We start from the raw sequence: 288358 nt of genomic DNA on the forward strand, positions 1-288358 counted from the left end.
AGTCGGCCGACCGAATATTCGGTGCATCTCTAGTAAGAAGTAGAGATAACAGAAGGGTTGTATGCAAAGCCACGACCGCAAAGTTAACGTAGAACTACATAAGGTTGTTTGTTATTCACTTACATTGGTGTACTCGAGAGCAAACAATCACAATAACTTTTATCCAACACCAATGAAATAACTCTCTGGAAACACTATTCCTGGAAAATCGTCGAAGATGGCAAAATACCAGGTAATATGATTATTGCCAGAGCCGGGACGATATTATTGGGCCGAAAACCGATTCCAGTAGCTATTGTAATTTTTTTTTTGGGCCACCACATTCCTAATAAATTGTGTTTAACAAAAGTTATAACATTGAGAAGATCCGCTGCTTAGTTTGAACCGTCTTAGTTCCCATCAACTAGTAAACTGATTGGTTTGAGCAGAAGCACGATCGAACCAATCAGTTTTCTAGGGTATATAGTTCTGTCGACCGTGCTAGGGAAACCAAGCGGCCAATAAAAAGTCAAAATCTGCGTTTCAACAAGGCTTGACAATTTTTATGGTACTATAATATTGCAACGCATAGCATGTCAGTCCCACCTGCATTTTCAGCAAGCCGAGAAAAACGCGTTTTAATATGATTTTATAACATTGCTTTTTACGAGATGGGACAATATGTTTGGATGTTTTCCAGCAGTTTCTCAGAACAAAGTTGATGAGCTCATCCAATGTTACGAAACTATGCATTGTTAGCTACCATTTACGCGTAATAACTCAATTCTACTGAAAATGCAAATGGGTCTGACTTGCTATGCGCGGCAGTATAGCTCGAATAATCAAATTACAATTTTCTGCATTTATACGGATGCGAAGACAATTTTCAATCGATTGCTGCAAGAGAAAAAGAAATGCATTGAAAACTAACCGACTTATTACAGGGTGACGAAAACCTGGAAAAATCTGGCAAATCAGGGAATGTCAGGGTTTTTATTTTTCGATTAGGGGCCATCCACATACCACGTGGACAGATTTTTGACAATTTTTACAGATTATCACAGATTTCAGAGTTGCGTTCATCTACGTTGCACTTTTTCACCGAATGCTCAAAAATATCAGGGAAATTAATATCAGGGAAAGAATATCAGGATAAATTTTATTAACCTGAATTTGAGTTTGAAAATTTTCTCGTCACCCTGTTTTAGCATTTGAAGTTGAACAAATTTTTCCTTTTTTTCGTTTTTAGACTTTCATTTTACACCCCTATGTAGCCAAACTTCTTGAGAGACGTAGTTCTAAGTCAAAAACAAAATGAATTTAAATTTCATAAAATTTAAAAATTTAAGTAATTCCCAAAATTGCATAAATCTCCATGAAAAGCTAGGTCCAGTAGTTACTCCAGCAAACCTTTGTGCTGCTCCGACAGTGGGAAAATAAGGCAACCCGTTACGTCCATTCCCGCATCTACCAAAAGAATGTAATTAGTTTGGCCAGAAGCAGGCTCTTTTACAGCCCAAATAGTGCATTCCCGACGATTTGAAAATAAATCGACTGCTTACACGTCGATTTATTTTCAAATCGTCGGGAATGCACTATTTGGGCTGTAAAAGAGCCTGCTTCTGGCCAAACTAATTACATTCTTTTGCTTCTGACCAAACTAATTACATTCTTTTGCACCCCTTAAATTTTGTCACCCCTTACATGCTCGACGGGGTACTCGTGTACCTACAAATTGAAACTCTTGTAACTTTGACCATTTTCATCCGATTTCGATACTTTTAGCACCAAAAGAAGGTTTTCCTTGGAAATGTTTCGAAACCGAGGAGTTCTATGAATATTTTAACAGAATCTTACAATTATTGGTTCAACGTTTATCAAATTAGTTCTGCAGGCCATTTATGGTGATATGCCCCTAAAATGGTCCTTCCGGAACAGATTCCACCGAGGATTTTAAAGACCATAGAAACAAATAAATAGTACAACGTCAAATACCACCCAATATAGGTATTTTAAAAAGAGATATCTAGAGACCAGAAAACGACCCACTACGCTATTTTATATTACATATTGGTGACTACCGGTATATGAAGAAGAATCGAAGTTGGCAGAATACCATCGAATATGGGTATTTTTGGAATCGGAATGATGTCCAGAGACCGGATATCAACTCTATGCGCCTTTTTGAAATTCAAGATGGTAACTACCGGTTTTCGGAAAACAGCTGAAATTGACCAAAATCATCTCACGTGGGTAGTTTCAGAATCGGTACAATATCCAGAGACCTGAAAACGACCACAGAGGCCATTCGTAATTCCAAAATGACGACTTCCAATTTCTGGAAGAGAACCAATTTTGGCCGAATACCATCGAATACGGATATTCCCGGAATCGGGATGATTTCCAGAGACTGGAGATCAACTCCAGACGCTATTCTGAAATTCAAGATGGTGACTTGCCAAAAATCTCAAAACGACACTGGACGAACCAGGAGTCATCACCTTGAATTTCAAAATGGCGTGTGAAATTGATTCCCGGTCTCTAGGCATCATCCTTAATCCGAAAACATATTCCGGTATTCGGCCCTTTTTAGATCTTTTCCAGACCACTAAGGTTGTTTTCAGGTCGCTGGACGTCATCCTAATTCCGAAAATACTCATATGAAGTATCAATTGTAATTGTACCAATGATATTGGCAAATATTCATAAATTTCCTCAGATCCGGAACATGTCCACGTAAAACCGGATTTTCAGGAATGAAAAAATTCTTTCGGGGCACCGCTGACACTGATTACAAGGTACATAAGTTGCTGAATCTTTAGAGCTAAAACTATTGAAATCGGATGAAAATTATCAAAGTTACAAGAATTTAATTTTGTGAGTACCCGGGTATCCCGTCGGACATGTAAAGTGTTTTTTTTTTTTCATCGAGTACATAACGGTTAATATATTGTACCGAAACTCGCAAAAGAAACCCTCAACTATTCTAGAGCTTCTTTTATTGATTCAATTATTGATATATTTGTGTTTTTTGTAGGAATAAGCACGACAGATCATTAGTTGTTGATTATCATTTGGCAACGAAGGGAGCTCTTAACCGCAAAATTTTTGAGTCCGCTTGTCAAATGGGTGGTCGTGGACTCGAATCTTAGTAGAATCAGGCCATTTAGTTGTGAAATGACTTTAACATGGGTTTATTATTAGAATTCTACAATACCTCTGTAGATTTTCCTCCCAACAAAATTAAGTTCCTTTTATAGCACAACTGGTCGGAGTGAATGTAGTGCTCGCCAGGGAATTTTAATTATGGCACGATGTTGGCTGGAGGCACGAGGTTTCGATAAGACTCCTTCCTATCGACGAAATATAAGTAAAACTACCATTGACTATCATTTATCATTGAGAGCCTCTTCCAAGAATTGTGATTTTGACGCGGTGTTGGCACGAGGAACGAGGTTTCGATAAGACACCATCCTCTTGACATAATAATTTCCTCTTAGAATAAACTTGGTCAGAGGAATGTTAAGTGAAGTCTTCCTCCAGATAAATTCCAAATTGTAATTTGACGATATTGGTTGGTTGGGCCACAAAGAGAAAATGAGAAAAAACATTTAGTGATGAAAATAAGGTGCTTCTCACTGAACGAATAATTTTTTATGGCCTTAAAAGTAGTTCGATCTTTGTCGCAATTTTGCTGCACCAAAGATATTCTACAATATAATATATCTCTTAACATGTTGAAAACAAATGTTACGAATCGTAATGTTTCTTAACAGCTATGTCTGGGAAATTCCAAGAGTGTCAATAAGAGTAATAAACGAATAGCTATTCTTATTTTTGTTAGTCTGGAATTCTGCAACCCCCAAGAATCTTTAAGATTTATATCTATGAATGGAATGTGGTCGTAAAGCTTCAGTAAAAACTGTTGTGATAATGGCATCTTAAATATATAAAAATTAACGTAAATTAACACATTTTCCTGACCATATATTTAGCTCCAAACAATTTTTAACAAAAATAGTTAGCAGCTTCCTCGTAATAGTTAAATTTGTAGTTTGTGATTTTGGAGTAAAACATGCTTAAGGGGTTATATTTACCAAATGTTCAAAAAAGCAAGGCTTTTTTCATGATTCTTTTTTACAGGACATTTGAGATGTAAGGTATATAAATAATATATCATTGGATTGAGCAACTCTTGCAGAATAGAAAAAATATTTTTATTGCTATTTTTGTTACAAAATGGCGGCTGTGCAGCGATTGCCGTGAACCGCCTTTTTTAAAAGTTGTTCCACGACGAGCAGTAGAAGTCGTGCCCAACTCCACCTATAACCAAAACAAAGATTTTTTCATTATCTACATAAGTGTTGCTAGTGAAGTACACATGATTATATTTTTAGAAATTTTCTTCGCAAAATGGCAACGGTTTGAAAAAAAAAGTTCTGTTTCGACAAAAAAAATCGACTTTGATTGTTTATGACTTAAGTTGTTGTAAATCAATCACTTAAATCGTGTGTACTTCACTAGATAATCTAATGAAGAAGCTACAGTTGAAATTTCAAATCAATCGGATGTAAACTTTTTCAGTTCTACTGCTCGCCGATTTTTAAAACATGGTTTTAAGAAAAACGCGTTTAAAGTTTCAAAATGCTATAAATTTTAAGAATCGCAATAACAAAGCCCCTAATAATTTTTTTACCTTCAGTCAGCTATCCCTGCGCTGTAAAATTGTTTTCATTTCTTCTTTTTTGTCATTTGATGTATGGCTGCGCTTAGCCTCTTTCGCGATGTCGGACATGCGATGCTTAGCGACTTTGACACAGTTGGCGCCCGATCCCACGCAAAACTCAAACTTGCCACTCATATTTAAGTACTTTTGAATATAACTCACAGTTAAAAAGTATAGAAAAACTCAAACAAAGAATGTACACAACGAGAACGGCTGATCGACTAAACAAAGGGAAATTGTGAGTAAACACGTTCTGTAGAGACGCTATAACGGTCGAAATTTGATGCAGAGACCTCTAAACTTCAAATTTGAAACACGATAACGATCGTAGGTAACTTCTGCTAGTTAACAAAGCCTCCAAATAAAAAGAAAAACAAGCATCGCCAAATTAAACGAAAAATGTGATTTTGGAGTATAAAAGTTGTTCGGTAAAAATTGATTTAAACGAACTTTGAGTTTAGATCTGTACTTGGGCGATGTAGATTTTGATTCTAGGATAGTTTTAGCATGATTTAGGTCTAAGGCTGTGCGAAATTTCGCGAAATTTCGAGGTTCCCGAAATTAAACGAAATTTTTCTCGAAATTCTTCAAAAAATGACTAGAATTTATAAATTTTAAGCGAATCTTTTTATTGATTCATATTTCAACAGAAGGCTTAGAGATATTTTAAGTTTATTTGAGTGAAAAATTTTTAAGAAAATCCCGGAAATTAGGAAAATTATAGTCAACTATAGATTTTTTTAAACTTCATACGGTCAAAGCTTCAAAGCATTACCGGACCTTAATTAGAGCTTATAACAGCAGAAAAATGGGTTCAGAAATCATAATTTGTATCTATTTATTTGAAAAATGTGTTCTCAATTTCGATAAATTTCGTTAAATTTCGTGAAACTCGAAATTTAGCACACCCTTATTTAGGTCAATAAAAATAAATGGCGAAAAAAGATTTTGTTTGATAGATATAACCCCTTAAACGTGTTTTTGTACAATGCCGAGCAGTTGAGATTATCTGCTATCTACATATATTAAAAGTGCACGAAAACAGTAACCAAAAATACTTTCCACCCAGCCCACTGTGACGAAGAGTAAGCATTTAAAGCTCGAACAAACTTCAAACTCATCTTTTATAGCAGCTTGCAACAAAGAAAGCTCAAAAATGTTTCACGCACACCTTCAATCCAAGATAAGAATCAAAACACAACAGCAGCAGTAGGTGATAGGAATATTTGTGCCGACAAATTTGTTTCAGTCCTTCACAGCTGTCTTAACTTAACAGATTTGAAAGAAAAAGGTCTACTTCAAAGTAAAAAGTGACTTCTCAAAATGCATAGTAAAGCTCGTGTTTCTGCCTTAATGAAAACTATTGCCGGTGCTTCGTAAGTACAGATGTTTTTGGCGTTTGAAACTACGTTTATTACACTTTAAATAGTTGTAGCTGCCCGGCCCATTCGAGACCGGCAACAAGTGTCTTGGCTACCAAAACAGGCAATGAATATGCTTTTGAAGTAATGTACCGTTCGGGCAACAGCAAAAGAAAAACAAACGCAGCTCAATTGATCTAACTTTCAGATGTCCTCTTCTACTATTCGCTATGGGCCCGGTGTCAGTAAGGAGCTCGGTCATGATCTGAAGAATTTAAACGCCAAGAAAGTTTGCATTGTAACTGATAAAAATGTGATTAAACTACCCTCGGTGAAGGTAGCCTTCGATGCTTTGGCACAATGTGGGGTGTCTTATGAAGTGTACGACGACACTCGTGTGGAACCCACGGATGAAAGGTAAAAATATTTTAGCCCTGAGTGTAAAAGTACCATATTGCACTTTACAGTCTAATTCACGCGGCAGCTTTTGCTCGGAAGCATAACTTTGACGCCTTTGTCGCAATCGGAGGAGGTTCCGTGATTGATACATGCAAGGCAGCCAATTTGTTTAGCGCCGATCGGGAAGCTGATTTCCTGGATTATGTGAATGCCCCCATTGGAAAAGCTAAAGAAGTTACCGTTGCTTTGAAGCCGTTAATCGCTGTTCCAACAACTGCTGGGACCGGATCGGAAACCACTGGGGTAGCCATCTTCGATTACAAATCATTGCACTCTAAAACCGGAATATCCAGTAAACTACTGCGGCCTCAGTTAGGTCTGGTTGATCCACTGCATACACTCACCCAACCGGAGAAAGTTGCTGCCTACTGTGGATTCGATGTGTTCTGCCACGCTTTAGAAAGCTTCACCGCTGTGCACTTCTCCGAACGAGGCCCAGCACCGACAAATCCCAAGCTCCGACCACCCTATCAGGGAAGCAATCCGATTTCCGATGTTTGGGCTCGTTTTGCGCTGAAGGTGATTCGAGAACATTTCAAATCTGCCGTATTCAATCAAGACGACCTTAAGGCTCGGTCCAACATGCACTTGGCATCCACGATGGCGGGATTAGGATTCGGAAATGCTGGAGTTCACCTGTGCCATGGTTTGTCCTATCCAATTTCTGGAAACGTAAGAGATTTTATTCCTTCCGGGTACAACCGTGACCATCCGATTATTCCACACGGATTGTCGGTGGTTATGACTGCACCTGCAGTTTTCAAATTCACCGGACCTTCGTGTCCGGAGCGACATCTAGAAGCTGCTGAGATTCTCGGAACCGATATATCTAGAGTGAGATTCACGATTTAGAATCTAATCACTAACATCGGAATCTAGCTTTTTTTTTTGTTTTTTAGGCTAAACGCGACGAGGCTGGGATTATTTTGGCAGACACAGTGCGAAAGTATATGCACGATCTAAAGATCGAGAATGGCCTTTCATCGCTTGGATTCAAAAGCGACGATATCCCATCCTTGGTCAAAGGAACACTGCCCCAAGAAAGAATCACCAAATTAGCGCCCCGAGCTCAAACGGAGGAAGATTTAGCAGGATTGTTCGAAGATTCAATGTTTGTTTACTAAAGGTTTCATCAGATGTTCAAAGATGCATGAAAAACTATCAATTTATAAACAAAGAAAATACAAAATAAAAATACCTCACAAATATTTTCAACATTCTCAGTGTAGATTTGCGAAATAACGCTGCATTCCAACGTTCAAAAGAGAAAAGGATTACCCAACGTTTGTACCACAAGTTTATGCTGCAACTAAATATATAACACATTCCGCTCGTTACTGTTAACTAAATAAGATTATGCTTTGATTGAACTGATCATACCTCTAACTTTCCTATGCATTTTTACTACATATGAAAACACTGGCATATTGAATTTCCTAGCAACTAAGCGTAAAACACCAAGCAATGCTCGTGCTGTTAGTCATAACTAAGTGGGATGCCTCGGCTTTTTGAACTTGTCTAAAGTTTCATCACATTATACGCGATCAGCATGTATCAACCAGACATTACCTATAACCTGGTGGCCCCTACGAAAAAAAACTGCTGTTTCAGTTGATGTTTACTCTGGATTCCCCTTTTCACATCTAAATTTACACCCCCAGTCTCGCGCCTGCAATGGTCATAAACTTCATACCTAACAAAACAGATATATAGCAAATTGTTTAGTAAGTAAGTCGATATTTTCCTTTCCGTGCTTTATTTTTCCCATTTATGTTTCCCTTGCTTTCGCATTGATGGGTATACATACATTAACTACATCCCGGTTAGCAGTTTGTTTCAAGATGTTGATCTTGGAAATAATAACAATAGAAATTGGCAATCTTCAAACCACTAACAGGTAGGTAATTTGTTCTACAAAGGATGGATCTTGTTGATTCCAATTTAACATAAAATAGCACTAATGAGTAAACTATAACTAACTATAAAAACCACTTAAGGCCAGAAAATCTAATGAGAATATTTCAATTGAAGTTCAAAAGTGTTGAAAACAGACCAATAGTTGGACAGAAACAAATAATTTGTTCCAAATTGAAAAACCGCCTAGCCAAAATCCCCTGACATAAATTCGAGAAAAAATAGATCGCTTGAGCCATTTTTCTCGCCGAGTTATTGCAAGAAATCGGCTACCAAATTGACGTAACTATAGCGTTGAACAACAAATTATCAAAAAATCAAACAATTCGTTTATCGTATTACCATCGTATAACCATTTTTTTTTTGCCAGTCACAATGAGTAGTTTTGATTATCCATGAATAGTACTGCAACAGATAAATGTCTGACTGTGGTCCTAACACGTCGTTTCTGAGTAAAGTCTTGAAAGAATAACAATTATTCATCGCATTACACCTTTTCAGTCATTATTATTCGCTTTACCTAGAACATCCAGATCGGGATCATGAATGATTACGATTCAGGTACGGTTTTTGGAAAACAAAGCCAACTGGCTTGACACGTTTTTATGCTTGCAACTACCCGGTTTTCACAGCTACAACTTTTGGCCCAGGTAGGTCAAAGTGAGAAGACAAACCCCAAAACGTTTTGTTTCCGCATGCAAGCGGTGATTAATCCCTACCGAAGGCGCTAGTGGCTAGTGGAGAACTCTACGAGTTGTGTAACCGTATGATAACATTCAAGCCTTTATTTTAAACTATTTCACAATTTGCTCTTAATGGAGTCGCACCATAATAACCCTTTATTTTATGAAAATGTGAAATAAACAAAACTAACTGATACCCTGAGTTGATTTTCGAATTGTAGTAGCAATCAAGTTGCTATAATCATAACATCATTGCGGCTGTTTTTTTAACCAGGCTACGCTGTACAGCTGTTTATGATCAAGGGGCATTAATAAAGATCTTAACGAATACAACGCGTCTCCATTAGATTGACACTGCCACCAAGCGTCTCGCCAAATGCAAGCAGTCGTACATTTCTCAGCTGGTTGAAAAGAAAATGAAAACAAAACCTATTTTGAAAATTTTGAACCCGACTCTAACCAGGTATCAACCTCGGGAACGCCATATGGACTAGGGAAGGGAAGACTAATATGCGCGCGCATTTCTGAGCAGTTCACTCACTAAGCTAAACTGATGCAGTGTTGTGTAGATGTGGATCCGAGTATAATCGGTTCATGAAGCTGGGAAACCTACAACAGTGCGAACAGTAGCGCGTATACTTGGTAGACTAACGACGACGATGATGATGATGATGAGTCTTTCCGCTTCAATTCGAAAATTGAACTGATTTAGTATCAGTTGAACTTCGGAATCGGTCGGAACTCAGCTTGAGTACGTTATTGTCTCGTGGAGCTTGTGAGCTGTTCTATATTTGTGGACGTATTGTCAAACATATTTTGTTTAGAAGATGTGATAAGTTGACCAGTGGAGGAAGCATTTCAAGAAACGTGATAATAAATTCGTCAAACTAATATACGGCGCGTAGATCGCAATCAGGTGTGTGAAAAGTGTTGTGTTATTTTTCAAAAGCCAAGAGTGATGATCTGATTTTATGTAGAAGCCACTTCACACCTCTTGTTGTGGACTGGTGATTTTTGTAAGTGATTACGAAGAGAATTCCATTTGAAAATACGTGACCATCAATCGACTTCCATGCTGATGGTGATAAGAAAAAGACGCACCAGCGTCCATCAGGTGGCTAAAATTGGAAAAAAAACCGTGCTCAAATCTAAGTTCAACTGTTTCAAAAGTGACGGCAACGTTATCGTATGAGAAGTGTTTGTGCTCTACGGTGTGCAAGAAAGGTATCTAAGTGAAAATGTGAGTAATTAAACCAAACTGGAATAATCTAGGAGTGATACGCCGAGGAACTGATAATGAAATGTTTTCCTGTGATGGACACATTGAATCACCGGCTTGTTTCAGATACACTGACGAAACGTCATCCTGTTCATTATTGAGTATGAATTGACTAAAAGACGTTACTGTTTGCTAACGAAAAGAAATCAGTTAAAAAAGAAATCTATTTTTGTACATAAATCATAATGGTTTCTAGTAGTTAAATTTATTGAAGTTCATTGAAAACTAGGCATACTTTAATCCAAAAATAGGGTGCTCATTTCACAATACCTGTCGAAAACGTATGCAAGGATTTTTTATCTGTGAAAAAGTTGAGACGTTACATTTATATGTGTATATGTATAAAAGAACGCACTAGAGAGAATGCGTACAAACGCATCACAATTGCCGTTTAAATATATAACTTGCTGAAGTTTCCATACAAATTTAAATGAAGAATTATTTTAGTGTAGAGAGAATGCTGCTCCAACTTGTACGAACATTGCAAAAATCTGGTGACATTGCCAAGTTCTTTACATAGTTTTGATTCCATCTTCGAATACCTGAAGAAAAAATTGCTAATCGGAGTCAAATAAATTATATTCATACGTTTATTAAAATACCCCAATATCGATTATGGAAAATAATCACATATTTAACTTCAATTAGCATGAATCTACCATTTATTTGAATTTTGAAACTGTTAGAAGTTAGATTCAAAACAGTATTCACGCCCGAGGTCTCTCTCTCACTTTCTGTATATTAGATATTAGGGTTTGCAATATTCCCGGGAATGGATTTCCCGGGAAACGGGAATGAAAAATCTCATTTCCCGGGAACCGGGAATGGAAAAAAATTCTTAGCAAAATCAAATCAAACAATTGTTTACAATTTCATTATCAATTCGCATGAAAAACCAAATAAAAAACAAAACTTATTCAAGTTCACTCCAGAAATTCATGATCGATTTTTGTAGCAAATGTTAGCAGAAGAGTAGGTTTCAGGGTTTTTATGCCGTCGAACAATCGCCTCAGATCCGCTGACATTTTTTCGTTAAGCCCAAATAATGTGACTCCCTTCTGTAAAACTTTGCTTAAGATCGCTGAACCACCGCTGGTGTCTGATTTCTAGAATACTTCTAAATCACTGATTCCAGCTGTTGCTACATTTCATTAGAAACTGAGGAGTCCAATACTTTTATTTTGTTGATGATAAAGCTGAGTGTTTGGCAGGCAGGATTTAGAGCATTTGAATGCCTACATAATTTACTCTTTAGTGCCCAGTGCCGACTCTAGACGGTCTCCAGTTGAAACTCTAAAAAGCTTCAATAAGAACTTGAAAAATGTTTATAAAGCTTCGTAGTGATTTTTTCGAAGTCCGTCTAAAAATTAATTTGGGCACTAGAGGGTTAATGTGAAATCGCGGCCACGACCCAAGTTACACTGACTGAGTTTTGTTAATTTATTTATTTCTGGTCGCATTGATTTACAGGTTTCAATTTTTTTTATCAATTTACAGATTTCAAATTTTTTTGTTGACACAAAGAAAAAATCAAGCAACTAGCCGCTTAGTAGTAGACTCATTAGCAAAAAAAGACATTCAGTGCGTCTTGAACTGTCCTACAGATCAGACGTTTTTTCGGTTCCTTGTGGACTGGTCTTTGACTGCCTATAGCTTCAAAGTTCGTGTTTTGTCAGTGTGACTTTTAAAGACTACCTGAAAGTTATTTCCCATCAGTCTTCCTCAAGACTACCTACTTTAGAATTTAACATTTGTTTTAACTTTTTTCGTATCACCTGAAATGGCTGGACGAAAAAAGAAACCACGCATCGCTGCGGGGAGGAAAAGATAGGCAACTCTTTCTGACACTTCGAGTGTCTGTAGTGACAATCCTTTTGATATTTTGCCTGAGCAAGAAGCTGGTGAAATGGAAGTTATGAGTAATGAAACTATACAAAATGTCAATTCTTTAAAAAAGGAAAAAGTTCCACCTATTGTGGTAAGTATTTCTTCTGAATTCAATATTTTCAAAAAGGAACTTTCAACGTTTGTTTCTGACGTTAAAGTTACCTATTGGTCGTAGAGGCGAATGCCGCTTATTAGCCGACTCTATAAAGGGTCGTAATCGTCTTATTCAGTATTTAACTGAAAAGATGTATAAATTTTTTACATGTGACACGAAGAGCGCCAAGCCGTTCAAGGTCGTATTGAAAGGTCTCACCAACGATCAAACCGTTGATGAGATCAAACTTACTTTAATAGAATTACTTGGCATAGCCCCTACCCAAGTAATTCTAATGAAACAAAAATCACGAGGCGAAAAAAGTCAGCGAAGTGGAATTTCCCTTGTTAATTATTTAATTCATTTTAACCGCAATGAGGTTAACAACTTGAAATTTTTTGAAAAAGCACATGCTTTGTATAATGTGCGTGTAAAGTGGGAAATTTATAGGAAGTATGGCGGAGGTGAAAAGCATATCACCCAATGCCGTACTTGCCAACGTTATGACCATGGTTCTAAATTCTGTAACATGGACCAAAAATGCCTTAATTGTGGAGACTCTGCTCACAAAAAGGACACATGTCCTTTTGAAAGAGAGTAAAAATTTTCGCTGTGCGAATTGTAACGGCAACCATATGTCAAACTTTTATCAATGCTCAGTCCGTTTAGCAATTGTTAAGGCAAGGCAAGGTAAACAAAATTCAATTTCTCAATTAAAACCAACTTCAAAACAAAATTCTCCAAGCGTACCAGTGACGCATAATTTACCTACTCCTTTTCATACCCGTTTAACTTATGCACAGGTTACAAGTAGTTCGAACATTATACCGCCTAGTGTTGGTAGTTCGAAAATGACCGTTAATATGGGTAAGCAAAGCACGCTAGAAAATAATTGTACACCTATTACCCCAGCTAATATTGCTGCCGAAAATATTTTTTCTAATGTCAACTGCCTGGGGCCTATTACGGCAGGTAAACTTTCTTTTTTGGAACAGGCAATGTTCGATCTTATGAACGCCATGTTGCAGGCAAAATCAATGTTTGAAGCCATTCAAATAGGCACAAATTTTACTATTAAAATTGTTTCTAATTTAAAATTTAGCAATGATTTTAAATAAAACAATTATAATATTAAATTGGAATGCTCGCTCATTGAAGGCCAATGAGAATGAGCTTTTTAATTTTTTAACAGTAAATAATGTGCATATTGCAATTATTACTGAAACATTTTTGAAACCTAACATAATATTACAATATGATCCCAATTACGTGATTCATAGATATGATAGGATTCAGGGTTCCGGTGGTGGAGTTGCAATTGTTATTCATCGCCGAATCAAACATCGTGCTCTTCCCCATCTTGAGACGAAAGTTATTGAAACTCTGGGATTTGAAGTTCAAACTGAACTTGGGATTTTATTTATTGCCGCAGCATATTTACCATTTCAATGCACACGCGAGCACAAAAATTATTTTAAAGGTGATTTACAAAAACTCACCAGAAATCGTTCGAAATTTTTTATAATCGGTGGTTTTAACGCTAAACATCGTTCATGGAATAATTCTCAAAGTAATTCCAATGGCAAAATTTTATTCAATGATTGTTCTTCAGGATACTATTCTATTTTGTCTCCGAACAGTCCTACATGCTTTCCTTCTGTAAGAAACCCTTCAACCATTGATTTGGTGCTAACAGATCAAAGTCATGTATGTAGTGATTTGATCACACATGCTGACTTTGATTCTGACCATCTTCCAATAACTTTTTCTTTATCACATGAATCAGTTTTAAGCCCTATGAGCTCTGTTTTTAATTATAACAAGGCTAATTGGGAAAGATACAAAACTCATATTGAGAGAAATTTCAATAATGAGCTTGATTTGCAAAACGAAGTGAATATTGATTCCGCTTTGAAAGCATTAAAATGTGCAATTGTTGATGCCAGGAATTATTCTGTTCCAAAGGCTCAAGGAAAATTTGATTCACCAATAGTTGACGAAAATCTTCAACTTCTAATTCGTTTGCAAAATGTCCGCAGACGTCAATATCAACGTTCTCGTGACTCTGTTTTTCAAACTATTTATAAAGATTTTCAGAAAAAGATTAAACATAGATTTACTTTTCTGAGAAATCAAAATTTTGAGACTAAAGTTGAAAAATTGAAACCATATTCAAAACCTTTTTGGAAGCTGTCGAAGATTCTTAAGAAACCTTCAAAGCCTATTCCAGTTTTAAAAGATGGTTAACGTTTTCTTGTATCCAATGAACAAAAGGCTCAAAGACTTGCTCAGCAGTTTGAGAGTGTTCATAACTCAAATTTGAATTTTGTGAGTCCAATTGAAAATGAAGTCACACGTCAATTTGATTTAATTTCTTCCCAGAATTTTTTTACCTGCAGAAATAATTGAAACTAACTTGAATGAGATTAAATCAATTATTAAAAATTTCAAAAATATGAAAGCACCTGGTGACGATGGAATCTTTAATATACTAATCAAACATCTCCCTGAGAGCACAATGGGATTTTAGTGAAAATTTTCAATTGCTGCTTCAAAATTGCATATTTTCCCAAAGTATGGAAAAATGCAAAAATTACTCCAATTATAAAACCGGATAAGAACCCAGCTGAAGTTTCAAGTTATCGACCAAACAGTTTGCTTTCTTCAATAAGTAATCTGTATGAGAGAATTATTCTTAACAGAATGATGTCACACATCAACGAAAATTCAATTTTTGCAAATGAACAGTTTGGATTTCGCCATGGGCATTCCACAACTCATCAATTGCTCAGAGTTACTAATATGATACGAGCTAACAAATCTGAAGGTTATTCCACTGGAGCTGCTCTGTTAGACATAGAAAAGGCATTCGACAGTGTTTGGCACAAAGGTTTGATTGCGAAATTGCAAACTTTTAATTTTCCAATTTTCCTAATCAAAATTTTAAAAAAATATCTTACTGATCGAACTCTGCAGGTTGTCTATCAGAATTCAAAATCTGATAGATTTCCTGTCAGAGCAGGTGTGCCTCAAGGTTCAGTCTTGGGTCCAGTCATGTACAACATATTCACTTCAGATCTTCCTGATTTGCCTCCAGAATGCACAAAGTCATTGTTCTGCGATGACACAAGCATTTCCGCAAAAGGAAAAAATCTCCGTGTCATATGCAGTCGATTGCAGAAAAGTTTAGATATTTTTTCTTCCTACTTGCAAAAGTGGAAAATCTCTCCCAATGCTTCTAAAACTCAAATGATAATTTTTCCGCATAAGCCTAGGGCTTCTTTCCTCAAGCCAAACAATAATCACGTTGTCAAGATAAATGGGGTTATTTTAAGTTGGTCTGACAAGGTTAAGTACTTGGGACTAATTTACGATAAAAAACTTATTTTCAATGAGCACATTGAGAGTTTACAAGTCAAGTGCATCAAATATACGAGATGTTTATATCCTCTCATTAACAGGAATTCTAAACTTTATTTAAAGAACAAACCTGTGATTTACAAACAAATTTTTAGACCAGCAATGCTTTATGCTGTACCGATCTGGTCAAGTTGCTGTTCAACAAGGAAGAAAACGCTCCAAAGGATTCAGAATAAAATTCTGAAAATGATTTTAAAACGTCCTTCTTGGTTTGGTACACTCGAATTACATAGACTTACTGGTGTTGAACCATTAGAAGCTATGTCAAATAAAATTATTAACAATTTTCGACAAAAACCGTTGCAATCCTCAATTGCTACGATAAGCTCTCTTTATAGCCAATAAGTTAGCAATTAAGTTAGTTGTAAGTTTACTTCCCCTTTTCTGACAAGTAGGTTTAAATCCCTACGAATGATAAGTCCTAATTGCGAAAGCAAACAAATCCTAACAATTAAAATTACAAATTTCTAACAGTGTTGAGAAGTCACCATTTGTGATTGGACACACATACTCATTATTTACTAATATTTATCATAAATACTTAAGCTACTAACAAATCCCCCCCTTAAAAAAAAAAGACATTAAACGAAGAAAATATTTCTTAATTTTTCGTTTACTGAATAAGACAGCATAGATTTTTGCCAAATTTTTGGCAAATAATTCAATATTACACGGCAAGCAAATATTGATCGTCGTTTCAAGCAAATATTTGCTTCGTATAATGCATACTTTGAAGCTGCTTTACACTTCTACGACGTAAGTTTCTTGTTTTGATACGATATTTAGTTTTATTGCAATATTGTATCGAAAATTTTTCGAGGAGCTCGAGAATCCCGGGATTCCGGGAATCAATATTTCCATTCCCGGGATCCGGGAATCCCGGGAAATCGTTCCCGGGATTGTAAACCCTATAAACCCTACTGTATATGTGATACGGTAAAATGAAACATGGAATTCCTTCCGCTATTCTATCTTCATAGCGAATAGTTAAAAGAAACAACATAGAACGTGCTCTTCCATGGTGAATAGTTTCTCCCGCGCATCATCAAACCCTATTTAAAAACATTACTCACAGTATAAATCAGCCGTTTCTCGACTTCCTCCCTCGTTGGATGGACTTATACCCATCTCAAAGCATCGTTGGGAAACTACTTGCCTGTTAGAAATGTATTTTTTCTGCCAAAATTAAATTATTATAATTTCTCAACTATTTTGTTGAAACAACTCTAGTAAAGTTTAATTCTAAATTATTTTTTTGTTCCTTACATTACATCTTTGCCAATCAAATCTTAAAAACTAACATAAGTCAAAGAGTGCTGATGTGCCGGTTATAGGGAAGCGAATTTTTTTAGGACTGAAACACGTAAAGCTTAGAAATTATGAAGCAAATCAAAATAACACACGACGCTTGTAACACCCACAATTATCCTCAATAAAGACATCAAATTGATTCAATTATTTCAAAAGTTGCTCAAACGATCGTTTCACTATCAGAGAAAGTTGCTAGTCCTTCTTAGTAACATAAGTCAATCGATTGAAACTTAGCTGTACTTACTGTACGCACTTCATATTATTGAAAATACGGACCCTGTTCAGTTTTGCCACTGCTCGATTTTCCCTGTTAAGAAAGAAACATTTTTCTAACAAAAACTTTTTCATGAATTGTACCTACGTGAAATCCATCGTTATATCAAACACAGGTTAAGTGAAGAGGTGAAGTCTCAGAAGTAACCTGTTCCGATTATGATACAAAACGGGCCTTCGCATTCCACCAATAATTACCAACCTTAAAGCAAATATTTCGCACAAGAGGTATTTTTACATGAAATTTAGATATTATAGAAGCATCATGCTAAAAAATATACTGTATTTTTCGAATAGTTGATTCCATTATCAATGGTTGAAAATAAGGCATGATAGCAATCGTAAGGGCGAATTATGCTCGAAAATGAAGAGGTTTTAAAAACGTTTTTCTGACCAGTTTTGGTATAAGAGTTAAAGTCATTAGTGGTAAAATTTTGCGTGAAGAGGGGAAAACTGAGAATAAACCCGTGTTAAATTCCTTTGACAACCAAATGGCCTGAGAAAACTAAAACTCGAATCCATGACCACCCATTTGTCCAAGTAAACTGTGTAACCTTGTGGCTACGAAGCTCGCATCAATAATCGATTTCTTTTGTCATTACTGTTCCTTGATTTTATTTATATGTGTAATCAGCTGATTCGGGATGGCCATCGGATTTCTAATTTCAAATTGCCATTTTTTTCAGTTTCTCGATTAACAATCAACGTTTTTCCCGTTTTTAAATGCAAAAATAAATAAGTTGAACAACGTTCATTTGTTGATAAAATACCTTTGTGTAAGAATTTTAATTTTATTATTATTATTTTATTTGAAAACTTGTAAAGGGGCAAATTAGTTCAGCCAATTTGCTTGCTACTGATAAATGCAACTCGGTCGATCGTGGCACACTTGGGGCTTTTCGGAACCGCTGAAGATTACGGAAAGTGTTCTATGTAATGTGTCGAAAATGACGCAGTCATTCTCTCAAAATTATCAACAATTCACTCAATAAACTCAAGATATTTTACATAACATTTTTACATCAATTTTCAATTTTTAAGAATTTTTATTTCATAGTTATTGTTTTATTCTACTGGTTCAACTAAACCGTTAACCCAAAACGATTTAATATTTGTGCCTCCCTGCTCTTCCTAATTAAGAGTTTCGGCATTTTGTAGAACCAGTTTCCGCTCTTTCAAGCCTTGAGAATATTTGTTCATTGATGTTGAACTCAATTCAGAATTATTTTGGCTGCTCCTGAGTTTAAAACGACAATTCTTCGAAACCATTTTCTATTATTCCAAATTAAATTAAAATTTTATTAATTGTATTTAAGCCTTATTACGGCTCTTACTCGTAACTTAAGGAATTATTTAGGAATAATATGTAAAATATTTCCATTAACATGAAATTCAGTTTAAAATATAATTATGAATTTATTTTTCCGATTTCTCGACGGACTGGAATTCAGCAATGTTCAACTTAATTAGTATGTCTTCCATTTCTAGCATCATTTTTCTCTCACCAATTTCTAACTGAGTTTGAAATTAATTTGACTTTAAAATGTGTTTACTTTAAAAAAATCAATTTTCCTGTTTTCCAGTAACAGCAATAGTCATTTTTCCCTTAATAGAGAAAACATTCTAGTTATTTATTGGAGTTTTTATCTGTAGTCTGTAATGATGACCTTTCTGACAATTTGAAATTTATTTAGGAATCATTTTTTAGTAGTGCTTTCTACGGGAGTAACTTTACGGTAAAATCAGAGTGAAGTGGATACATTCCTATTACTGGACTCACGTAAGTGAGAAAAACATCGCAAAGTGACATCTGCCGTGAAATCTGGGTTATTATGAGTATCACATGAGTGCAGTGAAACGGAAAAGTTTTGCGTGGAATCATTTCACGACCATTTTGAACGGTGAAATGATTTCACGAAGATAGGGAAGTTAAAAATCGATTGATTTCTGATCTAGTGCTAATATATATGGGATTTATTTTCTAGTCACAAAGCGAATCTTTTTTTTTCTTGAAAAAAGTCGACTCTCTTGAACTTACAAATTTTTGAGCTGCGGCCAATGGAACGCAAGGGAAAAATCGACTTAGACGGGACTTAGACATCTTTGAGCTGGGAAACTCCCACATTTCACTTGCCCTATTCTCAATTTCACTTCACTGGCAATCTCACTTCACGGAGGTAATTTTTGTCAACTCACTTGAGGTGGAATTGGGAATAGGTCTCAAAAAGTGAAGTGAGCGTTAGAGTGAAATATATTTCACCGTGAAGTGACTCTCGTAATAAGCACCTCTGACATTTCTGGCTTTAAGATTTTTTTTCTAAAGATTTGAAGCATTTTTTTTATTCTCCGTCGGTGTGGTTGCACAGATTATCGACGACTAGGACCCTAATTTACGACCTGTTGATTATTGGACCGACACCTCCGGTTTTACTTCCTCATGCGATGGAAGTTATGATCCCAAAGATTTTTCGCTTCAAAAAATCGCCCGGTGACGGATAGGATTTAATCTGGATCAGTTTAGGTTGGTTGTGAGTGGATTACGCCACCCCACATCCATCCAACCCGAATGACCACTATGGTTAAAAGGTCTCTAATAAAAATAAACAAACAAACAAACAAACAAACAAACAAACAAACATCCATCGACAACTATGTCGGCGTTGAGATTCGAACCCCATTTGAAATTTAAAATGTACCTATAAAGTCTGCTTAAAATCATTCTTGGCTTTTCTTGGCTTGAAAATATTTTTTGGGGATTTTAAGTCTTAACCTTCACTAGGCAATGCTAGTTTTGGTTAGTGATTTGTAATCTAAAATTCCAATCTCGTTTTTTCAAAAAATATTTTTACATCAATTATAAATAATTCGGTACATAAATTTGAAACACACACTGACAATTCAATCAGACGTTGGCCTTGTAAAGTTATAATTGTTTTGACGTTAGATCGGCTCTCGCTAGTGATACAGGTCGGACTCGATTATATACAGTCTCCGAAAATTTTTCACTATATATAATCGAATCAGAGGAAAAAATTTTTTTCTGTTTATTTTGCATAAATATTTTGTTGTTTTTGAATAAATAAGTTGGTTTTTTTTTTGACTAACCCCCTTAAAGTCGCAAAAAACCTTTCTTACAAAAATATATGTATTGATTTCAACTTCATAAAAACAAGTATTTGGAAAGAGTCAATCTCTATCACCTCAACCTTAACATTGAAATAGTAATATTAGGGTCCATTCAAATTTAACGTGACATAAATATTGGACTTCCGGAAAACCCTCACCAATTTGTCTAGCATGTTTCCAATACTCAGCACACCAGGCATAAAAAATTTCCTCAGCCCTGCTTGCGTTATGTAACATTTGAACGGACTTTTATGAATCAATAAGGAAGCGCTTATTTATAACGTAACGCAAGAATAATTATTGTTGATCTCCTTCCCCCTTTTGCCATGCTTTTTGTTTAAATTTTCCGTATGGGTTGCAACACTTTGCCAACCCAACACTCTTTCCCGTTTCCTGAGCATTACATAATTTGTAAACGTTCCCTGCGATATTTCTGTTTTAGATCAGCTTTACTTTACTTGAAACATTATGGCTCAAAAATCAACGTTTTGGGTCAAAAAATGTTGCGTTACGTCATATTGGACTGAAGGAAACGTTCATTAATTGCGTACCGTAAATAAAAACTATTTTCGACCCCCTCTTTCCTCTAGGTAACGCTCTTTGTATAGATCTTCAAAATTTGTAGTATTGATTTCGACGTTTTGTCAGATCTCTACCTCCCCCTAAGCGTTACGTATTTTTGGACGATCCCTATATGACATTGCTGCTTTAGGTAAGTTATATTTAAAAGTGAAAAAAAATTGAGAAGGAAGGCAAATTATAAAAAAACAAAACATCAAAAAAAGCAAAACCCAATTACATTCCGCTTTTTAGGAGCTTCAGTGTATTATACACAGCCTTCGCAATCAACCGTTAATGTACATGACAGTTGCGGGGCTAGCGTTATGATCCTATTTACTCCAACGGCCGTCTCTTCCAGCCGGGACTCGAAAATATGACGACTGGCGAATGACGAGTGTCTTACTTCGAGACCAACTGGAAGGTTCCTGGAACCTTCCAGTGTTTGTGAGATGGCAGAAAATGTATAGCGCGTTAAACTTTCCCAGTTTGGTTCAAAATCTTGTTTTCTCGGTTTTTCCCAGTTTATTTTCAAATTCCCCCTTTCCCCTTTTTCCAGGCTCGCAGGCCACCGATATGCAGGAAATTAACTATTGAAAAAACTAGTTGATTTGAAAAACATCCAATTTCAGAAGCTCTCAAAAACCTCTCTGAATCTCTCAGAGAATAAAATTATCACTTCGGGAATTGGAATGGATTTTTAGGTGCAACTATTAATAGAAAATATGAAAAATTAAGTTATGTAGAATGTTAGCATACATTAGTTTTTTAGAAATAGCTCATCAACAATTACAAGCATTGCGGGATGGACTGGAATGGTAGAGTTATTTGTTTCTTTATGTACTTGAGAGTCGTGGTGAAATCCGAAACTAATTTTCGAACACCAAATTTTTTGAAGCCCTTCGAAGTTACTTGGACAAGGGAAGAACTGCCTGACATTTTACTGCTCCTAGTAGCGGCGTGATTTTATTTATTTCATTTATTCTTCATACTAATTATTCATATTATATTCTTCGTATTTCATTCGATCTAAACGGTTTGAAAGTTTTCATGATCTTCAAGATATTCATAATGAATACTCAGACCGAAAACGCTCTCGATTAGTTTAGTTTAGTTTTTTAACAACTAAGTAAACTCTGTAAAATTATATGTACTGCGACAAAATCTTTCAGTTGCACACTAGAACACCAAACTACATTCTAACAAGACAATCTCAGTGTGGAAAACTTTGCCTCAATTGTACATAAAACAATTCAGCAAGCAGCTACATCACTCTTCGTTGTTCGATGTCGTCCACTCTCGTGAGACCGATGGCCGGACGCACTGGACTATAGATGCCTTATCAAGCTACAAGCGTGCACACCGCAGCAATCCATTCAACACTGCAGTGCAACATATTTTACTCAATTAGGAAGAATTGAGCCAATTAAAGCCGTCTCGCGGAACGCGTCATCCGTATAGGCAACTGCCTAACGTTTGAAGTTTTGAAAGTTGAAGAGGTTGACTTTCGCAGTTGAGAAGTTGAAAACTACATCCGTCACACCACACATAAGTTAGTTTTGGGTGCAATAAAACAGTATAGCTCTTCCACTTTGAATCTGCAGCTAAGCTACACGATTCAATCTATCAACTTGTGTTCTGAAAGAAACAATCCAGGTTAGAAGTTTAAAAATAATAAAATTGACGTTTCCTGCATATGAGAGTACTATCAAAGACCTAAATTGACCGAGCGTGAATGTAACAAAAGCGGGAGTGCCAATTCAAATCAGTGAAGGTGTTTAACGATGAATAATAGAATCCGTTTCTGGCAACAATGGCGAACCAATTGAGCAGCAAATGTGAGGTAAACGTGTGGAAAGTAAACATTGATTGTTGACGAGAGAGAATCAATCGCTTCAGAGCAGAGTAAGGTTAGACGAATATACATACAGGGGGCTTAGATTAGATTACCGTAGCACAAAGCTCCGAATAACTGAAACAATGATACTTCATGATGATAGAAGAACGCTGTCCGAGCATGTGCAATTAATAGCTCTGGAAACTTGATAGCCCTAATCACTAATTACATCAGCTGTAGATTCTAGTTTATCTCTAGTAATAACGCTGGAGCGCTGCATAAAGCTGTCAATTAAATGTTTGTTCAATTGTGAGAGAGTTTGATTTGTAACAGATTAAGCGCGATTTTTTGTGTAAGTACTAGTAAACGGAAAAGGAAATGAGCGGACGGAAATGACATGTCGGTCATAGTCGAGTGTCACCAGAAATTGAACTGACACGATCGATAATAAATCAGATTTTTTTAGATCCATAACAAAAATTAAAAAAAAAAAGAATTAGCATCTTTGGTAATTAGATATACGTGTACAAACGAATAATTTGTCTTGCGGTTTCCATAATTTTATCTATTAGAAAAAAAAACACCAATCTAACTGACCTACTTTAGCGAAACTATCAATAGCCGAAGCTTCTCAATGAACCGTAACGCATTGATGTTCTATTCAATCAACAGACAACTGACTGATCCATGGACATAATTGTCAAAAGCGAGTCGGTACAGAACGAATAATCATGTTCCCACTCGTGCGCGTGGTTCTATGATTCCCCGAGTCTCTCATGTATTGTTCAGTTTAGGAAAGTAAATGTTTGCTAAGCATGACTAAATTCATCATTGTTAGGCAAATAAACGGAATGTAACGCCTCATTAAAAAAAATCCGAGTTAGATTATGTATTAGTTGCTATTGGGTAATTATTGTTTTATTAATAGTTTAGAAAAATTATTTTGATTAAAACGTCGTAATTTTAATATTGTAGTTGAAAAACTGCACAAATAGTGATTGATATCGAACTGGGCAGAGCCCAGAATGTTCGAGTTAAAATCCGAGTTCAAATTTGACAAATAAATCGACTCATAATGCTATTTCTCGTATTACCTACATGTTGATAGCGTTAACGTTGTTAGCTGTTTACATCAAGTCTACAATAATGTCAAATCAAACTAAGTCGAATAGTCAAGTCATCACATCAGCATGAAATGTTTACGAGCAATTGTGCTATGATAAATGACACTGACGAAGATAAAAATAACTGACATGTAGAACAAATCATACACAGAAAAGCGAAAACACTGAACCCACCATAACTGCCGTTGCCGTTTATCAATGATTATCTTCTCCAACACAACGTACATTATTTTATGAAACCGCCCCCTTAACCCACTCGCTGCTATTTATCTATATGACAGGCGAATTCTCTCAAGCTGACAGCGTAAAACTGAACATCCAGTGAAATGATCACCTTATCACCTAACCGGTAGTTTAGAACGATTATTGTATGAGGAGCTAATGTCTACTTCCTCGCAATCCATTGCATAATATTCGCGACATCTAACATTGTCTCTCATTTTTTCAGAAACCACCCACCGTACCACCTACTTTGCAATGATTCAGCCCAAATGCATAGGAAAGCGCATTCTCCTTACGCTGGGTGCTCTCGTAACGCTTACGTTAGGCATCGCCAATGGATTCGCGACACTTGCAACTGAGTTGGATAAACCCCAGCGATGTTTGCAGGAGCGGACTTACAAAATGGTCGGTTACAACTGCGCCAACCTCAATCTGAAGGAAATCCCGCAGACATTGAAGAGTAGTTTACAGGTAATGACAAAAGATGACACCGTAACTCAAATACAAACGATACTCTAACAATTATAAATTTTACAGCACATAACGCTGAACGAGATACAGAACAGCTATAGGTTATATGTAACATGGTCGTGTGTTGGGTTATTGTTATATAGAGCATCTACTTTTTAGCACATGTACACAATTACTAAATTGATGTGGCAAGGGGTCAATTGATCTCAAGTCCTGTGCCCACACGGACTACACACATACGATAGAGAAGTTACTGGATATGTGAAACATACTATCATGTGTTGCAGCGTTTTCAAAAATCATCGTGACCGGTTCCGAAGCATTTCGGAACTGGCTGCGATATATACTTTGTTTAGTTTGATTCGAATTGATAGTCACCAAATGGAATTGATACTAGAAACAAATGAAACAGATAGTATCAGTTGTCATCGGCTGTTTTACGATTGCGAATGGGCATTCATCGAAGATAGCAATCACTTCGAAATCAACGTTTCCAAGAAGCACCTACCTAAATATGAAACAAATAATATTTCAATCTATTCAAACTATTCAATCAAATATGATTTTACATGGTTAAAAGTTTACGATACTATCTTGTTGTCAATGTGTTTGAAGTTAATTACACTGATCGACAAAAGTAAAAAAGTGTTGCTCTAGACCTTAGAATAGTTGCTAGAAAGAGATGATAGCTTACTTCACTTTCCTGGTGAAACAGCCCTCAGGATTTCACATGCGTCACAATGCTACGCTAACAAAATCGGTTCATAACAGCTTGTCTCTAGTTTCTTGAGCGACCCACACTTCCAAGATCTTGCTCTATTACTCTACCGTAGATGGTCCTATGCACACTCGGTCGAAAATAAGTCCCCCTCCAGCATTGTCCATATTTCGTCCCGCAGAAGACTACTGGTTTCACAAGCGTCTTGTACATGGTGCACTTCGTACAAGGACGAAGTTTATCAGACCTCAAAGTCTTGTAGAGTCCGCAGTAGGTACGACTTCCAGCTACGATACGTCTACGGATTTCTCTGCTGCAGTTGTTGTCTGACGTTACCAATGATCCGAGGTACACAAATTCGTCAACCATCTCGAACTCATCACCGTCGATCAAAACTGCATATGCTCTGTTCCCCTTGCTAGAAGATACTTGATCTTCGACGTATTCACCTTCAATTCAACCTTTTCTGTTTCAAGTTTCAGCTTTGTGTGCTGTTCAGTAACCGCCTGGAAGGTCCTTCCGACAAAGTCCACGTCATCAGCAAAGCAGATGAACTGGCTAGATTTATTGAATATTGTGTCCCGCATGTTGAATGCAGCTCGTTTCGAAACACCTTCAAGCGCAATGTTGAACAGGAGGCAGAAAAGACCATCGCCTTGTCGAAGTCCCTTGCATGTTTCAAACGGGCTTGATACCGCAACCGAAGTCTTCACACAGTACTGTACACCATCCATCGTGGCTTTGATCTGTCTTTTCGCAGGGAAACCATGTTCGTCCATGACTTTTCAAAGCTCTGCATTGTCGATAGTATTGCAAGAGACCTCAAAATCGATGAAAAGGTGTTGCGAGAGGACTTGATATTCACGACACTTTTGCAGTATCTGCCGCAACATTAAGATTTGGTTAGTTGTTGATCGCCAATCTAAAAAACCAGCTTCATAACTTCCCACAAACCTCCTTCTTGCTAGCGGCGAGAGACGGCGAAAATTATCTGGAAGAGCATGAGGAAACTCATTTAAGTCTCTGAAGAAACGGTAATGGCTAGAGACACCAAAATTCACAAGAGTAATGGTTGAATAGCTAATCTTTCATTTTTACCGGTTTGAGCTGTTGGAGTGCACCTAGCTTGACAAGTGTAATATCCGAGAAAAGCCTTCCGTCAATCAAAACGTGATCGATCTGCGACTCGGTCTGTTGAGGTGATCTCCAGGTGTACCAATATGGGAGGATTTGTTGGAAGTGGGCCACAGCTCTGGTAGATGATGTAACCATCTTTATACGTATGTAGGGGAAAGTCACCCCTAAAATGGACACCCTGAGCTATTTCTCAATTTCCTCCACAATTAAACATTAAAACCATGAGTCGAACACGCACATTAACTGAGCAACTAATCATTGATGCTAAAAATAGGTAGAGATACTCTAATATAGTATTTTTTGAAGTTTTCTTGAGCTTTTTTAAAAAGAGTATTCTAGGGGTAAAATGGACACGTGTGAGTATTATGAACATAGAGGGGTGGTAATATGAACGCTTTGGACGTGAACGTTAATTATCACTTTACTGGTAGCAAAATATTGTTCGATTACATGTGACATAGTTATGCATTCACCTACAGTTTAATTTTCACCGCTTGTCGTAGAATTAATAACAATATATGACCTTATCCGCAAGAAACTGGGGAATGGTGGAAGCTTGTTTTATGGACATGCCGCGTTCAACGGCACGCTTAGCCGCTGCCATCTGTTCATCGGTCCAGGTTCAATTTTACGTTTCCGATACAAACACAAAGCATCTATAATTTTAAATGGAAATTTGCAAAATTTTTCTACCATCACTATGGGATGTTCATTTTGAACGCACGGTACGTGTTATTAAAAATACTCAAGAATATTGTAAAAAGCAACCAAACAACTACTAACCTCCATTGATTTCTGGTGGTTAGTAGTCTGAGTGCAGATATATGCACAATGGTCCTTACGAAAAACTGTTTTACACTAGAAAAAAAGTAATTTCTTGTGAGCCAAAAATAACATCACTAACACGAATGTGTACGTGTCTTTTGTATTTGTTTATTATTTTCGTTGTTGAACTGTGTCATGTCGCATAGTTTAGACTTTTTTTCAACGTAATAGTCGAGATTTAAGCAGTTATCTTTTTTACCACGTCTGTTCATTTTATCCACAATTCCCCTACTCCCTTCCAACATACCTCCTGCAACGCTACAATGTCGAATTTGCGAACCATCAATAAATCGAAAAGAATGCCGGTACTTCCCAGAAAATCATGGGATTTGCAGTTCCATGATCCGAGTTTCCAATCGTAAGTCTGTTTTCGTTGCCTGGGCCTATGCCGATTGTTCTGGTCCGTATTTACATTGTTCGCTTCCTGTACTGATGATTTCCACGGCTGGCTTGTAAGGCCTGCACCAACCCCGTGTCTGTGTCTCACAGGAGAACCATTGTGAGAGCACTGTTTAGAGTCCCACGCTGGCACTAGAACGTTTATCAGCCGCCCTTCAGTGTTTTGAGCCGTTCCAGCTTGGTGAATAGCCGCTCGGGTTGGCGAAGCATTTCCTCTACCGCCCAATATGGTTAACGCACCAATAATCGAGTCGCACCGTCTCATTTAATGGGCTGACAACTTTGTCACGGCTACGCCAACAAGCTATTTCATGTTTCAGCAGGCACCATCATTTCGTGCACCTACAGGGTGCACCATAATTATTGCAACAAGAAACAGGGAACCGTCAACCATGTTTTTGGCAAGTTAGAGAAAATAAAAAAGTTGAAGAGGTTGTTTATAAGACACGACCGCAGAGGTAACGTAGAATACGACAGCCTGTCTTATGCCAATGTATTTCTAGGAATAGGTTTGGGAATACACTGAATTGGGGTAAATTCTTCAGATAAACTTTGAGGTTTATTGTGTTTGTCAATGTCATTTATTGACAAGTGAATATTTTTTCAACATGGCAAATTTTTTATTTAGTTTTGAATGATTCACAGTGATAATCAAATTCTACATGAGGTGATTTGTTAGCAATTACACTACCCGTCATAAGTTTGGAATCGCTTTACTAAGTATTGCAACACCCAGTTTGAATATTGCAACGCCTCCCGAAAAGTTTTTGACAACCTAGAAAGTTGCGGTTTTCAGCAAACTTGTTCCGAAGGTCAAAGGCTACTGTATGGTGGCCAATTCAGTGTGAAATTTTACCGCTATGTGGTGCTAGTGGGCACACAATGAGTCATTGCAATTTCCGACTTTTTCCCGCATTTTCCGTTTCCCCGATAGAGTGGCCACCAAATACGGATAGTTTCTTTCAAGTGGTTCAAGTGGTTGTGGTGCATTATGTTACAAAATACAGAAACTCGAAAATAAAAAAAAACCAAAAAATCTTTGTAATGGTAATTTGTGTTTTTTTCTTTTATACTTTGTAATGAGACCGAAAGAGCCACTACGAATTTGTGAATTTGCGCAAATGAAAAATTTCGGCTTTCGTTCACACAAACCGTACATTCGAAAAACTAATGAAGTTTTCTAGCTAACGTTTATCAAAATCATTCTGTAGTTAACCCATTCCCCGCGGGCATCACCTGACTTATAAACTTTGATAACAGTTCAACAACTATACTTGAAATTTCTAACGATGAAAATATTCTAAGCAGTTAGAGAGCAGATTGATCTTCAACATGCAATATAGTTTGTGCCAATTATGCATGCGATTGCTGAGTAATAAGAGTTTGACTGTCATTTTTCGATGTAAAACCTGATTTCTCTCCGCGGGGATAGGGTTAATCAGCTGAGAAATTCCCGTTCCGTTACTTTCCCAAGCACCGACATTAGATTGATATAGGAAACGATGTTTTATTGTTGTCTTCTCCAATGCAAAATTACCATCGCTTTTTTGCCTCAGGATTCTATGTTCATTATTGTCCTCAGTTATAAATAAAACAGGTCCACTGAATCCGAACAATGAGGAAAAGTTGAATTGCTCGTAATACTCGAGAAGGTTAAAGAGTCCCGCAAACGGACAGTCATGGATTCGAACCTTTGAGGAACGACTTGAAAATGGGTTTACTCTTAGGCTCACCCTTCCTTCTTGTTAAACTCTATAATATTGTGACTAATTTTTGATCAATAAATCCCTCTCATGATAACTTTGGCCAGAAGAACATATAGTTGAAATTTCTCCAGGAAATCATAATTTGCGATACTTGGTAAAAGTGAAAAAACATACACACAAACACGGACAAATTTTAAGCATATCACTTACTCTCAATAGTGGTGTTATTAGCAACATTACTAATGAGAGTACGTGATATGCTTAAAATTTGTCCGTGTTTGTGTGTATGTTTTTTCACTTTTACCAAGTATCTCAAATTATGAAGTGCAGTCTTCAGCAGACGCCCGGGCAAAATCACAATAGATCAACCTTTCTGATCGTAGTTATAAGCTTATTCAAGTAAAAAAAAATATCTGGATCTGGATAAGATTATAAATTTTATAAAAGCTGGATAGACTTCAGCTGACTTTGGATTGAGAGCGAATTAAAAATGCATGCGTGACAGAGCTATGCGCAAATGGGGTTTTAATGCTTTTATCTAGAATATATCATGTGTTTTTTTATGTTCAAGACTGTTTTTCTCCCATCTGCAACCTACAAGTTCAAAAAATTCATGATATGACTCAAGTCTCAAACAAATCCTTCGAAATAATTTTGATATTGTCATTGATCGAAAACTAAATTGTAGCATTGTTCAACATGCTCTGCACAATTTTTGTCGTGCGTCAAAATTTTAGATACTAAAAGACATATAAAAGCACCACCCATGTTTGCTATTTTTAGTTATTATGTAATAAAGGCAGAAACAATACCAAAAAGGTTGAACCAGGTATATTCGAAGCAAACAAAAAATATTTCAGTAACTATATCGGTTGTTTATAAAATGTATCAGGGTTGAAAAAAAAACAATTAGAAACGTTATCTGCCTTTCAATTACACCATATCGCAACAACCCAATCATAGTGGAACCTAAGCTATGTTTACAACTAAATATTCACGTTGACTTCATTATAAACATTGCTCGAAATACGTAGTTTAGTTCGCTTAATATATCTCTCATAACAGTACAACAGTTTCAATCTGCTCAAAATTTAAACTCTCTGAACTGCGCGAAACAAAATAAACTAACAAACTAATTTAGATCAATTAACTTAATCGTCGCTCGTAAAGAAAGAGCAGGGTGCTGCATAGCACGTTTCTTTTGCTAGTACCTACGTAAGAATGTGCGTTAGAGGTCCTATTTCGTAATGCGATGGTGCGGTTTGGAATCTCGGTCTGTAAACTGAACTTAAGTTCGAAAACGTGTAACAATGACAGCCGCCACGTGGTCGAGCAACGGTTCGCGGAATTTACCCATATGCTTCAGTTTTATCATCGATTATTGTTTATTCGGTTATTTTACGACGAAACTGTGATGCATAGTATTCCATCATCGATTTCACTTTTTTTGTTTTTTCAATTCCAGATTTTTGATCTCAGCTTCAATCGCATACGCGACCTAAATAGACATTCGTTCGCACGTTATACTGACGTCAAATATCTGTATCTGTTCGAGAACATGATTCAGAACATAGAGGATGACACGTTCAGTGAGCTCAACAGTTTGGAGGTGAAATATTTACGTTGCGAAACCTAGCACAAGCATAATTAGCTCGTCTAATTTACAGGCTCTCGACTTATCCAACAACGCATTGAAGACCATCCCACAGGAAATTTTCCGACTGCCACTGTTAAGGAATTTATATGTAGCGCATAATGCACTCAGTGACTTGGATCGCGAGTTAACCGAGTTGGCTAAACCCATTCGAGCCCCCATTCAGATTCTCAGTCTAGCAGACTGTTGGTTAACCAAACTGCCGAACTTCGGAATAATGCCGGATCTCTGGCAGCTGAATATTTCGTCCAACCCGATGACGGAGCTGACGGTGGACCAGTTTTCTCCAATGTGCAACCTGCGATCCTTAGATCTTAACAACACCCAAATCCCGATCTGCTCCTGCCAAATCATCACAACTGAACTCAGCGTAAGACGCACAAAGATCCTCAACAGTCATCCTCACTGTACACCTCTGTTTTCAGCAGGTAAAGCAACTTTTAAGATGTGATATGTTTCTTCTAGCAAATGTTGTGTTTAATTTATACTTGAAATCTTTTCAGAGCAAAGTATTTGCGCTCAGGACGTTTCACCTGCTCCACCCACAAGTGACTATCAGCAGTGCATCGAAATTCGGACTGCCCGCAAACTGAATACCGAAGCCAAGACAGCGTGGTTCAAAATATCCTTGGGAGTGCTGGCGTGCATCGTTCTGTTCTCGCTGATCCTGTATTGCTTTCATAAGCGAAATGCCAAGAGTATTAAGGAAGGCAGCAAAAACGGAAAGAAAACTACTCCAATTCATAAAGTTATGGTGCCCTCTGGTGATGAACTGCCGATCGTCGAAAACGGAAACCGTGATAAACTTATAAATGATTGTGATTAGCGTTGCACCGGTTACAAGCGGGCATTCTACATCTAGCAACACGTTGTGGATAGTTCAACGAACAAGACTAACGATTAAAATTAAGTGGCTCGTTTAGGACTACCGGAATCACACGAGAGTCGTCTGAAACCTCCTATCGATCAATATGTTCTAGTATTTAGGGGTCTTAATATATTATACTCGCGCCACGTTTTCGTTTGGTGAAACGTCCGAATTGTACATAAATAACAAGAGAGTAGTGATTATTAGATAATAAAGATTTTTAAACCGAAGTCAAAACGCCTCAGAGTTTAAAACGTGCACAGATGAGGTATATAACAGAATCGGTATAGTTTTTCCAACAACATGTTATATTTGAGAGAAAATTTACATTAAAAGTTATTTTATAGTTTCAAAATAGCTAGCATACTATTCAGCTGAGATTATGAATAGTAATCGCAGAACATAACATACAATAATTATCCTCAGCTTGTAAATATAATAAAAATGAAATGAAAAGGAAATCAGAATTCCAGTTTATAGCGCATTTGTAACTTGTTTTTGATGTACTTTTCCTGGTCATAATTTATATGATAGTTTACTAATGGGCGCAACTACAACGAGACTAGGGGGGTCTATAGCAGAATGATTGTATTCCATACTTTTTTTCTCAAGGCTATCAAAAAGGTGGCTTTGTAAGGTCAGCACGCAGGATCGATTCTCAAGCTTAGCTCTGCTCAATATTGAATCAGCTTTGTTAGAAGAGGTACATGTTGACACAGTGGTTGAGATTTTCATTTCTATAGTTCGTATTTAAAGCTTAAAGTCCCTCGGTCTTGGGCTGCTATCCTCCAATCGCCCCTAACACCTATCTCGCGTGCATCCTCGTCGACAGCACACATCCAACGAGTGCGGGGTCTACCTCGAAGTCGACGACCTCTATCGGGATTCCTGCTAAATATAGCCTTCGCTTGACGCTCATCCGGCATTCTCGCTACATGCCCAGCCCACTGAAGCCTGCCGTGTTTTATCCGCTTGACTATATCCGCCGATTTGTATGCCTGGTACACTTCATGGTTCATGCCTCTGCGCCAAACACCATTTTCTAGTTTGCCGCCAAGGATTGAACGCAAAATCCTACGCTCAAAAACACCAAGAGCTCGCCGATCAGCCTCTTTCAGCGTCCATGATTCATGGTCGTAGAGAGCCACCGGAAGAATCAGTGTTTTATAGAGTGCAAGTTTAGTACGGATTTGCAGACTGCGGGACCTTAGCTGGTTACGTAGTCCGTAAAAGGCTCTGTTTGCGGCTGCTATCCGCCTCTTTATCTCACGGCTAACCTCGTTGTCACATGTTACAAATGTTCCCAGGTAAATAAATTCGTCGACTACTTCAAATGTTTCCCCATCTAGCACCACCGCAGCACCAACCTCCGACGGACTACCACGCACTCTGCCAGCCACCATGTATTTCGTTTTGGCAGAGTTTATGACGAGCCCTAATCTCGCAGCTTCCCTCCTGAGAGGTCCGAAGGCCTCTTCCACTGCTCTACGATTAACACCAATAATGTCGATATCATCCGCAAAACCTAGAAGCATGTGCGATTTCGTAATGATGGTGCCGCTTCTCTGCACACCAGCTTTCCGTATAGCACCTTCCAATGCGATGTTGAACAATAAGTTCGACAGCCCGTCACCCTGCTTCAAACCATCTAACGTCACGAACGAGTCCGATATCTCACCGGCTATCCTGACGCTTGATGTAGAACCTTCGAGGGTGGCACGAATCAGCCTAATCAGCTGCGTTGGAAAGCCATGTTCAATCATAATCTGCCATAACTCATTTCTCTTGACTGAATCATATGCTGCTCTGCAGTCTATGAACAGATGGTGCGTCTGCAAGTTGTATTCTCGAAATTTATCGAGGATTTGTCGCGAGGTAAACATTTGGTCCGTCGTGGAGCGTCCCCCTCAAAAACCGCATTGGTACTCGCCAACAAAGGTCTCCTGCAACGGCCTCAGTCTGAGGAACAGGATGCGGGAGAGAATTTTGTACACGGTATTGAGAAGAGTTATGCCCCGATAATTGCTACAGTCCAGGCGATGGCCTTTTTTGTAGATCGGGCATATGAGACCCTCCAACCAGTCCGAGGGCAATTCTTAATCAGACCACACTCTTAGCATGATCCGATGGATGGCACGATACAGCTGTTCGCTCCCGACTTTAAAGAGTTCGGCGGGAATGCCGTCCTTCCCGGCTGCCTTGCAGTTTCTCAGCTCTTTCACTGTTTTCTTCACCTCGTCCATGGATGGTGGATCCACAGCTTGACCATCATTCTCAATAGTCATCCTGCTCCTTTCGACTCCACTGTTTCCCTCACCGTTCAACAGCACACTGAAGTGTTCCTTCCAACGCCTGGCCACCTTTGTTTTATCGGTTATCAGGTTCCCCTCCCTATCGTTGCACATGACAGGGGCTGACACGTTTCGATTCCTGATTCCGTTGACCTTCTTGTAGAAGCTCCTCGCATCGTGCCTGGAGAAGCAACCTTCCGCCTCCGCAAGAATACGCTCCCAATGTTGTCGTTTCTTCCGGCGATGGAGTCTCTTTTCAGCGGCTCTTTCATCTCGATATCTACCCATGCTCTGACGAGTCACAGCCGTGGCCAACATGTGACCCCTGGCGCGGATCTTCTCTTCCGTCACTCGCTGGCACTCAGCGTCAAACCACTCATTGGGCGCAGCTGCCGCAGTTGTACCCAACACTTCTCGCGCTGTAGTGCTGATCGAACTGTGGATGTGCCTCCACTGTTCATTTAGGTTCCCTTCAACTCTTTCCTCAATCCGTTCATCAACTTTCTGCGAGTACTCTGCAGCCACTCCTTCAGCTGATAACCGCTGGATGTTCAACTGCATCCTCCTCATTGCCTTGGATTTCAGCACGTTGGACAGCCGGGCGCGGATTTTGGCTACTACGAGATAGTGATCCGAGTCAACGTTCGGTCCTCTGAACGACCTCACGTCTGTAACGTCTGAAAAGTGCCGTCCATCACTCAGAACGTGGTCAATTTGAGAGCAAAGCTCTCCATTCGGGTGCATCCAGGTGTGCTTACGTATGTTCCGGCGTGCAAAATAAGTGCTACATATAGCCATCCCCCTAGCTACAGCGAAATTAACAAGCCTCAGGCCATTGTCGTTCGTAGTAGAGTGGAAGCTTTCTCTACCAGTTACGGGGCGGAAGAAGTCTTCCTGCCCGACCTGTGCATTTGCATCTCCGATGATAATCTTTATACCGTGTCCTGGGCACTCATTGTATGTCTTTTCCAGGAGCTCATAGAACTCCTCCTTTTCGTCATCGGGTTTCTCGTTGGTCGGTGCGTACACATTTATTAGGCTGTAGTTGAAGAATTTGCCCTTAATTCTCAACACGCATATACGGTCACTGATCGGCCTCCATCTAATGACACGCTTCATCTGTTTTCCAATTAGCACGAAACCGACTCCTCTTTCTGCTTTCACGCCGCCGCTATAGTAGATGTGGTACTTAAATGAAGTGTCCGCAATAGGATCTACTGCTCGGAATTCGCGTTCTCCCGATTTCGGCCACCGCACCTCTTGGATAGCTGCAACCTCCACATTCACCTTCCGCAGCTCTCTAGCCAGGATACTTGCGCGTGCCGGTTCGAGTAGAGTCCTTACATTCCAAGTACCGAGTTTCCAATAATCGTTGTCCTTTTTCGTTCGCCTAGATCCATGCCGATTATTCCGTTCCGTATTTATATCTGGATTGTTCGTAGTATTTAATATTCAGTATGCTGCCTAACTAGGGCTGCGGCACCTAGTCTCGCGACGGGGCTGCCGTCTTTGATATAGCTGGCGAGACACCGCGTTTCATGATTCAGCCGCCCGCTCCGGATCAGACGCTGTTGTACGCCGCCCCTAACATGGGGAAACAGCCGCGTACGTTCCTCCTTCCCAGTCAGCATACGACCAAAGTTTCCACCGAGGTTGGTTACCCGATCTCCGCTAAGGTTACTCGTATCCCGGTTGGCACCACGTGGAGGTTGGGATAGGAGTTGCTGGACAGAGGTGAATGACCACAATAGGATCTCAAGTGACACTTATCCAACCATTCGCCAAAAAACTTAGTCAATAAAAAAACCCTCAGCCCTCCTCGAGATCCGGAATGACCATCAAAGAGGACAATTTTAAATACTGGTCGTAGAGCGTTTCGGGTTTTTTCTAAAGCCTTTCTTGGTGGTTTACTTTACGCAGATTTTTAATTTTTTTACGTATCCCCCGCATAAAGAAAATATGACTATAAATATTCCAATTTCTACCATTGTGAATTAGGCTCAATCCGTTCTTTTGATTTTTACTCCCATCTTCTCCTCTACCTGTCAAACGCCTTGAGCAGGTATTAGACGAAGCAAATATTTGCTATTTTTGGTACGTTTTTTATTTGCACAAAATTAAATCTGTATTGAAAAATAGCTCATATCTTAATCAGAAAAATCAGCTAATATCTTAATTCCTTGTTTAGACTACGCCGCATATCACCTGATATCGCCAGATGATATCGGATATTGGACCTTGGGTGTCACACTACAGTCAGATGATATGGTTTGACACTTGATCTGGTAAATGAAAAGAGAAGAAAACAAAAACAGATTCGATTATCCGACACAAGTTTATCGAATTTCATGTGGTGGACAAGTGAGACCTCATACGTTTCATTTTATTAAATTTTTTTTTGACACCAGATAGTGGAACGTATGCCATAAATTATAATTCATGTATTTATTGAGGGTGCAAAATGCTCATCACTTCATAAGAAATAACAAAATCATTTTTAAATTAAAAAGAATAAAATAATATAGACACAAGAAGCGATAAAACGATATAAATTAAAGAAAATATTATCGTCAGACGGCCCCCTTAAGCAATACTGTCTATAGAAAAAAAAAGTTGCGGCTGCAGTTTTATTTTTCCTCGCTAGGAGGTTCTTCTATTCAATACCCGCGTTCAAAAAATAAGAACTGAAATATTTTTGTTTATTTTCCAGCTTTTTTATTAATTTTAAAAATTCATTGAAAATGTGCAGATCTTTTTCATGCGGGGTAAGCCCGCCCACCACCGGGTAAGATCGCCCACCATTTTTTGAGGATAAAAAATATTTTTAGGGCCAAACCGGTTGATTTTATCGGTATAGTGTCTTTGACAAAGTTGTAGATGGTATATTTTTTCATTCTTAATAGAATATGGTCGGCGTGCGACCAGACCGAACCAAGCGCCATTTTTTCGAAAATTGAGTTTTTAACACTAGTGGATGTTAAAACTGATAATCTATCTTTTATGAAAAAACGATCACGAAATCACAGTTTATAATGGTATTATAACCAAATTTCTCTGCAGCAACTTGCATTAAACATACGGGATGGTTAAACTTTGATCGCCGATTACTCGAAATAATGTTTTTGGCGCTTGATTCGGTCTGGTCGCACGCCGACCATATATACTGTGAAAAATCTGAAAAAAAAGTTTTTTTCTAAGTTTTAATTTTTTTTTGTTTTTCGATTATCCAAGTTCAAATCAATGTTAACCCTCTAGTGCCCAATGCCGCCATTTGTCGGGCTTCAGTCGAAGTTTGGAAAAGCTTCAATAAATACTTAAAAAGTGTTTGTAATGGTTCATAGTGATTTTACCGAAGCCCGTCTAGAAATTAACTTGGGCACTAGAGGGTTAAGGTAACTTTTTGTGGTTTTTAAAATAAATAGATTTTTCAGAACTGGGGTTTTCAAAATATTCAATTTATAATAAGCCTGTCTTTAAGCTAAAAATAAAAACTCATTAAACCTGTCTGTATGATTTTTTTGAAGACTTATTATGTATAGAGTAATAGTAATAATTATTAATTTTTTTATTCATATTTTCAATTTTTTATGTGTTTTTTTTTTTTTTTTTGAAGAACAAAATTACCAACGACTCTAAACATCAAACAAACCGCCCAAAAAAATTCTTTACAAAATTTGAGCTATTAATATTTCTATTACTCCATGATCCAAAAATCATCAAATTTTAGCTTACCTTTTGTAGATTTTGCAGGCAAAAACATGATTTTTTTGAAATAGATTTAAAAAAAAATTCAATTCTATTTTTATATCTTTTTATGTATACTTTTTTCGGAAGTAAAAAACTACTATTTTCAACTCTGCCGGAGACGTCATATCGATCAAACAAACCGCCCTGGCTCTAAAATTATTTTTGTTCATTAACACCATTTTACACAAGTTTACTTTTTTCAAAAATAAGTCACGTGAAAAAAATATTACTAAAAAGCTTTAACCAAATCAGAAATGGTCGATTAACATCGATGTCTTATGTGGCTTCAAATTGTTTTACTGATCCTGTAAATATTCCCTTTGTAGTGTCGAGGCATTTGGGTATTGAAGTAAAACAACAGGCAGTTGTATTTGTGGCGGTTTTACCCCATGTATAGTGGGCGACTTTACCCTCAATGGAACATTTTCATATCCATTGAAAAAGTAGTCAAAATTACAAGATTACTCACGGCCTTCGATATTTCCGAAAAAAGACAGATTCAGGCAAGCGGTCAAACGTATCTTCACGAATGAAACAATAGATTTTTACATAGAAAACCCTTAAGTCCCGTTGCCGCAAAACAATAGCGCATTGAATGGTTGCCAGCTGAAAGGTTGTTTTGATTATTTCTGTGACCGTTCGTGCACTATCAAAAAAGAAAGGGGTGCAAAATGTTATGTAATTATACCGTAATAGACATGTGAAAGAAATTTTTCAATTATTATATAACTTGGTAGTAAAACTACGGTGGGCGGTCTTACCCCGCTGGGCGGTCTTACCCTGTTTACCCCTACCTTCAGAGTTGGTCTCGAGGTACGATGCTGACCTAACAAGCCAGTTGTCGTAGGTTCGAGTCTCGGCTCGGGAGAGACTGTTAGTGTTAGTAGAATCGTAGCGCTGGCCCCGTTATTGTTGCTGTACACTTAACAGTTGGCTGCGAAGTCTGTGTATAATAAACAGAAGGTCGAGTTCCGAATCGGAATGTAGCACAAGTCTATTATCGTCATAATTAATTCAAAGTCGTCGGCAACATTGCCAGAATTTTATATAACAGTAACAATAAAAATATTCCACAAGGTAAGTTCAAAACCTGAAGATCTGGATTCACTAAACAAATCAACTAATAGCGAAATTCTTCATTCTACCAGCTCATCTAGTTTTGACCTGGAGCAAACCTAACTGCTGTCAAAATCCTTTCGTTATCCGCTTGATTTTAAACCAGTATGGAGGGGGATTTCATCACGGTGATACAGTGAGGCGCCTTCATTCTGCGCTACTCTTAATTCTGCGCACTTCGTATCAAAATGTTGATGCCGATTAATAAAAGAGGAAACATGAGCAAAAAGTACTGTTAATATATAGGGAATCACTCCCAAACATCACTTTTGAACCTCTGCTTTTAATTGATATTTTTTTAACAATTCCATACGAAGTGCGTAGAATTAAGAGCCGCGCAGAATTAGCCTTGCGGTATTTTGAAATGAAATTCGTGATATTTTGAGTGAAATAATGAATGAGTGTTGCAATCAGTACAAATTTTGTGTAGCTCCTGAATTATGTTTTCAACGAAAAATGCGCCCGTAATGCTCGATATTACGTGTGATGAATTGAAAATTAAAATTCTGTAAGTATGTTGTGGAACAATCTCAAAAATTGCGAAATATATTTCCCAAAGCTTCGAAATTTTATTGCACTTTCCAGTGCAAACGAAAGTCACGCGAAATTGAATGGTTTTAAATAGAATATTGATAAAGTGTTTCCATATTTACTGCTTTTTTATTTGTGCATCTGTATATAACACCTTCTGCAGTATAAGAGATTATTTTAAATCAATAGACATTATAGACTATCGCACGGTGACGTCACGCACCTGCGTTTGAACGATACTAGTAACTTTGTTTACTCTCGAGCGATGCATTTTGGTTTTCAATTTTGGTAGATCACCTCAATTTGGTCCTACAGCTATACCAGTTTTTATATATCATTTGAAAATGCCGCGTTTTCTGAGCAAAACGTAATATTTAAAAAAAAATATCGACTTCCTTCGATTTTTAAATGAAGAATAAAAAACTGCTCGAAATGTCTTAAACGACAGTTAACCCATAGAGCTTTCTGCGCCAGATCTCACAAATACAGGCTTAGTCATGTATCCTTATAAAATCGATTTGTTTTCAACCAATAAATCAGCTTTCGAAAAATATTTCACTTATGAATTCTGGTTCATTAGTGTTACCTGTTTTAACAAACTTTGTTTTAGTGGAAAAATAGATGAAATAAAACTAAAAATTGGCTTACAACTTGAATAAAAGTTCGGGGCAGGAGGAAATTTTTTGTTACCACCAGCGTGATGATTATTTGCAACCAAAAATAAAACTTGTATTAGTGAAATCGACCACTAGTACAAGCGCAGATAAGAAGGTCTATGCACGGTGTATGAGAGAACTGTCATTTAGGGCATTTCGAGCAGTTTTTTGTTTTTCATTTAACCTATTCCCGGCGGGTGATGTTAATGGCATCCCTGATATTCAAATTTTGATTTAAGTTTAACAATTGTACTTGAAAATTTGCACGATGGAACTATTCAGTATGGTTAAAGAACAGATCGATTTTTAATATGCCTTACAGTTTGTGTCAATTGTGCATTAAGTTGATGAATGATAAGAGTTCGAAGTTCATTTTTTGAAGCAAAAACTGATTTCTTTTCCGCCGGGATTGGGTTAAAAATCGAAGGACAACGATATACATTTTTTTTAAATCACGTTTTGCTGATATATCAAATTTAGGACCCAATTGTGACCAAAATGACTTTCAAATGTTGCGTGTGAGATGCCAGTACACTAAGAACAATTGAAAATTAAACAGCATTTCCGTTACGCATACGATTGCTTTAGCAGAAAAAAGCACAAAGTCCACAACGTAAACAAAGTTACCGACATCTGTCAAAAACAATAATAGATTACAATAGATGGTCGGAACGAGGCGCTAACATCGATTCGGATCACTACCTAGTGATAGTAAAGATATCCCAACTCTATTCGTTGTAAATAACGCCTGCTACGGTATAATCTCACGCAACTGAAGCAGCACAGTACACGTTATCGCTCGAAGCTGTGCTGTCAGAAGAGAGTGACCCTGAAGAAGCCCCTCTAGAGAATCGCTGGAGCGCCGTTAAAACAGCTATCAGCTATAATCGACGTAACGAGTGGTTTGATGAAGAACTCCGGCAGATCGCTAACAATAAGAACGTTAGAATGTGGAGCGATATAGACTGAAACGTAGGCAGCACTTCAAGGAAATAAAGCGCCGCCAAGAAGAGGCGAAATGCGACGAACTTGAGCAGCTGCTCCGCACACACGAAACACGAAAGTTCCACCAAAAACTTAACGCATTTCGCAGACACTTTGTCCCACAAGCCAAAATGTGCAGGGATGAGGATGGAGGCATTTAGACGGGTGATTGTGAGGTGATTGAAAGGTAGAAGCAAAACTACGATGAACACATCAATGGCGTGCAAGCAGGAGACCACAACATTGCTGGTCCATTTATAACTCCGATTAGCCGGCTGGAAGGAAGGTATACGACTGAACAAATCTTGAAATTGCATTGCGGATCCTCCAAAAGTGCCGCGAGTTTAGAATCTCTACACACCATCTTTTCGTAGATTTTAAGGCCACATACGACACAATAACCCACAAAAGCTAAGGTAAATTCTAGGCGAAAACGGCTTTCCGACTGATTAAGGAAACTGACAAGACTGATTAAGGCTACGGTGGAGAATGTGAAGTGTTGTCTGAGGATTTCGGGTGGAACGTCGGACTTCTTCGAGTCCCACAGGGGGCTTTGATGGTCTCTTCTGTCTAATGTTTATGTCACACTAGAGGGTGGTTCGAGGCGAGCGGGGCATGACTTTCAACAAATCATGTCAATTTTTTGCTTTGCGGATGACGTGGATATTGTCGGTAAAAAATTTGAGACTGTGGTAGACCAGTATACCCGTCTGAAACGTGAAGCAGATAGGATCAGATTGAAGATAACAACGTCTAAAACAAAGTGTATGTTTGTAAACGGGTCCGTGAGTTCGAGGTAGTCGACAACTGTACTGTGTGTACTTCGGCTCTCTGGTAATTGAAAACAACGATGCCAGCCGGGAGATTAGAAGGCGTATTATCGGCGGAAGTCGTGCCACTATGGGCTCCTTAAAAAACTACAGTCGCAAAACCTGAGTCTCCACGCCAAGTGTATTCTGTATAAAACACTAATGAACCAGTTCTGCCCGTAGAGAACCGGAACGACCGGATATCTACGGGCATGAGATGTGGACAATGCTCGAGGAGGGCTTACGAGCGCTTTGAGTTTTTGAACGAAAAACAGAGTCTAGAGGCGTAAGATGAACCCCGAACTTGGGCGCCTCTTCGACAAACCCAGTATCCAGAAAGTGACTGAGCATGTAGCTAAACTACCGGATAGCTACCCTGCAAAATTGGCGTTCGCTTCAAATTCGGTAGGAACAAGTAGATGAATGGCGCAAACAGCATGATGGGTAGACCAGATGGAGCACGATATGCAGAGCAGGGTTGCAGGGTTCCCGCGGAGTTCGAGGAAGGCAGCCATGGACCGATAGCAACATAGCATTTTTACAGTGTACGTTTTCTTTAAACAATCAATTTTTGTCAAGAAAAACTCTCGAGCAATTATTAAACGCAAATAATAATTCAAACCTTAAAGGGTTACACGAAAACAAATTCGCAACAGATTATTCTTGTGTCGAAATGGCCTCTTAACCTTAAGAACAATGAAACCCTTCTCTCCCATCAATTTTTTCCATTGGCACGGTATCTTAAAACCCATAACCTCTTATACCGAAAGCATATTCGCAGTTACAAATACAAACCAAAGAACCAATTTGGCCGAAAATTATGCCACAGACGTAGCACGAGTACGGTTGGACCTTTTTGTTTCTATATGTTTGATATTCTGGTCGTCCACTTTTGGTCTGATACTGTAAATAAACTATCGCGAGCTGGTCGGCTTAGTTTTGTTTGAATTCCAAAAACTAATCAACCATTAACGATGAATTAAAGTATATGGTATATGAGAAGTAGACAGTGTAAAAAATGTTAGTGTAAAAAATCCCAACTCATACAAAAAATTGCAAGATACAATTGACCTTTGAAACGTTACAATCTTAAAAAAACACCTCTTATCAAATCAAACAATATAAAACCTGCATAAGTGGTAGATAGACTGCATATAATCTATGTACAACAGTCTTACAAAAACATCTATCCACAATGGTTGAAAACAAAACTCCGGAACACTTGGTAATCGAGCAATTTGGAGCAGTTCGGCGAATTACAATCACAAATCCTCGAAAGAAGAATGCTATTAACCTACAAGCGTATCGCGATCTAGCAAACCAGATAAGTGCTGCCGATCAGGATGATAGTGTAACGGTGCTGGTGCTCACCGGAGCCGGTGATTTCTATAGTTCCGGTAACGACATAAGTGCGCTGCTTACGAGCGAACGTTCGGTTGAAGAGCGTCTCGAGTCATCGCATGCATCCTTAGCCCGAATGGTAAAAGCTTTTTACTCGTTCAGCAAAATGCTTATCGGAGTTATAAATGGACCAGCAATCGGAATTGCCGCTACCACTGCTATATTATGCGATGTTCTATACATGGAAGAGAATGTAAGAGTACGATATGTGGTCTAATTTAATAATTACAATTATAAGTCAATTTTTTCAGGCCTATTTCTACACTCCTTTCACAGCGCTGGGTCTTTGCGCCGAAGGCTGTTCTTCGTATACATTCCCCAAGCTGATGGGAACTAGTAAAGCTTCAGAAATGTTACTACTAAACCATCGAATGAGTGCTCAAGAAGCACTGCAATTCAACGTGGTCGCTGATCTTTTCAAGCGGAAGGATTATGAGCGAAAAATATGGCCTCGAATTCAGCAGTATGGCCTACTTCCCGTTGGTTCAATTAAAGCTACAAAACAATTGATGAAGAAATTCGATCTTGACAAGCTTGAACAAGCAAGCAAAGCAGAATTGGAGGCGCTGGCCAAACGATGGCAAACTGAAGAGGCCATGCAAGCAGTAATGAATTTTATGACTCGTAAAAGCAAAATTTAATACGAGATTAAATGAAACGCTCAGGGTTCTTAACTCTGAACAGGGTTATTCACCGAACGAAATATCGATTTATCGGTTTACAACTTTATGAAATTATCAATTGGTGTACAAATTAATAAAAATCACCTACTACAGAATTCAAGTTCGTGAAATTTTTAATCAACTATTCGTCAAAAAACCCAATTTCCCTAGATGTCTAAAACCTACTCAGACGATCCTGATAAACTGCAAATTAAACCAAATTTATAAATGATCGACGATATGAGAATGTTCAATATTATCATGGTCGCACTCTTCAACCGGAAAAGGTCAAGTGGTGTGATGAAGTGTATAAAAATAATAATCGAATTCTTTTGTTCTATTTACAAATTTTCAAAAATACTGACTATTACTTCAAATATTTCATGTGAACATCTAACAGAGCAAAGCTTACCGTTACGACTGTTCCGGTAACAAAGTTTGTGCACTTTTAACCGGGGAAGATATTAATCCTAACAGCTGGCAATCCGCTTCCAGCAGTGTGAGATCTTTCTCGGACCCAAGGAATCGTGTTGAAAGTTCTAGGTCGCGAATTCGCAATCTAACGCGTGCTCCCCGGACATATGCTCTAAAAACGAATATTTTAATTATTCCACGACAAATAAAAACAAAAGGCATTCATACTCAGCATTCTTCTGTGGTCTAACACAAACACAGTGAAACTTCCAACCAAAGTCGATGTACAAATCATCTTCCACGACGTGAAATATTTTTCCTGCAACAATTTTGTTTTCCGGATCTCCCAGCTAAAACAAAAATAAATGGTCACAAAATGACTATTTAAAACATAACAACCTTACATCGATGAACTTGGAATTCCTAAGCAGGGAAGCGAATGTCTTTGGAGGCTCACTGTCACTAGTTTCCGGAACAGGCGCCGAATGTTTTTCGTAAGCTTTGGCGAACCCACCTAGGCGTTTCTCGACCGGCTGATCAACGGCAGAGTGTGGAGGATTTTTGTCGCCATGTTCTTGGCTGCTGCAGTGTCGCAGGTAAGTAACGTTATTAGGTCTGCTCTTTCTGAGTGAAGTTGCCACCAATCTCCTCAACGAGATATTTAGTATTTGCGACATTTTGTACAAATTAAACAATAATTAGTGCGGGTAAATTCTCGAAAAACTATGCGGAAGTGATCCGCGGTTGACTTTTATTTTTGTTATTAAAAAGGTTAAGGTATTACACGCTGCCATTGAAGTATCTAACAAAAAAGTAGTAGTTACTTGAAAAATACAAATAATAAAATGATTTTTAACAAAAATAAAAACAGAGAATAAGAATTAATAATAATAAACAAATAAACATTATGTATATAACATGATTAAAAAACTGGAATAAGTGCAAATTATCACGTATGAAGTTTTTGATTACTCATTTTGAGTGATTTCAATCTACTTTCTTAGTAGAGTGTACATTAAAACCAGAAGTTTTTGAAGGGAGTCAGTGATTCCGACAATTCCGAGTCACCGTTAGCCTGTCATCATTATCATTGCAATTATAAAGTTTTCTCGAAAAGCAAAACACCCACATATAATCGGTATATGCCGTATAAATTAAACAGTTAGAATAGTTTTTTTCTATTTCAAATAGTCATTTTCGTCGTTACGATGGCCGGAATCTCGATGCAAGACATCGAAGCGGTGGATGACTATTGGGGTCCAACGTTTCGTACAATCCTTGAAGGTAATTCGCATGATCAAATTTCGGAACAGTTGGAGAGCCGGATTCGCTCCCACGACAAGGATATCGAACGAATTTGCAATCTGTATTATCAGGGTTTTATCGATTCAATACGCGAACTGCTGTTAGTCAAGTCACAGGCACAAGGTCTCAATCAGGAAGTGCAAGCACTAGATGGTGGATTGACAAAAGCTTCCGCCGGAGTCATTGCCAAGGGAAATGAGCTGGTAAAAGCCAGAAAGGTTGAAGGCAATATTGCTGGAGCTATCGAAGGACTTTCTAGTTGTTTACCTGTTTTGGAATGTTATTCAAAACTTTTAAAACAAGTCAAGGAAAAGAGATATTACCCAGCGTTGAAAACTTTGGAACTACTAGAAAACGAATACTTGCCCAAAGTATCGGGCTACAGATTTTCGCAACAAATGAGAGAAACCATTCCTAAATTGAAAGAAAACATCAAAAAATCTTCAGAAGAGGACTTTCGAGAGTTTTTAGAGAACATACGTAAGTTTTCACCAAGAATCGGTGAGATCGCTATGAAACATACTAAGGAACTGCAGAAACGAGACTTAGATACGATAATAGCTGAGTATAAACAGATGTCCCTCAACGGAGAATGTATTGATGACGAAGAAGATGTCAATGCTCAGGATCTAATTGATTTTTCTCCTATCTATCGCTGCTTGCACATTTACACAGTTCTTAACGATAAAGAATATTTCGAAAAAGACTATCGTAAGCAAAGAAGAGATCAGGCAAAACTAGTTCTACAGGCTCCACAAACTATGCACGATAATTTGGAAGCTTACAAAACATACATATACTCGATTGTCGGATTCTTCGTAGTTGAAGATCATGTCATGAATACTGGTGGAGAAATCGTCACACAAACGTATCTAGATGATCTTTGGTCCTCCTCTTTGACCAGAGCCGTGAATGTTCTCAGTATGTCCTCATCATCTTGTACAGATCCTAATATTCTATTGCGCATTAAAAATCTCATCATGCTCAGTATTACAACTTTGAAAAACTATGGCTACACTGTGTCACAGCTTTGGGATCTGCTGCTGGAAATGCGAGATCATTACAATGAGGTGCTTCTTCAGCGTTGGGTCAATGAATTTCGCGATATTCTGGATAAAAGTGATTTTCTCCCACTTGAGGCACGTACCCAAGAAGAATACGACGTTGTACTTGAGCGCTTTCCTTTTCATTCCGAACAACTGGAAGCGCAATCGTTTCCCAAAAAGTTCCCATTCTCCCGGATGGTACCCGAGGTGTATCATCAAGCAATGGAGTTTATGTACGCTTGCATGAAATTTTCTGAAGAATTAACACTTTCTCCAAACGAAATCGCAGCGATGGTTCGAAAGGCGGCTAACTTGCTGTTGACTCGAAGCTTCAGCGGATGCCTGTCTGCGGTGTTTCGTAGTCCAAGTTTGGCACTGATGCAGGTTATTCAGATTATCATCGATACTCAGTATTTAGAAAAGGCTGGGCCTTTTCTGGATAGCTTCGTGTGTAAGATGACTGGTACTAGCCAGAATGTGACACAGACACCGTCTGCGATGTTTCAGGTTAAAAAGTCAATATCTTTTTTTAAATCAAGTTACTCAATATTGTTTTCTTCAGGTTGCCCGTTCAGAAGCGGAGCAACAGGTATCAACAAAACTTTGCTCTAAGCTAGATGAATTCTTTGAAGAACTGGAAGGGTACGACTGGTTGCTGCCAGAAAGCTATGGTCACGCGTCACCTTTCGTTACGGACATGATAGCCTTTCTTCAAAGTACATTCCAAAGTTTCTCCTACATTCTACCAGGTGTTGCTCAAGCTGCCTGCCGTAAAGCGTGTGAACACGTCGCTACGCGAATCTACAAATTAATATTGTCTGAGGAAATCAAGCAAATCTCAGGTGGAGCATTAGATCAAATTAATTTGGACCTGATGCAGTTTGAACTGTTCGCCGCTTCCGATCCCGTTCCTGGGCTACGAGAGGGCGACTTGTCAAAATATTTCGCCGAGATTCGTCAGCTTTTGGACCTACTGATATCGGAGGATTGGAGTGCATATTTGCACGATTTCGGCAAGGATGAGAATCGTTACTCGCTGGTGCATCCCTCGACGATCATTGTGGTGTTGGAGAAACTGCGCGAAGCGGACAAGAAATCGATGCTCTCGTTGATGAAGTCCAAGTCCGAGCGAGATAAGAAAAAGCTACTTGAAACCGTACTCCGACAGTTGAAACAACTTGCGGAAAGACAAAATTAATTGTTCTTTATAATTTATACAAATAAATGACAAAACGTCTAAGATCGTGCTTCACCAACCTAGAATAATTCTATGAAATGAACTAAAAGGAAATTTTGAACGTTTATTATGTACTGCAAATAAATATGTATGCAAATTCGGTTTAAATAGTTAAGAATGCATCGAGATAGTAACGAAAAATGACCTTCGCTGCGAAAGTAAATCTAATTAGTAACATCACATCATATGTTCTGGTGTTGCTGCAATTTCTGTGGTATTTTACCGCTTTTACGCTCCCTTAACGCTTCGGTTGGCAATTATGGCAAATATTGCGTCTGGTATAGCTCGAATAGCGCGTATAGTCTCGAATCATTGTCATTTGGTTCCAGTACTGATTACTCCAGTTGGCGTAAATTCGATGATACAAAATGGTGCGATCTTCATTCCTAGCAGACGATTTGCGTGCGTTTCTTGATCGACCCGATTTACCTTCGGCTTCCGCAACTGCAGTACTTATTTCTTCTCTATCCCACTCGCGCTGATCGAAGAACGATGAATTGGACATCTCACTGTCGTATTCCGAAGAGTATGAGCTGGCGTCCTCGATATCTTCGGTAGCTGCTCTTGCGTCCGTACGTGGAGCAAGATCAAGCCTCGGGTCTTGTTGTTGCTCGATCTGAGCTTCAAGTTCGAAGGCATTCTCTGAATTAACGAGCAAATCCAGTGATAAATCATCTTCTTGGAATCGAATTCGTTTTGGCGGATCATCTTGCGGAATGACTATTTCTTCTTCATGTTCAAAAACAGATCCATGATTAGAACCGCATGTATTTGAATTGAGATCAAAACCGGATGCCGCTTGCTCGTCCATAGTGGATGTCGGTTGATTGTGAAGGCGGGACGGATCCATTGTAATTCCGCAGGGAACAACATCTGGAACAGACCCTTTGCGAGAATCGATGTCTCGATCACTAACCGGATCGTCGTGAACTTCAAGACTGCAACCGTCAATGGAAAATTGGAACGGCCGCTGCTGATGACCTACTTCCATTTCCTTCTGTTCCATAATTTTTGCAAACAGAGCATCGTTGTTCACCTCCAACGGAAGACAATTTTGATCAGGCATTGGTACTACCGGATCTGAAGTTTGACTGGTGTCGGATGAACTGTCTGAAGCGGATGAGCTCACTTGATGTGCCGGTACAGCACTGCGAATACCCTGTACTCGAGAATTAGGAGTTGTAAAATCAGATCCAACTTCTACCTTTTTAGTGGTGTTTGAGCTGAAGGAACTATCTGTGGTAAAACAAGATTCTGGAGTAGAGCAACTGATTTCCGGTGATGAAGGAGTCAGTGATGGTAGTGATTGGTCTTGTGCATCCTGTCGTGGCTTTACTTCATCCCCAAAATCAATCTTGTTCATCGCTGCAAGAAACAAATCATCGGTTACGGATTTTTTTTTACTGTCCAACTCTCCATTGACTGTGGCCAGCAATATTTCAGGAATCACATCAACGTCTCGTTTTACATGGTGCGAACACCCCGTAATGTTTGCCGATGTCTTTTCACCAGCAAATTCAGCCTTTACCTCGATGGAAAAGGTATTTTCAGTCTTTATTAAATTTTGTTGCTCAAGATCGCTTATTGCTTCAGGAAAAATTTGATCAATTTCATGAGAACATTTAGATTCAGCAAAAGATTCGTTTCCAATAGGCGATGTTTTCAAAGAAGTACACTCTTCTGTATCTGCCAGTTGCAACTTGTGCATCGCCGCCAAAAACAGTTCATCAACTTTTGAGGATCCATTACCATTAGAGACAGAGACAGAGATGATTTTCTGTGTTTCTTCATCTTTGAGTTGTAAAATACCGTTGTATGTTGAAGATTTCGTTTCACATAAGTTGTTATCGTTATCTGTGAACAAGTTCTAAAAAAATGATGTTGGTTTCAGTATTATAAAATTATAACTACAAAACATTACTTACATCAGCATTGATTTGACTTCCAATCTCTTCCACAGAATTTGGATGAGTGTCAGAATTCAGGTCATCACACTCAAAACCATCATCGACTAATGTCTGATCGAACGCCACGTTCGAAAGATTCTTCGGATCGACACTTTGCTTCTGCGTGTCTACTTCAGCTGTTACTGTCATCGCACCTGCATCGAGCGATATTATACGTTCAACTGTTTCTTCTTGCTCATCAGCGGTGGTCACAGTCAATTCTTTCTTGTGCAACATTTGTTCAATCGAATCCGCCTCGAGTACTGAATCTACACGTTTCTTGGATGCTTCCTCCAAACTATCTTCGAGGTTCTCCGATGATTTACGCTCTATTTCGGTTCGGGAATCGACTTCCTGAATTGTTTCCAACAATGATTTATCCGCACCCCTTTCTCGAATTTCCTGCTCCAATGTTGATGCGTAAATTTTTCCATACTTGGCGTACTGATCAAAATTCCATATTTCTTCGATATCTGCAGAAGGTAGTTGATAAACGAACATCTCTGGTCCACCAATATCGTGTAAAATTTTTCGAAAGCGTTCAGTATCTTTGGCCGACGAAAGCAAGGTTATAGAAATACCTTTCGTTCCAAATCTGCCGGCTCGACCAATTCGGTGGAGATAAATCGAATTATCCTTTGGAACATCCACGTTTATTACTAGGTTCACATTCTCAGCATCGATTCCCCGCGCTAATAAATCGGTTGCGATTAGAATCCGACAACGGAACTCCCGGAGGTTTTCCACTGTCTTAAGCCGAACCCGTTGTTCCTGGCCGCTACGGATAACCTCAGCCTGCCAGCCGGCTCGGTTTAAATAACCACGATAGGTATCAGCTTTTGTCTGCGTATTGGTGAACACCAAACACTGATTGTAAGGAACCTTTTTCAGAATCTGATTCAATTCAGCAATCTTTCCCATAACCTCCTTAATATTGTCTTTCGCATCCGGCAATTCTCGCACGAATTGCCGAATACCATGTAAAACAGGAACCTCTTTTTTCGGAGTTACGCCAATAAATTTCTCATTCAAATACTTTAGTAGTTTTCTGTCACGGTTTTGATAAAAAGTGGCACTGCACATCACCGTCTGTCGTTTTACAGGAAGTGAATTGATAATATGATCCACATCAGATTGTAATGTCCCGGTGATCAATGAATCAGCCTCATCCAGTACAAGTACGCGGATTGCTGTTGTGTTTAGGATATTATTTTTAATCAAGTGCAAAATACGACCAGGTGTTCCGATTACAGCAGAACAGTTTTGCATATTTTTTCTGTCCTGTGTTATATCCATTCCACCGATAAAACTTCGCGCTCTGAAACTAGGAACCGAATAACCGATTCGGTTCAATACCTGCTCAATCTGTACGGCGATTTCCCTAGTAGGTACAATCGTAAGGGACTGCGGGAATAACACATCCGGACAGTGCATTTCAGTTATCAGTACTGCAAATACTAGTGTTTTTCCGGTTCCAGATTTCGCCTGTACTAACAAATCTAAAAAAAATACGAAACAATGAAAAGTGATGTTAAATTGGCTTGCTTCCTACCTATTCCAAGTTTGCCCAATGGAATCGCACGTGCCTGTATCGGCGACGGGTGAATATAGTTGTTCCGTGTTAGACCCCTGAGTACCTGCTCCGAGAGAAACATGGAAGAAAACTGTAAACTCCGATCAAACTCAACGTCCGCAGACCGCTCCCGTTCATCGTTGAGATTGTGGCCTGCCATTGAGACAGTTGCGAACAGAATTTTATCTTATAATATTAAATTGAAAGCCTTATTTTCACTGCTGCCTATTTCGCGTCCAAGTCTTTCTCTTTCATTGTTTCTTGTTTCCTTTCATCAGTTCAATGTACACGTAGAAATAGAACAACTTGAAACTCGGTTTAACTGTACTCAGTCGGTCGGCATACGTGAAAATATTTCATCTTTCAGCACTATCAAGGCCCAAGCACAAGGGATACGTTTGCGTTGCGTTGACGTTAATTTGACAGAAAATGTATAATATAAAATAATATAATATAATATAATATAATATAATATAATATAATATAATATAATATAATATAATATAATATAATATAATATAATATAATATAATATAATACAATATAATATAATATAATATAATATAATATAATATAATATAATATAATATAATATAATATAATATAATATAATATAATATAATATAATATAATATAATATAATATAATATAATATAATATAATATAATATAATATAATATAATATAATATAATATAATATAATATAATATAATATAATATAATATAATATAATATAATATAATATGATATAATATAATATAATATAATATAATATAATATAATATAATATAATATAATATAATATAATATAATATAATTTGATATAATATATTATAATATAGTTCCGGAGTACTTCGTGACAAGGGCGAATCTCACAAACTGTAAACAAATAGAGATTTTACCGAAAACGTATGAAGTGAGCTACTATCTACCTTTAAACTTCGAAAAAATAATGTATCTTTTTTCTAACTATTAAAAAGTACGATGTTTGTTAAGGGCGAAATCTACTTCATATAAAAACGAAATATAATGAGGAATACGCCCTTTTTGTTGTTTACGTTAGTGAAAGGCGAAACTTGACTTCGTCTTGATGACTGGGCGGAATCAAAGTTGTCAACAAAATAAACATTAAAAGCAAAGGGCGTATTCCAATACAATAAAGTAAACAAGGCGTATAGTAAAGGGCGATACTGTCGAGCAAATGAAAATAAGGCGCATAGTAAAGGGCGATACTGTCGAGCAAATCAAAATGAGGCGCGTAGTAAATTTAATTTAATTTAATTTATTAAAATTCATTTGACAGAGTGTGTGTCTTAATGAAAAACTTAATACTAGAACAATGTCAATAAATAATCACAAAAAGGTTACCTAACGCGAATTCTATTTTTAAAAGCTGTAGCAGTTATATTAAAATCGAACGCATCTGCTACTGTGTTAAAGCTGGCCGACATGAAGCGTATTGGGTCAAATTGCCCATACTGTGCATTGCGTTGAGGCGGGTTCAACAGGGATCTTGGTCTGAGAGATCGTTCGGGGGCATATATATCCAGGTAGCCGAGGATTTCCGGAGCATCGATTTCATTTAGAAGAACTTTACCAATGAATGCAGCTTGCGCTTCAAATCGTCTCTGCTCAAGAGTTTGCATTCCTTAAAGCCGACAGCGATCAGTGTAGGCCGGCAGATTTGTGAGATTGCGCCAAGGGAGGAATCTTAGCGCATATCGTACAAATTTACGTTGCACGGATTCAATTCTGGCAATACAGGAGTTGTGGAATGGACACCATACAACGGAGCAGAATTCTAAGATAGACCGCACTAGAGAGAAATACAGCGATCTGAGACAAAACGAATCATGGAGCTCGTTAGCTATCTTAAACATGAATCCGAGTTGTCGATTAGCTTTAGCGATGATTTCGTTGTAGTGCAGCTTGAAAGATAGTGCAGTATCTAAAATAACTCCTAGTTCTCGAATTTGTGTCACTCTAGATAAAGGCTGACCCGACATAGTGTAGTCGAATAAGATTGGCTTCCTTGTCCGATAGAAGGAGATGACACTACATTTCTGAATGCTTACAGAAAGGAGATTTCTAGAACACCATAGGCTAAAAATATCCACCAGTTGCTGGAGCTCAACGCAGTCCGCATAACTTCTCACGACTTTAAAGAGTTAACCGTCATCGGCGTACAATTTATGGCAACCTTCCGGAAGTAACAGAGAAATATCATTGATGAATATCATGAAGAGTAGCGGTCCTAGGTTGCTACCTTGCGGGACTCCAGAGACATTCGTGAACTGCGCAGAAAACTCACTTCCTATCTTCACACAGAGTGTTCGATTCATCAAGTAGGAACCAAACCATTGCACGAGAGCAGATGAAACTCCAAGTTTTTCAAGTTTAGCTAGAAGTATCCTGTGGTCTACTCGATCGAACGCCGCTTTCAGATCGGTGTATATTGCATCTATTTGAGCACCGTTACTCATGTTTCGCAAGCAAGTCGAAGAGAATTCGGCTAAATTAGTCGTTATCGAGCGTTTCGGGTGGAAACCATGTTGATCCGACGTGATGTAATGTTTGCAGCTTGCGAATAGGGCGTCGTTTACAATTATTTCCATCACCTTAGAGCATGCGCAGAGAGATGTGATGCCTCTATAGTTTTGTACATCACGTCTATTCCCTTTTTTGTGCACGGGAAACATAATGGAAAATTTCCAACTGGATGGAAATACGCATTGCCGAATAGATAAGTTGAACAACAGGCATAACGGGTGAATAAGGACAGAGGCACATCGTTTAAGAACGCACGACGGAATTCCATCTGGGCCAACTGCAAAGGATGATTTCAGTTTATCTATGGCAGTGATGACGTGACGACTTGTTATTTCAGGCAGGTTGAAATCAAAAACATCTCTAGAAGGGCCACTCAAAGCAGTATCAACCTGAGCATCGGAAGCAGTATGCTCATGAAAGTTGCGCTGAAAACTACGGGCAAACAGAGTGCATTTATCAAACAGAGTCCTGCCGTGACAATCGCCGAGAAACATATCCACTGGTAACCCTTCTTCTTTGCGCTTAGAATTAACGAACGACCAAAATAAACGCGGATTCCGTCTGAGGTTGCCCTGCATCCTGGAGGTGTACAGTTTGTAGAGGGAGCGGTTGGATGTTCTATATAAGGGGCCATCCACATACCACGTGTAAAGATTTATAACGATTTTGACCCCCTCCCCCTCCCCCTCCGAGGAAACTGCCCATATAAATTCTAAAAAAAATGTATGGAGCGTGGACATTAGCCACCCCCCCCCCCCTCAAAGCTGTCCACGTGGTATGTGGATGGCCCCTAAGTTACTGATTCGGTTGAATCTCAGCTTCGAAGCCGGGCAGCGCGCTCTGCAATAGTTTCGCAACACCGCGGAGCGCTGCGACTTGAGATGACGAGGGGGAGATAAAGGGCGATACTGTCGAGCAGATCTAAATAAGGCGCAAAGTAAAGGGCGATACTTTCGAGAAGATCGAAAAAGTTGCATAGTAAAGGGCGGAACTGTAAATTCTCGATTATACAATGTAAAGCGACTGAAATTCAAGTTTTAGGTTTACCATGTACAAAGCTAGAACAATTTCGCTTTTATTAGAGTATTTGGATGACAAATATCCTGTTCCACCGTTATTTAGGATTTGAATTTGTGATTGAAAACTTTGTTAGTCTTTTTTGAGTTATGTAGTCATTGTAAAATTCGCCCTAATCACGAAGTAGTCCGGATTTTCTGTGTGGTTGACCTTATGTCGTTTTCGTTTTCGCGGTGTAGCGACACTCGGACTACACTTTTGACACCGTAAATGTTTTATTTCATTTTCCGGACTACAATTTTTCTGTCTCTGACTACTCTTTTTCTGTCCCGGACTACACCCGAAAAAAGCAGAGTGTACTGTAGGAAGTTACCAACACATTCACACGTATGTGTCAAAACTGGTTTGTTTTAGTTCTCGTTCCACGTGGTAGAGTGTCAGGTAATTTTTTTTCAGCACATTTCCGAGATGGACATATGAAATGGAAACGAAACAAAATGACGATGGCGATAATGACCAAAACAAAACAAATTGACAGCTATCCCATTATAACGCATACCAATGCAACTACACTGAAAATGCAACTACACTGAAAGGAAGGTTCCGCATTTGAAGCTGCAAAGTGTAGTCCGGAAAAAGTGTAGCTACACCGCGAAAACGAATTCGACATTAGAGTGTAATAACGACATGTTTCAGTTTCTTACCCTTCTTACCGTATATATTTGTTTCGGTGTTTAGTAAGCTTAGAGCAAGCGCACCGGTGAGTTGCCATTTGAGTTGCTATTTTCACAACGCTGGCCGTTGCTATTTTGGATGGCAACCGATTTTCGCACCGGTCGTTGCTAATGGGGATTACCAATTCCACTATTTCTTTTTCACACCAGCAGTTGCCAATTTCTGAAGACCGTCATTAGCCAGCGTTGGCAAAATGTTTGTTTGTGATGTATTTCGCATATTTTTTTGCGGATCTAGTAATAACCAACTTATCCGTCAGTCAATCGTTTCCGAAATGATCTACGTTTTTTCTACTTCATAAAATGTTCCCTCCATTTAACATAACTTTGTTTTAACTTTGTTTTCGTTCTCCCAAGTTATCGATAACATAATTCTTTTGCAGCTTTTTTTACTTGTGCGTACATAAATTTTTTCATCCTTATATGTTTATTTGAAGTAATTCCGTAAAACTGGGCACGTCCCGCAACGTTGGCTTAAATGACTATTCTACTGAAAGCTGGCGAACTGTCATAATTTGTATTCTGTATTTCATGCTGTCTCGGTTCCCACCAGGGGGGATCTATCTGTCAAAAATCGTGTAACCAACATATTCGGCAACATGGTGTTTGTTTTGGTTTTTGTTCCTTTTGGTCATGAAATTGACCGATGTGAAATATTATAGAATTGGAATGTTTTCCATCGAAACTCGAGAAACCGCGGAAAACTTTCATGAATGTTGTTTAGCTATTCACATTTTCCCCCATTATTGTTCATAGTTACAAACATCATGGACCAACAAACGTCATGGACCAACAAACGTCATGGACCAACAAACGTCATGGACCAACAAACGTCATGGACCAGAGTTGATCTGCGATAACACACACATATATGAAATTTGACAGCAGTGAATCCCCTCTGGTTCCCACAGTTTGCTATTATTATTTGAAAATTTGCCGCCAAAAAGAACTTAAATATAGAACGCGTAAATTGTTTTCGATTATTTGATTGATTCTAGTGATGAAGAAAGGGATTTCGCAAAACAATTTTCCTTATACGCATTAAGAAAATGGTTTTTGGAAAGATTCGGGGCGACTTTCAGCCTAGTAAATACCCAAAAAAAACGCCATACGGAGGAAGGTGCCATCCAGCGTTTTAACAACGGTCTATACCGATGACCATTTCCAACGCCGCTTTCGAACGCATCTTAGGTTGTTTTTGAAGATTGAAACAGCGGTAAAGGAGAAAAAAAGATTTTTATACAACGACCGAACGAAACGGGGAAATAGTTAGTAATACTCCCGAGCAGATTTGCTTAAACCCTCCAGGTTTATTGAATAATATTGGCAAATCTTGTGAGGATTTGAGCTTTCCGCATCGTTTAGGTTGCAGACCAAAATGCCAACCAAAATGGTCATCTCAATAAAAAACCTAAACAAAATGTTTACCTGCCCGAAAAAACACCCTGTGCAAAATTTCAGCTCAATCGGGAATAACATTGATTAGTGGTTCACGCCGACACTTGCGTCATACGACGTGTTTAACAAGCGCGGCAAAACACTTCGTCTTCCGAGGCCGACCAATTGAGTCCGCATTCAAAACACTCGTCATCTTCGTAATATTATTGTCCTTTCACACACGCTGCTTTATTTTAACTCTAATCTGATAAGGATCTACTCAGTTTGGTATTCTTATGCAAAATGTCAAAAAGTGAGTAATCGAGTACTGGACAATTGAGTAACATTAACCCAAATTTTCATAATTACCATGTTTACTCAGTTTTGAGTTATTATCCATGATGTTTACTCACCCCTGAGTATATGTATATGTCAAAAGTTTTCAAGAGCAATATTATCGGTTTCCGAAGAACAATTGGTGTCGCTTTTTATTCGTTGGCTAGCAGTAAGTATCTGATCTGTCATCAAATCAATAATTTCTTAATCAATAATTTCAGCCCAACATCAGTATTGCAGAGGATTTGAAAACACCTAAAAGATCTCTTCAAAATGAACAACCGCATGTTGTATGTTCTACGATACCGTTTAAAGCCGGACTTTTATTCGTGCTAACGAACGGAAACATTTGTATTGATGTACAGTGCTCAACAATCGATGCAATTTAAATCCTTCGCAGTATTAGGTGACGAATGATGACGGATTATCTGGCACAAAAAAGTAAGTCACAGTTCACGGGCAACTGTCAACCGGTTGGGTGCCGCATTCAATGAAGACACGGGAATGATTTAGTAAATTTTCTAATGTTTCGATGAAAAATAAATCTGTGTTTTTGATTGTTCTGAATTTATTTTATTCATTGAGTCAGATTTACAAAAACAGAAATCATTGAATTTCCGTATTTAGGCAAACTGGGTAACTTGTACTCATTTTCGTTAATTTCTGGTTTGCATGAACAGAGTAGATTCTACTCAGTTTTTGACGTATGACGCCCTTACTCAGAAGTGAGTAACCGTAAAAGTACCCTAATTGGGGTACCTCCACTTTTTTCAAAAGTGGATGATATCTAACTCACTTTAGAGTAACAAAAAATGAGCGTGCAAAAAAATTAGAATGCAGGGTATTTTCAAGAAAAAGAAGAAGCAACACCCGCAACTGTCAGACATCTCAAACACTGGTAAAAAAGTGCTGTAAGGAATAGCAATCGATACACGTTCAACTGGGGATAGTAAAATGTTCGTAATTGAAATACAAAAATATCCGAATAAGTTTTATTCTCTTCACCTCATTAGTTAATTAGAGTCTTCTTATTTGTTTCTTAAGCCTGTATTACACTCTTTGACCGAGCGTCAAATATTTGTCAGTTTTTGACAGATAAAAATTTGGTCAAATATAATTGTTTGTCACTCTCCAATTTTAACATGGGGCAAACACGGGCAAACAACAACCATGATGTCAAATAAATTTGACCATAATGTCAGAAGGTCAAATATTTGACCATTAGACAAAGAGTGTACTACAGGCTTTAGGTTTTCGTTTGTCTTGATCGAGAAAAGAATATCATATTCATCATCAAAGGCATGTACGATTTATTGCCATCAGCGATGGGCACCATTTCGCCTATTTTTACTGGTTTGTTAAAGTTCGCATGCTTTTGTCGATTTGATGTATTTATCACAACAATGCCATGATATATAAAATAAAAGTCGTGGGACAATGATGTCTAATATGTTATGATAGTAATAACGCTACATGTTATGATAGTCATAAAGCTGATTTTTGAAGAGGCAAGAAACAGACATAGAAACAATGCGCTGTACGCTTTTGCGGTATTGGAAAACATTTATGTTATCCAAGGAAACAAATTTCCAAAACAAGACTTTCTGGAGCTTAGGAATTCTCATGCTGGAGCCAATAGAAGTTATGGGGAAATTACGCCTTCGAATTTCGTTTAGTGGTAGGGCTCAGAAGCTTCGAATTTTCGCTAGAAGTAAATGTTAAACATAAAAGGAGATGATGTTAACTGGTAATTTTAGTGATTTTAGTTCCGTGAACAGTGAAAAAATAATGTGGTATTCATAAGACTATTTTTTTTTGGCCATGGGCCAAACGCCAAAGTTACGTGACAAGTTGGTTGACCATTAAAAATCGAAACAGTATTTTGCAAACAGCTCCAAATGGCCGAACTATAACAATACTAACGAAGTCCGAAACTTCAATTCGTCGAAGCACGAAAGGTCATTTTTTGTGAAAACTATGTTATATTGCATAATGTTTAGGCAACATCAAATAATGGATTATAACTAGTTTTTTTCGTAGAACATTCTGATTGCAAACCATAATGCGGCTCTGCTGCATAGTCAAGGGCAAGAAATCAAGGCGGCACTAATAGCAAATTTTTTTATTCCACCAGCTCACCTCGTTTTGACCCGGAAGTGCACTAACTGCTGTCAAAACCCTTCTTTATTCGCTCGATTTTGACCCAGTTTTGTCCTGCCGTGCTGCCCGAAGCGCACTGTTAAATTTGTCAGCTACAACCCACTTCCGCACGTGCTATATTCGTAAACAGTTATCTGACATCTCTTTCTTACTTGCGTCTTAAATGGCGATGACGTTTTATTATTCCTCGGCAGTTTTGCCCGCACACAGTGGAATAAAGAAATTCGCTATAAGTCAATGCTATTCAATTTCAATTGAAGTAAATTAAGAGTGCATACGCTTTGACAAACAAGTTCTTGAGTCGCATTTTTATCGGTGCTGTCTGAGATTGTCATTTTCGGTTGTCAGTTGCGGTTGTCAGTTAGAGCGCAAAATTCTAATTTTTCTCTGAAATCACAATATTACGAACATTCACTATCAAGCACAAAAAAAAACAACAGTTTGACAATTCATCAAATAGCAACGATTCGGCTCGTTGCTATCGCGTTGCCAAATTTAATAACTCGCTACTACCCCAGGTGGGGATTGCTATTTCCCAAACCAACATAGCCTAGCAACGCCCGGTGCGGCTGCCGCGTTATGGTGGGAGTTGCCAAACTAGCTTTAGAAACTTCAATTTAGCCACTGGTGGGCTTGCTCTAGGTTGTCAAATTTTACGCATCATGCACTCAAAATATTTTTCACGTTATTGTTACGTGAAATTTCCTGTACTTATTCATTTTCTGTCATTTTGCATGATTTATGTGACAAACATAACATCTACGTGAAAATCACATGCATACTTTGTTTTATCACGTAGCATCTACGTCAACTTGGCAACGTCAAACAGAATGAAGTATCGCGTGAACTCTCCGTGCGAAAATACACAGAAATCAAAATGGCGAAGCTGTTGTCGGATGTTGTCTTCGAACATGGAAGGAATTCCTCGATAACTTCCCAATAAGTAAGCTTTAGAAAAACCATGAGAATCCGGCATCGAGATTTCACACAGATTCAGTTCGAATTGCGTGGAATTTCCTGAACATAAATAGTTGCAGCTAACAGTGATTATCGCCAGCGAATGTCGCAATATCATTTTGCCATTTTGTATGTCGTTTAATTAATTTACGAATTGGCGATTTTGCATGCCCGTGCGACATATATGGATAATTTCTGAAAACTATTCCTAGTCTCTCAAGAATTTGGGAAACCACAATTGAAAATTATACGTTGTATAAAACGTAGAACCTATCAGACAATCAAATGCTTTTCACTTTACCGGTAGTTAAATTCTACGTGAAACTCACATGAAATGCATGTCTACTGAATAAGATTCACAGGATAAATCATCTCACCAGTTCATGATGAACCTAAAATCAATCAAAACCTAAATCACGTAAAATCTACATGAAAATGACAGTGGAAAATATTCACATAACTTTTCCGGTAGTTATAACGTGAAAAATATTTTGAGTGTGAGTCTACACGCAGAGAAAATAACTTTTGAGTTCCATAAGAACCCCTTATGATTTTGCGCCACAAGGATTCATTATAGAAGTCATAAGTTTGTCTTATGAAATGGAGGGGAAATTTTATTGTCGACTACTAACAATTTTCATAAGTCATACTTATAAAATTTATTGGTCGTATGTATGCATGTTATAAGAACAGACATATCAAAATCATAGCTTTTCAATATGAACTCCATGAAGAGATTGATATGAATATCATTAGTTGATAGTTAATTGCTGCCATGAAATTTATAATACCAGGGTATGTTAATATGTTTTGTTAACAAAAACTTTTTTACTTCAGATCTTAATTATTCTTTACTCACAAATATCGTAAATATATAATATATAGCTTTTGAAATTCGGGAAACAAGTTCGCCTATGATTCCTCTTGCCGAATGTCGTCAGCGTTGTCCTCTTTAATGATCACAAGATTCAATAGTCGCTAGAATAAATATAGATGACATGATGTAATGGTAGAGTTTGTAGAGAGGTACTTACAGTTTTTTTGCTCCAATTTTCAACAACTGACACCAGCTGTGCAAATTTCAGCTTAGCTTCATCCAATATCTTAAAACACTTATCTGACGGTGCACTAGCAATAGGAACAAAAATTCTGGTCTGCCATTTTGCAGATTTAATAAGACATGACTATGAAATTTTTAGTATGTTGACGTTAATGAAAATCATAAGTTACGCATATGGGATGCATATATCGTTCATATGAAATTCCAAAATATACTTATGAAATTTATAAGCTTGATATGTAATGCATAAGTGTCTAATGAATGAATTCAAAATTATGCATGTTCATGAGTTGTAACTTATGAAATTCTTAAGTGTTTTTCTCTCAGTGTAGGAATATGTTAATTTTTCTTTGAATGTATCGTAAATATATTTCTTCACTCGTGTTTTCAACTTGCTGAAATAATTTAGTGCCTGTATTGTTTGCTGTGAATACATGCAATGAAAGATATCTAACATTTCATACTGCCGCGAATATGGTAGAATCGCATATAAAAACGCTGGATTCAACATCTGCGGATGTTGGCACACCGGTTGCTGGGGGAGTATCCGCGACTTCCAACAACAATAATGCACCCATAGCTGAAACCGCCGTAAAGTCCAAGGCAAAAAGGGACAAGAAGGAACTCGGAAACAATAATAAACGAAACAAGAAAAACAAAAAGGATACTACCAAACCCTTGACAAAGGTATACTGTTTAAAAAAAATACAAATACATAAAAGTTTTATCAAAATAAATTACAGGTTATTATACGTCGTCTACCACCGTCAATGGACGAAGATACCTTTCGGAAACAGATAGATCCCATACCTGATCATGATGATTTTTACTTCGTGTCTGGCGATTGGTCCCTAGGCAAGAATGCGTCATCGAGGGCGTATATTAGCTTCGTTCGTGCGGAAGACATTTTCCTTTTTAAGGATAAATTTGATGGCTACATTTTCGTTGACTCCAAAGGAGTTGAGTTTCCCGCAGTTGTAGAATACGCACCGTTTCAGGAGTTGCCTAGAAATAGGTCTCGCAAAAAAGATGCCAAGGCCGGAACTATCGACGTGGATACCCATTTCTTGGCCTTCCAAGAAGCTCAAGAACAAGAGGAAAAGGAATCGGCTGGAAAAAGTAAGAGCAAACTTGAATACAGCTATCAAATCAAGGACGAGAAAAAAATAACTTCGACTCCATTGCTTGAGTTTATTGCTCAAAAGAAACAAGAGAAACGAGAGGAAAAACGTAGAAAAATGGAGGAAAAGAAAAAACAACGTAAGGAGGAACGGCAGAAGAAAAGTCAAAGTGGAAAACAGATAGTGGAAGTTATAAAAGAAGAAAAAACTCGAGAGGATGATATTGTAGTTCGAACGGTTCCGTCTCGATTGGATCCAAATCAACAAACAAGGAAAGATACCAATGTGGGAAAAAGGCCAAACGATAAATTTGATACATCGAAAGAGGTAAAAGAAAAGGAGAAAAGGCAGCGTAATCGGAGGGAAAAGGATAAGGAAAAGGAAAAACCAAAACAGGAGAATGATGCTAGTGAATCGCAAGAAAAAACTCTCAATCGAAAACAAGAACGAGATAAACAACGAAGAGAAAAGGATAAAGTTAGAAGACAGGAAGAAAAAGAAAAACCGTCCCAAATGGAGCAACCTAAGCGCGACAAGGAATTTGTTATAAAAGATGAGAAGCAAACCGAACCATCAACATCCGCATCTTTTTCGGAAGGAACACGAAAGGAAGTGAAAAAATACAGTGAACGTCGCAAGGAAACACGCGCTCGTGCCGAAACTCGACTGGCTGAGTTGGAAGAACGTAAAGATAATGTGCAAAATGCTATCACTAGTGAACACTTCAAATCCATCCCCGTTATACCGAAAGTCGATATCAAGAAAAGCGTTCTCACACCACATGTTGCTCCTTTCATACCGAAGGAAAAATCCACTATCATTTTGGGTGAGTCATCATTTTCTCTTCCGCCTGCATTTCCACAAAAATCCGCCACTTCTACGCCTTCGGTAGAGCAACAACCCCAGCAGGAACCAGAGATGGAAACAGCTAAAAACGAACCAACAGTTTCTTCCTCTGTAGAGCCTCCGCCTGCTCCTGATAGCAGTAGTTCCACGGAGAGAAAACCCGATTTGGACGAAAAACTGAAAGAAGCACGGGAAGCTAGGAAAATTCGCAACAAGCAACGCCCCTCGATTCAAATTTATCAACCGAGAAAGCGTTTGATCACAGGAGCACCCTCAAACGATTCCAAAGAAGGTGGAGGTGGAGGTGGTGCAAAAAGTGAAGACGACAAGGCAAAAGAAAAATCAGACTCTGATAGATCGTCCGATAAAAGTTCGAAACCTAAATTTGGCAGCGAGTCGGTTGACAAGGGTAAGCGGCACAAGTTGACAAAAAAGGCTTCTGACCGAGAAAGAATTCGTGATCGACGCTGCAGGCGGAAGAATTCCACCGATGGTGAAGGGGATGCATCGGAGCGAAAAGGAGTTTCCAGGAGAAATTCCAGAGAGGAGCAACCAGCATGCACGGAAGCAGTGGTCAGCAGTGCTGCTGTGCAGATTGATGAGAAGCAGGAAACACTGGAGGACGGTTAAACTAAATTTCATACCCTCTTTGTTAAAAATAAACGTTCAACTGCAACATCGTGAATTGTCGTTGTTACTCTAAAGTAGCCGAAATTGAATTGCATTAAACCATCCATAAGAAAACCTCAATTCGAAAAAAAACCAAATGGTAGCCTGTTTTTACGCATGTGCAAAAAGGTACAGTATGATTCCTATCAGGGGCGACTCGTCCATAGGTGCAAACTGTGCATTGCACACGGGGACGCCAGGCAAAAAATATATTTCAGACGCAAATTTATATCAATATTTTATTGGTTTTTAGTTTACTTTCAAATAGTAATGACTAGAATGACTTGCGTGATTGCTGACATGATTGTGATTACTTCCTCAAATTGCGATTTTCAAAATTTGTAGTTGAACGGGCAGATTCAACGCCACGAGTCGCCCCTGATTCCTATTAAAAACGCTACACAATCTCGTTTGCCCACTTTTCTTGACTACTTCCTATCGGAAGCTAGCGCATTCAAATACCGATGCTATTAAATATCAATAGAAGCTGCCGTTGATTAAAGCAACTTTGAGTTCAATATCATTGACCATTTGCTATGTACAACTAAAAAGTGGCACTTTTTGAATAATCGTTAACAACATGAGATATGTGAATTATCGCATTATCGGCAAACAGTGTAAACGTTACTAGAACTAATTGAAATATTTATTTGTTAGGAATTTGTTTTAAATGTAAATTGATCACAACTGAAAATTAATTGTTATACGAACGCGATCCAAATGACGGTAGCGCTTTACTATCTTGTCTTTCACTTATTTTTTCCATTGCAATTGTTTTTCCTAATTATTCCATTACTTATGTTGGCTCAGAAATGCTCGAAAATAAAATAAAAACTTGTTTGTAAAGGAGTTATGCTTCATCGTCCGTACACCTAATAAAACACTGCAAGTTGCTATCGTACATCAGAACATACCAAAGAACAGATATGGGAGACGAGGCCGTTACTCCACGGGGATTTTTAAGGAAGATTTCGCTCATCGATCATCGAAAAACCTATGGAATACTGCAATCTTGTTTAAGGTTTAATGGAACCAAGCATAGAATCAGTATAATAACCTCGTCGATGTTCTATGAATTTTATTGTTCACGGAAATAAAACCTATTTGGTAAAAGCTTGCTTCATTATGAATTAAAGTTTGGTTAAATTCTGTAGATGCTTAGTAAGATCGTAGTGATAGGTATTATAGTTTTTTCGCTAAGAAATGGGAAGATTTCAACCAGCATTTTTTGCTTTGATGCTAACCCAGTAAACACCATTATTTGTTCACATTTTTTTTAAACACACTTGCATACAATGGATTAGTAATTTCATCATCATCACTTTTAGTTGTATTTCCCATTTAATGTAAACTTATATATTTGCATACGATCAATTAGCGATTTTTTTTATTCAAATTTGCCTGGTCTTTTACGTCTATCAGATTGGCGTGTACATTATTAAAATTAATAAAAAATATGTATTATTTTACAACATTCACGTCCCGCTATATATATAAGTTCTTGCTCGCTAGTAGTTATGTAGATATCTGCTTCGTAAACCAGAGTTCGGTTTCCACGTTGTAGTCACACGTTGCTTTTAATCCATTTTAGTACATAAGTTGACTTGCTCATACGCGAAACCCGAATCAAAAACGGAGCAGAACGATGCAGCAATATATGTGAAGGGATGCTAGTTCCGGATTTAGCTGCTGATCAAATCATTTTAACAGCATCCACTGCTAGACTGGCCACCAGGATTATTTCCGCTACCTAAAGATGGGTTGGTTGGTGAGTGCTGCTGACCAATCTTGATGCCATTAGCCTGTAACGACGAATAAAGATGATTGATGCATCAACCTTAGAGCAATCAGACAAGAATACCTCATTATTGATGTCGAAAACACCCTCTTGAATTTTTTCGTAGATTTCCTTAGCGGTGTTGATGAACGCCTCCTCTACGTTTGCTGCTGTGCGAGCTGAAGTTTCCATAAACACAAGACCATGCTCACGAGCGAATGCCTCACCTTCCTCTTTTTTGACTTCACGACGCGAATCCAAATCGCTAAACAATCACAAAAAAATGAGACGTGAAGCTCACACAAACTGGAAACTTTTTTTACCTTTTGTTTCCAATCAACATAATCACCATGTTAGAGTTCGAGTGCTGTCGTGCATCTTCTAGCCAGGTTGTCAGATGATTAAATGTCTCGCGCCGTGTAATGTCATAGACAAGCAAAGCTCCGGCTGCGCCGCGATAGTAAGACCGGGTTATCGAACGGAACGCCTCCTGTCCTGCGGTATCCCAAATTTGAAGCTTTATCTGTTTGCCGTCGATCGTGATCATTCGTGCACCAAATTCAACGCCGATCGTCAAATCGTGCACAGGTTGGAAGCGCTTATCGGTGAACTGAAGTAACAGGCACGATTTTCCGACACCTGAAAGATGAGCAATTAGTCAGTAGTACCCCATAGATTATAAACCCTACATAAACCCCACTAGGGCCAGTTATTCTCATAGTCATTTAGGGTCGCATACCAGAGTCACTCGATTACTATGAGAATCGTAAGATTATTTCTCTCTAGCTGGGGTGACTGTGAGAACAAGGTTTACAATTTGTTCGAAAAACTTTAAAATAAGCTTCAAATTTCTAGCTAGATACAAATTTGTTGATTTTTCATACTGGTTTTATTTATCATACGAGAATAATACGAGCGATAGTTTAAATGAAGGGCAATTTTCGCTCCATTACAATTCAAAAACGACATTCTTATGACTCATGCTGTGCCACTTGCAATTCTACGGCTTTTCTATAAACATTGTTCACTCACAATGATGCTTAACGACTCCCACATACCGGAATTTAGTGAAAGTAATTTCTTCTGTTAAAGAGAAAATTATCGTCCTAGCGTACTTTTTGGTACACTTGCGGTCTACTAAAGAATGTGGTAAGTTATTATTTGTTGTTTATATTTATACAAAAATAGTTAGTAGACAGCAGTCGCATAAACCCACTACAATAATCATAAATTAACGAGACGTGAGAGTGATGACGGAAAATTATCGATTTTTGCTTCCGCTTTGCTCAATCCTCTCTACACGTATTAACCACCTCATCCAAAGTCTTTCAATCAGAAATCACATTTTCTTCCTGAAAATATTGCATAAAACACTTCTAGGGCTCACCTGTGTCACCTATGATAATATATTTGAACAAATACGCGTAGGACATCTTAGCTGCTGGTTTTACTACTACTTCTGGGGTGTGTTGCAAACACAAAACCTTTCCGTCTGTTTCAGTTGCGAGTCCTGGCTGTTTTCTTTATCAATTTGCTAGCCTTAATTACGTTGCACAACTCGGAAAAACAGTTCCGTTTTCACTAGTTCATATGTTTCAAGCACTGATTTCACTCTAGTTACTGCTGCTGTGGGCAAATAAGGCCTTTTACGACGTACAATTAGGTATAGTTCTTTGTTATGTACCAGCAGAAATTGAATCAGTGATCGAAAAAATGATTATAATCCACTGCTCCTTCTGTGAACAAACAGTGCACTCCGTTACGGAAAAAGAGAGAAGAATGACGAATGATGAATGAAACAGAGTCAAACTCCTGGGTCGCACTGACTTGACACAACTATAAACATTACATTGACCGAGGGGTTCTTTGTACATTACAAAAGTCCATTTTATGCGCCCCTATGGCATCGCGCCTTGCTTCAAGGGCTAACATATAAACATATGTGTAAGCGAGATAGCATATCACCGCCTCTTTTCATACATTTTTATCTTACTGCTGACATCGGGCACAAATTAACTTTAGCCCACGACATGAGTTCATTGCAGGGATACCAAATATGCAGATTTGTCTGCAAAACGCAGATTTTTGGAGTCCGAGTGCAGATTTCTAGTGATTTGCAGATATTTGCAGTTTTTCCACGATTTCTGCAGATTTTTGTCAGAGTCTCCTTATATTTGCGCCGATTTTCTTAAAATGTGTGCAGATTTTTACAGACTTTTGCCCGCGTGAGCGAAATTTTTTCGGATCACGGGTAGATTTTTTTCAGATTTCGAGCACATTTTTCCGGTTTTCGAGCAGTTGCAGACATTTTTCAAAAACATCTGGCATCTCTGGTTCATTGTCATTCACTGTTACAGTCGGTATAAGCATAGACTAAAGAGGCATAGATATCCAAGTTGGGCTTCGCTGCATATAATCTCAAGGCAACACTCTGAACTTGCCATCTGTAGGCCGTTGGGTGAACTAAAGCATATCCACTCGGAAAAATATCATGGTATTCCTTATCATTTCAGTAGTGAGCTTGAACAGATTCTCACACCCAGAAAAATATCATGTTACTTTCAATCAGATTTGTACGGCGGTTTTCAATCGACTTTACAATATAATCTAAATGATTTGGTTCTCAATCGACTATTAAAATTGGTACAAACAACAAATGAGTTATGCTAATGATGACTAGAGCAAGATACCTGACTTCATACATTTTGCTTGCAACACCTTTATAACGGTGCCATCTGATGACCTTAAAACTGTGATTATTAGCAAAATCGATTTATCATGCTCAATCCGCTAGATGAAAACAAAAACAAGATGGCAATATCGTATAAGGATATTGAAAATTAGATGATAGGACCATACAATGATATTGAAAAACATGCTTCACCTTTCACCACCTTGTCGTCATCACCAAATTAACAGTATACAAATTAGTTCAATTTTCGTTCACGCGTAGCGAAACTCGTGTCCGCTGCATACTGCAAGAGTAACGTATTGTGTACTAGTCATCTTTGGTTATGCTTATAAACATACTGTTGAAACGACTATGAACGATTAGTCATACTATCATCAAAATAAATAATTTATATCATGGTCATCTCACACATTGACATTTATTTTAGTCTTGTTGTAATAAATTATTGTTATTATCTAGACCATATAGATTAGTCTGTGAAAAACACCAAGCCCAAAAAGATAGCAATTACCTTAATATTTTTCTGTGTGTGCTCATTAAATGTAGTTCACCCAACCGCCATCATACTCGAAGGGGCGCCACATTTTTGTTGCCCGTATTGTTGGTTGAGTTGGATATCTATGTTTCAATAATCTAAGGTATAAGGCAATCCACGAGACAGTTGCGATCAGCTGATTTCAGTCTGTTTTCAACTTATGACAGCTTTATGTATGTTCGATCGGTCTCAACTTGGATGCAATCCGGATCCAGAAGCGTGAAAAACAAATGTTATCCGATCGGTAGCTCTAGTATCGCGAGTGCCAATCCTAAATACAACAATATAAAATCACTTTTGATATTATTGCCGACATTAAAAGATTTCGGTTTTGGCCGTGTTTTGATTTTACAGCTTGAAAAACAGCAACAATAACAAACGTACAAGCAATAAAACGTCACCCGTGGATTGCCTTATATGGATGCCAATTGCTCGATTTTATGGAATGACAGATGCCACGGAACCTGTTGATTTGGATGTTACCTCGTAAAATGGTCTATAAGGCAATCTACGGTGATGTTTCACTGCTTGTACGTTTGTTATTGTTGCTGATTTTCAAGCTGCAGAACCAAAACCGAAATCTTTTATTGCAAATTTCCGCTGAAACGCGAATTACAAAAAAAAGCAAAATGCAAGCTTGTACGTCAGTTTTATCGTATACCAGCATACGAGAGTGAACGCGATAGACTGTATAGATACGATTAACGAAGGCATTCTGTCGCGTTCGCTCTAGTATACGATCAATCTGGCGTGCACGTTATCTGCATTTTGCTTGCAAGTTGTCTATAATTCACGTTTCAGATGCAATCTGCAATAATGTCGGCAATAATATAAAAAAGTGATTTTTTATTGTTGTATTCAGGATTGGCACTCGCGATACTAGAGCTACCGATCGGATAATTTGCTTTTCACGCTTTTGGATCCGGATTGCATCCAAGTTGCGACCGATTGCACATACATAAAGCTGTCATAAGTTGAAAACAGACTGAAATCAACTGATCGCAACTGTCTCGTGGGTTGGATTTTTTTTTTCAGTTGAACACTTATAGCGAAATTCTTCATTCTGGCCCTGACGACTCTGTTGATATTGGTTTGGTTTTTACTTGCGAAAGTGAAGGAGGGAAATATTTTTGCTTTGTTTTCACATAAATTGTCAATAGGGTGTTTTAGAGGTACGTATATTATTTTTTCTTTTGATAAGAAATTTCAAAAGAAATACATATTCTTCTAACTTTTCTTAATTTAAATAGCAAAACTAACTGAAAAATCGATTTCGAATTTTAACAACTGTAAGTGGTTTTAAGACATACCCTACCGTCAAGAAATCATGACACAAGGAGGCCAGGTCATTTTTCAAATATCTTCACACTCCACAAAACAATGTCTTTATACATAAGAAATCTGTAAACACGGACCCCGTTGAAAGTTTACAAAACTTCCAGTGACACATTAAATCGAGTGCGGTTAATCAACCGACTATTAGACTTCCACTTATTCACACGCGTTTTCAAGATTAGGACATCCCAAGAAACAATTTGGAAGCTGTTATGAGAGCAAATGTGGAACAAAAGCAGTGTTGAAGCAACCGATGCTGAATAAACAACACGTTGAACTATTTGTTGAACAAACGTTGCAGCATTCTTTGTTCATGTACTTAGTCAACAGTGGAACTCTAGCTTAACAGAAGTTGTTCAAACGTTTGCAAGTGATTACCAGGAGCACTAATAAATATGAGCTGCGTTGAAGCACTTTAAAGGTCTCCATTTATCAGTGGCGTTCTCGCCCAATAAAAGCTATTTGAACGTTTCAAACGGCAACTCCGCAACTATTATTCTGCACGTGTTGTTCAAATGCTGCATACATGCGTTTGAAGTCTTTCAAAAAGCAATTCTTTAGCTCTTATAGACTTGAACGCTAAATCACCGGTTTTAAAAAACATCCTTCTGAACGCGTCGTATAGTTGATTTATTGCAGTATAAACATTTTTTAAACCACTAAAAGATTAAGCAACTTGTGTACTTTCAAATCAACGTCAGTGATGCCCCGAAAGATTTGTTTTTATTCTCGAAAACTGAGGAACTTTATGATAATTTGAGCAGCACTTTACAATTGTTGAATAACTTTGATTAGACAACAGTCGAACAACAACCGAAATGGAAAATAGAAAATTTCTGTTCAATGGTTGAAATTTTCCGGCACACAGTTGTCTAGAAACGCCGAAGAGGGTTTTAAACATAAACATCAGAATATTTCATTCAACACTTGTTAAACCAGCGTTGAATAGATGCACCGCAAAAAAGTTATTAGGCTATTGTTCTGTATGTGTTCGACCTGTCGAATAAAATTTCAATGAAACATTTGCTAAGCCGTTGCTCGACTGTTGAAATGCTCTTGTTAAATGCTTGTTTAACCTTGTTCAATAATAGCACAGATAACAGATATCCAAGCTAGAACAAAAACTCCAGAAATCGTGTGTAAGATTTCAAATTCTTACTCGTTTGAAATGCTAACGACATCGTTCTGCAACTTGCGACTTTAACCACTCTAGTGATGGCAGCGCTGGATTATAGTCAAAGCTGCCAGACGTATGAAAGTTCTCACAAATAGTAGATTCGCTGTTTTTGCAACGATACAACACTGTTTTTGTGAGGTTTGTGTATTTTTTCATAGCAACACTAAAACAAACAAATTTATCGCAAACATAAACTGGGATTGAACAAAATTGTCGATTATATACAAATTACAGAATTCGTCTTATCTATTTCTTGTAGAATTCGTCTTATCTATTTCTTGCAGAATTCGTCTTATCTATTTCTTGTTGCACCGCGCTACGCAAGCAACAAGAAGCATATTCACTTTTAACACAGCACACGTCATATTACAGATTAGCTCACATGCATTCATCGATGGCAGCCAAGCAATGGATCACAAGTTCGAATCTCATCAGGGACCCAACAAAAAAGATGGTTTAAAAAGAAGGGTGGCGTGTGACAATGTGCCTTCCGATATAAATTAAAATTTACCCGTAGTATTTCCATGTAAAAAACTAATGAAGTTAATAATGAGAATTATAATAAAAAATATTACCACAAATAAATATGGTTCAACTAATTTCTTCGAACTTAATTTTTGCATTTTGTTTGTGCTAAAATAGCTGAATAAATATCGACTAAACTTTCCTTCCACGCTACTATTCAGCGTAAGCTGCATAAGTATATTTTAATACGCGAAACAAACGTTTTCAAACATTTTTATTCAACACGCATTAAACCAGAGCATTTCAACAGTCGAGCAAAGGTTTAACAAATGTTTAATAAATATTTTATTCGAACACAGATCGAACACATACAGAACAGTAGGCTAATAAATGTTTTCTGGTGCATCTATTCAACGCTGGTTTAACAAGTGTTGAATACAATATTCTGCTGTTGTTGCTGAAAACCGTCTTCGCCGTTCTTAAACAACTGTGTGTCGGATAATTTCTCCAAATTCATCTGAACAACCATTCAACAGAAGTTTTTTATTTTCCATTTCGGTTATTGTTCAACTGTAGCCTAATAAAAGTGATCGAGTAAATGTTTAGGCAACAATAATTGTTACTTGGGATGTCTTCACATCTGGCATCCCTGTCATGACACGTAAACCAGGTTGTTTTTTCTGTGGGCTCATCACTGCGACCAGAGATTAGATCTATTGTGATATTGCCCAAGTGTTTTCTGTACTCCGCACTTCGTATTATTGGCAGTATCGCTATTGATAGTAAGTGATACGCTTATCATTCATCTCCGTGCTTGTGTGTAAGTTTTACTTTTCTGTTTAAAGCTTACTACTCTACTATACCGAGCCTCTGTTCCTCCTAACAATATCGCCTAATTACGATTCCCTGGAGAGAACTTTCATACGTTACTCACACCAGTTATATTATAACAGGGACTCATTTTTGTTAGAAGGAGAGTCAACAGAGGTACAATAGAATTTAGATTGAAGGAAAGGTACTTGGTGGGAAGCCTGAGAATAAACCCATGCTAAAGTCCTTTGGCAACCAAATGGCCTGATTCTACTAAGATTCGAACCCACGACCATACGCTTACCAAGGCGGACTCTGTAACCTTGCGGCTACGGAGCTCCCCTAAACCAGGGTTATATTTTCTACAAGCCAGCAGCGGAAATGTCACTTTGTTTACTATCAGGGTTATATTCCCCAAAAGCCAGCAACAGCAACGTCACTCTGTGCACTACTTGCCAGTTAGTGAAAACAAATATAATTTTTCAATTTTAAAATCAAAGAAAACTCGTAGAAATCTTAGACAAATTACGTAATGCCTACTGATAGGTCGGTTATCGATTAGTATAAGAAAAAGTAGGTATTTTTTCAAATTAAAACCCCCTATTGTATATGAGAATTCGCGTAGGTGCGAACAGCTTCAAAAATCTCTTTCACTTGTGTGTGCCAATAAAGCAACGACATCGCGATTTACGACGCAAGTAAGAAAGAGATTTCAGATAATTGTTTATGAACTAAGCACGTGTGGTGGTGAGTTGAAGCTGACAAATTTTACATTGCGTTTCGGGCAGCACGCCAGGTCAATACAGGGTCAATATCGCGCGAATAAAAAAGGGTTTTGACAGCAGTTCGGTTGCTTGCAGGTCAAAACGAGGTAAGCTGCTGGGAAAAGAGATTCGCTATTGTAGGGGACGAGGATGAGAGAGAGAGAGTGAGTGATGGCAATTAACAGGAGGGTTGTGTGCAAAGCCATGACCGCAAGGTTGAAGTAGAATACTTTTACAAGAAAGATAACCCAGCTGCTTGAGTGTCAGTCATTTTTTTTTTGTAAATTAACGTTGACTAATCAGATCAATCGAATTTTACGCTTGAACAAGGATTGACCATTTTCAATAATACAGTAAGTTGCTTGTCATGGTTGGGGCTTGACAATTTTTAAATTTTGCTGACACTAGCGTTGTGAGTAATAAAACAATGAATAGGCCTTTCAAAGAGCGAGAGAGAAGGTTTTGTTTAAGTCACCTTCTACCTACGCAATTATATGGGCCCGGTCGGGTCGGGATATAGGCCAAATAGCATGTTTCCAAGTTTCCAATTGCAAGGTATATGATTCTGTCGACCGTGCTTGGGAAGCAATCATATAACGACCAATCAGAGGTCGAATTTTTCGTTTTGACAAGGCTTGACTATTTTCAATGGTACAATAGTGTGAATAATAAAATTACAATTATCTTCTTTTGGGAAGAATCTCAGAAGATTTTCCAATCTATTGCTGCAAGAACGAAGGAAATCCATCGAATACTAACCGATTTATTAGCATTTGAAATTGGACATATTTTTCACTTTTTTCGGTTTTAGATTTTCATTTAACATCCCGTAGCCGCACTTCCTGAGTGAAGTATTCTACTTCAAAACATCATATCAAGAAGACTGGGAACTTTGCCTGAGATTGAGCGACACTTTTGGCAGCACAGTTTCTTGAGTAAAAATGGAAATGGCGCAGGCTAGTGTGTGTGCTGGCGATGCGACTTTAACTGCATCGCTTATTAACTGAAAGACCGATAACTGCAACCTAAGACAAAACGTGACAGCTGGCTTCTTATTTTTCTTTTCGTAACGGCCGTCATCCCCGTCGAAATTTTTTTGAACGTTCCATACCGTTGATGCCAGAATGATTATTTTTAACAACTTCTGCAGGTCAATGAAAATAAAACAAATTAAAATTGCAATATATAGGCGAATAATACTCAATTCTTATTTATTATTTTATGTTCAATAAAGCATACTTCTATTATCAAATTTTTTCTTCCTAAATTTCTTGGTACCCAAATTTTTTCTTTCTAAGTTTCTTGGACTTCAACCGAAATAGTAATAAACGATTAATCAATGCATTTTTAAAGTTATAACAGTGAAATACATTACTCGGTAATATCATGTACCTTGCATACTTTTGCATATTTCTTTATGAACAATTATAATAGCTAAATTATGACTCTCCAGCTTCACTGCTTTACAGTGAAAAGTAACCTCGATGTATTTTCTACGTGACGATTGCGTTATCGAATTCAGCCAATCAGCAGCCGGTTCAAATTGGTTTAATGTAACGGTGACCAGCTGTCACGTCTTGTCTTAGACTGCAACAACTTCGCAGTTATCGAACTGCAATCCGTCAAATCTGATGTCAAAGTCATATTTGACATTGAAGTGGCAGATCTCGCGGGGGGATTCTAAATGCATTCGAAAATGAAAATTGTTGAATCTCTAGAAATATTTCAAAAGGACTCTTTCATTTCTCTCGATTTTTTTTTCGATTTCGTTTACTTGTTGTCTCCTCATTCTAGATGGGAAATCATTCACTATTAATCAATGAAGCAAAATCACCATGTTATGTGGCTCACTTTCCGTAAGTATTATAAAAGAAAAAAAATATCCCTTGTGCATTGTTTGGTTAGCGTTCACTACTCAGCGAGGCAGTGCATAGTAGATCACGAACAATACTTTGTGACCTAGCGTTATAAAGACCATTTTACGAACTGAAAGGTGTAACGGATCCTGCTGACATTGATGTTGCTTTTACTTGGTTCTGAGCTTTCTGTCAAAATTTCATTCATGAATTGAGTTCAGAAACGTCTCGTAAAATGGTCTATTGTAATGATGAACTTTATCTTCGCCTACATATTGGTTATGTAAAGTAGTTACTTAAACGCAATTAATTATAATGCGGAAATATGAATATCAAATTCATTAATCGAAAAGCTTGTCTATTTTAGTTTTCTGCTATTTTTTGCCACTATTTCATTAAAAAAATACATATCGACATCATTGAAAACAAAAATGGTGGTGACGCCCCCCTCTAAATTTTGGCATGTGTCAAGTGTTGCAGTTATCGAACGGCATTCGATAACTGCAATGTAAACATGTTGCAGTTATCGAACGACGACTGTACAAGCCGAACGCACAGGCTGGACCACATACGCACACTCTGTCTTCGCAGTGATGTAATTACCAGCACTTTCAAAGCAAACTTCCACCTTTAATATATGGAGTGCGCTGTTTGATTTGACGCTTGCCATTTGTATGGGATCGATCCAGAGATGCCAGTCTTCTTGATATGATGTTTTTGGTTAAGGCTAAACCGCCTAAACACAATAGATACGTTGCGACTGCGTTTGCGGCAATTTGACAGTTAGTCCATACATTTTCTGTCAAATTAACGTCAACGCAACGCAAATGTAACAATTGTGTATGGGCCTTTAGCAATTAGCACGCTTAGTTTTTGATTAGTTGATCTGATCAGTTATAAATATTTTGTTAAGAAATTCGGGTTATTCGCGTTGAAAGAGATTTTGAAGGCTGTTCGCACCTACGTGAACACTCATATCCAATTGTCAAAATGTGCGTGATGACAAAAGCAAAAATATTTCCTTCTTTCTTTTTCGCATGCAAAAATCAAACAAATATCAGCAACACCGTCAACGCGAATAGCTAAAGTAATTTACATTAAAGCCACATGATGAGCCCCTCGTTGCGATAAAATCATCGCATCGCATCGCAACTAGGGTTCTTATTATTTCAAATGATATCATTTTGTTTATCAAATTTTACTTACATCTAAACGTTGTTAGCCGTTACCCGTTCACATCAAAATGTTCAATTTACTAAATATAAAATACTTTCGCAGTGATGAAGTACCAGGACTCATGATATCAATGTTTTAAGACGAACTACCCTTTGCTCAGCGGTTCAAAAGAGAAGCGGAGGGTTGGATTGGTAGCGGGCGCAGGTTTGTTTTTGATTTTCCTATTTGCGATGTGTTTGAATTTTCCTTGTCGGAAAGCATAACCATAGCATAACACGACTACCTGGTGTGTGTTTTTTTTATTTCTAATTCCCAGAAAATTGGCTTTATTCTAAAGTTTGTTGTGCCATATATGTTTAGTTCCATCCAGAAAATCATAATATTCAAATGTAATACGTTTTAGGTCCTCCAGAAGTTTGGTAAAATAATATTCACAGCAGCAGTAGTGTAAAGTGAAATAATTTCAATTGAAGGGATGATAAATTTCCAATGGCTGGCAGCGATTGTGTTCCTATCGATATATTTCATTCGTCAAATCTGTGCATCTACGGGAGACCAGAGCCAATTTTTTCAGAATTGTCTCAGAAACTGTGTGCTGCAGAATTGTACAAAATGTAAGCAAAATACTTATGTCTTTTATAAAAATACATATAATTGTTTACCTGTGTACTTTAAATTTTAGCCGGTTTGGTGTTTAAACCTGACTTACAAGTAGCTCAAAGCACGATCAATAAACTACTTTTATGGACCTGTTACGACGAGTGCGGCTACGGTTGCATGTGGCAAACGACGAGTGGTTTTTTAAAGCGGAATTGGACGGTTCCGCAGTTTTACGGTAAGTGGCCTTTCATTCGTGCCCTCGGTCTTCAAGAACCAGCTTCAGTGTTTTTCTCGATGACCAACTTCTATACGCATTACTCAATGCTAAAAAAGTTTCGCCGAGAAGTTCGTCCCGATAGTCCCATGTACACGCTGTGGCACGTATTTTCCTACATCTGTCTGAACGCGTGGATTTGGTCGACAGTTTTTCACGCACGAGATTTCCCTATCACTGAGTTATTCGACTACGCATTTGCTTACTCTATGGTTTTGGCTTCCTTCTACTGCATGGTGATAAGAATGATCCACCGGAGATCGAAATACTTACGAATTGCATTTAGTGTGCTGTGTGTGATTTTCTTTGTGAATCATTTCTCCTATTTAAGCGTTGGTAGATTCGACTATGCTTACAATATGAAAGCCAATATCGTAACAGGTAAGTTCGGCAAATACTAAAATTTTTCCGGATTGCACGAAAACAAGTTTGTTGATTGGCTAGGAATGACCGGTGCAGCAGGATGGATTTCTTGGTGCTTCTTCCAGCGTCGCAAACGCCGTTATGTGTGGAAGTGCTTTATATTCATTGTGTTGGCCACTTCTTCGCTGTTGCTGGAAATCAATGACTTCCCACCGATTCTCTGGACGTTTGATGCCCATTCCATATGGCATTTGATAACTGCACCCTTGACAGTTTTATTCTACAGGTATGCCCAAAGAACATTTTTCAGTTTTAAGCTCTATATTAAAACTGCTGTTTTCTTTTAGCTTCATCATTGATGATTGCAAAAGTTTGAGACAAGAATTGTATGGCAGTGAGCAAGGTGATACGCGGAAATTATTATGAAACCGAGGAATGAAGAGTGCCACTAGAACAAATATACTCTAGGATGTAAAGCAGTTAAACGTACTTTTTAGAGAATTAGAATCAAAAGACTTGAGCTGTAGTATCGCAGACTTCTCTACTTAGGGAAAGAATTTATTTCTTCCACTGCCAGCAAGTAGCAGTTAGTTAAAGACAATAATTCTACAGTTGAGCGAACTTAGGCTGCAATAGTATTATGGTAATGAAATAAGTTGTCCAGTAGAGAATGTTCTGTTTTCCTCCAACGTAAAGGGCGAAAACCAACTATTAGTATAGGTTTTAGTGTATATTTCTTGGTCGAGAAATTCTTAAACAGGTTGACAGGAGATTTTAGAAGCTGTTCTTCAAACTGTAGAGATCGGATTCCAATAAACAGTGGTGTCGGCAGGTCAGCGACCATTATAGATGATCAATTCATATACTGTTTGACGAATATTTATTAACAAACGTTACTAGTCCTAAACCTACGCCCGTTCAATAAAACTGCAAAACACCGTTATACCTACCAATGTGTTTGGAACGGACTACAACCCGAAACTCCAATATATTCCTACTATTCTCATTTTATTTTATGTCCCAGTGTTTGAATTAAAAAATCACCAGAATTGTTCGCAAAACCACGACCGTAAGGTTGACGTAGAACTACATATGGTTGTTTGTTACATTACTTGTATTGAATATGCTTAAAATTTCGTGCAAAAGAGGAGTTTAAGTGCTACCGAAATTCAGTTTGCACATGCATCACTGAACAGAAATGGAACATACACTATACAACGCAAACAAGTTTCAACAGTCAGAGTGCATGAAGATTAAAATAAAAATTGAATAATACTTGAATAAATGCTTTTAATTCTAGCGGAAAACAAGAAAATATTAAATCTTAAATAATTTGTTGGTTGTCTTCATAAAGACAATTGCTGTTTAGTTTTATATCAGATATAATGTTGATCGCATCTGTGTGCTACCCCAACAGAGGTCATTGAGACGTTTTTCTGGTAACACAGTTGAAACCTGTTTTCACACTGAAAATTCGATGGCCCATATATTTTGAATGCCAGCATCCCAAAACGTTTGTGTGTTGTCAAAATACGGCAACTTTTCATTAGAGGAAGTGCCGGCTAATGTAAATGTACCTACTACTGATGCTGCCCGCTACTGCACAAAGGCAGCTTTTTACTAGAGGATGTTGTTCTCCGCTGCCACTGTAAGGATTGTTGTAGTCGCTGTTTAGAACTAATATGAGTCGTTTCGGGCAGGCTCTTATATAGACCAAATAGCACATTTTAAATTTCTAGGTCTATAGTTCTGTCGACCATGCTTGGGAAAGCAATCATATAACGACCAATCAAAGGTCGAATTGTGCGTTTTCACATGGCTTGACAATTTTCAATAGTACAATAGTTCGAAAAATAAAATTACAACTTTCTGCATTTAAGAGGAATCTGAGAAGGTTTTCCAATCGATTGCTGCAAGAACGAAGGAAATCCATCGAAAACTAACCGAGTTACTATTATTAAGGGGAGCTCCGTAGCCGCAAAGTTACAAAGTCTGCTCTTGTAAGCAAGTGGTCGTGGGTTCGAATCTTAGTAGAATCAGGCTATTTGGTTGTCAAAGGACTTCAGCATGGGTTTATTCTCAGGCTCCCCACCACGTACCCTTCCTTCAATCTGAATTCTACAGTACCGTTGTTGACTCTCCCCCTAATAAAAAAATAAGTCCCTATTATAATAAAACTGGTTTGAGTAACGTATGAAAGTTCTCTCCAAGTTATTGTAATTAGGCGAAATTGTTAGAATGGACAGAGGCTCGGTAAAGTAGAACAAGTAAGCTTGAAACGAAAAGGTAAAACTTACACACAAGCACGGATATGAGAGATAACCGTATCACTTACTTCAATAGTGATACTGCCAATAATATGAAGTGCGGAGTACAGAAAACACCTGGGCAATATCACAATAGATCTAATCTCTGGTCGCAGTGATGAGTCCAGACAGGAAAAAAAACCGAGTTGTTAGCATTTGAAATGGGACATATTCTTCACTTTTTCCGGTTTTAGATTTTCATTTTACTTCCCTATGTAGCCGAATTTGTAGCTGAAATTCCTGAGAAAAATAGTTCTACGTCAAAAAATCAAATCTTCAAATGCCACGAATAAAATATGAACGAGTCAAGTCGAAGAGACTTTTCTCCATAAAAAAGATGGAAATTCGATTTCGTGCTGTTATTTATTTTTTCAATGTGTAGGTCTCCTAAAATCAAGATTTTTCAAAGTTTATTCTACAATGTCAATAAAATTATATATTCGCTATTCTTCTGTATATATGATTTGGTGTGGTTGACTAACATTAAATAATACTAAGTACTGTTACTTTTCTTCCAAAATTTTTTTAATTATAAATACAATTACACATCGATTATAAATTTACCGTATTTGATGAATATAAAAGTTTTCGGGTGTGTTCAATGCTGTGTTTATGTTTTAAAATTAGAAAAACCTGTTTGTAAAACTAGCTCAAGCTCGAAATGGAAGGTTAGTTAATTGCTTAAATTATATGTTTATTCAGATAAGGCGGTGAGTAGCTTCCGATGAATAATTCTACTTAAGATTTCATTGCCTTGTTTTAGATTAGTCTACTGCGTCACGGTGGACTCATTTGCATCGCTGTCTTTCTTGTTTTCTTCGTCATCATCGTCACATGGCGGAAGGTCTCCAATCGTCCTGGCGCAGATCGCCGATAGTACAAGGAAGAATCCTCCAGCGTAAAATGCCGAGTCCCACTGTTTGGTAATATCATACATCATCCCGGCTAACGGCGGTCCTAGCAGGCTACCGATGCCCTGTACCAACAGGCACAGTCCGTAGGCAACGGTGAAGTCATCCATGCTTACCAGCCGTACCATGATGACGGGAGTAAACGAGAATGTACTGGCGAATGTAACGCCGAACAATACGCTCATGGCGACCATGAGATAGTAGCTTGACACCGCAAACGGAATCGCAAAAATCGATAGTCCACACACTATGCGAATAAAAATGTTTTATAGTAATAAAAGATTGGCACTTAAGATGCTCGACAGGTTTCACTTACATGCTAAACACAACGCGTAAGTTTTTGTCACATTGACCCAAGGTTGGTCACCGAGCCAGCCTAGACAGACCATGCCGATCGTGTTGGTGACACCAATTATGGAAATCATATTCGCTCCATCCTGTTCGCTGAATCCGTTCATCAGCATGAAATCGGGGATGTAGAAATAAGGGATGATGTACCTATGAGTGAGCAATAACAGAAATATGTTGGGTATAATTTTGATTTAAACCACACAAAATAGATAGAGCAATTACTTACCAGGTAAACAGGAGTAGTGTTGATATGGACATCATGCAAAATTTGAACTCGAAGAACAAAGAGAAATTGAACATTGTTTTCAATGCATCGAAGAAGGTTTCGTACCATGTCTGGAAGCAGAAATCAGCAAGAAAATTGGGACGAATTACTTTGGAATAATGAAACTGGATTTAGTTTGTAAGATTTTTCTGTGCAGTACCTATATTTGTGGTGCTTGTGATGCTACTAAGGGTAGAGATTTATTTGAGTACACTAAGGTCGCTTTTTACGCGGTTTTTTACGCGGATTCCGGAATTTACGCGGTATTTTTTTTGCCCGGATTTCGGTTCCCCTTCACTCGGAATGCAAAATTAACGATGATTTTTTTTACGCGGATTCCGGAATTTACGCGGATTCCGGAATTTACACGTTTTTTTTACGCGGCACGTATCCCCCGCGGAAAAAGCGACTTTACCCAACAAACAATTTTGTTGTATAACAGCTTGTTAAGCTTTCGTTCAGCCGAAATCCGCCCAATAGCAGCTTAACAAGCTATAAATCAACAAATTTGTTTGTTGGGTAGTGTATATAATTTGACGGTTGAACTACGGAAACGAACCAGTATGTGGCAATAAGCCTATTTTTTCTAGTTTGTTAGCGTGCACGTTATCACTTATGATTTGTGCTACAATAACTATATTTAGTCTGGAATCGCATATGAGCCACATGTTGATTTTCTCTTTTATATATTTCACGGGACAAGTGATTTTAACACGTCACTGCTATGCGATTATGAGTCGTAATGTTCTCAAAGCTTCATACTATGCTATGCTATGATAAACAAGAGTATAGAGAAATAGTGTCGAACATAGTGCAATATTGGCCGATGTTGTTAGACGGATTTATAGGTGGGCTGGACATGTGAATGTCCAATGTTGTATGTTTGTACTACTTGAATTTGTTATTGGAAAAGTTCAGTGTTTATATAATGCTTTTCAAGAAAACAAATAAAATTAAAAAAAAAACATTTTTTTTCTCGACAATTCTCTCCAGTCTTCTCTAACATTCTTTCATTGAGTGCATCTTTTACTAATATGAACAAATACATACAGATACAGATAAATCAAATTTAAATTTGATTAAAACTTTCGGTTATACTGTTTACCCGTTTAGATTCGAACCCGTGTCATATCGATTGAAATCCGTTGTCTAACCCCTCGGAAGTCATCTGAAATGTGACATGCGCAGTGTTAAAAGTCGATGTAGTTTAACAAGTCTTATCCTATCGAAACAATCATTGCTTAAAGCACGCGAACGTGCTGAATGGTGAATTTTTTATCGTATAATTGCTATTATACAAAGCAATGTTTACATGCAATGATATTTTATTTTCACCTCAGGACTTGCTTAGATGGGTGGCACCGTCTGCTACTATAATGTCTCATTCGAGACATCATTGAAGTGCAGCACTTGGCATAGGTAAGCCAAAGTGTATTTTCAAGAAGTGATTGCAACGAAAAGTGCTAACTTATGACTCAAACATATGCGAGAGAAACATTCAGAAAGCATCAATCAAGCTAAAATCAAATCAAATACAGTATTTTGATAAGAAACGTAGTGTTACTACTTGGAATCAAAAAAAAGGTCTCAGCCACAAATGCTATTTTACGGTGAGGAAAGAGGATATTTCCAGTATTTCAAGGACTAATCATGAGAAGCACTGAGATTTCATCAACATAATGCTTGTTCAATACGTAGTTCTATGTGAGGTAATAAAACCTTTATAAAACGTTTACCGAATGTCCGGTATAACATATCTTCATTTGTCAATGGTTGTCAATACATATTCGTATTGTAACTGATTTATCGTATACCTCCTAGCTAGTCTCGAGGTACGATGCAGGCCTAACAAGCCTGTCGTCATATGTTTGAATAGCGGGTCGGGAGAGACTGTTGGTATCAACAGGATCATAGCGCTAACCCCGCAATTGTCCTGTATACTATAATAGTTGGCTGCAAAACATGTGTCCAATAAAACAGGAAGATCAAGCTTCGACAGCGAAATGGTTATAACTAGAGACTGTGTTATAAAGAGATACGCAAAGAGAAAAGCAGTAAATATGGCAACCCTTTGCTAATATTCTATTTTAAACAATTCTGCCAACCACATTTTTTTCGCATGACTTTTCATACGCACTAGAGAGTGTAATGAAATTTCGAAACTTTGTAAGGATATATTACTGAGTTTCAATGCTTGTTCTTACAGTTATTTAATTTTCAATGCATCACTCAAAATATCAGCATGACGAACATAATTTTCGTAAAACCATATTTGCATGTGATACACAGAATTTATACTGATTGCAACACACATTCTGTACGAAAAGTAACACGCATGAGTTTGTTTACTTTGCACACTTGGAGCTTCGATTTGACGGTTCACTTGGAGCTTTCGACCTCACTCTTTGCGTATCTGTTCATAACACCGTCTGTAGTTAGAACCTGTGGATCACATTTCTGTGCTTCACTGAGTAAAGGGTGTCCCACATTGAATTGCATCACGGAAAAATGCTGAAGAAAATTATTGCGTATTTTGTCTTGAAAGATTGGGTAGAAGTAGTTTGAAGTGTCTTGTTTACACTGTCTTTTTCGCTCTCAGTTTTTCTAAAATTGGAATTGCCGTTACCCGAAAAGCAACGTCGCTCTCATTGTGACATCGGAAAACATATCTGCAGTCAACAGTGAGTCGTGTGATTGAAAGTGCTACGAAACTCTGAGCATCGAACGGAAGGAGACCAGAATGTTAGTTCTATCAGTGATTAGGATCACAAGCGTGTTGTGAAAGCGTTTACGTGGAATCCCAATGCTCCAAAAAGTTGAATCTATTTAAGTTTCTCGGTCAGAGAGCCAAGGATCGAAAGGAACTGCATACGTGCAAAGTGCAGAAGGGTCCAAATCAGGACCAAGTTGGATTCAAATCTGGAAAAGTGTTACTCAGTTCAACTTTGCACGAGTTCATGCCAAATCGTGACGAACGGCGAAAAACGGTGAGAAAGTCGAAGGCCCGGGAACTGTCGGGATGCCAGGTGCTGACGAAGCCACATTGTCTCTTCATGGATGATGCGACTTACATCAAGGTGGATTTCCGGCAGCTTCCAGGGCTTCTTTCTTTCAACTGCCCAGCACAAGTTTGATATTCTGTAGGAAGTAAGGAAACAGAAACTGTCAAAGTTTGCCGAGAAATAGCTGATTTGGCAAGCGATCTGCTCATGTGGCGAAAAGAGTGCACCGTTCGCGACCACCACACCGGGACTGCAAACGGGGAGATCACTCAAGGAGTGTATACAGAAGCGTCTACTTCCTTTGTTGAAGCAACACGAGGGATTTACGATCTTCTGGTCGGATTTGGCTCGGGGTCATTTACGTACCCAAAGACATAAACCCAAAGGAAGTCAAATCTGAGGAGGACATGATGAAAAAGTGGGGTACCGTACAAAACAAAGTTGCAGCTAGATGTTATAGAAAACCTAATGAGTGGAGTTAAGCGTAAGGTGCGAGCGTACAGTTATGGCATGGAAGTAAAATAAAATAAATATGCCAAATGCTTACTAAGGAGTTGTATTTTATTGTCTGAAAGTTTAAAAAAAAGGTCAACTAGGTAATTTTCTACAGAGATTTTTCCGTGACTCAATTTGATGTGGGACCCCCTCTAGTGCAATACCCATTTTGAATATTGCTGCACCCCTAAAAGTTTATCATAATCTAAAATGGGCAGAGTTACTCTATCACTTGATTCCGACATCTCAGAGCAGGAGTTTCCAGACCTTTTGCTCGGCGGAGTACTTTAGCTACTCAAACTTAAATTATTCAGCAGAGCACTTGCATTTTTCAATCGATGATCGAAATGATGCAACAATCCAGGTTAGCTAGCAAATTTTTATAACTGTAAATCAAGGTACCGCTACGCAACGTCAGATCTAGCGAGAACTTCCATATCCCAACCTTTTGGGGAACTAACAAGGATACAAGTAACCTGAGTGAAGATCCTCGGTGGAAATCTTGACCCTATGCTAACTGAGGAAGGTTTCGCGGCCCTAGTAAGGCAGTATCTCGAAAGTGCCCCACTGTAAACAATTCAGAAGTAAATACGAACAGGCGAACGAAGAGGGGAAATGATTTGAAACTCGGAAACTGTGAATAGTGCAGGTACCTAGGAAGTGTGGTCGCCGTAGACGGGTAAGCGTGGGCTCCGAGCGGTAGATCCTATCACGAAAACGGCTTCTAAATACCACGTACCTGTAATGAGAAAACTATCGCATTCCGCGTTACGTAATATACAAATGTTCTCTAAAGGATTTTTGATTTATTCGTGACTATTACACAATAATAAAAATAGAAATATAAGATTTTGCAATTAAATATCAAAAAATGTTTTGGAATGCCATTTGATTATGGCAACAAGAAAACGATTCACAGTTTTGCCAAAGAAAGCACAATTTGTTAGAATCTGTATTTTATTGGAGCATTTCTTCCGCAGCCATTATTAACTTGCTGAAAATACATGACGAAGGTGTCAACTACTCTGATAACGGAAATTTCATTCATGAAAATTACAGTTTAATTTCGAGGATGCCGCAAAATTGACGAAATATTTAGCTGTGCCTGGGGTAATAAGCACCGTTGAGGCAAGATGAACGTCCTCCGATTTAAAATGGAGAAACATTTTAATAACAAAATAATAACTCTATCATTTGAATTTATGTTTTCTATAGTAACCCTGTCAATTCAGCAGCACTGCATTGTTAGGAAATGTAAATAAATACAAAAAAAGTTTTCGTGGCATACGGTCTAGTTTTTTTTCTCAGCTGAATTACGTGTTTTTAGCTCTCCAATTGTTGCTTTCCATCAGCGAAAAGTGTTATCGCATCGAATATAGACGTTGAGCAACATATTTCTGATAAAATATCAGTAAGTTTCGACGAGCAATACAGTTATGTAACCAGAAACATTCGGTTGTTACTTTTGGGGCTAAACACTTCCGAAAGCTCGGAGCAAAAGAACTCTTTGTAAACACATTTTTTGCTTACATTTCATATCATTTCCAAAAATGTCCGGAAGTCCAATCGGCGGTCATGGACCGTTGAACAGCTACGTGCTAGAGGTAATCAAAACCGGTACAGTAAGGTCGTTTTGTACGTGTTTTTTTACGCGGGTTGCTTTCCTCCATTACTCAAAACGGTACAAGATATCGACCTCATTTGGTCGGTGTTAAGTCAGACCGGACCAAGTGACATTTTGATCATTTCGAGAAAAACGAGTTTGAAGTTTGTTGCTCTGGGAATTTTGAAGTTTTCAATATTTTTGCGCAGTTTTGATGTTATTAATTGGAGTAACTCTCTAACTGTATCATGCAATGTGACAATTGAAAAAAAGGAGTGTCGTGAGCTCAAAAAGGACAGGTTTATAACTGATTAAATGTACTTGGTCCACTCTGATTGATTCAAAGAAGAATCATTAATGACTTGGTCCATTATGACTGAACAATTGAACAAATATATTTAGTCCATTGAGTAAAAAAGTTTTTAATCTACATGGTTAGCTTCTGCGACATGTGTTTGTTTCAACAAATCAATGGTAGGAGCGGAATGTTTTAATGGATAAAAATATGGTTAATTCACTCAATTAAGTTATTCGTAATCATCCACTTTCTCTTCAACTTTGGCCAAAATTGCCGTAGAATTGATAATGGACTGGATGGTTTCCTCGTGTTTTGGTTCTGAAATTTCTGTCACGTTTGGATGTAGTGCTTCAAGGACAGCTTCATGAAAAGTTGGCACAGGTTCTCCATTATTGATTAGCAAATAATATTTAATTGATATTGACAATATGCTTTACACACTTAAATGTCAATCGAGTCAGTTTCTTCTTGTATTCATATGAAAGGTCTTCTCCAAACAATCGCTTGTGTTGCCTTTAGCTTCGTAATTTCATTACGGGCATAAATCTAATTAGCTTGCATAAAACAGTAACAAACATACACTCACCACTTATTTCAACCTCCTGAGGATATAATTCATTGGTAAAATCAAGTTTTAAGTCAGTATTGCTACTGTAACTTGAACTTCTTTCTGAAATTGTGGAATGTTGTGTCACCCACACAAATGATTAACGTTACTCATTTACGTGTTCAATCAGAGTGGACCATGTACATTTTCCTCATTTACTGGTAAAGTATACTTTTTTGACTAACGGGCAAAGAAGCATTCCGATAAGCTGCCTGATAGTGTTGAAATTCATTTATGTTGACTTCAAACCGATGCTGTAAATTCCAATAATTTCAACTTTTTTCTACTTAACACATGGTTCACTTTGTCTGCACACTATAAGGCTGATATCAGGTCATGTTAGTGACAGCAAAATTTAAAATATTGAATTTTGGTCTCTAGATTGACCACTATCATATTCAAACGAGGTTTTAAAGTTTTCGGACAGTTTCCTTTGTTATATTTGCAACTTAAAAAAGTCGTTTTTTACAAATTTGGAACGCATCCCCCGCGTAAAAAAACTACCTTAGTGTATTTCCAAAAACGCTCAATTGTATGTAATTCCTAAGAAAACCATTTTGCGATTAATTATTAGATGACAACATGAGCCGTACTGCGCAAATATTGTAGTGCATTCTACCCCATCGATGGAGTATATTTTACCTCATTTGCATGGTGCTTCTTGCCCCTTTGTTGTGGTGCACTTTACCTCAGCAAGGGCATTTTACCTCGATTGGTGACTTCTAAATTATTACACTCACTTTAAACAATGTGTTGTATGCATTTTCTATAATGTTTCACCATCTGATGCGATTTTGAATAAATAAATAATGGTTTTGATATTTTTATCAGTGTATAATGTTGATTTTGTCTCTCAGCAACAAGAACAAACTCTGCTTTTGATAACTGATGCGTTTTACCCCAGAAACCCCTACGAGATTGGATTTGTATGACTCTAGTCTCGAGTAGAATTAAATTTCACAATAAATTCAACAACATTACGGTTGATTATTTTTTATAAGGTGGCATGCTGTGGAGAGTGTAACGAGATTGTGCCCTCTTAAAATACATATGGGTCATTCCATACGAAGTGACAACGAAAAAGCACAAACTTGGACAAGACCATCACAGATTTTGCTCAAAGCTGGGGGAATTATTCATCTAGTGTCAATTTGGAAAAATCCCAATTTTGGTGTCGATTGGAATGCCTCACCGCTCTGTGGGACCCCCTTTTCGTTGCAAGATAGCGCATTTTTTAGCAAAACCAGACGTTCGAAAAATACTACCACGTGATTTTTGAAGAAAACAAAGTAAGGAATCCAGGAAAAAAAATATTATTTTTGACCGAAAGTGTTGCCAGATTGATTATTTTTATTTTGAAATTAAACTTGCGTTTTTCGGCAAATGTAGCCAATTTTTTTTTTAAATATGATAGTTTTATCGTTTTTCTTAGAAACTTTTACGTAAGAAACACTTATCACCCCGTGGTCTTATGAGCCAATCTCGAGATACAACAATTTTACGAAAATAGTTTTAATAGTTTATTGACATCGGTGTCAGTGTGCAAGTTTTTTTTTATTTTTTGCACATCTGCAAACAAATTTCTGTGAGAGGCAACGTTGCCAGTATGCCAGATAAATCTGGATTTTGCCAGATTTCTGTTTGCGCGCCAAACAAACAGGTAAACCTCAGGATCTGCCAGATATTTGTAAATGAGACAGATTTTTGCCAGATTTCATCCGCGTCGTCTCGCAAAAAGGTCATCATCGCGAGATGGGCTGTGGTCGACCTTTACCTACCTACACCCGGCGAGCAAAAAAAAGGTCCTCACTTTACATTTTGTCGGAAATTTGATCCGAAAATCAGTGCCAGATTTTTGCCAGACTTTTTATTTTGGTCTTGCCAGATTTTATTCAAAACTTTGTGGCAACACTTGTGAGAGGTGAATTACGAAGATCTCAAAAGAACACCATATGAATAGAGTTAGCGTTGGTGCACTCTCTTCGCTTTGCTTTTTGTGATATACCTTTTGTTGTGAGTGCACACCACTAGATGTGGTTCTCAATGTGTGTTATATCTAACCTATATTTACAGCGCGTTCAACTATTCTCCTGTTGCTATCGTTTATCCCCCTACAAAGCGCCACTTATGGAGAGGAAAACATAACGAGTGACGCGGGTAAATGGCTTCTCAGAACTGATGTAGTCGAATCATATACATATATGTTTTCTCCGTTAAAACAATGCACCAAAGCGACATTTCATTACGAACTAAGAAGATTCAAGTTTAGTCGATCGTACAAATCGTGAATTGTACAGTTCGAGTACAGTACTCTCAGCCACCCAACAGTATACAACGCTATTGCGTGCTGCATCCTGTGGCTGCTGCTAGAGAATAACAAAATTCTGTTCAGAATTCGAAATGTTGCTGTCAAGCCGAACTATAAGTGTCTATCTTAAGACTTTTCAATATTTTGTATAAAGTGTAAAAAAAATTTCAAAACGACACCATTTTTTACAGTGACTGACCATCACTTTTGAGAGCAGTTATTACCAAAAACAATACAAACGGTCCTTATCAAGGTCATATATTATTAGAGCGTTCGATGAATAATAACACATTGCAACAATTTGTTTGCCTTGGCTTCTATCACATAACAGATATGCAACTTAGAACACAACTCTGCAGCAGATCGGTGCCCAAGCTTTCGCATTCATTTTTTGCTGTTCCATTCTACATTGATTTTACAGTGCATCGTTCGAACAGTTCGCTTCAATAGTTTGAACGTGCACCAAAAAAATTTTTTTTTTGCTTCAACGACCAGGCAAAAAGGTGATCTTGAATAGTTGAATTTATCAAAATCAAGTTAAGACAGGACCGCATTCAAGAGATCTTCAAAGCGGCAATTCAGTAACAATTCACAATCAACGTCAATGGAACAAACTAAACTAAAAATCTTTCAACCATTCAAACATTGTTTGACAAATTTTCTTGGATTGTACACCTCGCGACTGTTGAAAATATTTTAACCTGTTAGTTGATTTACTTGAATATCTTCGTTGAACTTGGAAACCGAATTTCTCGACCAACGACAATATTTTTTTCTACCGTTTTTTATACCTAACATTGCAAGTAATGCATATCAGACGCGCTATACACAGCACTGCTTACGATATTAGGTACAATGTAGAAAAATGATTGTCGTTAGTCATGATATTCAGTTTTCAACTTGGGCAACAATGAAATTCATTAAAAATATATCTACATAAAAACCGTTGCACGTATGCGGGTGGTACTGTACGATTATCATGAAAAGGCACCCTCGCTATACCAGTACAGGAGAGAACAAAGGATTCTCTCTGCGAAAAGCGGCGAGAGCACATACAGTCCTTTTATTGAATGAATTTCGAGTGTAAAATGCGTCCTCTCCACCTCTCCACCGCTAGATGTCGATACTTAAAATAAAGAGATTTTGTCTCATTTTTGGTTCTTCAGTTGAACAGATGTGCTTCTATGTAGGATTTTATTATGTATTTCGATGCAAAAACACATTTCCAGAGTTTGGACACATTTCACTTGTTTTTACGACGCCATTTTGTTTTAAAACCTGATATCAAATTTATGAGAGTTTGACCACATAATAGCATTTTTTATCCATCTTTTAAAAAAAAGGGATCTTAAATCGGATGAAACTGACTTTAAAACGGCGATTTTACGAAAACAGTTATGGCATGGTTTTAATATATTTCACAAATCATAATAATATAATCAATGTATGTAAAACAACAATGGGTGCGTTAATATCTATATGTGGTAGTCAAATTATTTCTTATATTGAGGAAAAAAGTCTCATGAATCGATTGGTAGGTGTTTGAGCCACGTAAAATGTCAGCAACATGCCAATTTTACTGCAGTTCCCTTTCAATACTGAAACAGGTTTATCTAGATGTAAGATTAATTTTTTTGAAATCTGTTTAATGTAATACCAAGAGTGTTAGCGATATTCAATGATCCAAAAGCAATTTGTTTCTGTTCCCCCCTTTTGCGGGGAGAGGATTCGCATTTTTGTCCAAGATCGGTCAAAACATCAAAATCTCGCTGAAATGGGTTCAAACTTGGGAAAAAGTGTTTTTGCATCAAAAAACATCCTAGTATCATACATAGAAGCCAAGACAGAGGAAAAAGTAAATTTTCGTTGCACTGTGTAATTTACGTAGTCCTACGTCAATCATGCGGTTGGGTTTGGACTTTGCAATTTGTATGTGGATGTTTGACGTAGAAGAATATAATAGTTTGCAAAACGATATTGATGTTACAATATTCTCACAAAATGCAGTCGTATTTTAATTGACAAGTCCAAAAATACTAACTTTTAGTAGTATTGAAATACATATCTAAGGCTCGGAAAGCTTCGATATTTGCAACATAAAAGGAATAAAAAAACATTAGTGTTTACAATTAATTACAGTAAGTCGTAAAATTCAATTTTTGTCCTGGATATAGCTTAACTGAAATTGTCGATTCAATTCAGGGAATTTTCAAAACAAAAAAATCAACAAACGAATTGTGATTATACGCTATATATTTAGCATTAACAGAATAAATGTGTGAATAAGTACTCGAATGGCCAAATGGAGTAAAATGCTGCCCTAGAGTTATAATATTCTTAAGTAACCATTTCGTTATAATTGAATAGTCTGCTCGGCAGCGTTCCTACATTGCGTTTCTCACTATGATTTAGAGTATATATATTTTTGAAGAATTTCGTTGCTTTGTTTTTTCGTCTAATATTTGCTACTATTTTGCTTGCCTAACGATAACCTCAATAAATTTGTTTTCCAAACTAACACTTTGAATAGTCCTAATAATTTAATAGGTTAAATCTAAATAACACCTGTTTTCATAAATTGCATGTTGTTTCAAATAAAATCACTGTTTTCGACATTTGGGTGTAAATAAAACCAGTAACAAGCTGGCAAGGAAAACACAAGCAAATACTACTAATGGAAACGGAAAGTTATTTTGTGATATATTTTAATTTACCTTTTTTGTGTTGAAAAATAAATGGATCAACAATTAAACCAAACTAGATCTGTATCATTACTTATTTTTTGAAAAGGCACTCGCGCGTCAGCGTGTGAATGTTATCCTAATTGTTTCTTGTAGCTACTATATGAGTGAACATGTTTTTTTCTCTAAAGTTGATTCCTAGTTTGCTTAGTGCACAAAAATCCTATCCAAAAAGTTTTGAGGTAGGCTAAAGTTTCACGCACTTGTTTTCCGTAGGAGACAATATTAGACTTAATACTAAATCAATAAAAATGTCATAAGTACTGATCCAAGAGATTCGTCAGGTCTACACCGTCACAGTTGAGCTCAGCGCGTCGCTGCCTTTCTCTTCCTCGTCGCTGGTGGCCGGAAGGTAACCGACGGCCCAAGCGCACACCCCTGACAGTATCAAAAAGAAACCGCCTGCGTAGAATGAGGAATCCCAGCGTCCGGTCATGTCGTACATGAAACCAGCCAGCGGTGGTCCAACCAGGCTTCCAATTCCCTGAACCAGCAAGCAAAGACCGTACGCGACGGTGAAGTCGTCCAAACTAACCAAACGCACCAGAATAATCGGCGTGAAGGAATAAGTGCTGGCGAAAGTGTAACCGAACACGATGCTGACTACGACCATCGCATAGTAGCTGTTCACAGCCAGGGGTACGGCGGCCACCGAAATTCCGCAAACTGTTGGAAATAACCGGTAGTTATAAGACTGGTTTAATCGTGCTTGTCCCGAAGAAGCATGATGATTGCCATTCTGGAGACATTTAATTCTTTCTAGCTCACTGCTGCAGTTATGACAACAATGTCATGCTTCTCCGTGTTGTATTCTGCACTGGCAATATAACACTCACAAGCCAAACAAACGGCATAACACTTGGTTACGTCAACCCAGGGCCGGTCCCCGAGCCATCCCAGGGTGACCATACCGATCATGCTGGTGATTCCAATGATCGATATCATGTTCGCTCCTTCTTGTTCACTGAATCCATACAGTAACATGTAGTCCGGGATGTAGAAGTACGGAATTATGTACCTGGGGGAACGCAGAATTGTTAACTTCCGCACTTAACAACCGATTGTCACACGATGTGGATGAATTTTGGGATTTTTGGGAAACGCTTTTTTCTAGGATCGTAGAGATCGAATCAAAAGAAAGATTAGGTTCTGCAACTATGCTTTGTGTTTCGGGTGACGTTGATGGTTTATGTTTTAAATTGAACGAAAAGTTGTCAGTGTTCCGTGATTTGAGCAACTAATCTTTCTTTTTATTCCGACTGCGAGCAATAAAATTTTGTAAAATTTATTGAACCGTTAAAATTTAGTTCTAGATTATAGAAGTAATGTATGCATTTTTCGATGCCAAAAAACTAGTTTTTATTGAGGGTTTGAAAATAATTTATGCCAAACGTTTGATATCATCAGAAAAGCAGCAGTGAATGCTAATTAGCAAAATGGGCAATTATTTTTCTATAAAGTCTTAGGCGAAAGATTGGTAAAATAATAGGAGCTGGTATTCAGGAAAATGATAAGTCCCGTAATATTGACGTTTTCAATGACAAAATCTTGTTGAACGTGGCGTTCATAGAGTCCGTGCTTCGGAGAGTGTGCAAAATCATTTGTGTTTGTGAATTTTACAATATCCTCATCTGTTTAATTATTGGATACTATTATTCGTTTCGATATCGCCAGTCGTACACATTCTTTGGTCATTGATCGCAATTCGAAACGGACCCTCGCTTCCTTACCATATAAACAGTAGCAGCGTCGAGAGCGACATCATGCCAAACCGGAACTCTAGAAACAATGAGAAATCGAACATCGTCTTGACCGCGTCGATGAAACCGTCGAACCAAGTCTGAAAAACGGAACGGAGTATGGCAAATTGTAGAGATAGGGTACAGTTTAAATTGCCCAGAGCCATTCTACGGAAAACCAACCAAGCGTGTTTGATTCTACCAGGAAATAAGCATAGCAATTCTAAACATAGTCGCCTAGTGTATAAGATACATCCCACTTAACATGCTAAGGTTTATATGCAACTAAGTTTAGGAATATATTTAACCTTATTAATCTAACCTAAGAAAATGAGACGAAACCAACCTTAATATTAGCTCCATTTACAAATAAACTTATTTTTACGTAGCAGTATATGATTCTATGCAATCCATTTTTGTTATAATATAAAAAATAAGAGTTAGTAAATTGCATTCCTCAGGAGCCGGTGTTACGTGAACTGATAATTCAACACTACAACATAATTAACTGAATTAAAATAATTTTTACATGATCGTGATGCATTTTTATAATTTTATAAAAAGCACCGTGTGAACTGCGCACAAGATAAACAATCCAACCTTAATCTACTGTTTTTTTTTTCTCAACACAAGTTTAGTTTTTAATCCTTTAAACTGTTAAAAAATGCTTATCTTTCGAGCAAAATAGCAATAAATGAATGATATAAAAAGGGGAACCTATTTTAGGCAGCTTATGCAGCCTCCTGTGTATTGCGACGAAATACGCGAAATGTGTTGGGTGAAATACACACATAAGTATATCAATTCGCTCGCTATCTTTTTCTCTGTCAGTACTTGTTTTCAGATCATAAAAAAGATTTAGCAAACTTTTAAAATGATCAGTTAAAGATTCCAATCGAGGGACACTATTCCAATCATTCCGAACCTATTTTAAGCCCTTTGCATCTGTTCTGCAGGGGATTTTCCTCAGCGCTTAAAGGGCGCCTGAATAGCTACAACTTATTTTTGATTTTTTTTCAATTGATGTTTATTCAAAGATTTTCCTGTATTGAACAATATTTTATATATTCGTAAGACTAAATAACCAAAGTTACTGTTCCCGCCATTGAATTGTCGATATTGTAAAAAAAAGTCAGGAGATTGAGGCCCGTTTTATTAACTGATTAGAATAGGCGCCACTCACTTAAGCCGTGCCTTATCCTACATAAGATGATGTTATGTATAAAGAAGTGTATAATGAGAGAACCGAAAATGGCACCTTTTTTTTTTTTTTTTTTTTTTTTTAATAGGGGGGAATGTTTGTAATGATTTATTTATGTACTAATATTTATTCAGAATTAGTATTGTGTGTTCTGCCACAAATGGTGACATTTCAACACTATTATATATATATATATATATATATATATATGTATTTGTACGCTTTTTTATATTATTGAATGTTATTAGCTTTCGCAGTTGAGTTAATGTAATTGTAGGAAAATTATTAAACCTACTTGTCAAGGAAAAAAAGGAATAAAACAAAACTTAAAATAAACTTAAAACTATCTTACTGACTATAAAGTGAGCTAATCGTTGCAATTGAGGATTGCAACGATTTTTGTCGGAATTTGTTGATAATTTGGCTTGACATATTTGCTAATGTTTCTACATTAGTGAGCCTATGTAGCTCGTTCGTGCTAAACCAGGGAGGACGCTTCAAAATCATTTTCAAAAGTTTATTCTGAATCCTTTGAAGTGTCTTCTTCCTGGTTGCACAACAACTTGTCCAGATGGGAACTGCATATAACATTGCTGGCCTAAAAATTTGTTTGTAAATTAACAGTTTATTTTTGATACAAAGTCTAGAATTCTTGTTGATAAGAGGATATAAATATTTGATATACTTATTGCACTTTGACTGGATATTTTCAATGTGCTCCTTGAAAGTAAGATTCTTATCATAAATTAGCCCTAAGTATTTAACTTGATCAGACCAATTTAAGACCACACCGTTCATCTTAATAACGTGGTTATGGGTGGGTTTGAGAAATGAAACTCTTGGCTTATGAGGAAAAATAATTAACTGTGTTTTAGAAGCATTAGGGGAAATCTTCCATTTCTGCAAGTATGAAGAAAATATATCTAAACTTTTTTGTGGCCGACTGCATATAACACGAAGGCTTTTTCCTTTTGCGAAAATGCTTGTATCGTCACAAAACAGAGATTTCTCACAACCTGGTGGTAAATCAGGAAGATCAGAAGTAAAAATGTTATATAAGATTGGGCCCAAGTTACTCCCCTGAGGTACACCAGCTCTAACAGGCAATCTTTTAGATTTACCATTTAGATAGTTAACCTGAAGAGTGCGGTCAATTAAATAACTTTGTATCATTTTTGTAAGGTAAAGCGGAAAACTGAAATTTGACATTTTAGCTATTATACCTTTATGCCAAACACTGTCGAATGCCTTTTCTATATCTAGAAGCGCAGCTCCAGTCGAATAGCGTTCAGATTTATTAGTTCGAATCATATTTGTTACTCTAATTAACTGATGAGTAGTGGAATGCCCATGGCGAAAACCAAACTGCTCATTTGCAAAAATTGAGTTCTCATTAATATGTGTTATCATTCTATTGAGAATTATTCTTTCAAAAAGTTTGCTAATAGAGGAAAGTAAACTAATTGGTCGATAACTTGATGCCTCAGCTGGATTCTTTTCGGGTTTTAAAATTGGAGTGACTTTGGCATTTTTCCATTTCGTAGGAAAATGTGCTAGTGCAAAGCATCTGTTAAAATTTTTTACCAAGAAATTTAAAGAGTTTTCGGGAAGTCTTTTAATAAGGATATAGAAAATCCCATCATCTCGTGGTGCTTTCATGTTTTTGAATTTTTTGAGAATAGTTCGCACCTCATTCAAGTTTGTTTCCAATACCTCTTCAGAAAGAAATTCTTGGGTGGTGATCTGATCATACTTTTGATTTACTTCATTTTCAATAGAACTTACTACGTTCAAATTGGAGTTATGAACGCTCTCAAACTGCTGAGCAAGTTTTTGAGATTTTTGTTCATTCGTTAGAAAAATGCAATCACCATCTTTAAGGACTGTAATGGGCTTCGAAGGTTTCTTAAGAACTTTCGAAAGTTTCCAGAAAGGTTTTGAATAAGGTTTTAGTTGTTCAACTTTTCTCATGAAATTCTCATTTCGCAAGAGAGTGAATCTATGTTTAATTTCCTTTCGTAATTCTTGAAAAATAATTTTCAAAGCAGGATCACGAGATCTTTGGTATTGACGTCTCCGTATGTTCTTTAAACGTATAAGAAGTTGCAGTTCACTGTCAATAATTGGTGCATTAAATTTCACTCTAGCCTTAGGAACTGATAAATTCCGGGCAATGAGTATTAAGCTGCTAAAATCATCTAATGCTCTGTCAATGTCAGCACTATTTTGTCAAATAATATCATCATTCAAATAGAACGATATCTATCCCAATTAGTCTTGTGATAATTTAACACAGATCTAGTGGGATTTAAAATATGTTCATGGGTAACAGAAAATGTTATGGGAAGATGATCAGAATCAAAGTCAGCATGAGTTAATAAATCTCTGCATGAATGACTTTGATTTGTTAGTACCAAATCAATTGTAGATGGATTCCTAATAGAAGAATAACATGTAGGACCATTTGGAAATAAAACTGAATAAAATCCAGCCGAGCAATCATTAAACAATATTTTTCCATTGGAATTGCTTTGAGCATTATTCCAAGATCGATGTTTCGCATTAAAATTACCGATGATTAAAAATTTAGATTTATTTCTTGTGAGTTTTTGCAAATCTCCCTTGAAATAATTTTTTCGTTCACCAGTGTATTGAAAAGGCAAATACACTGCGGCTATAAATAAAATGCCAATACTTGTTTCAATTTCAATTCCCAAGCTCTCGATAACTTTGGTTTCAAGATGGGGTAAAACACGATGTTTTATTCGACGGTGGATAACTATTGCAACTTCACCACCGGCAACATCAATTCTATCAAACCTATGAACCATGTAATTTGGGTTTTTTTTAGTTTAATATTTGGCTTTAAACGCGTTTCAGTCACAACTGCAATATGCACATCGTGGACTGTTAAAAAATTGAAAAATTCATCCTCTTTCGCTTTTAAAGAGCGAGCATTCTAATTTAGAAAATTTACAGCATTATTCAAAATCATTGCTGAATTTCAATTTCATAACAATATTAGTTGTAAATTTTATACCTTCTTGAACAGCCTCGTACATCGGGTTACAGTTCAACAAAACGGACATTAGCTGCAGCATGGATTGTTGTAGGTATTCAATCTTTTCTGGAGTTGGACTACCTAAATCAATACTGGCTGACTTTTCAGCACCAAACACGAATGGTTTGTTACTGTTTGAATTTGAAATATTACCTGTAAGGACACTGGCATATGAACAGCCTGGTGTTGCCTGAACAGGATTTTTTGTCTGAAATTTGTCTGAATTTAAATTATTACCTACAGGCACACCTGCTAATGAAAGTGCTGGTGATGCCTGAACAGTATTGAAAGTCTTTTGTATACCCACATTGACAACAGGTTGCTTAGAATTCCTACGTTGTCTGGAAGCAATAATTTTTGACCTTACAGGACAATTAAAGAAATTAGATTTGTGATTTCCCCCACAATTTACACATTTGAAACTATTAGTGGTCTCTTTCACGGGGCAGATATCTTTCGTGTGACCAGTGTCACCACAAATCATACATTTTGCTGCCATATGGCAGTTTCGAGTTCCATGACCATAGGCTTGACAATTCCGACATTGAGTAAGATTATGGATTTCTCCATGTCTCTTGAAATTTTCCCACTTTATTCGCACGTTAAATAAAAGACGTGCTTTTTCCAAACATTTCAAATTATTTACTTTGGTACGATCAAAATGTACTAAGTAATTTTCCTGGTGTATTCCAGTTTGATTAATTTTGGCATTTGCCTTTCGTTTCATCAAAATTACTTGGTTGGGAGCAAAACCAAGTGATTCTGACAAACATTCTTTAATTTCCTCAATAGTTTGGTCATTTGAAAGACCTTTCAAAACAGCCTTAAACGGTCTCTCGTTTTTAGCATCAAAAGAATAAAATTTATACATCTTTTCGGTCAAATACTGTAAAAGATGTTTATGGCTATCAAGAGATTCGGCCAAAATACGAATTTCGCCTTGGCGGCCAATTTGAAAATTAACTTTCACATTCGACAGAAACGATGAAAGCTCTGATCGAAATGCTGCTAAAATTTGCTACATATACCACAATAGGTGGAACTTTAACCTTCTTCATAACGGCTTTATGCTCAGTATGAGAAGTTTGAATTTCTTGATCCCCAGCGGAAGAAAGAATATCATACCTGTTAGTCGAAATTTCAGTGTCACTTGGAGGAGATGCCTCACGTTTCCTTGAAGCCGCATCAAAGCGAGCTTTTTTATTTTTTCCAGGCATAACTGGAAAACTTCACTACACTTTCACTTCACTATAGAATTTAATTAGAAATATCTCAAACCAAATTTACTCACTAAACACTCGTTAACGTTAAAAACAAATTTATTACTTTGTGTTTCAACAGGTAGTCTTTCAAGAAGATTGCCTGTTGAAAGCGAAAAACAAAATTTTAATATCTCTCGGTAGTCTAAGACTTAGCCTCGAGCTGTTGGTAAAATGCGACCGTACTGTAGGACAGTTCAAGTCGATCTGAAATGGCACCGGTTAATAAAGCATTTTGTGCGTTGGTAAAATGGAGATGTAACGTTGCCAAGTGACAGCTAGTAGTCTCAAAACCTTGCCTTACTTTTTTTAGAAGCTTGCAAATAATCTTTTTTCTGTTTTTACAGTAATTATACGCTACAGTGTCGACAAGGCGTTCACCGTTGCTGTCAAAATTAAACCAAAACAGTATAAAATCTGCATCTTCTCGACATTTCGTTACACCATCACTAGACCCTCAGCTCAAAAAGTGTACACGCAAACCAACAAAAACCAAATAACAAATACAATAGAAAACTCCACTCCACTCTCCTGCGGTCGTAACAACTTCGGAATATGTAGTGAATCTGATCTGTTGGCTTCGGTTATAGAATAAATGGCAAATAACCCATTACCGCGGGGAGAGAAATCAGTTTTTACCACAAAAAATGAACTTTACACTCTTATTACCAATCAACTTTATGCACAATTGACACAAGCTGTATTGCATATTGAAGATCAAGCTCATTTTCAAAGTCAAAGTTCGAATGCCAGGTGATGTCATATGGCACTTTCGCCGGGAATGGGTTAACCTGGTTCAGTGCTGTCGAAACTCTCATCAAATGGCCTAAAACTCATTTTAATTGGCACGAAAGTGTTCATTTCGAAAGCGATCGAGTTAGAGTTTAGAATATCAAGCGGTTCAGGCTAAAATACAATTTGCATTATTGTTTAATAATCATAAATTCATGAATGATTTTTTCCTGAAAATAAAGGCCACGGGGTTTTTGCTGCAACGGTGTGTGTGTATTAGGGTGGGGAAAAGTGATCGATTTTCCAGAACCAAGTTTTTTTGGTTCCTTTTAGGGCCCCAAACAACGCTAAACTTACCGGAAGTCGATTGATTTTGTCTCCGCTTGGTGCATTGCAATTCAAATTTGTATGAAAATTTATATGGGAAAACCTACTTTTTTGCCTTTTCCTTTCTAGAGAGCTCAGTAATGATTTAATAATGCACTACATTATGCAAAAGTATAGTATTTTAGATGCCTAACAACTTTGCAGAAGGCACTGAAGAGCTAGGATGTCCCTAAGAAGAGCTATAGCTGTTCAAAGTTGAGTATGTCGATTTAAATGCAGAATATCTTGTTTTCTGCCAACATTACCAATGTACCGGCGCCAGTAGGATTCCCATCAGAAATAACCTGTCGTAACGAGTTTATACACTCAGCTGGATCAAACAAACAAATTCAGGTCAATATTCTAGGCATAGGTAGAGTCTACAACGTGTTTCAGAGGTTACTTCTGATGGAAATCTGACTAACGCCGGTATACTGGCAGTGTTGGCAGAAAAAAATGATTTCCAACATAAATTTCGACATACTCAACTTTGAACAGCTCCAGTATTTTTTTTGGGACACCCTACCTCTTTGATGTCTTTGGCCAAGTTGTTAGGCATCGAAAAAGCTACCATTTGAAGTCATGAAACCTATGGTTTGAGCCACTTTGAGCTCTTTAGAATGGAAAATGCAAAAACGTTGGCTTTTCCTTACAAATCTCCATATAAATGAAATGAAAAAATAATTCATAGCTTTAAGTGAATTACTTTTCCCTGAATGTTCTTAAATATGCTTGACATGATTTTCATATCGAAAAATGAAATGAACGTGATGTTTGCATTGCATAGATTTTTCTCATCTTCTGAAATCTGAAACTTTTTCCTGGTTTCTTGACATTTGATAGGCGGAAAATTTTTTATCTTAAAACGGAGCTTGAATAAGTTAACACAAAGACTTCGACAGTTGTTTTTAAACTGTAGTTTATTATTTTTCTGATACTCGTTTGAAGTAACATTATACAGTGCTTTTTTAGTTTTATCACGATCAAAAAAAAAAATTCACCGTAAATTTATCGAAACTGTGAATTTAGCGAATGATAAAAAATGGACAAAAAGTGCTGGATTCAATTGAAATTTACGACATTTTGAGTAAAATGATGCACTTCCATAGTTTAATGGAATATAAGTTCAAAATACAAATAAATAGACAAAAAAAACTTAGTTCATAATATTTTTCTCCATAGCATTTACGCGAATTTCTCATAATATGATTTATGCTGCACATTCTTTCGCAGAGTCCAATGCTTGTTTATGTGACATTGTGGTACCGCTAGATTTTATAATTTTCAAATCCATGTTATCTTTCTCAACTGCTCGAATAACACATAATTTTTGCTCCAAAGTCAATGAAATACGTTATTTCACGGTTCAATTTCCACAAAATTATGACACAAATAAATTGTAACAGATATGACACTTGGTTGCCACAGAAAATAGATCAAATAAATTGAGTTCAAAAAACTATACACATTCAAGGACACACAACACGAGTGAAAATGATGTTCCAAATACACTTTTTACAACTGGAAGTACGTTATTCTTGATTTAGATTTTTTTCTTGAAAAATGAGTAGTGAGTGAGTAGTGATAAAAACGACTGTTGATAAAATCGAAAAAGTATTATATTTTTCTAACTCTCTCATATCTAGTAGAATATGACTATGGTGAAAAACATTGAGCAAGTATAAAATATAATTACTGGAGTAAAGTCTATGAGATGATTGAGGTATGCTCGTTTTTGTCTGGCGTTGCTTTTGGCGTCTTTTCGTAGGCCTGATGGTACCGCTTGACAATTAAGTTTGGTAAGATAGTGATTAGGCTTGTAAACGGTCAAAAGTTTCGTTTGATTCCATTCACTAGTGTGCATCAACGTTGGCTTTCGCACAAAACGAGCGATAGAATAACATTTGCGCACATCGCACAAAGACGACAAATAACATTCGCGTGGCGATGTAATTTTGTTTTAGTTCTTTTCACTTGATTTCGTCCAATTATTTTTGTTGAGAAATATTGCCCTTTGCATGACTATTTAGACTCCTGTGCAATGTTGCTGATTATCACGTTAAAGCTTCATTCGCTCTATGTTCTGTTCGCAGTAGCCTCATAAGCACCGCAAGGGAGAGGTTCTCCTCTCGTGTGCGAGAGTATGCCTGCTATGAGTGAGGGCTAGAATGTTTTTATTCTCCGTTCTACTTACATTCTCTCATTCTTCGCCAAGTGCTTCTTTCGGCAAACCGAATAATTACAACTCACCCGTCTGTTCGCTACTACGTGAAGCGTGGTCGTTTCGAATGCTCGCTGAAGACTTCACGAAGAGTGCCAATTTCCACTCCCTGCGAATGCTCCCTATGAAGCGATAAACTCGAGAACGATGCGCTAGTGGCTGGCTGGAACAAAGCCATGTAAATGAAAGGCTATATTGCTTGCGCAATGTAGAGAATATAGGTATGAGCCGTTGCGAAACAGAGTGATCTATAAACAATTTTTTTCAAAAAAGAGTTTTTCGCATAAACCGCAATTACCCAAAATACTGAACTTAGGACATGATGGAAATTTAAAAAAATCAAACTTTGAAGCTTATTTAAACCAAGTTGAAATTTCGTTCGTAACAGAATGACCATTTTGTTTCGGAACAGAGTGGTCTACGTACATTGATCGATGTTATACCATCACGTGCAAGGGCGGATTAAGGCAAAGGCGAAGTAGGCGGTCGTCTGCTCGTCAATCATTGGAGGGCGCCAAATGTGGGAGCGAAAATATTAAAAACCAAAATTCAAACCACAATACTAGTATGAATGTTCGGCAAATTAAGTTGGTTATTTTTTCAGGATAGCTTAACGAGTCAATAAAAAATGCTCTCAATTGTTCAATAAGTGCGAAATTTGTTACGGAAAGTTGCGTCCGAATTTTGGCCCAGTTCGGTCGAGAATCGGAACAAGCTCGTTCCGGTCTGTTTAATATTCGGTGCGAATGGCTCCGTTCCGGTCTGACAACGGTTCCGGTTGGTGTACAAAGTCTGAGAACGAAAATTGTAAATTTTTTCGAGCAAGCGTTATTTTGATGAAAATAAATCATCAAGTCTATTATGCATGTTAGAACAGTTTGATTGAATTAAAACAATGCAAAATGAGTTTTTCAGTGAAATTTTACTTGACTTCTTAAAGTGTTTAAATAAGTACTTTTGATTTTTTTTTTGAAACATTGATTATAAATCAAATAAAAATTTTTTTTTATACAATACAGGTCGGACTTGATTATTTGGAATGTCAAAAAAATCATTCCGGATAATCGAATCACAGTAAAAATATTCGAATTTGCGATTAACGAACATAAAAAAAATATTTTCTTTTTTTTATTTCACTTGTATGATGCAGTGGCGTAGCCAGAAATTATTTCTAAGGCAAAAGGGGTAAAATCTTAAGAAGCAAAATAATAAATTGACTATTGATTATTTTCACTTAATTCGAACATGTCTCAAAAATGCCAGAAATGACACAAATGGTAACATATATTCTAGAAGGGATGGTAAAGGTAAGATTTCGAAATAAAAATTTAAAACCAACAGCAAAAAAATAAAATTTTCATTATAAGTTTTACACAATAGCACTTGGGGGAAAACGCCAATTGACAACAGGCCTTGCTATGTTCTAGTAATGTTCAAAATTGATTACAGCTAATATCATGTTGGTATGAGCTTGTCGGCGTTCTAGAAAATTACCAAAATTTTAGACTGTCGTAATTTGTCATTATGAGATTTCTGTCTCTCTTGTTTATTGACGCTTAGTTTTTCAAACAAACATTACATATTTTGTCTTTTCAACCATAGTATAATTGAAAAAATTAAAAAGACTTAAATAAAAACATAATTTACGCTTTTATAAATTATTAGGATATATTTAATAAAGTTTAATAAAGTATACTGCCGCACATTTGCATTTTCACTAAAATTGAGTTAATCGGCGGAAATGGTAGCTAACTATGCATAGTCTCGTAACAATAGATGGACTCAATAACTTTGTTCTGAAAAACTTCGGGAAAACATCCAAACATATTGTCCCATCTCATAAGATACAATGGTATGAAATCATAAAAAAAACGAGTTTTTCTCGGCTTGCTGAATATGCAAATGAGACTGACATGCTATGCGCGGCAGTATAGCGAAGCTTAAAAATGTGACAACTTTAGTCAAATAAAATATTACTTTCTAGCACGCTGTTCTTCGACCCTAATGAAAAACAAGTTTAAGATACCTAATGTACATTAAAATGATTTACTTCTGGTTTGGAACGATTTTTGCAAATGACCAGAAGCCAATTTTGAAGTATTTCATTATAAGCCCTCGGTTGCCCAAAAAAGTCCCAGAAAGTCAATTCTTGGCCAAAAATATTTTCTCGGGATAACACTAGTTCTCGACGTTTTTAGTATTTTTAAGACATTTGGAATCGAAAAAAAAGGAATTAAGGATTAAAGGAATTAACGCTGTTTTTTTTTTGAATTAATGCGTTTTTTACGCGGTTTTCCGATTTACCGCGGTTGTTCTTACGCGATACCGCGCTAATTAAAAAAACAAATTACGGCTTTTCGAATTAACGCGGATTTGGAACCAAAAACTTCTGAGTATTTATTGAGTAAAAGGCTTAATAAAAAAAAATCTCCGCCCTCCGAAAGATCGGAAATAACCGTCAAAGAGGACAATTTTAAATACTGGTCGTCGAGCGTCTCGGTTTCTTTTTCTAAAACCTTTCTTGGTGGGTAGCTTTACGCGGATTTGTGAATTAACGCGGGTTTTTTAAACGGTTTTTTTTTTCGAGGTGTTTCCCCCGCGTAAAAAAAACTGACAGTAAACAAAAAACAAAGGGGGGTGCCAAATTAAATTTTTTCCTGCAGCTCAAATCAGTTTTCGTCCGCCCCTGATCACGTGTGACGTGTGACATGTAATAGGTAGCAGATGCAATATAGTGCATTATTTCACATGTGATTTATAACATGTTGCATATGATATAACACCATGTAACACGTAAAATGTGAAATAACATGTGCTCCGTTTTTTCGGGAAGATGAGATGTGCGAGGGCATGTGCAAAATTTTACGAACGTCCTTGCATAAGTTTTAGCGTAAGTTCGTTTATTTCGGAAATATTGAATTTATTTCTGAAAGACCATGCATTTTAAACTCATAAACCATAAACCATCCCCATATAAACGAACGATCTTTCAAAGTCTGAATCAATCAAGCAACGGTGTTCGCTTCCATTGATTTCTTTTACTTCTTCCCCCGCATCCAAAAATTTTTGCTTCAGATCTCCTCATCCACTCGGCGGGCTCATTGCTACGGCCAGTTGCATTCACTACGAATTTTTAACTAAGCTTCAACATGAACGCTCGTCGATTCAACTCCTTGCAGACGATGGCTTCGCTTCGGGAAGAGTGAACGACAACGAGCAAAACGGAATAGCAGAGAACACGAACACTCTCTGCTTATAAACAGCATGCGGTGATTCAAAACGAAGGCATTGTTCGGTTCGCTCAAGAACAGATACAAAGAGAGTTATTTCCGAACTAGCTTGGCCAAGATGAGTACTTATGAATGGTATGAGGCGAATATCAGCAACACTGCTTCTGTGATAATCATTCATTGTCCAATTTCTCATTCCGCTCTCTCAAATTGACACCGCAGTAGTGCAGTGTTAGCACAGACTAACAGACGTAACACTGGAACCTAGCTCCATCTTTGTGACGATCATTTCAAATTTTCAATCAAATAACAGTCATCGCGCAATAACGCCATCTGGGGCGCTGTCATGCAGTCACATACATATTTTGTGGTTCCCCATTTGACACATGCAGTAACGCTGGCGCTGATGTCGAAATACATGACGCAGCGCGAACACGGCAGCAGATGGTGCTAGTGTTAAGCAGGTATTAGACGAAGCAAACATTTGCTCTTTTTGGTACGAATTTTATTTGCGCAAAATAAAATCCGTACCAAAAATAGCAAATATTTGATTCGTGTAATACCCGCTTTACTAACGTAAAGTACTGGAATCATCCGAACGATGATTTTATTGAAAATTTGTTCGAAGTGTTATGTCTGTTAGTCTGTGGTGTTAGTTTTGTTTGGTTCATCGTTGGTTTTGTTTTCCATTTGCAACATTTAGTATATATTTTTGAGCAAGCTTTAGTTGCAAATTATGTTTAAAATCAAAACAAAACTAAGTGTTACATGATTGATTGAGTGATACTGAGTATCGATACTTTTTCAATTGTCATTGGAGTGATTTCTTATTAACCTACCAGGGTAGCAGTCATGATGAAGCATCTTTGTCTATATAATAAAATATTTCTGTCAAACGTTTCGATATCGCTAGTATCGATACCCATCGCCCATAACTATGGAATCGTGTGCGAGATTCGACTATGATAATCGTGTATTTCGTGGTAGTCCAAACTGGTGTGAAAGTCGCAATATTACAAGATCAATATTATAGGTAATTTCCAAAATTTCAGCACACAACGTGCCAAATTTATTTATAGAAAAGAGGAAATAAGCGTTCACGGACGAAAGATTTGTTCAAGAATGTATTTGGTTGCGAGTAAATTTGCGAACGTAAGAAGCAAAAGGAGGTGATTGTCAAAGAAAGCAATCGTGACCATTCATAAAGCTGATTGTAGTGATTGTTCAACAGATATTTAAAGCAATTTTTATTGATTACTCTTTTGTTTCCAACATATGCGAAAGTTTCTTTTATAAAAAATGCTTAGACTCTTCACAACAAGGTAAAATACCGGAAATATGCATTCTATAAGCAAAATTTGTGCGCTTGAAACCTTTCTTCTATTTTTATTATATTCCAAAGAAAGATTTCGATCCAATTACGACAAAGGTAAAGTTTTGCTTAACAACGTATCATTTTTCCACAAAAAAAAAACAGTTATTGAACAAGAGTACGCGATCTAGAGCTGTTCTGTCAGGAGTTTAACACAAAATGAAAGAAGTGTTGCTAAAAATTGGATTGCTCAATTCTGCTCTCAAATTTTGATGAAAATATTCATGTATTCTCGGGTTCTTTAAAAAATAATAGTACAGACATTAAAAAAACCTCTCTTATGAATTGTGCTTGTAACTGTCGCATTAGAGAATTTTCAAGTTTTTCCAAGTGAAAAAAATGCGAAGAATAAGTTAGTATGAAACAAGTCAAGAACATAACTATGTAAAGCTGTTGCAGAGAACAACGCTTTGTTGGTACATTTACTCAATAAACCCTGATTTTTTTTCGCTATGGAAATTTTTGAAATGAATTTCGATGACCATTTATAAGATAGTTAGGAATAATGAAATAGGAAATGATCCGAACAAACTGCTAACGTGAGGTGAATTCCAAAGAATGACGCTTTTGCAAGACACTGATACTTCTATTGTTCTTGGTGATGCAAGTTCTTGGTGTTTTTGATCCTAAAGTCTTGTGATCAACTCTTGAAACATTGCATTGCTATGACAGAGATCACGATGCAAATACTATCGAGCTTAAATTGTACAGGCCAGATTACATACAGCGTAATTATGAGAGCAATAATATGCGAGGGCTATAAATATTCGATTGTTTTTTCTTTTTTCTTTCTACTTTTTCCTTATGTTGAACATGTTTTACAATTCTCGCGTAAATAGTGGGCTAGGCAATATAGTAATCTTTCGATTTGTGGCAAGAACTCGTTGCAAACTTTTGTGATGACGCTGTTATAAACGAAACAGAGTTAGAGAGGAGAGAAAAAGTTGTGCTTCAATAGATTAAATTTATCTCGAAATTGTTCGAATTAACCATATTATAATGCGCTCAGTTAGGAATTCAAATACTATTGGGTCGCAATTGATGACTTTGAAAAAGTGTTTTTGACTGAATTGTCACTAAAACTTATTGTACAACCCCTTGCCCTTGATTATAACTTTAAAAAAATATTCTTTGCATCATAAAATTAAAGGAATGAATCTATTTGGAATATCAAGCAGATTTCAACCAATTCATGCAATAATTGAACAATTTTATTTCATGTCCAATCTATATAACATAAAGCAAAAAGTTGTCCCTTCAATATCATAAACAAAATGAATTACATGCATCGACATGCACAAATTAATTTGACCACAGAAAACTTACTTTTACCCGATACTTTAACGAGGGAACAATGAATATCTGTTTAAAGAGCATTGATACAATACATTTGAAAATGACTGTTATGCGTTATCAATATATACAATGAGCTAAATACCAAAATACCAATTTTGCAATCTCTAGATGGGGTGGATGGATTAAAACATAAAATAAACAGCAATATATGAATTATGCCTATAAAAGCAACCACAGCATTCTTATCAACTCGCATGATCACCAAGGTGTTCAGAGTTTTACCTGATAATTTCAAGCGTAATTTTGATTGTTGAACAAATACAATTCCAACAAAAAATTTGAACACCTAAGCAATCACCCAGTCACCTTCAAACAACCGTGCACCAGTTTTCAAATAAAAATAATCTATAAAAAATAATCTGCAAATTGAAGCGAAACCAAGCAACGCTCACCTCTTCCTTCTCTCGAGCGATCGTCGTCATCGAGTTGCGGTAGATGTTCGGGCAGGAGGACGCTTTCAGCCGATAGCGGTGGGTATTAAGCAGAGCGCCACGGTAGTGGATCGAGTTCTTGTGGACCCGCATATCCTTCAGGAAGTTAGAATATCTGAGCGTATGATTGTGGGTGTGTGATCTCTTCAGGGCTCCATTCTGATGTTTCGCTTCCAGCTTCCTCTGCTTTGGAACCATCAGCGTAATGGCAGTGTTGACATTCGGATTGAAGATTTCGTTCTCGTACACTACATCGAGCGAAGTTTGGCGGAACGAACGGCGACATTCATCGACCTGATTGTGTTTCTCGGTGTCCAGTGACCATGTACTAGACCCAGCACGCGAATCGCGAAGTTCCTTCTGACGGTGGGCACTCAGATAGGCATCGTCCAGCGAGGCAACACTCAGCGTTTCCAGAGATGCATGACTGTTGGGTTCGGCATTTTCCGCGAAACTTGACAGCTTATCGTTCGAGTTGAGAGTCTCGGAGCTGGCGAGTTGGGCTACATTCGTGGGCTTGGTTTTATTTTCCACAGGTTCCGTGTCGAGCTTTCGGAAGGTTTCTTTAGCAAGAACAGCTTGTCGCAGGGAACGCCGACTACCAGTGTGAGGATGAGGCTGGAGGAGATCACTTTCGTGTTTTAGGAACGTTGGCAGTGAGAGTTCACTCTGATACTTTTTCGTTATGGCTGGATCATCAGGTGTTATTGTTTGGTTCGCTTCGGTGTTAACGTTCGTAACCAGACTATCCAGCAGATGTTCCTTCGGTACGCCCGTTTCGATGAGTTTTTTAATTTCATCTAAACAAACGCTGGAATTTGAAAAAGTTTGCATACTTTGCGAGCGGCTTTCCAACTTGCTTTCTTCAATCATCCAATCAGGATCCCGCATCAAAGCTCCCATAACGCATATGTTAAACAGCGTTCCGGCAAGGATGAGGGTGGTTCCACGCCAACCAAACTGTTCTATCAACCACTGAGTGAACGGGGCATACAAAAAGGTACCTATGCCGGTTCCCGACGCACCGATTCCTGTGGCAAATGTTCGCCTTTTATCAAACCAGAAGGCGATCGAGACAACAGCGGTAACATATCCAACACCGAGCCCGATTCCAGCAAGAATGCCAAACGAAAAGTACAATTGCTCGATACTTGTACAGTACGATGCTATAGCGAAGCCTAAGGTAGCAACAAAACCTCCTAGAATAGTCATTTTTCGGCACCCGTACCGATCGACCAGATTTGACATTATGGGACCACTCAGCAGGGGTACAGCGATAAACAACGAGCCAACCCAGGCTGTTTTCGATTTGGACTCTCCAAAATAATCCAACCATTCGGTGTACATCAGTCCAAACGAGAATGATACACCGTCCATGATGAGCGAGATCATCACCGACGCTAAGACCACCACCCAGCCATACCCTCCATCCGGAATCTTTGGCTTCGGGTTCTTTATCGGTTCGTTGTACGAGGAGAGGATGGAATCTTCCTCTGAGATGTCGGAATTGAGACGCTTTTTCTTGCGACCGAAATCAGCAACGGTAAGCTGCGACATCTTCGACCGATCAACGTCCTGCTCGTCGTCAGACAGGTTGCAAAATGTGACCTCATTTGAATTCAGCAAGGTTGTCTTGATAGCCTCCAATTCCTTCTTGTCGAATCTTGAGCTGTAGTTACTATTGTTATTGTTGGTTTCTATTTGATTGCCGCTGCTGTTTCGAATCAGGTAGCTTTTATTGCTAGGATCCGTTATCTGTATTTCAACTACCATTTTGGTTGGATAAACTATGTCCTACTTTTAGATTAGTTAATTACGTTTATCACGGTACTCGAAAGATTGGTATAAATACTATTTAAAAACTGCACAGTCTTCCCTGTTTGACAGTTGGCTTAATTCTGGACCATCAGCTTGACCTCTAAGGATGGCTGTAATATTTGCTCAAGTACTTGGCGCATGCAGCAAATCGTCAGCGGTGTCGCGTTTTGAATTTACTCAGGATGCGAATAGTATACTGAAGATGCTACGTAATATAATAGTTACAAAAGCGTAATCTGTGGATGATCCACGCGCGTTTAGTTTACGTTGTAACTAAACAAAAAAAAAAAAAAATCTAGAGAGAACTTGCCACAGCAGTGTCGCGTCACAAATTTCCGCGGGAGGTATGCCGTGCCTATATGGGTGAGCGTCGAGCGTAGTGATAACGAAATAGGGTTGACGATTTAACTAGCTGTAATTGTAACAACTCGCAGCGAAGATGACGCTTGTTTGTTTAAGGATTTTTTTCCTCTCAATTCACACGCTTTCGACAGGCTTCAATTAAGTAGGCACACATGCACACAACGCGACACTTGTTATGCTGTTGAACGTGTTGACCTAGCCGAGGGCAACACTACGTCTGTTTGGGATGCTCAGGGGAGATCTTTCAACTGGGCTGACGGGTGGTGGTCTTATTAGGTTGTATTAACGCCAATAACTGTGACTTACTAGGTCTGAGACGAGGATCCTTGGCGGTATAACGCTGACAATTGCTCACTGTGCAGGAAAAGTTCCGATTGCAATACATAAGTATCGGGATGAGTTGGTTCGATTCGGTTAGCACTGGTTTTGTTTTCATCAAGCTGGTTACACACCGAGCTGGCCAATCCACAATTTTTTTTTCTTTGAAAACTTTGCGTATTTATGGAGCGTACGCGCGCTACCCTTAATGGCTCCCCTTGAACCTGACGGCAGGAGAGAACGGAATTCAATCTAATCGTCTAGGACGGGTACGAGTCGTACTCACGAATCTGGTCGTGTCAGGCTTCTTTTCCAATAGCGCTTGCCCACATTGTTCTGGAATAAAGCACTTGCAGCAATCACAGGTTCATACAATCGCCAACAGCGAAAGTCTTCGAGTCACTGCGCGATTGAAACGGGATAGGATATGAATTTTCGCACAAATTTTCCTGAACACCTCTCTCGAACTACAGTGAGACGCGAGGCTGCTTTACCTCCACTTGCTCCCGACGGGGTTTTATTTTTACCAAATTTATTTTTTTTTTGTTTCTTCCGCACACAAACGATGCGCTGCTGTTCGGGAAATCACACTGCCGTTGACTGCCAAGATGAGAAAAAAATGAGTACGCCTGGTGTTTTGTGACGTGCTTGGAAGAATATCTGAAAATAGAATTATGAAACAAGGTTAATTAGTCGGAAGGGTATGTTTTGTGTGGGAAAAACCGATGAAGTTGTTTGCGAAAAATAATTGGCATAATAAATAATTGAACATGTTGATATCGTAATTTCAGGACGACTTCACGATGCTCAAATATGCCAAGTACCAAACAATTTCTGTAAATGGTTGATTATCAGAGTTCTAGAGAAAAGGTATTAACATTAATGACGGTTTCTAGTTGACTGGTTTAATATATATCTTGCAGCAGAAGTTTTCCTTAATGTAGTATAGATTTTCGAGTCGGCTAAAAGGATTTCAAATATCACGTTAATTACATCATTTAAATGTCGAGGTGCGCCAAAACGGTACAGGCTCTTTTCGTTCATTACTCAGTAACAGGTGACGCGGGGGAAATCAAAATGTAGATAACGCTGACGCAAACTCGTGCTAGACAAGTGGAAAAAACAAAATTCGGTTAAATGTTATGGTAACCGGTTGCGTCCAGCTGAACCTGCTGACAAATGTATGTCGCACTTGAACTAGATCCAACTTTGTTTGGTTTAAGACTTCGTGCATTGTATGAGAGGGCAAGATGGGCAAACGTACACACCAAAATCTGAAAAGAATTTTCAGCAAAAAATAATACTGAAAAAAATCAGTAAAAATATTCTTGCTGATTATCAGTATTCAGAATTCTGTTTGCCGGAAATCAGCAAATTGCTGGTAATTGCTGAATTTCTGGCAACTCCATCCGTCAAACTGTCAGAACAATCGCCATTTTGTACGTAAAAAGTTAACAAAACTATAGAGAAAAAAAAATGAGCTTATAAGCGTATGAACCATGGATGCGGAACTTAAAAAAGCATTGCATGCGCTTAAATAGAATAATTGTGATATAAAGAATATGTGTGATAAGTTAATTTTAAGTCTTTTCTAGGAGTTTGGGAATATGGGCAATATAGGTTATGGTTATGTCGATGGGCTACAAAGACATTTAAAAGTTCATATCGATAATTTAGATTTAAAGTCAGATAACTTTAAAATAAATATTCGCAATGTAGAACATTTGTTTTAGTAAAATAACAAAAAACAAAAGAACATTCTGTGTGTTGTCTAACTTTTGCTGAGATACATCAGCAAATTCATGTCAAATGCTCAAATGCTGAACAGGCAGCAATTTATTCAAACAACTGATTTTCAGCAAAATGGTGTCAAAAATTTGACGTCTCGATTTGCTGATCGTTTCAGCGAGAAGGTTTGCTGATATCATTGCTGATTTTCCAGCATGTAGAATATCAGCAAAATTTTGCTGGTTTCCAGCAATAAAAATTTAGTGTGTACAAAACGTATAGGCTGGCTCTTGAAAAATATTCCGGTGACTTTTGCAAACTTTTGCACTAATGGTGGCAATGGCATAAAAAATGATATGCTGAGTATCCGGACTGATGAATCTTGAACACAGCGCCAACGTCAAAATCTTTTAGCAAAGTTGATTCAATATGGAGGAGAGTTAGGCATGAGAATCGGTTCTGGGTGCTGACCTTACAGAGCCACCTTTTTAATAGCCTTGAGAAGAACTATGGAATGGATTTAAAGAAAGCTACACGTTTTTACGACGAATTTTCAAATAAAAAAAACTTTTCGGTATATGGCAATACCTGACTACAGTAAGTTATATTTTACGCCGTTTTTACAAATGACGCTGTTTTTACGTCATTTTTCCGAATAACATGGTTCTTTACTACGTTTTCTCAAATGAAAAACACTAAAGTAGCTTTTTACGGGATACGTGCCACGTAAAAGGAAACCGCGTAAACTTCGGAATCCGCGTAAATTCCGGATTCTGCGTAAAAAACCGCGTAAATTCCGGAATACGCGTAAAAACGCATAAATTCCGGAATCCGCATAAAGAAAACTGATGAGGTGAATAAATTTTGCCGTAGAAATACGTCTCTCAGAAAGTTCGGCTATAAATGGATTCAAAATGAAAACCTAAAAACGGAAAAAGTGAAAAATATTGTCAATTTCGAATGCTATTGAGTCGATTAGTTTTTAATGGGTTTCCTTTGTCAAGCGGATGGTCGTGGGTTCGAATCTTAGTAGAACCAAACCAGGCCATCCGATGTCAAAAAAAGGACTTAAGCATGGGTTTATTCTCAGGCTCCCCACAGGTTACCCTTCCTTTACGCTGAAATCTACAGTACCTTTGCGTGACTTCCTCTTAACAAAAAATAAGCCCCTCTTATCAATAAAAATGGCCAGAAGTACGCACGACGAAACTTCTCCAGGGAATTATAATTGGTGATATTTGGCAAGAGGAACGAGTATCGGTATAGTAGAACAGTAAGCGTGTAAGGAAGAGTATCACATTACACACACGCACTGATGAACAATAATAATAAGCATGCCACTTCTCAATAGCGGTATTGCTATTAACAGAAGTGCGGGATACAGCAGACACCCGGGCATATCTCACAACAGATCTACGATTCTGGTCGTAGTGAGGAAGTCCATACAGGAAAAAAATGGGTTTCCTTCGTTCTTGAAGCAATCGATTAGGAAATCTTTTATGCATCCGCTCAAATGCAGAAAATTATAATTTGATTATTCGAACTATTGAAAATAGCCAAACCCCGTTAAAATGCAAAATTCTATCTCTGATTAGTCGTTAATGCTTACTTTCCCAAGTACGGTCTACAGAATCATAGACTTAGTAAATCGGGAATATACTATTTGGCCTATATGAGCTGAAGCCTAAATTAGTCATATTAGTTCTGGATAGCAACTACGACAGTCCTTACTTAGCAGCCGCAGCGGTATTGGCAGGGCCAGGTGGTGCAGTGTAACACAGTAAAAGGTACATCAGCCGACACTACCTTAAATGAAAAGTTCCCGCATTCTGACAACACACAAACGTTTTGCTATGATTCGAAATTTGTGGGCCGTCAAATTTTCAGTGTAAAAATAGCTTTCTTCTGTCCGGAAAATGCAGGCAGAAAAATGACTGTCGGGGATAGCATAGAGATGCGATCAACATTATATCCGGTACTAAATTGAATAAGGATTGTTCTTATAAGGACAAGAAATAAATTTTCGAAGAATTTATGTTTTCTCGTTTTGCACTATAATCCAAAGTTAATTATTATCTCTATCTGCATGCACACTTTGACTGTTAAAACTTGTTTGCGTCACATAGTGTTTGTTCTGTTTCTGGTAAGCCCTTTGTGATTTCTTTCGAATATGTCTTTTAACTGACTATTTAAAATATTTCGTATTTGTCTGCAAAACGCATGTTTTCAGAGTCCGTATGCAGATTTCTATTAATTCGCAGATATTTTAGAATCGCGGATAGACTTTTTCAAATCTCAAACAGATTTTCAGGTTTTTTGAGTGTTTTCAACAACATCGGGCATCTCTGCTTTCAAGGCTCATTGCTTTATTATTACGCTGGATGAATAATGGAAAACACAAAAATCGCAAACGAAAAAATGGCGGTGGATTAAATACTATCTATACGAATGTATAAATAAACAATGATCATTTGATACTAATCGTTATCGCTATGTCAGATGGATGTTGAGTTCAATTCATGGAAACGATGAACTTTTGTCATTTTTCCCTCTTCGTTTTTCCGATCTATCCTATCATGTGTCGATTGCAAAATTGCAAAAAGAAAGCGCTAAATAACGTTAACACTTTCGATTTGTCATGTTTAGAGCATACTACGGACCTAAGCCTGATTAGTGATTTGCGATTTGGGCGCAACTAGGAAAATGTAAACAAGTCGTTTAGTCTCGAAGAGACTGATAGCGTTCAAGGCAAGAGCCCTCTATTTTGTAGCAATCGATAGAATTATTAAACCATCTAGTGCCCAATGCCGCCTTTAGACGGGCTTCATTCAAACCTAAAAAAAGCTTCAATGAATAACTAAAAAAATGTTTATATTCATAGTGATTTTACCAAAGTCCGTCTAAAAACTAATTTGGGCACTAGAGGGTTAAGTTGAAACTCCGTGCTCAAGTTTTGCTCTAATTTTGCAAAATCTCGAAAATTATTAAAATTACGTGTGTGAAACTTTGATCGATTGTTTGCACCGCTGACACATGCATAGAGTATCAATTCGCTATTTATTAGGTGGAAGCTGAGATTTTTATGCTCAAAATCATCAAGTGAAAACATCTAACCTCAAAATTGTATGAAAAAAGTCACCGTCCAGTTTCACAGTTTTACCTTGAATAAAGTTTTTAGTGAAGGGCGATGGATGGGTGCAATCGAAACAAAAACTGCATTGAAATTTCACCATTGCACCAAGATGGTGCGGCTCAAAACAGCGTTTGTTCTCCATGTTAGAAGCGGCTGATCAACATCCTGGTGTCGGCGTGGGGATCTGAACAGAGCTGTCACGATGATCCTCCGGCAAGACAGGCAGTTGATGCATGACTTACAGAGGGCGCGCAAGTTGGACATAGTAGCGCCGCAGGAGGTATGCTGGAATGGAATTTCAGTACATGTGTACAGAGATGGTTACACCATCTACCAGAGCTGCGACAACACAAATGAGCTGAGCAAAAATTTTTATCGATTATCTCAACGATCAGGTCGGCCAGGATGAGGAATTTAGACCGGTTATTGGAAAGTTCAGCGCACACCGGCTTACGAACTGTTTTCGTTCACCTCCGACTTCTCCGAGAGACTTCTCGGATATTATCGACGTCCATCGTCCGAACCTACAGTGCAAACATCGATTCTGCCCACTATCTGATGGTGAAAATGCGCCAAAAACTTTCGGCTGTCAACAACATCTGCTACCGTCGCCCGCCACTGTATGATCTGGAGCGACATAAACTCCTCGAAGTCGCCACTGAGTACGTGCAAAGCCTTGAGCCAGCTTTGCCAGATGGGGGAAAGCTCATCGAAGTCCCTCTAAAAGACTGCTGGAATAATGTTAAAGCAGCCATTAACAGCACAGCGGAAGGTGCTATTGGGTTCGTAGAAAGGAATCGACGTACCGGCTGGTTCAACGAGGAGTGTCAGATGATTCTAGACGAGAAGAATACAGTGCGGGCATTGATGCTGCAGCAAAGGACCATTGAAACGTGATGCGATATAAAAAGAAACGAGGACAGTAGGCAAATAAATAGCACCGCCTGGAAGAGCTGGAGGGTAAGGAAATGGAGGAGCTGCATCGTTCTCAGGAAACACGTGAATTTTACAAAAAAACTTAACGCATCCCGCGCAGGTTTTGTGCCGCGAGCCGAAATGTGTCGGGATAAGGATGGAATCTTAACGGATGAGCGTGAGGTGATCGACAGCACTATAATGAATACCTGAATGATGCAGAGGCAGACGACCAAGACGGTAGGAGGAATGAATTCGTCAGCACAACGGATGAGAAAGTCAAAAACCCCTCCCTCCATCCCCTCACAATAAGTGAAGTTAAGGATGCTTTGAAGCAGCTCAATAACAACAAATCGGCTGGAATCGGAGCGAAGCTTATCAAGCTGGGCCCGGCTAAGTTGGCTTCCTGTTTGCACCAGCTGATAGTCAGGATCTAGGAAACGAAACAGCTATCGGAGGAGTGGAAGGAGGAAATAATATGCTCAATATACAAGAAGGGTGAAGGGTGGAGAAGGGTGAATGTGAGAACTACCGAGCGATCGATTCTCAACGCAGCCTACAATCAACGCTCTCCCAGATATCTTTCGCCGTCTATGGCCTAGATAGCTAGTGAAAAGGTGGAGAGTTTCCAAGCCGGTATTATAGCTGGGCGATCGACAAATCGACACTGGGGCAGATCCTCCAAAGGTGTCGCGAATATGAAATTTCCACGCATCACGATCTTTAATAAATCCAGCCGGTTCATCTGCTTCGCTGACGACGTGGACCTTGTTGGGAGGACATTCCATGCGGTTAGTACACGAAGCTGAAACGTGAAGATGATAAGGTTGGATTGTAGGTGAATACGTCGAAGACCAAGTATCTGTTAGCAGGGGAACTGAGCGAGACTAGGGTTGGCATAGGCAGTACCGTAGTAATCGACGGAAAGGATTTCGAGGTGGTTGATGAACTTGTGTACCTCGGAACTGAATCAGAGAAATCCGCGGGTGTATCGTAGCTCGAAGTCGTACCTACTACGGACTCCACAAGACATGGGGTCTGGTAAACTTCGACCCCGTACCAAGGCCATCATGTACAAGACGCTTGTAAAATTGGTTTGGTAGTCATCTACGGGCACGAAACAAGGAAATTTTCGAGGAGGACTGTCAAGCTAGGAAAAGACTGTTAGTTTCAATAGGATCGTAGGGCTAATCCCGTAACCCCCGTGCACTGATTCCAATCCATCGAATTCATTTCTGCTGTGTAGCTACACCAGAACTACACATTTCTATCTCGGGCAACACGCGAAGGAAACAGAGTGCAGTTTGGAAGACATCAACGCATTTACACGAATGTGTCAAAATTGGTTTGTTTTGGGTTTTGTGTCACGTGCCAAAGTCGGGTTAATTTTATAAAATAGAATAAGTGTCAAGAACGGATACAATATGTAATGTTTAATGTTTGTTTTGCCTTATCAAAAAAAAACCTAAATTAATCCACCTAGCGGTCAGACTAAGCCTTTCTCATTCAAACTTATTATTTGTAAAAATAGATTTACATGAACGCTTAAATCCAATAAATGTGTATTCACTTTTTGGGTTCTAAAATAATGATGTTGTAATATAGGTATGAAATATGAAATTTGACGTGAAGTAAATGCTTAATAAATAGCGAAATAAAAGTAATGATTCTTAATTTCGAACAATTCAATCACGAGCGATACCGGGAACATTCAAATGGTACGATAGCACATTTAAATTATATTGTGGCCACATATATTTATCAAAGCAGGTAAAGTTTTAAATAGCCTTTGAATTTCTTTTCTTTCCATAACTTTTGAACCACATATCAAATTGTTATGAAGTTTATTATTTGTAAGTTTGAGAGATGACTCGTTCGTATGACACTAGTAATGTTCACATAAGTCGTGTAATCTTTGAGATGATAGAATTTCGTTGTTTTATTAACAATTTAATACATAACGGTTGCTTAGTTCGATTATAATCAAATGAAATGGGAACGTATAGGGCAGCCAAACTTTGAAACCACGTGTTAAATCATAATTCATCAGTTAACCCTTAACTAGCCTGTTCATCTGATAATACAATTGACCAAATCGGTTGTGTACCTGCTGAGATAATGAAGTTTCGTGATTTTCACAATTCGGTACATTACAGACGAAGTTACAGTTCGATTACAGTAAAATTCAATAGGGTGTTATGAGTCAGCTAGACCTTTCATTTGACACTTATTTCGTGGAAATCGGTTCAGCCATCTCTGAGAAAAGTGAGTGAGTTTATGTATTCTTCGGAATATGTTTCTTTTCATAGCTAGATTTCACATTTTTGAACATAACAGGCAGAGTAATAGTCCGATTGCAAAAAAAAGGGTCTTATGGAGTAAATAGATCTTCCATATGACACTGATTTTGTGGAAATTGGTCCAGCCATCTCTGAGAAACATTAGTGAAATTAAACAGTTTTCAGAAGACGTTTCTTTTCATAACTTTTAAACCACATGTTCAATCTATATAAAATTCAAAAGTTAAGGGTTTTTAAAATAGCCCGTTCATTTGATACCAATTTTATTGAAATCGGTTGTGTGGTTTCTGAGATATTAATGTTTCGTGATTTTTACATTTTTAAACAAAACCTCTAAAATAAAAATCCAATTACAGTAGTTTTCCGTTTTTGGCATGTTCCGTTTTTGGCATGCTCCGTTTTTGGCACACTCCGATTTTGGCAACAAAGGGTTCCGTTTTTGGCAACATTTTGTATAACATAGTATACAATGATTTAAACAACAAACTAAGCTGATTTTGACACCCGTTCTAGGTTGAAACTGATTCAACTGAAACTGAAAACATCTTACGCCTAATGGTTTCTAACGAGCTCAACTACCAACACTATTAATATGCCGCACAGTGGAACACTTAGAACATCAAACCGGATCATTATTTCTTTTGATTTTTTTTTGCACTAAAAACGTATCATATAGTGATAACCAGGTCCGGATTTGAGGGGGGACCAAGGGGACAAATGCCTCGGCCCTCTCGACTCGAGGGGTCCCCTAGACGAAGTGAAGACCTTTTTTTGCTCGTCACCTTCTAGCGGTTGTGAAGGCGTAGCACAACTAAAACAGGTCACACGAAAAAATCTGCCCCGGGCCCCTCAACGCTTAAATCCGGCCCTGGTGATAGCAAAAACTTATGAGTGGATCTGGACATATTTTGGCATAAAGTAACCTACCTAAAAGTGATATATGCCCGTTCTTATAATAAATCCTAAATTAAGTCATGTTCGGCTCAAAATTCAACCAAATACTCTAATTCATCATCAAACGACTTTTCGGTACACTTTTCCATCGTTTGACAAAGTTTCATTCTTGCAACCATGGCTACAACTATCCCAGAAGCGAAAATAAAATTATTTCTTGATTATTTTTACAGAGCGATAAAACACGAAACCGGAATATTCCGGAAAGTTTTTTTTTCATCAATATAACTCAAAATATTAGCACTTTTACGTAATATAAGCCGTTCAACCGGATATTACCGGAAACATAACTTATTTCATTTTAAGTTAACTTGTAAAAACAAATATTTTTGATTTCATAACATTGATCTTGACGAACACCAGAGTATTTGTAGAGAAAACCTTACGCGCTAAGTACCCATTTCTGTTCGATTAACCTTCTTTAACAATCTCTATGGTTGTCCTATTTAAAAACCGCTTGTTCATCTTCGAAACGTTATATTTTAGCTAACGGTATCAAAGCGTAACTATCATCCACAAAAAACTGTTTGTGGGTAACACACACACACACACACACACACACCCACACACACACACACAGACACACACACACACACACACACACACACACACACACACACACACACACACACACACAGAAAATGCTCAGCTCGTCGAACTGAGTCGAGTGATATATGCCATTCGGTCAGTGCGTCTTGAACTGTCCTACAGATCAGACGTTTTTTTTTCGGTTGCTTGTGGACTCGTCTTTGACTGCCTATAGCTTCAAAGTTTGTGTTTTGTCAGTGTGTCTTTTAAAGACTACCTGAAAGTTATTTCCCATCAGTCTTTCTCAAGACTACCTACTTTTGAATTTAACATTTGTTTTAACATTTTTCGTATCACCTGAAATGGCTGGACGGAAAAAGAAACCTCGCATCGCTGCGGGGAGGAAAAGAGAGGCATCTCTTTCTGACACATCGAGTGTCTGTAGTGACAATCCTTTTGATATTTTGCCTGAGCAAGAAGCTGGTGAAATGGAAGTTATTTATAATGAAACTATACAAAATATAAAATCTTTAAAAAAGGAGAAAGTTCCACCTATTGTGGTAACTATTTCTTCTAAATTTAATATATTCAAGAAGGAACTTTCAACGTTTGTTTCTGACGTTAAAGTTACCTATCAAATTGGCCGTAGAGGTGAATGTCGCTTATTAGCCGACTCAGTAAAGGGTCGTGATCGTCTTGTTCAGTATTTAACTGACAAGATGTAAAAATTTTTTACATATGACACCAAGAACGCCAAGCCGTTCAAGGTTGTCTTGAAAGGTCTCACCAACGATCAAACCGTTGATGAGATCAAACTTACTTTAACAGAATTACTTGGCATAGCCCCTACCCAAGTAATTCTAATGAAACAAAAATCACGAGGCGAAAACAGTCAGAGAGCTGGAATTTCCCTTGTTAATTATTTAATTCATTTTAACCGCAATGAGGTTAACAACTTAAAATTTTTTGAAAAAGCACATGCTTTGTATAATGTGCGTGTAAAGTGGGAAATATATAGGAAGTATGGCGGAGGTGAAAAGCATATCACCCAATGCCGTACTTGCCAACGTTATGGCCATGGTTCCAAATTCTGTAACATGGACCAAAAATGTCTTAATTGTGGAGACTCTTCTCACAAAAAGGACACATGTCCTGTGAAAGAGAGTAAAAATTTTCGCTGTGCGAATTGTAACGGCAACCATATGTCAAATTTTTTTCAATGCCCAGTCCGTTTAGCAATTGTTAAGGCAAGGCAAGGTAAACAAAATTCAATTTCTCAATTAAAACCAACTTCAAAACAAAATTCTCCAAGCGTACCAGTGACGCCTAGTTTACCTACTCCTTTGCATACCCGTTTAACTTATGCACAGGTTACAGGTAGTTCGAACATTATACCGCCTAGTGTTGGTAGTTCGAAAATGACCGTTAATATGGGTAAGCAAAACACGCTAGAAAATAATTGTACACCTATTACTCCAGCTAATATTGCTGCCGAAAATATTTTTTCTAATGTCAACTGCCTGGGGCCTATTACGGCAGGTAAACTTTCGTTTTTGCAACAGGCAATGTTCGATCTTATGAACGCCATGTTGCAGGCAAAATCAATGTTTGAAGCCATTCAAATAGGCACAAATTTTACTATTAAAATTGTTTCTCATTTAAAATTTAGCAATGATTTTAAATAAAACAATTAAAATATTAAATTGGAATGCTCGCTCATTGAAGGCCAATGAGAATGAGCTTTTTAATTTTTTAACAGTAAATAAAGTGCATATTGCAATTATTACTGAAACATTTTTGAAACCTAACATAAAATTAAAATATGATCCCAATTACGTGGTTCATAGATATGATAGGATTCAGGGTTCTGGCGGTGGAGTTGCAATTGTTATTCATCGCCGAATCAAACATCGTGCTCTTCCCCATCTTGAGACGAAAGTTATTGAAACTTTGGGAATTGAAGTTCAAACTGAACTTGGGATTTTATTTATTGCCGCAGCATATTTACCATTTCAATGCACACGCGAGCTCAAAAATTATTTTAAAGGTGATTTACAAAAACTCACCAGAAATCGTTCGAAATTTTTCATAATCGGCGATTTTAACGCTAAACATCGTTCATGGAATAATTCTCAAAGTAATTCCAATGGCAAAATTTTATTCAATGATTGTTCTTCGGGATACTATTCTATTTTGTCTCCGAATAGTCCTACATGCTTTTCTTCTGTAAGAAACCCTTCAACAATTGATTTGGTGCTAACAGATCAAAGTCATGTATGTAGTGATTTGATCACACATGCTGACTTTGATTCTGACCATCTTCCAATAACTTTTTCTTTATCGCATGAATCAGTTTTAAACCCTATGAGCTCTGTTTTTAATTATAACAAGGCTAATTGGGAAAGATACAAAACTCATATTGAGAGAAATTTCAATAATGAGCTTTATTTGCAAAACGAAGTGAATATTGATTCCGCTTTGGAAGCATTAAAATGTGCAATTGTTGATGCCAGGAATTATTCTGTTCCAAAAGCTCAAGTGAAATTTGATACACCAATAATTGACGAAAATCTTCAACTTCTGATTCGTTTGAAAAATGTCCGCAGACGGCAATATCAACGTTCTCGTGACCCTGTTTTTAAAACTATTAATAAAGATTTACAGAAAGAGATTAAACATAGATTTACTCTTCTGAGAAATCAAAATTTTGAGACTAAAGTTGAAAAATTGAAACCATATTCAAAACCATTTTGGAAGCTGTCGAAGATTCTTAAAAAACCTTCAAAGCCTATCCCAGTTTTAAAAGATGGTGAACGTTTTCTTGTATCCAATGAACAAAAGGCTCAAAGACTTGCTCAGCAGTTTGAGAGTGTTCATAACTCAAATTTGAATTTTGTGAGTCCAATTGAAAATGAAGTCACACGTCAATTTTATTTAATTTCTTCCCAGAATTTTTTACCTGCAGAAATAATTGAAACTAACTTGAATGAGATTAAATCAATTATTAAAAATTTAAAAAATATGAAGGCACCTGGTGACGATGGAATCTTTAATATACTAATCAAACATCTCCCTGAGAGCACAATGGAATTTTTAGTGAAAATTTTCAATTGCTGCTTCAAAATTGCATATTTTCCCAAATTATGGAAAAATGCAAAAATCACTCCCATTTTAAAACCGGATAAGAACCCAGCTGAAGTTTCAAGTTATCGACCAATCAGTTTGCTTTCTTCAATAAGTAAACTGTTTGAGAGAATTATTCTTAACCGAATGATGTCACACATCAACGAAAATTCAATTTTTGCAAATGAACAGTTTGGATTTCGCCATGGGCATTCCACAACTCATCAATTGCTCAGAGTTACTAATATGATACGAGCTAACAAATCTGAAGGTTATTCCACTGGAGCTGCTCTTTTAGACATAGAAAAAGCATTCGACAGTGTTTGGCATAAAGGTTTGATTGCGAAATTGCAAACTTTTAATTTCCCAATTTTCCTAATCAAAATTTTAAAAAATTATCTTACTGATCGAACTCTGCAGGTTGTCTATCAGAATTCAAAATCTGATAGATTTCCTGTCAGAGCAGGTGTACCTCAAGGTTCAGTCTTGGGTCCAGTCCTGTACAACATATTCACTTCAGATCTTCCTGATTTGCCTCCAGGATGCACAAAGTCATTGTTCTGCGATGACACAAGCATTTCCGTAAAAGGAAAAAGTCTTCGTGTCATATGCAGTCGATTGCAGAAAAGTTTAGATATTTTTTCTTCCTACTTGCAAAAGTGGAAAATCTCTCCCAATGCTTCTAAAACTCAAATGATAATTTTTCCGCATAAGCCTAGGGCTTCTTTCCTCAAGCCAAACAATAATCACGTTGTCAAGATGAATGGGGTTATTTTAAGTTGGTCCGACAAGGTTAAGTACTTGGGACTAATTTATGATAAAAAACTTATTTTCAAAGAGCACATTGAGAGTATACAAGCCAAGTGCATCAAATATACGAGATGTTTATATCCTCTCATTAACAGGAATTCTAAACTTTGTTTAAAGAACAAACTTTTGATTTACAAACAAATTTTTAGACCAGCAATGCTTCATGCTGTACCGATCTGGTCAAGTTGCTGTTCAACAAGGAAGAAAACGCTCCAAAGGATTCAGAATAAAATTCTGAAAATGATTTTGAAGCGTCCTCCTTGGTTTGGTACACTCGAATTACATAGACTTACTGGTGTTGAACCATTAGAAGCTATGTCAAATAAAATTATTAACAATTTTCGACAAAAATCGTTGCAATCCTCAATTGCTACGATAAGCTCTCTTTATAGCCAATAAGTTAGCAATTAAGTTAGTTGTAAGTTTACTTCCCCTTTTCTGACAAGTAGGTTTAAATCCCTACGAATGATAAGTCCTAATTGCGAAAGCAAACAAATCCTAACAATTAAAATTACAAATTTCTAACAGTGTTGAGAAGTCACCATTTGTGATTGGACACACATACTCATTATTTACTAATATTTATCATAAATACTTAAGCTACTAACAAATCCCCCCTTTAAAAAAAAAAAAAAAAAGATTTGCCATTCGGCCCTTTGGAGTACTTTCATATCTTCGGTTTTGCAAGTGATTGCTATACCTTTCTAGGAGACAGGTAAAAAGTTAAAAAAATTATTAATTAGGAGTAAAATATTCGTGCTGAAGAAATAGCGGAATAAAAGAAATGACTTTGAATTTCGTACACTTCAATCACGAGCAATACCGGGAAAGTACGAATAGCACAATACCAAATTTAAATTTTGTTGAGGCCATATGTTTTGATCAAAGCAGTTACAGTTTTAAATAGTCTTTGAATTTAGTTTCTTTTCATAACTTTTGAACCACATATCAAATTGTTATGAAATTTCTTACTTGTGAGTTTGAGAGACAACCTGTTCAAATGACACTAGATATGTTCAAATAAGTCGTGTGATCTTTGAGATAATAGACTTCCGTCTTTTTTATAACTTAATACATAACGGTTGGAATGAAAATACGATTATAGTCAAATAAAATGGGAACCTATAGGAAAGCCAAACTTTTCATTTGACACTCAGATTGTTGAATTTAGTCCAGCCATTTTCGGGAAAACGAGTGAATTTGAAAAGTCACCGGAACATGTTTCTTTTCACAATTTTTGAACCACGTGTTTAATCACTACAAAATTCATCAATTAACCTTCAACTAGCCCGTTCATTTGATACCAATATTGTTCAAATCGGTTGTGTACTTTCTGAGATAATGAAGTTTCGTGATTTTCACATTCTGGTACTTTACAGCCGAAGTTACAGTCCGATTACATTGAAATTTAATAGGGTGTTATGAGTAGTCTTCGGAATATGTTCCTTTTCATAGCTGGATTTCACATTTTTAAAAATAACAGGCAAAGTAATAGTCCGATTGCAAAACAAATCAATAGGGTCTTATGGGGCATGGGATGGATTTTATGGGATTTTATGAAAATCGGTTCAGCCATCTCTGAGAAACATGAGTGAGATTGAACACTCTCCAGAACACGTTTCTTTAAATAACTTCTAAACCACACGTTCAATCTTCATGAAACTCAAAAGTTGAGGGTTTTTTAAGTAGCTCGTTCATTTAAAACCAATTTTGTTAAAATCGGTTGAGTAGTTTCTGAGATAATGATGTTTCGTGATTTTCACATTTTTGAACATAACCTTTAAACTAAAAATCCGATTGCAATGAAATTCAATAGGGTTTTATGGGGCAACTAGATCTCTCATTTGCAATTAATTTCATGAAGATCGGTCCAGCCATCTCTGAGAAAATCGAGTGAGATTGGGAGAGCGTTACACACACACATACACACACAGACATACGCACACACACACATACAGAAAATGCTCAGCTCGTCAAACTAAGTCGATTGATATACGAGATTCGACACTTTGGAGCACTTTTATACCTTTGGTTTTTCCAGTGATTGCTATACCTTCCTAGGAGAAAGGCAAAAATGTTAACCGACAGACGTTTAAGTATAGCATATTTCCAGGAACTCGCAAAATAATATCAACTTAACGTTCATCGACGTCTAATGTCGTTTTCGTTTTCGCTGTGTAGCTACACTCGGACTACACTTTTGACATCGTAAATGTTTTATTTCACTTTCCGGACTACACTTTTTCTGCCTCTAACTGCACTTTTTCTGTCCGGGACTACACCCGAAAAAAGCAGAGTGTACTGTAGGGAGTTACCAATACATTCACACGTATGTGTCAAAACTGGTTTGTTTTGGTTCTCGTTCCACGTGGTAAAGTGTCACGAAACTTTTTTTTCAGCACAATTGCGAGATGGACATATGAAATGGATACCCATTCAACTACACTGAAAATGTTTAATTTCAAGCTGCAAAGTGTAGTACGGAAAAGTGTAGCTACACCGCGAAAACGAATTCGACATAAGTCCATTACCGGCTAAACGTAACAAAAATATTTTGATCAAAAACAATCTTCGAAGTGAAATTAGAATATTTTTTTAGACTGACAATAATTTTTCAAATGAATAATAGAGCATGAGGTTGGGCATAACACTTTGAAAAACATACTTCATAAAGCAGGGAATGACTTGTACACAAATTTGTAAAAACTATTAGTGAACTGACTGAGATCAGCCCTGCAAATTAATCGTCAATTAATGCACAGAACACACACATATAATTATTTCTATTTCAACAAAAAACTGTTTCACACAAAAACCACTTTATTTCACATTTTCCTTTGGTTCAATTGAGTGATGATCAATTTTCACTGTACAGAACGGATGAAACCTTAGACACTAATAGTGATGATTTACCATCGAAGGAGTTGCAACGACTGTGACGGATTATTCTGAGCGGTTTTCTTTTATTAACAGATAGTACACATCCGGGCACAACTTTGCGGCCTATCAATCGGTGCTTTCCTGCAACACGTCTCGATTTATTATCCCGTTGTAATGTCATATTTTTCGTCTAGCTTTGCCTAAAAATAACATGTACATATGACACTTGATAAGAAATCCTTATCCATTCATTACGGTGCGCCGTTCAAATCACGATACAGTGAGATTAGCCATGTGCATCATTTGCCACAGTAATAAAACGTGCAAAAATGTGATTAAATGACAAGACCAAAACGTCACTTTTATATTGGGCTATATTTTACTGCGCACTAGACACCATTTCCAAGGTTTTCATTTAATGCTACACATTTTGATAATGTAGCACAGGTCCTGTGTTTTCAGCCTTTTGATTACTTGCCCAATTTCGTTCAATGCCAGCTCTGTACTGAATATAGGCAAAAACATCATATCAAGAAGACTGGCATCTCTGAATCGATCCCATACAAATGACAAGCGTCGAATCAAACAGCGCACTCCATCTATTAAAGGTGGAAGTTTGCTATGACAGTGCTGGTAATTACATCGCTGCGAAGATAGAGTGTGCGTATGTGGCGGTCCAGTCTGTGCGTTCGGCTTGCACTCGCATCGCCAGCACACACACTAGCATGCGTCAGTTCCACTTTTACTCAACAGACTGCACTGCCAAAACTGTCGCTCAATCTCAGGCAGAGTTCCCAGTCTTCTTGATATGATGTTTTTGATATAGGTGAACAACCCCAATGCCGAGTGAATGATGCGCACTGACTAGTCTTATTTAAAACACTGAACTTAGGTCGAATGTTGGAATTACCCCCAAAGGGTGAAGGCAGATCTGCCTTCCGTGTCTAGTAAGCACATCTACATTGTGGTTTTTTCTTCATAACGCATTCACATGAAGTCCTTTTGGCGCGATGTTTCACGTGTTACAAGAACTCGATACAACTACTGCAATTATTATGATTCAAACTCTGTAAATACGACTACTTCCGAATTCTAGCCGAAGCAGGGAGTTTAAATTAACAATGATCCGCACACGAGGATCGCTCCGAACAGTCTGTTAGACTCTTCGCCCGCGGCCAGTTAGTACTACTGTTACTGTTACACATCACCCAGCCAAGCTAGTGTTATCATCTTGCAAATACTTATTTTGAACTTCTGTCTAGACACATCTGAACATGCGTTTTACGGTCAGTACCATGGAGTGTACCGGTTGAAAGCGAAGATAATTAATCTCGAATCTGTCTGCGTAACAGCAGCATCACAACAAATAAGCTGCTATCAGCTAAAGGTAGCGCTGTTGTGGCTGCAGTTACTATAGTGTTATCACCCATTGATAAGTGCTCTTGGTACGGTTGAATAGGGCGATCCCTTTCCAATTTGCTTTATCTAATGTCACATTACAATTTATTATATATTACCGAAATTACAAATAATTTGTTCTATTTAAAAAAAAAATCCATAAAACATTCAGTTTTATGGCACATGGTAATTATGTCTAATTACATGGATGGTTTCCACACACTCTAGAGATAACGTGATCCATTAACCTATAAGTTAAAATTTCCAACGGTTACAAAGATGAGACGACAAGAAGCGCTATCGACAAGGTGACAGTATATATTTCTGACAGTAAATGGGTCTGTTATCAGCATACGGTCTAAACCGGTTAATTGTAGAATTTACAAGAATTTTCCCAGGAATTTATCACCTCTGCGGTTCAAGATAAGAGAATTTATCGCTAATTACACGTAGTTGCAAATGGGGGTTTTTATGCAGAAATGCCCGCAACCCTCTGGGTCAGTCATGATTTTGACTTTAAAACTAAAATTCACATCAAAAAATCTTGTTATGTTATGTTGTAATTTTAGTACATCTGTTTAAGCGATCATTTATTATATATAGGGTATAACTTTACAACTGCACAACTTTCAATTTCTGGAAACAAGAGTAATAAAACCCCAAATCCTAATCTATCTTTGAACATTTTCAGTCGAACCGATAAAATTGATTTGAGCCATTATGGGTGATTGTATTATTGTAATTACCTACCAGGTTTAGAAAATGGACGAATTATTAGTGGTCTGATTTAAGTGACGCAATTTTGAACTTACACAGGCCAATTTTGAAAGTGGTAAACGAATGGAGCGAAAATTTTACCTCGATATCTAATCTGATAGCGGCAATCCCGGTTTATGATGATTGGTTAGGGCAATTTTAAGAGCTATATCATGTTTACAAGTATCTAACTAGAGTCCTGCTTTGGACCTATAATAACCGCTGTGTTATACTAGTAACTTAGCTTTCTGCGGCTTGCGAAATCTGCGAGGTTCTTATTTCTGCGTTGTGAAAAAGTATCCAATTTTGAGTACCGCCGCGCAAGCGTGTAAAATGAATAATAACATTCCTCACTGCTATTGGCCCTGACACAAGTAAAAGAGATTTTTAAGGCTGTTCGCACCTACGCAAATTTTCATATGCAATTGTCAATTTATGTGTGAAAACAAAAGCAAAAATATTTCCTTCCTTCACTTTCGCGCTGAATTTGCTGTGGGTGGATGACGTTTCGGCGGATTTGTTCTGATACGACCAAAAAGGAAGCAGCGACCGTCGATATTCAACCTCGAAAACCAGTATAAAATCCCGTTAGCACTGGCTTGAGTTCTTAATCCAAGCAAAGTTGCCAGACAAATCTGGATTTTGCCTGGTTATGTGCTAGACAAGCAAACAAAACTAACAAATTTTCCAGATATTTGACTTTTTTTCACCAAATTTCGTTCGCGTTGTCTCACAAAAATCTTCTGCAGTTGGTTTCTGTGCAACCTTACGGTATACTTTAATTTGCAAATGTCCGTAATAAAGACAAAATACTTTTCATGCAATTTACCGCTTCCACTTTTTTTTTGCTAGAAAGCGTTGAAGACTTAATATGGATTTCTATCTGATCGAAAGGTAGAATTCTATACACACATATTCAGATGATTGTTTGTTTTTACATATTTTTAAAGTATTTTATACAGAAATCTGTATGTACAGGTTACAGATCGTCTAAAAATAATACAGACTATGACGTTTTTTTAGTTTTCATGAGGTTGGAAACCGAACTTTTTGAAATAGGAAAAATTACCGAAAAGCTAGATTTATTGAGAGTCTTCACCACCATGACAAAAACTACGATCGCGTCCTCGCAGAGGCGGAGAATTGCTTCATCGGGCACGACACGAGGAGCTTCTATAGAGCGATAGATAGCACCAGTTTCTGCCATGTGCAATGACAGGAAGGGGGACCGGATTATCGATAAGTCGCTGGTGACGTTGGAAACAAAACTTCGAAGTGGTGTTAAACGGTGTAGGACAGTCGTCGAGCGGAACAGGTGAATAGACACTGTAGATCCACCAACCTTGGATGAGGTGGAAAAAACTTGCAAAGAGCAGAAAAACCACAAAGCTGTTGGGAAGGGTGGCGGCTTACCGGCCAAACTTTTCAAAATCGGCAAAATACGGCTGTATAGTGCAATTCACCAGCTTATCTTGAGGGTATGGTCTGAGGAGCAACTACCCATGAACTGGTTGGAAGGACTCATGTGCCCTATCTAGAAGAAGGAACATAGACTAGACTGGCATACTCAATTCCTCAAATGAAATTTATTTCCGTATCCTGTTACAAAGACTGAGGTCGTCGCAGGAAACCTTTGATGGTGAATACCATTGGTGTTTTCGAGCGGGACGATCTACCACAGATTAGATGTTTACCTTGCGAAAGGTCCTCGACAAGTTTCGAGTACACATTTTGCAAATTCATCATCTGTTTATAGATTTTACGGCGGTATACGATTCAGTGAAACGCAACGAGTTATAGGAGATCATGCTTGAACATAGTTTCCCAACAAAACTGATAAAGAGATATGTGCGACTCTTAGCGGTTTCATATCAAGTGTCAGGGCAGGTTTGTGACGTTGGATGGTTTGAAGCAAGGGGACTGGCTCTGGAACTTGCTGTTCAACATATCGGAAGCTGCTATACGAAAAGCAGGTGTGCAGTGGAGCGGCACCGTTATCACGACGTCTTATATGCTTCTAGGCTTTGCAGACGTCATCGGTGTTAATCGGCTTTCAGAATGTAAGCTGCGAGAATTGGACTCACTATAAACACTGCAAAAACGAAAGGTTTGGGATATCTGCGAAAGTCTGTGGTACTTCCATTTTCAACTACTCCAAGCAATAATATTAAAATTTTCGAATTCAGATATATTTATTAGATTCTCTCAAACAAATGTACTCGATGTGTCCTCCATTTTTATCAATGAAACCCTCAAGACAACGTCGAAAGAAATATGCCTTTCGAACGCAGTCCTCCGATATCGATAACCACGTGTGCGCAATGACATATTCCAAAGTCAACTAGGATGACATGTGATGCAGGTTTGTGCTACAACATATGCCAAAATTGAATAATCCAACGTGTTACGTACCAGACTTCTAAGGAGCGCCAAGTCTTTGGACCAAAACTTTAAGTTTTCAATCAACCGATTTCGAATTGATTTTTAGAAACACAAACATCAATGAAAACAGGCGGCATTTTCAAATTGTTGGATACCACCAAGTCAAACATCATGTAGACCGTCGGATGTTTGATTTGGAACTTAAATATCACTTTCCTCGGAAGCTCCGCGAAGTTCTTCAGTAAAATGAACTAGTCTGTGCGACTGTAAGACACAGCATCGAAAAAAAAGCTTTTCGTTGAAGAACAGGACTATTATATTTTCCTTCTTCAACAACAAAAGCAATCTTTTTGAAAAAGTCACTCGTAGCACTTTTCTCCTCGCCGTGATGATGTGTTGTTTCATTCTAGCTCTGGAAGATGTGTGGAAAGATTCTATGATGGTTCCTCGCATCGTTTTTTTTTCAGAAATTTTGGCTTCCTTGGAAAGTTCCTTATGGAACGTACCAGGCTGCATCTTTGTGAAAACCAATTTGATCACGTTTAGCGTACGTGCAAACAGTCAATCTCCGCTTTCCGGATTCCGCTACTTAGGACGCTCCTGTAGCTCACAACCTCCTTCGGAGTCCTCTGGGCGAGCAACAAACTTCTAACACCTCCTTAGGCGTCTTCTGCGTAGGGTCCGTAGATCGTCTTTCGCCTTATCGACCTTCTTGCCCGCTGTGCACCTCTCCGTCACGTTGTTGACGGATTGGTTTCAAGAACCATCTTTACCAGGCTGTCGTTCGACATACTCACGACATGCCCAGCACACCGCAATTCGCCAATCTTGGCGGTGTGGACGATTAATGACTCACCTAACAGCTGCTGTAGCTCGTAGTCCGTTCGTCATTCCGTTCTCCATCTGCAGTCCCCCGAAGATGGTACGCAACACCTTCCGCTCGAAGATCCCAAGGGTGCGTAGGTCCTTCACGTTTAGTCCATGTTTTATGACCGTAGAGGACTACCGGTCTGATCAGCGTCTTGTAGATGATCAATAGAGTGCCAACCAAAATCGATTTTTCGAATATCGTTTAGCGGTAGGGCTCAAAAGTTTCGTCTTTTCGAAAAAAGTCCCCATGCAAAATTTCAGCTCGGCCGAACATCAGTAACACGTGCCTCAAAGCGGTCAAAAATTTCTAAGTCCCAGAAACTCGACTTTTTTTGTAAAAAAAATTTTCAAGTTAACACCAGATCTCGACGTTTTATGTTTATGCATTTCTAATTTTTTTATGCATTTCTAAGACATTTGGCATCTAAAAAAAAATTGATATCGACAATTTCATGAACTACTACCTGTGCTTTTTTTTTTATCGGTCAAAAAGTTGAAACTTTGACCACTTTGAGATACGTGTTCCCAATGAATCGAGCTGAAATTTTGCATGGGGACTTTTTTCGAGAAGACGAAACTTTTGAGCCCTATCACTAAACGATATTCGAAGGTCAATTTTTTCATACTTCTCATTGACACTCTAATGATCAACTTGGTGCAGCGGCGAATTCTACTCGATGAGAGCGTACTTCCACAGTGTGCCGATGAGTTTCTCTGCTGGTATTGTTGTCGGACCGCCCGGACGAACACATACGATTCGCATAGATTCTCTAGGATTCCTCACATTGGATTCGTGAGCGTCCTTGAAAAGGATTCCTGAAGAAAAAATCCTCAGGAATGCCCTGTATATGGCCCTAGGATTCTTGAATAAGAATCCTGATTGGGAATCCTCCGGATCGTGTTTGCGATTCCTTTCACGATTCCGTCACCAAGTTAAAGGTATCCTGGGGATTCGTACTCAGGATTCTCTGCGTGCTAGTAAGGGCGACAACCATAGGCGCCAATTTCAGGGGGCAAGCCAATATTTTTTCCGAGGGGCAACGTATCATTTTGCCTCCTCAATAATTCTAGAATATTGGCGTCTCTTTTTTTGTTTTCCTGATAGCTATATTTGTTATTTTTAAACTTCACAAACCTCATGCCATGCCATTTCGGTCTATGATAGTTACTATCAAAACTGCCATTCCAATTACGCAAAAATTTTAAGCAATATATTTTTATAATCAGATAAATCAGATTTTTTCGAGGCTCTTCGCCCCCCCCCCCAATAATTGAATCAAGTCGGTGCCCATGGCGGCAACACCACTTACTAGTTACCAATGAGCCCAGGTAAAGGAACTCGTCTAGCACGCTAAACCACTCTGAACCTGAGAGGGAGAAACGAATACTACACTCAAAACAGAGAACACGCACATGCGTCGTTTTTTGATAGCGTGTAACTATCTTCTTGCTGTAACGCATGCATGACTCAAACGAAGTTTTATGTAACATCAGGAATACAGAATTTGCAATTTTGTCTGCAAAACACAACTTTTTTGAGTCTATGTTTTTTCAACTTACCGTTATATAAAAGTTTCTTCGGAATTTTGAGTTTATATATATTTGCGCACGCAGATTTTCTAAAAATGTGTGCGAGAGCATAACCTGTGAGGCAGATTTTTCGGGGTTTCGTGCAGTTGCAAAAATTTTACAATCCTGCATCTCACTATTTTGTAAAACGAGAATCAACATTCGACCGTGATGAAGTGTGTTCGAAATTGTAACCAAAGTCTGCCAGAAAAGTAAATTTCCTGTAAATCCAGAGAAGCGCAAGATTAATAATCGAAGTACGCTAACATGATTATTTCTGAAAGCTTATGAAACTTATTATTTTACGTGAAAATAAACCAAAATAATTTGTAACACGACAATAAATACAAAAGTCGTTTGCGAGGATTTTTTTTTTACCTTTCAGTTATAACAATACTCATAACAAAAAACAATGCTTTTTTCCCTTGGTTCAAATTGACAGTCAATGACAGCTCATTCTGGTTCATTTTGACACTCACACAGCTTCGTATCCGTTTCTCTCTCCCAGATCTGAACCATTGTTTCTTTAATCCCGTTTTGCTACGTAACAGTAACTGATTTGGGTTACTCTCTGTCAATTTGCCTTTCTCCTCAATATTCTCATAATTTACTTTTTTTCTATCGAACATCACCAACTTTCCAACTTTAGCATCAGCTTTACAATCTGAACATTTGTGGATGCATTCAAATGGTTTCATTAGGAAGAAGAAAGTCCGAACACAATATTTTGATCCGATGTGCAATTTAATAGCGCCGAAACGTCAAGATTTTATTATTTTCGATAAAACGAGTGCAAACGAGGTTACATTATCAATGCGTTACGTCTCATTTATATAAGATTTAAGTTACACCTATATTTCATTCCACATTATAAAAAAGATGGTCTAGAGACCTTGAAACTTGTTCTGAACAAAATTAATACATATTCATGAAAAAATCCTGCGCTGAATTCTGTATCCATAAGTGCGAAAGAAGGTATTAATCCTCTAGTGCCCAAATAAGTTTTTAGACGGACTTCGAAAAAATTACTATTGAGCTTTGTAAACATTTTTTAAGTTCTTATTGAAGCTTTTTAGAGGTTCAAGTGAAGACCGTCTAAAGGCGGCACTGGGCACTAGAGGGTTAAATTGTTTTCTATGGGATAGAAGCGAGCGTTCCAAATTTAGTATGGTATACTGCCGGTAACCGCAAGTCAGTCCCATCTGTAATTTTGTCAATTTTGAGTTAGCCTCGTATTTTGGCCTAGCTTTGAGTATATTTTCAGATGTACCGATAAAAAATAGTGGTTTGTTCAACAAAAGTGGAAATCAATACCAAGTCGAATTGTCACATTAGGCAAAGTAACCGCAAGTCAGTCCCAGAAGAAAAATAACCGAAAGTCAGTCCCGATTTACAAAAAAAAACATGCATAATACAACAGTAAAATGAATGGGGAGTAAAAAAGAGTTCGATACGACCGTTTAGATGAAAATAAGTTATCTAGAAATAATTATCAATTATTGGGATTATTTTTTAGTTTGAACTGGTGATGAATTTATGTGGAGCAATTTTCTGCTAATAAGAATTCAATTAAATTTTTTTCTTGGTTCGCTTCTTCGTGGATCTATCCGCAAAATCTTGAGTATCGAAAAAACTTCCATCAGAACCCAGGGAATCGTTCCAAGAAATCTCCAAAGGTGACGCTCGAACCTCAAATGGATTCGGATCATCTTGACATTTGTTGTCAGATGAACCAACTGCAGTCCCGGTTTCAGTTTCTTTATCCGAGTCCTCACCGGATAAGCTTTCATCGGTTCCGTACATCATGAGATTTTCCAACGTCGACATTTTTTAAACGGTTCTCATGAATATACACTTCCTAACAGCGAAGGATTGACTTGACAGTTTTCCACGGCAACGAATAACAACACGTCAACACGCACTATAGTTTAAATATGGCAATGTGACTGACTTGCGGTTACTTTTCTCTTCTGTATAGATTGTCGGCAAGTCAGTCACACTCAAGGTTTTTATCATAAAATCAATGATTTCAGTGGTTTTCACAACGTAATTAGTGCAGGCTAGTATGCAAACTATATTTAAGCATGAATATTGTCAAAATAATTCAACTTAAATAAGTGATAACTGAGCGTGAATGAAATATCTTTCGAAGCTGTTTTCTCGTTTTAACATTTTTACAGATAGGACTGACGTGCGGTTACCGGCAGTATAGTTCTGGTTAAAATTCATCGTATAGAATTGGCAACAAAAGCCGCATAATACAAAGAAACATGCGTGAAAGGCTTTCACACCTGAGATATAGTAATTAAGAAGGAAACCGATAATTTATCAAAATGTCCTACTTTTCTTTTATACAAATGCCTTTTCATCATATCCTACTACTGCTGTTAGCATTCGTTCATTCGTCAGCGTAAAAGTGCCGCTCGTTCCATTCAATTAATGTTGCTCAGCTGCTGAGTGAGTCAATTTGAAAGACGTTGACGGAAGTTAGGGTAACACGACAATACTTTGCTTGTATGTAATCAATTTTAACACTTATGGATGGCAGAATAAACCAGAAAAAGACATTGGAACCCGACTCCTCGTCATCACATAGCTCAATAAGTGATCTGACGCAATCGCTTGTCCAACTCATTGAAAAAGCAATAATTTTGACTAGTTACTATTGCAGTTTACTACCCTACTACCAAAGCTATCTCAATAACCAGAAAAATAAGTATGAACGCGAAACAATGATCACTCGCTGATCGTTCGTGATGTGACTCGAGTCAGTGCCATTATTAATATGTATTTTATTGTTTCAATTGAATTGTATTCCAACACAATTTTGTTCGATTAATATTGCAAAGCTATTGTAATGTGTACGCAGTAGATATGAGAATCACTCAGCGTCACTCTAACCTCTTGAGTATCATTCTTGCAGTTTACGTTTGATGGATCAATGCGTGAAGCAAGCGTTCATCGAGAGACTTGATATTAAACGGTTCGCTAATTAGGGAGACTAAAATGCAACAGGGAATCTTTATTACTTTCATGTGATTCTTGGATTGACTTCAATTAGGGTTTCAAGAATCAGAAAAATATTTGCATCGTTTCTTGTTTCTTTTTTTTTACTATTTATTTATTTATTTATTCTCATTTTCCTTCGGAAAGGGGAAGAGCAAAGATGGAAAAAATTTATGTATTTTAGCCATATTTCCATCTTAGGCGTAAAAACCCCTTAATCAATACACTATAATGGTTTCCTTAGCTTAGTTAACAATAATATTTTTTGTGCTTCTTGTGTATTTTTATTTGTGTTTCTTTATATCATGTTCTCCTTATCGCATGCATTTATTATTTTATACATTAAACCTCGGGCAGTCACTTAAGGGCTGATATTGAGGTTTTTCAATCATGAAAGTTTGCATTCAAGTCGATTTTCGAAGTTTATTTAGTATTTCAATATCCAGCAGAACCGAAAAGGATGTGAAGCCACAAAAATCTTTGTTAAACAATACATTTTTTTTGTAAAATATTTTGCCTATATTAAAGAATTACCCCATTCTTGCCATTTTTACCAAAACCTAGAAAACACTTTCTCGTTACAGTAAACACCCCAAACAATATCCCCACGGAAGCCGATTGTTGAAAAATGCATTTTTCGAGGCAAGGAAATGTGAAACAATTTTGGCTGATATCCCAAAAAAATTGATATTGAAAAAGTCAAGGTGCTCAGCCCTAAATTGAAAGATAATGTTATTTATAGCATTTTTGTAGAACATTTCGACTTTATAAAAAATCGTTTTCAGGTTGCCCAAACCTGATTTATGAAAAAATGACTTTTTCAAGCTACAAATGCACTCTTCTGCACTTTTCTCAAATCTGTTCGATTCCTAAATTTTCCCACATTTTTTTTTTGTTTTTGTTGGGTTGTTTTTGAATATTTTGCATGGTTTGGTTCAGCGTCGCATTCACTCATTTTATTCACAGAGCCCATTGAACATCACAAAAAGTGAAATTTTCTCATAATTTTTAGATAAAACCCTTCAAAACACTTTAAGAAATTTTTTTTGATCAAGAACTGAAATTTTTACTGCAAAGCTTGATTCAAGACAAAAATTTACATGAAAAATGATCCTTGATATCTTATCGGGGAGCTGAGATATTCGCGTTTTTACATGTGATGGAAAACTATGCATTTTGTCAAAAATGCCACTAAATCTCAATATCTCCATTGCACAGTATTTTATTTTGCCGTTTGTGCGTATAATTTCCTAAATAGTGATTCAAATGTTGATTTTAGCCATAAGGTATGTTAGGAGAAGTTTCAGGATATTCAAAAATGCATCTTTTAATGTAGAAAGATTGGTGATCAATCCATCTATGAGTGAGATAAAAAAATTACTTTTTAATCAGAATAAGATAGACGCAAGGTGTCTTCGACAAAGTTTTAGGTTATCTCAAAACAAGAAACTTTACCGAAGACATCATGTTTCTATCTCTTACATATTACGAGCTACATTGCGTTTTCTATTAGAAGGCATTTAAAATCACAATTTTGGTTTTAACTTTTTCCGCAGATTTTTCCGAATTTTCAAACCTTCTACTAAGTTATCATCCATCAAAAAATGCATTTGTTTTCTGAACATTGTAATTTTTATCTCCCAAAATAAAACAGTTATTTAACATATTTGTTAAAATGCATAGTTTTCCATCACATTCAAAAATGCCAATATCTCAGCCCCCTGATAAGATATATCAAGCATCTTTTTTCATGTAAATTTTCGTCGTAAATCCCGCTTTGCATTGAAAATTTCAGTTCTGGATCAAAATTTTTTTTTTTGTGTTTTGAAGGGTTTTATCTAAAAATTATTATAAAAATTAATTTTCTTGTGATGTTTAATGGTCTCTGAGAGTCAAAATACTGAATGCAATACTGAACTGAACCATGCAAAATATTCAAAAATAACCCAACAAGAATAAAAAATACATGGAAAAATTTAGGATTCGAACAGAATGGAAAAAAGTGCAAAAGAGTGGGTTTGTAGCTTGAAAAAGTCATTTTTTCAAATATCACGTTTGGGTAACCTGAAAACGATTTTTTAGAAAGTCGAAATGTTCTACAAAAATGCTATAAATAACATTATCTTTCAATTTAGGGCTGAGCACCTTGACTTTTTCAACATCGATTTTTTTGGGACACCCAACTACTACTTCGATGGCTACTCTATGCATGCGTCGTCGGTACAAACAATCAATTAAAGTTACACACACGTAATTTTAAGGATTTTCGGAAAAATTATCTTGTAAAATTTGGGCGAAATTCGAACATGGAGTTTCACCTTAAGGTACAATTTTAAAATATTTCACCTACTACAACCTTTGCTAGAAGAGACTGCAACCGATGTAAACGAAATTTGTAACCATCCATTGCATTTTAAACTTTATGACTAATGTGCTAAAGCATTTAATAATGTCGAATTTGAATTATTTTAAAAGTTGGCACAATTTTCACCAGAACCTGAATGACAGAGTCTTCTAGTTTGTACTGTGTATCCATCAATCGTGGCTGTGTTTCGCACCCAGCAACTTTTATTTGTTACATGTAGCTGTAAGAAAATCTCCGTTAGGGGGTCTATATCTTGTTGCTCTTGCGCAAAGACCGCTGCCAGTTTTATCCAGACAGCACTCGCTTAAAAGTGCATGACCAAACCATCCACGGAGCTGCGCCCAGTTTGCTTGCGGTGGACATTTCGAACACGTTCGTTGAACCTGATCATTGCCAACCGTACCGGTGCAAGCCAGATACGACTCGCAAGCTGGAAAATACCGGCTAAAAAGCGGTAACGAATCATGTGTATCGATGTATCCGAACTGTGCGGTAAATTTCGTACATAAAACGCTCATTTCTTTGAGTGCTAGGAAACTGGAAATCAATTAAAAGAGGTCATTATTCTAAGAAACACTACAGGAACAATGTGACATGGATATTCCCCGGTGTTATCAATATTGAACATTATCAGTTTATCTTAAGCAAAGCTTCGCAGAAGGTTAGCGGCCTAATCAGCTCCGGGATCTGCGAGAAGTTACAATACCGGCTGAGCTTACATTCGAACAAAGTGGTCGGCCATTCATTATCTTTCAAGTGACTGCGGTTAGGTTGGAATAATCGACGCTCAAAATGTCCGACTTCGACTACAAAGGGTAAATATTTTTTAGTCGAATAAAATTGATCGAAATTGTGGATGAATGTTTTTATTCAAAAACATAACCTTAAACACACATATTTTATTAATTGTACTGAAGTGGTGTCTGCTCGATGTTGCTTTGCCCATGATAACACTGTTCAATAATGTGTCTGTCAGCAGTATCAACTAGGTGGAATTACTTTGACATGATATTGGGTGTTTTCAAATTTCTGGATTTTTCCAGATTTCCGGCAAAATCGATTTTCAAATATAGCTTCTGATTTCTCCTTAGAATACGTTCGTTTCAAACTGACCTGTTTGCCCATGCAATATTGCGACTCTTCAATTAGCATAAATGAGTAACATTGAATAACAGGATAAATTCGTGGTCAGCATTTTTCCAGGAAACAGCAAATCCATGTACGTAACCTAAACCTTGACTCTGGCGTTGAAGATTTGCATATTTACACCTACATTTCTTTTTCGTTCCTGTGATGGTGGAAGGGACAAACTACTCAAAGTAATTTACTTCGTATCCTTGAGCACGAAATCGTTAATGTTAGTGCTTCGCATATATGCAACTAACACCTTAAACCGTTCTATGTACGGTGCTATGATTATATACCTAAATCAGTTAATATTCAGCCTTGTGTTGAGGTAAACTTGCACCGGTTGTATATTGTTTTTATATTTAATTTGTGCACGAAACCATACTTTCGTGTGCCATCAACCATGCTTTACAACATTACTGGGTCAAATTTCCGCTTCATTAGGTGTGTCAGTAAAACTAGAAATGATTTAAACTGCGTTACGTGACGAATTTTTGTTTGAATTATCGTTGATGAAAAGTCAAAAAATAACCTTGGAAATAAAGGAAACTTTACCTTCAATTTTTTTTTCAGATAGAAGTACCGTACAAGGCAATCAAGACCCCACAGCTACAATCACGTTCGAGGTGAATGATATTCGATTTTGGTTCTACTACACTCTCTAATCAGTATTCGATTAGGTAGAATGTTTTGTCTGTCTTACATAAGTGTTCGCTACAGTGTTATTCTAATAGCGCATCGTATGCTAAAGGAACCATTAATCTATTTGTAGATACAACTATAAAAAAGCACACGTATCGTCCACTCGGGAAGTATCACGTTCCCTCAGCAGCCATTAAAGGATGATACTGTTCAGTTCAGTTCTTTTGAAGACACAAATGCCATCGACAGCGACCGGCAAAATGGCGCCAGAAAGACTTATTATCCAGTTAAGATGAGGCAGGCTCCTTTGTCTAGCCGGCAGTGATTTCTTGGGATGGGAGTATCTTGCCGATAACCATTATGTACACAACATTAGCTGCCATAGACGACTCCCGTCATGGGTGGTACTCAATCGTTAAAATGAACTGTCTGTTTTACATAAAAAATTGTGCAAACAAATAAAAGTATCTAAGTTACAAGGTTCAATTTATTTGACCTACTGATACAGAAGTATCATTAATAATTTATATCAATCGAGTTAGCTCCCATTTTGGCAACACTTACACACTAAACAAACATTCTTCATTGATGGCTTCTATTGATTGTCAAAACGCCATCAAGATGATTTCGTTACCCGGGTAAAAAGTCGCTTGCTTCTTTATTTGAACAGTCCATTTTACACATGCTTCCGTTATTATAAATACATAGTTCACCGACCATAACCAGCAAGAGCAGCGCGCAGAAAGGGTCTGATGTTAACCAGTTTTAGCTAGCATCAACTGGATTGTTAGTAGGTATATCGGTTTGCTTTGTTTTGCTTCCTTAGCAATAACGCTTAAACATTGCCAAGCACTACCGATACATATAGTGACGTGATTTGGTATATACAGCAAATTTCGTATGAACGCAAGAACTCAACGAATCTGCAAATAAAGACGCACCGGGAGAAATTTTTTCCTGCTGAGAATATCAACTGAGGTAAATGTGCGTCTCGGGATATATCATTGTGAAACTTTTTCAACCAAGTCATTTTGACGTTTTTTCAAGTGTGAGTGAAAATCTAAATAGTTTAGTAATTACATAATTTTGGTAATATGTATCAGCAGAGTCAGAAGAAGCGTTGCCCGCAATGTTTCGTTATTAGGCCCTTGAAAATCGTTTAAAAATGTTGAAGAAAAAGTCGAGCTATTTCATTGTCCCCGAACGTGTCTGCATCTGTTATTCAAAGATTTTTCTGTGATGAACGGCATTTCATATATCCGTAATATCACTGGTAAATCACAGTTTTCATTGCTGTCATTGATATTAATCAAAATTCAGGAGTTTGAGACTTATTTTCGCCGATTGATGGGAATAGTGGACCTCTGATTAATCGGTTCCTTACCCTATATAGGGTGTTCAATAAGCTTGAATACAACTATTCATCATTGTGCAGGTACGCACCATGTGCATTCTGTGTATTGGTATTGGTGTCAGCTTTAGCCTTATTTATAGGCTAATTGACTCCGGGGGTTGAAATCCCACGGGGTGAAGCGTCGACGTTGGCTGTGGGCGTCGACGTTGGCCAGTTACCTCCGTTCCACATAAACACGCGGGTCCAGAACGCCGTGTCGGTGATGGCTTGTGGGGCCGTATCCGGGCTTAGAAAGTTCCCACTGGCGTTTATCGTGAAAAATGTGAAAATCAACACTGCGTACTATAAGACCAATGGACTGGAGAAGGTTGTGGTCCCTGCACTTTGTGACTTCGGGACCTCTCCGTAGGATAATTTTATATTTCAACAGGACGGCGCATTTTGTCAATAAAACCTCTGACCTCTGATCTCTTCGAATCCTTAGACCCTTGGACTTTTATGTATGGTCGTAAATGCTGGCCAAGCAGAGTGAACATGAAGTGAGCACTATGGACCAACTTAAAAAGCGCATTTCCAAAATCTGGGACGAGGTACCGAGGGACCAGGTGCGTGCCTCGTGCGAACGTTTTAGGCTTGCTATACAGCACAAAGGGAGTATGCTCCCAACTAATGCGTTGTAAAGGTTTTTAATAAACATTACCTCAATAAAATTGACTCAGAAAAGAATATCTTGTAGTATTATTTTTTACCACATTTTTGCAATGCATTTGAACTTACTGGACACCCTGTATGTTTTATGATATGGCCGAGCCATTGACATCCCTTTACCGAGTAATAGTGAATGACAGTGAAGTCAAAATCATTTGTGCCTGCTGCCAGCTGTCAGATAAAGGTGTATGAAAAGTGGCGGTGATATGCTATCTCATTTACACAAGCGTTGAGATGTTGGCCTTTGAAATATGGCATGATGCCATAGATGTGGATGTGGCTTATAGTTTGATTTTTATCAAAAGGCTTGTGCGGCTGTCAAACTTCATAAATTTTTCCTCTACCGCTCATTGATTCTGGGACCCATTTTTTGGTTGGTTTCCCCAAAACAAGATAAGCAAAGCTTTGGTGCTACATTCCGATTCGAAGCTCGACCTTCTGTTTATTGTTAAGTGTACAGGACAATTGCGGGGCTAGCGCTACGACCCTATTGACTTTAACAGTCTCTCCCGAGCCAAGACTTGAGCCTACGACAACTGGTTTGTTAGGCCAGCATCGTACATCGAGACCAGCTGGGAGACTGAAATAGAGTAAAAAGCAAAGCCTTGGTGCTACATTCCGTATCGGAACTCGACCTTCTGTTTATTATACACAGACTTCGCAGCCAACTGTGAAGTGTACACACTTAGATTTTATTGCCGAAAACTCAACAGCTGATAAATTCAGTGAAATGTTCTACAAGTTTTCAGCAAAATTTTCGAGAACTTCGGCAAATGAAATGTCAATACCTGCTGGTTTACGGCAAATCGATATATTTGCTAAATGTTCGTCGAAATATATTGCTGACATTTGTTAAAAACTTCGCCGAGGTCGATCAGCTGTTGGGAAGTTTGCCGAGATAAATAAGTGTATACAGGACAATTGCGGGGCTAGCGCTACTGTCCTACTGACACTAACAGTCTCTCCCGAGCCAAGACTCAAACCTACGACAACTGATTTGTTGGGCCAGCATCGTGCCTCGAGAGCAGCTGAGAGACTGAAATAGAGTAAAAAGCAAAGCCTTGGTGGTGATACATTCCGTATCGAAACTCGACCTTCTGTTCATTATACACAGACTTCGCAGCCAACTGTTAAGTGTACAGGACAATTGCGGGGCTAGCGCTACAATCCTACTGACACTGACAGTCTCTCCCGAACCGAGATTCGACCCTACGACGACTGGCTTGTTAGGTCAGCATCGTAACTCGAGGCCAGCTGGGATAAATAGAGTAAACGCCCCTAATTGTCAGTTGACTTGTTCTCGAATAAATATTTTTTAGATGAAAAAACAAAAACTCAACGTTTGTTTTCAGTACAATGTGCACTTCCGTTGAATGAGATATTTTTTGCTCAATGCCTGAAGCTTAATTCTAAATAAAATATTGACGCCGTGATGAATTTATGATTAGCAGGTAAAATGTTTACGTTTATACTCCTCTGGTTTTTATAGTTGTTATCTAGTCATATTTATCCGAAACTGTTATTTGTTACTTTTAGTGTTAAATAAATAGTTATTATCTAGCAAAACGTTATAGGTGTTCTATATCCAAGATGGCGGCGCCATAGACGTAGGATGGAAACAATAAACAAAATACGCTTACCTACACTTAAGAAAACGCTCAGCAATGTGCAGAAAGTGTTCAATTAGTTTATTCAAAACCTAATTAAGGTTTACTTGACCATGGAAACATTGTCTTGCAAAAATAATAAAAAATGTAGTATTAGTTAGGGCGAATGAAGGACATTTCCTTCAAACAAATCAATAAGCAATAGTCAATGTACCATGCTTGAGTTGACAAGAAGAAAACAGCTTATGAGACGGTTTAAAATGCTTTTCATTCGAATAAAACTTCAGAGAATAATCGTGTGCCGTGACCAAGCCTCTTGAAAAAACTTAATTTGACGAAAATGGAATTCTTTCATCTCAGTAAACATCGAGAAAATTAGAGAGAAAATTCGAACGAAAAGGAAATACACGCATGCTTTGGTAGTATCTATTGTTTGAAGTAAACGCGTTCATGACTACCTACTTGTTAAAAGTGAAATGTAGGAATACTAAAAGCCGACAGTGGTGGACAGGGACGATAACTATTTGCATTTTCAGTTTGGTCAAATGTGATAGCTATTTAAAAAATGATTGTGTAAATAATCAATTTAAGTCCGTATATTTCATAACACATAGTACAATGATTTGAAAAAAATATACATTGTATATATCTTTCAACTGCGATAGATTTAAGAATACTTTCAAATTACTGTCTTACCAACGAAATAAATTGAATAGAGTTACAATTTATTCTAAAATAGTTATTGTATTGTATGATATTTATCAAGAACTGTCCCAGTTCGAATCATTTATGAATTTAACCATTCCCTATTCTATATTCCACCAGCCCAATGTACCGAATCGCCAGGAACGTTTCTAAAATTGTAATTTCATTTTGCTGATGCGTTTTCTAGCATGTGCACCCAACTCAGCGTTGATATTGATAGCTGTGCTAACTCGGCGACGGATTGAATGGAAATTTCCACTCAGTTGGATATTTTCGCTGTTTTTTATGGACACACTTTCGCGTTGGGCTACAAACGCTCGAGAAACCGCTGCAACTTCCATTGCAAGAAAACGCACTCTCGGTGCTGCCGACTCGGCGTTTTTTATATCGAATGCGTATAGAAGGTACTGGAAGGTCAGGGGGAATTGTCAGAGGCAAAAGCACTTGGTTTTACATTAGAGTTTGTTAGTTCTGTTTCGGAAACTCTCATTTCGCTTTCACATGCTTTTTCAAGCCCTGTAATGTCCAGCTGATAACTCAGCTGTTCTTGAATCCCAGTGAGTCTGTGAGATAAAGTCGTTTCGTTGCTGGTTGTCACACCTACTGCAACCTCATTTGTTTTTATATAGCAAATTACAAGTTATGTCACACGGAAACCCAACATCCGAAGTAAGAGAGTAATGCACGGTTTCTTATCACGTTTTCTACAGAATGTAAAATAATAATAGCAAAACGCTTTTGCACGTTCTGTGAGAGAACGAATCGATTAACTCGCACGAAAACACCCGGTCTTTGCGCGATGTGACAGTGATTTACTGTTTCTTCTTTCAATTGTACCATTCGCTTAGCACCGATTAGTATTTGCAGTCCAATCCAAATATCCCATTCACGTTGGACTGACGATGTACAACAAAGCCAGCTGGAAGCGTAATTTTATAAAATGATAATATTCTTTGCACACAGTGTGATCGGTATCTGCCACGCCAAATAAACTATTTAAAAAAAATAATAATACAAGAACGCACCTTATCGATTTGCCCACGAGTATACACTAGCGTTGAGAGCGAGAGAACGGTTTGCACAGAGAAATGTATCGGATTCGCTGAGCGACAAGCCTCGGAACCTTACTGACTGACGAACACTGAATGACTGAGCCGGAGGAATCACGAGACCTGCGATGTCTATTGGACCTGGTTTGAATCGTACTCGCTGTGTTGCTCTGCGCAACCAATCCAAATTGTGTATTGTGCATTCTCACATGGGACGCACCAGGGTACACACTTCGGCACGTTTTACTGTAGCTCGCTGCATGTATGCTAGGTTTTGCGAATGAGCCAGAAACAGAATTTGAGCAAAAATATTGATCTGTGAATCATTTTCGCACAATTTCGAAACACATAAAGTGACACAGCTTCGAACTGATTCCATTGGTGCTGTTACTAATGCGGCTGTCCACCGATAAATAGCCGAATTATTTGAGTAAACAAGTGCACATTTGTGTGTATAACGTTGAATTATTTTGTTTGTTAGGAGGATTTAGAAGTAGTTCTTCTTAGGTAACGATGACGCTTTTATCATTATTCTTTCATCAATTATTCTCGTGATTCTGCAGAAAACCACGATAAACAAGAAAACAATACTAATCATAAGAATATACTCCAATTTATTTTTAGATTGGAGAGGACTTTGTATGAATTTGTGACGTGATTCCTTGCTGAACCTGCTAAACTGCAAAATCCGAATTTGCAGTGGTTATTAATGTTTTTGTTGACCGGTTTTCTTGTTCATTGAGATTATGAATACAAAATACATAGAAATGCTACGACGTATACTGCCTTAATGGTTATATGAAATAGTGTCTTAGCAGTGACTAAGCAACTGGAGGGCTTCGTAGTCGCAAGGTTACCTACAGGGTTCACTTACGAGAATCAGGTCATTCCATGTCAAAAGTCTCGAACCTGGGTTCATTCGCTTGTCTTACATAAGTTCTTCCTTTAATGTTTTGAAAGAACTTAAATGTCCTTCTTTGAATTTGGAATAACTGGAACGGTCTCCTGAAATACACTAAGGTCTTTTTTACGTTGATGTCGGAATTTACGCGGATTTCGAAATTTACGCGTTTTTCTACGCGGATTTTTTCTACGCGCTGCGTACCTCCCGCTTAAAAAAGGCATTAGTGTGCACTGTTCGGTCGCCGCGGCAGCATTGTCGTTTTGACTTTTTTGTCTGCGTAAATAGACGTCGATTGATTGGACCACAAAATGCGGTAAAAAGCAAAGCCTTGGTGCTACATTCTGATTCGGAACTCGAACTTCTGTTTACTATACACAGACTTCGCAGCCAACCGTTTAGTGTACAGGACAGTTACGGGGCTAGGCGCTACGATCCTACTGGCACTAACAGTCTCTCCCGAGTCAAGACTCGAACCTGCGACGACTGGCTTGTTAGGCCAGCATCGTACCTCGAGACCAGCTGGGGAGGCATGATGCGGTAACAACCTTGAAAAAAAAAACAAAGTTCTATTTCAGTACGTTTGCACCGAGGAAAATTTTGTAACCTTTTAACCAGCTTTTGCTATATGCTTTGAGAAGAGACAAGCATGAGACACTATTGAAAAAAAAAATAGTATTATGTATGAAAACATTGAAGGCCCGAAAGTTAACAATGCAGGTGCAAGGTACTATCGATTTATGGGAAAAATCGATCATAGGATGATTTTAGGCGAGTAGGAGACAGTATTACATGTGTATCCCTAACGTCCTTATCACGTGAACAATCATATAAGTTTCTCTATAGAGAATTACATGCATTTTATTGAATAGCTAATGGTAGACCCAGCAACAGGATGATACAGACTGAAGTGAGGTCAGCCCCACTTATGGTACAAGAGAGTAATTTCGGCCTGTTGGTATTTTCGTCCCATTCTTTCCTTCCCCGTTACGGTTACTTGTACCGATGTTAAGGTGAAACGGGACGTGGTCGCGATCAACTCGAATTTTGCAATCTAATTTTTTCTTGATTAATGAAGACTACGTACATGAAACTTTGATCAATTGTTTTCACAACTGTTGCATGCCTGAAGTAGCAATTTGAGTGCTGTTTATTTAGTGGAAGCCGAATTTTTTACGATCAAAATACAGAAGTAAAAAGAACTCTAACCTCAAAATTGTATAGGAAAAGGCCACAATCCCGTTTCACCTTAAAGCATACATTTTTTATTATTCTCACCTTTACGCAAAATTCCCAACACTCATGCAGAATGTAGGAACTAATGAAGGTGATTAGCGCTCTGCTCCAGATAATGTTTACCTCTATAGCCGGTACCGGTGTAACGACAATGAACAACAGTAGATGCTATGCGGTTTCAATCGCTGCCGTATTCAGAACAAACATGAAGTTGAATTGTTGTTGTTTAAGTTTATCTGTAATTTTATGAATTTATTGGGTATCTTCAGTTCTCTCATTTCTCAACCTGCGAATTTTTTTTCATATGTTGGAATACTAATGTATGCGCCGTTATCATATTGCGTACGATATCCGTACTGACATAACAAAACAGGCCACACCATTGCATTGTTTCCAGTTCTCTCATTTTCCAACTTGCCCAACATTTTATTCCGTATGTTTGAATACTAATATACCCCTTTCCGACCGGGTCCATATAATTGCGTAAGTAGAAGGTGCTTAAACAAAACCTTCTCTCTCACTTTTTGAACGTCCTATTCATTGTTTATTGCTCACAACGCGAGTGTCAACATCGCAGCTGCTATGAAAAATAAAAAACAAGCAGGTTTTTTTTCATACACACTTAAATTTTTTTGCCGGATCTCGGTAATTTTTGCCGAGAACGGCACCACTGAGTGCTCGGTTAGAAAAAAAATGACAGCTGTCACATTTTTTCGAAAATCTCGGTTCAACCTAACTGAAGTTTCGGCACAAAATATTAACGAGCCGAAATGTCAGTTAGGTGAACCGAGATTCACGAAAAAATGTGACAGCTGTCATTATTTTTTTAACCGAGCACTCAGTGGTGCCGTTCTCGGCAATAAATTACCGAGACCCGGCAAAAAATTTTAAGTGTGTACGGGAATTGCTGCGATTTAGGTTTTGTTATCAATCATTTTATACCTACACAATTGTATGGCTCGGTCGGAAAGGGATACGAAAAATAAATCTCATTTATTCTGTTTTAGAGCTATCTTCTGAATAGCCTCGCCTTTTTTCAAGTTCTAATAGTTTGTCCCAGTTTCGTAATACGGATACACAAAAAATGATTTCTTGTTGGCATCCAGCTCAGTGATGCCACATATACAGATTTATCTGATTTATACAGATTTTTTGCGTATTTTTCATACAGATATCTGCATATACAGATTGCAGATTTTCTGGCAATAATACAGATTTATACAGATTTTTTTGGTTTTCATGGGGTCGTAAATTAAACTTCTTGATATAGCTGAAAAACAAAAATTAACTCAAATGCGGTTCAGCGTGTAGAATGTTTTACTATATTCATATGCTTCGCATAAACGTGTGCATGAATGAGTCTCGGGATAAATGTTAAACAAGTTATAATGCGTTTTTTTTTTTGAGAAATATATTTCCAGTACATACGCAGATTTTTATTCAGATTTTTTGAAATTTTACTAAGGTGAAAAGATTTTTTGAGCACCGAAATACAAACGAAAATGTGGCATCACTGATCCAGCTGAGCCGGATCGGGAGATCTCTAATAAACGCAATAATATAACATGTATCGTGTCGTGTTGCGAAGCTTGAAGGTAGACAACGTTTCCGTTCTCGTGTCGGATATAAGGGTCGAAATCAAAGGTTGAAATCTGCGTTTCGACAAGGCTTGACAAATTACAGTTTTCTGCGTTTTGGTGGGTGCATAGATGATTTTCCAATCGATTACTGTTAGAATGGAGGAAATCGGTTAGAAACTGACTGAGTTTTGAACGTTTGAACGTGAACAATTTTTGTGATGTTCTCGATGTTTTCGGTTTTTGAAATTGGACTACTGTCTAGGGACAAGACACTATTGATATATTGCGAAATATTTCCAATATTCGATATTACAAAGTATTTATCGCTGTGTTTTCAGGCACCCGTCTACTTATATCACAACCAATTGACAGCACATTACTGTCGGAGTCTATCGGAGTGTTATGAATGTGACAGATAAACGATAAATATCAAAATATATCTACACTGAAATAATCTCACATATTCAGATTATATGGGAGTGTTATAAATTTGCACTATTAGAACTTCCAATCAAAACGATGTGATCGAAAATGTGTCATGCATTCTTCATAGGATCATCTGATAGACTCACATTACTACCAAGCTTTTAAATAGATAGGCGAATCATTTAAAAACTAAAGAACATATAATCGATTAAACTCATTGGAAATGCAATAATTTATATCTTGACATACAATAACAATTTTATAGGAAAATCTCATGCATTCCTTGTTATTATCCTATAGAAATAACTTCACTAAAGGGAATGTTTCTTTCATATGATATGTTCATGAAAACAAATCGAAATGTTTGTTTATGAATGAGACAAGAATTTATTATAAAAATAATATTTATTTTAACAAATTTGTTGCCCGTATGTATATCTCTAATCGGAATGACAAATGATTAATAAAATGAAATTACCGTTTCTACGTTGGCGAGTTCCAATGGTCTGTTGTTGTTTGCCCGATGATACGATTTGATAATGCCAGTTTCTTCGGTGTGATCTATAGTTGTGAAAACCTATGTAAGTTTAAGCTCAAATAAAGTATAGAAAAATAACTTACCATTGGAGATAAGGAAATATCTATCCAATCGCTCAATATGACGCCGTCTTTTCGTGATGTAGCCATTTTGAATAACAATCTGGATTATTCGATGCCAAATTCAAACGTCAAAACAAAACTTCACAAGTTAAACTGACAAAAAGTCCAAAGTCACGGCGACGTGTTTTTTTTATTGGATTTATCAATAAGACTTATATGTTGGTTTCGATACATGACGGTTACTTTATTTACTTTATGAAATGTATCCGCAATATTACCTGTAAATTCACCACACATGTTAAACGTAAATGAATTTACCAGTTTTACCACACATGTTAAACGTAAATGAATTTCAAATAAAATGGATTTGAAAATCCGATAATTATTATTTCATTGTGCGTTCCGTTAAAATTATTGTATCCCATTTATTTACAAATGGATTTCTAATGGAATCATATAAAATTAAGAGATCTTTTGGTACGGTAAATTCATTGGACAAATTTAATAAAGAATATATGTCGACTTGTTTCAGTGTACCAATAGATCATTGCACGATGACGTCACAAAACAAGAAGAAGAAAGCGATTTGACAGTTGTCGCGGGTTTGTTTACATAGTAAAATTTGCGGCTCGAATAAAAATGCGGAAGTGTATTATTAAAAATTGCGTTCCCAAGAATAAACCAAAAGATCTTAGTAACGAATTCGCATAGGCGAAGAGTTTTCCTATCTTTTTCGTACTCGTATCATTCATTTTCACTCCTATCACACAAAAAATGAATGGAACACCTTGTAAACAAACCCGTGGGAAGTGTCAGAAAAGTGAGGTTATTTTTCGTGTGCAATGATCTATATCGTATAATATCAGCGAAATATTTCTCTCAAAAATGCTGCTTTTGTTACCGTAAGACGTATTCGGAACGGAATAAAAAATCATTTCTGCCAGATTATAATAACTCTGAGTTGCTTTAAAAATATTTTCCTAAAGGTGTACAGGATAAAATCCTGTATTCAATTTGTCTAACTTTTGATCCGATTAATTAAGATTTTCAGTGTAAATAGTTTAGCGGGCATGTTTGACACTATATGAGTTGGTTTGATGAGGTGTGCAACAGTCAGCTAAACGACGCCGTAAGGACAGCGTGTCTACGAAAAAAATTTTCACGAGTACTTCGTGAATAAAAATCTGTAGCATCTTGACATTGGAAAAAAGTGGGAATCGCGAGTTACACGGTTTCTGGTATCATAAAACGGTTCGAAAAGCGTCTGATTGCTGATCGGAAACCAAGATCCGGAAAATAGTCGTCTGTATAGTAAAAACACAGTGAACAGACGTTCATCTTATTTTCGAAAGATGTGTAAAAACTTGCAACCGCCGTTTACCAGTAAGTGGTAATGCTCCACGGGCTATGTGGCGCTCGCATCACTTACAAACCAAGTACCATGGAACGGGGTGAAATTGATCAATTTTCATAACTTCCAATCATAATTTCCAATTAACTAGCTTCATGTACATTTTACCCGAAATAGTATAACTTTAAAACAAAGACTGGTATGTGCTCCAGTAAACCTCTATGGCTATTGGTGAAATTTCTATCGTCTACTTCATGAAATAAAATCGATAATTCTATAAGGCACTATGAGGTAAATTAGGGTGAAATTGATCACCATTGAAATCCATACATTCTTTTGGAAATGTGCTTTTTTTCGATATGCTAAAGATAAATGATGATTTCTGTACTGAAAAATATCATTTACAGCTAGTTTAGACACGGAAATAATGATATTTCAGGTTAAAATTTGTTTACTTTGGTTCACGAGCTGCTTATTGCTAAATTTGCTCTTATTTGATCGTCGTTAGACCGATTTCAATTCGGTTTGTTGCAAAAGCTCAAAAACTAGCTCTGAAATTAAAATCTTTGTGGTTTCCTGCGAATTCATAAGTATTTCTTTAATGGTATGGAATGATCATTGTTGAAAATTACATTTTTGAGCTTTTATCAAACTTTACTCACTTCTCAAAATTCAACGTAATTAACCCTCAACTATTGGCTTACGAGAAAAATTTCATTTTCAAAGACAGTCAACACCAGTCGGGAATCTCGCCATGTTTTTTTTTCGTTTCAAATACAGTACTTCCAGCTATAAGTTTTCTTCGTGAGAGTCTAGAGAGCTGTTCTAATGAATTATAGTTCTAAAAATACTAAAATACGTATACTTTAAAACGTTTTTAGTAGTGTTGCTTTAAAACAACAATACGCATTTAAGGGTTAAATTGACCTGAATTGACTAGAGTATTCATAAAATTCTATGTCAATTTTAAATTTTCTGTGAATATATATTTTCGACTGAAAACTATGATTCCTTATCGATATTTTTTTCCACGAGCTTGTAGCTGCAGGACAAAAAAGTGACATCTGTGCCGCTTTGTGATGGGTGAGTGAGCCATCTTCCACAAGACAAATAGATATGGGAGGAAGTTTAATTTCAACTAAATCGTACTCAATTATTTTATGGAAGGTTGCTTTTTCGTGTATAAAAGAAAATTGACTGTATTAGAACGAAAGGTATTCAATGTTAATCAATGTTAAAGAGAATATTTTTTTTCTTCCAAAATTGAGTGCTGCAAACAAATAATCAAAATACAGACCCCGTTAGATTTTGGCAACACGCCAGATGTTTTTCTGTTGCCAAAATTGAACCATGCCAAAAATGAACGGTTCTATTTTCATGACTTCTTCTACTTTTTAAGTGGCCAAAGACGACCTTAACAGTAGAAATGGCTACCAATGAACTAGTTTTAGTTCCAAGTCGTTTAAGGTGTCGCTTGATGGATATAGGCTGCCGACCTGGATACTTGATTTTACCACCCGAGTAATTAGATGTATAGTAGAGCAAGATCGCGCGAAATGACCTATGGTCGAATATCGACCATTTTTGATTTGAATGAAACTTTGCACACGTATTTGGCTTAGCAAACTGAGCATTTTTCACAGATGGAGAGATTTTTTACACCCATGAGTTACTTTCTAAAAGGGCGTATGCCTTTTGGTATAGGTTTTATTCGAAGCATTGTAGCCCAGAAACCGTTGGTTGTATAGAAAAACTGTCTGAGAATAAGTTGTAGGGAATTGAAAATGCACCATAAAAAATATACACTGTACAAAAAAAAAATTTTTTTTTGGCAAAAATAATTCAAAAAATAAACATTAAATTTCAATTTAAAAAAAAAGAGTTGAATTTTTTTTAATTTTTTTTTAAAGAAACTTGACGTTAATACGCAACTTTAAAAAAAAAGTCCAGGATGGAGAAATGAAAAATAATTTTTTATGGTAGATTAATTTTTTTATAAAAATCCTAATTTAAACATTTTTCAAAATATTTGTATTCTGATGAATTTAAAAGATGCAGAGAGTCATTTTGAATCAAAAAGCTCTTGGTAGTAAACATTCTAAAGACATCGGTTTTCGAGTTATTTCAAATTTAAGCTCAAAAAAATATTAATATTTCGGAAAATACACGTTTTTTTTTAATTTGTCCATGGTTCTCCAGCAAAAACTATACGTTCATTGGAATGCTTGATCAAAAATATACAATTCATTCTTTGACAACAAAACGATTGGATAAATAACTCAAGCGCTAAACCTTAGCCTACCTATACGTTCCCCCTTGCCGAATGTTTTATAAAAAAATATGTTTGTCGTGCAACACTACCTACTTGTTTACTAATAATAACTGTTTGTAAAGTACGCAACCAATAACTACTGGGTTACCTATAATATCTGTTTTCGTATATAAATACGATTGCACTTCTTTAGAAGTGTTAGTAATAGTTTGCATTTTGTGAAGATGAATAAAGTGAAAATGGAATACACCAAGCCCAAATGCTGTAAACCCTTTCCTGATCATCGGTGCTCATCAAGCTTACGCAAATTAAACGAAAACGTTATTGCAAAATTAAAAATATTGAACAGTCAAGCTCATTTTAATACGTCTTTATCAATTTGTGATTCGTGTAGTTATTGGAATGATAGTCAAGCCACCATTCATCCCTACGTTGTTTACTATTCAGAATCTGGAACACTTAAGAATATCAGCTTCATCATAATGTCGGAAGTACTCCATCATGATACTGTTGTGGTTCAGGTGTTCATTGCCAAATTAATGAGTTTTTTGAAAACAACAATAGAGTTGAAAAAAGCGATATTAATGTCTGATGGAGCTGCCTCACAATATAAAAATAGAAAAAACTTTGTCTTTGCAAGTTCAAAACAAAATATAACGTCGATGCAGAGTGGCATTTTTTGCGACTTTTCATGGTAAAGGCCCATGCGATGCAATTGGTGGCATATTAAAACGAATGGCAGGAAATGCAAAATTAGCTAAAGAACATGAACATCGCATAACAAGCACAAAAGAATTGTACGATTGTAATAAAAATTCATCAAAAATGTCATTTAGTTGGGTATCATATGAAGAGTATGAACAAGGAGTAACAGAATGGAGCAATATTTTCAAAAAATCTATAACAATAGCTGCCACACAAAAGTATTAGTTTTTTGTTCCGATTTCAGAAAATAAGATACAAACGAAGCTGTTTTCAAAAGATGAGCTGTTTTCAAAAAAATGACGAATCGAAAATAAATATTTGATTCTTATATATATTTATATCACTTAGAACATTTAACTCTTTTCTTGAGAACCGTTCGCCCAATCGTTTTGTTGTCAAAGAATGAATTGTATATTTTTGCTCAAGCATTCCAATGAACGTATGGTTTTTGCTGGAGAACCATCGACAAATTAAGAAAAACGTGAATTTTTCTAAATAATTATAATTTTTCGAGCTTAAATTAGCAACAACTCGAAAACCAATGCCTTTAGAATGTTTACTACCAAGAGCTTTTTGATTCAAAATGACTCTCTGCATCTTTTAAAATCATCAGAATACAAATATTTTGAAAAATGTTTGAATTAGAATTTTCATAAAAAAAATAATCTACCATAAAAAAATTATTTTTCATTTCTCCATCCTGGACTTTTTTTTAAAAGTTGCGTATTAACGTCAAGTTTCTTAAAAAAAAAATTTAAAAAAAATTCAACTCCTTTTTTTAAAAAAATCGAAATTTAATGTTTATTTTTAATTATTTTTGGTCAATAAATTTTTTTTTGTACAGTGTATATTTTTTTGGTGCATTTTTAATTCCCTACAACTCATTCTCAGACAGTTTTTCTATACAACCAACGGTTTCTGGGCTACAATGCTTCGAATAAAACCCATGCCAAAAGGCATACGCCCTTTTAGAATGTAACTCATGGGTGTAAAAAATTTCTCCACCAGTGAAAAATGCTCAGTTTGCTAAGCCAAATACGTGTGCAAAGTTTCATTCAAATCAAAAATGGTCGATTAAATTTTCGCGTATTTCCAGGCGATTTGAAATGATTTTGCTCAGTACTGCTTTGATCATGATCATTATATTACCGGAACATATTCCAGTCATATCTCCGGACCCGTTTCAGCGATTCCGGTTATCCGCTTCGGCAACAAAAAGAACCAAATACATTTTTTCCGGATGATGTTGAGCTTAAATTGGCTAAAATAAATCAAGAAAACTACAAAATGTGAATCAACGTAACCGCTCGTTTCTGGCACGTATTGTGCATTTAAATAAAAATTATCAAAACGTCACGGATAAACTGGCAGTCAGGCTCACTTCCGATGGTTATTTCTGCTGTTCTCGCAACACTGCAACCATCTCAGCCGCCACTGCGCTGTCAGTCCGGCTCACAGAAACAAATACATTGAAATCATTCCCGCAGTTCATGTTCTGTGAACACGGAAGAAAGTTCGTAAGTCGGAAGTCCGACTTCCGAACTTTAATTTAGTGCTGGCGCCACAATATAAAACGAGCTCATATCAAACAGAGCTTCAAAAAGAAATATAAAACTATTGTAGTCCTACGTCGACTATGCGGTCGTGTCTTGAATACCACCCTTCTACTATTTATTCCCTACTAGATTTCCAAACATTCATTTTAAACGTCAAAACTGGGGTAACGGACTAACTTTTTTATTCCCTGAGACTAGTCATTTGAAAAAGAATGATGAATTTTCCTGATCTTATTCAAATGTAAACTGAAAATTAATTCTCGACATGTTTTCTAGAATAATGTCATCAATCGATTTGCCGTTCAACCTATAGTTATCTTATATTTATAGGAAACTCTTGGATAACTATGCTTAGAAGGACAGCGATGCCTTGCATTTAAATCAATCAGTTTGGTGGAATTTTGTAAAAATTGCGGCGTCCAAATATTTACAACTATGAGTTCTGATTTTCCCTCTGTGTGTTATATTTAAAAATTGAAAAAAAAGGTTATTTGAAAAATTGATATTTTCATACAACTTTATGCTTTGTGGGTTTCATAAGGCGGGTATGTTTGTGAACGATGTATTTTTAATCAGAATCATTAATCAAATGTCACCGGGCCGAATGCAGCTAATCTAATCCTTTTTGCTATCTAATCAATGTTAGGCCCATAATAAATCAAAGTTGACAAATATCTTTGATAATTGTCACAACCAGATACGGTTCACTATTCTACTACCGAAAGCAAAAAAATATTCGTCATTCACATATTCATTAAGCGAACATTATGCATTTTTTCAAGGTGGATCTACCACCTCATGTATGACAAATAGGTACTAGCATTTTTCAAATTTACAACTTGGAAGGGATACGACCGTTCCGTCGAATCAATTGTTTCGTTATCCCTTGTAATGAAAATTATAAACTAGGTGATAACGCTTTTTGAATAACACAAAATTTCAGCTTTGAAAGTTTTGAATAAATATTCCTTGAAGGTTCGAGCTTCAAAGCCTTACGCAACAACAAAAGTGTACCTCAATAATCCCCCAAAAACGATATCGAAATATATATCTTCGCACCACGTGACGTGAAACGTGACTAGAGCCTCAGCGAAAAGAATGTTTAATAAATAGTACATCAATTCATTCACATTGACTTCAAGACGGTAGTTAAGGTATAAAAATAGATGGGAAATTCCAATTCTAGATACTACTTCATTTTCCGACAAAAAACTACACGCGATACGCAAACAAATCTGTTGACCATGCGTATTACGAACAAGTTGACGTCATGAATTGTCGGTATCGCGCATAGAAACAGCTGATGAAGAAGACACAGTATACATACAGGAAAGTCACGATTGCTACCTTGAATGGGTCCAGGCAAGATGTCAACTCTGATAACACGGCTAAAAGAAATAGCTTTCAGTCAAAAGACAATGTACGATTATCAAAATGAATTATTCAAAATAACTATTGGGTGAAATGAGCGTTACGCGTGCAGTGTATATTTTTTTGGTGCATTTTTAATTCCCTACAACTCATTCTCAGACAGTTTTTCTATACAACTAACGGTTTCTGGGCTACAATGCTTCGAATAAAACCCATGCCAAAAGGCATACGCCCTTTTAAAATGTAACTCATGGGTGTAAAAAATTTCTCCACCAGTGAAAAATGCTCAGTTTGCTAAGCCAAATACGTGTGCAAAGTTTCATTCAAATCAAAAATGGTCGATTAAATTTTCGCGTATTTCCAGGCGATTTGAAATGATTTTGCTCAGTACTGCTTTGATCATGATCATTATATTACCGGAACATATTCCAGTCATATCTCCGGACCCGTTTCAGCGATTCCGGTTATCCGCTTCGGCAACAAAAAGAACCAAATACCTTTTTTCCGGATGATGTTGAGCTTAAATTGGTTAAAATAAATCAAGAAAACTACAAAATGTGAATCAACGTAACCGCTCGTTTCTGGCACGTATTGTGCATTTAAATAAAAATTATCAAAACGTCACGGATAAACTGGCAGTCAGGCTCACTTCCGATGGTTATTTCTGCTGTTCTCGCAACACTGCAACCATCTCAGCCGCCACTGCGCTGTCAGTCCGGCTTACAGAAACAAATACATTGAAATCATTCCCGCAGTTCATGTTCTGTGAACACGGAAGAAAGTTCGTAAGTCGGAAGTCCGACTTCCGAACTTTAATTTAGTGCTGGCGCCACAATATAAAACGAGCTCATATCAAACAGAGCTTCAAAAAGAAATATAAAACTATTGTAGTCCTACGTCAACTATGCGGTCGTGTCTTGAATACCACCCTTCTACTATTTATTCCCTACTAGATTTCCAAACATTCATTTTAAACGTCAAAACTGGGGTAACGGACTAACTTTTTTATTCCCTGAGACTAGTCATTTGAAAAAGAATGATGAATTTTCCTGATCTTATTCAAATGTAAACTGAAAATTAATTCTCGACATGTTTTCTAGAATAATGTCATCAATCGATTTGCCGTTCAACCTATAGTTATCTTATATTTATAGGAAACTCTTGGATAACTATGCTTAGAAGGACAGCGATGCCTTGCATTTAAATCAATCAGTTTGGTGGAATTTTGTAAAAATTGCGGCGTCCAAATATTTACAACTATGAGTTCTGATTTTCCCTCTGTGTGTTATATTTAAAAATTGAAAAAAAAGGTTATTTGAAAAATTGATATTTTCATACAACTTTATGCTTTGTGGGTTTCATAAGGCGGGTATGTTTGTGAACGATGTATTTTTAATCAGAATCATTAATCAAATGTCACCGGGCCGAATGCAGCTAATCTAATCCTTTTTGCTATCTAATCAATGTTAGGCCCATAATAAATCAAAGTTGACAAATATCTTTGATAATTGTCACAACCAGATACGGTTCACTATTCTACTACCGAAAGCAAAAAAATATTCGTCATTCACATATTCATTAAGCGAACATTATGCATTTTTTCAAGGTGGATCTACCACCTCATGTATGACAAATAGGTACTAGCATTTTTCAAATTTACAACTTGGGAGGGATACGACCGTTCCGTCGAATCAATTGTTTCGTTATCCCTTGTAATGAAAATTATAAACTAGGTGATAACGCTTTTTGAATAACACAAGATTTCAGCTTTGAAAGTTTTGAATAAATATTCCTTGAAGGTTCGAGCTTCAAAGCCTTACGCAACAACAAAAGTGTACCTCAATAATCCCCCAAAAACGATATCGAAATATATATCTTCGCACCACGTGACGTGAAACGTGACTAGAGCCTCAGCGAAAAGAATGTTTAATAAATAGTACATCAATTCATTCACATTGACTTCAAGACGGTAGTTAAGGTATAAAAATAGATGGGAAATTCCAATTCTAGATACTACTTCATTTTCCGACAAAAAACTACACGCGATACGCAAACAAATCTGTTGACCATGCGTATTACGAACAAGTTGACGTCATGAATTGTCGGTATCGCGCATAGAAACAGCTGATGAAGAAGACACAGTATACATACAGGAAAGTCACGATTGCTACCTTGAATGGGTCCAGGCAAGATGTCAACTCTGATAACACGGCTAAAAGAAATAGCTTTCAGTCAAAAGACAATGTACGATTATCAAAATGAATTATTCAAAATAACTATTGGGTGAAATGAGCGTTACGCGTGCAGTGTATATTTTTTTGGTGCATTTTCAATTCCCTACAACTCATTCTCAGACAGTTTTTCTATACAACTAACGGTTTCTGGGCTACAATGCTTCGAATAAAACCCATGCCAAAAGGCATACGCCCTTTTAAAATGTAACTCATGGGTGTAAAAAATTTCTCCACCAGTGAAAAATGCTCAGTTTGCTAAGCCAAATACGTGTGCAAAGTTTCATTCAAATCAAAAATGGTCGATTAAATTTTCGCGTATTTCCAGGCGATTTGAAATGATTTTGCTCAGTACTGCTTTGATCATGATCATTATATTACCGGAACATATTCCAGTCATATCTCCGGACCCGTTTCAGCGATTCCGGTTATCCACTTCGGCAACAAAAAGAACCAAATACCTTTTTTCCGGATGATGTTGAGCTTAAATTGGTTAAAATAAATCAAGAAAACTACAAAATGTGAATCAACGTAACCGCTCGTTTCTGGCACGTATTGTGCATTTAAATAAAAATTATCAAAACGTCACGGATAAACTGGCAGTCAGGCTCACTTCCGATGGTTATTTCTGCTGTTCTCGCAACACTGCAACCATCTCAGCCGCCACTGCGCTGTCAGTCCGGCTCACAGAAACAAATACATTGAAATCATTCCCGCAGTTCATGTTCTGTGAACACGGAAGAAAGTTCGTAAGTCGGAAGTCCGACTTCCGAACTTTAATTTAGTGCTGGCGCCACAATATAAAACGAGCTCATATCAAACAGAGCTTCAAAAAGAAATATAAAACTATTGTAGTCCTACGTCAACTATGCGGTCGTGTCTTGAATACCACCCTTCTACTATTTATTCCCTACTAGATTTCCAAACATTCATTTTAAACGTCAAAACTGGGGTAACGGACTAACTTTTTTATTCCCTGAGACTAGTCATTTGAAAAAGAATGATGAATTTTCCTGATCTTATTCAAATGTAAACTGAAAATTAATTCTCGACATGTTTTCTAGAATAATGTCATCAATCGATTTGCCGTTCAACCTATAGTTATCTTATATTTATAGGAAACTCTTGGATAACTATGCTTAGAAGGACAGCGATGCCTTGCATTTAAATCAATCAGTTTGGTGGAATTTTGTAAAAATTGCGGCGTCCAAATATTTACAACTATGAGTTCTGATTTTCCCTCTGTGTGTTATATTTAAAAATTGAAAAAAAAGGTTATTTGAAAAATTGATATTTTCATACAACTTTATGCTTTGTGGGTTTCATAAGGCGGGTATGTTTGTGAACGATGTATTTTTAATCAGAATCATTAATCAAATGTCACCGGGCCGAATGCAGCTAATCTAATCCTTTTTGCTATCTAATCAATGTTAGGCCCATAATAAATCAAAGTTGACAAATATCTTTGATAATTGTCACAACCAGATACGGTTCACTATTCTACTACCGAAAGCAAAAAAATATTCGTCATTCACATATTCATTAAGCGAACATTATGCATTTATTCAAGGTGGATCTACCACCTCATGTATGACAAATAGGTACTAGCATTTTTCAAATTTACAACTTGGAAGGGATACGACCGTTCCGTCGAATCAATTGTTTCGTTATCCCTTGTAATGAAAATTATAAACTAGGTGATAACGCTTTTTGAATAACACAAGATTTCAGCTTTGAAAGTTTTGAATAAATATTCCTTGAAGGTTCGAGCTTCAAAGCCTTACGCAACAACAAAAGTGTACCTCAATAATCCCCCAAAACGATATCGAAATATATATCTTCGCACCACGTGACGTGAAACGTGACTAGAGCCTCAGCGAAAAGAATGTTTAATAAATAGTACATCAATTCATTCACATTGACTTCAAGACGGTAGTTAAGGTATAAAAATAGATGGGAAATTCCAATTCTAGATACTACTTCATTTTCCGACAAAAAACTACACGCGATACGCAAACAAATCTGTTGACCATGCGTATTACGAACAAGTTGACTTCATGAATTGTCGGTATCGCGCATAGAAACAGCTGATGAAGAAGACACAGTATACATACAGGAAAGTCACGATTGCTACCTTGAATGGGTCCAGGCAAGATGTCAACTCTGATAACACGGCTAAAGGAAATAGCTTTCAGTCAAAAGACAATGTACGATTATCAAAATGAATTATTCAAAATAACTATTGGGTGAAATGAGCGTTACGCGTGCAGTGTATATTTTTCTGGTGCATTTTTAATTCCCTACAACTCATTCTCAGACAGTTTTTCTATACAACCAACGGTTTCTGGGCTACAATGCTTCGAATAAAACCCATGCCAAAAGTCATACGCCCTTTTAGAATGTAACTCATGGGTGTAAAAAATTTCTCCACCAGTGAAAAATGCTCAGTTTGCTAAGCCAAATACGTGCGCAAAGTTTCATTCAAATCAAAAATGGTCGATTAAATTTTCGCGTATTTCCAGGCGATTTGAAATGATTTTGCTCAGTACTGCTTTGATCATGATCATTATATTACCGGAACATATTCCAGTCATATCTCTGGACCCGTTTCAGCGATTTCGGTTATCCGCTTCGGCAACAAAAAGAACCAAATACCTTTTTTTCCGGATGATGTTGAGCTTAAATTGGTTAAAATAAATCAAGAAAACTACAAAATGTGAATCAACGTAACCGCTCGTTTCTGGCACGTATTGTGCATTTAAATAAAAATTATCAAAACGTCACGGATAAACTGGCAGTCAGGCTCACTTCCGATGGTTATTTCTGCTGTTCTCGCAACACTGCAACCATCTCAGCCGCCACTGCGCTGTCAGTCCGGCTTACAGAAACAAATACATTGAAATCATTCCCGCAGTTCATGTTCTGTGAACACGGAAGAAAGTTCGTAAGTCGGAAGTCCGACTTCCGAACTTTAATTTAGTGCTGGCGCCACAATATAAAACGAGCTCATATCAAACAGAGCTTCAAAAAGAAATATAAAACTATTGTAGTCCTACGTAAACTATGCGGTCGTGTCTTGAATACCACCCTTCTACTATTTATTCCCTACTAGATTTCCAAACATTCATTTTAAACGTCAAAACTGGGGTAACGGACTAACTTTTTTATTCCCTGAGACTAGTCATTTGAAAAAGAATGATGAATTTTCCTGATCTTATTCAAATGTAAACTGAAAATTAATTCTCGACATGTTTTCTAGAATAATGTCATCAATCGATTTGCCGTTCAACCTATAGTTATCTTATATTTATAGGAAACTCTTGGATAACTATGCTTAGAAGGACAGCGATGCCTTGCATTTAAATCAATCAGTTTGGTGGAATTTTGTAAAAATTGCGGCGTCCAAATATTTACAACTATGAGTTCTGATTTTCCCTCTGTGTGTTATATTTAAAAATTGAAAAAAAAGTTTATTTGAAAAATTGATATTTTCATACAACTTTATGCTTTGTGGGTTTCATAAGGCGGGTATGTTTGTGAACGATGTATTTTTAATCAGAATCATTAATCAAATGTCACCGGGCCGAATGCAGCTAATCTAATCCTTTTTGCTATCTAATCAATGTTAGGCCCATAATAAATCAAAGTTGACAAATATCTTTGATAATTGTCACAACCAGATACGGTTCACTATTCTACTACCGAAAGCAAAAAAATATTCGTCATTCACATATTCATTATGCGAACCTTATGCATTTTTTCAAGGTGGATCTACCACCTCATGTATGACAAATAGGTACTAGCATTTTTCAAATTTACAACTTGGGAGGGATACGACCGTTCCGTCGAATCAATTGTTTCGTTATCCCTTGTAATGAAAATTATAAACTAGGTGATAACGCTTTTTGAATAACACAAGATTTCAGCTTTGAAAGTTTTGAATAAATATTCCTTGAAGGTTCGAGCTTCAAAGCCTTACGCAACAACAAAAGTGTACCTCAATAATCCCCCAAAAACGATATCGAAATATATATCTTCGCACCACGTGGCGTGAAACGTGACTAGAGCCTCAGCGAAAAGAATGTTTAATAAATAGTACATCAATTCATTCACATTGACTTCAAGACGGTAGTTAAGGTATAAAAATAGATGGGAAATTCCAATTCTAGATACTACTTCATTTTCCGACAAAAAACTACACGCGATACGCAAACAAATCTGTTGACCATGCGTATTACGAACAAGTTGACGTCATGAATTGTCGGTATCGCGCATAGAAACAGCTGATGAAGAAGACACAGTATACATACAGGAAAGTCACGATTGCTACCTTGAATGGGTCCAGGCAAGATGTCAACTCTGATAACACGGCTAAAGGAAATAGCTTTCAGTCAAAAGACAATGTACGATTATCAAAATGAATTATTCAAAATAACTATTGGGTGAAATGAGCGTTACGCGTGCAATACCTTTGTTTGTATAAGTGTACGTGTTTACAAATATTTTTTAAGGGTTTTCTATAGTAAATTTTTATTGACTACATATTGATACACGAAAAAAAAAAATCTCAAAAATTTTGGTCAAATCCTTTATTCAATAGAAATGTCGTAGATTCTTACAAAATTGTCTTCGCCGCAACTGGCCAGTTGAATTTCATCATCAGTTGGTCTAAAGGATAGCCTCTTAACAGTTAAGTGATGACCACAGCTGAAAAAAATAAATTAAATTACAAATACGTCCAGCGCAGAAACAAAGACAAATACTCACGATTTATCGACAGCACATAACAATTTCCATTCATGCTTTAGTGCGTACAACTGGATAATTCCACTCTCAAATCCAATCGCCGCCAGGTAATGGACATCAGGTATTTCTCGTCTCGCAAAGGCAATAGCGGTAATCGATTCACGCTTTAAATCAAGTACAGCACCTGCACTGTACAGTCCATCGTCCTTTCGTTCCCACAGTACCGCTTTGCCGTCACGAGAGCCGGTCGCAAAATGACGTGAATCGTGCGTCCAATCACAGCACCAAATAACTCGAGCGTGAACGCTCGTTTGTTTGTTCGTGTGCGTCACAAGCTGGAAGTTGCAGCTTTCGGACGTTGCAACGTTCTCGAACACAGATAATGATCGATCTCGGGATACTGCCAAAAGTAGACTATTGCTTGGAGCAAACGAGAGCTGCGTTACTGTCAGTTGATGAGCCTGCAAGCGCTGAACAATTTTCCACGTGGATGTGTCCCTTGTGGAACGCAGAATGTTAGCGATAAAGCAAAAATAATTCCAAAATAAATTTTCATTACCAGATAAGAATTTTTGCGTGTTCCGCCGAACTAGCACGGCTAGCAGAGGCCAAAAGGCAACCGTTTGTAGTTGCTGCCAGAGCATAGATTTCATAACCATGACCGTAAAGTTTTTGTGTCTCGGGCCATAGAGTGTTCTGCATTAGAGTTTCTTCTGTTGGCGGGCTTTGCATGGTAGTACGTGTAAAGTAATGCTCCGGATACATGTCCTTAATATGTTTCTTTTCCGATTGTTCCTCTTCGTTACAGCTGTAAACTGCTTTGTTGGAGAGCCCTAGGGAAGGTACCGAGGCACCCTCTGGATTGGCTAAAAATATTTTTCGAACTAAAATTTTGGATGTTTTGAAGAAAATGTAATACTTACACCTCAATATAAGCTCCCCTTCCAGATCATTTCCTATACCACATAACTGGTGGAAGTTTTCCACAAAATTGCTTGGAGCTTGGAAGATACGTACAATTTTTTCCTCAGCTCCACTAGCAAACTTGTAGCGAGATAGCATGCACAGACACTGCATATCATAGCCGTGCACCTGCGGTCGAGCAATTTCATGCCAAGTTAAACTTTGCCTATCCGAGTCTGATTTCTTCCAACTAGCATGAATCCTAGTAGTTTGGTCAGCGGAAAGTGACACTAGTAATTCACCATTTTGCGGTTCCCAAGCTAAATCTCGTACCGCTTCAAAGTGTCCGCCTACAATAGCACGAGCCGGCAGCCATATATCTGCATGATTTGGATCTTGATGCCATATGTGGAGACTTCCTTGGAATCCATGACCTATAATAGCCTGACCGTTTGGAGAAAATTTTCCACCGTAAAATCCAAGCAGAGCGCCTCCGACTTCCCCTACTCGAACGCTCTCAAACCAAACGCCGGAATCAGACGGTGTCCAGATTGTAAGTGTTTTATCGATTGAACTGGATAGCAGTTGCAGTTGAGAGCCACTTTTATTGAAATGGATTCCATAAACCCACCCTTCGTGACCTTGAAGAACCGATTCGAGAGAAATCGCATAGTAAAAATTGCGTTCTCCATGAGTAACTTCAAATATTTTTTCTTCTAAAACAATATCCTCGTCAGCCGCTAACTCTTCAAACGTCTTTTGCTTCACTATTTGTGCCCGCTTGGAAATTCTCCACAGTCGAATGAAGCTATCTTGCGAGGCGCTTGCCAGCAGCAAATCATCGTTCCCTACATCAGTAACACAATCTAATCCTCGAACCCAATCGGTGTGACCTTTTAGCTGTTGCACTAGTTTGAAGTTTTCTCCATCGAAGGCATATAAATGTATCAGATCATTGTCAAGTGCACATGCAAACCCAACAATGTCGGATCCAGGCAGAGAAAAGAATTTCAAACTAAAACAGAACCCTTTGTTCAGGTCGATTGTTTGAAAGTTTATGAATTCATTCGTATCACTTGCTCGATGCCACAGTTTGATACTGCTATCGGCAGATCCGGTGGCGACGATCAGCTCATTTTCGTGACTGAAAGCATCCACCTGAGTTACGCCTTTCGTATGGCCTTTAAGGACAGCACATACCGGAGATTCGACGGTGTCTCGTGTGTTCCAAAGTATGCACGAGCAGTCATCGGACCCGGATATAAGGTCAACACTTTCAGACACAGCATGAAGTTTTTTCACAGTATTTACTCGCGCCTTGTGACCATAAAGCGTGCGAATAATTTTTGCGAAATCTTCGTACTAAAAGATGTGACTTGATAATTATCAACTATAAATGAAATTAAAATCAGACACAAGAATTGGTTTGGACTCACATTCACATCTGCGATTGCGATCGCATGACTAGCTGCAAAGTAAATCAAGCCATCTTCACCCCAGTCCAACGATTCGGTGGTTCGGTTGCAGGCCGCTGATGTATAACGATTGCTGACTATTATATTCGTCATGCTACCAAGTTGTACACGATATTCCTATTCGTACTAATACGTGTTTCTCTCAATTAGATCAAAACACTAATTTATCACAACAGGACATGTGCGTTTTAGGTTTTACTTGTGAACGGTGGATGCTCTTGTTTACTTTGTATTCCTATAAGAATTCACGTATAGCACCGCTGCCACCGCTGTCAACCATTAATCAACAAAAATAATGACAGGGCTGTTAAACTATACGAAATGAGTCAAGGACTCGTCGAAGCATTGGTCGAAGTCTGGAAGGGAGAAACGAATACTACACTCAAAACAAGAAACCACGCACATGCGTCGTTTCCTGATAGCGTGTAACTATCTTCTTGCTGTAACGCATGCATGACTCAAACGAAGTTTTTAGTAACATCAGGAATTCGCGTTGACGGTGTTGCTGATATTTGTTTGGTTTTTGCGTGCGAAAATGAAGGAAGGAAATATTTTTGCTTTTGTCATCACGCACATTTTGACAATTACATATGAGAGCTCAAATAAGTGCGAACAGCCTTCAAAATCTTTTTCAACGCGAATAATGTGCAAATTTTACAGATAAATTTTTCGAGTCTGCGTTTTTTTCAATTTGCCGTTGTATAAAAAAGAGATTTGAGTTCGACCATAGTGAAGTATGTTCGAAATTGTAACCAAAGCCTTAAATCCAGAGAAGCGCAAGTTTAATAATCGAAGTACGCTAGCATGATTATTACTTATTATTTTACGTAAAAACAAACCAAAACATTTTGTGAAATGACAATGAATGCAAAAACTGTTTGCGATGAATATTTTTTCGAGTAACTGAAAGGTATCAGTTATAATAATACTCATCGTAAAAAAATGCTTTTTTTTCCTTGGTTCAAATTGACAGTCGATGACAGCTCATTCTGGTTCATTTTGACACTTACACAGTTTCGTATCCGTTTCTCCCTCCCAGGTCGAAGTAATCAAAAACATTTACACTCAAAATAGTTTTCACGTTATAATTACCGGAAAAGTTATGTGAACATTTTCCACTGTCATTTTCATGTAGATTTTAGGTGATTGTCATTTGAGTTCATCATTAACTGGTAAGATGCTTTATCCTGTGAATCTTATTCAGTAGACATATGCATTTCATGTGAGTTTCACGTAGAATTTAACTACCGGTAAAGTGAAAAACATTTAATTGTCTGATAGGTTCTACGTTTTATTACGACTTTTACGCCAAATTGGACTACCCCGAAATACACGATTATCACAGTCGATGATATTGCGACATTTGCTGGCTGCAACTGTTTATGTTCAGGAAATTCCTTGTAATTTGAGCTGAATCTGTGTGAAATCTCGATGCCGGATTCTTATGGTTTTTCTAAAGCTCATTTATTGGAAAGTCATCGAGAAATTTCTTTCATGTTCAAAGACAACATCAGACAACAGCTTCGCCATTCCGATTTCTGTGTATTTTCGCACGGAGAGTTCATGCGATAATTCATTCTGTTAGACGTTGCCAAGTTGACGTAGACGCTACGTGATAAAACATAGTATGCATGTGATTTTCACGTAGATGTTATGTTTGTCACATAAATCATGCAAAATGACAGAAAATAAATAAGTACAGGAAATTTCACGTAACAATAACGTGAAAAATATTTTGAGTGTACCTAACGAAGATTTGAATTACCTCAAGCACCTCTCATGTAGTACACTCTTCGAACAATTGGGTTGTTTAGCTACTCACGGATTTCTGTTTTATATATATCAGGTAGAAGAGTGTAATTTTCTGAGCAAAACGTGAGTTTTTAAAATTTCATATCATTGACCTTCGACTTTTTAATTGAACAATAAAATTCGCTCCATATCGCTACAATGACAGGAGCGAACCGTCATTGTAGCCATTTAGAGCAGTTTTAATTCGTGATTAAAAAATTGAATAACAACGATAGAAAATTTTTGAAAATTACGTTTTGCTTAGAAAATGCCCATATACCAACTGTGATTGTAGCGATTTTTATTTTTCATTCAAAAAACGAAGGACAATGATATATAAAAATCTGGAATCCGTGAATAGCTAAAAAACCCAATAGGAGATTAAAATAAAAGATAAAAACTTGTTTTTATAATTAAACAGGATAAAGCTGCCTCTCATGAATACAATAGCATATTTTTGCAACTCCAAAAATGCAGAGAACTTTTGAAAATTCGAAAATAAAAAGTTGACCAGTCAGTTGGTTTTGACATTTGAAAAATCATCAACAGCAATGATAAAATTTGGTAGTCGGTTTTCGCTCTGATGGTTTGAACTTTGACATTATTTGACAGTGGACTCTGTAACATTGTGGCTGTGGATCTCCGAACAATATTATAGTTTCAATGTACAGAGTTGCCGTGAAACTGCGTGGATTTTTTATAGTGTAATAAAAACCGAGGGGTAAGACAGTGAGTGAATTTGAGGTTTTCCGAGTTTTTCTGAGGAAACCTGAAAAACGAAGAGCAAGTCTGAGTAACTCTCGTGTCTCTGAATATCCATACCTAAACTTTTTTCCCACCGCAAATATACACATGAATGTTACTCGGTCCCACCGTTCATATATATTTCTTGCTTTCAAGGTAATCAAAGATGTGAATCATCTGAGAATTTCGGAGTAATATTAAGTAAATTAGAGTTACTCCCAAGTATGAGAGTAACTCAGATAAAAGCTGTCTCGCCCCTCGAAAAAAACAAAACGTTTTTTTGCTTTATTTGTTATATGAACATGATAGAAATAAATTTTAGAACGATGTTGTCGAAAATCAGCGTAAATTTTGTTCTCAATAGATGAATTCATGAAATTACCCTTCATGATTTGGTAAGAATGTAAACCATTTCACTATAATTTAAACTATGAAATAAGTAAAAGTGACTATTGAACAGAACATGAAAGTTCCTATCTAATCAATCTTGGATAACTAACCTACCATCAATCGATGATCACAACAAATTTCACAACAAATACGGAGTTAGGTATTGATTTCGGCCGTTCGAAGACTTTCTAAAAATACAGGTCTCGTTTACTCGTTTTTACGCGTAACATTTTACAAGCGTGTTAAGCCTTTGGACTCGAGTGCAACCCTGAACAAATAAACAGTGTGTAGAGGAAAATTTTCCATGCCTGCTCACACCTACACAAAATGCCTTTGGGAACTGTCAAAACGCATTTTTGAACAGAAACAAAAGAAAATCTCTTCCTAGAAATCAAATATACCCGTTTCATTCGATCTAATGTAGAGCTGCTGCTGAAGTGAAGTAGCTGAAGCAGCCAGGTCAGTTTTTCAGTTTTCGTCAGAGAGTCGAAATGTGGAGTGGTTTTGTCGGATTCGATAGCAGCTTCTCGTTGCCGTTGGCTGTGTGATTAGGAAAGAATTGTGAAAAACCACTCTGCTTATAATTCATTACTCCATTAGTAGTGCTTGTTTCTTCCGAAGTAATTATTTTTGCAATACGGTCGTCGAGTATCTTGCGTTTGTTCGATAATTTGTGAAAAAATTGAATCTTCAGTCGTGGCCTGTGAGTGCGAGTGGGCAAGCAAATGCAGGAATATCTTTTCTCTGCTTACTAGAGAAGGATGTCTACAGATTGTGTGTGAACCGAAAAAAAAACGGCAGGAGAAAGTGCTGTGCTTGTGGAGAATACGAAAAAAATTGGTTTTGTGCAACGTCGAAAGTGAAGTTTCCTATTCTGGATTTTGCGGCGGATTTATCTTGGAGCTAGCAGGAATTAAAAGTATTGCATTTAACTACTGCTTCCTGTTTCTTCTGTCTCCTGACGTATACACGAGTTGTCGTCGTCCTTCAAGGGTAAACGCATCCTTCTTGAATCTTCGCAGTTTTTTCGTGTATGTGTTTAAGTGGTGAGATTTGCATTATCATCTTGATTTATTTTTATTGCTTGGCTCATGTCAATATTATAAAGTGGTGGTTTACCAATCACGCAATGTGTGGTAGAACTCAACGAAATGATGTGGGGAGAGGAGGTTTCATTATTAGGAAAATAAATTGTAATTCCAGTGAATTGTTTGTTGCACACCACATTTTTCTGCAAATTTTTCTATACAGTCTACAATCATGGCCTTTAAATTCGAAATGTAAAAATATGTTTTCTGGAAAAGAAGGAAAACATTTAAGCTAACATACGATTAAAAAAATTAGAACCAACAAATCAGAAAAGACAAAATATATAATTCACCTTAAAAAATTATTATTGATGAAAGGACTCATCGGGTGGTATTGATACTTATTTTAAATCACTCCAGTTCGCATACCTGTCACGTGTAATCACGCCATGCCGAGACATCACAGATCAAATTGATGTCTTTACAGTAAAGCTTGTTTATTAAGCGAGGCGATCTTTCATGTTAGAATATATTTGATGCTCAAGTTCTGTAAGAAAACACTGACGGATTATTAGGATCATAATTGATAAAACGAACGCTTGTTGCAAGCAAAGAATTCGGGATCGATTTTCATTGTCCAAAAATTTTTTGTAAAGCTCCCGATAAATTCAAAAATAGCAAAATTTTGTTATGGAAAAAGCGTATGAAGGGATATAAACTATTAACGTTTTAAAATGTATAATGGTGGAAACTCTGAATACTTAGGTAAAAGAGATGTAAAGCGCCAATGAAAATAATTACAGGGCTTCAAAGAAATATTTGTAATTGATTCCTTCAGAATATTGGTTCGTAATGCAACTGTTCAAGTAACATTGCTAACGGGACTACTGAATAGTGTATGTTAAATTTGATATTGCATGTGCCAGAGTTAGACATAGCTAACGGAGCAAGCTCATATTTTCGAAAAGGGCGAATAAAGTGACACTGCTGAAATTTTAGCCGATTTACAAACAGAGCACTGTGATTGGTAAGAGACATAGCGAAGTACCGAACACACGAAAGCTGACATTCAGTTCGACGCTGTATGTGGCAGGGAACGAATCGTGTGCTCAAGACATCGGCAGTGGCACATACCGCACAGCAACGCCTTTTTGTCTGACATCGGCCAGTTTTTCTAGCAGGACGTGCTCGTTTCGAATTAGTGTTTTATGTAGACTTTGTTACAACGTAAAGTGCAAAAATGTTGGCTGTTTGTTCTACTAAGTGATTGTTGCGTATGGCAGACTTCAACGAAGAAAACGATGAATATTTGATAGTGGATTTGCAGTGATTCGTGGAATTATTCGCTTTTCAATGGAGCACCCACACACGTTTAGAAACAAAAAGTACACAGTCACAGTCATTGGTTAAGTTCGTTATTTTTGCATCAGACGTGGTGACTGACGAAAGCAAGATAGAAGTGTATGAGTGCGCTACGGCTACGGCTGGCAAGTCAGAGAATCGAGCAAAGTGTTCCGTCTTTCATCGAAATCGAGCTAACCGTCTAGATACACGATTCCGTTGGTGTGGTAGTAGTGTAACAGCTCAAAACGTTCATTAGGGTTTGTGCGTAAAATGTTTCATTGATTGACATCATCCAAAGTATGATGACAGTTCTACAAGGTATGCTATTCACGTCGATGCATTAGTATTAGTGATCGTTATGAACTTTTTCCAATTTTGTATGAAATTTGAAATGAGTTTGCATTTTAAACTAAACTTATAAAACATACTTTCCTGAAAAGTTATAGAAATGATGTTGAAACATGTTTTATTTGTGGGGAATACATAAACATGCTGCGGTTTAGGTAAAATATGCTGTTTTTCATCAATTTGCCGGTAACCTTTTTGCACTTTTCGTTATTTTCTTGTACTCTAATAGCGCTTCTAAATAGAGTCGCTTATGTTTCATACAGTAACAAAAGTCATGAGCTATGACAATGACTAAGATTATGCTCCAACTATTAGAAATATAGCATTTTTATATATTTTATTTCGACATATTGTCGCAATTTTTCACACTATATCTAAATTAATATCAATTTCTAGTGTGTTTCAACTGGGGTTTCACACTCCAACCAAAAAAATCAGATATAAAACAACATAAAACGAGAAATTTCCAAAAATGTTCTGAATTCCATACAAAACGCGAAATTTTTCATAACGAGATTTGTTTGTGTGCGTGGATAGACAAAAATGTAGCATACCTTACAGAACTGTCATCATACTTGGGACATCATCGTGTTGTTGGTGTTGTTCTAATTCATCGGATTTACGAGATCATCAGCCGACAAAAAGTGTCACTCGTTTTGACACTTCCTCGTTGTGTTTCTGACAGGAAAGCCTATTGTTTTTACAACCATTCACGCCGAATGACGCCTGTATCCGTGCCGATGGATTGGCGATGACATGGCTATGCGTTGAATAAATATTTGTCAACGGATCGAATATTAGAGCAGAGTCGATTTCATGCCAGGCGCTCTACGAAAACTCGATTGTATTGATTAAAGTGTGCGGCAAAAGTGCGGCCGAGCTGGAGACTACAAGCGTGTTTGCATTCCTCTCCTGAATCGTTAGATACTTAGTGGATAAATATAGCTTTCTTATCTATCTAGATCGTGAGTATATGTTTCGCTGATATTTTACTGTGCTATCAATTTTTATATCTCAATATATTTTCGTTAAATCTTGCAATCATGCTTTCGCAAAACAAAGTCAAGGTCGAATCTACAATATTTTAGTCATTATTAAGGGGCCACATTGAAAAAACGGAGCAAAATATAAATTATTGTATGGGTTGCTGAAAAATTATTCAAAGTTGATGTTCGTGAATTTGAATAAATTTTATTAAAATCGATTTTTGCGTGAGAGATACGTGGCAGGTAAAAAAAACTGCAAAATTTTGTTATCCATGTCTGCTAAAATATTTCGAAAAAGATCAAAGAGTAGAGTAAACTCTACTTACGTATCAAGGAAAAAAAGTTTGAAGACCAAATACATTAGGCTGTCCCAAAAAAAAGGATGTCGCAAAAGTCAAGGTGCTCAACCCTAAATTGAAGGATAATGTTATTTATAGTATTATTGTAGAACATACCGACTTTAAAAAAAAATTGTTTTCAAGTTGCCCAAATGTAATTTATAAAAAAATGATGTTTTTAAGCTACAAAACCACTTTTTTGCACTTTTTGCAATTCCGTTCGATTCCCACATTTGCCATATATTTTTTATTTTTGTAGGGTTAATTTTGAAAAGTTTACATGGTTTGGTTCAGCGTCGCATTCAGTTATTTAACTCGTTGAACCAATTAAACATAGCAAAAATGTGAATTTGTCCAATAATTTTAAAATAAAACTTCAATACACATACAAAAACAATTTCAGTCAGGAACTAAAATTTTTACTGGAAAGCGGGGTTCATGACGAAAATTTCCATAAAAAATGTTGCTTGATGCTTTATCGGGGAGCAGAGATATTGACATTTTACATGTGATGAAAACATCAAAAACTTCTGAAGTAACTCGACTAGAACTACAACCTTCCATTTTTAGCACCGTGAAATAATTGTGCGATAGAAGCCAAAAATTCTGTGTTACTTAAAAAACATATAACTCAGCTAATAGATTTAGATAGATTTGTTATTGATTATACTTTCAAAATGCTGTGTATTTGTAGTATTTTTCCTACAAAAACAAGTGGCAAATTTTAAGTTAAGTTGAGAAAAAATGCTTGAAAAACCATTGGAATTAAACTTAAACATGTTTTGGTGGAATTAATACATACCTGTATATATTTTGAAAGTTCTATTTTTCTCTCTTCTAAAACATTGGAAATCGGTTGAGAAATAACCGAGTTAAAAAAATATGCGCTGAAGTCCAAAAAAAAACGGTATTTTGATCATAATTTTAGGCGTGTTTGACAATTTCTGGTATGAGCGAGTGTTACACTCAACAAGGCCTACAACCTACACTAGGTCACTTTAGAAGTTCTAAATCGCTGTAGCACAGTGTTATTTATTGGTTGATGAATCGGATTCCATTGCTGATACACTTGGTGTACCGCAAGGAAGTGTTTTTGGGCCCATTTTGTGCATATTTTATATTGATGACATGAAGCAGTTTAACGGTTTTGCGATCCAAATTTATTTGCCGATTACACTGTGCTGTTCGTAGATGCAAATTATCCAAACAATTTTGTTACACTTTTGCATCATGATTTACATTACGTGGTGAATTGGTTATAATTCAAAGAACCTTAATTGAATATTAGTAAAACACAGTACTTGATCTTACTTTCAGCTAACTCCAGACCAGACGTAAACATTGCAAATCATGGTGAGACGATTGATCGTCTAAATAAATTGAAGTGTCTTGGAGAATTGACATCTAATTTTATAAAAATCGTATTTAGATGAAAATATTTCATAACATCAAAGCTTTGCATATTTAATTATATTTTCGAAAAATTTCTCAAAATCATTTAAATTAGCATGAAAATCAGAATTTTTCACGAGCATTTAATGAGCATTAAATTTTTTTGGTCATTCCATATTTTCTTCCATATACAGGTCGGACTCGATTATCCGGAACATCAAAAATTTTTTCATTCCGGATAATCGAATCACACAAAAAATACTGAAATTTTGCGATTAACGAACAGAAAATGAATATTTCTTTTCTTTATGTTAACTTGTATGATGCAGTGGCGTAACCAGAAGTTACTTATGAGGCGAAAGGGGGTGAAATCTTAAGAAGCAAAAAAAAAATAAATTGGACATTGATTATTTTCACTCAATTCGAGCATGTCCCAAACTTGCCGGAAGTGACTTGAATGGTAACAAATATGCCAGAAGGGATGGTAAAGGCAAAATTTCCGAATGAAAATTGTAAACGGACACCAAAAAATGAAATTCCTGATAATCAAGTCTAAAATTCCGGATAATCGAATTCCGGATAATCGAGTCTCCGGATAATCGAGTCTTCGGATAATCGAGTCCGACCTGTATTGCTTGAAAATGCTGTTTTTGATCATAGTTCTGCTAACTTTTATCCTAAGCTATCAGAACAATATTTTTGAGAAAAAAAGGAGTAATAGGTGCATTTATCGAAACTATCTGCGTATGGAAGCATTCAACATATCTAAAGGTTTCTGATCGGTTTAAGAGGAAAATATTTGAATAACATAAAGATATGCATGCATAAATATATTTGAATTTTCGTTTTCTAAATCAATTAAATTATCATGAAAATCAGTTTTTTTAAAGAGCTAAAGTTTCAAGAAAAATAATCATAATTTATCGAAACTATTTGTGTAGCCTTTTTTTTCATCTATATATAAAAAAAGAAAATTGAAAAAATACAATCTATGCTTGGTTCATAATATTGCCAATTCTATTTAAATCAATAAGACTATCATGAAAATCTGTTTATTTTTTTTCAAGAGCTTTAAATAATTTTGACCATTTTTTTAAATAGTAGTTAAAAATTGAAAGGAAGATTATTCTATGCTTGGATAATGCATTCATGTTTTTTTACTGAATAAAATTATCATGAAAATCTGATTTTTTTCAAGAGCATTTAGTTTATTGGTTGGGAATGCGGGTTTTGCCTATTGTTCTTTAAGGTTAACAATATTTAAAAAAAATGAAAAATGCACTTAATTTATCAAAACTGCGTATGGAATCATTCAATTGACTTTATGTATCATGGAAAATAGTTTGCTGGATAGTATTATTTTAATTTTTTTTTTCAAATCATTAAAATTTGTTTTTTTTTTTAAAGCATTGAATTATTTTGACTATTTTAGAATTGTTTGTTGGCCTAATTTTCTTAAACTAGCAGAACAGAGCATATTCCATAAAATGACGAGTGAGCAATAAATGAGCCGTTGCGGAACAGAGTGGTCTAAAGACCATTTTTTTCGAAAATGAGTTTTTTACATAAACCGCATCTACTCAAGAAGCTGAAGTTGGGAGATTATGAAAATTTCGGAAAATCGAATTTTAAAGCTGATTTATTCCGTGTTGAAAATTCGTCCGAAACAGAATGGCCGTTTTATTTCGGAACAGAGTGGTCTATGTACATAAATCGATGTAATACTATCATGTAACACGTAACATGTAGCATATTACATGTGATAAGGAACATGCCACTTGTTTTGTACATGTTACACGTGATATGTAACATGTTACACGCAATGTAACACGAAAAATGTAACATGTAATGTAATGTAACAAGTGATATCTTACATGTGACATGATATATGTATCATATAACATGTGACACTAGCCATTTTATACGATTTACCGTCATTTTCTTTGTCATTAACCGGGTTTGTGTACATAGACCTGATAGATCTGTTCCGAAACGATTCGAGGATTCCAGGAATATATGTATATATGAAGTCAGAGTGGTCTATGTACATTGGTGCGATTAAATCACCGACTTCGCAAAGAAACTGTTAATTTTATGTATCCCAATGTTAAACCACTTCATAACCTTTATATTAGAACATTTTGTTTGAAAGAATCCGTTGAACAGAATTTTGTTCAGAGATTTTTCGAAAATTGCTCCTCCTGAACAATTTGCTTGATGGCACATAGACAACTCTGGTTCGCAAAGGCTCAAATTTTCATGCTATAAACTATTTGTTCTGCTGACAGCTTTAGGGACATCAAAAAATTATATGTTTTCAACTTTTTTTGTTTTCTACAAAGTTTACTATAAAACCAGTATTTGTAGAGTAAATGAAAAAAGCTCACAATTTTGAGCTCTCGTACCACTGTGCATCAATGTGCTCCTTGAATCAAAATTTACTGTCGACAAGAACTCCTGAATCGTTCACAGTGTTTGTACGTATCAAACTTGTCAGTTTTCTGTGACATTTTGTACTCGAAGGCAATCGGTGCACGCGAAGGGCTGAACGAAATCACACAGGTACTTATTACGGGAGTCACTTCACGGTAAAATATATTTCACTCTCAAGCTCACTTCACTATTTCAGACCTATTCCTGATACCACCTCAAGTGAGGTGACAAAAATTACCTCTGTGAAGTGAGATTGACACTGAAGTGAAATTGAGAATAGGACAAGTAAAATGAGAATGTTTCCCAGCTCAAAAATTTCTATGTCCCAGAAAGTCGATTATTTCCATTTTTACAGATACCACCAGATCTTGCCGTTTTGTGCGTTTCTAAGACTTTTGGCATCAAAAAAATTTGTTTTTCGGTATTGAAAATTTCATGAACTACGCACTTTTTTTTATCAGTTAAAAAGTTGAAACTTTGACCACTTTGAGGCACGGATTCAATTCTAATTCGTTTCGTTACTGAAGCATAACTCCAATATTTATCCTGAGATCACAAATCAATCGACTTTAAAACCTTCCCCTTCTTCGTGGAATCATTTCACCGTTCAAAATGATCGTGAAATAATTCCACGCGAAACGTCGCTTTTTCCGTTTTCACTTTAGTGATATGACACTCATAATAACCCAGATTTCACGGCAGATGTCACTTTGCGACGTTTTTCTCATTTACGTGAGTCCCGTAATAGGGCTGTATTTACTTCACTCTGATTCCACCGTGAAGTGACTCCCGTAATAAGCACCACAGTATTTGTTCACATTGGTATCCATTCCATTTAAGCCACACCATTCCAGAAGCATATCAATATCCATTTGAAGGGCACAACACTCCACCTCCGTTGTGACTTCACGGTAAAGTTGAAAGTCATCAGCGTACAATTATTTTGGTGATTCCAGTTTTGTACAGAGATCGTTTATAAACAGTATGAATAACAGAGGGCCCAGAATACTGCCTTGAGGCACTTCTGATAGGTATATAATACGTCAAAAGGTTACTAGGCACTTATTCCCTGCTAACGGATGTTCAGAGGTATCCCTTTTGTTGATTTCCGATTGTTGATGTATTTCCAGAATGACTTAGGCTTTAACACTATTTTCAATACGATGAGTATAACCACGGAAACGTCTTGCGTTCAAAGAGTTACTGACCCTCTATTTTACGCATTTCAGTTTTCATCCTTGTGGTTGAAACACCGTTTTCTAGCTGCTCGAAACCTGTTTTGAAGTTTCAGAGTAAAATATAATAAAATCAAAGCTATGCACGTATAATTATATTTTCGAAAAAATAAATAAATAAATAAATAAATAAAAATCTATTGAATTATCATGAAAACCAGTATTTATTGAGAATTGAAGTATTATTTTGTTTGTTATAGAACTGTTGATTAACTAAAAATACTATTTTCGTATATTGTTCTGCTAGCTATTATTCTTAGCTATAAGAACGAGCATTTTTCAAAGAGATGACGGAGCAATAAATTTGGTGTTTAATGAGCATCGAATGGGCACTTTGACTTATCTTTCAAGCTTTAAACTTTTTGTTCTGCTGACTTTGTATTTTCAGTTTTAAAGAATATGATATTCCTTGTAGTTTTAGATCGAATCTAGAACCAATCAGGTTCACTTCCTGATCAAGTCCAGATAATTTTCGGATTAGAAACGTTCCGGATGAGCTTTGGATGGCAAATCGTATTCCATATTCTCAAATTATTAGTATTCTCTCGAGGGGTTATTATGTCTGAAATTTTCAACCAGTACGTTATTTGTTATTTGTTTGCCAACTGGTTTCATTGCATTTTTTCAGAAATATCTTATGCAGATAAATCGTCTAGTTTGAACCTATGCAGGGGCATGAGGTAGGATTATTATCGTTTTTCCTATGATACTTGTGGATGATGCAGAGCATTTCTGGCTTTTTACTAGCAGCAAGTATCAAACTGATTTCCTTGAGTTAAGCTATGTTAAGCAGAACTCAAATCCGAAATACCTACAGAAATCACGTTCATTCTTTTATCTTTTAGTTTTTTCAATATTTTGTCAGGTTCCCTATTTAAGAGCTTGCATTGATTAAATAAAAAAAACAAGTTTTGTTTCCTTTTAATGGATTCTTTTACGAACATTCGTTTCCAGTTGACTTATAAATAAAGTATGAAATCATACATCATATTAAAAAAAACTAAACGCATAACTGTGGCGCATGTCCGCTGCATCTGATCGAAGATTTCCGGTTGAATCGTTGGAATTAATTTCGGCATCCTCATGCACACTGGTTCGCATTTGAAAACGATACCCGAGCAGCCAAGAATCCAAAAATGGGTAAACGACAGATAATTAAATCAAAACTAGCGGTATAACTGTCTCGATCCAGCCAGCGCCGCCGTCGTGTTCCTTCCGATGGCAGCCGGAGCTGCAATACAAATTGCTCGCTCGGCAGCTCTAGGGGTCCGTACTGGGAGAGTAAGCTGGTATCGGTATGTGTGTGACCCCTTTTCGCGCCTCTCGACGGGCTTGTAGCAGTGCTTTTTTACCTTGTTTCATATTTCAAGACTCTCATGGTGTTACCATTTTCACTGCCGGTTGGATCTTGGCTGTGGGTATCAAGTTCCTCTTTTCGCTTTACGGCATTTAGTTGTTCTCATCGAAAAATTCCTGCTTCAAGCAGATGCCTTTGTTTGACTGTGCTTCAGCCCACGCAGCGTGCTGAAATGTTTCTATTGTTTTCGAGGATTTATTGTTTGTGCACGGAAATGATAATTCAACCCTTTCCATTCCGCCAGTGATATTGCTCCATAGTTGTTGATAATAATTTTTCTAGAGAAATGATGTTTACTGTTTTTTGATGTCACCACTCGTTACGAGTTATGGTTCCTGCATGAAAGGCCACGTTCTTGGACGTGATAGAAAGATAAATTTGGAACTAAAGCAGAGTTTCGAAGTAAATAATGTAATATCAACATAACTTGACGATAGGTCGGCTCCCAAAAGGGCACACTAAATTCATTCCGCCCGGAGGTATGCGAAAGTTTAATTTTTCTTGTTTACACCGGCGGTTCACTACAGCAAAATGTTGGAATTCGAAATGGAAAGTTATGAGTAATCAACATAAACAACGAGCAGAAAGAAACGTCCCAGATTTATCCGCCCGGTGTTCGGGTGGCCGCGATGTTCGCTGGTAGCACAGCCCAGCACTCCGCGAAGGAGCAGCGCAGTAGACGATCGCGTTGAACCTGTTGGTGAGAGTGAAACACAAAAATGTGCTGTTACCATATTCATAATTTCGCCCGAATGGTAATTATTGTCGGCCACTTGAGCCGCCTCGTACAGAGCGCTCGGGAAGCGATGCCGCGACACGCGCAGCGGAGAAAGGTCTCATTAAAGACTATTGCATGAAAGTGAACTCTTGCATTTTGGCTGTGCGCACATAAGTTTAGCCGATCAGCGGCAACTCTCACTCCGCTACGCGGCACAGTCTGGGATCATTGATTTTCGAGTGTGGTTGTGTGTGTATGTGCTTGATGTTGTGTCTTTTTGCTCCTGGTGTGCCCCGCACGGTGGTGGAGTTTGACCGGGTGAATGGAACCGATAATGGTTTCGGCTAATTGAATCAAATATTGGTCTGTGTTCGCTTGGGGGTTTTGTACGTGATTGAACACATGGTCAAGTTTATGGTTCCGAATGTTTGGATGGGCTTTTAAATATTTCGGGGAAATTTCTGTTTAGATTTATTATATCGCGCTGAGACGCTAATTAGTCTAGCGCTGTTTTGAAGTATTCAGTCAAGAGTTTTTAAATGTAAGCGATCTAAAAGCGTATACGCAACGGACAAGATATTTGCAAAAATAAAGGTGTGAGGCTGTAGTAAATCTGTTAGGTTTCGTCCGAGCTGTCGTTTCATTTACCTTAGGCCACCAAGAGGGCTGCGTAGGTCATACGTGACCGAGCAATAGTGATATAAGACCAGAGCGCTGACTGTGGTCTTAGCCCCCAGGTTTTGCCGAACAGTGTACTGCAAGCCCAGATTGCTGAAGTCGCCTTCATGTTGGCGTAGTCCAGTTGAGCAGCTCAGTTCAGCTCTTTATTCAGAATGATTCCAAGGTACACCAAGGTCGCTTTTTACGCGGTTTCCGGAATTTACGCGGTTGGTTTTACGCGGATTCCGGAATTTACGCGGTATTTTTTTTTGCTCAGATTTCGGTTTCCCTTCACTCGGAATGCAAAATCAACGATGGTTTTTTACGCGGATTCCGGAATTTACGCGGTTTTTTTACGCGGATTCCGGAATTTACGCGGTTTTTTTACGCGGATTCCGTAATTTACGCGTTTTTTTTTACGCGGATTCCGGAATATACGCGGTTTTTTTTACGTTGATTCCGGAATTTACGGTTTTTTACGCGGATTCCGGAATTTACGCGGTTTTTTTACGCGGTTTTTTTTACGCGGCACGTATCCCCCGCGTAAAAAGCGACTTTAGTGTATTTGGTTTCGTTGCTGAAATTCAGTCTAACCCCGTTCAGTATCGGAGGAGTGATTGAATGCGATCTTCGCTTGGTAAAGGGTATAATGGCAGTTTCAGTGGGATTAATGTTCAGCCCTTCAGAGCACCATTGAGAAGTGGTGTTACGAGCCATGCGACTAGAAAGAATTGTATCACATTTTCCTCAAACAATAAGAACTACGTCATTAGCACAACCAATGACTTCGTAGCCAAGCTGCGATAGCCTGTTAAGAAGAACGACTGCCACTAGTGACCATAGCAGGGGAGAGAGAACTTCTCTCTGAGGAGACTCTTTCATTGCCTCTACTGTGACAGACGAAACTCCCGATGCAGCTATGATTCTCCTGCTCGGAAGCATTGGTTGGATCTAGCTCATTGTGGTATAGTCGACTCATCTATTTTGAAGAACCGCGTAAAAAGATAGAAGGACGTGTTATCGAAAGCTCTCCCAATACCAAGAAAAGCGCAGAACGCTGTCTCTTTTTATCTTAGTGTTTTCTCGATCCTCGTTACTAAGCAGTGTAGAGCGGTTTTTGCAGGCACGGATCTGGGGGTGGCAAAGGGGACAAATGCCCCGGGCCTTTCGACACGAGGGGCCCCTCTAGTCCTGAGTCAGACGTGAACACAGAGTGGAGACCTTTTTTTGCTTGTCACCTTCCAGCGACGAGTAAAATCATGATCTCATCATCTACAACATCTTGGCACTATTGGACAACAATCAGAAAGCCCGGTTCCGGACGGCCGACGACCCTGAGCGACAAGAAGCTCTAAAGGATTCTGAAGAGGGAGACCTTGGGAAAAGTAGCTACATCGCTGCTTGAGCTTGGCCAAAAGGTCGGTGCAACCGGCCATACGGCGAAAAAGTGCCTGGAGAACATAGACATACATGCCAGGAAGCAGCAGTCCCGTTCATTAGTCTAGAGCTGCAGGCAATGACGCATCGGCAGGTCAAATCGATTTTCCCGGCAAATCACGACGTGGTGGTGGTGATGGACGACGAGACCTCTCTCACCCTGTAAGGCAACGACTGGCAGGGCACTTTGTATTTTACTTCCACTACAAGGTAAGTAAGTACCAAGGTGAAGTGGCTTTTCTTTCGCTCCGGACTGGCCGTGAACGGGGAAATTTATATCACGAGTGGCCTGCCAGAAGCTGCGTCGTATCAGGAAATACCATAAGGTCGAAGACGCGGTGTTTTGTCCGGATCTGGCGTTGGCTTACCTTTCGAAGCGATCGTTTGAGGAGATGGAGCGGCTAAAAATCGATGTGGTACCCAAGTTGGTGAACGTCCCCGAGTTGCGTCCCAACGAGGATTTCTGGGCAAGCCTGAAGCGTAAGACCTACTTCAACAATTTTGTCGCGTAAACTGAAAAGGAATTGATAAATAAAACGAAGAGAGAATTAAAAAACCTAAATTAATCCACCTAGCGGTCAGACTCAGCCTTTCTCATTCAAACATATTATTTGTAAAAATAGATTTACATGAATGCTTAAATCCAATAAAAGTATATTAACTCCTTGGGTTCTAAAATATAATGTTGTAATTGAAGTATAAAATATGAAATTTGACGTAATGTTAGTACACTTTTACTTTTTTTAATAATAATAAAAAAGTGAAAGTGTAGTGAAGTTTTTCTATCAAGACGCTCGAACAGAAGTAAGTAATATTAGTGCTTAAGAAATAGCGAAATAAAAGAAATGACTCTTAACTTCGAACAATTTAATCACGAGCGATACCGGGAACGTTCAAATAGTACGATACCACATTTAAATAATGTTGAGGCCATATACATTGATCAAAGCAGGTATGGTTTTGAATAGTCTTTGAATTTCTTTTTTTTCCAAAACTTTTGAACCACATATCAAATTGTTATGAAGTTTGTTATTTGTAAATTTGAGGGATGACTCGTTTGTACTACACTAGTTATGTTCAAATAAGTCGTGTAATACACGCAAAAGTTCAAGTCTTGTACAAGCATTGTGTCTTCCCGATTCGCACAAATTTTGCACTAAAATCGCACAAAAAATGTGTGAAAAGGATAACGCAACAGTTGTACTGCGAATACATTGACACAGATTGAAATCAGAATATGTATCATATATCGACACTATATTTCTCACGTCGAGTGTATTAGTGACTGCTACTCATGGAGCAGTGCAAGCAGCGAACAACAACTTGTGAACTCACTAGATTTATATAGCTATAATGCTCGATCCATTAATCTCGATGGATTTGGTCATTTGAAAGTACCATTAAATGATTTGCAAAAAAATAACGAAACAAAATTCTGTTCACAACATTTTGTAATCAACGGTAGCTTCACCGAAAACCCTCCATTCCACAAAGCCACATAAGCGTTGCTGATTTTTTATGGCAACACTTTTAAATTGTGAATAATTATTATTTCTCATCCTGTGCAGCTTTTTTCTCAAGCGACGAGAGAAATTTCTCTCTCGCTCGTAGAATTCCCATGTACGTGCGGGTGCGACAAGACTAGACACGTCATATACAATTTGCTGGTTGCTCTTTCGCTTTTCTTTCGGTTCGTATTGCGACGCGCAAGGTCTCGTGTCTCGTCGCTTTACGAAATGAGCAAGATACCCGTGCTGTACATACTTGATACTAGTGTTGTTAGTGTCACTCATACTGGGGGTGCGTGCTTGCTGCGGGGAATGCATGAAGAAGAAAGAGTATCTCGAAAGCGTGTGTGCAAAAGACTTGAGAAGCGTAGCATATGTCTCGTTCTCAAGCAGAAAGGAGGAGAAAGGTTTTGCTTCTCGCTCGCTTTGCAATGCTGCTTGATACCAGTTGAAACTGTTTAAGTGTAGTAGTTAGGAGCTGCCAAATACATTGAAAAAACGCTAGAGCAGTAATTGCGTTATGCCCAACACGCAATCATTGTACTGGTTCCAAATTACATCAACTTTTGCGCTGAAAACGCACAATTTTGTACTGGTTTCGCACCATTCAACTTTTGCGTGTACTTGAGATAATAGACTTTCGTTGTTTTAACAATTTAATACATAACGGTAGCTTATGTGATTACAATCAAATGAAAAGGGACGTACAGGGCAGCCAAACTTTGAAACCACGTGTTCAATCATAATTCATCAGTTAACCCTTAATAGCCCGTTCATCTGATATCAATATTGTTCAAATCGGTTGTGTAGTTTCTAAGATAATGAAGTTTGAGTGATATCAAATAGTCTTCAGAACACGTTTCTTTCCATAACTTCATTGAAATCGGTTCAGCCATCTCTGACAAAATCGAGTGAGATTGAGAGAGCGTTACACACACACACACACACACACACACACACACACACACATACGCACACATACAGAAAATACTTAGCTCGTCGAACTGAGTCGAGTGATATACTGCCGTTCTACGCATAGTTGTCCCATGTTACTTTTGATCGATTTTTGTTTTTTATCACCAATGAATCTATTTTCATGTATATTTTTGAAAAACTTTTGAAAATAACATTGTTTGTTCCGAAAATCTTGAAAAACCATACCAAGTCTGTTTGTCCCACCGATGATTTTCTACACATATTTGTCCCACTAGATTTTTTCTCTTTTAATTCATCCCACTAACCACTAATTCCCATATTTACAACTTGGGAAGTCCTTCAGAGCACTAAAGACCTCACCTAACAACGTTTGGCTACATTACGGGTTTCAAAAATTCGGTACCGAAAATCACTTTGCTTGATTATTTAAATGTAGTACGTTCATATCTTTGTTAGGGATACCTAAACCTCCTTTTCGAGCATATAACAAGATAAACGCATGAGATTCATACTAAATGGAAGTTGTAAGAACTGTCTTTTGTGTGTAGCCAAAACGGTGAAAGCCCAACAACGTTCAAATATGACAGTAATGTGCAATCTAAAAAAAAAAAACAATTCCCCTTTGTAATGGTAAGTCATTTGATACTTACTCAATTAACCTAACCTTCATCTCGCCTTTTATCCCCAGTACGAACTTTGTATTGGGAAACATCGAATGCACGTGGTGGGACTGATATGCGCAGAAATCACCTATTGGAAGGCAAATTTCTTGGCATTATTGTCCCAGTGGGTATTTTTATGGAAAAGAGTGTTAAATTTGAAAACCTTCAACTAGATATATTAAAAACAGTCTATCGCAAGGTAAAACTGGTTAGAGACCCGTAATTGCATTTGTTACATTGACGCAATGCGTATTGTAAAACTTTAACATCGTTTTTCTCGTTTGCATGATTTGGAACATGGGACAAATATGCGTAGAACGGCAGTATACGACATTCGGCCCTTTTGAGCACTTTTATACCTTTAGTTTTTGCAGTAATTGCTATGCCTTTCTAGGAGAAAAGCAAAAATTGAGTGAGCTCAAGCAGTCTTTGGAATACGTTTCTTTTCAAAACGTGATTTCCTTCTTTTATACATAATTATGAACTACATGTTAAATCACTAGTTAAGGATTTTTTAGACAGGCCGTTCATTTGGCACCAGTTTTGTTAAAATCGGTTGTGTAGTTTCTGAGATATTGATGTTTCGTGATTTTTACATTTTGATACATAACCTCGAAACCAAAAGTCCGATTACAATGAAATTCAGTAGCAACCTATGGGGTAACTACAGCTCTCATTTGCAATTAATTTCACGGAAATCGGTTCAGCCATCTCTGAGAAAAGTGAGTGAGAAAAAAGTTGCACATGCACACACACACACACACACGCACACACACATACACATATACATACATACATACAGAAAATGCTCAGCTCGTCGAACTAAGTCGAGTGATATACGACATTCGGCCCTCTGGAGTACTTTAATACCTTTAGTTTTTTCAGTGATTGCTATACCTTTCTAGGAGAAAGTCAAAAAGGTGCACATACACACGTACACACCCACACTCACACACACACACACACACACACACACACACCATATACACCTATACATGCATACATGCAGAAAATGCTCGATTCGTCGAACTGAGTCGAGTAGTATATGACATTCGGCCATTTGGATCACTTTTCTACCTTTTAATTAGCCAGTGATCGTTAGGAGAAAGTCAATGTTTACTTTCATTGTGTGATTTCACATTTCTATGAACAACGGACAAAGTTACAATCCGATTACAATGAAATTCAATAGCAACCTAGGGGGCAACTAGACCTTTCATTTGACACTAATTTTGTGAAAATCGGTTCAGCCATCTCTGAGAAAAATGAGTGAGTTTAAACAACCTCAGGATAACTTTTCTTTACATAACTTTTGAACCATATGTTCAATCATTACGAAATTTAAAAGTTAAGGGTTCTGATGACAGCCCGATCATTTGAAACCAGTTTTATCGAAATCGGTTGTGTGGTTTCTGAGATATTGATGTTTGGTGATTTTTACATTTTGATACATAACCTCTAAACTAAAAATCCGATTACAATGAAATTCAATAGCAACCTATGGCGCAACTAGACCTTTCATTTGCAATTAATTTTATGAAAATCGGTCCAGCCATCTCTGAGAAAAGTGAGTGAGAAAAATAAGTTGCACATACACACACATACACACATACACACATACATACATACATACAGAAAATGCTCAATTCGTCAAAAGGGGTCGGTTGGTATATGACATTCGGCCATTGGGACCACTTTTATACCTTTGGTTTTTCCAGTGATTGCTATACCTTTCTAGGAGAAAGGCAAAACATACCCTACACGCATGTTTTCGTTCACCATGGCGAATGTTTCGGTTAACTGACGGAAGGCCGCACGCAAGATCGTGGAATTTTTTTTGCAAGTAAGCTAACATAATTACCTCCCCAAAATTATCAAACTCAATATTATTAATTTTTAAATACATACGTTATTGTAGGCCACTTGCTGCTTTTCAAACATTAGTTTGTAAATGTCTTGATTGATATCCAAACCAGTGGACTGAAATCATGATTTTGACAAGAAGAATGAAGTCCATTGTTGTCCATTGCTCTTCCACTGGGCGTATTGTTGTTAAGGTTTGCAGGAAAATATACACAGTCGAAACTGAGATTTTCGCTTTTGAAATGGTTTACCGTGAACTTTTTGTCAAAATTTTCGTGCAGTTCAGTTAGAACCGTACAATTCGCTTGCACAAGGCCCCTTGTTTCGACGCCATTTTGAACAGAACTGAGCATGTATAAACAAAACAAAGTATACTGATATAAGAAAAACAGAGAGCTTTCATATGCATACTCTCACGTCTCTCTGAGCGTAACAAACACGCTCGAGAGAGTTGAGTGAGAGAGCCTCATTAATTTATTTATACGTTATTTATTGAACAAATTTTTATAAATAGAATCGAACTTTGTTAAAGAATGGCTTCTAGTTTTTTTTAGTGCAAAATATTGAATTTTTATAACATTTTTATGAAAATGAAACCATTTTTCTGAGTGCTATAGTTTTTGAATTGTTTGTAAATCTTGTTTGTGAGTTATATTATCTCCAAAATAAGCAAAAAAGGCTCATGTTTTTTATAAAGTTGTCGAGTTGGCGCGAAATTTATCAGAAGTGAAAGCGAAACAACATAGTAACAGCAACATATATGTCTCGTTTGGCGGGTAACCTCTTTTTGATAGCAGCACATTAGCATCCTATCGATGCTGATTAAATTAGAATGTCAATTCGAAAAATTTATTAACAAATCGTGACGTGCTATCAGTCACCAAGGCAGTGTTTTTTTGGTTTGATACCTAAGTAGTCTTATGGTCTGCGTCAGCAATAACAAATACCATTAAGTTTCAAAATTATAATAAAAACAACACTGAATACGTCGCTTGATTTTGATTTAAAAATAAGTTTCTGAGGCGGATGTTAGTTTTATCATCATCGCAAAAAGTGTATTTTGCCTTGATGTCATGACAACCAGCGAAAACAAGAATAATCCCTACTTCAGAATTCATATGATACTGTCATCCCTGTGATCAGCAGGTAACCTCCCGGAAGAGGATTGAAATTAAACCGCACAAAATCGATTATGGAAAATACAAGTAGGACTGTCCTCACTGTTTACCAACTATCTTACACACTAACCCAATTGAGTGTAGTTCGTTTCATACGAACATTAGACTGCGGTTTTCTGACAATCCCAACGAATGTTACATTCTCATTCTGATGATGCTACTGCACACGTTGTGATATCGATTGTTTCAGAAGAAGCAGAGTAATATTAAAAACTAAAAGATAATGTGTCTCTGAAATCCAAGCATACATTTCTAGAGCATTTAATCGTCGATAACCTAAACGTCTGCATTCACAACTCACCATTGTTTTGTTCATAGCTTAATATAGCTTAACACAAACAACATCGCCAACTTTCCCGCACTAATCTGCATTTGTTGAAAGTCTCATCTGCCGCCGAGATTCACCCCGAAAGTTTAACGAAACGGCTACTTTACACCTTGCTGCTGCAAATTGACTGTTGGCTGGCTGGTGCTGGCAACGGTACACTCACGAAATAATAACACCACGAAGAAAGCCTACTCTTGGTTAAGACGCATTCCGACAACAACAAAAATCAGATGAGTAAAATACATAGTAAACAATTGAAAATTTCCCGCAATCGGCTTGGCATACCATGCCGCGTTACGCCACAGCATGCAATTTTCTCCATCATTAGCGGCAGGGTGGAAAACCTTATTTTTGGCTCGATTCAAGGTGTTGGGTTATATTCATGTCTGATTCAACAGCTAAAATTAAAACATTACGCATGGACAAACAACAGCATTGGGAAATACTTTCTACAAAGCGCAGAACACATACGGAGAATTGTCGTCGAGGAATGGCAAAACTTGTGACGACAGTGGTCATTCGCCCACAAGTGGTGACCATACCTTTCCTACCCAACAAGATTATCCATTCGGCAAGGTACCTCTTGGTGGCTGAATATAAAGCGTTCAAGTGGAGGATGTTCGTGAGAATTTTTGCTTAGCACCAGCGCTCTCGAGTCTCATGCTGATGCGCTGATGATGATGATGATGATGATGATGATCGCCTTCGTGTGCGGTGTTATAATTGTCTGTACGTACAAACCTATGGCAATCTCGAGAGCCGTGAGCCCCATCAGTAGTGGCATCAGCAACAGCACCAGACGAAATGATTCATCTTCTCGAAAGTGGACCGGCTTGATTTTATATCTACGCCTTTCATCATCCTGTGGCCGTCGGTTGGGTTGTACGATGTTTGTACTGGTTTTGTGTATGTGCACAAGTGTGTGCAGCGAGCAAAAGAATTCAGGCTCCCGGGAGGCAACAACCGGAATTTATTAAACGCCGTAGTGCTCAAGTGGGCGAAGAGAAGGCTATTAATATTTTGAAAGTTTTGCTTGCAATTGCTGAACTGCAAGATTCGGGTTTGGGAATTTGCAATTCTGTTTAGGAAAATCTAATTTTTTTACATAGGCAAAATTTTTGAAGATATCATGTTTCGATAGAACTATACATTTTTTTTTTTTAATTTTGACTCGTTTGGGTAACTGATAAATCTTTTTAGTTCTATTAAAACATTGAAGGTTTAATGTAAAAGTTACATTCGTTATAATCAACATTAGCATGAAATTTTCGATTTGTAAATTCAAAGTAATTTGATGCCAAAATTGTTCAAGTAAGTTTAGTAACGGTAGTTTTTTGTCGATGAAATATTTGGAAGCTTGTGAAAATACTCAAAATAAATTGTTACGGAAAATTAGTAAATAAAATATCCTGCAGATATTATAAGAAGACCAAACACGCATGCAAGAATGCCTTAAGGTATCACAGCAATCAGCTGTAATATCGTTCAGTCAAAATATTGAAACAGCAAACACTAATAAAAATGATTTATGACAAAAGTGTATAATATTTGTGAAGAAAAAAAAAGTGTATAATGTGAATTAGTATATGAAATTTATATACGAAAATGTGGTGAGTGACTATATCCATGGCACAAGCCGATACGATTGATTGAGTTTTTGCGGATAAATATAGTATAATCGAAACAAGATCCGTTTGAGATATATCGATGATCTCGTTAATGCGCAGTCAATCGTTCACGCAATGCAATGATGCGGGAAAGTATGCGCTTCTATTTGTTCCTCTTTAGCTATATATCGGATTTGGTGATGAAATTATTTCTAGTAGCAACTATAAACTTAGTACAATTTAACTCTCGCTTTTCTACCCGATAGTCGAATATGAATTACAGATTTTTTTTTTGAATTCGGCTATCAGGTTAACATTTGAATCATACAACAATCTATGGAGTTTTTTACATTTGTTTTTAAATCTCAAGTCTCGCAATTTTCGACTACTACTTGACTTGAAACATCGCAGCAATTTTCACCAATTTGAAACGCATTTGCAAAACACCGTTCACTACACTACATATCGACACGCATGTGAATGTGTGTAAGATAACCATCTCGAAATCCAACGCAAAAGGAGAACGAACAAAAACAAATCAAGTGCTGGTTTCGTTTCGAGCGTTATTTCATCAAGAGCCGTGAACATGAGAGGCTTGGGAGGAAGATCCCTAGGAATGATCGGAACCGGTTTAACCACGAGTTCACGATCATCGACCGACATTCCGGACATGCACATGCTAATCTCTAACACGGGGCTATGTTTATGTATGTTGTAAACGCCGCCTCGTATGCTGAGAGACTGGTTATGTAGGTTATTTTGGGACTGCGACAATGACGTTTGAAACTATCTCCGATGCGATGATTTTTTTTTGCGAATGATGCAGCGCCATGGTGCTGACCGAATGGTGCGGTCGAATTCAAGTGTAGAGGGGTCCAGATTCGATCTAGTGGATCACATTATAAAGTTACGGTTTCAAGAGCTGTTGAAAGTAAAGTGTCTTAAAAACTATGAAATGTGATCGTCATCGTCACTATGTTTCATAAAAACAGCTGTACTAGCGCGAAAATGTTTGACTCTGGGGCTGGGCTACAATCGAAACCTGTTTGCTAAATGTGTGAGTTCGTTCGATCACTGCTCGTAAAATTCGAAAAAATTACACTTTTACTTTATGAACTTCCGCTAATGGAGAAATTTCGTTCAAGCGATCAGATAGGTTGTCTGACCAGGAGAAAGAAATTAACAAATCAAATAATATCATTTCGCCCTACTTGTAATATGGTTCGGAGTTCTTTTCATTCTAATAGCATAATAATAGTAACTCAGTATAGAGCGTTTTGTCAATCTATGAATTGATCATAAACATTAAATAGTCATAAGTTGTGACTATTTAATGTTCAGTTGTGACTCACAATTGACAATAGACCAATGAAATAGATTAGTTTGTGTTTTACTTTTTAAAAAAGTGAATTACCATCTCTTTCACGTTGACTCATATATTCAGGGTCGCCAAGCCTGATCCACATAAAATGTCAGCAACGTGTTAATTTCGATTTCTCGGAATTTCAAAATGGCGCCATTGCACAGTGTTTTATCTTGCCGATTTTGTTGTCACGATTAATAGCGTCCTAACATTTGATTTTAGTGATACGCTTCATTCTGAAAAGTTTCAAGCATTTTATTGCACTTCTTTGAAAATGGATGACTCAGTGATTAGTCTACCTATAAAAGATATGACGAATTTTTCTTTCATTTTGGACAGTTGGATAGATAGTCGGTGTCTTTGATAATGTTTTCGAGCAACTTTGCTAACGATGTAAAATTTATAACTCTTATATTTGAAAAGATATGAATAGTTTTATATGGAATGTTTACTCGAATCTTAATTTTCAACATAACTTTTATCCAAGATTTTCTACATATTTTACATCTTCTACAAAATGATTAGCCATACTATATATTGTTACTGGACATTGAACCTTGCTTTAGTTCAAAATGAAAAAGTTATTTAACCATTGTCGGGTTTTCAACGGTCAATTGATCATTAAATAAGTCGTTACCCAAGAATACGCAGATAACTAACTAATATTTTCACAACAATATGGGCCCATAAAAATCGCACAATTTCGTAGAAAGGATGAAAAATGTAAAAAAATTATGAGAAAAAGTTATAATGAAAAATATGAATTTTTGGTCAAAATTTTACACATATCGTCGTCTGAAGTGAAACAACAATAAATTAATTGTTTTTATCCTTCATTGTCTTCTTTATTGTTTAATTCAAATTTCTTTGGTAGCGGAATCTTCCGGAATTCTTATGTGCTGTTATGTTATGTGTTTTGTAATGGTTAATATTTTTGAAAAAGATATAAAACATGTAGAAAATATTTAAAAAAAGTTATATTGAAAAATGAAAAACTTAACTTGCCGTATCCTTTAAAATAACGTGCTGTGATGATATTTTCTCTTACCAAAACACATACTTTTCATCCTTATGGTGTTTTGGAAGAAATAGAATCAATATTGTTCAAACATTTGTTCTGGTTTATGTTTTGATTGGTAGCCAAACCACTAGTTCAAGCCCATGACTTGTCAAAAAGGAAAAAGCCTTTTTCTGTCCACTACTCTGGCCGGTCTTCCACTATCTTCTTGGCGGATTATAGTTGAAGTTCGCAGAAAGCCCTACTTGATAGAAACCGGAATATTTTCGCTTTCAAAATGGTTTGCCCAAATTGTTGTACTGTTCATAGCGAACTGTACAATGCACTTGCGGAAGGCTCGTTGTTTGGACGCCGTTTTGAACCGAACTGAGTATGCATAAACAAAAAAAAAATACTGGCATAAAGAGCTTTAAGAACTCCAGATTTTTAGTTGTCACCCGTTATAAGAGATGTAAATTTGACATCTTTGACAAAGTTGCTAGAAAAGGCATCTGCCGCAACTTTCTCGAAGACACTGGCTCTCTCTCTGGCTCACTAAAAAAATAAAATCATCATATCTCTTGTAGGTGGATTAATCACTGAATCGTCCATTTAAAAAGCAGCGCAATAAAATGCATAGAAACTTTTCCAAATAAAGTATCTCGTTACAGTCAAATGTGAGGACGCTATTGGTTTAGAGCACGAAATCGGTACTGTGCATTATTGCCCTTAACCCATTCCTGGCGGTTAATGCCATACGGTATTCCCTGACACTCTAAATTTAATTCAAGTTTTTACAATTATACTTGAAAATTTGCACGATGAATCTATTAAAACTATTAATAATGGTAAGAGAACAGATTGATCTTCAATAATGCAATACAGTTTGTGTCAATTGTGCATATAGTTGATGGGTAATAAGAGTTTCAAGTTCTTTTTTGAGGGATAAACTGATTTCTCTCCGCCGGGATTGGGTTAAGTCAAAATGTGTCCAAACTCGGGTAGATGTGTTTTTGGATCAAAATACATTAAAAAATTATACATAGAAGCCAAGGCAGAAGAAAAATTAAGTTTTTGTTGTACTGTGTAGTTTTCAATTCGCGTGTAAAATGCTCGAAATAAGCTGTTTACTTGGTCTATTTCAGGTCGTCGAATACGACACGGAGCTTGTACGATCGGATCTTTTAGGAAAGGATCTTGTTTGGAAATTTTAGTCGTGACGTGACGTTAAATCTTTCGAAATTTTAAAAATATTCAAAGATTTTAAAAATGCCGAAAATAGACAACCAGTGGACCTGCGGATCCGTCGATAAACTCTGGTACGAGGTGTAGCTAAAACAGGGCCAGAAAAAGAGAGAGTATGAGAGGCAGGGTTCAGAGCCGGAGCAGCGGGGTTAAGGAATCTACATTCATTGCGCTTAGGCATTAGCTTAGGGTACAAACAACACGTACCTTGTCTTCTTTGTTCTGAATCATTCGTTGTCTTCAATGGCACGATTGTAAAATCGTTCGGTGTAGAAGTGAGCAGCGACACAGCCGTACAATAACGGGTTGACCTTCAGTGCGGATTAACGTTTCAAAGCACAGCACTCGAAAAAATTCGGGACCGGGCAAGCGATGCCTTTTGTTCAGTTACTTAGAGACATATGAAATGTTTAACGAGATCACTAAGAAGAAACTGGTTTGCTGAAAATTGAGAAAAAACTTAAATGATATCGAATAACAACAGACATGTAGCATTCAAGCATGAAAATATAAAACTATTTGCAAAATACCAGTCTACAAAAAAGGTCAATTACCAATGCACAAAATAGCGATAAAAACAGCTAAACATAGTACAAATAAGAAAACCGGTTGCAATAACAAGCAATTATTTACTAATATTTACTCCGCTAAATAAAATATAAATTCAAAATTTGAAAAATGGTGGAACAAAGTTAAAATTCATTTTTGTTGCGAAAAAAAAACTATATTTAAAAAATGAACAGATATTGAAAATAACACTTACTTTGCATACTTTTGTTTTTAATGTATATGGAGTAATATTTAGGAAGAGGTAAAGCTTTTTTAAATTGATAAATCTTTATGACAAGGGATTGGCAAAATTTATCAATAGATGACTTTTAGAAAAATATGTGAAATTTTATTTAAAATTTATTTAAATAATAAAAAATTTGAACTGAAAAATTTAATTTCAAAAACAAAAAATTAATTCAGAATAACTTTTTCAGATAGACAATTTAGTTTTTCTACACAAATCAAATTGGGCATTCTTAAGAAAAGTAGGACGGTGGTATCCAAGACACGAGCGCATAAAACGGTTCCTATTCCTGATCATGATCAAAGCAGTACTATGCCTCTAATTACTTGGGTGGTAATATCAAGTATCTAGGTCGTCAGTCTAAATTTATCGAGCGATACCTCAACCGACTTAACTCAAACTAGTTCATAACAACTGTTAAGGTCGTATTTGGCCACTTAAATAGTAAAGAAAGTCATGAAAATAGAACCGTTCATTTTTGGCATGGTTTGATTTTGACAACAGCAAAAATTCTGGCGTGTTGCCAAAATCGAACGGGGTCTGGATTTTGATTATTTATTTGCAGCACTCTAGTTCAGAAGAAAAAATATTCTCTTTAGCATATATCAATACCTTTCATTCTGATACAATCAATTTTTTTAAAAGTCATATGTCTGTTATTTTCAAGAATAAACCGGGTTCGAAGTTACATGTAAGCAATTTACAAATTACATGTTACATGTAAGGTAATATTTTGAAGTTACTATTGTAAAAAAAAATAATTGGAAAATACAAATAACATACAAATGTGGGAACTCTAATATCAAGATGAAATGAACTTGGTTTTCCTCTACACCACCACCGCGGGATGCAACTAGAATTGTCATATTGGACTAAATTCATTTAACTAGCAAAATATGATCATCAGTACAGCTCGTTCAACTACCTATTCAAAGGTCTGTATGGAGCATTTTGGTTTTCTATTGTTTTTTAAATACTCTATATTTAGTTATTTAAATAAATCTGAGAAAAACAGAGTGTAAAGTTCAAAAATAAACTACGCATTTTATCTGTACAATGCACCAGATTTATATTTTTTTTTGTAAGATTTGGATCACTGCGACCATTATTTTAATCTTTTGTGGTAACCAAATTTATATACCCTGCTATCTGCTTCTACCGACACGTACAGAGTTTTGCTGTCCCCGGCGGCGCAGCGTATTTCGCGGCACCTGAACACGCCTCACTGTGCGTCGACAGCGGCAATGTAGTCTTCATTTGGCTTCGTTGCGCACAAATGGATAGCGAGTTCTTCTGCACGAGTGACCAGCGCGCTTTTCATAATTTGCGCGGTGCAGTACTGTTGCCTGCGCCAGCATGTTTCCTTTAAAGACACCAGTTTTAATAACATTCTAACAGCAAAACATGAAACTGTCTGATAGTGGAGGTGGTTACGAACTTTCCGAGAAAGCTTCACCTTCAAGACATCAAAATAGTCTAGGCTCATGGAAGCAAACATTAGTTGACCTATTGGGATGGGGAGATTCTGTCAAATTTTTTTTTTTTGCCACTGCTATACAGAATATCACAGCGGGCAGTTGGTGTTTACTCATAAAGACTATGCCAGACGTGCTCGCATGTGATTGGCACATTGTTCGTGAAAATTCGACCTTGAAACTTTTATGAAATTTTCGCTTTTTAACAATGAATTGATAATGTTAACTGAAGAATCACAAAATTGTCCATTATTTTATCAATCCAACGGCATATTGATTATAGTGATCCATCATGTGGTTACATCAGTATTATTGTTAGAAATCTTTCATTCCGACGTTACGCCTTGGTTTTTAGTTTCCTCAGAATGTATCTCGATATAGTGCGGCTACGTTAAAAAAAGTTTTTCTAATCAAAACTGTTTCATGCCTTGTAATTTTCCAGTTTTTTTTTCTCCTGAACGCCCATGCGATCCATGGACGTACGGTAATATTGACAAGAGCTATAGAGAAGTTGTCAAGGGATGACTCTTAGGGAATCATCTAAAATTTCATTGAAAAATATTGAAAAAAAATTTCAAATGATTTTATTTTATTTTTTAAACAAAAAGTGATTTAAAAAAAAGACATCTCGGATTTTTTTGAAATATTTTTTTCTAGATAGAAAAATTTAGTTGCCTAAAACTCTTCTGGACAAATTCAAATGAGCACTTTAAAGGGGAAAAGATTCTAGCAAAAACTTTCAGAATGTTTCGAAGACATGGACAAATTTTTGTATATGCTATTCGTTTGCTGTGACCGGAACAAAAGTCGAAGTAATAACAACTTCACGAGGGAGATGCTCACTTTTCGTGACCTTAATAAGTTGTTTTTTTGTTTTTGGATCCACGACATCCGTTTGCAGACATTCGTCTTCGGTTGGCTGAAACATACATGTAGTAAATTCGTCCGTATCCACAGGCTTGCCAGTGCTTGCGGCGCTCAAAGTATAACCAAGCGGAAATTTGATTATTTTCTTTGATTGACATAACAATAAAGCAACAGCGGGAAGTGAAACGAAACATATAAACACACTACGGGTACAATTGAGCCGTTGAGAAGAAGATTGACCGCTCAGACTGAAGTTGTTACGAAGATGAGAAACCGGCGCAAGCTGGAAACGAAATGGGAACAGAATGTGTCGATTTGTTGTGCTGTTTTCAAATTTTGTATGTAGTGCACTTACATCGGAAGTATCGTATTCGTTCTATTTTCGCTAGGGTTATACGGTTTCAAAGAGGTGGGAATTTTTATCTGATTCACTAAATACGTTTAAAAAAAGCATTACAGACAAGTTTGGTAAACGTTCATATATGCTACGCACAATCATATCTACGCTTGTGAAATCGAATACATGTGCGTGCCATGTCTATTTGTTATCTTGTGACGTAACGAACAAGCGCTACAAACACTCGAGATATGCTCGCAAATATGTTCGTAGCCCCTTTTGATGCGTACGCATTTGTGCATGGTGGCGCTCTCGTTAGTCGCTGACGTAATCGTACATTTTCCGCCACAATCTGAAATATATGCTTCTGAATAAATGGTATCGCGGTATAACCTGTAGCCATACCCATAGCAAAAATGGTACATCGGGTAGCCTGCAGCTGTGAAAAAATCCACCGACCATGTATGCCGTATATATTTGGACATTGATAAGAAACTACTATCGTTTGTTTTCTTATTTACGTACCAGTGGTGAATTGACTGGCCGGTGAAAGAGCCACTTTGTTCATTCTTAGCGTGTATTGCCATTGTTGTGTGTACAAATATAGTGTGCCACTGATAAAAAAGAAGCAGACAATCTGTTCCCTACGTGCTGTAAAGCTTCAGAATAGGAATTGGCATTGGCGTGATATAAAATCGTAACGGCAGGTTCAAGGTTTTATAATATCTTGTTGGTGGCCACCTGTTCAATAGTCATCAAAAGAAAGTGACAGTCTGTAAAGTCCATTGAGCGTCCTTCCGATTGCGCCTCTAGCACTACGAACTTGACGTGTATTGTTTAGTCCTCTTCCAGCGAAGAAAAATCATTTACATTTCGGTAACGCTTTTAAATAATATTTGCGGTGCATTGTTTTCTAGTCTTAACCAATTTATTTCGAGAAAGCTACATATTAAAACTGCAACTGATATATTTATCCAATGTAAGGATATCGTGTATCTAACTGGGAGCTAATTATTTACTTTGTAAAATCGTGAACTATAGCATGTAAACCGCTAACAGTTGATAAGCGTCTCCTCGCAAATATGTAGAGGTATGGCAACATAATCAGTAGTTTGAAAGTAATTTTATGGGAAATGATTGAATTGGCATTGACGTTAACAATATGATCAGTACTTAGAATTATTCAAGAATTATGTGCTTTTGAGTTGAGTCGATATCACACCATTCTTCTTTTCTGTACTTAAATTATCGTATGATTATCATCAATGATGAATGATGATTCAATGTTAAAAATCAAAATACTATATTTTGTTGCCTACATGCATCATAAAACTGCTTATACCTACACACGCAGCAAGTCCATCACTGACAAGATATGTTGTAAGTTTACGTTTCTATTTGCCACACTTTCTTCAGTCGATAATCAATAACCGTTCGGCATGGACTTTGTATATAAATAAGCAAGTTTGTATCGTATTCATGCTCATTTTGCTAAAAAAACGAGTTACGTTTCTTTTTGTGGTAGAGCTCCCACACATAAAAAGGCGGCTTTACAATTTAGGTTTCTTTGGTGCTGGCTCAAATGTTGATGATATACGTTGTTTCGAATTGTAAATTGATCAAACATAAGTTTACTTATCGAGGTATATATTTCATAATCCATTTAGTAAATATTGATAACTAGCGTGACCTTTACACTGAAGTTTCTTCATAAGTTCCCATAATTTTTCTCGTACTGACAATATTTTGATCAGCCCTGTGATAATGGTATTGACGAAAAAGACCCTCATCGTCGATTATTGATAACAGAGGAATTGATTTGCTTGACGCCGCATCGATAGAGTCGAATCATGATAGTTGATTCAACATCACACAAATGTTACCGTTGCACGTGACTGCTACGTCACACGGGCAGCAGTTGTTACGACCTTTGTGCAAATAGAATTGCGATAAGACTGTGTCCTTTGACAGATAATGTTCGCTAATGCCGCAGCCAGCAATTGAAGGAGAGCAAGCTTCACACGATATGGGCTTGCCTTCTCGTACACATCATCGCCGTTAAAATGACAGTGATTATCATTCTGCTTGTGTAGGAGAGCAAAATTGCAGCAGCAATTAAAATCAGATAGGTAAAAATGTAATTGAAAAATGGTTTTATAGTAGGATCGTTTCTGAATAATAAAGCGAAATTCCGTTTTTTTCTCAAACTTGCTAATGGCAGTAATGAAAATATCTTGGATATTGGATAAAAAATCTCTATCATTATTTTCCAACATACAGAGATCAAACTTTTGTATGCTTTGAAGATATTGCAGTTCAATTATCAATTCTATCTTATCGTTAACTATACTCCATATGTATGTGCGAGTGATAGTGTCAACTGATTTGATGGTTTTAGTTCTGTCCCTTCTTACTAGTTGCAAACAGAGTTTGCAATCCGTAATTATATTCGATATTATTTAAATCCACTATTTAATTAGAGCCATCTGTGTTGCCGATAGGGATTAGCATTACTCGGAAAGCTTTTTTAATTGTATATTACCGGAGGCGTTCTACCGTGAGTAGTGTAATATAGATACTGTCGCCTTGTAACTACTTCCAGTAAATTTTATTATCCCCTAAGTTCGCCTGAATTATTCAATTACCATTACAAGAACAAATATTGATCGCATTGATAACAAAGCAGTGACTAAATTTTTCGTTTTTTTTTATCCTTTCAGAGGCCCCTGTTAAAGGGGTTCAAACTGCAACTAAGCCAACATGGGAAAACTGCTGTCTAAAATATTCGGCAACAAGGAAATGAGAATACTGATGCTCGGATTGGATGCCGCGGGAAAAACCAGTAAGTTATATCTCTCCAGTCATAATGACTTCCGCTCACTCGCCCGCAGAACAATGAGTCTAACAATGGATTTCTTCTTTTCACTTTTCTCGTTCCATTTCGGCGTTCCCGTCCCTGCGGTGTAGCTATTTTATATAAGCTAAAATTAGGTCAATCGGTAACGACAATTCCAACAGTCGGCTTCAACGTAGAAACCGTGACGTATAAGAATGTCAAATTCAATGTGTGGGACGTTGGTGGACAGGACAAAATTAGACCATTGTGGAGGCACTACTATACAGGTAGGTATCTTTTTCGAGGCGCTTATTGGCGGCGAAGCGCAATGTTTATTTTATGACATTGATTATTATCAGAAAACAAAGCCGTAATGAGTACTGTTTCCATTTTAGGCACGCAAGGACTCATATTCGTGGTAGATTGTGCGGACCGGGATCGAATAGACGAAGCGCGGCAAGAACTACATAGGATAATTAATGACCGAGAAATGCGGGACGCCATCATACTGATATTTGCTAATAAGCAAGACCTACCAGAAGGTAAGCCAAGTCAACACAAAACTACACGATTAGTTGAGCGTATATCAGTGGCTAAAGAAAAGTTCAGTATACTCAATATGTAGGGAAATGATTTTGTTCGAGATTGTGTAAACAACCTGTAGCTTCGAGTGGTTGTCACAGAACATTTTCTAAAGTTTTTTTTTTATTGTTTGCGAATTAGAATTTTCCATTGGTGTAAATATTTGTAATATATCCCAGTCAATTGCTGTACCCAGCCTTGCAAAATACAATGACCACTATTGTTGAGTGATCAGGTATTTGCACCGATACGCTCCCAGTCACGAAAAATAGGGTTTATGAAATCAATCACCTTGCCGTAGCCAATACATCACAACTGCACAGCAGATGTTCCGATTCTCGCTTTCCATATTACAAAAGCGACAGATATCATCCTGAACCCGGCCAATGTTTCTTAAATCATATCTACTCGGACAGTGCCTCGTTTCTTGGCCGACGTATGTACAAAGAGCTCTTTTGTTGAGCTCCAAGAGCTTTTTCGGTGATTTTCGTTTAGTGTTATAAATCTTTTAGATTGGGAACACTGTATGACATCCAACCAATTGGTTATCACCTTTTGTTCCTCCCAGCGTTTCATTTTCACTGCACAGTTTTATATACCCCGCAGAAAGGTTATTGGTCGACAAACTGTGAGTTAGATCCTTGTTTTGTTCATCTCCCTTTCATTTCCATCAATACCACTATGTCCTGGAACCCAATACAGACTTACTGAGTTCGTTTGACACAGCTGACGCGATGTGAGAATACATTCCCAGACAATCTTGGATGTACATTTATAAGCATCAAGTGCTTTCGACGCTACCTGACTGTCAGAGAAAATACAAATATTCGCGCGTCTATATTTTCTAGTCAGACAAGCAGTCGACTAGCTTTCGCACACCTTGCAGGGAATGTCATAGTTGTCATGGGGCGCCATCCAGTCTTCGTTCATACTCATCACTGGCATCCTTTTGAAAAAGTTCATTATACTTAGGTGACCCACAAGATCACCTGGCAAGATAGTTTTTGATCTTCTGAGCCTCAGAGCACTTCTCTCCGCTTCGGGTTGTACGTACTCGTGCAACGACAGCATATGAAGTATTACATCCAGAACTTTTGACGGAGTGCTACGCCACACTAACCACGCTAACTATGCTTCGTTAGGTCCGTTTTGAACGTATAATAACTGTGTATAACCACACCATCATTTTTGGTCTCATTGCCTTCCAACGGTCTTGGAGTTCAACCACAATGCACTGACTGTCTTGTTTATTGCGTAGTCAAGATGTGCACTCCAGTTCAGCTTGGCATCAAGAATAACTCCGAGGTATTTATTCTTATTCTAACGTTACTAGAACAGTATGTTGAGTTACAAATGGTTCACGATATCCACACGTACATTCTTGATTGTCAGAGGTCTGTTAGTGCGCAGTTCTCTCTGTATTATTTCTAAATCTTAGTTGATTAACCCTCTAGTGTCAAAGTTTATTACTGGACGGGCTTCGGTAAAATCGCTATGAATCGTTATAACTACTTTCAGGTATTTATTGAAGCTTTTTAGAGGTTTCACTGAAGCCCGTCAAATGGCGGCATTGGGCATTAGAGGGTTAAGGTTATTTCAGTCCAACATGTATTCGGTTATAAAGATGATTTCTAATCAAGTTGGTTCGGTAATAATGTTCAATGAAATTACACTTTTTTCGTCGTTGTATAATTAACTGAAATGTAAATAGGTCCAATTTGAACTTCGTATTAGGGTGTGTTGCTGTGATGCAAAACCAAAGGTCCAATCTTTTATCTAGTATCGTTTGTTTCCACACAGATGAATCATAATTGGGAGCCGGTACGGTAATGCTGAACTGGTGGTACTTAAGTCCTTATTTACCTTACCAGTGAGCTCTAGGCCGGGGTCCCTTGTTGTTCAAAGAAATTGTCTGATTTTAAATCGGTCCGTGGCTGCTGCAGTTCATCAGCCTGCTGGTGTTGTCGGCATACGGTAGTCACCAGCTAGCTCAGGTACGCGAACTCGTCCGCCACCTCGACTTCATCACCGCTTATCTAAATTCGTTGTGGTAGGGTAATACTTAAATCCATAACGTGTGTATCTTAACTAGTTTAGTAGCATAACACAATAGTAAAGAACGCTCGAACAAGGTTTTCTCATTCTAAGTAAAATGTGCAGTCATCCTGTTGGAGTTAATATAAGAATTACTCTTAGAAATATGTAAAAGAAATTCGAATGGGAAACTTTTTATCAAATGACTATGGAAAATGTCAATGATAACACCGTTGGTTGCCCTGAAGTCGTTCTCATTAGACAAGCGGACATTCAACAATGAAAAACATTCAAAAAATCATCTGTTTTTTGTGTTATGTACCGTTAAACAAGATCACAGAAAGAATTCTATGAACTGATTTCAGATTGAACTAGAACATTGGTATTTATTAGGTTTTCCGGCAGATAGCTTTTTGAAACATTTTCGAAAATTGTTTCTTATATGTATTGGCACCCCTCAAGGCAAGTTGAAATATCAGGAAGAGTGGACTAACTTCTAAAGGTATATTACAGTTAATTAGTTTATTTTGTTTCGTGAGTTAATCGAAAACTCTAGTACCAAATCTGCAGCAGGTTTTTCTGGCTTTTTAGTTGTGATAATCTTAACCTGTCTCCAAGCTTTCGGGACCATATTGTTCCTGATAAGCTTGTAAAACAGTTTAAGAAATCGCATTTTAGCCGAGTCCGGCAGGTTTTTCAAAAAATTAAATTTGATACTATCCGGCCTTGTTATTGCAAGCCGCGAGAGCAATTATAAAAAATCCAGCATTGAAAATTCTGCCTCTTCAATGCCCGTTGTACAGCATCTGGGCATATTTTTTTTCTGAAAACATAGACCAAACGCTATGAGTATTCTTTATCCTCATTGATGTTAAACCTAATGCGCATTTTCCTAGCCGTATTCCAGAGATAGCCTAGAGCAGTGTCTTTGGGTGGTTTGGGTGCTTATAAAATTTTGCCAATATGTTTTTTTTCAGTTTGTGCGGTTTCGCCTGTTTAAGTTACAGCTCTCTAAACGGATCATAAATTACCACGGAACCATTTTTCCTGAATGTTATGTATGCTGCTGTTAGAACTTTTTTTTACTTCGTTGTATTCTTTTTTTCCTGTGTGTGGACTCATTACTGCGACCAGAGACATTTTGATCTATTGTGATATTGCCCAGGTGTTTTCTGTACTCCGCACTTCATATTATTGGCAGTATCAACTATTGAAGTGAATGATACGCTTTTTTATTTATATCCGTGCTTGTGTGTGAGAGTTTACCCTTTCATTTCAAGCTTACTGCTCTACTATACCGAGCCTCTTTTCTATCCTACCAATATCGCCAAATTACAATTCCCTGAACTGAGGCTACATCTAACGTTCCTCTCTGGCCAGGTTTATTCTAAGAGGGACTTATTATGTCAAGAGGAAGGAGTCTTATTGAAACCTCGTTCCTCGTACCAATATCGCCAATTACAATTTCCTGTAGAGGGTAAATATTTCTGAAATCAGTTTTATTATAAGAAGGACTTGTTTTGTTAAAAGCAAGGAGTCTTATCGAACCTCGTTCCTCCTACCAACACCGCGTCACAATCACAATTCCCTGAAGAGGCACTCAATGCTTCACCTCTGGTCAGGTTTATTATAAGTAGGACTTATATTTTTGTCAAGAGGAAGGAGTCTTATCGAAACCTCGTTCCTCCAGCCAAGACCGCGTCATAATTACAATTCCCTGAAGAGAACTATTATACGTTACTCAGAACAGTTTTATTATAAGAGAGACTTTTTTGTTAGGATGAAAGTAAGCAAGGGTACTATAGAATTCAGCTTGAAGGAAGGGTATGTTGTAGTAGAGAGCCTGACAATGAACCCATGTTAAAGTCCTTTGACAACCAAATGGCCTGATTCTACTAAGATTCGAACCCACGACCACTCGCTTATCAAAGCGGACTCTGTTACCTTGCGGCTAGGAAGCTCTCTCTCGTTGCATTCTTTGTTCCACCATTGTTGTTTGACGAAACTCGTTCTCAGGGGCAGGCCTCGTCTGAGGTTGCAACGCACTAATGTTGCAAGGAAGTTATATTCGTCGGATAAAGGATAAAGGAATGTTCTTTGGTTGTTTCAATAGCCTGCTATATTATACTCTAGAATTTGTTCCAATCTATATTCCGGCTCAGATCATAGTTTACTTTAACTGTGGTGACAGAATGGAGCCTGCTCGCAATCTAAATACTCATTGGCAAATCATCACTATCACGGGGATCTTGAAAAATTTCCCATTTACAATGCAAAGCTTTTGAGGAGGAACACATTGACAAGTGTAATGTGCTCTCTCGTGTTGGAGGACTTGCTATTCTCGTAACTAACCCAGGTATGTCATGTATGGTCATATCGAAGTCGTCCAATAAACTTTAAAAAGAACAGCACCCTGGGTGCAGAAGAAATCAGCAAAATGTGCAAAAAAACTACAACATGTGTTGTTCTTGGATGGAGATTAATGTAATTGCTTTTCAAGCAACAAATTTGTTACAAGAAGAAGAATTTTTCGTTGTTGCTTTTAAAGTAACAAAAAAGCTTTGCATGTAGCTTCAACTGCTAATTAGCAAATATGTGTGTATGCTTTTCACCCTTACTTATTACGTTAACTGCTCCGAACCTCGTTCGGTCTTGCCGATAAAGTAGCCAATTATAAAATTCCCTGGAAGAGATTCTGTAACCTTGAGAATTTAAACCTTCGTGCGACTAATAGTGTCAGCAATTATCTAATATACTTGTATATTAGCCTAACAAGCCAGTTATAATATGTTCGACCGCACGGCTCGGGAGAGACTTGTTAGTGTCAGTAGGATCGTAGCGTCTAGCCCCGAAATTGTCCTACTACAATTGGCCAAGAAGAACGTTTATTATAAACAGAAGGTCAAGTTCCGATAGCGGAATGTAACACCACCAAGAGGAAGGTGAAAACATTTATCATTTTAAATACAAGAATTTTACTGCAACTGTAACATAAATTAACTGTAACTAATTTCTGATATTTTTCCTTTTTTTGCAGCAATGAAACCCCACGAAATCCAAGAGAAGCTTGGACTGACGCGGATACGCGATCGCAACTGGTACGTTCAACCATCTTGCGCGACGACCGGCGACGGCCTATACGAGGGCCTTACGTGGCTCACGTCCAATCATAAGTTATGAGAATAATCGGACGGTCGAAGCAGTACCGAGCATCCGCAGCAACCGTAGCAGCAGCAGCAAACTTGTGAATTTCTCGATGAAAACGATAGTCAGATAGCAAATACTGTATGAGTTATTCTCAAAACGTCACCCTCCTAGTGGTTTCTCATCGGTATCAATAATGCTGCTGTAGCAGAAATAGTTGGCGGAGTGCTATCGAGAGTACTAAACATAAGTGTGATGTTGCCAACCCTATTTCTATGTATTCCTATTATAAGACATGAGCTAACCACCACCTTTGTCTAATCCTCCAGTTACCCATCCCTTTTCTACCTAGCGTAATGCTCTTATCTTTAACGCTTATGCTACTACCTACAGTTTTTGCTGCTGTTTGATGTTTCGTTCAACTACTTCTGCTGAAGAATTGCAACATGAATTGGCATTTATGTTGCTCTCGATAGGCAGGAGATGAACCGGTGTTAAACTTTGCTTTTATGTTCTAAAAAACTGCTTTATTACCTTGATTATTGTGGGTATAATCGAAAGCATGTAGAGCGCTGTGGAGAAAATAAAGTAATGAATAAAAGTGAGCTTGTTTAACGGAAAATGAAGATGTTAAAAACATGTGACTAATAACAGGTATACCTGCTAGTTAAAAGTGAGACAGTTTTGTTCATTACACTTCCACTTAGTTTACGGATGAATACCTGAAAGTAGTAGAAAAAAAAGCCAACTCGCTGTTCACATCTGTTAAGAACAGAAACAATTTCGTTTATTTCGAATTGTTCCGATGTAAAAAGTATGATGCAGTAATACTCTCTGAACAGTAAGAGTGTTTGGTATGATGAAAACCGTGACGAGGACCTATTTGAACACAAGCAAAAAAATTCTCTTTAACAAACAGAAATGTCGTAAATCTTACACAAGGGAATCATATTTTACTTGTACATAAAAAAAATACAAAACAATTGTAATTGATTACAAAACGAAACTTGGGAGAACATTCATTGGATAACATTACGATGTGTTGAAAGTGATTCTTATGTCGAATACTAGCAAACAAACAAGAGCCGTGAAATATTCAAGAAAACCTGTAAATATTAAATATGGCAAGTTATACAAAAATAAACAATTAAAGGAATAGAAAGGCTAGAATAAACACGAAAAAACATCAAACAAATAGGGAAAATATCAATGAATTGATGGAAACTATCGTTTAGATTACGAAATCAAATAAGCAAACAGAACTTTCCCATACATCCAATGGCAGTAATACTAATCAATATCAAAGCCCGCAGCATACTTCCCCATAGCATTGGCATACAGTCAGATTTAACAAACATACGGCACCGAAGTGAAGACACGTGTAAGATCACTAAATATGATGCATCTTACAGGTAAAAAAAAACATTGTAAAATTAAAGCTAAAAATGCGAGTGCGAGCCAAAAAAGAAACCGTGTGAAAGTGATATTTGAGATTGTGCATTTGTGTGCGTATGTGTGTGCGACATGCATCTTCATTAGAATATGCGTTATTTCGTTCGGAAAATAGCATTGATAGAACACCGTAATTTTATTTTTACCGTCTTATTTATGTGAATATCGATGATTGCCTCATTTTTAATAAGTTTTTTTTTCTGTTTGCGGTTCGTTCGCATATTTGTCATCAATTTTGCTGATGTAGCAATGTTTACGTGAATGCGGGGCCAATCACTCGTGATTGCTTTAGTTTTCCTCTCTCGCTTTCATGAGTACTATTAGTAGTTGTTTTTATTATTTCAAATCCCGTAAGAGAATGATAGACCGACCCGAAAGGGAGGAATTACATTGTAATTGAAACACTAAAAGACGCGTCCGAATTATCTAGTTGAGGAAGGAAGAACATAACAGACCTATTATAGGAAGGATAAAATAAATTGAAAGTACACGCTACATGGACGTTGCAAGGCAGTTTCGATGGAGAGCGATACGGTAAAGAATATATTATTAGAAATGTATTTTAGCATTTATAGCGAGCTGAGAAAACAAGTAAAAACAGATTCAATAAAAACTAGAAATCTACATCTCAAAGTTTTCGGTTTTCTTGTTTTTATTATGTAAAGAATTATTACACGTTTCTGTACTGTTTACAGCTTTTCAGGTTTTCACTTTTAACGCCCTGTCAATGGGAGGCATTAAGCCATTTAAAACTCAGCGGATTATTTTTATCAAACTTAGATATTTAAACAAAAGTTTGAAACTTCTACGCGTGCACTGTGAAATTTTACAAATCACTTATTGCAATCTGTCAATTAGAAACTTTCCTTTTCTTCTAATCATCAGCGCTATGAATAATTTTGCTGATTTATAGCAAAATTAGCATTAGCACTCTGCTATCTTTTAATCTTATTATCATTTTTTAGTTTTAACGACTCGCAATGAAGTTCAAATTCAACAGTCTTTCAAGTTATTGCAGTTTCATTCTCCACTCAAGCCATAATGAAGACCATAATAGATACTGAAAAGTGAGCATTTATAAGCAAATATTGAAAATTATTGTATACGAAAGTCCCTGTGGCTAAACGTGAAATTAACAATGTAATTATATAGGTTTACCTACAAAAGCACATAAGTTGGTCCCCATATAGAGGAACGGCCAAAATTTACAAAATCGAACTTCAGGAAGTTTTTAGCACAAGATTTTGTTGTTTTTTTTTCTCTATATTTTCATAATTTCTGAAAGAAATTTTGATGCATAAAATGGTTCATGTTGAAAAACGCCTCCAAAGTTACCTCTTTCAGAAATAAAGAGAAAAATTTTTCTGAATATGTTGGAAAAGAAAAAGTTATACTAAAGCTGTTATGGTATGTTTGCATACAATTAAGAGCTTATTATATTAGTTTCCTAAACCGGGAAATAGAGTGGATTTAAATCCCACACAGTTTGCTGTAGACCACATAAAAATATATCCAGCTTTCCACGAGCGGTAATGGCGGACAGCGCACGCAGCCCAATTTGACGTATTCTGTAGGTCAGGGATATTTCAATCGCAGTAACGGAGTAGAAAATATAACAATGTCGTAACGTAACATAGCAACTTCAACAAACAATGGGCGTTTTGTTATTAAAATTCCGTCGTGCGCATGCGCGGATCAAAATAAACGAAACTGTTTATTGAAGTTGCTATACTACGAGGGAAAATTTTAATATTTTTTACTCCGTTACTGTGAATGAAAATTACCCGACCTACAGAAAACGTCAAAATGGGCTGCGTGCACTGTCCGCCATTACCGCTCGTGGAAAGCTGGATATATGTAAGCACTATGGTGGGGAATCGTTATATGAAAAAAAAAACGAAACTTGATAGCAGAAAGCCAGAAGCAATTTTTTTTGTTCTATTTGGGGCCCCAAACGATTCTAAATTTATTGGAAGTCGATTGGTTTTGTCTCCGCTTGGCGCATTGCATTGCAAATTTATATGGAGATTTGTATGGAAAAACCAACTTTTTTGCATTTTCCATTCTAAAGAGCTCAAAATGGCTCAAACTATAGGTTTGATGACTTAAAATTGTAGGTTTTTGATGCTCAACAACTTGGCCGAAGACACTAATGAGCTAGGGCGTCCAAAAAAATACTGGAGCTGTTTAAAGTTGATTATGTCGAAATTTATGTTGCAAATCATGTTTTCTGCCAACACTGCCAATGTACCGGCGTTAGTCAGATTTTCATCAGAAGTAACCTCTGAAACACGTTGTAGATTCTACCTACGCCTAGAATATTGACCTAAATTTGTTTGCTTGATCCAGCTGAGTGTATAAACTCATTACGACAGGTTACTTCTGATGGGAATCCTACTGACGCCGGTACATTGGTAATGTTGGCAGAAAACAAGATTTTCTGCATTTAAATCGACATACTCAACTTTGAACACCTATAGCTCTTCTTAGGGACATCCTAGCTCTTCAGTGTCTTCTGCAAAGTTGTTAGGCATCTGAAATACTATACTTTAACATAATGCAGTGCATTATTAGAGTATTATTGAGCTCTCTGGAAAGGTAAATACAAAAAAGTAGGCTTTCCCATATGAATTTTCATACAAATTTGAAATGCAATGCGCCAAGCGGAGACAAAACCAATCGACTTCCGGTAAGTTTAGAGTTGTTTAGGGCCCCAAAAAGAATAAAAAAAATTGGTCTTGGAAAATCGACATTTTGCCCCACCCTAGTAAGCACAGTTCCTGATAGTGTGCCTAAAAGCCCTACTTGTGTCCTTAGAAAATCTATGGGGAAAGTTTGCGGAAAATTTGCGTTTTTATAGAAAAAGATGACTGAAAAATTTTCATTTGCTTTGCAAGTTTTGAATTTTGGAGTGACTTATCAACAAAATTCATTGTATTTCATAGCAATTTGGACAATTAGTAAAATCATTCATTTATTTACATTGGCGATTTACACCAAAAATAATTTTCTGACTGTTCTATTCGTTGGATGCTGATTCGGATATACCGGTTCTTTTAGCAGGCACAGGTTATGTTTGTGTGTGGCAAGCTTTGAGCTGTATGAAATTTTTATTGTTGTGTTAGATTTCGTTTTAGATATATTATATAGAATAAACTTACAAATTTCGGTTTTTCAATCAGCAAATAGAACAAATTATTTTTATTTTTATTTTAGCACTAGTGTGCTATTTTGTGTTTGTGATTTCACTCTTATATCCAACGGCGCGTCTAGACTGTTTCGCTGCTCGTGGCAAAAGAAAGATTACTTGACAACCGGATCCTGAGCTAGGCCTTTCGATGGTTGACAGTTAAGCCCTAGGGATGAAGTGTTGAGGCAGTGCACCCAGTTTGCAACATTCTGCCCCCCCCCCCCCCCCGTAACACTGGTCACCGGAAGGCTCGTGCCCAGTTTTACCGACCTGCGCCACATCCAAAATTGCTAACTTCGAAACTGGTCTACGAATCAAACCCCGATTGGTTTGAATTAATGCTTGCCGAACCCGACCATCATGCCCCGCGTAAACCTTGCAAATTCTACCTCTTGTCCATCCATTCCTTCTTGAGTCCTCCATGACAAAAACCAGATTCCCTACTGCCACAGGTTTGACTTCCTCGAACCAAAATGTCCGCCGCGTAAGAGTTGGTAAATATTCACACAACCAACGTTTCCAAAACATGTCCATCTGGTGTTGCACCTGACTCCAGGCGTTGCGAAGCTTGAATATATTATCCGTTGGTTCCGCTGTTGGTTGTCGTACGCCGCTCGAACTGCCCAGGAGGAAATGATTGGCCGCTTTCGCCTCCTCAGAATCCAGGGGAAGCTACGTCAACGGTCTTGAGTTGACGATTCCTTCCGCTTCTATCGCCAAAGTAAGTAGACCTTCATCGTCCAATTTTTGTCCCACATTAGCCGCCTCCATTGCCGACTTGACGGAACGGACCATCCTTTCCCACGATCCGCCCATGTGCGGGGCACTCGGAGGAATAAATACCCATTTTGTATTTGTGTTGGTAAACGTTTGTGCCATCTTCTGTATCTGCTTCCGTAAAACACTATCGGCTCCGCGAAAATTTGTCACGTTGTCCGAGTAGATTTCTAAGGGAGCTCCTCGGCGGCTTACGAAGCGACGCACGCTCATAATGCAGGATTCTGTCGAAAGCGTATGTACAATTTCTACATGGACGGCGCGGATCGTCAGACATGTGAATAGCGCCACCCATCTCTTGGCGCTACTCCGACCGACTTTAACGAGAAGTGGTCCGAACAGATCCAATCCAACGTAGCTAAATGGTCGAGTAAACGATGCCAAACGGGCATACGGGAGTGGGGCCATCCTGGGAGTCCGCGGCTGCGTTTTCTTAACTTTACACCACTGACAGTTTCTGATTACTGTTCTCACGACGGCACGAAGCTTAGGTATGTAATACTGTTGCCGCACTTCGTTCACCACCGTTTCAGTATTTCCGTGATGATATTTTCTGTGGAAAAAATCGATAATGAGATGAGTCAATCGGTGCTTTCGAGGAAGAATTGCTGGATATTTGACATCTTTCGCGACAAACGCTTCTTAAATTCTGCTGTCTACACGAAGGATTCCACGCTCGTCAAGTACTGGAGACAACTGGTAGATGCTGCTATGTTTTCCAAGTGGTGCTTGAGATTGAGCTGGTTTTGATAAATTGTTCGTCAGGATGGCCATTTCATCCGGAAAAGCCTCCCACTGTACCGTCTGGATCAAGTAGTCTAACGCATGTATTATCTCAGCTTGGGTGAGGTTTCCGAACTGGAGCTTCATTGCATTTCTGCCTGCCCTAATGTTTTTTATAAAGCGGTGTGCATACGCTGTAGCTCGTAATGCTCGATTCCAATTTGAAAACCTTTCCAAATCGATAATCATACAGGTTTTGAATTCTTCCTGGTGTAGGTGAATCGGGCGTAGCTCTTCGTCAGCGACCTTTGATTTCGGTGCTAAATTAGCTGGCCATTGATCTTCGCTGTACCACAAAACTTGCGGACCTGCGAACCATACACTGTCTGGCTTGAGGTCTGGCCCTTTGCCCCACTTTGTCGCTGCATCTGCTACGTTTTTCTTCGTCGGTATGTATCTCTATTCATCTGCGTTGGTTTCTGTCAAAATTTCACCGATGCGTACCGCAACAAACTGTTTATAGCGCCGATCTTGGGAGTTGATCCAGGAGAGCACGGTGCTTGAGTCCGACCAAAAGACTTTCTTGGCGATTTGTATTGAGTGCCCTTCGGTAACGAACTGCATCAATCGAACACCCAACACGGCTGCCTTTAACTCCAGTCGTGGAATAGATAGTGGTTTGATTGAAGCGACTTTGGTTTTGGCAGCTACTAGCGCGCATTCGGCTACCCCTTGCTCATCAACGCACCGAAAGTCTGCTACCGCCGCATAAGCTTCTTCACTCGCGTCAACGAATACGTGTAGCTCTGTTTGTCGATATTTTTTAGAAGTTGCTCCCCGAAAATAACACCGTGAAAGTTGGAGTTGCTGTACGTCTTTTAACAATCGTGTCCATTCTCGCAAACGCTCAGAACACCCCTCAGTTATCTGTTCATCCCATTGAGTGCCAGACCTCCATATTGTCTGCAGTAGAATTTTACCCTGTACCGTAAACGAAGCTAACAAGCCGATCGGGTCGAAGAGACTCATTAGGCATTTTAAAACTTGTCTTTTGGTAGGTGGTATGCCTGAGGATATCACTGTTTGTATCTCCTGTTGTATCAGTGTTGAAAATCCAAGATGATCTTCCTTCGTATGCCAAAGTAATCCAAGTACTCGTTCGCACTGATTGGTGCTATGAGAATCTAAACACCGCACTACTGATTTCTCTTTCTCTCCAAGGCTGCCCAGCACTTTGGAGTTATTTGATTGGAAATTCCGTATATTGAACCCACCTTTAGCGTGGATCATTCGTACCTCGCTTATAACTTTAATAGCTTCATCAACGCTATCGAAGCTCTCTAGCAGGTCGTCAACGTAGTGGTTCTTTACTATGCATTGAAAAGCCCGGGGATATTCCTCGGCAAACTCCATCGCGTTTTTGTTTTTCACAAATTGTGCGGATGCTGGCGAGCATGTTGATCCGAATGTGGCGACGTTCATCAAAAAAACTTGTGAAGGCCCGGACGGGCTATCTCTCCATAGGAATCGCTGAGCATTCCGGTCTGTTTCTCGAATAAGAATTTGGTGAAACATCTCCGCTATGTCAGCTGTAACATCAACCGCGAACTGTCGAAAACGGAACAAAACTGCTGGCAAAGACGTTAATTGATCCGGTCCCTTCAGAAGCATATCATTCAATGATATTCCACGAGCCTTAGCTGCTGCGTCCCATATCATCCGCATCTTGTTGGTTTTTTTCGGGTTGAACACAACTCTCAGTGGTAGATACCATACTCGTTTGGTGTCAGCTTTTTTCAATTCCTGTTCCGAAGCTCGACGAATGTATCCTTTATTGATATAATCGTCGATTTGCTTCGCCATTTTTTCCTTTAGTTGAGGTTCTCGTGCCATACGTCGTTCGAGACATTCCATACGTTTTAGCGCCATCCCGTAACTGGTAGTTTAAAATCGTCAAAACGCCACAAAAGCCCGGTTTCGTACTTTTCCCCTTCTCTTCTGGTTGTTTGCTCCAGTAGTTCATAAGCTCTACTCTCTTCTTCCGATATGATCGGCTTTGCTGCCTGTGATCCGACATCTTCCGTAGCAAAAAACTCCCTCACCATGTTGTGCAAAGTCTGGTCTGAAGCACAATCGCACGCGTGTACAGCGATACGCATACTGTTCGAGAATCATTTTCTACTCGTGACATATTACCAGTCCACTTCAAGCATAACGGTTGCTTCGCGCCAACAACTCCTAGTTGTTTCACCAATCCATCTTCGATTGATGTTACGGACGACCCATCATCCAAGAAGGCATAGGTGGTAATGCTTTTCCCTCCTCCATGCACAGTTACAGGGATGGTTCTGAAATAGAGGGATGGTTGAATGTTACGATGCATATGGTTCTCTGCTGCTTGCACCGCTGAACGTGAATAATGTAAAAGCGGGTGATGCCGGAACTGGCATCCGTTTAAACCACAAACACCAGGAGTGCGACAGGAACGTCTGCCATGGGCATTCAGACAATTACGGCAAATTCCTTGCGTTTGAACGAATCGACATCGGCCCTCAACAGAATATGATTTGAAAATTCTGCACTCTTTCAAACGATGACCCCTCTGATTACAAGCTGGACAAATTTTGTCTGTCCCTTCTACGTTACCATTTTGCGTCACTTCTGTGTGTGAGTTGATTGCTGCGCGCTTTTGTTTCCGATTATCGTCTGCTTTGTTCGCACTTCCCGTGTAGAGTGTGACCCGCCTCGCTGATTTTACAATTCCCTGCATAAATTCACCGAAAACTTTCAAATTAACTTCTTTTCGCGTCTCCATATATTTCACCCACTCCATCTTTACGTGTACTGGTAATTTATCCACCAACTCGATCATCAATGACGGATTTGACAGATGAGCTTGTTGATTTGCAGCTTCGAGATGGTCACACAGTGTTTGTACTGCCATCCCAAAGTCGATGAGAGATTCGAGTTTCTCTGCTTTCGGCGCGAGGACGGTATGGACCTTATCAATGAGCGCATTTATCAATAGCTCTGGACGACCGTATAATAAGCGAAGTGTATCTACAATATGCGGAACAGATTCTGGGAGAAGGAGTCGACTACGCACCGCTTCCAAGGCAGGGCCTTTCAGGGAGCGTTGTAGTCTGATTAAGTTCTCGGCGGGGCTGTAGCCACACGCCAATGTTGAGGTCATAAAGTTTCTAATAAATACTGGCCAGTCAGCTGGACTGCCAGAAAAGGTTGGAAGGTCGCGGGGCATGACTTGTCTCGCCGCTAATTGAGACGGCGAGGGCGTAAATATATTTATATTAGTTGGTAAGTTCATATTTTCAGTGGCTTCAAGGCCAAATTGCTTGGTAAGATGGTCGAGAGTAGCGATATCGTTAGCATTTTGATTGGACTCACCTGGACGGGGCGACTTAGGGTCTATAGTGTTACCTGGCGTGGGGGGGTCTACTTCTCTCTGTCTCGGGTTCAACATGGGCGTTGAATTCCATTGATTAATTCGGTCCGTTTTCTTGACGGCCCCTTTAGACCTCGTTTGATCGGCAGTGGTCGGTTTCGTTGAAGTCCCAGCTGCCGTTGCACCTGCATCTTTATTTGTTTCAAACCAACGTTGCACTTCCGTCCTTCTGACATCGTCACTCATCCTGCTTCGAGCGCTGGCGCTGTCGCTTTCATTTTCTTCCATAGTGGCTTCCAAGCAGGCATACTTTTGCTCGAGAAGGTCTCTCTCCAAATTCTGCTGATCCTTAAATTGTTTCACTTTTAACTCATATTCCTCCTGCAACTTTTTCATTGCCAAGGAAAGTCGTTTTGACTTGGCACTGGAAACTGATCTCACCGATCCCACCTCGGATGTAACGTGAACACATTTGCTGCAGCTCCATGAACGATCTTCTACTGAGTTGGTTACTCCGGCACACTTCATGTGCCACCACGTGCTGCATCGATCGCACTGAACGAGGTTATCTGCCGAATCTGGACGATTGCAATTTACACAGTTACTTTCTCCCGTTAGTGGCGTTTCGTCGAGATCCATGGCAACGAAATTTCTTAAAGAATTGTTCTATTCGTTAGATGCTGATTCGGATATACCGGTTCTTTTAGCAGGCACAGGTTATGTTTTTTGTGTGGCAAGCTTTAAGCTGTATGAAATTTTTATTGTTGTGTTAGATTTCGTTTTAGATATATTATATAGAATAAACTTACAAATTTCGGTTTTTCAATCAGCAAATAGAACAAATTATTTTTATTTTTATTTTAGCACTAGTGTACTGTTTTGTGTTTGTGATTTCACTCTTATATCCAACGGCGCGTCTAGACTATTTCGCTGCTCGTGGCAAAAGAAAGATTATTTGACAACCGGATCCTGAGCTAGGCCTTTCGCCAGTTAAGCCCTAGGGATGAAGTGTTGAGGCAGTGCACCCAGTTTGCAACACTGACCATTGTGAACAAACGGTCGAAGCACAGGAGGCCGTTATTCAAACGGCCGAACCAATTGAACAGCCGAATGAATCACAAAAGGCCGAATCATACGAAAGGCTGAATTCAAACGGCCGAATCGAGAGTTTTCAATAATTTCTTGCAAATTGAATGAAGATTTGAATAAAACATTTAATTTAATTACACTAAGGTCTTTTCTTACACGAGGGATGCGTTCCAAATTTGTATGGGATCGTGTAAAAAAAGACGTTGCAAATATAACGAAGAAAACCGTCTTAAAATGTTTGAACTTGTTCAAATATGATAGTGGTCAATCTAGAGACCAAAATTCAACATTTTAAATTTTCAGTATTTGAACCAAAAGTTGTGATTTTTTCTGAAAACGGATATATGATAACCTTTGGCCTAAAACGAAAAACGTGATTGAATAAGGTCGATATCTTATACCGTTTTTGAGTAATTAAGAAAAGCAACTCGCGTAAAAAACAGTAAAATAAAACCTTACTGTAGTTCAAGGCATGCTCTGAATATATTTGTCTCTGTCTGAAGCGAGTATATTTTGAGTTTGGACAACTCTTTGTTAACTATTCGGCCGTTGCGCGCTGGACGGAGAAGCAGCTTGTGGCGATTTATTGGTAATTATTTCTTAATTAATTACGTTTAACGATATAAAACAGGCTGCAGAACCACTATGAGGCCGATTTTTTCATTTTCAGATGCCTTAAATTGAGAAAACTTCACGGCAGAAGGCTGAAAACAGCCTAACACTATTTCTACTCTAAAAAGATCGATGATAATCTAAAATGTAACAAAAATATCATATCAAGAAGACTGGGAACTGTACTATTTACAAGTACTATTGTACTATTTAAAAACGATGCTATTGCTATTACTATTTAAAACGATGCACTGTACTATTTAAGAACGATCGGAGGATTTTTGGGAGAACTAGGACGGGAGGTTTCTCATTTAGCGGTGACGGAGTTGACGAAAGTCAAAACCGTTCGCATTGACAAGACCCTTTTGTCCTTTAAGCTAACGCGGTGAGCCGAACTGGAGTAGACCAGTCGCTTCGGAATGCTAAATAATAATTGATTCTTTATTGAAAATTTATTGCTTTTATAGGCAAATGCAATTGCCGAAATACTTAACTCTATGAGTGTACATGTATGGCCAACTTGGGCTCCTACTGGAAAACAGCTGGAGAGACGAGCATTAAAATTGCAACGCTGCATTTTGCGTGCTGTATGAATCAGGCACCAAACGTTGCGGTACACTCAGCAAGGCATGGTAGCGAGTGCGCTGTAACGCTTAGGCTTTCAGTAAGTAACGGAACTTACTTGCGCGGGTCAGTGGTTTGAATCGAAATTTGTTTGTTTATGGTTTACGGGGGTTCGCCACAGAAGGCAGAATCACGAAAGGCAGAAGCACGAAAGGCAGAATCATGAAAGGCAGAACTCAATGACCGCACACACAAGGCAGAATATTTCAAAAGGCAGAATTTCGAAGGGCACGAAAGGCAGAATCCCAGGAAGCAAAACCTGACTCACGATAGCCAAGTGCGTGATGACAAATTGGTGCAAATCCTGGTCACGGTATCAAAGCTGCTACTCTACCTTTGTTATTCAATATTATTTGGTAATCAGACATAATAACTGGTCACAAGCAATGACCAGTTTTGATGGGAGGTGAGGTGATGTGAGGAACGCGCAAACTGGTTTGGCTCAGGTCCTAAAGAGTCTCACGGCATCGCGGAGAGAAATTTTTCGATGGTAGGTATAACTTACACTATTCTTGTTGGTTATAATTAACATAAAACAATTCATGCGGCGAAGACGCATAATCGAGGGCAAGGAACCGAGGCGGCACAAAGCCGCCGTGGTTTCCGCGGTCCGAGCCGGCCGCCGACCCGCCTTCGGAAGCGGCGGCCTCTCGCATACAAACAACTGATCCACTGGTTTTCTATGATTATTCGAACAGGTTTTCTTTTCCTTAGTTAAGTCCGAACGAGCGGTAGCGAGTAAGAACAGCATACACTTGGACAATAGAGTCGGCCAAAGGCCGCGAGTGTGTATTGTTAGAAAGAAAATAGATCATTTTTTGATTCTGCCATTCGTGCTTTTTTTTATTCTGCCATTCGTTATTCTGCCTTATGAAATATTCTGCCTTTCGTAATTCTGCTTTTCGTGATTCTGCCTTTCGTAATTCTGCCTTTTGATTTTCTGCCTTTCGTAGGAGACCCGGTTTACGGTGCCATACAAAAGAGTTGGAACTCTGCCTGAAATCAAGCGACAGTTTTGGCAGCACAGTCAACACTCAAAATATTTTTCACATTATAATTACCGGAAAAGTTATGTAAATCATTTTCACGTAGATTTTACGTGATTGTCATTATAGTTCATCATGATCTGGTGAGATGATTCATCCGGTGAATTTCATACAGTAGACATATGCATTTCATGTGAATTTCACGTAGAATTAAACTACCGGTAAAGTGGAGAGCATTCGATTATCTGATAGCTGTTACGTTTTATACAATGTATAATTTACAAATCATAATCTCCCAGATGGTCTCGAGGTACGATGCTGGCCTACTGTTTCCCTCTCAATGCTGGCTAGCAATTTCCCTTCTTAAGAATTGGGGAAACAACATTTGGAAATTATAAAAGCAAAGCAAAGCCTTGGTGCTACATTCAGATTCAGAACTCGGCCTTCTGTTTATTTATACACAGACTTCGCAGCCAACTGTTTAGTGTACAGGACAATTGCGGGGCTAGCGCTACGATTCTACTGACACTAACAGTCTCTCCCGAGCCGAGACTCGACCCTACGACGACTGGCTTGTTAGGCCAGCATCGTACCTCGAGACCGGCGATAGTTGCTGTCCACTGCAGCTGTTAGTGTTCAGATAACTCCTCCACTTCTGAACTGAAGCTGTGTGAAACCTGTAAGCTTAAGACTCGATTTTATTAAGATTTTCCGAAAATTCACTTATTGGCAAGCAATCGAGAAATTCTGTTTTGTGTTCTGACACTGAATCAGACAACAGTTTCACCATTTTGATTGCTGGATATTTTCGCACAGAGAATTCACGCGATACATCCTGTTTGATGTTGTCAAGTTCACGTAGATGGTACGTGATAAACAATGGTATGCATGTGATTTTCATGTAGATATTATGTTTGTTACACAAATCATGCAAAATGACAGAGAATGAACAAGTACAGGAACTTTCCCGTTACAATAACGTGACAAATATTATGAGTGTAGGCATCCCTCGTTCAAAACCTGTTTTGTTTATACCTGCAAGTACATATTTTCGTTCAGTGTAAATTTGATTTGTTATTACTGTCGGCGTCATATTCGTACTGTTCAAAATTATAGTAGTGGAAACGAATTTCGGTTAAAGCTTGTTTTAAAGCGTAGTTTTTCGAGAGTTTTGTCATTTCTCCAGTCGGTAAGTGTATAAAGGAGTGGAATATGAGGTGGAAATTATTTTTGTTTTGTTTCTATTGCATAAAATGCGTCGTGGTAAACATTGTACCGAGGAGAAGCGAAATTAAATCAAAATGCTTATAAATTAAGGTAAAACTTACACACAAGTACAGGAAACAATTGGGTGCTTTGTCAAAATGATAGGCAACAATTTGAAATAGTCGAAAAAAATTGAAACTCGTGGCCGGAAGCGTTGTACATCCGAAAGAATTGATCGAAAGATTATTGAGATGTCACGAACCGATCCTTGTCTTCTAAAAAATCAAAGATGCACTGAACTTGACTGTGAGTAGTGTTACACTCGACGATTGGCGGAAGCCAACTTATACATATGCACATAGTCCTCGGAAGGTACCACTGTTGACAACACGTCATGTTTCGAACCGTCTAAAGTTTGCTAAAATGCACATTGGTTGGCCTCAAAAAAAAGCGTAATATTTTGTGAACAGAGTCCAAACCAGAGTCCAAACTAGATTTGTTTGCTTCAAAAGGCCGTCGTCACGTCAGTACGTGAGACGTACACCCAACACAGAGTATCAACCACAGTACACAATTTAAACAGTAAAACACGGTGGAGTCAAAATTATATACGTATGAGGAAAAAATTCCACAACTTTTTAATTGGTTTACGATTTCGAAGTGCTGCACACAATCGAAAAATCCTTTTCCACAAAATGAAGATCCACTTTTGTATAACTGGCAAAACGATCAGTCGATTCTGTCAAGTGACGCTTAGTTGAGAAAATGCGTTGTCGGAAGAAGACCGTCGTTAATTGATTTGCAATTTTTGTGAGCAAAACAAAGAAAATTATATAAGGCAAGTGTTCCACTCTTTTAAAGATCTTGGATATAAAGAAACATGTACATACATAACTGTCAAACTCTTCGAGAATGGAAATACCTTCAAAAGAAACCTGGCTCCGGACGAGAATGCACTTTGCAAGAGAGCAAAGTTCGAGCAAAATTGAGGGCAGAAACGGCTGGTTGTTCGGCAAAATCATATCGTGAGCCGGGCAATAAATATCAGGTTGATCCAAAAATATAAGTGTATAAAACTTAGAATATATTGTTTGATCAAAAAATCAAGAAGGAGCTCAAAACAATTGAAACATCCGGAATTCAGGAAGCTATGAGGCGAGTACCCCACAGGATCAGGAAATCAGCGCGATGTGGAACTGAGTTTTTCTTATGAGCAGGCCCGGATTTGAGGGGGGGGGGGGGGGGCAAAGGGGGCAATTGCCCCGGGCTTTCGATTCAAGGGGATCCCTAGTCCTGGGGCGACCTTTTTTTTTGCTCGTCACCTTTCAGAACGTTACCTCTTCTGAATGTTTCAAAAATTTAAGAAAAGAGGGCCTCACAAACAAATTCGCCCCGGGCCCCCCAGTGTCTAAATCTGGCTCTGCTTATGAGGTTTGTTAATGAGTTACACCACTTAAATAAACAAACAAGTTTAGAAAAAAAAGTTGCGCAAGATTTTTTCTTGGAATTAAGAGTTAGTTCGGATTCTTTTCCTTAAACGTTATGGGGATGTTTTACCTACAACGGTGTTGGGCCAGTTCACCGCATATTAGGATCATGGATTAATATGGGTACATCAAAATACTTAGTAAGGTTACGTTACCATACGCTGAGGGGGACATGCCACTGAAATGGGTGATGCAGCAAGACAACGCTCCTAAACATAGCACTTGTGGATTCTATGCCGAAACGGTGTGCAGCTGTTATTAAAAACAAGGGGTACACTACAAAGTACTGCAGAGGTAATCATGTTGTATAATGAGTTCGAAACCTATCATCATTACAAATCCCGTTTTTTTCTGCGATAACTGAAACACTGCTTATTGAAACAAATTAAAATTTTGTGTATAATGAAATTAAATGTTGAAACAAATAACATACACTTGTTCGAAGCTTTTCTCAAAATACACTGTGAAAAAAAATCGAACCAGAGCGCTAGTTAAAATTGATTTCATAATTGCAACTTTTATTTACCACTGCTATTATTTTGGACACAACTGTAGGAACTTCTGCAATCTAAATGATGCTCAGAGGCCGGAAATCGAGTTCATACGCCATTTTAAAACTTAAAATGGTAACTTCCGGTTTTCGCTATTGAAATACCAATAGTTTGAGGCAATCTCATCCTTTCTGGCAAGACATTGGCACAACGAGTGATTACATGCTGTAATATGCAGTCAACTAGCGAACAGTCGATGAGATTTATGAAGCCCATTTATCCTAGAAAGATTGTCTGCGTCTATTTGACTCCCCGCTTTAGTAACTCAGCCTTTATTTTCAGAAAGCGAATTCGTTTCATTAAAAGAAAAAACTAAACTTGTTGTTTAACGATGTGGTAACACCATGATGACCACTCAATAATAATTTAAAAACAAAAACTTGCGTTTTCAGTGAACTAAAAGTCATGCGTAATTTTTCATCAAAATATGATTATCTTTCCAAAGCTACATATTAGATTATATTCCAAGATAACAATGTAACGATACTAATTATTGCAGATGTGTTTGTTGCATTACTGTTCAGTAATGTATTTATATACGCATATTACAATTCGATAGCACTTCAACTTCTCATTTGCACAGACTTTTAAAAATATTCCATACTAGTAACGTATCAAACAACCTTGTGTAGTTCTACGTCAACCTTGCGGTCGTGGCTTTGCGTACAACCCTTGTGATTTTTCACTAAATGTCACCGTCGTAACTCAAGCTAAGCTTCTTCGGCCAGCTCAGCTAAATCGCTTCGATGTCAACTGCCAATTGATTCTCATTTGCTGTAGCTTGCTGAATAATAATATAATATATTTCGCTGTTATATTATTCAATATAAATTACTTGTTTCTTTTAAAACGATTCTGATTTCTTCTCGAAGTTCGAAATAAAACACATTAAGCTTATCGACACATGGTAAATAACAATGCGTCTCCATTAATTGCTGCACAATGCAAACGAATGGTTAATGATGTAACCCATCTTATGATTACATAAGTCATGGAAAAAATGGAACGTGGGTGCTTTGTAACTGTTTCTGGCTGTACCGTTGTTAGCAAATACGGTGCTGAAATGATTCGCGGTGGAAATTTTCCAGTTTTTTCACCTCGTTAAGCGAAGCATAGTTAACGAGTAATTTTCCACAATTTCCAGCTCTAAGCAATGTTTTGCTCCGAGAATCTAGAACATTCGACACTACCATACAATGGTTAGGTAAACCAGAGAGATCAAAAGGTTACGCCAAAGTCCGTGAACACGTAAACAGCCGTGCAGCGCTTCTGTGGTTACAAAAAAAGAAAAACAACCGCATACAGCTAGTCAGTGCTCCATTCATTGTCTGTCTACCGTTAACACCAGTTAGCAACGCAGACAATTGTACCATGACGGAGAGATTTTCTTTTGGAGGCCTTTGTCTATTTCACTTTGGTTGCATCCTAATTAGGGAAATGTGTGTTTAGTTGAATGTTGATGAATGAAAGCTTAAATTTACCACCAGGCTCTTGTTTGCTCATAATGTTGGCACAATAAATACATGCAAATGTTTAATTTCTGCCTAATTTATGAAGAAACATCTCAGCCTCAACAAGGCTTGAGATTCTCAACACCAAACAATGTATCTAAATCTAATATAAACTGTGGAGTTTAGTTCAACATGACGTACATAAAAATTCCTCAACTTGCTCTCATCTAAAACTGTTGACGAGCTTTCATTTGTTTCTAATATATCGCACCAATGTGTTTCGTCAGCGGGAACATTCATATGTTTTCGAACCATTGCGTTGTGCGGTAGGAAAAATGGGGCAAGGTGGATACTTTAGTCGGTGAATAGAAAATGTCCTGACGTGTGAACTGTTATTATATTTAGGTGATGTTCCAGCAGAGTAAAAAATAATGCATCAATATTTATTTGATAAAAAAATAATAGTTATCCACTAAATAATATGTCGAGTTTTCAGATATTATCATTAGAAGGAATTATAATTATTGTTTCGGTCGCTCATCAGGCTCACCTGCATCTTGCCCCGATTCCCCCTCTAGCTCTAATTACAAATAACTGTCTCTCTTTCGTAAACTTGTGCCTTCGTCAGTCAGTCGTCAGTTCCGCACAGAACAGCAGAGTGGCACAACTGGCGGGGGTTGCGCATGTGACAACAATGCATTCCAATTAAAAAATACTTTTCATCCTTCTTCATGCTAGCCGCGTCGCTTGTATGATGTGGACTTCGTCGGCCGAAGAATAAGGATAAACGCCTTTAGCACCATGAAGCCCAGTAGAATCCGCCAGCGAATGAAAATCTTTCTGGTTTCAAGCAGCTTCCATTCGTCGTTGGTGATGATGATGATGATGATGAGTAGAATGCGGGAGTTGACTCGTTCCTATCTTATAGATTTGAAAGCACGGCGACGACCCTGCACGGATGAGACCCGCATTTGTGCCGTCCAGTCGTCCATACTTTGCTTTGGATTGACATTTTCGCTTCTGAGGAGAAGTACGCCCACCAGCAGCAAATGAATTGCAGCTAGATATCGAAGCATGAAGAGCTTGTCTGCCATGCTCTGAGCAATATAAATGAAAGCGGAGGTAGTCGGAAGGGAAATGTACGATCTGAAGCTTCAACCTGGTTAGAGGGTGCTTTGGAGGTGGAGTCAACTATTGCCGTTACCGGTCTCCCCTGCCGCTATTAAGGGTTTACTACCGTTTTGAATAAAATATTTTCATTCAAAGTTTATCCGTTCTCTACATATTTGTTTTTACAGAGGAATGTGCATATGGACAGGTGTTAGGGGCGATATTCACTAGTTTTTTCAATTAAAAAAAGGAGGTAAATGTTTTTTGTAAGAATTTCAATTTATGTTCGTTTTACTACAGTTCTATAGCACATTACTATATGTTGATTGTTCAGATCGATTCAATTTTGTACACAATGGTCGATATAACCCTAGGTACGTTCTCCCCTAGTAGCCTCAAGAAATTTTCATGTCGGTAACAAGTATTTGAATTCCATTTCCGTTCCTATTACTATTGCTGTTGATGCTAGACATGCAACGGGAAGGAGATTGTACTTTTCCGACGTTTGTACAGCAGCTCAGGTGCAGTGCGAAATTCCTTCAAGCATGAAAGACATACACACCACGGTGGAGAAACTTGTAAGTCCCATCTGGACACGGTCAAGAGAATCTCAAGAAGTGGAACTAAGTAGTGTGGTGCACATGAATGCAGGTGCACACGCTTGAGTGATATCTTAGCGTAACCAGCTTACAGCTAAGATGGTACAAGATTTTGCATGTGGAAATCAATAATTTTATTAGGCTTTACCGTTCTTTAGTGATTTTTAATCATATAAAATATGTAGATATATAGAAACAACATATTTTTACGGCCAGACTTCCAGATTTGGATGCTTTTGACGGAGATTGCCAATTAGATCTCGCACAAGACCATTATTATTATAATAAAAAAAAAAAAAAAAATAGCGTTGTTAATCAGCAATCAGAAGAGTGGTAAAAATCCGCTGGCTATGCTCCGTACAGGGTAAACTCGTGACCCTGTTTCAAATCATGTTTTTGTAATCAATAAACAAAAAGCCCAAAAATTTGCTCAGCAGTTTGAGAGTGTCCATAATTCAGACTTAAATTGTGTCCAATTAAATGAGATTGCATTTTTATTTAAACATCTCAATTTTAGGAATAATTTTAATAAATGTTTTCAATAATTATTAAAGTTATTCCAATTTTAAAGCCAGAAAAGAACTCAGCTGAAAGCTTTAAGTTAACAAAAAATCTGTTTGAAAATAATTATTCATGGCAGCGTGATATCACATGTCAAGGAAAATTCAATTTTGCAGATAAACAGACTATGCGGAACACACATCAGCATTGGATGTGTTTGATATTCGTTCCGATAGAATATAATAAAATATGTATGTACAAGTGTCGATATTGTTTGCTCGTTCCCGATTTATTCGAGGGCAAAATAATCCGCGCAAGGCCACGTGCCTTATTTGGCATCTTTACTGCCTCGGACTGCTATTGGACGATTGTTAGCGCTGTGCTATAGTGGACGTTATTCTAAAACAAAAGAAGAAAGAAAAGGAAGCTCCGTTCTTCCTGTCTCTCGTGTTGGTGCGCTAGTTACAATGCGTTGGATGTAGATCTTTCGCATTTTACACCCTTGTCGTCGTATCCTACCGGCCCTGTCTCTCCTGCTCCCCCCTCAACTGCAAAATTCTTCAGCTTCTTAACCTGTCAGGCTTTACCCGGACCAAAGAACCAGTTTTTTTGTGGGGCTGAAGCGGAGCCCGCACGAGACGCGGAGATCGACGGTGTTAAGACCGGTCCGAGCCTGTCCGTCGAGTGGCTCCTGAAGGACGCTGTTGGCTGTTTTAAAAAGAGCAGGCTTCCTGAAGTAAAAATTCTAGATTGCAAACAATTGCGGTTAGTATCTCACAGCTTCCTTCTTGAAAGGCACGAAGGCCTCCTCCACGGCCCTATGGTCGATACCGATAATATCAATGTCGTTTTGCAAAACCAAGGAGCATGTGAGATTTCGAGATGATCGTACCGTTCCTTTGCACGTTACCCTTCGTACTGCACCTTCAAGGGCGATGTTGAACAGTAAGTTAGAGGGCGTATCCCCCTGCTTTAGTCCATCTAACATTACGAACGCGGCTGATGTCTCGCCAGCTATCCGCACGCATGATTTCGATCCCTCCAGCGTCATACGAATCAGCCTAATTTGTTTCGTCGGGAAACTGTCTTCCAGCATTATCTGTCACAGCTCGTTTCTTTTCACTGAATCGTACGCCGCCTTAAAATTTATAAACACACGATGGGTCTGCAGGTTATACTCCTGGAACTTATCGAGGATCTGTCGCAGGGTGAAAATTTAATCCATCGTGGAACGCCCCTGTCGAAAACCAGCCTGGTATTCGCCAACAAAGGATTCCGTTAACGGTCCCAATCTGAAGAACAGGATACGGGAAAGCACTTTATATGCGGAGTTAAGCAACGTAATGCCTCGATAGTTGCAACAATCCAATCGATAACCCTTCTTATAGATAGGGCATATGAGGCCTTCCAACCAGTCGTTCGGCATTTGCTCATCCGCACAAATCCTTAGGTTGCCGTCATTGTCATTTTACATGACCCAGCACAGGGAAATTCCTGCTTCTGACTCTGTTGACTGTTCTATAGAAGCTCCACACGTCGATTCTAGCATAGCTGTCTTCTGTGCTGGCGAGCACCTGCTCCTCGTACTCGCGCTTCTTCCGACGGTGGACTCGGCATAAGACCAACCTTTACGCTATCTTTCAAGCGTCGTACATACCACCTCTCTCGCAGTCGTTTCGATGGCACCGTGGATACTGTTCCACAGCCAATTTATGTCTTCCACTCCTTCCTCCTACTGTTCTGCGATCCGTTGATCCAGCTCTCTGGCGTATTCTGCTACCACGCCATCAGCTTTCAACCGTTGAATGTTGAAACGCGTCGTTCTCTTTGTGCGAGATTTCAGCACGTTCGACAATTCAATCAGCGTTCGACAATTCAATCACCGTTCGGCAATCAGCGCGGATTTTACAAACGACGGGATAGTGTTCAGAGTCAATGTTTGGTCCCCGAAAAGATGTAACATCAGTATCATTCGTAAAGTGCCGACCGTCAATCAGTACGTCTCCATTTGGATGCCTCCAGGTGTGTTTTCGAAGATTTAAACGTGGAAAGTAGGAGCTACATATGATCATTCCTCTGGCCGCAGCAAAGTTTATCAACCTCAGGCCGTTTTCATTGGTTGACAAGTGGAGGCTATGCCTTCCAATGAGCGGACGGAAGAATTCCTCCTTCCCAACCTATGCGTTTGCGTCTCCGATGACGACTTTTACGCCGTGTTTTGGGCACTCGTCATAAATTCGCTCAAGCTTGTCATAGAACTCGTCTTTGACTTCATCGGATTTGTCGTTTGTCGGTGCGTAGATGTTGGTTACACTGTAGTTGGATAATTTGCCTTAAACCCTTAGCACACATATACGGTCATCTACGGGCCTCAACCGTATGACCCTTGTTTTCTGATTTCCCAGCACTACAAAACCGACGCCGCGTTCCGCTAATTTGTTGCCATGTGGTACTTGAAAGAAGTGCGTGCAATAGGGTCTAGGGGACCACCGAACCTCCTAAAATCGCTGCGATTTCGACTCCCTGCCGCTGTAGTTCTCGAGCAAGCAAACCAGCTCGCGTCGGTTCATTGAGAGATCGAACGTTTCAAGTACCCAATTTCCAATCGTTTACCTAAGAGGTCGTTCAATAATTACGTAAGCATATTTTTCCACTTTTTCAATCCCTCCTCCCCCCCCTTGTAAGACAACGTAAGATTTTTCGGAATACAACGTGTAAGGTATAGCAAGGGTTTGCGATAAACGGTTTTAAGGTATCTGTTCCGTGTTTGACGATGCGCAGCCTCTTCCTAGAGCAGCAATTCTGGTAAGTGCATTGACTAATGTCACTCCAATTACAGAATTTTTTTTGCAGAGACTTAGCAACCATACAAATAGAAGTTCCTACGGCTAGAGGAAGAGCGGAGCTCATCATCGCCTCGGCGTACTTTCCTGGGGAACAAGAAGAAGCCCCTCCAACGGAAGTGAAGGAACTTATTAACTACTGCAAACAGAACAATAAACAATTCGTAATAGTTCGTAATAGGATGTGATGCGAACTCTCATCACACAGTTTGGGGTAGTACAAATATAAGCAAAAAGGGTGAGTGCCTTTTAGAATATATACTAACAAACAACATAGATATATGCAACCAAGGTAATAACCCCACCTTTCTAAATGCTATACGTGAGAAAGTCCTGGATATAACTTTGTCCAGCAACAAACTTTCAGACATTATGGAGAATTGGCATGTCTCTGATGAAATTTCACTATCAGGTCACAGGATAATTCTCTCCAATTACTGTGAAGGAGAAATCTGGCAAGAAACCTATAGAGACCCCAGGAAAACCAACTGGGATCTCTACAACAGTAAACTGTTGATCGACAAACATATCTTTGAAAGAGAAATTAAAACCAAAGATGAGCTGGAAACCTGCTCTAATTTAATCACAAGTAAGATATCTAGTGCATACTACGAAAGTTATCCTACCAAGACGCGAGTATCAAATAAAGACTCACCTTGGTGGAATAAGACCCTAGAAGGACTTAGAAAGTCCTCTAGGAAACTATTCAATAAAGTGAAATTAACAGGTAATTAAGAATTGTAAGAACATCACTAACAAAATACAATAAGGAAATAAGAAAATCCAGAAGAAACAGTTGGAAATTAATGTGTGAACGTATTGAAAACACATCCCCTGCAGCCAGGTTGCAAAAAGCACTGTCTAAAGAACATTCCAACGGTTTAGGCAGATTGAGAAAAACTGATGGTACTTACACCACAGATTCTCAGGAAACACCGGAAATTATGATGGAAAATCACTTCCCAGGATCATATTCGGATACTGATGAAGTGCAGGATCAAACTGGAGAGCAGCTAAGCTCACATGCGACTTGGACTGAATCCCAGGAACTTGCCTGTTCTATATTCAGTAAATCGAAGGTTAATTGGGCAATAGACTCTTTCCAACCATACAAGTCTCCTAGAATGGATGGAATACAGCCAGTTATGCTCCAAAAGAGCAAGCAACTGTTTATTCCAATCATTACGGAGATGTGTAAGGTGAGCCTAATACTAAATTACATTCCATCTAGTTGGAGACAAACTAGAGTTATTTTCATACCAAAAGCCGGAAAACGAGATAGGACAATCCCGAAAGCGTTTAGGCCAATTAGTTTAACTTCCATCTTTTTGAAAACTATGGAAAACTTAATCGACTACCATATTAAAACAGTATACACTAAAGTCGCTTTTTACGCGGGGGATACATACCGCGTAAATTCCGGAATCCGCGTAAAAAATAACGCGTAAACTCCGGAATCCACGTAAAAAAAACGCGTAAATTCCGGAATCCGCGTAAAAAAAGCCGCGTAAAAAAAAACCGCGTAAAATACTACAAGGTATACAGCCCTAGGAGTTGTATGAAATGGTGACGTAGGACCAAATATATATATATGTGGTAAGAGAGAAATTCAAAACCAACTCTTTTTTTGGCGATTAAACCGGAAAATCACTCGATTTAGCAGTGAAAATTCTTGAAATGAGGGTTATGTCTTGTTGTGATAAACTATTCATAGGCAACAGTACCGTTTATCTTTGGTGCGCCCTGGTCGTTATTGTAGAAATGATTATTGCGAAATAGATGGACATTTCACACTAGTAGTAGTTGTGAAAATTCTCGTAACTCTTATCTTCAAGCATTTATAGTTCTAAAAAGAAGCGATTCGATAATCTTCAGCTCGAAATGTATGCTATAGAACGCTAATGATCACACCACCACCGGTAGTATTGAATATTTTGTTGGCCGCGCATAAAATTTGCTCTCCGCTGTGCCCTCCAGTAGCTGCGCCAGCAAAATATCCTGCAGCGTACGATGCAGCTCTCGTTTCTCAATGTCGCGAACCTTTAACAGCTGCACTGCTCTCGCTTATGTGTAACAAACTAAACTGAAGCTGAATTTTCTACACGCAGTCTTTTGTATCAAGTTCAGAGCAGATTTTTGCAATTAAGGCGTGGCTACGTAGCTTATAGAAAGAGGAACAAACCAAAACACCTTCGATTCTACTGAGTGATTTTCATAAGCATCAAAAGAAAGTTTTTGCTTTCCCGATGCGAAAATCACTCTGGTTCTTAGATTAACTAATTTTCGTTGCTAATATTTGACTGATAACGGTGTTCGAGTGAACACAAACAAACAATTAAACCGGAAAATCACTCAATTTAGCAGTGTAAATTCTTGAAATGAGGGTTATATCTTGTTGTGATAAACTATTCATAGGCAACACTACCGTTTATCTCTGCTGCGCCCTGGTCGTTATTGTAAAAATGATTATTTAGAAATAGATGAACATTTCACACTAGTAGTAGATGTGAAAATTCTCATAACTCTTATCTTCATCATCTTATAGTTCTGAAAAGAACCGATTTCATAATCTTCAGCTCGAAATGTATGCTACAGAATGCTGATGATCACACCACCACCGATAGCATCGATTATTTTGTTGGCCGCGTATAAAATTTGCTCTCCGCTGTGCCCTCCAGCAGCTGTGCCAGCAAAATATCCTGCAGCGTACGATGGTAACTGTTGCTGCCGTGTGAAGAATAAAGGTAACATGCTCCGCGGTGCCTGGAAGTTGACTCGTATGCAGCTCTCGTTTCTCAATGTTGCACCGCACTCGCTATTGTGGAACAAACTAAACTGAAGCTGAATTAGCCACACGCAGTCTTTTGTATCGAGTTCAGCGTAGATTTTTACCATTAAGGCGTGGCCACGCAGCTTAGACAAAGACGAACAAACCAAAACACTTTGTTGAGTCAAAATATGTAGGCAGTGGAATTTATTTCGTCCATGTTATTGTTATCTGTGCTTGGGAAGCAAGCCAATAACGAGGGAAATGTATGGGAAAGCTTGACCTTGGAACTTTTCAGCTTTTTCCACCAGTAAGCAGTAAAGCAACAATGTTGAACATAAAATCAAAAAATTGTTACACATTTTATCTATCCACCGACATATAAATGACTAAGATGCATTAAGTCGTTCGCTTGCTATAACCGTTTGAAATCTGACGAAACATTTGCCAGTTTCATTTTCATTTTCACAAAGTGTAATCTAGTATAGAAAACAAAGACGTAGTCCTACGTCAAAAACCGCGTAAAAACGACCTTAGTGTATATGAAATCCAATCCATTAAGCAAATTTCAATTTGCTTACAAAAACAACGTACCAACCATTGACGCGCTACATATATTAGTGGGAAAAATCGAAAAATCTATCCATGCCAAGGAAATTTCCCTGGCAGCCTTTCTTGATATTGAGGGAGCATTTGATAATGCGTCTCACAACTCATTGAAAATGGCCATGGAAAGGCATGGCATAGACAGGAACACAATAAAGTGGATGCCATGCTAATAAGTCGCGAAATAACAACTAAACCGGGTGGGACGTCCCTAACAAGAAAAACTACGAAAGGATGCCCTCAAGGAGGGATATTATCCCCCCTGCAATGGTCATTATTCGTAGACGATCTTCTTCGGAGCCTATCGGAAAACGGCTTCGAAGTGATAGGTGCAGACGACGTAGTGATTTTAGTTAGGGAGAAGCACGACTGCGTTATTTCTGATAGAATGCAAACTGCACTTAATCTCACAGCTCAATGCTGTAGGCGAGAGGGGTTGAGTGTAAATCCATCCAAAACAACTATTGTTCCCTTCACTTGAAAAAGAAAATATATTATTTCTAAATTGCGATTGGAAGGCACCGATATAATGCTTTCCACTGAAGTCAAATATTTGGGAATCATACTTGACCAGAAACTAAGCTGGAACACTCAAATAGAACAAACAATTACCAAGGCCACAAACGCCCTATGGGTATGCAGCAGAGCCTTTGGAAAAAGCTCGACAGTGCAACCTAAAAGAAGGAGATCTAACAGGACACCTGAGAATACTGAAAGATTTCCAAATAAATAATCTAATAAAAAGTAAGAGGATTCACTGGAGAGGAAACCAAATTTCGAAATTACTTACAGAACAGTAGAGATAGAACGAGAAAGTTGGCAACAAGGTGGACCCACAATTCGGGATGGTTCACTTTGCTTCTACACAGATGGTTCTAAAATGAATGGTTCCCCGGGCGCTTTTTTCCCATGGGACACTGCACAGTGGGGAATCGCTGGCCATCGATCCAAAATTGAAAATGCGAATTTCGTTTAAATTTTATTTTTCCTATAGTTGTATACTATTGAAGTGTTAGAATCCAAATTTTTGAAGCATTACGACAAAATTTGAATTTTCTATGATTTTTCAAAGTGTACTGAGTCAGCGTTTTTAAGCGTTTTTCTTAGAAAAAATGCAATCTTGCGAAACTTGCTGGAGCCTCAAGGGTGACTTGAATCTTGATGACGTCTAAGGAAAAGTTGTATATAATATAGTGGAGAATAAATCCTCATCATTGGAAAATGTATAATCTCATTGTAATACTCAAAAAATTAAGAGGAATAAAAAAATTACGTATTTGTTTGCATAAAACAGCGTTTAAAGTTTATACGGCAGGGTTTGGCAGTATTGGCACTAGTTTTAAAAGATAGCTTGGAAAAATTGCTTTAGAATGCATCTAGTCCGATCCTGCGTAGAGTTGCGCAGAGTACCCTTCTTTCGAAGAGAAACAACGAGCGTTCGGCACATATCTGACTTTAGAAATGTAAATTTAAATTGCACACTGCAAACCGTCAACAGAATAACAAATAGCTCGTATTAGTTTGATAATAACAACGTTTTCAAACATGTTTCAGTATAATTAATCAGACTATTTTCATATTTACAAGTTTAACTTATCTATATTCCGATAATTAACGAAGTATCAAAAACTAATCATTGTTTATGTTTTGGATCACCAGCACTGAGTACCAAAATTATGTTTTAAGTTTATATCATACCAGTCACATGTAAAAACAATCGTGTAAGCATAAACCATGATATAATAAATCGCCTGCTAATTTCTACAGAGCAAATAGTGAATTATTATTTCGACGTTAGAAACTGCTTTTTGAAAACCTTCCCTTAAGATATTAAAACTGTATTGAAAATAAACACAAAAATGAAGATGAAGGTAGAAGTGAATAAAAAGAAGAATGCGATAAATAGAAGCAATGTAAAATAGTCAATTTGAAAAAAACAAGTCATAAGTGATTTTGAACACAAAGCATATTTTTTATTGATATTATTTTTTTATTTTCATAATAACTGATCAATATTTTATGTTTTTTTATGGCATATGAAAGTCTTTCAAGCATCATGCATTTTATTTTCCAAAAGATTGAAACCGACGTAAAATTTCCCTCATATAATATATATAAAAAACATGAAAATTTCCCTGGTGTCAAAAATATGCATTTTCATGCAAAAATAATATCAAATTCGGACTCAGCATCCCAATATTACATAAAAACCATATATTTTCCATGATTTAAAGACATTTTTTTGCTTGGCCAGCATTTGTATGGAGTCGCCCCACTGTGCACTGGCCAACAGTATTCCAGGCGAAAATATACGCGATAATAGAATGCACGAATACGTGTCTGGAAAGAAATTATCGACACGCAAATAAATGCATTTTCTGTGATAGTCAGGCAGCACTAAAAGCCCTGAATTCTCCTTTCTGCCACTCTAAACTGGTGTGGGAATGCATCCTGTCGCTCCGAAAGTTAGCTATGAAAAACCAGGTGAACTTATACTGGGTTCCTGGTCAATGTGGAATCGAAGGAAACGAGAAGGCCGACTTACTAGCCAGACAAGGGTCATCTACTAACTTTGTTGGCCCAGAACCTTTCTGTGGAGTCTCCCCGAGCGCTCTAAAAGCTGAACTCGGTGAATGGGAGAAAGCGACCATCAAAGCAAACTAGGATGTCATTAGCGGATTACGACAATCGGAAAGATTCATAGAGCCAAATCGCGAGAAGAGCCTCGTGCTGCTCAGATTATATAAGAAAGACTTGAGGACATTCACAAGTCTTATTACAGGGCACTGTCCGAGTAAGTATCATTTCAAGAAGATAGGCAAACTTGATGATAATAAATGTCGCCTGTGTGGCATCGAAAGCGAAACTTCAGAACATCTACTCTGCGAATGCCGAGTATTGATACAACGCAGATTGCGTATCTTTGGTAAGGGACACATAGAACCTACCGAAATTTAGAGGGAAAGTCCTGGTGAGGTAATAAACTTCATACGAAGAGCGTTGCCCAACTGGGATAAATGTGCAATGTAGCAAGGACATCAACTCGCCAAATAGTGATGTACCTGCTCGTACAATAGATCAAACAATGGTCGCAGTGATTCAGTCTGCTACGAGAGAGAAAAAAAAACCGTTTCGTGTAACATTTGTGTCAAAAGGGTCGAAGTTAATCAATTTAGTAACCTCATTAGAGCGCCTCTACACATAAAGTACTAGACCTCCATATTTTATGTGTGATCTGTTTTGGTTCATTAGTCGAAAAATTGAGAATACATTTACTATCAGCGGCTTCAATAAGCACTTACCAATGTAACTTTTCGAAACAATTACTAAATGTGACACATTTAGAGCTACAAATTACTAGCAATGATTATAAAAAGACTTTTTTGGCTACCTATTTCGATGTTGCCTTCTAGGAAGCAAGCAGATTATCTTCCAGTTCATCGTTACATCCAACTTAGAACCGGATGCAATCAAGTAATAGTTGAAAGTTTAGCCGGAGAAGGGCCACTTTCATCATTTTCGTTACCTTCGCGCGATTCCTTGCGCTTGCGGTCGCCATAACGTCTAGGGTTATGAGCTTACGGTATCGTTTATGCCTGTCGGCCGCATGCAAATATCACGTTTATCCGGAATGTACCACTGCCGGAGCAATTTGCACACCATAAACGTTTTCTTGCTCTCATTGCGCTGACAGTGCATCGTTGTTTCGTGGTATTTTCCATTACAAAGAGAAAATTCAACACCACTTATGGAGAGCAGTTTCCATCCATTAAACAAGTGTGATTGTGTGACACCCACACAATCACATGGCACAACATCCACCATGAATTACAACACCGGCCGGCTTCGGAATAATAAAAACATTCGTCAACCACTGCTGAAGAGGACTAGGACAAGATGGAAATTGGCGAGCGAGCTTTTGCGTGCTTGTGAGCGAAAAGCTTTTACTCCCCACAGCTGATGCCACTGATTCTCTGTTTGTTTGGTTTTGCAGTTAATCGGGATTCAGTGACAACCATGGTGACTCTTTTAGTTTCTGATTCTCACAGCGAGTTGTCAGAAGACGGTATCCGGTTCATTTTTTTTCAAAATGTATTTATTACAGCAAAACCATAAACCATTAACATAACGAAAAAGTTACTTCTTCTGTTGAAGCGGTTAGATTGTAACTTGAAATTATACAACTATTAATTACTTCAGGTAAATTGTGGCCTTTTTTTCCAATATACTGTTTATTTGCTTCGTTTAATATTTTTAAAGGCATGTTTATTTTGTAAAAATCGGTACCAAAGCAGCAACACGATCAATGTAAAAAAAAATAGTTCTGGATAGCATGGCATTAAACTTTACATCCTACGAAAACTCATCCTTTCTTCCGAAAAAGGTGACGAGCAGAAATGGGAGAGGTACTGAAACTGAGAGAAGAATGCTCCCAGTAGGACCGGTATAGCATATGCAGTATCCGTCGTGGGTTGGTTGGTCTGCGACTCGGTGAGCAACAATATCCCAGCCAAACTCCATCGGAATTCGCCAGTCTGGTTTCGGCCGTCGTTCATCTCGTTTGATTTTTCCGAGTCCTCCCGGAGGTGACAGTTTCCGGCAAACATCATCCGTGTTGGGGTTCAACGGTGGCGGTAGAGTGAGCGGAGCCTTGCTGGCCTGTTGTGGTTCGCCCGTTTGGCAGCAAGTAGCGTGGTGCTAGGTGAAGTAAAAGTTTTTGAATTGTGTGCATCCCGGTACCGTTTGCAGAACGTGGTCAGTGCAGTTGGATGCTGTATGTGTGGCTCGGCGAAGATAGTGGCGCATCATAGCCTCAACTGTTGCAGCAAGTGCGGCTGAATAGTGGATATATACTGTCTATAATAGTGGGTCGGTATTGTTTTATTTCTGCTTCCATTAGGTTTTCCTGTGTCACTTTACCATGATGACTGGCGAATGTAGCACAGGTTGATTACTCTGAATAAATAAAAAGGACGATTCTTTTTCATTTAGATTTAATTAGAGGACAAGCAATTTCTGTTTGGTTCATTCCGATTCTCACATTTATTGAAAATATTCGTCTATTGGTACATGTTGTGAGCTCTGAAGAAATTTTGTGATGTATGCAATGGCACTTTTACTTCAGATCATCAGGAAATGATAGCAAAGTAATTTGTTTCTTTCTATACCAAGCCTAATAAAAGATAAGAACATGTTTTACTGGACGATGATAAAACCCGTGCTGAAAGAATGAGGCCAATAAGTTATTGAAGTGAAATTGAAAAGCAGACGCCGTTCGTATATCTCGCTATAAGTAAAACACAAATTGACACATCCTGTTCTATTTTTAGTAGCAGATGTCATCTGGAATGTTATTTCTACCCAGAGACATAAACAGAGATGAAATTCCAAGATAAAAACATGTTTTGTCGGTTTAGCCTATTTAACCCGACCCTTTTATTCTTTCTTTAGAAATGTCATTTGCTTTTTTTATTGAGAGAATCTTTTGCGAAAAAAGTCGTGCCCTTTTCAATTCCCCTAAAAAGTTGCTTCAAAGTAGATAGAGATTACAACGCAGTTTAATTCAAAGTTGTCACTTAAAATTCATTGAGATATATTTTATCGAAAACAATTAAGAACCGTCAAACCAGCATGTTGTTTTAGTAATTCCGGCTTCCGATAATGACATTAAATTACTACGAAGACCATACAGATTAATTGCGACACTTATAATAACACTGACAAACAAACTAGAGGAAAAGTGATTCGTTAGACCTATGAAATTGCAAATAAATTCTGATTAAAGCGTTTTTATCAAAAAACAGTGGCAATTGTTTTTCACCAACATGCACACGAAAGGTTTAAAACTATGTTACCAGAATTGTAAAAAAAAAACAAAAGTTAATTGCGAACGTAGATATCAATAATATTATTCGGTAGGACGAGTAAAATTAGACCAAAAGTCAGCTGACATTGTGTGACTGTTGAAGAATTAGGAGTCCACTAAATATTCTCAAGTGTGATTTACATTGTCTTTGACTTGTAAAACTAGTGTAGGATAAACCTGAAATTATCACTGATTTTTATTTAAAAAAACTGAAAAGAATGAACAATGTTATGCGAAAAACACTTAAATGAAAACTCGTTTGAAATTAAAAAAAAAAGGTTTTTTAAAAGACACGATATCACAGATAGCCTGTCTTATGGCAATTTAATATTTGCAATAGGTCTGGGAATTGGTATGTTCTTATGTTGATCCTGTTGAAAGAAAGGTGAAAGGAAATTGTGCTAAATACTGTGAAGTCATTTGATTGTGAAATAGTTAAGATTTTGCTGCCATTCGAATGCGTATCGTATATTCTATTGTCTGTCTGCTAGCTGTTATGGACAAATTGAAAATAATAAAGTGGTAGAAAATGATACCGAGGTAACAACAGAACGAGGGTCATATCCCACACGACATGCAATGCAAATGGTAATCAGCAATGAAGTGAAATTGGAAATTATGAGTGCAAAGGGGAAAAAATGTTTGTCCAAAACCATGCGGATAGTGATAAAACTCAATTTTATGACGATCTGCCAATTTCGTGACGGTTTGTTCCTTATTCGTTTTGTAAAGTTACCAATTACGAATGCTGTATCTTCTTACTAGGATGCTTGCAGTTCTTGGTATTAAATTATATCTGTTTCTTGATAGTAAATTCACGATTACTGTAATACTCAGATACGGGAAATTCATTTTTACTTTAAAGGATGGGTTTTTCTAGTTTTCACAACGCATGTCGACGGTGCTTTTCACACAGAAAGGAGATCTAAAATCTAGTGCTGTGGCAGGTGTTGTCAACTCTATCGGTCCATCCGCTATAATAGCAGCGATGAATTCGAAATCGCCGGATGCTGCAGCTTCGCTTGTTGCTGTTCACAGTAAATCAACCTCTTGCAACAATGATCGGATATACCGGTGTTGCTATCCGCTGTTACTATTCGCTACTGCTATCCCATGCCACTGTCGCTACTGCTGCTATCCGCTGCTACTTGGTTAGTACCGTCCTAGTGGCCATCCACTAGTAAACCGAAGGGTTTGAGGACAAGCAGACTTTTATATAGTCCAAAGAGTGCATTCCCGGTTAACTAGGTATTATATTCTGTCGACTGTTTTAGGGGAAACGCGCATTGAACGACTAATCAGATCAGTAACAGAAGATGCCGCACTCAATTATGCAATATTTTATTACGCGGCTGTTGGGTGTTGCAAATTGGCGAAGAAAAAAAAGAGCTGAGACAAGGAGATTAAGTTGAATTTATAACCCTCAACGCGTTTTAACATTTTGAATGAAGCGTAATGAATGAACGAGGAAATATCAATCAAGGAAATATTCAATTAAGTATTTAATTTGTCCTCAAATCCGTCGGTCTAGTTCCGCCACTGTTGTAGTGCCAATCACCGACGCCCGGGGAGGCGACTCCACCCAGGACCCTAACTCATGACCCGTTGATTAACGGACCGGCGCCAACGGCTTTACTTCCTCATGCGAAGGAAGGCGTGATCCTAGAGATTTTTCGCCCCAAAAAATCTCCTAGTGTCGGCTAGGATTGAATCTAGACCAGAAGGGTTTGTTGTGAGTGGATCACGCCACCCCACAACCATCGACACCTATGTCGGCGTTGGGATTCGAACCCAGCCGTCGAGCGTGGTTGGTAGAGACGTTACCAACCACGCTAGGCCCCCGCCTCAATTTTTTGGTTAATTTAATATCGGATATACTGCTTCATATTGAAAATTTGACGGCCGACAGATTTTGATTGCTAACAGATTCGTTTTTGGGTTGCCAATATATGAGAGATTTGGGGGTGTCTGCCAATGTAGCCAATGTAGCCGCTGATGCTGCCGTTACTGCACAAAGGTAATCTTTTACAAGAGAAAGTAGTACCGCCGCACTGCTGCTACCGTACAAAGGCAGATTTTTCACTAGAAATAGTGCAGTTGCTCCTACCGCTGCTGGTACCCTCGCTGCTACTTGGTTAGGTATAATCAAACTACATATTTTTGCATTTAAGATAGATGATTTTTCAATTTTTTTCTATAAGATTGAAGGAAATCCGTTGGAAATTTTCGTCACGTTTTCGATGTTTTTGTCGTCGAAACCTGGGGGTGAATAATTTTAATAAATCTTAAAGAAAAAACTGAGTATAAAACAACATCAGAAATGTTATATTCAGTTAAAAAGTACCGTAAGCCGGGTTGAGATTGTGCCAGTTGGTGTGAGATTGTGCCCAGGCTTTGTTTTGCTCAACTTTATCTTGAAGAAAAACAGCTCTCTTTCCTCTTAACAACTGTGAGCTTACATTCAATGTGCATCACACCATCTGCTGTAGAGAGAGCGCAGAGTAAAAGTTTCTCTGACAAAAAAACGCTCCTAATTTGACAGAGTAAAAACCCAGTGAAACTCTTGTAAATTGCTCATCCGCGCACGCAAGAAAAGTGAAATAAATTGCTCGGTGATCAACTGAGCATTGCGTTACCGTTTTCATCGCTCTGGGGTGCGGCAAAAAAAGTATAAAATTAAACTTTCTGCAGAATACGCACCCATGGTGAGTTGTGAATCTTTCTATAATATTAAATTCGAAAACGGTTAGGATGTGGCTTCAATGTGAACCTAAATGTTTTGATATTTGGCCAACTTCTCTTCTAGTAAAGGAGTAGCTAACGAAAACTACTCACTCTTAAACTGAGCGAGTAAACACACGTTTACCCCTCACACGCGATGATTAAGAGTGAAAAGGAACTCTGCAACTGAAATACTCTACGCCTAAATGTGGATAATTACTCACTCTGTGTGAGAGAAATTCTAGTTCTCCAAGGGGTTTGGCAGAAGGAAATTTGAGCAACAATCAAGAGAACGGAAGAAGCCTGATTGTGCCATACAAACCCATAGTTTGTCACTCATCCCATGACGATTACAAGACCAATCTTTCATGAATTAGTTTCCTCGAACACTTAACCAAAAAAGACTAGTCTCCTGACCCGGAAGAGATGGCTGACAAGTCACGGATTGGTTAGCTCAATCTCACCCTCATTGGCACAATGCACAATCTCACCCCGGCTGACGGTATATAAAATATACCAGCGCACAGTGCACAGTGGTCCAATAAGGCAAGAAGCGGAATATAATTCTATAGCGCCTTCATATTATGTAATGGTGTCTTCAGAACAATTGTTTTATTTTTTTATTATTTCAGGTGGAGTGGAAATTTGCAACCTAATCCCTGAGGTGACCAACCTCAGGGAGTGTGGGGTTGGTTTGAATCAGTGACCGGGCCCACTGAAACCCCTCCTGTCTCCAGCCCATAATACTCCCCGGGACGACCGCTGAGTATTGCTTCGGGGAGCGGTTTTTATGCTTTGTACAACCTCCTCGCTCTATAGGTCTCTTAGCTAATTAGCTAACTAACCTGGTACTGCCTGAAGCAACTATGACCTGACAGAATCTGTGTCAGGTGGAAGTTAACTTCTCCATGGCTTCTCCCGACCCACTCGGATACCACCGGAATAAGTCGGTGCGCCCATCTACCTTTTGTGGAGTTGGACCATTCCTGCTGCCATCTGATCATCGATAGTGAGCTTCTGGTACCTCGTATGTCCCTTGTGTCAGGTTGGTCGAAGCATTCTACGTCCTCCCTAATGCTGATAGGCATCATGCCAGACAGAACGCAGATTGCGTCGTATGACACTGTACGGAACGCACTCGCAACCTTCAGGCACTTTCCAGTTCACCACGATAACTGTTAGTACCTAGCGCTTTGGACCACACTGGGCCTCCATACCTATGTATGGACGAAACGACGCTGGCTAGAAGTTTACGCTTGCTGCCATTCACCGCTGAAGCCCTCTTGCAAGCATAGTTGATGTGACTCTTATATGCGAGCTTATCGTCAACCATAACCCCCAAGAGCTTCAAAGATCGCTTTGAGGTGATGGTGCAGTCTCCGACTCTGACCACCGCCTGTTGCTCTGATTTGCGGTTATTCACAACCGTGACCTCCGTCTTATGGTGCGCTAACTCCAGTTTCCTGCAGTGCACCCAGTTTTCGACCTTGCGTATACAGTGCGCGACCGTCAACTCGATCTCCTCGATCGACTCGCCGTAGACTCTGCAAAGCCGACGATCACAACCCCTACAGGGAACATTAGTTTCAACACCCCGTCATACATGACATTCCACAACACCGGTCCCAGGATAGAACCTTGCGGAACTCCTGCGGTAATTGGGACGCACTTCTGACCCTCCTCCGTATTGTAAACAAGTACTCGGTTCTGGAAGTAGTTTTCTAGAATCTTGTACAGCGACACCAGTACATGGATGCTCCTGAGCGCAAGCGCTATGGAGTCCCAACTGGCGCTATTGCACGCATTCTTCACGTCAAGCGTGATGATTGCGCAATTGCGTATGCCCCTTCTCTTGCGCTGGAGTGCTACCTCCTCCATCTTGGTGACGGATAGGATAGCATCCAGCGTGGACCTTCCCTTCCGGAAACCGAACTGGTTACTTGCCAGACCGTTTACACCCTTCGAATACCTCACCAGTCTGTTGAGGATAATCCTCTCAAGCACCTTGCCCGCAGTGTCTAGCAGGCAGATAGGCCTCTATGCCGATGGGTCCCCTAGCGGTTTCTCGGCTTTCGGAAGTAAGACCAAACTCTGCCGCTTTCACCTGTCCGGGAAGAGGCAGTCATTCAGGTACCTCTGCATGACTGCCCGAAACAGCCCGGGGGCCGTTTTAATCGCCAGCCTGATTACCAGGTTAGGGATTACATCTGGTTTCGGTGCCTTGCTCACCTTTAGGGAGCTGGCGATCACGATGAGTTCCTCATTCGTAACCCTAACCTCTCCCTCAATCTCGACACGGCTGTCGTCGCTCACGGATTGAATGTTCGGCAGGTTGGTCGACCATCCCTGGTCTGTGTCTGAGATACTGGAACGTCGGACGTGAGACTCGACTGCCAGAGGCCATCGGAACAATTGTTTGTATGAATGATCCGCATAATCGCAAATTATCAAAAATTATGAAAAGCATACCATAATAAAAATAAAAAAATTAACTATTTTGTGTTAGGAGATAGAAGAATAGTTTATTCAGGAAAGTTATAGAAAATCGAAATATATGAAACTTTGTGGAACAAATGAGAATCCTATCTTCATTAAGTATAAGCACAGACTAACAAACATAACATGTCGAACAAATTTTCAATAAAATCATCGTTTGGATGATTCCAGTACTTTACGTTAGTAACACTAGCACCATCTGCTGTCGTGTTCGCGCTGCGTCATGTATTTCGACATCAGCGCCAACGTTACTGCATGTTTCAAATAGGGAACTACAAAATATGTATGAGATTGCATGACAGCGCCCCAGACGACGTTTTAGCACGATGACTGTTATTCGATTGAAAATTTGAAATGAACGTTTTTTGTTGCGATGGAGCTAGGTTTCAGTGTTACGTCTGTTAGTCTGTGGTATAAGAATATAGAGCTTACTTAATAATAAGTTTTTTGTACTTAACTTTTGTCAGTTGCATTTTACATGAGAGTATTGTGCGGTGGAATTGTTAGGGCACATAAAACCCACATTTTTTGCCAAAGATCATACATCTCCAGGACTTCTTCTCACAAAGTTTATCATATTTTAGCTTGTTTTTTGATAACTTCAAAAACGTATAAGTTAAAAAGGGGCTAGTGGAATTATGATGTCAATAATTTTCCTTAAAGTTAAGCTCAAGTACTATAAACTCTTCTAGGTTTCATTTGTCCAAATCCACTCATATGAGAGTACGGCGAGCATATGTTACAGTAGGTTTTCGTATATTAAAAATACTAACTTTTCTGTGTTGAGAAATAGTGGAATAGTTTATTTGGCAAAGTTTTATAACTTGCAAAAATATGAAACTCGGCTGAACAAACGAAATTCCTAGAGTTACAGAGTATTTTATGTAAAAGTTTCTTAAAAGTTAGTTTTTTGTACTTAACTTTTGTTAGTTACATTTTACAAGAAATCGTTTTTCTAAAGAAGCATTTGGACGTACAAAACACATGTTTTTGTTGAAGACCACACTTTTCCAGAACTTTTTCTTACAAAGTTATAGCATATTTTAGCTTATTTTCTCGATAATTTTAAGACTGTATAACGTAAAAAGGGGCAAGTAGGATCATGATGTCATGATGTACTTTTCTCAAAGTTTACCTCGAGTCAGGCTTCGAAATGGTCACGGTAGAACCACTTTTCACTGCGATAATCGTCTTCTTCTTGCTCTGACGCTACCAAGGCTCGATGTCTGAATACATTTTTTAAACAAAAATGTCACTCAAACGTACAGTGCCTCTACAGTTATGGGTCAGCCACAATTATGGGTCACTTTTACGCAAATTTGTCTATTCTCGCGAAACTGAACAATTTTCATTAGCAGTGATATTTTTTGTAACTCACTTGTAACCTCATTCATACGATTAAAATAATTTAAAGTTGAAAATGTCACTAAAACCAATTATTCTGCTCGGTGCAAGATATAAAGTGACCCATAATTGTAGTAATGTTACATTTTGCGGTGCACAATTGTGGGTCAGTCCATATTATGGCTATTTTCATTAGTTTTACATGATAATGCATCAAGACTGAATAAATTAACTTATTATCAAGCTTTTACAACAATAAAATAACTTGCATTATGTATTTTGACGATTTTATAGACTAAATGATTTTGAATGCCAAAAGTGACCCATAATTGTGTCTTTTGCGATGTAAGTGATATTTTTCTCCCCAACCGATTTACACGTATCAACTGCAGTGAAACTAATTGTTGATCGAAAGTACACATCAGAATACAGAGATAGATAGTAAAACATTCGTAGTTGATAATTTTTACGATTTTATATCCATTTTTGAACATTCAGACAACATGTTGACTGTCCCATAATTGTAGTGGGACTGTATTTTGACATTTTTTCTAGAAATACGAATTACGCACGTTGAGTGCGTGTATCCTGGAAATTATTTATATCATTGATCATGTAATAATATTTCTTAACATAAACGAACGAAGTAGACAGCTATAGGCCGAAATAACATCGCTAAACGATTGACAGCGTGCATCTCTTTGACACGCGAGTGTCGTTTGACTATCCTTTTCATTCTGTGAGCTGAGCGGCGATGGTTTGGTTGTTTTACATTTACGAGCGAAAGCTTTGTAAGAAAAAGTCCTAGCGAAGTCTTCAACAAAAACGTGGGTTTTATATGCCCAAATGCTTCTTTAGAACAATGTTTTCTTGTAAAATGTGACTAACAAAAGTTAAGTGCAAAAAACTAACTTTTAAGTAACTTTTACATAAAATACTCTGTAACTCTGTTCCCAATGAGGATAGAAATTTTGTTTGGTTAACAATGTTTCATATTTTTGCAAGTTCTCAAACTTTGCCGAATAAACAATGCACATAAAAAAGTTAGTATTATTAATATATGAAAACCTACTGTAACATATGCTCGCCGTAATCTAATATGGGTGGATTGGGAAAAATGGAACCTACAAGACTTTATAGTACTTGAGCTTAAATTCAAGGAAAAGTATTGACATCATGATTCCACTTGCCCCTTTTTCAGTTATACGTTTTTAAAGTTTTCAAAAAAATAAGTTTAAATATGACATAACTTTGTAACAAAAAGTCCTACAGATGTATGGTCTTTGGAAAAAATGTGAAAACGCAACTAACAAAAGTTAAGTACAAAAAACTAATTTTTAAGTAAGTTTCATATAATATACTTTATAACTTTGTACCTAATGGAGATAGGATTTTCATTTGTTCAAACTTTGTAAGGAAATGTCCTGGAGATGTGTGGTCTTCAACAAAAACGTATGTTTTGTATGCCCAAATGCTTCTTTAGAACAACTTTTTTTTTGTAAAATGTAGCTAACAAAAGTTAAGTGCAAAAAATTAACTTTTGTAACTCTGTATTCCATGAAGATAGGAATTTTGTTTGTTCAGCAAAGATTCATACTTTTGCACGTTCTAAAACTTTGCCGGATCAACCATTCCTCTATCTCTTAACACAAAAAAGTTAGCATTTTGGATATATGAAAACCTACTGTAACATATACTCGCCGTACTCTAATATGGGATTGGGACAAATGGAACCCAAAGGAGTTTATAGTACTTCAGCCTAACTTCAAAGAAAAGTATTGACATCATGATTTCATTTGCCCCTTTTTAACCTATGCGTTCTTGAAGTTATCGAAAAAATAAGCTAAAATATGATATAACATTGTAAGAAAAAGTCCTGGAGATATATGACCTTTGGCAAAAATGTGTGTTTTGTGTGCCCTAACAATTCTTCCGAACAATACTTTCGTGTAAAATGCAACTAACAAAAGTTAAGTACAAAAAACTAAGTTTCAAGTAAGTTCCATGTAATATACTTTATAACTTTGTACCGAAAGAAGATAGGATTTTCATTTGTTCAACAAAGTTTCATGTTTTTGAATCTTCTACAACTTCGCTTAACAAACTATTTTTCTATCTCTCAACCCAAAAAAGATAATTTTTTTATTTTGGGTGTAGTAAACTTTTCATACTTTTTGACAATTTGCGATTATGCGGGTCATTCATACAAACAATTGATCCCAAGACACTTTTAAGCTAGGATGAAGGTAAAAGGCGCTATGGAATTAAGTTCCACTTTTTGCCTTATTGGACCACTGTGCAGTGGTGTCTTCAGAACAATTGTTTGTATGAATATTTCGCATATTCTCAAATTGTCAAAGGTTATGAAAAGTTAACTATATTAAAGATAAAATAACTAACTTTCTTGTGTTTAGAGATAGAAGAATGATTTATTTGGCAAAGCTGTAGAAGATCAAAAACTATGAAACTTTGCTGATACAATAAAACTCCTATCTTCATTGGGTACAAAGTTATAAAGTATATTATGTAAAAGATACTTAAAATTTTGTATGTAGTACTTAACTTTAGTTAGTTGCATTTTACAAGAAAATATTGTTTGGAGGAATTGTTGGGACAAAACATAATTTTTCCAAAAACCTTGTATTACCTGAGCTTCTCCCTACAAGGTTATAGCATACAGGGCCGGCATTTCATGTGGGTAGTATGGGTAGTACTACCCACTCGGAAAATATCCATGTGGGTCGTTACCCACACGGAACTATAGGACAAAACCAAAAAAAAGTACTGTTGCGAGCGAGCGAAAAAGGATAGAGCCATCACAAAAGGATATCGTTGAGCAAGAGGTTATAAATTTACAGACTTATGTACAGTTGTAACGTTATTCAGAGAAAAGGTTTATTTTTTAATTGTTTCATTTACGATAGAGTTTTGAATTTTATTTAAGATTTAACAGTTGCTCGGAAGTTTTAGCGAAGTGTTGAAATGTATAACTTTAAAAATTTCGAGTTGTTTGACGTCTGGTTCAAGTCAGATTCGCCGGTACGAAATGGAAATATTATGAATTTTATTTTTTTTTAAAGATTTTTTAAAGTTACACATTTCAACACTGCTAAAATTTCCGAGCACATGTTGAATCACCAAACGTCCATGGCTTACTCATTTACGGGCACTGGTTGTCCGATTTAAAAAAAAGGTTGATTGAAAAATAATCAAAATCCAAAAAAGATGCAACTTAATTTCCGAAAAATTACTATCAATCCCTTCGATTACAGTACGATATATATACACAATTGGAGGGAATAAGTATCAAAATAAAATGAAACTGAAAGTAGCTGCCAACATCTGCCTTTCCGCAAGATATGTTCTCTCAAAAATTATGCCATTAAAAAGCAAAAACAGACATAACTCCTCCAAATTAAATGATAAAGATACACTTTCTTTTAAAGAAATGTGACAATTATTCTTAGTTTGAAGTTTGTAGAACTATTGAACAATGGCAAAATTAAGATAAGAGTGTTATCACGCAAAAACCCATTTTAAGGGGGTGTTTTACTTTAATACCTTATAAATTTGTCAGGCTTAGAGATAGAATTTTCCAATGCTCTACAAACTTGCTCGTAATAGCTAGTTCTACAATGTGTCGGAAGCAAGTTACCAAGTTCATCGAGAAATAAAAAAGATATTTTTTTTTTGTTTTGGTGTACAACCCCCTTAATGAAAAAAAAAAAAATTATCGTCAAAATAAAGTACTCATAAAGCTGAGCAACTTTCTAGAAGACATCGAAACGCTAAAACCATGCGTTTCGTCACAAACACCAATGTCCTACTATCTTTAATTTCGTCCCTCTGTGCGCCGGTTACGCTTGTTCTGGTATCTACAACATCTTGGCACTGCTGGACTACAATCAGAGCATCGAAAGAAGACCGGTTCCAGACTGCCGACAACCCTGAGCGACAAGAAGCTCCAAAGAATGCTAAAGAGGAAAACCGAGGGGGAAGTGGCTACATCGCTGCGTACGCTTTATCGGGAGGTCGGTTTAACCGGCCAATCAGTGGAAAAGTAGCTGGCGAACATGGACATCAGAAAGCGGAAATCCCTTCCATTGGTCTCGGAGTTGCTCGATGGTCGAGTCGATTTTTCCGGCGAATCGCGACGTGATGGTGGTGGTCCACGCCGAGACCTATCTCACCCGGAATGACAACGACTGGCAGGGCACTCCTTATTTTACTTTACTCACGAAGGAAGTGACATCTGAGGTGAAATTCATTTTACACACCAAGTTCCCAAAGAAGGTGCCGCTGTGGCTGACAATCAGCGAGAAGCTCCGTAAAGGCCGTGAACGGGGAAGTTGCGTCGTTTATCAAGAAATACCGTAGTGGCGGAGACGCGGTGCTCTGGCCGGATCTGGTGTCGGCCCACTACTCGAAGCATTCGTTGGAGTAGATGGAGCGGCTGAAAATCGATGCGGTACCCAGGTCGGCCAACCCACCCAACGTTCCCCAGCTGCATCCCATCCAGAGTTTCTGGACAAACCAGAAGCGTGAGATCTACCTCAACAATCTTGACACGAAAATTGAGGAGGAATTGATGAATAGAACGAAGAAAGAACTCAAAAACATGCCTACACGCATGTCCACCATGGCGAATGTTCCGGTAAACTTTCGGAAAGTCTCTCGCAAGGGCGTGGAATTACTTTTGCAAATGAGCCTATATAATTGCCTTCCATGGGAAATTAATGAGAAACATGACTACTGAACCATGGGGCGGGGACCTAGCGTGGTTGGTAACGTCTCCGCCAACCCCGCTCGACGCCTGGGTTCGAATCCCAACGCCGACATAGGTGTCGATGGTTGTGGGGTGGCGTGATCCACTCACAACCAACCCAACTGGTCTAGATTCAATCCTAGCCGACACCGGGAGATTTTCTGAGGCGAAAAATCTCTGGGATCACGCCTTCCATCGCATGAGGAAGTAAAGCCGTTGGCGCCGGTCCGTTCATTAACGGGTCGTGAGTTAGGATCCTGGGTGGAGTCGCCTCCCTGGGCGTCGGTGTTTGGCACAACAACAGTGGCGGAACTAGACCGACGGAAAATAAGCGAGAATAAAAAAAAATGACTACTGAACGAAATTCGAAAATCTAATTTCTCTTAATTGGCCATTGACACCCTATTGTTGCTGCACTGTCGACTTTTCGTAAAATTTTGTTCAGGTATCAGAAGGTCACCCCAGCTCAAGTACTAGAAACGGTTGTAGATTCCATTTGTCCCAATGTACACTTATTAAAGAACGGCGAGCATATGTTACAGTAGGTTTTCCAATATTAACAATTCTAAATTTTTATGTTAAGAGTTAAAGAAATGTTTTATTTGGCAAAGTTTTAGAACATGTACAACTTGGCCGAAAAAAACAATATTAGTTTAGAGTTTAGAGACGACTCTCATGTTTAGCTGCATAAAGTTGAATCTTTATAACATTTTGTTTTCTTTTGTTGCATCTTATTATAAATCATCATATGACAGGACGAAATAAAACAGAAGCACAGGACAGAAATATTTCGGAATTTCGTTTAAAGCAGAGTGTACTCCCAGCTGATCAGTCATCGTATGTTCAAATCTTAGCTCGAGAAAGATTGTTAGCATGAGGAAGTTCGTATAACAGTGCTGATATTTTTCAAAGCTCTTGCACGAAAGTGAAAAATAGCCACCGTAAACGTTAGTGTGAACATGACAAGGAAATATTTCACTCTTATGCAACGTCCATTTTCTTTTCCTTCGTCTGTTTATTATTCTGTCAGTTGCAGTAAAAACGTGTTCGTTTGATTTTCACCGTTTCAAATTTTCTGAAAATTTGTAACTTTGATTTTTGTTGTGTAAACTGTATAGTGGTATTACGCGACTAGTGATGGATGGGAAAAATACTACTCAGAAAGAAAATAGTTCCGGAAAGTCCGCTCTTGGATCAATTTTGGTGTTTCATTTTAATAACGGTTTCTATTTGATTTTCATTTTCACTTCACCAGAAGAACGCAGAAGTTCACTTAGTTGGAATTTCAGCAAATTTGATTGCGTGACCTTGCACGATGTGCGTGAAATATTTCATCAGAGTTTGAAAGTTCGTTGAAAATCTAGTGTGTCTAAAAGCATGCTGCCACATACATAAGACATACGTAACACTCAGGAAGAAATCTTCCAAAAAAGTTGGTACAAAATGAACTACTCGAATGGTACCACACTCCGATGAAAATCACTGTTTGAGTTGTTTTTTAAGGCAGTGTACCTTCGCACCCCTGCATTTGTCTCGTTCCTACTCGAAAAATGCTGCATTGATTTTGTAAATAACTTTTTGACAGTTCCTTATGGGATTTTTTTTGGGGCTCGATAAAGCCGAGAAAAAGGAAATTCATTTTGTTCATTATTTATCGAGCAGTTTGACAGGACGAAGTACGGAGTACTGCGGGGCAACGTGTACCAGAAAAAAACGCCAGTGTTACGTATGTCTTATGTATGTGATGCTGCGATCATTGGAAGTGAAAATTGAAAAGATTCGTTGTAATTTTTGGGAGAATGTTGTTAGTGTAAATGATTTTTGTCAGCACTGGTCAAGTTTTGATAGTTAAATTTAGCAAGAAGTCTTTGCTTGTTTTTAAATATGTCGTACTTTCACAATCCAGATTATGAACTGTATTTTTTTTAGAGTTTGCTGTGAATTGATTCCTACTTAACAAAATGATAAAAGCCCTTGAAACTTTGGATGTGTACTCAATTTTTCCTCTCGAGTCTACGATAACAAAATAAATCCAGAAGTTTTGAAGGCCACATAATGATTTTGCATCGTCTACTTTTTATTCGCGTACAGTTTAAACACTTAGCTGTAAAGTATGAAAAAGCAAACAAGAAGCAAAGTGAAGATCTGACGTACCAGGCATTTAGTCAGGCTCACGTCTGTAGGCTTGGTGTGTGCCTAGATTGAGACAGAGGCGGTGTCGCAATCATTATAATGGATATTGCTGCCACGGTGCATGTCGTGCAAATCTTTTTTCATCTACAATATTCAAGATGTAAACTGTTTATTTAAGACGGATTGTTCGTTGTCGCTCTTAATTATGAAGAATGGTATGGTTTTCTAGATGTTTTAAACTCTTATTTCCTCCACATTAGGAAATTATTACATGGGGGGAATATCTCAATATGAATGTTTATTGTACGTGAGTGATATCACCATTTCAAAGACGTGAAAATCAAAAAGCGTAATCCACTCGTGAATAACAATAAATAGAGTTGAATTTGTGACAAACCAAATTGGCTCAATACCTGTATCGTTTCCAAAACACAATAATCATAAATACACTCCGTAAAATCTCATCTTTTCCACCATCATCAAGGCGCGCGCGTATGTAGGTACATCCAGACGATCAAAAGCTACCGCCTGAGCACTCACTCCCGTAACGCAACCATCAGCAGAATGTGCATGCAAAAGATATCCTTTTTGCCTTCGGAAAAGCGTGACATACTCGAGAGCACCGTGCGGGCTCGATGGTGCTCGGGAAGAATAGGTAAAAGCCTGAAAAGTGAAGTTGGGAAACGTGTTCCAGCGCAAGTGGCGAATATGATGGGTGGGTAAGTGGGTGGGGTTGCAGTTTTTCCCTCGAATACATTGCCGCGCCACGCCGCGCCGCCATCGTGCACTTCACCGATTGTGTATGAGAGAAAGAAGCAACATAAATGATGCCAAAGATGCTTACGGAAGGACCTAGGTAGGGAGAACAAGAGAAATTACTAGTGGTAATCCACATAGTGACAGAAAAGATGCCATTCTAATACAAGTAATACATATTGATACCAAGAATACCGGTATTTTTTTTCGGGTCGTCGACAAACTGGAAAGTCTGTTTTGAAAAAATAACTGCAATGCTGGCTTTTTTGGAAATATCTTAGAAACGAATATCAATTCGGTTTTTGCCACTGCATTCAAAACTACGAGATAAGAGATCTTCTATTCAATAGAATATTTGAAACGCATTCAAAAGGGTTGAATTGGCTAGACGTAGATGAGACTTAGATGCAGTTTTCCGATATTCAAACGTAGAAGCGACAAACCCGGCAAGTAATTATTCTACGTTCCTTTGACACAGTTTCGAGCCTGCTAGGAGCTCCAAAACTCGCTGGAGCGAGTACCTAAAAGCTGTATTTTTTCCAGTTAGAGCTATGGGCTATTTTTTTCGTGATTAAAAAAACAGTTTTATTCTTACCAAAACGTTCTTTGCTAAGTGTTTCTAACGAACTGCGCACCGTTTTCGCTACATGTTATGAAGCATTGTCATAAATAAAGTGATCTTGCTTAACCTCTTTTGGTATTTCGATTGGGCGGACAACTCAAGTCGGTCATTTTTGGTCGGTAACGGTCAGTTGTGGGTAATCAACTCCTCCAATTGAAACTTTTTCAAACAGGTAATGACAATCGTATATTTTTTCCTCCAGAAGAAAGATAAATGTCGCCGGGGTTCATATCGAGAGCTTTTGGGAATCCGACGATAACGCCTGCTTTGCGAATTCTTTGTCGGGATTTTTTTTCTACCGGTTTCTTACTGTAAGAAGGGTTGTTCGCTTTGTTCAAGCTGTGAGTTTTGCTCTTGAGTTTTGCTTTTCTTTGTGTTTGCGATACCGCGTTGCCGCCGCAATAGGTAAACGGGCTTGTTAGAAATCAGGACAAAAAGTGAAAGAAGTACTGACATCACGTTTATGCTAAGTACGCAGTGTGGGATTTGTTGTCGTAACCTACAACATTGTAGCCGGGTTGTGTTTGGTATGGTTGTATGTGTGTAGCAGAAATTGGAAGAAATTTTATGGGCTTACATGTGGTATACAGCTGGATGCTAAAGCACAGCTCTTAGTTCAGCTTAGCTTCCATGGGGGGGTTCTACCAATGTAGAAGTGCGGGACTTGAATGTGAATTTGTATGTAAACATATTCCTACCCTTCTTTACACTCCTTCAGTAATGATAGACTTAGACTAAACCATTCGAAAACATGTTGACCTTGATACCCGCAGCGAATTGTTTAATAAATTACTTGCACCAGACGTCTACCGCAGATATATAATTTCAGCGGCCGGCTTTGGAACTATTGTAAAGAGCAGAACAACAATTCCAACAAAGACTGTTTTCCATTTGCGTTCTGACAAAGTTCAATCCCTGCCGGCGTTGCTTCGTGTTGTACCACAACCTCCACATCCTAATGAACACTTCCCACAGGACAACGTCAACATCCGGATTAAAAACTTATCTCGATAGAATGCAATGCTGCTTCCAACAGGGCATCCAGCAGCGATCCCGATAGAGTTGTTTTTCATTTTCTAATTTCAATACCTTCGGTCTGCAACCGGTTCCCTTCGGCTCAAACAAACGGAGAACTGTTCAAGACAAAGCCTTTGCTGTGCTGTACTATACTAGAGCAAGTCGCATGAATAATTCATTAGCTTTAGTCTGTCAAATAAAACATTCACATACACTCGTGCCGGCTGTCGCTGGTTCCTGATCGACACCTTCTCTGTTTCGCTTTCCCGAGGCTCCGTTCCCAGTACTAGGTTGCTTGAATGGAAAGTTTCCAGTTTTTTTTCCTTTTCGTTTGGTCCATTACACAAATGCGTAAATTTTTGAAAGCTTCCCACGATTCTGAACGAATCGGAATTCGCTTGCGATTTGCGCAAATTGACCTTCTGTTAGCTGTTGGCAAATATAGACAGATAACATCTGGCAGTGCTTGTCCGATCTTCATCATGGGACGGGAGAAATAAACCATTTACGACGGGGCGGTTGTTGTACATAGCAGATTATTTAGGCACTGAATGAATTGATTAATGCTTGGGAAAGTGGAAGGAGAGATATGACTCCATTGATTGGCAGGAGAAGAGGCAGCAAACAATTCGAAAAGATATTATCGTGTTTCATACAATATTTTAGTTGATTATTTCCAGGGAGGAAATCATTTATAACTTTATAAGTTTATGCTGCCGCTTTCTATTTGCTTGAATGCTAATTTCGGAATTGAAGACACAACTTTTTTTCATATTTTTAACATTTTTTACGCTTTTTTATAAAATTTATTTATCATTATATCACTTTAAAAAAAGGATTTTGACATCCAGTCCTGAAATTTCAACATTTAATCTTCAGCTTTGAACTTAGAACATTCATATCTGACCTCAATTAATTTTTTTGATATTTTATTTTTTAACTTATTCTTTTACTTTTTACTTTTTACATTTTACTTTTTAATCTTTACTTTTTACTTTTTACTTTTTACTTTTCACTTTTTACTTTTTGATTTTTACTTTTTACCTTTTACTTTTTCTTTTTACTTTTCATTTTTTACTTTTTACTTTTTACCTTTTACTTTTTACTTTTTCCTTTTTACTTTCTACTTTTTACTTTTTACTTTTTACTTTTTACTTTTTACTGTTTACTTTTTACTTTTTACTTTTTACTTTTTACTTTTTACTTTTTACTGTTTACTTTTTACTTTTTCCTTTTTACTTTTTCCTTTTTACTTTTTACTTTTTACTTTTTACTTCTTACTTTTTACTTTGTACTTTGTACTTTTTACTGTTTACTTTTTACTTTTTACTTTTTACTTTTTACTTTTTACTTTTTACTTTTTACTTTTTACTTTTTACTTTTTACTTTTTACTTTTTACTTTTTACTTTTTATTTTTTACTTTTTACTTTTTACTTTTTACTTTTTACTTTTTACTTTTTACTTTTTACTTTTTACTTTTTACTTTTTACTTTTTACTTTTTACTTTTTAATTTTTACTTTTTACTTTTTATTTTTTACTTTTTCTTTTTACTTTTTACTTTTTACTTTTTACTTTTTACTTTTTACTTTTTACTTTTTACTTTTTACTTTTTACTTTTTACTTTTTACTTTTTACTTGTTACTTTATACTTTTTACTTTTCACTTTTTACTTTTTACTTTTTACTTTTCACTTTTCACTTTTTACTTTTTACTTTTTACTTTTTACTTTTTACTTTTTACTTTTTAGTTTTTACTTTTTACTTTTTACTTTTTACTTTTTACTTTTTACTTTTTACTTTTTACTTTTTACTTTTTACTTTTTACTTTTTACTTTTTACTTTTTACTTTTGACTTTTTACTTTTTACTTTTTACTTTTTATTTTTTACTTTTTACTTTTTACTTTTTACTTTTTACTTTTTACTTTTTACTTTTTACTTTTTACTTTTTACTTTTTACTTTTTACTTTTTACTTTTTACTTTTTACTTTTTACTTTTTACTTTTTACTTTTTACTTTTTACTTTTTACTTTTTACTTTTTACTCTTTACTTTTTACTTTTTACTTTTTACTCTTTACTTTTCACTTTTTACTTTTTACTTTTTACTTTTTACTATTTTCTATTTACTTGCTACTTTTTACTTTTTACTTTTTACTTTTTACTTTTCACTTTTTACTTTTTACTCTTTACTTTTTACTTTTTACTTTTTACTTTTTACTTTTTACTTTTTACTTTTTACTTTTTACTTTTTACTTTTTACTTTTCACTTTTTACTTTTTACTTTTTACTTTTTACTTTTTACTTTTTACTTTTTACTTTTTACTTTTTACTTTTTACTTTTTACTCTTTACTTTTTACTTTTTACTTTTTACTTTTTACTGTTTACTTTTTACTTTTTACTTTTTACTTTTGACTTTTTACTTTTTACTTTTTATTTTTTACTTTTTACTTTTTACTTTTTACTTTCTACTTTTTTCTTTTTACTTTTTACTTTTTACCTTTTTACTTTTTACTTTTTACTTTTTACTTTCTACTTTCTACTTTTTACTTTTTACTTTTTACTTTTTACTTTTTACTCTTTACTCTTTACTCTTTACTTTTTACTTTTTACTTTTTACTTTTTACTTTTCATTTTTGACTTTTATATTTTTGTTTTTGATTGATGTTGGTCTGGCTTGTCTTGTTTCCTCAGAGAAACACTGCCTTGTTGGAGAATATCTTTCACTGCGAAAACAACTGCTCTCACACTGCGACGCACTTGCTTGAAAAGAACAACGAAACATGTGTATCTGAAGAGCATGCCAAAAAATTGCAGTGGAATCTAAACTGCATTGCTTTTATTGTATGTCTCTTGAGCAAATTTCAAATGAGGGGAAAATTTAGGTATGAAAGTATATCGCGTTATTTGCTTGCATCTCGATACTAAAAAAAAAATTAATAAATTCAGCCGCCTGTCACGCATGTTTGCTCTTCGAATGCTATCAAATTTATCTCAGCACTCAGCACCGCGGCGTACTTCTGTGTATTTACAGTGAAGTGATTCACCACTCTTGTTTCGCTCAGCTGTGGTGTAAGCTGCAAGTGCTTTAGTTTTTCTGCGAGCGGTAGAAACACAGCACAAAACAGTAAAAAATGTGGTGCAAAAAATTGCTACACGCAGCGCTCATGTCCAAAAAGTAAACGGTGAATATTCACTCTGTTTTTCTCACATTTTGAGGAGAGTACCAAGCCTGATGTTATAACTGATGTTATTTTCAATTTTGTTGCACGTTTTTTATTTTTTTTAATTTTAAATAAGGAATTATGCATAAGAAAATTTAAACAATCAACCTCTTTTCCAGTGTACTTCGAAATTTGTTGAGAGTCATCCAATCTGATCCGATGATTAGCTGAAGTCTAAATTTTGTTTTCTCTTGCGTCGTGATGATAATTAAAATATACATATTTTCAACCTTTTTGCTATACCTTTTCCCTTTTTCTAGAAACTTATAGCTGTCACTCTCAAAACCAAAATAAAAAAACTACCACCTTATTCGAGTCTTGTTCATTTACTTTCAAATCAAATGTAAAATTCAATAAAGAAACCAAATGTTTTAATACAACGTATTCCTGCATTACCCCGAAATATAAATTCAATTAGCAAATGTGTGCGAATCATTAATGTTCCATCAATTACCGGCAGGTGCTGACACCCTGCCTGCAATCACCCACATCTATCTTGATCGTACGGCGCACCATAGCAATAAATTGAATCACATCCCCGCCAATCCCGGACATTGAGTAATTAATTTATGCCGACAGAAACAAGATAGCATCCTGCCAGATTCGAGCTAACTGACGGCTGTCCTACTGCTGGCGGCTTCGGTGTGGCGTGTCACATTCATAGGACACACGCGCCAGATCATCGCTGGTAAGCGTCAGCCGTTCGTGCTAGAGCATGTGCCCTGTGGCGCCCTGTGGAGTGGTGACCAAAAGGCCCACAAAAGATTATAAATCGTACCGTAGTCTACTCGAAAGCCCTGTCAAAGCTGAATGACTTGACAGAGGATGTTCGAGCAAAACATGTGAAACGGGTAGCGGGATGCGTCTACTATCAATTAAAACAAATGGATTGCAAGCTTGGAGTACCATCCACTTTAACCGACTAAAACTGCGATGGACAGTACTGGCGAGGCTGCTGGTGGTGATGAATTTTTCGTTTATACGAGCATAATACTATAGTCCCAGAACGAGGGAAACAGCATAACGATTACAGTCTACCGTTCTATCGAACGATTTTTTGCTGACAAGAACGAATACTATGTATGCAGAGGATGGAAAAGTCTATGACAAGGGCGTCCTTAGAGTGACCAATTGAACAGCGTTCACCAACTGAAGTTGAAGAGCTCCTGCAACCATTAAGCAATTAGTAATGCAAACCCAATTCGAAAGAAATGGTTGAAGTAGAAACAGATGTAAACGCATGATTATTAGTTACTTTAGATAGTTAGTTGCAGTTTGCAAAGCAAACAAAAAATGTGTGGTAGTGTGGGTGAATAAAGTTTACTCACATCGTCCCTACAGTTGCTATTTACTATTGCCTGAAAAATCATACCATGAATCGTTACTGCTTTTTGCACTCATCGTTTACTCTTGCGGCTTCGCTCTTTCGATTATTGCCACCATTCAAGCACCGACATCGAACATTGTATGTCCAGTGCGAGTTCAATGCTGCCTGGCATCCATGCGATCCGGGGTTAGCAAGGTCCCTGTGCTAAATGACCTGATTATTGATTATTTTTTGAAAGTCGCGGATTTGTGGCCGCCATCCCCCGCACATTCGTGTTTCGATAGCTTTCTGTCATCAAGAATGCACATTCACTGGGTGGCATTTTCCAATGGGCGCAGCATGTCGGATCAGCTGCCTGTGAAGCTGCACAAAAGAACTGTGATAGGATAGTGGTGATCGTGGGGAGGGGTGCGATGCGAAAGGGGTAGTCGATTGGAATAGCTTTTTGTGAGTTAGCGAATGGGGAGCGATTATCCCATGACTATCATTACTGCTAGCCATGTTTGGTGGCCTTCGCTGGGTATAATCTGGGGTCAAATCCAACATATACACTGGAAAAGCGTTTGTTAGCTACCTTGCGAAATTTTTTACACACGAACACACGACCGGGGGGCTATGGAAAAAGTTTTAGCGATGATTTCAATTGGAATAGCGACCTATCTATAAAGTTATTTTTTGTTTCGATTTTTCGTTGATAATCGCTTTCATAAAATTTATGACTAGCAAATAGTAAGCGGGAAGCAGTTCGTATGGGGAAAAAACTAATTCAAATTCAAGAGGAACGAAGCGTGATGTATCGGAAATTTAATATTTAATTTTATATTCTAATTTATATTCCAACAACATTTGGGAAAAAAATTCTATGGAATCTTATTAATTTGACTTTTGAATCAATCTACGAGAAAAGTATAGAAATTATGAATAGAGTTTTGGTAACGGGCTCAGATTACGGATCAGGCTATGAAATACTCATCTTCTTAAACCATGTTTAGGCGATACGGACACCACTTTTAAAGCAACACATGATAAGTAAAAGGTAATGGTGTAAGCGCTTGGTTTTCTGTTGTTTTTATTTGCTTTTTTTTGCTTTGAGTTTCAAAATAATTTCTGTGGTTGATTTTTTGCCTCTGGGCATCCCCCAATTCAGGAAGTACTCATATTGGACAGTTATTTCGTTCAGTTTTGATTGGTATAAATCCGCGTTCAACAAGGCTTGTTATTTTTCATTAGTATAATAAGTAGTTAGCATCCTAGGACTTCAATTTTCCGCACTTGGGCGGACGCGTAGCTATTTTTCCAATGGGCATTTGAATTGCGAGAGATTCGTTACATGTTCCGATTTTGGATATTTAGAAAACCTTTAAGACGCAGTTTTACGACAAAATAGTTATTTGAAGTGAAAGGGAGATTAGCAGGTTGAATTTTCTAAATAATTTTTAGTCTATCTCTTCGATGGAATAATTTTCGAATATTAGGTCCGCAACTAAGTTTCCGTTATTTGTCAACAGATGGTTCCCAGCAATAAGTGATGGTCGATTTTGACACATCTGAAGCACATTGTAAACAAACTGTGTAAATGGTACTTTTAGTGTCTGATTTTGTTTTGAGTTCTGTTTTAAGTTGAACTGCGTGCCGTGATTTGTTTCGTAACTTTGAATTATTTCGATGGTAATTTCGATGTTAACAACCAGAGCCTGACAAAGTCATTTTCAATTGACAATTATCAGGTTATAGTGACGCTTTGACTCGTCGTTTCCAATTGAAAAGCTTTTGTATCATTTTCGAGCACTTCGTGAGTCACATGACACCCAGTCGAAAGCTCTTGCTGTGATTCTGACAACTGAAGGGCTTGAAATTGATACAAACGCTTTTCAATTGAAAGCGGAGATTATCATTATCACTCTCACATGACGATTCTCAATTGAAAATGGCAATGAGCGCTGACGGAGACAGAAGGCTTCCATACAATACTTCACGCATATATATGGAGGAAATATTGATCGGAACTTGCGTAACGTATTTATTGGATGCCATTGCCGTTCTAGCTACGGTTTGCGGTATTAGAAAACTACCATCAAACGACGCGATGCGGTGCTAATTTCAATTGAGACGCTGAAGGAAAGGAAAGAGTCTTTCTCTCCGTCACTCTCTCCGTCGATTGCAATAGTCATTAGTTTCATTTGAAATTCAAACATTTTGAGCTGTTTTCAGGAAAAAATGGTTGAAATATCTGTTTAATTTGTATGGGAGGTCTCCCCCCCCCCTTCCAGAGTACGAAGAAGTGCCAAACCACCATAAAAATTTATGTTCGATTTGTATGAGAGCCCTTCCGTTGAGCAAAGGGAGGGATGTCTTACCACCATGAAAATTTTTCTTGCTCTCAAAAACCTTAACATGCCGAATTTGTTGTGTTTGCTTGATTGGTTCTCGAGTTGTGCAAAATTTGTGTTTAATTTGTATGGGATTCATCTCTTCCAGAAGTGGGAGGGTGTCAAACCACCATGGAAATATTTTTTGGCTTTGAAAACTTGTACCTGCCAAGTTTAGCTCCATTCACTTGACTAGCTCGCGATATGGGCAGAATTTGTGTTTCATTTTTATGGGAGGGTTATCTAAATACTCTAGAAATATTTTTTGTTTTTTTAAACTTTTACATACCAAATTTGGTTCCATTTACTTGATTAGTTTGGTTCGGTAATTTGGTTCTAATTGTTTGATTAGTTCTCGAGTAGGGCTGAAAATTGAGTTTCATTTCCTTCCCTTCAGGGCCGGCGGTGGATGTGGGTAGTAGTACCCACTCGGAAAATATCCCTGCGGGTGGGACAAAACCAAAAAAAATTGTAATGTCTTCTATGTTCAAAACAATTTTACCGCGCACATGTGCGAGCGATATATTTTTTGATGAATATCGTTGAGCGAGATGTTTTAAAACTGCAGATATCATGCATTTCTAAGAGATTGGCTATCAACCGAAATTTCGATTTCGAAAACTCCACGAACTACTCTTGTGCATTTTTTCGTTGGTCAAAAAAGTGAGACCACTTTAAGTGAAGTCTTATCAGAAGTTCGATTAAGCCTAAATTTTGGATGGAGAGTTTTTTGAAGAAGACAAATTTGTTGAGCCCTAACGTTCAAATTAAAAAAGTGCAAAAATTATCGATTTTCCGTGGGTTAACCTTTACACGCGCTAACGAAACTACCCATGCAGCCTAAACCATAGTAACCCATGCAGCAGAAAAAAATTGTTCTCGAACTGTAACGGCACCCGCGGTCCTTGGGTTTTACTCCCACTGGGTTTTATCACATTAGGTGGCGTATTTAGAACCCGGAAAGAAACCGGTTCTCTACCGGATTCTTCGTATGTTGACATAGCCTTCAGCTGTGCATGAAAGTAGGTCAGAACTTGCTTACAGTTGAAGCCACGTTCTCCGCTTGGCTTCGGTGACGATAACCGCCACCCGTAAGCACAATTAATTAAAGAAGAGCCCGCGACACGGTACTTGATGGGCCGGTAACTCGTCGCCGCATGCCTGAGAATGAGTTACCGGTGTTGTTTACAAACACGACGAAGCGGCAGAGCGCACGGCTCACCGCTCTCGGTAGAATTAGACTAAGTGGGTTTAAACCCTCGAATTAATGTACCGAAATAAAGGAAGGCCGAGGAAAGGTCATTAGGGAAACAAGGATAGATGGTGGATTCGCGAGGGGAAATTGTCTCTCGCGGGTTCACTCCAGGGCTAGCGTTAAGGTAATGACAATTAATTAAATTGAATCAATCGTTGAGTAAAAGAGATTCCGCGTGGACTAACTAGGCGCGTACAGGATTTTAGTGGTTTTTTCCGGATACAAGTCCTGGTAGGTCTTAGATGAAGAAAAAAAGTCCTGATAGGTCCTCGGAAAGGACTTACGCAGAACATTAAACGTAATGGCGAAAAGAGTGAAGCTGCTTCGTTCAGAAGTCTGCGCGTTCAAAGAGCGATACCCCGCCGAGTGCTATACGGACATCGTGCGGCATTTTGTGGACGCCGGATACACCAGTTCCGGCATCTATAACATTTTCGCACTATTGGACAACAATCGGAGCATCGAACGAAAGCCCGGTTCTGGACGGCCGACGACTCTGAACGACAAAAAGCTTTAAAGGATGCTGAAGAGGAAGACCGAGGATAAAGTGGTTACATCGCTGCGTGCGCTTGGCCGTAAGGTCGGTGCGACCGGCCAAACAGTAAAAAAGTACATGTCGAACATGGACATACAGCGGCAGTCCCGTCCAGGTGTCGGAGCTGCAGGCAATGACGCAATCACAACGTGGCGGTGGTAATGAACGTTGACACCTATCTCACCCTGAATATCAACGACTGGCAGGGCACTTCGTATTCAACTTCCCCCCCGAAGGATGTGGAGGCCGAGGTGATGTTCTTTTAACGCACTAAGTTCCCCAAGAAGGTGCTGCTGTGACTTACAATCAGCGAGAATGGGATGTCAAAGCCCCTCTGGATTGGCCGTGAACAGTGAAATTTACAGGACGAAGTGCCTGTTTTTTGGCAAACCTGAAGCGCAAGATCTAATCTAACAATGTTTTCGCGAAAACTGGAAGAATTGATAGATAAATCGAAGAAAGATGTTTTGTTTCGTGTTTTCGTCCGCCATGGCAAGTGATCCGGTTAATTGCCGGAAGGCCGCTCGCAAGGGCGTGGATTTTTTTTTGTAGGTAAGCTAATATAATTGGCCTTCATGGGAAATTTATCAAACTCAACTATCTGTCTTAGTTTTTCTCTATCACCTTCCGAAAACGTCCAATATTGCAATGCAAACATGCAACACTGAATGAAATTCGTAAACCAATTTTTTCTTATACATTCCATTGACATCTTATTGTTGATCCCTTGGCAACGCCTTTGTCACTCATGAACCTTCCCTATTCCTTACTACCCACTTGAAAAAATAGTGTGACGCCGGCCCTTCCCCTATAAACAAAAACTTACGCCGATCGCTTCAGTAGTTTCCAAGCCTCTATGGATCAGACAGACAGACAGAGTTGCATTTTTATAACTATATTTAGATTGCACGTTTGCGGTTTTAATTAAAAACAGAGATGCCAGAAGTTTTTTAAAAATGTTAGCAACTTCTCGAAAAAAAAAACTGCTCGAAATCTAAATCAAATCTATCCGTAATTCGCTCCCGTAGGTAAAAGTCTAAAAAAATCTGCACAAATTCCGGAAAAAAACCGCGCAAATATAAGAAGATTCTAACAATAATCTGCAGATTCGATGTAAAAACTGTGAATTAATGAAAATCTGCACACAGACTCAAAAAATCTGCACATCTGGTATCATTGATTGCAAATCATTTCTTTCGTTTTGACAGACTTTAAACGCGCCTATGTTATTGAACTGGGTTTGAAGGTGACATATTTTTGGCTCCGTTTTTATTTCGAACCCACCGTGTTCTAATAATGTCACATGTTCTTTTTGAGCCATGAAAAGAAAGCGTCTTTTCAAATGCTTGACTTCAAGCCCCCTGCCCCGCCCCCGTTGTCAAACCCAATGCAAGAGCATTTGAGCAGTTAACATGTGACTCATAAAGTGCTTGTAAATGAAACGAATGTTTTTCGATTGAAAGCGATGGTTGATAGCGTCGTTATCACCTAATTCCATCGCGGTGTATTTTCTCATGCTCACCAGATACACACGGCTACGTTATCTTCAAGCAAGTGCGTCGTTCTGCTCACTAGTGTAAAGGAAGTTGTTTTCGCAATGAAAGGTATTCTCGTACCCGGTAGTGTTTTTTTGAGGAGAAACGACAAACCTGACCTTCGATTGAAAAACATGTGTAGAGATTTGACTTTTTTTTTTGCACTAATACCTTTTTTATAACCCGTTACCATTGACGTCCTTGAAAGTTTATGGAATTCATAAAAACTTCATTGGAAAGTTTACATGATTAGTATTAGTCGAGGGCTAGAAGTGGCTGTCAGATTGCATATAAAGCGAGCGTAACAAGAACCGCCGCCATGCTGAACCAACCAATGCACAGTGGTACAGAACGACAATTTAGGCGGACATGGGGTTTTCGACGCGATTTTGTGATTTTACAGCAATACTTTCTATGGAGAAGTTGCTTCTTATATATAGGTCTATATATATACACTTGAATGAAAATTAGGGTGGTCCTTAAACCTGCAAAATATAACAACTAAAATTCTTATTTGCGAAAAAAATGTTGAACTATCTTTGGCAAAGTTGTAAATCACTTGATATTAAACAACTTGATATTTTTTGTAGCTCTTGAATTGACTGAATTAGAGGAATTCTGCTTAGGGTGGCTCTGAAAAAACAGTTTTTTTGCTCTATTATTATTATTTCAAATTTCTCAGTAAAGTTGAGTTCAGACAACTTTTAGAACTTCAAAAGACGCAACTTTTGGTTGCCAATCTTCGAAGATATCTTTTACGGGTGAAGAGTTATCAATGTTTTAATTTTTGAAATACGTTTTTTCAAAAGTTGATATCTCTGAATGGGGCAAATGAAAACAATATCTTCTGGTTTCATTTGGAAGAGCAATTTGTGTACTTTATCATATGAAAAAATTGGAGATATACTTTTTCTTGAAATTCAATAAAACTAATTTGAATCTGCTAACTTTTGTCAAAAAAGTAAAAATTTTTCATTTATAGTTTATTTATTTGGTAAAACTACTGTACATATAACTTCGCACATAAAACCACCTATATCTCTCAAATTGACTGATAGAGTGTAACTTTGCCTGATGGATCCACGATTTTTCATCTACAAATATATATTTTGCTTCTACATGCAACCAATTTCTCAGATACAAAAGACAAGTATTTGTCGCAGTGGCACTTCTGCATAATGCTCTCCAGGCATACGAAAAAAAAGTCCCAGTATAGTTCTTTCTGTTTAGTTTTTAAAACTTCCATTCTGTCGCCAATGGCAACCTTTACATATTACATATTGAACTTTGCAACATATCTTCACTTTATAAGTTACATCAGTGTCAGTGGCGTAGCGTGACTAGGTGACACCCGGGGCATAAAATTTTGGGTGTCACCCCCCTAAGTCGCAATAAAAGTTATAATACAACCAATAGGAGAAAATGCAAATAATTTTCGTGAGTGTCATCTCTGAAGCATGGTAATTGATTTTTATTTTCGCGGATGTCACACTTCTAGAAGTGCCACGCATGAAAATATTCGAATGGATGTCACCTCAGACCGCCTCCTCCGCCCCACCACGCTACGCCAGTGATCAGTGTTTTTAGTTTTTAAAACTGTAACTTTTAAAGTGAATATATGATTACAAGTTCAACACGCATCTAGTGTATAGAGTTAAAAATAAGTTTATATATGAAAAATCGTGGATCCATCAGGCAAAGTTACACTCTATCAGTCAATTTGAGAGATATAGGTGGTTTTATGTGCGAAGTTATCTTGACTAAGCTTCTCTATAACTTTACCGAAAAATATGTACAGTAGTTTTACCAAATAAATAAACTATAAATGAAAAAAATTTACTTTTTTGACAAAAGTTAGCAGATTCAAATTAGTTTTATTAAATTTCAAGAAAAATTATATCTCCAATTTTTTCATATGATAAAGTACACGAATTGCTCTTCCAAATGAAATCAGAAGATATTGTTTTCATTTGCCCCATTAAGAGATATCAACTTTTGAAAAACACGTATTTAAAAAATTAAAACTTCAATAACTCTTCACCCGTAAAAGATATCTTCGAAGATTGGCAACCAAAAGTTGCGTCTTTTGAAGTTCTAAAAGTTGTCTGAACTCAGCTTTACTGAGAAATTTGAAATAATAATAATAGAGCAAAAAAACTGTTTTTTCAGAGCCACCCTAAGCAGAATTCCTCTAATTCAGTCAATTCAAGAGCTACAAAAAAGTAGTATTCTACAAAATTGCTTAATATCAAGTGATCTACAACTTTGCCAAAGATAGTTCAACATTTTTTTCGTAAATAAGAATTTTAGTTGTTATATTTTGCAGGTTTAAGGACCACCCTAATTTTCATTCAAGTGTATATATAGACCTATATATAAGAAGCAACTTCTCCATGGAAAGTATTGCTGTAAAATCACAAAATCGCGTCGAAAACCCCATGTCCGCCTAAATTGCCGTTCTGTACCACTGTGCAATGGTTCCTTGACGTTTCTTTTCACGCGCAATCACGAGTAGGGGAGACCGGTAACAGTGGTTACATTTTCATATTTCCGAGTTTGTTGATTTATATTTCAGGTTCTTTCGCTTATTTTGTTGCGATTTTTTATGGAATATACCGTTACTGTAACGCTTATCGTGTGATGTTGTGAAAGATGAAGTGCATTATTCCGTCCTGTGTGTGCATTTTGCATGGAGTAAATGTAGAGTTTCAACACACAGGTGAATAGTACAGCTTGTATCACATGTAAGCCTTACTAATAGATTAACATTTAAAATTTCCAACTGATCACAAAAGAAATCGTCGTTGGTGTCGAATTCTCTCCATTTCCGGACTGTCAAATCTGCCTGCTGCTGGGAGCAAAACAAGCGCAAGGATTTGTTCTCACCACTTCTGCGAACAAGATTTTTATTTAATGAACGGTAAGCGTAAGTTATTGCCAAGTGCAGTTCCCACTTTGATGATTGCAGGCATCACCGAGTTGGATGTGCTCGGCAACGAAGACATCACCGGTTCGAATACCGGTAATAATTTTTTTATCACCGTATTCAAATCTTAACCCTCTAGTGCCCAGTGCCGTCTCTAGACGGCCTTCAGTTGATCCTCTAAAAAGCTTCAATAAGAACTTAAAAAATGTTTATAAAGCTTCATAGTGCTTTTTTCGAAGTCCGTATAAAAATAATTTGGGCACTAGAGGGTTAATTTAAAGTTAATTTAATTTAATAATATTCTAGAATTTCCAACACCCCAATAGAGGGTCAATCTCCCCTAATTAATGTAAACAAAAGAGGCCATATTGTGTTACGATAAAATCACTTGTCTTCAGGCCCCTGGTATTAGTACATACCTAAATGCCATCTGTTTCATTTTTCAATCCTTTGGAAATGCAATCAACGTTTTAATGGTCTATTTATCAATTTCTGACAGCAGCTACCACATATTGCACGATTTCCTGCATACTAATACTACTGTATATTAATATACATTTCTGGTAGAAGTTATAACTTCAATAAAATGTTAAGTATTCAAGAAAGAGGAAAGTCGTACATCAATTTGGTCACTTAAGTTTCGAAATCGTTTGTATTATCAACTTAAATTGACTAGTTTGACAAATTGTAAGGTTACTTCCAGATCGTTAGGCGTTTTCAAGTGCTCATTTCGTATTTTTCTCATGCATAATGTACCCGGCAATTTTTTGCGTCGGCCGATCGCCTTTTGGCTTCACTGCGGTCGGTTCCTCACCAGCCCGAACAGAACAGCGTTAACCGATTTCAAAATTATATACTGCAGTCGTAAAAACTCAAAGACCTACTTTATTCCGAAGGTAGTTGAACGGAACCAACCGCAGTAAAGTGTACCGACAGAGTGGTTGTAGGTGGCGTTTGAAAAGGATCCATTACTTACCTTTGGGATGTGCCTTCTGCGAAAGGCGGTCTACGGATCGCTTTGCAAAAAGTGTAGCACATGTTTGCTGAAAATCAACTTTATTAATGTCGAGAGTGTTGTTACTTCAGAAAAAAATAGGTATTCCCTTGCTGATCTGACCATCCCTATATACACACCAAACGTAATAAATTTTACTTTATGTGAATGTCAGAGGTGTAGTTATTATCGCCTATTGTAGATTTGTACTGGAGCAAAAGTAAGTCCGTTGTAATGCATGCGAATCGTTTGAGTGCTCGTTAGTCGTCACGCTACATAATTCTAATTTTATTGTATTTCACTTTTCGAATTCAAATCCTGGCTTTATCCTTTATCAGATAGATTTCATTTCTGTAACTGATAAAATAGCAGCTTTCAAATTTAAATTATGTTCCACACAAAACCATTTTATTATTTGGTCGGTCACCAGCACAGTGAGGTCAATTGTTGTGTTTAATTTGACGTGATTATCTGAGAATGTTTTGCTTTTGCGAAAAGCAAAATAACGTTATAATCGTAATTGTACCCGCCATACAAGTTTTCTATTCAATCTAACGAAACAAGCTAATTACGCGATTCTCGTGATTCAACTTTTGGATTTCCTGTGCAGTCTTTCGAGAAAAAAAAAACCTAATTACACGTTAGTTATTACTATGCCAAACATTTCCCATAATCTGATTAACTGTACTGAACTTTTGCATGATATTTTGTGATATGAATTCCATTTAGTTTCTGGCCTTCGTAATTATCATGATTTACCATTCTATTAACTTTTTCAACTTTTTCAAAAGTTGCGTGGGAATGTTACGACTGACAGTAGAGTTCGAATGAGTATCGGTCAGTTCAAGTCATGGCGAGGCAAAAAAGGAACGGCATTGAGAACAGTGGTTTGTAGAAAAACCAATCCCCCATCAGACTTTTTTCGAATCATCCTGTTCCTGTCATGCCATGAAAGTTTTGTGTTGTTACTAATAATAACTACTAACCGGAATTTCCATTTTACGACAAAGACTAGGAACGTACAATTCCAACAAATGCGAACAACATCAGTTTGAATCCACTACTGCTACCCATCCTGCACTAATGCTAACATCAACTCAACAAGAATGGGTGTCTGCACAGGAGCAAACTTTATTATAAATCAGTATTTACCAGTGACGTGTTAATCGTTCGCCCATAATGGCCATCATACGAACTTCAACTGTTCAGCATTTACAAACTTCCTGGGAAGTTATAGCAAAAACCAGTAGCAAACACGCACATCCACACGTACAAACAAACCCGCATGATGGTGGTTGCCATTTCAACAAACCAACGGCAAGAAAAAGCGGCGGGCGTGGAAACAGTGGGTGGCACTAGCGCGGGGAGTATTCCATTTCACAGTTGCTTCATTACGGTTCGCTCTACATAACTGCAACAAACGACTAAACTTTACATCGTTTCCTATTGCTCGCATACACTTATCAAAAACACACATCCCGGATCGTGGTGTTTTGTGTGAAAAAATAAAACACTCTTCCGTGGGGTGAAACTATCTAACTTGACATAATATGTGGGGAAACATTTGAATATTTCCAATGAAAATATGTTCCACTAGCATGTCTGCTCATTGCTGAGGAGCTATCTGAAAATTTATAATTGTGTTTACCCGTACTTACTCTCGCAAACCCGGTTGCAAGTTGTGCTGAGCTTTGTGGTCCTACTGGGACTAATGATGCTGAAATGTCCTTTACTTCCAGTCATAACCACTTTTCAGTCTCGCCAGAGCGTTGGTTCGGTTGGATCGAGTGTTCGAATTCATTCCTAGCGTATGCTCTATTCATATTTGACGGGAGTCATAAATTTTATGAACCATTATCTGCACACCTTTACAACTTACCGGTAGCACACATTGCGGCCATCAGACCTCCAGACGTATTGTGCGTCATACTGCAGGCCAACCATTTCCGCTTTTACGACATTTTGCAGTTCGACAATTTTCCGCAATTCACCATTGGAGGCAGTTGGCAGTAAACATTTGTTTATTCGAGCTTTAAAATTTGTTGTTAGTTCAATGCTTCTAGAGTAAGTTCTGATGTAAATACTTGTTAATTTCTTCTACTGATTATAGGACACAATAGGCGTATTCTACTAATTTCTGTTTTCTCTATCATTCAGAAAGTTTTAAAGCTGAATTGTGAAATAATAATAAAGCTTAGCTAGGAATGCAGCCGTGCAGGAACAAAATATAGCAATATATTGGATTTACAAATATAATTTAGCGCTAGTGAATTTACGAATAGAAAAATTTATTTTGGAACATGCTTCAAGAGGCTCATAAAGAAATACAAAAAAGAAACATTTTACATTTTCCATCCCAGCATGTAAAGTAACATTCAGGGGAGAAGATTTTCAATTTCGTATACATACAAAATCACGACATGAACATCAAACAGTTAAAAGAAAGTAAACATAATATAAAGTAAGCTCCAATCATTTGCTATCTGTTTGTTTTGAAATGTTTCCTGTTTCAATGCTGGAAAATCCTTCATAATTTATTTTGTTTCCAAAAGGTTATAATTGATAGAAGCCGCGTCAAGTTCAAAAATCGTGAAGTCGTTTAATCTGACTAAATCAACCGTGAGCGGCATACTATCGAACTGCTTCATGCGCCCTCTTTACTCTTATACCTCATAGCCAACCTGCTGAAGACTGGCAGTTAGCTACTATTGGCGTGTTACTGGTTGACCCGACTTGCACGTTGTAGCTCTAGGGCTACCTGAGAGGCGATTGTGCAAACCACACCCCAAAAGCTCGAGTCTTTGAATATTTTCCCAACTAAGTTGTCCGGACTCCAGAGTAGTGCGCTCCTCGTACGCGCGAACGAGTGGCATACGAAGAAGATATGTTTAGCGATCTCCTCCACATTCACGCACTTGAAACACATGGAGGGCCTCGCGTGCCCGAACCTATGTAGATTTTGCCTAGAGTAGCTATGGCCAGACTCATCCGGATATCTCGGTGCGTCCATCTATTTATCGTGGAATTGGACCATTCCCGCTGTCATCTGATCATCGAGAATGACCTTCAGGTACCTCGTATGCCCTTTGTGTCACGTTGATCGAAACACTCTACATCTTTCTTAATGGTGATGCTGATAGGTATCTTGCCGGACAATATGCAGATTGCGGCGTACGACACTGTGCGGTACGCACTCTTAACCAACATGAGCCGGCAGGTACTTTTCACTTGCTCCCGACAGCTATTAGTACCCAGCGCTTTGGATTATGGAGTGCATTCAGTCCTCGACCTTGCATATACAGTAGGCGGCCGTCAGCTTGACTTCTCCGATCGACTCGCCGTAGACCTTCAGCGTTATGCTATCTGCAACGATTACAGCTCCTACAGGGAACTTGAGTTTCAACACTCCGTCATATACGCCATTCCACAACACCGGTCCCAGGATAGAACCTTGCGGAACTTCTGCGGTAATTGGGACGCACTTCTGATTTCTCCGTGTTGTAAACAAGTACTCGATTCCGGAAGTAATTTTCCAGAATCTTGTACAGCGACACCAGTACATGGATGCTCCTGAGCTGGAGACCCAGCTGGCGCTATTGAAGACGTTTACGTCGAGCGTGAGGATTGCGCAATAGCGTATTCCCCTTCTCCTGCGATGTAGTGCTACCGCCGTCGTCTTGGTGACGGAGAAGATAGTATCCAGCATGGACCTGGCCTTCTGGAAGTTGAACTGGTTACTTGCCAGACCGCTTACACCCTCCGTGTACCTTACCAGTCTGTTGAGGATGATCCTCTCAAGCACCTTGCCCGTAGTGTTCAGCAGATAGATAGGTCTGTATGCCGATGGGTTCCAGGCACCTCTGCATGATTGCCCAGAACAGCCCGGGGGCCGTTTTTATCGCCAGCCTGATTGCCAGGTGTGCTAAACCATCCAGGCCCAGTGTATTTCCCACATTTAGGGCCTAACCCTTGCCTCCTCCTCAACCTCGACACGGCTGGCTGACCATTCCTAGTCTATGTCTGAGATACTGGAACGTTGGACGGTAGACTCGACCGCCGGAGGCCAAGAAATTGGCTCGTGGCGTGGAAAGAATCCCTCGATGATACACTCCAGCATCGCTGGTGATCGCTCTGCAGGCGCCAGCGCGCCTTTGGTGTTTTCCATTATCCTGTAGGCGTCGTATTGGCACTCGCCATATCAAAGCAGGCCCTCTTGCTTGCCTTTATCGCACTCTTTAGCATCGATCTTCATTTCGCGCACGCCGCACTGCAAATGTCGACTATCGCGTCAGTCCACCAGTAAAAAGGTGGCTTCCCATTCCTAGGTTGGTAAGTCATGGTGGCGTCACACGCCCGCGATAGCATGGCCAGCAGTCGGGCGGAGCCAACTGTCCCCCTCGCGTTCTCGCCTCATTGCCTCCTCGACTACCTCGGCATCGAAATGCGATGTCTTCCACCCGCGGGCGGTCGGAGTGTTGCTCTACTTGTCGCTTTCTGCCTCTCGATGTTGTCTACACTATAGCAAACCGATTGATGGTCGCTCTTAGTGTAGCCATCGTCTGCCCTCCAGTTCTTGATCATTCCTGGGCTGTTCCCAACGTTGGCCAGATCTAGGTCGAGCTTTGGGGAAGCCTCAAACAAGATTTGACCCCTCTGGTTCGTAAAGCGACTTGCCCACTCAACAGCTCAAGTGTTGAACTCGCTCGCCCCCACCAACGGTGTTAGGCCCGTTAGCTCGATGCATAACAGGTCGACCATCTGGATGAACCTTTCGCCAGACAAACGTGACGGAGCATGGCAACTGTATTAGAGCACACCGCTCACCTTGGCAAGCACTTTCTTTTGAGGTGGAAACAACCTCCTGAACCGGGAACTTGCTCGTCGTCCATACTGGACTTATCCGCAACCCAGTTATCGTTTTCGAGAGGGATGCAGTAGGGGTCCGATAGCATGGTGTAGCAGCTGCTGGTCCGCGAAGCAACAAAGCAATAAAAGCAATAAAAATAGGGTAAAAAGGAGCAAAATAGACCATTTACTGTACTCTGCCCAAAATAAAACCATCACCAATCGATTTCTTGTCCAATTTTACATAAGAAATGCTATATTTCAGGTTGCCAGTTTAGCGGCGATTATTTAGTGGAAAAACCGGAACCCACATTTTTGCTAAATAATCGCCGCTGGGCTAACAACCTGAAATATAGCATTTCTTGTGTAAAATTGATCAGCAAATCGAATGGTCATGGTTTCATTTTGGGCAGGGTACGGAAAATGGTCTATTTTGCCCCTTTTCACCCTATTTTTGCATATTTTTGGAAACATAGACCCTTTCCTGTGCCCTGCACAGAATGAAAATATCACCAATCGATTTATTGACCAATTTTACATATGAAATGCTATATTTCAGGTTATCAACCCAGCGGCTTCTGATTAGTGGGAATTTGGGTGCATTTTTTCCCAGTGTGCAGTGGTTGGCGTCCCGTTTACCATAACATATCATACTCTTGGGAGACTCCCCGCAGTCCCTCGTTTTATGGCCTGCATACAGACCAGCCGACCTTCCAGTTTACCTTCCTTAAGTGCCAGATTAGCATCCGCCGATGCTAGTCAGAAGGTAAATCCCCGCCGGACCTTTTCGGAAGCGGATTGACTCAGTAGCCACCCCTCGATGATTTTGTCCAGGTTTTAAGGTTGGAGAGTCACCTCTGAGGTGAGTGTCTGAACTAGCATAACCTTCCCCAGGACCTTCTCGGCTACCGTCTTGTAGGTAGCTTCCTTATTCTTGGAGTCTTTCTGGAGCTCAAATATCATCTCGCCAGTGCGAGAATGGCGGATAATCCGCACGTCCGCCCCCAGATCCTTGAGCTGGGTTTCTCCCCTCATCTTCTTCAAGACTTCTGAGTACTTAGACCCATTCGTCTTGAGTGTGAGGGCGTCTCCCCTGCTATGCGCCTTCTTGACCTTTTTTGGTCTTCTGGCCGCTCCGCTATCTTGACGCGTCGCACCTTCCTGACGCTTCCGACCCTCTACGGTAATCCAAGGGTTACCCGCAGCCTCCACCTCGGCCGGTTTCCCGGCGGACCTTAAACCGGTTGGTGTGCGCAACCAACCGTTTCTTGGTGTTCCCAGGAGCCGCTTCCCCCGGGGACTGCCTCATTTACTTAGCGACCTGCCCCGTAGAGCAGACCGCCACAAACGAGGGGGCGGCTGTCTGCATTTCTTTGGATGCACTCGCCCTCCTGGTCCTGGCCACTTTCTCGGCCGCCTCCATCCGAGCTACGAGTTCCTCGTATCCATTCACGCGTGATCCATTCACAACCAACCCAACTGGCCTAGATGTAACCCTAGCCGACACCGGGAGATTTTCTGGAGCGAAAAATCTCTGGGATCACGCTTTCCATCGCATGACGAGTAAAGCCGTTGGCGCCGGTCCGTTAATCAACGGGTCATAAGTTAGGGTCCTGGGTGGAGTCGCCTTCTTGGGCGTCGGTGATTGGCACAACAACAATGGCGGAACTAGACCGGAAAATAAGCGAGAATAAAAAAAAACCAACTGATCCTATTCCTGCCTGGTTTCCACCAGGTAAAAGACTCGGAACGTACTGAATGGTCTGTCAGGTTTTATGGGATGTAGACCCCTGCAGCTGCTGCACCTGGTACCACCTCGCCGTTTCAGGCCGTTGTCACACGACTTTATTAAGGGAGCTCGATGCTGGTGCCAGCTCGAGGACGTGGTACCATTACGAAATCCAACTCATATCCTTTTACTAACCTACCAGTTGCCATAATTAGGACCTTACTGGCATCATTTCCATTAGTGTAATACTAATGATTTAACAGGAAATTACAAAAATTTAAAAAAGTCTAGGTCTAACGAAAATCAAATGAGAGCAGGATTAGTAAACTTCATCTCGTGAGCCAAAAAAAAATGAATTTTAACCTGAGATATCGTTATTTCCGTTTCGAAACTAATTGTAATTGATATTTTTCAGTTAAATAAACATATCGAATAGTACCATTTTTTAAATAGAATGTATGGTTTTCAAAGGTGATCTAGTCCACCCTGATTTTTCTCATAGTACCTTATAGAATTCTCGAATTTATTCCATAAAGTAAACGATAGAAAAATCATCAATAGCCATAGGGGTTTTTTTGAGCACATAGTAGTACTTGTTTGAAACATATACTATATTGGGAAAAATCTACATCACTCACTCACTCAGTTGGAAAATATTATAAAAAATGATCAATTTGCACCCCTATCCCAGAATGTTAACGCAAGAGGTAATTGTACGTCGAAAAAGAATATCTTTGACATGTTTTTTTTTGCGAGTTATGACGTTCGTAACTTGCATGCAAATGCATGGTGGAAAATAACGCATTTTTAATATTTTTAATCATGCCTTTTGACGACACTCGCACTGTCACTGGGTTTTGTTTGTTGCTGCTAAGATTGTTGCTAAAATGTTGCTAAAATTGAGCATATACACTGCCGACTTGAATTTTTCTCTTTCCCTTCCAATTTTCAACATTAATGAAGAACGGATAGAGTAAGGGGTTGACACAAAATGAAAATTAAGCTTATAACGGCCCAAATGCAAAAAAAAAAATTGGGTTTTCCGGGAAATGTGATTATTCACTTCGATTGAAATCATCTGTCGATATGCTAAAATCTGTCTCAAGAAAAATCATGTTATGGGAATAATAAGCCAAAACTGTTGTCCGATTCTGAGCGGAATCGCTTATCAGAATACAATTTTCTCGGTTTGAGCACAATTTTACAAAAGCGATTCGTTTAATTCACCTGTCTGTGCTTTACAACACGATAAACGGGAACGATACCAGTTGCGTTTGATTAATCTTTTCGTTGCAAACACCTGTTTTGTAATGAAACCACGGCACCAAGAGAACGTCATCGTTTTGGCTCACCTGTTCCATTCTTTGAGTTTCATTTGTGCACTGGTTACATTCCCGTTTATTCGAAGTAGAGTAAATCAACAGCATGGAGACCATCTATGCTACGAGTTTTGAATGCTGTGGTCTTGGTAAAGTGAAGAGGCAGGAAGAACGCAGTACTTTCCTTAAAAGCAAGGGAAATAAATGCCTTAGTAAAGGTATTGGTTTCCCACAGTTTGGGCGAAATCCTCAAAAAAAGGAGGCAGGTAAAATGTTTGCACTGGTTTATTAGCAGAAAGCTGTTTCCGACAACTTCTATTATATTTTGGTTAGGAAAAAAAACTGGTGACGATAACAAGAGGACCAAAATTTTATTACGAGAAGCGTTATTTTTCTACGGATTCACCGTCTTCTCGAGAGCGCCGAGATGATCCGTGAAGAGGAATTAATTGAATTTGACTGACAGGTTTTGATTTTGCGCCCGATAATTAAATATTTTCTCAGGCTTCTGAATGTCTTGTAAAACGAGTATCGAACTACATTAAAAGCTCCAACACAAAAGTTATGAACATTTTATTCTGACCTTCCAATAGCATCCGAGTCTTTGGAGAGCTAAACATCAAAGTCATCGTCGTATCGGTGCATTCAGAATACAAGATGTTGGAAAAATTCCTAATTAATTTACCGCCTTTTCTCATATTGCCCGCCTCGACTGGTTGTGGGGGAGCTTCCTGGGGTGATTTTATTTTGCAGCTGAACCAGCATTTGGTTTTGTTCTTTTATTCACCTTGCCGCCTGGTGAACGGACGACGGAAATTAGAATGCCTTGGCGGGAAAGTTCATTTTTTCCTATCTTCCAAACTTTTAACCCACCCTATTAATCGGCTCATTTGTTGCTGGTAAGCACGGCACAATTAATGGCAAATGGTGACCAGTTTTCGAAAGTAATTAAAAAGTTTACGGTTGAGTCGGGTTTTGAAGACAGCAGAAGAAGGGCTTGCGAGATTAGGGTCTTGGAAATGATTTAAGCGATGTTGGACATGCGCTGATGTGCAAACTTTGCCGATAAAATGATTAATGTTAAATAACTGCCTAGATTATTTACCGCTTCAATAGTTTGTCATTGATTTTAATGTGCACTGGTTCAATCAAGTTTCAACACGCCGGATGCTTTAGCATAAATAAATACAGTTTTGAATTGAGTTAAAAGAGTAATCAAACATAGTTGCTGTTAATATGAAAAACGGACAACCTATTTGGAATTTGAAACAAATAATAATATTAATAACCGGAATTTCATATTGGTTTCATTTTGCAAAAAATGCAATCTTTTTTGGACAGATAGGATAAAACAAGAATCGCCTTGCAGGTTGTAAGTTTAGTTTTTCGGTATCATCCGATGTGTACGATAAACGTCAACGCACCAACGCATGCTTGTAAATTTGGTTTTACTAGTTTGATTGGTTTTTCATTGCCTAGGATAGGTGGGAAATATTCGATTAGATAGTCTGAATTGTATGAATGTTATTTTTGCTGCAGTGCATGAGATTGAAATTTACGACATTCGAAGTTGATTAGCAATTCGATGTTCATGCACATCGTGTTTATTGTTACGAAAAAAATGTTAAAACTATTCCATACCATAAATCAAATATATAACTAATTTATAATTACGTCACTCAAAAAAGAGTCAATATGTATGCTAGAAGTAAACTAATATGAAACTTAGAAGAATTGTTGCTAACCATATTTAAATATAATTAAATTTCTCGAATGGTCCGACCACCATATAAGTTTCTGAAAACCGTAGGAACCAAAGCAATTCAATCTATAATTTATTGAAACCTTCTGCTGCCCAGCCTCGGCAGAGCCTTGCTCCCTTGTTTCCCCCAAACAATTTGTTTCATGACGGAAAATCTTGTGCTACGACGACGGGAAAGAGCGTCAAAGTTTCGCAATAATGGAGTATATTTTTCTTTCTCACTTTTCTTGTTCGGTATGCTCGATCCAATAAATCTCCAAAGGATTGACGAAGGTAACTGATCACGGTCGCGGGTGTGCTGAGGCCCCACCGCACCGCACCCTTTCGTTAGTCAGTCACCGGAAAAGGTGCAAATGCAAAACAGTTTTCGACCGGGTGCCAGGGGCAGGATAGAAACCAATTTTTAGCTTCTTCCTATTTATTTATCCAAAAACAATACTTTGTACAAGTCAGCGAAATGAAGAATTTTGCTGCAGGCAATTCTTCTACTTCGAGGCTTTTATTTTTGTTGGGGTTCTAGTATGGAGCTGTGACTTGGATTGACTAATTTTTCCGCTGCTGATGTTGCCCACGTGATGGCTTCTGGCTGTATTTTATAAGTGCAACATAGGTGGAAAATAACACATTTTCAGACTGGGTTTTTGGAACAATGGATTAAAGTAAACAATTTTCCTTAGTAACATTAAGATCTTTAAATATTCGAGAATTAAAAACATAAGATGAAATGTGCGGAAAAATCACAGGAGAGCCAAAATAAGCGTTTAAAACATAAGCGTTTGAAAACGGCAATTCCATTCCAGAAAAAAGTGTCTCCGTGGTGTTTAAAAACGCCATAATCTATCAGCCTATTTTTCGCATTTGCAAAAATATTTAGGCTCGATGAATATTGATTGCAGAATGGAAGACAATGTGCCAGTGCATTCATACAAGTAAGTTTTTATCTTTTATTTCAGTCTCCTATTAGAAAACGATAGTTGTAAACAATCGAAAAATAAAATAATAAAATATGCAAAAGACCTTTCAATTGCAAGAATACAAACTATCCATTATTCTATTGAAAATGAATATATACATATATAACTAGGTACATCTGTTTTCTGTAAAATTGAAAAAGAAATTGGGAAATGTTCCGTCAGATTTCAAACGATAATAACAGCATAATTTTATGATGGATAACAATAACCAATACAGTCAAACCTGGTTTTGTGCGAGGGATAGGGAACGCACAAAATAAATCGCATAAAAAAATCATTCGAAACTGCACGTGTAGCTGTAGAAACAATGTTTCTACAACTTTATTAAAAAAATCTTTCTTTATGCGGTGGATAGGGACCGCATAAACAAAATTGTCAGTTGAAAATAACTCGAAACTTGATGGTTCTGATTCTGAAAATACTTATGAGAATAAACATATTAATCTTTCCAACCGCTATCCTTCGAAGGCTAGCAATACGTGGTTTTTCATACGTAAAACTGGCTAAAATAGTAATTGGCTAACGCAATACTAATGTAATGCGTTATAATTCATTTCGAAGATCTAAAAAACTAAATAGCTGATAATTTCGTCAGACATGGTGCTTTCTCATACACCGCACACAAAAAATCGCCCAAAAACAGTCGCATAAATAAAAAAACCTCATATAAAAAGTTACACAAAATAAAATTCGCACAAAAAAAACGTCGCAGAAAAACAGGTTTGACTGTATGTTATTGGATACATAAAATATTGGAAAATAAGGTTTGTTTCATTAGAATTCGGCCACATACAATTTCCGATTTCTCCATGTCTCCATGAGAGAACAACGTACAAAACTGGTAAAAATGTGTTTTTGAACTTCAAGGAAAAAATGCAAGAAAATTTTTTCGTCCACTGTTTTGATGAATTCTCGAACTTTCCGTCGAATACCTCCCATCAAATTCTGCACAGTGGCAACACCAACCGTATCGGCCATTTTTTCCCACCATTTCGTCATATCAGATGATGTTTCGATTGATTATCCACACTTCTCAAATTTACGCTTAACTATTGTCCAATATTTTTCGTTGCGACGAAACTGGTTGTTTGCTGACATGATATGACAGTAATCCTTCACGCATACAGATTCGACGAACAATACTATGTGCTGCATAGAACCTTTTCCTCAAATCACGGAGGGAGACCCCAGGATTATTCCGGACTGCCCTGCTTTATGACCTTCGCTTGTAGTTTCCGGTCTAATGTCACACGTTCTACGTTTTGGTCTGCGGTAGGAATTGATGAAAAGTTTTATGGACACATTTACACGAAAAATTTCACTGTGATATTCTCTATATTTGTATAAAAAATACTCGCCGCCCCCACAGGTCAATTAATGTTCATTCCCATGAACTTTGACTAAACTGATGTCTCGAAGGTAAAGGTTCTTCGAAAAGTTTGGAACAACCCTCATTCTTAAACAATTTATGTTAGAACCTAATACAAACTGATGTCTTGAAAGAAAACATGCAGGTAAAAGCAACAGTACTGTACAGTACAGGTGGAGCAAAGCGCCCCTGGTCTATCATTGCAGCGGAACACAATTTTTGTTCGCAACTACGAAGTTAAAAGAGATTTTAAAGGGTGTTCGCTCCTACGTTCTTATTATATTGTTTTATCTTTGATGTTCACTAAATAATCGTGACAAGCATAATAACAAAAGAGTAAATTCCTAAAAATAGTTTTAGAGATTGTGTATGAGACACGACCGCAAGATTAACGTAGAATAATGACAGCCTGTCGCATGTCAATGTATTTTTAGCGTCTTAGCTGAGTGATTTAAGAAATCAAAAAAGAATTATCAGTTTCCGTTAGACTCTACTAGAAATTTGGGAAATAAATATTGAAATTCAGTCCGTGCAAATAGATGTTTCGACTGTGACATACAGTCATCCTCAGTGCTTATGTTCAATATTTATTTCCCAAATTTCTAGTAGAGTCTAACGGAAACTGATAATTCTTTCTTTTGATTTCTTAAATCACTCAGCTTTGATTTCTTAAATCACTCAGTCTAACAAAAACTGATAATTTTTTTTTTGATTTCATGAACAATTTTGTTATTCTTGAAAATGGAACGATGTTGACGCCAATGTCGACTTCGAGCCACCACTCCGGATTCTCAAAGGCAAAAGTCGATAATAGTAATGCAGCTTCTGTGAAAACACTGTTCAATGTTTAAAATAATGTTTAAGAGATAAAAGTAGAGAAGACTTTACACTCCCCTTTTCACACGGAGAATGATTGAAATTCCTACAAAATTTACCTATGTTGATGTTGTTTTGTTAAATTAATTCATTAGCACCCTGCGAGTGGTACTCTTTGTGGTAACGTTCGATGCATGCTGAATAGCAGAAAGCAAAATGCCACTAGCATCATTGCGAACTTGATTAATTCTCCCGAGGAGTCAGCACCGGAAAACAGCAGGGAAACTGGAAATAATTTTGGTTTGACTTGTATACGTATGGAGTGACTGGCATCGTAAATAGCAATCGAACTTCTTCAACTTATCCAGTTTTCTCAGCACGCACCTTTCGCTGTTTCGAATGCAAACAGCTCGCGTAGCGTAGAATTCATGTGGGTGCAAGATCATTTTGAGTTATGTTGGCACGTGTTTCCGCTTTAATAGGTGTAAGGTCAGAGTATCATAGATGAATGTCAGTATTTTTATCGCTTTATTTTTTTGCCAGATATAACTGCAAATATTTTACAATAAATTGCTGATTATTTGTTGAGGATATTTTTTATGCATGGTTTCGTCAGCTTCTAACTTGATGGAAAATCAACCCTAGGGAAATTTTTAGAAGTATTTCGTTGCCTTGGTCGAAATTGTTCTTCCAAAGAAATGAACTTTTAAAAGTAATAAAGGAATTGGTAAACATATGAAGTTAAATCTGTTGTTTTAATAATATTATGTAGTATGTATAACTCATTTTATGTAATTAGTTTAGAAATGGAAGGCACATCAAATAAACATCACCATCTAAAAACATAATACAATAAAACATGAAAAAATGTACTGATCGATCCAAATGATTGAATCAAACGGACAGAAAACTGTGTCGTTCCTCTCTATAAACTATTAATAGGAAATTCTGCGAAAATCTACGGGAGGCAATAAATTTCTGTTTTGCTACTAAACATCACACTCATCTATAGCAACCATAAATTTTCTAGAAGCGCTTTCTGACATTAGCGATTTTCGACATCAGCCACTGCGTGTGGTATTTGATTGATATTCACCTGGGGCCACGAGAGGAAAGCAACTTTTATTTTCCTAAGTGCTCAGCGGGTACAAATCAATATGTCTACTTCTCTTCACGACAGGTACGAGAATAGAAAAAACTTTGCCAAGAAAACAGTTACCACTGTTTAATGAAATGACGCTGAAAATTGCGTGAGCTTCGAAAATGTTTTGCTCTGATACGGCCATTAAATCAAATATGTAAAACATCAAAGAAACCTCATTTTAACAATAAATTTTCAAATTACTTTTCTCCTAGAGTACCGGCCTTAATTTCTTGTCCCCAGCGACTGGTTCGAATCAGCTCCGACGCGCGTGTTTATTGTTTAATTCGCTTTTCTTTCATCGTTACCGCTAGCGCTGCCGCCTGGATGTTGATTATTGTGCTTGATTCTTTTGCAATTATGTTGAACAAATAAGGCTTTACCGCAGGTTTGTGTGTCTGCAAACCGAGGTACGTGTGCCTGCCTCACCACACAACCAGACAGCTACATGAGCGCGCCAATAAAAGACGAAAAAAAATAAATTTTCGCTCCCACACCCACCGGTTGAAGCCACCCTCTCTGCGCAAGAATCCGTTGGTTAACAATTATTATTTTAATTTAATTCGATTGTGATAATGGGTCTCGGTGGTTTCAGCTCGTATGGTTTGTTGTTTCGGGAAAGAATATTGTTATATATTTGGAGCTTGAATGGTGGGTAATTAGGTGCTTATTCGTTGCAATAATTTCATGTATTGTACACAATTCGCAATTTGCGATTCATGATGGCTCAATTTTATAGATGGCCCAAATTTTGTTGCGTGAATTTTGTCGTTTTTTACATTTTTAAAATTTTTGGTATTATTGACAATGAAATTATTGATAATATTGTACCAGATAATTTGCTACCAGATTCAGCTTCAATATATCAAAATAAATGTAAAAAATAATATTTTGGAAGCTAAAAGTTTGAAACAGTAGTACTATTGTAAAGGTATTTTGATGTTTTCTCACAAAAAAAACCTAGTTAACATCATTGTTTTTTTAGCTCAGCGCTTTACTTTATATTTTTCTACTTTAGTCTTCGAGAAATTTAAATTTTAATGCAGTTACATTCATAGTTTATGACAATTATTATTGTGTTAAAAAACTATCTAGAACAGTGTTTATAAACAAGGACACCTGGTATCTTTATCTTTCCACTGGTCTCAACTAACGCTAATTAAGGCTAGTGATTCGTTTCTCCTTCGTTAGGGGTTGAATAAAAATAGAATATTGGCATTTTTGGATTGACTGTATCAGACTGCACTGTTTAATTGATCCTCAAGCGTACCACCCACAGTACAAATCTTTTCACTTAATCTCATGCTCAAGGCAGGAGGCACACATCTACGGTGACCACTGAAGGTGATCTGCTGTATCCGGTTAAGACGATTCATTACGGTCGACACTGTGCACACCAAGCAATTTTCTCACCGACTGGCAGCGGACAAGCACAGGAAGGATAATTAGGAAGATGAGAAAATTCCTAATGATTTTACGCTCACATTCATCGACTTCCAACTAATTGGGCCGGATCAGACGATGACTCTAATGCGCTCGCTGTGGTACTAATAGCCTTTCCGTATATCTTCACAATTGCTTCCCACTAATGCCATCAGGACAGTGCCGGTCAATTCCGACAAAGGCGTCCTTTCGCAATTGATTGAAAGTTAACCTTTCCTACTTGACAACGAACAACAGGTTTCAATAGGTTGGACCGTCTAAGTGACATCGGTTCGCCGGGACTCGTTCGAGGATCATTTTGATTAGCCTCTTCGTGTACGTCGGCGGAAATGGGTCTTGGTAGCGCGGCGTTCATTGAATCCCGTGAAGTTCGTCACACAACAGCCTACGCATTTACAGCGTGGAATTCTGGGCAAATCATGTGTTGTGTTTACTGGAAACTGAAGCACAATTATTTTCGAAATTAAACGACAAATGCAACGTTATATGCTAGTGATAACTCATATCTTGATGTCGAAATTACAGCTAAATCCTGATTATTTTTTATCTACTGCAACCAGTTTGAAATTTTCAATATGTTCAAAGAGGATTTTGATCAGATGGGGCAAAAACACTATCTCACGTGATTTACGAGGGAGCACACTCCGGAACTCCTAAAAAAAGAACTGCGCTATTACCAGAATCATACCCAGTGCTAAAATAATTCAAATAGACGCAAATAAGCTCCACCGCTCCACCGCTAAGAGATGTCCGAAACAAGCTCACTAAAGCATGAATAATTCACGCTTCACACCGTTTCGCATCGCAGCCACTGTTGCGGACAGAAACAGCGAGTGGCGACGTTACCATCGAAACTGCACCGATGACTGTTGAAAATTTATGAGCCTTCCTGCAACGGCCAGCGTGCCAGCAGCCAGCAGTGGTCCGATGATAGTGCATAAGTCACGAAATGCTACGCTACCACGAATTCTTGCCCAACCCAACCGGTTGGTAGCTGGTGGCTTAGAGACCAATGATTCTTCTGTGAGCTGGTAAACCGTACAGTAAATGCAACGATGCACACTGTTCTGCTGTATGCGGAGTATAATATGCCATAGTAATAAGGAAACAGTATCTTTATGCTA

General features: G+C 37.9%; 13 protein-coding genes and 1 long non-coding RNA gene across 33 annotated transcripts in view; 9 read left to right on the forward strand and 5 right to left on the reverse strand.

Moving 5' to 3' along the window:
• The first annotated feature begins 5914 nt into the window (after positions 1 to 5914).
• On the forward strand, positions 5915 to 7880 carry LOC129722583 (probable hydroxyacid-oxoacid transhydrogenase, mitochondrial). The gene is made up of 5 exons (XM_055676165.1): positions 5915 to 6081; positions 6135 to 6210; positions 6275 to 6483; positions 6534 to 7359; positions 7425 to 7880. The coding sequence occupies exons 1-5, from the start codon at positions 6029 to 6031 to the stop codon at positions 7647 to 7649; spliced, it is 1389 nt and encodes a 462-aa protein (XP_055532140.1). The 5' UTR covers positions 5915 to 6028; the 3' UTR covers positions 7650 to 7880.
• Positions 7881 to 9820: 1940 nt separating this feature from the next.
• On the forward strand, positions 9821 to 32510 carry LOC129724357 (leucine-rich repeat-containing protein 40-like). 4 transcript variants are annotated; one of them, XM_055679190.1, is made up of 5 exons: positions 9821 to 10502; positions 24480 to 24724; positions 30975 to 31118; positions 31177 to 31591; positions 31667 to 32510. In XM_055679190.1, exons 1-5 carry the CDS (start codon positions 10424 to 10426, stop codon positions 31987 to 31989), a joined length of 1206 nt encoding a protein of 401 aa, XP_055535165.1. In that variant the 5' UTR covers positions 9821 to 10423; the 3' UTR covers positions 31990 to 32510. The 4 variants fall into 4 exon arrangements, with proteins under 4 accessions (XP_055535165.1, XP_055535167.1, XP_055535166.1 ...); XM_055679192.1 differs by having other exon boundaries at positions 9822 to 10346; XM_055679191.1 differs by having other exon boundaries at positions 9822 to 10038.
• A 4007-nt stretch (positions 32511 to 36517) lies between these two features.
• On the reverse strand, positions 36518 to 45436 carry LOC129724979 (28S ribosomal protein S28, mitochondrial). 2 transcript variants are annotated; one of them, XM_055680318.1, is made up of 4 exons: positions 45047 to 45436; positions 44871 to 44992; positions 44641 to 44814; positions 36518 to 36604 (listed from the first exon to the last, which is right to left on the reverse strand). In XM_055680318.1, the coding sequence occupies exons 1-3, from the start codon at positions 45317 to 45319 to the stop codon at positions 44643 to 44645; spliced, it is 567 nt and encodes a 188-aa protein (XP_055536293.1). In that variant the 5' UTR covers positions 45320 to 45436; the 3' UTR covers positions 36518 to 36604; positions 44641 to 44642. The 2 variants fall into 2 exon arrangements, with proteins under 2 accessions (XP_055536293.1, XP_055536292.1); XM_055680317.1 differs by lacking the exon at positions 36518 to 36604 and having other exon boundaries at positions 44579 to 44814.
• Positions 43040 to 44349, forward strand: LOC129724978 (enoyl-CoA delta isomerase 2). The gene is made up of 2 exons (XM_055680316.1): positions 43040 to 43759; positions 43818 to 44349. Exons 1-2 carry the CDS (start codon positions 43361 to 43363, stop codon positions 44205 to 44207), a joined length of 789 nt encoding a protein of 262 aa, XP_055536291.1. The 5' UTR covers positions 43040 to 43360; the 3' UTR covers positions 44208 to 44349.
• Positions 45437 to 45700: 264 nt separating the features above from the next.
• Positions 45701 to 48249, forward strand: LOC129723475 (exocyst complex component 6). Its single transcript, XM_055677713.1, has 2 exons — positions 45701 to 47500; positions 47556 to 48249. The coding sequence occupies exons 1-2, from the start codon at positions 45851 to 45853 to the stop codon at positions 48189 to 48191; spliced, it is 2286 nt and encodes a 761-aa protein (XP_055533688.1). The 5' UTR covers positions 45701 to 45850; the 3' UTR covers positions 48192 to 48249.
• Positions 48250 to 48280: 31 nt separating this feature from the next.
• Positions 48281 to 52047, reverse strand: LOC129723474 (uncharacterized). The gene is made up of 3 exons (XM_055677712.1): positions 51729 to 52047; positions 50156 to 51675; positions 48281 to 50097 (listed from the first exon to the last, which is right to left on the reverse strand). Exons 1-3 carry the CDS (start codon positions 51907 to 51909, stop codon positions 48469 to 48471), a joined length of 3330 nt encoding a protein of 1109 aa, XP_055533687.1. The 5' UTR covers positions 51910 to 52047; the 3' UTR covers positions 48281 to 48468.
• Positions 52048 to 62274: 10227 nt separating this feature from the next.
• LOC129725384 (regulator of nonsense transcripts 3B) lies at positions 62275 to 64592 on the forward strand. Its single transcript, XM_055681161.1, has 2 exons — positions 62275 to 62627; positions 62684 to 64592. Exons 1-2 carry the CDS (start codon positions 62415 to 62417, stop codon positions 64535 to 64537), a joined length of 2067 nt encoding a protein of 688 aa, XP_055537136.1. The 5' UTR covers positions 62275 to 62414; the 3' UTR covers positions 64538 to 64592.
• A 612-nt stretch (positions 64593 to 65204) lies between these two features.
• On the reverse strand, positions 65205 to 68137 carry LOC129725387 (ras-related protein Rab-2A). The gene is made up of 4 exons (XM_055681166.1): positions 67741 to 68137; positions 66677 to 66992; positions 66438 to 66618; positions 65205 to 66378 (listed from the first exon to the last, which is right to left on the reverse strand). The coding sequence occupies exons 1-4, from the start codon at positions 67784 to 67786 to the stop codon at positions 66280 to 66282; spliced, it is 642 nt and encodes a 213-aa protein (XP_055537141.1). The 5' UTR covers positions 67787 to 68137; the 3' UTR covers positions 65205 to 66279.
• Positions 68138 to 77159: 9022 nt separating this feature from the next.
• LOC129725385 (post-GPI attachment to proteins factor 3) lies at positions 77160 to 79349 on the forward strand. 4 transcript variants are annotated; one of them, XM_055681163.1, is made up of 5 exons: positions 77160 to 77367; positions 77567 to 77777; positions 77846 to 78418; positions 78482 to 78686; positions 78748 to 79349. In XM_055681163.1, the coding sequence occupies exons 2-5, from the start codon at positions 77639 to 77641 to the stop codon at positions 78824 to 78826; spliced, it is 996 nt and encodes a 331-aa protein (XP_055537138.1). In that variant the 5' UTR covers positions 77160 to 77367; positions 77567 to 77638; the 3' UTR covers positions 78827 to 79349. The 4 variants fall into 4 exon arrangements, with proteins under 4 accessions (XP_055537138.1, XP_055537139.1, XP_055537137.1 ...); XM_055681164.1 differs by lacking the exon at positions 77160 to 77367 and adding an exon at positions 77382 to 77449; XM_055681162.1 differs by lacking the exon at positions 77160 to 77367 and adding an exon at positions 77395 to 77499.
• Positions 79350 to 81050: 1701 nt separating this feature from the next.
• LOC129725383 (monocarboxylate transporter 14) lies at positions 81051 to 148794 on the reverse strand. Of its 5 annotated transcripts, XM_055681157.1 has the most exons (7): positions 148641 to 148794; positions 113041 to 113414; positions 110217 to 112978; positions 109795 to 109830; positions 82195 to 82304; positions 81934 to 82115; positions 81051 to 81864 (listed from the first exon to the last, which is right to left on the reverse strand). In XM_055681157.1, exons 3-7 carry the CDS (start codon positions 112026 to 112028, stop codon positions 81476 to 81478), a joined length of 2529 nt encoding a protein of 842 aa, XP_055537132.1. In that variant the 5' UTR covers positions 112029 to 112978; positions 113041 to 113414; positions 148641 to 148794; the 3' UTR covers positions 81051 to 81475. The 5 variants fall into 5 exon arrangements, with proteins under 5 accessions (XP_055537132.1, XP_055537131.1, XP_055537134.1 ...); XM_055681156.1 differs by having other exon boundaries at positions 110217 to 113414; XM_055681158.1 differs by lacking the exons at positions 81051 to 81864; positions 81934 to 82115; positions 82195 to 82304 and adding exons at positions 92782 to 93953; positions 94124 to 94305; positions 95018 to 95127 and having other exon boundaries at positions 110217 to 113414.
• Positions 83441 to 148534, forward strand: LOC129725388 (uncharacterized). Of its 3 annotated transcripts, none has more exons than XR_008728080.1 (3): positions 83441 to 83942; positions 143173 to 143279; positions 143372 to 148534. It is a non-coding gene; the product is annotated as an uncharacterized LOC129725388 (long non-coding RNA). The 3 variants fall into 3 exon arrangements; XR_008728081.1 differs by having other exon boundaries at positions 143173 to 143225; XR_008728082.1 differs by having other exon boundaries at positions 83441 to 83843; positions 143173 to 143225.
• Positions 148795 to 167450: 18656 nt separating the features above from the next.
• LOC129721860 (elongator complex protein 2) lies at positions 167451 to 170323 on the reverse strand. The gene is made up of 5 exons (XM_055674926.1): positions 169979 to 170323; positions 168563 to 169904; positions 168199 to 168505; positions 167661 to 168137; positions 167451 to 167600 (listed from the first exon to the last, which is right to left on the reverse strand). Exons 1-5 carry the CDS (start codon positions 170108 to 170110, stop codon positions 167483 to 167485), a joined length of 2376 nt encoding a protein of 791 aa, XP_055530901.1. The 5' UTR covers positions 170111 to 170323; the 3' UTR covers positions 167451 to 167482.
• A 3073-nt stretch (positions 170324 to 173396) lies between these two features.
• Positions 173397 to 212061, forward strand: LOC129722579 (ADP-ribosylation factor 6). 6 transcript variants are annotated; one of them, XM_055676161.1, is made up of 6 exons: positions 175032 to 175575; positions 176297 to 176627; positions 204101 to 204222; positions 204348 to 204503; positions 204612 to 204758; positions 209870 to 212061. In XM_055676161.1, exons 3-6 carry the CDS (start codon positions 204141 to 204143, stop codon positions 210010 to 210012), a joined length of 528 nt encoding a protein of 175 aa, XP_055532136.1. In that variant the 5' UTR covers positions 175032 to 175575; positions 176297 to 176627; positions 204101 to 204140; the 3' UTR covers positions 210013 to 212061. The 6 variants fall into 6 exon arrangements, with proteins under 6 accessions (XP_055532134.1, XP_055532137.1, XP_055532132.1 ...); XM_055676158.1 differs by having other exon boundaries at positions 176348 to 176627; XM_055676160.1 differs by having other exon boundaries at positions 175032 to 175571; positions 176348 to 176627.
• A 28378-nt stretch (positions 212062 to 240439) lies between these two features.
• The window catches only part of LOC129720812 (uncharacterized), a 180328-nt gene continuing 132409 nt past the window's right edge, over positions 240440 to 288358 (forward strand). The window contains exon 1 of one of the 2 annotated variants that reach the window (XM_055672578.1): positions 240440 to 240822. The gene's annotated coding sequence lies outside the window, so the exon portion shown is untranslated. The remainder of the gene's footprint in view (positions 240823 to 288358) is intronic. The other variant, XM_055672579.1, reaches the window with a different exon arrangement.

Source organism: Wyeomyia smithii, chromosome 2 (assembly GCF_029784165.1).
Source record: "Wyeomyia smithii strain HCP4-BCI-WySm-NY-G18 chromosome 2, ASM2978416v1, whole genome shotgun sequence".
Taxonomy (NCBI): Eukaryota; Metazoa; Arthropoda; class Insecta; order Diptera; family Culicidae; genus Wyeomyia; species Wyeomyia smithii.

Excerpts from the sequence above, each read along its gene's own strand:
- LOC129722583 (XM_055676165.1), top strand. The coding sequence starts at position 6,029 with ATGCATAGTAAAGCTCGTGTTTCTGCCTTAATGAAAACTATTGCCGGT. Across the intron at positions 6,082-6,134 it reads AAAACTATTGCCGGTGCTTC|TTGTAGCTGCCCGGCCCATT; the intron begins GTAAGTACAGAT and ends CACTTTAAATAG. Across the intron at positions 6,484-6,533 it reads GTGGAACCCACGGATGAAAG|TCTAATTCACGCGGCAGCTT; the intron begins GTAAAAATATTT and ends TGCACTTTACAG.
- LOC129724357 (XM_055679190.1), top strand. The coding sequence starts at position 10,424 with ATGTTTTCCTGTGATGGACACATTGAATCACCGGCTTGTTTCAGATAC. Across the intron at positions 24,725-30,974 it reads CATTGAAGAGTAGTTTACAG|ATTTTTGATCTCAGCTTCAA; the intron begins GTAATGACAAAA and ends TTTCAATTCCAG. Across the intron at positions 31,592-31,666 it reads TACACCTCTGTTTTCAGCAG|AGCAAAGTATTTGCGCTCAG; the intron begins GTAAAGCAACTT and ends AAATCTTTTCAG.
- LOC129724978 (XM_055680316.1), top strand. The coding sequence starts at position 43,361 with ATGGTTGAAAACAAAACTCCGGAACACTTGGTAATCGAGCAATTTGGA. Across the intron at positions 43,760-43,817 it reads TTCTATACATGGAAGAGAAT|GCCTATTTCTACACTCCTTT; the intron begins GTAAGAGTACGA and ends CAATTTTTTCAG.
- LOC129724979 (XM_055680318.1), bottom strand. The coding sequence starts at position 45,319 with ATGTCGCAAATACTAAATATCTCGTTGAGGAGATTGGTGGCAACTTCA. Across the intron at positions 44,993-45,046 it reads GGAATTCCAAGTTCATCGAT|CTGGGAGATCCGGAAAACAA; the intron begins GTAAGGTTGTTA and ends TTTTTGTTTTAG. Across the intron at positions 44,815-44,870 it reads AGACCACAGAAGAATGCTGA|AGCATATGTCCGGGGAGCAC; the intron begins GTATGAATGCCT and ends ATTCGTTTTTAG.
- LOC129723475 (XM_055677713.1), top strand. The coding sequence starts at position 45,851 with ATGGCCGGAATCTCGATGCAAGACATCGAAGCGGTGGATGACTATTGG. Across the intron at positions 47,501-47,555 it reads CACCGTCTGCGATGTTTCAG|GTTGCCCGTTCAGAAGCGGA; the intron begins GTTAAAAAGTCA and ends TGTTTTCTTCAG.
- LOC129723474 (XM_055677712.1), bottom strand. The coding sequence starts at position 51,909 with ATGGCAGGCCACAATCTCAACGATGAACGGGAGCGGTCTGCGGACGTT. Across the intron at positions 51,676-51,728 it reads ATTGGGCAAACTTGGAATAG|ATTTGTTAGTACAGGCGAAA; the intron begins GTAGGAAGCAAG and ends TATTTTTTTTAG. Across the intron at positions 50,098-50,155 it reads GAAGTCAAATCAATGCTGAT|AACTTGTTCACAGATAACGA; the intron begins GTAAGTAATGTT and ends TCATTTTTTTAG.
- LOC129725384 (XM_055681161.1), top strand. The coding sequence starts at position 62,415 with ATGGTAGAATCGCATATAAAAACGCTGGATTCAACATCTGCGGATGTT. Across the intron at positions 62,628-62,683 it reads CTACCAAACCCTTGACAAAG|GTTATTATACGTCGTCTACC; the intron begins GTATACTGTTTA and ends AATAAATTACAG.
- LOC129725387 (XM_055681166.1), bottom strand. The coding sequence starts at position 67,786 with ATGTCCTACGCGTATTTGTTCAAATATATTATCATAGGTGACACAG. Across the intron at positions 66,619-66,676 it reads ATGTTGATTGGAAACAAAAG|CGATTTGGATTCGCGTCGTG; the intron begins GTAAAAAAAGTT and ends GTGATTGTTTAG. Across the intron at positions 66,379-66,437 it reads TTTTCGACATCAATAATGAG|GCTAATGGCATCAAGATTGG; the intron begins GTATTCTTGTCT and ends TCGTCGTTACAG.
- LOC129725385 (XM_055681163.1), top strand. The coding sequence starts at position 77,639 with ATGATAAATTTCCAATGGCTGGCAGCGATTGTGTTCCTATCGATATAT. Across the intron at positions 77,778-77,845 it reads GCTGCAGAATTGTACAAAAT|CCGGTTTGGTGTTTAAACCT; the intron begins GTAAGCAAAATA and ends TTTAAATTTTAG. Across the intron at positions 78,687-78,747 it reads TTGACAGTTTTATTCTACAG|CTTCATCATTGATGATTGCA; the intron begins GTATGCCCAAAG and ends GTTTTCTTTTAG.
- LOC129725383 (XM_055681157.1), bottom strand. The coding sequence starts at position 112,028 with ATGGTAGTTGAAATACAGATAACGGATCCTAGCAATAAAAGCTACCTG. Across the intron at positions 109,831-110,216 it reads TCGCTCGAGAGAAGGAAGAG|ATATTCATTGTTCCCTCGTT; the intron begins GTGAGCGTTGCT and ends CTCTTTAAACAG. Across the intron at positions 81,865-81,933 it reads TTACGCGTTGTGTTTAGCAT|TGTGTGGACTATCGATTTTT; the intron begins GTAAGTGAAACC and ends TTATTCGCATAG.
- LOC129721860 (XM_055674926.1), bottom strand. The coding sequence starts at position 170,110 with ATGACGAATATAATAGTCAGCAATCGTTATACATCAGCGGCCTGCAAC. Across the intron at positions 168,138-168,198 it reads CACGCAAAAATTCTTATCTG|GGACACATCCACGTGGAAAA; the intron begins GTAATGAAAATT and ends GCGTTCCACAAG. Across the intron at positions 167,601-167,660 it reads TTATGTGCTGTCGATAAATC|CTGTGGTCATCACTTAACTG; the intron begins GTGAGTATTTGT and ends TATTTTTTTCAG.
- LOC129722579 (XM_055676159.1), top strand. The coding sequence starts at position 204,141 with ATGGGAAAACTGCTGTCTAAAATATTCGGCAACAAGGAAATGAGAATA. Across the intron at positions 204,504-204,611 it reads GTGGAGGCACTACTATACAG|GCACGCAAGGACTCATATTC; the intron begins GTAGGTATCTTT and ends TTTCCATTTTAG. Across the intron at positions 204,759-209,869 it reads TAAGCAAGACCTACCAGAAG|CAATGAAACCCCACGAAATC; the intron begins GTAAGCCAAGTC and ends CTTTTTTTGCAG.